This window comes from Tyto alba, unplaced genomic scaffold, assembly GCF_018691265.1.
Source record: "Tyto alba isolate M040663 unplaced genomic scaffold, T.alba_DEE_v4.0 Super-Scaffold_48, whole genome shotgun sequence".
NCBI classification, from domain to species: Eukaryota; Metazoa; Chordata; class Aves; order Strigiformes; family Tytonidae; genus Tyto; species Tyto alba.
In genome coordinates, this window is record NW_024881324.1 from 24,160,968 (window position 1) to 24,449,325 (window position 288,358).

A 288,358-nucleotide genomic window follows, 5' to 3' on the forward strand; every position below is an offset into this window, starting at 1 on the left:
AAATCAAGAACTGTGACATTAACTAATGTCTCTACTCAGAAAATATGATGAAGATAAATGCATGTACAGAATATCCTCCTTTCACACTGGGTGTGCAATGAAGTCCGAGACCCCACAATTGTGAAACTTCGTGTGATACTACAAAAATCTTTAGTTATTTATGATACAGGACCACAAACACCTCACTGATTTGGAACTGAACCTCCCAGGCTCTCACCTGAACCTTGTCTTGAGTGAATCTGGCAAAACCTACATACCTCTTTTCTTCGAGAAATGAAGCATTCAAAGGAACCACTGTGTGCCAACACATCTTCAGCAGAGGAAAGGCTGTTCAGACTGCAAGGGTCCGCTCAGGGACCACCGTCTCCAAAGACTGAAGGTCTTTGGAAGAAGTTTCCCTTGCTCTGAGATGCTCTGGCTTTCTCAGCAAAACGCAGGCAGCAGATGGACCTCAGACCAACTTGGAAAGATGAAAGAAATATAAACAGTAGAAGTTAATTTTCAGAATTGACATGAACACTTTGGAGCCATGTAAACAGAATATTTCTTATATCTGTTATATTTGATATTTGGCACTTGTGTAATTTGTTATTTTAAATATAAAGTATCTAGTCATGGGTGTCATGATTTTTCCTAATGATTTAAGTTTCCCAGTATGAGAATGGACTGTTATAGGAGATACAGCTTTTAATCTAACACTGTTGTGACAATATGTGGCTTTACTTAGGGCAGTATCTACTATTTGAGTGAAATAGAAACTCTATCACCTTGTTCATGAAGATAATTTAATATTATTAGAAAGGATGAAGGAGAGCTGTGAAATTTTATCTGCAGAATAAATCCATTAACACCTTCTCCTTACAATATAAACCAGGATAATCTTTCTGCATATTATGAGGACAGAAAAGGCATCCCTACCTTTTTATTTAAATAGGAGCTGTTGCTTAGAAACAAGAGCTGATATTGCCTTCAATGAGTATCACAAACACCTCGATTCAGCACAAACATTTATCATTTTCACGTGAATCGTTCACCTTGGGTAACAATCCAGGATGTCTGTTTTACAGGAAAACATTCATGTGCAAAAAAAAAAGTAAATTAATTTCATGCTGTCATCAGCCACCAGGTTCTTCCACACAAACCAGCCTTTATTTGCAAAAAGGATCTATCAACAGTTTTAGCTATTGGAAAAAAAAAACCAACAACAAAAAAACAAACAAAAAATAAAACAAAACAAAAAAAAAACAAAAACCAAAAAACCACAATCAAAAAACCCCCCAAAACCTAAAAACCAAAAAAACCCAACCAACAAAAACAAAACATTGGAAGATAGCTTTCAGCATTTAATAGTCTGAAATCATGGAAAGCAATGTTCTACCTCTTCTTTTATACAAGCAGTTAATGGTTTATGGTAAAATCTTCCTAATTTGGTCTTCTGAGGGAAGAGTAAAAAAAAAAAAAAAAAAAAAGGGATTTCTGAGGGACTTTCAGGAAATCTAGTAGGTGGGGAGAAAATATGCTGATTTTAAATCAAAATGAAGCAGGTAGGGTGTGAAAGCCCCTGCAGAAGCAGGGATGATGAGGGGGGAAAAAACCAAACCAAACCAAACCAAACCAAACCAAACCAAACCAAACCAAACCAAACCAAACCAAACCAAACCAAAAGCAAAAATATCTAGGGAACAAACAAACAGACAGAACAAAGAGACTATTTGACAGCAAATTATTTAGTGCTGAAAAACGGGCAGCAGCACAGATTGTCATCACCTTGTAGAACGTGGTGCAGGAAAAGACACCCAGGACAAGAGCTGCAACACCTTAAAGCATCTGGGTACACTGCCAACAGATGTTATGCAGCAAAGGCCCCTCAGCCCTGGAGCCTGACCCACGGTCCCCTTCTTCCAAAACTCACCTGGGCTTCAGATCTTCACCCCTCCCTCCCTCTGCTCGCTGCTCACACCCGGGGCGTGCGGAGAAGGAAAGGGAGGAGGACAGGGACACTGACTCCCCCCCGGCGCTCAACACGCGGAGGTCCCCGTTTAGGGGATGAGTTCGGACTCTCCCGCGCTGGGTTCTGGGGCTCAAAGCCAGAAGTCAGAGGAAAAAGTCCTGCTCAACATCCCGTCCCTCGCAGCACCCTCGGCAAGGCACGCTGAGCTGTGCACCGTCCCCCGTGTAGAGCTGGAGAGGAGCCCGAATGTAACTGAAAAGCGCAGCCGGCCCCACCTTGCTTCCCATGACCCCAGGGCCCAGCGTGAGGTGCTGCTTTTTTTGGCAGCTTAAATGGCAGAACCAAAAGCAGAGCGGGGCTGTGTCCTCACAGCTATTTTAGGTGTTAGGGTGTCCTCAGCAATTCCTAGACTGTGACTCAACAACCCCTCCCCTTCAACCGGGGCTGGAGTCAGTTCTGCAGTTTGAGATGACTTCTTCCTTCGAATCCCAGAGAGGGGCCTAGAGACCTTCAGCAAAGCCTGGGAAGTAAGAGCTAAGATGGCTCATATTGGTTTTTTTTTGTTTTTTTTTTTTTTTTTTTTTACATCAGAAACATTTTGGTTTTGAAAAGGAAGCCCAAACTGTCCTTTCTCCAAGAATAAATATTTGCACAAAAATTGCGGCAGCCAGCATTACAAAACGATCATATCCTCACATGATAGTCATTTCTATAATTGCCTGCGTAGTCAACTGTTTGTGGTTTATTTTTTGTGTGTTTGTGGCCCACTGAACAGCCAGTCTGACCTTAACCACAAACATCTTCCCTTTAACTTTCAGAAGCATGTTTGCTTAAGGAAGGACAACTAAAGTCATTTGAGATGCCTGATGGCATCTGCCTGGCCTCCCTCTGATGATGCAAAAGGTCACAAGTCTTCCTTGGGGACTGTCTCAACTCTGCCAGCCTTCTGTGGATGCCTTGGATACCTTTGCGCATCTATTGACATCCAATACCTGTGTTTTGACAATTAAATGGAATCTCTGGTCTAACATTTTTCCTGAAGCTCCAGCTCCAAAAAGGAATACATGGAGGGCTGAAAATGTGTCAGCAATCCAGAAATGCATGGTTTTCTTCGCAGTGACAGGTCTCCCTGCAAACTGCTGCTCTACACTGCTACGATTTTCTACAGTATGAGTCTACAATTGCATTAATCTGTAAGGGTATTACAGGAAGAATGCCTTAATAAAAAAAGAAAGGCAGACTGATATTACGCGGCAAGGAGTAGTTATGGATGACCTTAGAGAAGACCCAGAATATGTTTAAATATTAGCAGTATCGTTTCTATCTTTTATTCATGCACTGTGTGCTAATGGGGCAAATTGAGCAAAGCTCTTAAACACAAGAAGTATTGCAGCGCTGTAGGCAAATTCTGTGGAGAAAATTAAGTGAAGTCCAGAAGCATTTCAAATAGTGTCTCAGTACGCTAAGGTCAGCACAGTAATTCTGTATGCATCTTTTTTTTTTTTCCTCCATATTTTTGCCTTAACGTGGGCGACTTCAGACGTGTGCAGAACAAAGACTTGACTCCCTCATATCACCAGAGTTCCCCCCTCCCCCTTTGCCTCCAGGCCTAGGGCTCTGTGCCCTATAGACCAGCACCTCGAGTAACCAAAAGTGTCTGTTGGCCTCAGAAGGGAGCGATAAGAAAAAGACACGATTCCCCATCTTCTCAGCTCTGTTTTTAACTGCGGTTGATGATGGTCTGTCTTTCCCTATTTTTATGCAGGTTTCCCTAAAAACGATATTCAGTGAAAGAGTTAAGTTCTCCAACGCTCAAGTCTTGGTCCAGTTGTTCATTTAAGTGAGCGCATTTGGGGCATTTGTCTGTGAACCTGGGTGTACTTTGACATCCAGCCGTGAAGAGAATGGACTCATTTTTTCCAATCTTGGCAAGACGAGCATTCTTAAATCAAAACAACTTAGTCATATTATGAAAGCTGAGACTCTTGCGAGTTTATATTCCTTGCTGTGCTTGGGTATTTGTATGGGCCCAGGGCCAGAAGTAGGCAAAGGGATTGGAGAAGCAGAGAAGGGACTTTGCGTTGCTGATTTGGACAGCATTTCTGCCTCCTCCAGACTAGTCTGGGAATCGCACCCCTCCACGAACTGCTGTTTAGTGACTCCACAGTTTGTACCAAGTCTATGTTCAGCGGTCATGTTCTGACTTCCAGGCATCTAAAGGAGATTAAATTTTGATATCAAGCATCAGAGCCAGTTGTCTGAATACTGCTGAATACCTGATGGAGCAGTCAACTACCCTTGTACAGCCTCCTACATCTGAAATTATTACAACAACTGGCAGGGCCTTTTAAAAATTAATAAACGGAAGCAGAGGTACTTAAACTTCTTTGGCTGAGCAGAGGCTACAGGCAAATTCTGGTGTTGATTAAAAAAATGCAGCACAGCTGTCTTAAAGAAATCAAGAGGTTTCTCGGTTTCCCAAATTCTCCCGACAAATAAGAGAGACCTGAAAAAGCAGCATGTCACTGTGACCAGTGTCCCAAATTGCAAGAGTTTGAGGGAGCATGAAATGGTCTCCTTCCCCTGCTCTCTCTTTTGAATACAAGCACACTTTTGTTGCAGGCCTGTAGCAATAGGACCTAAATATACAGGATACCAAGTCCCCAGAAAAATTTCAGGTGCCTACTCCCACAAGAGTCAGTAGATGAGGATGTTAGCTCCTGACAAGATTGGGTTTTCCACTCCTGAGCATAAGGATTTTAGAAAAGAGGGTGTCAAAAAGTATTTAACTTGGAGGACCTTGAGCAACTCTGACTAATGGCATCACAAGCAAGAAGTGAGCATGTGCTCTGTGTAGGGGATCAGCTGAGACAAATATCAGAATATGAAAACAGCTGCTGACAAAAGGTCTGTGTAGCTGAACCGTCTGTCTGACAGTAGCTAAAAACCAGATGCCTAGAGAGAAGCACAAGAATAGAGCAAGCATATTTTCCCAGCACAGCCTGCCAGCCTCCAACACTTTGCGCCTCAGGCATTTCCCAAGCCAGAGGTTGTCTGTTGTATTTAATAGCTGCACACAGACTTCTCCACGAACTTGTCCAGTCTCTTCTTAAATGATGTGAACATTTAGCATCCGCAACACCCTGTGGCAAGAGTCCAAGGCTTTAACACAAGGCAAAGAAAGAACTAATTTAATTTGCTGTGGATCTATTACCTGCTGGCTTCACTTGATGATCCCAAACTTTTTTTTTTTTTTTTTTTTTTTTTATTTTAACTAGTAGTCATGGTAAACATTCAGTCCCTTCATTCATTAAGCCATCCATGATTCTGGGACCTTTGCCATACCAATCATATCACACCTCAGTTATCTCTTTTCCATGAGGCATCCTAGCCCACACGGTGATGGCAGACACAGAAGCCGTCCTCCAACCTTTTCTGGTTCCCCCAGCACCCCGGCCTGACAGGTCTCCCCATGTATTTGTTGACTCTGTGGGAGGATTTCTCATAGAAAAGCTGTGTGGATTCTTCCCTAGTGCCACCTTTATCCAAGTACTCACTATACGTAGTCTTTTTGATAGCTTTCAATTCACACTCCAGCTTCACAGGACCATATTTGACTCCTGCGGGAGAAAATATCTTTTAAGCAAGAGATTACACATTACTATTTGCAGTTCAGCTTTCAGCCCTGAACTCCTTTACTCTCCTTATTGGACATTTTGATGCAATTTTCCCTTGCTTTTTCTTATATTTCGGTAGGGGAAGGCAAGGCTGCTTTATTACGCTCTCAAATTTAACCTGCCAGAGGCTTATGAACTCCAAAGTTCAGGCTTCAGGGACTCTTATTCCTTCATCAATTTGCCTTACAAAAAAAGCAAACCAATGTTCAGAAATCAGACACCCCTCTGATCTGAAGATAAGCCAGTCTCAGTGTTTTTGAATGAGTTTCCCTGACAGAAGGTCAATACTAAACAACTCTAAAAGACCATTACTTTAAAAAAAAAACCCAAATCAACAAAAACCCCAGCCCCCCTTCGCTTTTTACAAAAATAAGCTGGAGAGCCTGGAGTCTCTTAACATGTGCTGGTGTTGCATCTTTAACAACCTCTTCTCAGTTTATCAGGACATGGTCACCTCAGCCCTGTCACAGCTCCCTTTGCTGCTTCTGAGCAGTCCCTGCACAGTGTAAACTCTTTGGAGGAAATCAGGCCCATTTGGATGCCAGGAGAGTCCCTGCTGAAAAATGCAAATTCCTACAAGTGGCCCCTGACCCCCTTTTCTCCCAGTATGGACACCTCACCCAGCCACACCACGCCGAGCAGACTTTCCACTCGTTCGCAGCTCCAGTATCTAACAAGTGGCATTTAACTTAAATTGGCCCAAGCTGCCAAGCTCCTGACATGAGGTCTGGCACGTCCCAGGGCACCCCAAAGCCCCCTCCCAACTGGCCAGAGCTTCCCTCCCTCTCAGACCCGGATCCAGAGGGAAGGATGGCATTTCTTCTCCCTTTCCACTGCTGAGATGCTAACAGTGGGCTCCTTGCTTTACAGCTTCAGGTCCCCCTGCACACACAACCGTGCAAATGCCGTGATGCCAGGGCGGCAAGAACGTACTCCTGCAAAACTCTTCCCAGGTTTTCCATCGCATCCCAGGCCCTTTCGGGCAGCTTTATTTCCAGGACATTCCCTTCTGTCCTGACAGATGAAATGCCCCCCTGCTCCTTCCCTTCCCCGCACAGCTCTGCCATGCTGCCATATGCCAGGCACTTCTTCACTTGCTTGAGCTTTTCCTTCCTCCTGGGCTCTGGGAAAAGCAGCGGGTCCCACCACAGTAGCATCACTTTCTCCCCTGTCAGTGCCAAGGGGAGCTTTTTTACGGTAAGCCCATCTCAGGGAAAGGCAAAGGGAGAGGCAACAACATTTCAGAGGAAACACCGGCAAGGATTCATGCTTCAGCAGCGAGAGAATCTGTCAGCCCGAGTGGGGAGGTGGCAGCAGTGGAGATGATACCCCCTGGCCAGATCCCACAGCGAAAGGGGCCCTTGGGATGTCTCCCCAGCACGTCAGCTGGAGAGACACGGGGGCAGGATGGCAGTTGGTGGGAGATGAAAAAGGAAAAGCTCCGAGACTTACCTGTCACCTGGGGGACAGATAGAGAGAGAGGAAAGTTTGGGTCGTTTCCCTGCTGTGCAGGTACAGGAACACAATGCCAGAGAGAAAAACGCTGCGCCAGCAGTGTCACTGTGTGATGAGCTGCTATGTTATCAAAACTCAGCAGCAGCTCAGTCTTATCTTGCTAATCAGTGAAAGCCCTCGGGGCTCACGGCAAACGCAGACCTGATTTTCTACTACGCTTCTCTAACAAAGAGGATTTTAATGATTTGATTATGCGGACACCCCTTTGCTGCCCAGCTAATTCATCTTGTTGCTCTACACGTCACTATCAGAACAAGCATCGGAAAGCATCGTATTTTCTGACGTTCCTGCATGGACTCCCCACCTCCACTGAGAAACGTGAGTGAGACTTGGCCACTGAGTGGTCACAGCTTTGCAGTCAATCTCCTCAGTCCATCCCCTGGACTGCCTCCCACGTAAATGGCCTTACTTGTCCTACCAATAGCGAGCCATTCACCCCCTGTATTACCAATGTCTACGTAGTCTGAATGCCTCAGGCTCTCGCAGGAGTTTGGGTGACTCTGAGGGCAGGAGGGAGACAGCAAGGACAGCGTGGAGAAGGGGTCACAGCTCTACTACCTTCACCAAAGCAGGTGCTGAAGTTAGAGTTCGCTCCTGTAATTGAGGCCGAATAAAACAGAAGATGCTTCATCCAGTTAAGGAATGAACAGCTACAAAAAAAAAAAAAAAATGGATGCTGCTGTGGAAGGACCTCCCAGCAGCCAGTCAGACATGGGATCTGAGCTCTGACAACTGCTGAGTGTCACATACGTCACGCGTTAGGCAGTTCTATTCCCATGCTGAAATGCAGGTAGCCGCTTTGCAGTGCCGTGTCACAAAAGCCGTAATCAACAACCGTGATGCCACGTGAGGTACATGGCCATAGAGTCATCACATACAGCGTAATTCAAGTCCAGAAATAAGCTCTATTCTTCGAAGTATTTTCACGGTATTCCACAGAACCAGGAACAGACAACTAGAGCAAAATTTGGGTGTCATAAAAACATAGTTTCTTATTAACAAATATATAGAACTATTTTTTCAGTTGTCCTGATAAAGGCTTAGGATACATTTTTTATATGATAGGTGATAAAGATGTGAAAACACTTGATAAGGCAAATTATAAACAATAAATTAGCTGCACTTATTTTTTATAGCTAGAAATTCACTTTTTTGGAAAGGTCTGATGTCTATCTGATGAGGCAACTGTGTGAATAGATTATACTCAAGAAGTAACGGAAACTTCTCAAGAATGGCCATTAACTTAATTTTAAAAAAATATTTTAGGAGCCATTAAAGACAGACAGTGCAACATGAAACTGTTAAAAATATTCATTCCTTTTGGCACAAATCCCTTATTGCATTCTCTCATCTTTTCAAGATTACTTTTTCCATCTCTACCATTTATGTGAGCTTGAGGCTACAGCATGCAATGTTTCTTTAAAAAACAAAGGAAAACTAATCTATTCTAACCCAAAGAACACAGTATTTTTAGTGCTAGAAGGAATGGTTAAGATTTCCCTCCTGCATTAAAAGTATCAAGGTCATTTATAAAAGCTTGGGGTTTTTTTATTTTTTAGAAAGATCCCTCCTTCTGGTCCCTCTGGCTCTCTCTCTGGTGCCTGTTTAGTAACTTTTATATTTATAATGGCTTAATTTGACATATCTATGGCCAACTGGATTGTTGCACTCATAATATTTTTTTTTTTAAATTTGTATTAGCAGAGCCTGCTTGGAAACGATTTCCATTAACTAGTTTAAAACTCAGACGTGCCTCTATGATCATCCAGAGGACAAGGGAAAAATGACCTGACGTTTCTGCCCAGTTTTCACAGAAGACAAAAATAGAGGAAAAACCTGCTCTGAAGCCTACAGCTGTACAGCAGGGGTGCATGAAAATAAACATGCCTCAGCTATTTTATGGAGAAAACTGATTTAATCTGTTTAATAGCATGCAGTAACGCTGTTCAGCTAGATGTATTTTTGTTAAGCTAAGTTTGAATTCTGATGTCTACTGCCTCGCAGTAACTCGAATCTATTATAATTATGCCCTTTAACAGTCATCAAAAGGGCACGAATTTGGCTCCATGCTGACGCCTGCACCTTAGCAAAGCCAAACAGCTGGTGCTGCTGAAATACAATGCCAAAGGAAGAATAGATGTTACAAACCTGCCTCGCCTTGTTCTTCTCAGTAGACTACCTTGCACAAAGGTGTTAAGGCAGGAACAAGGCCCTGCGGTTGACAAAGTCTCAAGCCTCCATGCCCGTTTGCTGGTAAAGGCAGGAGTTCTGCCTGTAAAGATTTTCTGGCTTCACAAAATAGGAAAAAGGGTAGATATTGGATGTATTAAATGCAAAATCAGTATTTAATTTTTGAAAGGCTGTTTCAAATTTGAGGCATCCTCACCGAAATCATTTGTCAGTCTTTCTCAGAACCTTCATTGAGGGAGTGTACTGTATTTACACGATGATCAGTTAATTTTCTTCATGTTTCTGCTCCTGCCCCAAGCTTCATTCTTCAGTACTTACACTTTCTCTGACCCAACTCTCCCCACTCACCAAGTCATACAAACCCACCCCTCTTAACCCCAGAGCTAGTTTCTTTGCTGAAAATCTTCCAGTCTCTTCTCACCTCCGACCCAGTCCCCCTTGCCCAGGAAATTTTCTTCATCCTTCTTCTTGTTCCAGTTCTCAAAATCCCAGCTTTCAACCCTGCCCTGACTTTTCAAGCAACTTCCATATAATTCAGGTAATTTCCACCTCCACACTGCCAGCCAGTGATAAACCTGTCTTAGCTTTGCCAAATCTCATCCTCGCCAGACTACATCTCAAAAAGATTTGAGTGTGCCCCTTTTCTCCTTGGTCGTGGAGATGGAGATGTTCAAACACGTGTAATGTAGTTAAATTTGGGTGAATTTTAACTGGGAGATCACTAAGATACATCCTTGTTCCAAAGCTGACCTCCTGGCAAGGCTCACACTTTCACGCTGAAGGCCTTAGAGGAGATGAAGAGCAATGAACCGTTTTCAAAGAAAAGGTCACCAGGAGTTTAACATGAACAAAATGTCATTTCCTACTAGCTTTATTTACAGAAACAGATGAACCATTTCAGCTAACATTTTCAAAGCCCAGCATGGGAAGTTTCAGTAAGAATAGCTAAATTGAAAAATTATACAAAACCGAGGGCAGGTTACTTTCCTGGAGAACACTGGGGGAATAGGAGCCATGCACCAACTCTGTCAGAGAACTTTTCCCCTTTAAACTAACACTGGCAGCCATGGGGCAGCCAGTCTGCAGTCCAAATGGTCACTATATTTCCTTTTAATGAGAGTTTGGACCTGCTTCAAGCCTAGTGCTAAAATTAGGTCTTTTATAGCTTTTTAATTTTCCAGATCAAAGGCTAGACATTTTCAGAAACCACATAAGCCACTACTGAAGGTTGCAGTCTGGACCACGGTTCTGAGTCCAAGACATCCAACAGAAGCTCTTTCGCGTTTTGTAGGAAGCCAGATGATCATACCTCAAAAAAGGCGAAAGGGGTTGCACTTCACATCAATCTGATGCTGCTAACAGGGAAAATACAGTTGCACTTTTTACGAAAGCCAAGGGAATGAGAAGGATGAGTACCTAGATATAGAGCTGTGGCTGCAAGCACAGTGCGTGGCAGTTCAGATGTGCCTTTTTTTTAAGAGACCTCTCTCTACGGGACACCATTCCAAAGACATAAGCAACATGCCAGCCTGACTGGTGTGATTCATCATTGCTTGCTGTGATGAGATCACCACATGCTATCGCAGAAGAAGCCTCAGTGCCTGAGCCCGAATTTTATGGTTCAAGAATCAACAGTGTTTTCGCTCGGGAAATTTATAGCCTTTGCCAACCCCAAGCTACAACAGAGACACATCAGTCACATGTCGCAACCTTTCCAGCAAACTCAACTCCACACGCACGATTTCAGTTTCTTTTCTGGTCGTGTCATTTTGCAAGTAGACAGGAAAAAGGTTAAAAGTCAAAACAAGCAAGCTGTATCAATAAGTTAAATTCAGATTTTCTTGAAATAAGTAGCAGTCTCAGAGTGCCAACTCAGATCATGTAAGACTATATACTTAAAAATGTTTGGCTTAGAAAAATTACCTTTATTCATTTTCCACCAGTGCCCCCCAGAGTGGGTTGTTTAGACAATTCAGAAGACAACTCTGCACTTGTAAGTGCTCTACCCTTTCAGTCATTCCATTTTACTCTTCACATCAAATATGTTAACTTGCCTTTAAACCAATGCAGAGGCCCTCCTGAAATTTTTATACATGTGCTTTTTATATACTGATTTTTCCTTTACTTATACTTCCAGTTACTGATTATGTTTCAGGGTCAAGAGTAACCACATGAGGAAAATCAAATTTGAAAGGGAAAGATAGGCAAGGTCATAAGCTATAACAAGTATTTTTTTTTTCCTCTTTTTAGTCATCCACCTACCTGAAGTGCTGATGTGCTCATTCACCTACTTACCTTTCAAGAAAAGTTTTACAAGTATTTAATCTTTTATTTTTCACCAGAAGTTAATCAGTTAGTGCAAAGGATGATGCATGCTCATCAGTTACCAATATATTGCTTTATTTCTCGGTAGCAAATTAAGGCTTTATAGTGAGATTTGTACAGTACAGGCCAATTTAAACATTAGAAACCTTAAAAACCATGTAGCACTATTCACTCAATTTAGCATAGCCAGAAAAGTAGCACCTTTTTTTTTTTTTTTTTTTTTTTTTTTTTAATAAACAGTTAAATGTTACTAGTGAGGCCTTATATTTCATGAGTGCAAATGGCTCAAAATTCCACCATCCTCAGGAATGGGCTTAACATTTAACTATCCTTGGGGCCATTTTGAGAGAAAGGATAAACAGAGAGTATAGCTGGCTCGGATAAAATATACTGTACTACTTGCTGAAGAAGAATCTCTAATGTTAAAATTACAGAAAGGAAAACCAAAGTGATGTTAACCGGCCAAAGGATGGTATCAACCCTTATTAGTCACTGACCAGTAATAGTAGCAATGACAAATTCATTTTCCATGGCCTCCTTGCTTTAGTACAATCTGATTTATAATTCAGAGCTGATGACATCCTGTATGTTAAGAAACTCAAAATTGGAGGAACGTACATAAGTAAAAGGAATCTTTGCAGCAGTAGGACAAGTTCCCCTCTGCAGGGACATGTCCAAACCATTGCTTTTTTGTAATATGAGAGAGCATTGCTACAAGTATTTCCTCAGCAGTTATGTATTTTTCTCGAGCATATGGATTTTCACTTCATATCAATGATTTTATTAGTGTTGTCTGCAGATGATGGAACTACTGCTTATGAAAACCAGACATGGTGCTTCTCTTCTTATGTTCTCTACTGAGACATTTATAGCATTTCATCCGAATGTATGAATTCACCTGTCAGTCAGGCGCAGGGGGTCTGCCTGAAAATATCATCACCCCTAATGCGTCTGGCTCTCAGAGCTGAGCATTACATGTGAAAATGCAGAAAATCGGCTGCCAGAAAATTGTGGAGAAAGTAACCATGAAGCAACCACACGCTCTGGGGAAGAAGACAGGGAGTTGAGAGAACCTCCAAACCACTCTTGCTCTTGCACGTGACCGTGAGGGTACAAGGGGCTCCCAGTGCCACAGGGCAATGCTGGTGTTTTAATTCCTTGTTGAACAACAGCTGTTTCTCCAGCCTAAGGGAACACACACAGATGAGGTTTTACAAAAATCTAAATCTAATGTGAATAACACTCTAAGCACCTCTGCCCCCCAGGGGTGTTATCTAACATCAGGTTAATGTCTTTGACGTCTCGAGATCCGTCATCTATCCTTTGAACTGGAAGGCCACAGAAAAGGGCTGGGTTTCTACGCGTATTAAGGCACATAATGAGTTTATCTCAATGCACGTGCCTGGTCTGCTTAGGAAGTGTCAGCTGCGGTGGTGCCGCAGCTGCTGAAGAGATAGAGTGAAGGAACAAGGACAGACTTTCTGGTGACAGCCGCTCAGCACAGCGATCAGGGTTGCCCCATGCAAGCTGCTCCGTAACGCCGCAGAGAGTCCCCGGTGTACTACAGTGCTATCTCTCAGCTTGTTGCAGGGCTACAGCAGCTTCTCAGGCCGATTTGATGTCTTTTCCCTTCGCCAGACCACTAATACCTTATCCGTTTTCCTTCACTCGGGTGAATATGTCCCTGCTTATCAGACCCAGAAGTCCCTATCTGCTACCAGAGGGTGTTACTAGGCATGCAGGAGAGGGTGGATTTAGAAATGAAGGCAAGTAGTGATGATGCACGAGTGACCTGGAGGTCAGCTTTCCAAGAGAATCCATGCACGGGCACAATCTCCAGACTCACTCAGCAGCGTGCTTGACAACGGCCAGCAGGCCTTATTCTGCTTCAATCAAGTGTGCTTAAGAACATTACCCAGTATTTCCTGAGGGATCACAACAGATGACTACCAAAGAGAAACTACCTGGAGACAAGGGGATGCTTTATCAGCCATACTGGAAGAAGTTGGGGAACACAGACACATATTGCATAGTCAGCTTCATGAGCACAGCTGGGATTCGGATATATTTGACACATCTCAGTAGCATTTCCAAAGGAGGGATTATGTGCTATTTCCTTTGGAGGTAGCTACTGTAGCCTGGGACAAGATCATGGCTGTTATGGAAATGGCAACCCGCTGGGGATGCTGAGCACTCATTGCTTTTGCGTTAAGGCGGCCTCTCCACAGAGACCCACCGCACCTTAAAAAGTGATCATACAAAAAGCAAACAAAATAGTCCTCTAGAAACCCCTCTCACGCACGACATATAGGAAAAGCTGACTCCCGTGAGCTATAGAAAAGACAGCATTACTGAATATGGGAGCGTGTGTTTATACATCAGTGTTTTTAATACTGCATTGTTAACAACAGGTTCGGGGTGTCCTTTCAGAAGAAGGCAGGGTTGGTGTGCTCTATGATACAGCGCTTGCAATGTCGTTTAACAAATCGCAGAGCATCCACAGAGACGTCGCAGTCCTGCACGTTCAACATCTGCAGGTCAAAACAGTTGGCAGCTACAATCTGCAGGCCCTGCCCAGTGATGCTCTCACAGGATTTCAGGCTCAGGCGCTTCAGGTTGAAGCAGTTGAGGGCTAGAAACTCCAGGCCGGTGTCTGAGACCAGAGGGCACTTGCCAATATCTAGCGATTTGAGTTTTGTGCAATTTTTGGCGAGGTACTCCACGCCGTGGTCCGTGATGCCCTCGCAGCCCCGCGCGTTGAGGTAGCGCAGCTTGCTGCAGTATTTGGCTATGTAACGGATGCCCACGTCCGTGATCCGGCCGCAGTGAGCGATGCTAAGGTATCGGAGGCGTGACTCCAGCTTGGCAACCTCCCGCATGCCGAAGTCACTGACGAAGCGACAGTCGCTCACGCTCAGTTCCTTAACGGCCGTGCAGTAAATCATCAGGTAGCGGAGACCCTCGTCGGTGATGCGGACGCAGCGGCGCAAGTACAGGTGGGTCAGCTGAGTGCAGTGAGCGGCAATGGTGTGCAGCCCTTCGTCCTCCAGGACGAAGCAGTCTGTCATGTCCAAGTAGCGAATGGAGATCTGTTTCCCGTGTAAAGGGGACAGCTTGATGGAGGCTTCGCGAGTCAAGCTGATGCACGTTACTTTGGAGCAGCCTAAGTGGGAAAACACAACGAGTTTAAGCAAGCAGGAAAAACAGATCACCCGGCAAGAGCAGAAAGGTGGGCACGAAACCCTGTGCGGGATGTGATGAAGATATTTTCACGTTGCAAGAGCAGAATCATCCTGGCTGGCTGCTCTGGATTCGCTGTGATGCGCCCCTACGCCAGGGGAAAAGCTCCACCGGGAGTCAGTGAGGCTGCTTTGGGATTTTGAGCACCAGCAAAGCAACAGATCGATTTTGTCCATATCCCAAATGTAGCACGATGGCCCTAAGTTTATCTAGGGACGGTCTGCGATCCGTTACTGCAATAAAAACCCAGTGACAATTTGAGAAAATGGTACTACACAGCTTTTTGATCAGAGGCAGCCTCACTGCTGACTGGCTGAGTTTGTAAACCAACATCAGAGGCTCTTTCACCATCCAAAGCCATTATAAAAGAGACGAACCCCACCCACCCTCCAAAAAGCATTTGGAGAACAGATGTGAATCCAGCCCCAAGCCTGCAACGTGGGGAGGATGCAAAACTATGGCAAGACTCTGTGCCTGCAGAAGGGTGGAGATTCGGGTAACCTAAGGAGAATGGGGAGAGTCAGCAGGAGCCAGCAGACTGGTAAGGGCATGGGAGGACATGGACAGATGCAGAAAATGACTGTTTTAAGTGAAGAAGCCTGGCCATGAATGGGGGTAACTAGACTAGAGGAGGAACACCAGACCTTGCAAGGAAAGGTAAAGGGCTATATTAAAGGGAAAAACATGCTCACAGACTTCCCCCATTTTTAACCTCCATTCCGTGCAAGGTGGTGGTGAATGAAAGCTTTTTTTTTTTTTTTGGAAAGTGCTGTTTCTGCTGCACTGCAAACTGGCAGTCATGGGCTCCTAAAGGGAAATTCTTATATGTGCCAAGTTCAGCTGGGCACATTGCATTAGCATAGCTAGAAACAGCTGCAAGGAAGAAGGGAGGGTCTACCTGTTAAGAGATCAAGGCCCAACAGTTTTAGCCATAAATGTCTATTCGGATAAATTCTGCAGCTTATATCTAAAGAGGTGCCCCGAGGTAGGGATAAAAAGAGCTTTTCTGTATTGCTGAAACACTGGCCAAGGGCATTGAAGTGACCCATGAAAATCCAGAGAAGTTAGGACGATGACCTTAGAGCTCCATGTATCAGAAATGCTGCACAAATCCTGTAGGCTAGAAGTAAAGATCATGACAATGTATGGGGACCACCTCAAAACCTTGAATGACCCAAACCCACACCACTTGATAAAACAGGTTCTTATTCAGAGGCTTAGTGGAAGGCATGAAAAGGCTTCAGTTCTTAAAAATAAAAAGGAAAAAAAATTCCCTTGCAATAATCCAGCAGGCTCACACAAATGCTCTAAGAAGCATGGGATATGGACTTGAAACAGTCTGCCACCTGCAATTAGATTTCTACATTCATCATTTGAATTTGCAGCTGGATCTTTAATTTAGGCTTCAAATTTATTTGAACAGATGCAAATTTTGCCTTAGGCTTCACACAATGCAATGGGCAAATTGTCTGCAGGTCATGCAGAAGCTCTGGGACCTTGAAGCAAAGCGCTTTGTTCGACAAATGTCAGCTTCTTAAAACCGAACGCTGCTGTTTCCTCTTCAGACTGTGCTGCAGTTCCGTCTGTGTTATGGTACAATCTTTGGCAATACGTTTGCCTTCAAGTAGGTACTACATATGTACTCAATAATGCAAAGTGATTTTTCTAAAGGGAAGCAGTACAATACTAATGGTGTAAAAATTTCTCCTCCAATGTGTTCTTTGGAGCTGTGATACAAAAAGCTCCACAGGAGTACCCATCCTTGAGCTAGGTTTCCAGAGAAGAAGCTGGCACCTAGGCAGAGTTCTGCTGGACCTGACGTAGCTGTCACTACTGTGTTTGTCCAAAGAGCTTGCTGGATTAAGGAGTCAGTCTGGATATTTTACATGCTGACCAGAATTCAATTTTAAAACCTGGCTAAGTGAGAATGAAGGGTCCATGAGGCTGAGGAGAACATTCTGACTGCTGAGGATCCAAGAAGGTGGAATGCTTTAACAACCACAATTAGAAAGTGAATAGGTCAGAAGTCTCACAGCAGGGTTGGAGTCGCATACATCAGTGTGTGATCACTGTTTTGACAAGCTCAGTATCGCCTTGTCTAGTTACTTTGGCTACACTGTAAAATATTTCATAGGAAGGGTATTCAAAATGGTTTCACCAGAAAAGGAGTCCATGTTAATATAGAGCTGCCTGAATTTTAGGCAAAATGACAAGTTTCTGGGTCTGCAACAATTTTGCTGTCCTAAATAATAAAAAAAAATTTTAAAAACAAAGCTCTTGCAACAGGATTTTCCATAAAGCAAGTATAAATGATTTTTAGAAGGGAGGAGAAACTTCCAAACAGATTGAAAAAAAAGTGTTGGCTAACATGTTAGATAATAGCTAGCAGTCCAGCTCAACCAACTTCTAGAGATATCTCAGACCTGCCCACAAAGTGGACGCTGAGAGTGACAGAGCTTACACTGTGGAAAACTCTTAAAGTTAATATGAACATCTGGTTTTGACATTATTTTGGTATGTTATTGCTGCCAAGTAACCATCCAAGGGGGACAGGGATTCAACTAGATACACAAGTGTGAACTGGCTTTTAATTAACTAGCTACCAGTATAGCATTATCTCCCAGCACATGTACCTAACTTCTCTTGCTCAGTATGAATCCAAACCAGAGAAGCACTTCAGTCCTGAGAATTGTTTGAGTGTAGGTGCAAGCCCTGTCCTCCGAACTACAGACACAAGGAGGGGAAAACGGAATCCTGCTTCCAAAACATCTTCCAAAAACTACCCACATCAGAATGAAAAAAGTTGACTCAAAACAAGACCCCAGAGATCAATTATCCTCAGTTCATATACAGGCACATGCAGCAAATTCTACATCTGAACTCAAACACCCTGACCTCCGAGCATGTTCAAAACCAGGATTTTTTCCCTCACCCACTCCGAAAAGAAAGGATAATTTAGGAAAATGTGAGATTAAAATTACTTTCCTGTTCTGTTGATGAGACAAAATTCAAGGACTTGCCCTTTACACACTTTGGACCAAACTGATGAGCTCTTAGGGACAGACACCATCTTCTAGGGCAACAAGTAACAGGCTTGGGGAAACCCCAAATGAAGGCAGACCCCAAAAGAACCTATTTCAAGATCTTTTCGTCTTCCACGCTTTTGAAAAGTCACTTTTGGTCTATAGCATATCTATCAGTAGGAGCTGTGGACCAAAATATTTTCAGCCACTTACAAGCCCCCAGGTGCACTCGGGGTGTCACTTAATAGTCTGGTGTGCCAAGGCAGATCACCCTCAGCTCAGCGATTCTACCTGTCCCGTCTCTCCAGGCCCAAGATACTTGAGCCACTCAACTCTCCAGGCTACCCTAGAGGATGTCGTAAGAAAAGCATAAATATGCCAAATACAGCCAGCTTTCAAAGTAATATGTAGCTCTCGGTCTAAATCACACAGGCACATACATCATCTCTTGGTATTGGGGATGCTTCAATCTGAACGTGTGGTTAGCAATCCAGAACTAATGTCAGTATGTACCAACAATAAGTAATTCGTATGCAAGATCACTGTGAATAGACTCCGTGGGACAGGGCATCCCTGGAGTCCTGCAGATACTCTTTATCACCTGACATTTTCAGAGACAAATCACAGAAAGTGAGTAATTCTGATTTACTGCTGTTTGTTTTGATGCCTTCCATGATATGCTGCCATTCTAGGAGTGCTGGGTGAGAGAGTTGGATAAATCAGTTAAAAAAAAATAGAAGGCAGAAAAAAAGAAAGTAAATCCATGTACACCAGATAGGTAGCCTTGGAAAAATCAGTTTATCTGTGTACCAGCGACTCAGTAGCATTGCTTCCTATCCCCGCTTCATCCTGCTTGTTGCTGTGAGTACCCTGCAATGGCAAATCTGATCCGGCTGATTGATAACAACACTAAACCGATAACAAGCGAGATCACAAAACAAATACTGAACGTCAGATTTACTTCAGTGCTCTGCTTGGCTACATCCTTTCCATTAAGTGCTAACCTATTTGCAGAGAGGAAATTCTGTGTGGCTGCCCTTGGGAAAAAACATTTTCTTTCCCCAGAGCAGGTCTGACTAAAACTGCCTGAAACATTTCTGCTGATCTAAACAGCTGCAGTGATACACTGTAACTGGATGAAAGGAAAAGCAGAAAGCCACTAAACAAATATATACACTAAAAAAAAAAAAAAAAAAAAAAAAAAAAAAAAAAAAGTCCAAGCTATGTAAGTTTCCTTAAAATAGCAATGGAAACAAGGGGACCTTGAAGTTTAGCTAGGGATGACAATTGATATTTATACCCAGACAAAAGCTTAGCGCTGATTCTGAGCTCCTCCTGAAATCATCTATCAGATTACAGATACATACAATATATATATATTATCTGCATATAAATTATATATATATATACACACACACACACAAAAGGATAAACCAAATTTTTCCAAAATAACTAGCGTTTACCATACGATGTAGCACTGACTGCAACGTGGGGCCTTGTAAAGGTGCTTTGTGCAAAAATGTATAAAAAGTGCTCGTGCTATTTGAACGGGCCATCTCTGGTAGCTCATCTCCGTTGGAGGGGAGGCCTGGCCACCCAGGGGTGCTGCTGGCATTCGGGGCGCTGAGATTCTAGCGGTGCCTGTCTCCCCAGCACCGCGCTGAGAGACTGGCACTCCTACTTTGAGAGACAACAGGGAAAGGAAAAGTGTGAGGTTGGGGGGCTCGACGAGCATGAGGCTTTTAGAACCGAGGGCACCTGTATTGAAATATTTCCAGTTACCTGACACATCCAGGTGTTCCAGGTTTGGGCACAGTGACACGACATCAAAGACCGCCTCGTTGGAGATGTTGTAACAGCCAGACACCTCCAGCCTCCTCAGTTCTGGACAGCACTGGGCAATGGTGTAGAGTCCCCTGTCCGTGAGCCGCCTGCAGCCACTGACAATCACCGTCTCCAACATGAGACAGACATTGGGTGTGTCCTGACAAAGCCGCCGCGTCAGCACTTTAAGAGCCCTGTCTACATTGATGGTCTCGCCCGTCAGGCGAATCGTCCTCCAAAGGCGGGGGTCCCAGGCGAGGTTGTACCAGCGGCGACACACGCGGGCACAGCGGCACAGCTGGTTGGTGGGCAGGAAGGAGAATATCTGGATCATGGAGTGGTCGGGCAGCCGGTCGATGTTGGCCTGTTCCTTCTGGTGCTTGGACGCCAGCCGGATGAGAGGATGAGTGAGACGAGTTGGAGGCGGCGAGTGGACCATGGCAACAGTTTCCCCCGTGACTGAGGAAGACGATGTCGATGAGCCTCTGCCATTCTGGAAACCGGGCGAGTTTGGTGGAAATATTAATGCTGGGCTGGGAGTGCTGAGCGTCCGCATGCTCAGGTCAGAGTCTGGAAGATAAAACACACGATTTCCGTCAGCGGTGGGTGGATGCAGAGCTCTGCACAGCACGGCAACCAGCTAGCCTGTTTGTTAACGGACCACGATGGGCCTGGGGGTTTTGGGGGGGCTTAAGCAGTCATTTTTACCAGTGAGAGTGAGGAAACACGTATTTAAAAATCTACCTTAGAGTGTACTCTGAAAACACTGTTCACCTTAGTGTTGGGCACATGACAGAGGTGCGCCCCTGGCCGCACTCTCAAAGCCGTGCTAGCAAAGAAGAGGCTGCAGGTCTGAGCCCTGTAATGAAGAGGAGATGACAGTGGAAGCCCAGGGATTTTAATTCTTTATACTCCCAACTAAACACTGCAAGAAATGAGTACATATGAGTCACAGGCTTTTTTGATGGAGAGTGACTGTCCATACCCTTGGCATTACCTAGGCAGCTGTGAGCTGTTGTTAGGAGAAGCATACTGTGGTTTTTCACCTCTCAGCTCCTTCAGAGCTCACAAGGCACACACTGTTTCCTTCCCCTGTCCTGGGCAGATGGGAAGAGCACAACCCCGTACACTTACTTTCATTGTGTCATTAAAGAAGTTAGTTTTTCACTCATGCAAACTGGGACTCAGCCGTTCAACCAAGAGCCCAGCGACTAGTTCTTGAAGGGGGGTTGGCCGTGTCTCTTCACGTGCATGCAGAAAGCGCTCCTTTCCAACGGACTAAAGTGAACTTCAGTTGGATTTGAAGGAACAAGTCCAGAAACGTAAGTGGTGAAGAAACAGCACGCCTGGAAACTTGTTACAGAGCTGTTGCACAACATTTACATGTTCTTTTTGCTAGGGCTAATTGTCACGCTGGAAGCAGTCAACCCAAAAAACTCCACACCAAACAATTTGCTACTTTTTTGCTGTCTTTATTTCACTCTACTGGCAAAAAGCAGTCACAAAAATAAAAGGGCCTCTGCTACTAAGAAAGTTGGGTTTTGCTGTAAGATCATTTCAACTGTTTTCCCTCTGTGCTGACATTGCTGCCTATGAGTCATTTCCACTCCTGCTCCCAGCTCTCCAAGCAGAACAAGTGAAATACTGGAAGACAACTGGGCTATAATTTCGGTAGCCAAGCAAATGCCATGAGCAATACATTTAGAGGCCCTGCAACATCTCAGCCGTATGCAAGCAGTGTATGAGAGGGTGAATCTTGCTGCTGAGCACACTCCTTCCAGTTCCCATGTCTCGGTAACGATCTCAACAGAAATACTTTCTGAGGGAAAGCACCACCCAGAGATTAATATGGGAACCACAATTTAGTGCCCAGTAGAATAACAACTATCACGAATAAAGTAAGAACAGTGCTTTTAGAGAACCAAGCTTTCTTCCGTGTCACATCTTCTGCTGTCACTTCAGGGTTCAGACATTTTAGGGAAGCATGCAAAGCCATCTCCTTAAGTAACACTGACTCTGCAGCTCTGACTGTGACAGCATAGCTATGGGCTAAGCAGAGTAAGCCAGAAATGCATTCAACAAACCTGTCCAAATCTGGATTTAGCAGAGTTTTTAAATTAAGTACATTTTAGAACGAATTTGATCCGTGTATTACACATGAATTCCCCCATGAAGCTTTTTCTTAGCCCAGTGCAGGCATGCTCTGATTTCACTAGCTATGACAGTAGCAACCACATGCCTGAATTTACATAGAGTGTCTGCAAGGGAAAGAGGCACAACTATTTAGCTGAAGAAACCAAGACACAAAGTCCAATAGCTTGCCCAAGATGACCTAGTTCAGTTGCAGAGATATCAAAATCATCATCTTGCACTGTGAAGGAAAAACTTAGACTGCTCAACTCTTTCCCTCTTCTTCTTCTGCGTCTTTTTTTACTTAGACAGAAATTCACTATTTCAGCAAGTGAGAAGAAAAACATTTTCTTAAAGGCGTCTGAGTCTATGCTATGGCTACGTGGACCAACCTAGGAATTTGTGTATTTTTGAGTAAGAACCATACCTTAACACAGAGTGGGTTTTGCAGACACTCTGTTCCCCTTTGAGACTTCCTAATACTCCCCTGGCAGCTATTGCAAATAATTGCATTGAGGAATGTTATTCAGAAAGCATCTGGTATACTCTAGTATTTTAAAAATGAGATTTACAGCTGGAGAGAAAAAAAAAAAAACAAAACACCAGCAGCAGCCAGGCTCCTGCAGACAAGCACTTGACTCCACAGACTACTCAGGCAACAAGTTCCCTAGATTATTTTTTCCAAGGATTTACCATATGTTTGACCTTCCTCACATTACCACCAAACCCAATGACAATGACTGAAGTTAAACATGTGCAGAAAGTATGGCAGACCTGGAGCCTTTACCTTTTGCTATTTTCTTGATATTTGAAGGCAAGGATGCTTCTACTACAAAAGAATACACATTTTTTCATGTGCTGGGTGTATCTCCTGCTACTACATATATTTGATATTGTGAATTCCTCTCTTTTCCTTTTACTTTTTCACTGACCTTGGGCTTTTTGTTTGTTTTTTACACAAACCAGCACAAAAAGTGAAAGCAAAAGTATATAAACAAAACCCACAGAACAAACACTTGTTTCCATACCAGAAAATAGAATGAACTAAAATCAAAAGCAAAAGGTTTCATTTTTTAACATCTGCTATAAACAATTTTTAGTACTGCGGGAATGATTACCTCCCTGTAGGACAGTCTCCCAGCATATGTTGAAAACATACTTTTTTAGTCAGTTATTGTTGAAAACACCTAAAAACTTCTGCAGGGTTACATTCTTCCCTACTCACGTATTAAAAAATCGTCTAATACTCCATGATTCTCCCCTTCTCCCCTGGTGATCAAAGCACCAAGCTGATATGGCTAATCTCCACTCCTTCATCACTCCTGGGCACTGTGTGAATAATCTATACCTTAGGTATTCTGGGTGCATAATGAATTACCAAAATGTGTTTTTTAACTTAGACCTAGAGCTAAAAAAGATTTGACTTTATGCTTCATGGGTATGCTCTGTGTATGCTTCGTGCTCTCTTAATTCTTTCATTATTATAACAGTTCCAGATGTGCATCCTGTATTTCATTAACTTTTAATCCTGCAAGTGCATCATGTGAAACTTGCTCCCTCCACCTTTGGGGCATAGACTTCCAGACAGACACATACACATATATACACACATACCCCGTCCCCCCTGCAAAGTATTTTGGAAAAAGACCATAGTGTTGCCATTATGTTTAAACAAGAAAGTCGAGAGGCTATTACTGGTCTGCTGAGCCTGTAATGCAATATGGTCTCAGACAGGAATTTTGCTGGTAGCTCAGCTGAACTCTGTGCAGAGGTATTCCTGCTTACTGTTCATTGCACACCCCTAAGGGGAAGAGAAAAAAAAAATAGCAGGTGAGTCCAGAAGCTTTCTGCCAGTAGAAACTTGGAAAGCTTTTTGTTAGCATATAAAGCTTCAGCAAAACACTCAGTCTACTGTACATTTTCCAGGCTTTTCAAGTATTGCTGGGAGGGGCTTCCTATCTCACTATCTGAACCACTAAGGGTTTCCTTAAAATTTTGTTCTTCACCATTTATTGAGTGCCAGCTAACAGCCTGAGCCAGCCTGGAGCAGGGCAACTTAATGACAGTGTGACATTAATAAACAAAACCCTGCATTAATAAACACAACCCTGCAAGTGCAAATGAAGTTACTGATTGTAGTTCTCCATACACACCTACACACACATGCCCGATACAAGCACTTATTTTCCTGAAAAAAAAACCCAATTGTTTACAAGTCTGACATGCAGCTTTACATTTTGGTGATCTTGGAAAGTAAAAAAACAAATTACAAAGCAGCCCTGTGCTTCCTTCCCTACAACCTCTTTTGCCCCTTTCTCTCCTTGATTACCACTCTTCTGTGCAAGATGCTTTTTATTAAAGCTTTGCTAGGGCTCTGAAAATTGTTTGTTGATGTAAGAGAAAATTTCCTAACAATCTTTAAAGAAATCTCAAAAGATGCATGCCAGAAACAGAACCATAAAAGCTAACACAGAGGGAGAAAATGCACTAGAGGGAGTTTCCTTATTCCATTAGGAATCTGGTTTATTTCAGAGGATTTTTTTTTTTTTCCCCCCAGATTGTTTCCCAGTTAGTATCTACATCTGGGGGAAAAGAGCCTTTAAATATATATGATTTAAACCACTATCTAGTCTCTGTTCTTTCTGGCATTGACAACAATACGCAGTCTCTGATTTCAGAACCAGAGAGAGAAAACAAAGTTGCATTTTTGTTAGTCCAGCATTGCATGGTACCATGGGACACTTGATGTCCAGACCCCAGCATGGACTTTTTAAGATTGGACCATTTTCCATGCTTCAAACATGACTCCATTGAACCGCACCTTCCACTATGGTATTGCGGGTAAGCCTTTTTTAAAGTGAATCCTATTCCAAGTTCCTCAAGATAAGAAAATTTAAATGAAAATTTTTGGTAAATGTCAATCAAACTTCAGATTCTTATCTGGCAACTAAAAAGGATCCTTCGTGCTGATCTGCAACCACCACCGAGGTTTTTAGCAAAACTAAGGCAAGAATTAAACCAAACTATGTCCAGGCTCTGAAAAGTCAGTAGAGCTGAGAAAAATAAAAAGCAATTGGCATTTTTGTCAAAATTTTAGAGGAAAAATAATGTGTGCAAGAAGCATTTATGCATAGTACAGAAATGTCATTTACTTAGCATCTCTTCAATAACAGCATTGTGTAGATATTACATATTTTACTAAGTGCAATGTGGGTATAGACTTCGCATTTTTACCCCAATAATATCAACTTTGTGCATGTCAAGGAAGTACTCCTTTTACAGAGACTGGGGAAAGTGGGTGCTTAATGGTTGTAGCAGCTACAGTCTGTGGTGCAAAGGGGGACAGAAGCAGCTGACGGGCTTCTACAGGGGGAACACTGGGGGCTGATTCAAGGAGAGACTTATGAATTTGACAGACAGATGTCAGATATGGCCCTGTGCCCTTAGAGGAGATCAGGAAAAGGAGTTGGCCAGGGGAGCAGGTCACAACAGGGCCATTTGCTTTCTAAGGCCCTGGGCATGGATGAGTGATACCAGAAGAAGTGATACCTGCAAAAGAGCATCTTTCACATTGCAAACACCCTCAGGCGTTTCGGGCTAGGTTACCCCATTGACCTGGGCTCCTCCCAGCTCCAACAGGCATGGAGAGCCCGCGACAGAGAAGAGGCAGCTGGAACAAAAGACATTGTGTGAATTTGCATGGGGCTGCAGCGGTCAAGTATGCCAGAGGGAAAGGGTTGCCCTGTGGAGATGCCTACGTGACTCTGAAACCTTTTTGTAATCAAGAATGTACCGAATGAGAAGTGGAGCTGGATGAGCTCTCTCGTTTCTCTCCAAGTACACCAAGTACACTTAAACCATCTCCAGTGTGCATGTCTGCCCTGTTCTTAATTTCCAGGGACAGCTATTACTCAGCCCACTAGGTGCCTGTTCCAGTGTTGTCACTGTATCAAGTTTCTAAGTTTTTCCTCCTACCCAACTCATACAAGAAACTGTTTCTTGCCCCTCTCAGTGATTGTGAAGAACAAGAGGTCTCCGCTGTTTCTGCAAGGATTTCTCACACGCGTTTGCTCAAACTGCAGTCCTTTCGTCCTAGTCACATTACTAATATTCACAGTTTCTCCTAACTTTTCCTTTAAATGTTCTCCGATCTGTGTGTATTCTCTTAAAACACAGTGCTTCAAACCGAGCACTGCACAGCACCACACCTCTCCAGCAGCAGCTGAAGCAGAGTCCTTAGTACCTATATTTCATGGAAATCACATTGCCAGCCTTCCAGATTTCAACAGTCTCAGAAGGATGATGCGTTCAGTATGTGATTCAATGTATTGCCTGGATTTCCATGTGCCATACAGCTGCCTGGCCATTTATTTTCTTCATCCATGTTTATATAATCTATTCATCTTCCCCATACCCGTCTCCTTAGAGTGTGTTATGTTTTCTCTCTCCTTAATCTTCCACTTTTTCAAGAGCATTCTGAGTATTCGAGTAACCTTCTCAAATTGTGCTAATTTTCAGTTTTCCAAATATACTGCAGGTCCAGTGTCATAAGTTCTAACCCATCCCTCTGTATATTGGTAGTCTTGTGCCTCAATTCAATTCAAACAGATGGCTTCTGGAGAGGGATGGAAAATCTTGCAACCGATTAACAAATACCATAAGGTATAGCAAGGCAGATCCCTGAAGGGTTCTTCTTGAAATATCATCACAGCTGACAAATACTCAGTGATAACTATGCAATAAACTATTCCCCTTCAGTGGCCACTTTATGATGATTTCATTTAGTCTGAATTTCACTGGCTTTTTTCCAACACAGACACGCAAACGTCTAAATAAACCTGAGATAGGTTACAGCTACCGTTTGCCTCTCACCAGACAATTTATTCTTACCAACACAGAAAATTGTATTAAAAAGTAAGGTCAAAGGAACAAAAAAACTTTGGCAAAGATGAAAACTTATTTCTTATCCTGTGAGATCTTGTAGGTCATGCAACTCTCTTTTTGAGAGCAATGACCTGCGACAAAGCTCAGTTTTTCAGTGTAAGAATGAGCTGCCTTGGAGCTCATGAAGTAATCACATCCACATGGTCCTGGAAGGAATGGTTCAACAGGACTTAAAATAACCTTTTATAGTTTTTAAAAATCTCCCATAGAATGTAATAAGAAACTGTACCCATTGTACAAGACTAGAGGCATTGTTACAAGACCATGTGGAAGAAGGATATGTTTACTTAAATCTGAAGCCATTTCACAGTAGTTTCTGTGTGACATTTTACACCTTGGATTATACTGGTGTAACTTCCCTGTGATGTCGAGCTCCGGTTTCCTTTAGTCCATAAACTCCTCCGCATATATTTGGAGACCCGATCTTGCATTCTTGGCGTATTCACACTAGATGCTTAAAGTCGAACAGCACTGCAAGTGAAGTAATCATTACAGTTTTATTAAGCAAATAATTTTTCCTTACAATGTATTTGTGAAAATCTGGAACTAATTTCCCCCCTACTGACTTTGTCCCCTGCCACGTGGCAAGAATTAATTTTATCCCCATATTTTTGAACAGAGATAAAAATATGAAGACTGAGGAAAAAAAATATAAAATAGTAATCCACCTATTACATTATGAAGTCAAAACATCTTAATTTTGCCTTCGGTACCACTGATGATACTAGCACCTCAGTTCTGAGAAAAGGGTTTGTCAGTGCATCATTGCTGGGAAATTACATAGAGGTAGATGGGATGGTGCATTTTTTCCATGTTCAGTAATTATCTTACCCCAAAATGAATTCCATACACGTTTAAGTACAAGCTCTTCTTGAAGCCCTTCAGGTCAGATCCTCTCCCAATTCCTTGTAGTATGCCAGGGAGCTCCTCCAGCTGAGCTAGTTTATATCTACCTACAATAGCAAGGGGTGCAGCCCAGAAAGAGGAACTCTGTGGAGCAAACCTGTTACTGCTGAGAACTCAACATCCACAGGCCTGGGAAGTGCCTGTTAGTTTTTGGACAATGTCTAATGTCATCCCCTAACCTGAATGCTCAGTAGGAGTTGCCTTTGGTGTTTTACGTGTCATGCCAGAACATATTTTTTGCTTAGTTTCGCGTGAGAGTAACTGGGTTCATATACTTTGTGGTAGTAACTAAATGTAGGGACTAAGGGGAGAGTCATTTCAAAAGTGAGCTTTGGACCTGAACAAAAATGCTAATGTAGACGAACCCACTGGTCAGTGAAGAACCCCCTGTCCACCTCCTCCAAAGCCTGAGTTGCCACTTCCCAGCCTAACCTGTACCACCTAGAAGAGAGGCATCCTGTGCCCTGCTGGGTTCTCAGGACTGGATTACCTGTGGACTGGACACGTTGCATTTAATTGTCCCCTATTTTCAGAATTACCACACCTATGGGGATCCAGTTCTTTGCTGTTCAATGCATTGCTTTGAAATCTGCAAGTCAATTGTGGTTAAAATGGAAATAAGCATTTACTCCTATACACATCTATATAAAGGTTTAAGACAAATAAGACAAGAAAAAGATAGCAAGTTAGCTTAATTTCAAAGTCATACTAAAGCCTGCCATCCTCTCTCCCCACCTGATAAGCTGATAGAAAGTCTTGATTAACCCAGGAATGCCATCCTGGCAAATAAAAAAACCCTCCCCAATCCATCCAGAGACCAACTTGCTTCAGTGAAACAGGCTTGCAACTAAATTCTTCTCCTTATCTGAGTTACTCTGACATACTCCAAGGTCAAAGTTTTGTCAGGTAAAACACTTTTCTGCCTGACTAGGCAACTTTTGCATTTCTGTGTTCCACTTCTTTATGCAGTGATCTTCGTTTTTCATTTAAAACCCACTTTGTGTAAGTGTAGGTAAAATGAGTGCACATTGCTCAACACTGGCTCCCAAGCTGTATGTACGTGGTCAGAACCAGTCGCTTAGAGTGACACTGAGCTGGGGCAAACGGATCTTACTCTGTCTTTGAATGATATGCTGACATGAAGTTTGTATTGATGCAAATGTATCTTTGCAATTTATATGGAAAACAAGAACAAATACCTAATGGCTCCCAACTTCAAAATGCAGAAATCATCATCTGCTCCAGTCATGTGTAGCTGTTCCACTATTTCACCTCTCAAAAACGGAAGAATTTGCAATAAAAGATGTATCAGTTTGCACTGTTATTGAACATCAAGATAATCTGCTAGACATAAATTTATGGGAGGGAAACATTTTTAAAATCCCTAGTTGTTCATGTGGATCAAAACCAAGAGGACCTGCAGAACCCTGAAATGTAGTTCTGGTAGATGTGTGTTGCTCTAAATGGAAAATAATGCTTGTCTCTGGGGAAAGCTGACAATATAACCACTTTGTTGTGTAATCAAGATGACTTGCATCCAGCTGGTGACAAATTCTACAGCAAATAATTCCCCCAAGAATGACTGTTTCCAGCACATTCACCAAAAGAGAATTATTTGTGTAAAAGAACATTGTTTTTCATAATCAAATACTGACATTTTAAAAGTGCACAACTCTCAGAAATTATTGACTTTCAAATTAAAAGAGGATTCAGGATTTGACCTCCAAAACTGAAGAAATAAATGGTAAGTATTAGGCTAAAGAGAAGGAACTGTAGCAAGAGATTTAAAGCCACAAAGTTGTGCTGCTCTCTTAACACTCAAGTTTAGATGCTAAAGGTTTATTAAATCAATGTAATTTATAATAGTGCAAATATCCTTCCTAAAATAAACTCAGGCTTTGTAAACATAGGCTCTGATGGTAATCTGGAAAGAGATAACCCTCCAAATTATGGGACAGAGCTGTGCACAGCACAAGAAGAGTTCTCTAGATTAAAAATAAAAACAAACACACAAAACCAAATGAGAAGGTAAAGCCAATCCCTACTCAATTTGATTCAGCCCAGCTCCTTCTGGACTGTCCTGTGAGATTCCTCCAAGTGCCCACCTGGTGTCCCGGCTAAGAAGTCATACGTCAAAGCAGATGATGTATCCCACTACTAGCTAAATTATCAGTAAGGGAGTTATAATAAATCAGCAAATAATGCTGCCAATGGAAAGGAGAACACAACCCTCCTCTGCAAAAACTGCTCAGTTAGTCACCATGTCATTGCTCACTCCAGGGTGAACTCAGTGAACTCTTTTCAATCCTGTAGGAGAATTACACTGAGGAGATAAGAGTTGATCGGGCTTTACGAATCAGCAGAAGTGTTTACACCCAGACTAACACTTTTGCAGAACAGGAGGGACTTCATCAAGAGCCTCGCTTGGGTCTGTGGGGTGGACATGGATTACAGAAAACCAGCAGAATTGTGCAAAGCATAACTGAAGGCCGACCTGCAACACCTGCTCCTGATCACCTCAGATCCATTTACACTTCTGTTTCCGAAGTTTATTTTCTTTCCTAGGAATGAGATTCCTCCAAAAGCACCTTCTAGCATCCTGGCAAGCATGCTCTCATTTTGCGGGCAAATACCTTGTTTCTAGGATTGCGTCCCTCCTCCCTTCTGACACGTGGCCAAACTGAGAAAGAAAAGCTGGTCTCCAGAGATTTTTGAAGGAATAGTAGAAAACTTCATTTAGTCCACAGTTTTATGTTTCTTACAAATCCACAGTGTTACCACTATGTTTACAGACAAAGGAGTAAATTCAGCAAAGACCTAGCCAAAGCCAGTTCCCCAACGATTTGCCTTTGGGACCTGGGTGAGAGGAACCTTCTGGAGGGCATTAAAGAAAATAAACGTAGGTCTCCAAAGCAGAACCCCAACACACCAGCGCAATCTAACTTATCCAACACCTCCCCAACGAAGATACATGAACCAAGGATTTTTTATAATAAATATTTCATGCTATAAGAGCCCTGGAGTGACAGTCAGAAGTCCCCTCTTCTGCTACAAACACACACAATATTCATACAACAATTCACTGAGCAAGCACATAGTTCTTATTCAGAACCACGAGGATTAAAATTTTGTCTATGGGAAATTCGAGAGCTAATCTGGGAAAGAGACACGGCCACTGGCAGTTTTCTCCTACTAGAAAACGTAACTGGCTTGGTCCCAAGTGCACTAAGTTACGTGGATTCCTGACCACTGGTGTGAAGCAGTCCCAGGCTGTGTCGAAACAGATGGCACTTACAACTGCAAAAGCAGTGCATTAGCCATCCTCCGAAACCCAGCCCTGCTGTCTGAGGTCCCGCTTGCTGTGTCTGTGACTTGTGATGTGTAACTTGCAGATTGTTATTTATACGCACTAGCATATGGTACTCTGACATTTGAGGAGTATCAGATGTACATCCATGCAAGTAAATCAAGAATTCAGCACTCTGTATTTATGGCAACTTCAGTAACTTCCCAGTCTACGGAAAGCCATGATAAATAATTGCCTCATTGTGCATAAAGTATTAACTGACTGTAATCATTCCTACTAAGTTCATTATGATTTAAATTTACTGAAATGAGATAAACAAAATTATTCACCAATTGTTTTAATGTCGTTTTGATGTCATTAAATCAAAATCAATATGTGGAAAAAGAAAATGTGATGTTTACATCTACACAATTGCTGAAAGAATTATTATTCAAAGCAAGAACTCTGGTATTATATAAATCCTTCAGCATCTTATTTTTCATATTAACCTAAGCTAATTATATTAAACACCATCACTGATTTCTAATTCTATCTGCAATTTCACATTTATCCTCAGTAACACCATCTTATGGTGATATCTTAAGGAGTAGAATTAAAGACAGGACAGCAGCAGCAGCATTTGGAATCAAGAAACATCTGGCATCTTGACAAAAGAAAAAGGCCCTTTTCTTTACAAACCCAAAGAAAAGAGTGAACCTGTTAGGGTGATCTCATCAATACGTATAAATACCTGACTGGAGGGTGTACAGGAGGCAGATCCAGGCTCTTCTCAGTGGTACCCAGTAACAGGACCAGAGGCAGTGGGCACAAATTGAAACACAGGAGGTTCCCTCTGAACATCATCAGAAAACACTTCTTACTATGAGGGTGACTGAGCAGTGGCACAGGTTGCCCAGAGAGGCTGTGGAGTCTCCGACCTTGGAAATATTCAAAAACTGCCTGGACATGGTCCCAGTCAACAGACTCTAGGTGGCCCTCCTTGAGCAAGAGGTTTGGACCAGATCATCTCCAGAGATCCTTACCAGCCTCAACCACTCTGTGATTCTATGAAATAACTCTAATACACTTCCTGCAAAGAGCACATGAAGTTTAAGTCCCACTTTCAAACAGGCACTGTATGAATATTTGCACTATGGTTTCAGGCATCTTCAAATCTGATCTTCCATCTTGCAGAGTTTGTTTTTTTCATTACACCAACTCAAGTTTCACCTCAGCTGGTGCCTGATCCTCCTGTTCAAAAACACCTTTTGTGATTGAGATGATAAATAATCACCCTAATTGTTAAATGTTAAAGCTCCAGCAGGCAAATATTATCAACTGATATCACAGCCATTAGTGAGAACTGGTTTAAGCGATACTTGTTCTGTGGTGTTTGCCCCCACTCCAGAGAATTCCCTGAAGCTCAGCACTGGCTTTTGGTACCTGTAGGAAGGATGGGCACTTTTTAGCCAGAATTAACTCAAAAAGTAGTCTACCTCAAAACTTCCAGTAGTACCCTCATCACATATGACAGATAGCACCAGGTTTACCTGAACGTAAAGCAAAATGGAAAGTCCTGAACCTGGAGAGTAATAACCCTATGTCCCAGCACAGCCTGGGAGCCAATGAGTTGGAAAGCAGCTTGACAGAAAAGGTCCTTGTGGACACCAAGCTGAACATGAACCAGCAATGTGTCCTAACTGTAAAGAAGGCCAAGAGCATCCTAGACAGCATTAGGAGGAATGTTGTCAGTACTGCTGAGGCCACACCTGGAGTGCTGGGTCCAGTTCTGGGCTCCCCAGTATGAGAGAGACATGGACATACTGGAGAGAAATGCCACAGAGATGATCAAGGGGCTGGAATATCTGACAAATGAAAAGAGGCTGAGAGAGTTAGGATTGGTTACCCTGGAGAAGAGAAGACTCAGGGGGATCTTATCGATGTGTATACATGAAGGGAGGGTGTAAAGAAGATGGAGTCAGCTTCTTCTCAGTGGTGTGCAGTGAATGGATAAGAGATGGTAGGTTCAAATTGAAATACAGGAAATTCCTATTTAAGCAAAGTTTTTCATGGTAAGAGTGGTCAAGTATGGGATCAGGTTGCCCAGAGAGGTGTGGAGTGTCCATCCTTGAAGAGATTGTCCTGGGAAACATGTTATATTTGGCCCTGGTTTGAGCCAGAGGACGGACAATCTCCAGAGGTCCCTTCTAAACTCAGCTATTCTGTGATTACCAATTCAGCTGAACTCATCAAGCCTCACCTCTTTGAGGCCTTGCATAGTAGAGCAAACTATGCCCAATTAAAGCAAATCAAGCCCTCATGAATATGTCAAAATAAACGTGTTAATTCAGAAACTCTGACTGAAGAGGTTAAGTAATCTTGACCTGTGTAGCTGAAGATCAAAAAAGATGTGCTAATTTGTACCATTACCTCCAATGTATGTAGACAGAAGACAGGGGTGATGAAAAGGTTACTGTACTTGTACCTAAGAAGGAGCAGTAGCAAAGTTTGAGACTATGAGAAAACATTGTAGTTGAGGGTTAAAAATTATCACACAGTACACAATTAGGTCAAGGCACAGGCTGCTGACAGGGTGAGTTGGGATTGACATCTAGAGCTTCCTAGGAAGCAGTGAGATAAAACTAAACAAAACAAAACATAATAGAGGAATTCATCTCTGAAGAAAATTCTACTTTAAGGTGCTCTTTAGACAAAATAACTCAAGAATTTTCCCAGCCTTTATCATCCGCGAGCCCTGATTTGTCAGCCATCCTTACCTTCCTAAAACAGAGAGGTAAAACTCTTACTGAAAGGATTTGTCAGGGTGCATGAAAAATGAAGGACATAATAACCGTGAATAATCAATGCTTATTTTCATCAACGAAGCTGTGCCACTCTTTTCTGTCAGCTTGGCACAGATACACACTTTGTGCTGAGAAGCAATGCCCGGGGCTACAACTTTTTCAAGGTTGTTTCGGTACACACTTCTACAGATTTTGTACTCCTGATTCACAATATGCAGACCATTCCCCATTTTGGGAGAAAAAAAGGATGAAGTTCACTGCAATGTATGCGATCCACAGAAGCATATTAAACTGTACTCACGTGGGCTGATAAGACTGTTGCACTTCAGTGAAAATTCCTCAAGATGCTTTCTTTTTTTACCTATAATACAATGAGTACGCCGAAGATCCTTGTAACTTCTAACTCCAGTTTGAAAGACCAGCCTCAGTTCTGGGACTCCTGAGCAGCACACTCCATTGCTAGTCTTCCTCCTCAGTGCCTAAAATGTAGCATGTATTCTCCTTCTCTGCAGAGTTGAGACTACAGATTTCTTGGTAGAACGCACTATGTCAAACTTGTGGACAAGGACTCCTTCAGCTACGAAACTGTCACTGAAGTCCTAGTGAATTCACACTCAGACTACATTCAGTTCAACTGACATTTTTCCTTCTAAAACCAACTTCAGAAGTTAGACTGATTGACACAAGGCACAGGTGAAAGTTACACTCAAGCTGCAGAGAGAGAAAAGCGGTGTCCTATTGTTGTACTGCTATTATATTTAAGCAACAAAGCAATGACAAGGTTGTGTTTACAGCATGTCTGATGTAAATTAAAGTACATGTAATGAGCCTTGGGTTCTAGAAAAGTCATTTAACACTGTGCTACAGTTCCACTAGGAACTGAGGTTTCAGGTGGACAAATTATAGTAATGACTTCATCTTCTCCTTAATTGCACAGGACTTCAAGCTAAAGGCTAAGTTGAAAAATAAATTAATAAAAATGTATTTCTAGCATTTTTCAGTATAATTTGGAAACATGGAGTACAGCCAATAAAGAGAGATCACAAAGTCACATCTTAAAACTTCTAATGAGGAGGTAAAAAGAATTTATATTAGGAAAAGTTTTTGAAACCCTCGGTGACTTCACATTTTCCAGCTCACTGGATTTACAAGTGAAGAGACTGATGCTCAGTATCTGGATGCTGAGTACTTCCTGGGATGTGCAGAGTACCAGTGGCTACTGTAAGTTCAGAACAGTCAGCATCAGAACTCCCCTCGCCTCACGCTAAAGCTGAAACACTGCCAGGTTGCTTCATTCTCTCTTTTTGTGGCAGAGACTTTTCTAACATCAGTAATTGCCTGGAAAGTATTCCCCTCATTTCATTACACTGAGCTACACTCCAGTCATGCTGAATTCATGACTATTTATTGTATGTGACATGTATAGTGACATGACACTGCAGTAGTGTCAGCATGAGAAATGCTGAATTAAGAAGTGAGATGAGATTGCAAACACTGGGCCACTAAGCTACTATAACACAGTTATAATGACATTTACTTGTTCCTGCATTTTAGTTCCATTTACAGAACACGAGCCATGTGTAAAGCAGTGGTGATACTGGTATTACGCACAATTCACGAAAATACTTTTGTAGCCCTGAGTGTGATTCAAGAACTAGTACAAAATGTTGAAGTTTTCACTATTTAATATCTTATGCAGTTCGTAAGACATTGAAATCTGTTGCTAATTCCTGATCATCCTGTAGTTTGTGGGAATAGGTGTCTGCATCACAAGGCTTCCCTCTTGTTCACTTTGGATTCACTGTTTTGACCTGGAACTCGGAAGAAAACAGAGGTGACAAATGCATTGCTCCTTCTGAAGCAGGACATTTTCAATGACAGGAGCACATGTGGTATTTTGTGTCTCACAAAGGACTCTGTAGTACTAGAGCACTGAAGTCCTTCCATTTGAATCTCAGGAGTTAAATTCTCTCTAGCAGCATCTCCGTACCACATGAAACGGGTCTTTTGTTCACTACCTGCTGAAATGGGATGCCTGTACATCAACCTGGAGATGCAAAACAAGCTATCAATGATCTGTCTGTCCACTAAGCCCCTCCACACGTGGCTTTTGCAGTATTTGAATTCTGCCTGTGATTTACCTGCATAAAACCTAGCTCGTATTTTACAGAAAGGTGCCTGTTCCCAGGGTCTGCTTTAGCAGAGCACAAGGTTGATGGACAGACTACACAGTTCACATGAAACATTACCACTTATTGAAGAAAAACTCGCCTTGACCATTCTACCTTTTTAAGCAAAACACCTTATAAGGCTTTGAGTTTACTGAAATGAGGTAACAAACACATACTTTGCTGAAGTGAGATTTGATTCCCAAGGCGCTTCTGTTGGCGTAGAAATTTCTATTTCATAAACTCTGGAAGGGGAGAAGCCTATATTCCCAACTGATCTGCTCTGTTATAAAACAGCCAGAAGCTGTTTGAAAACCACACAATAAGAAAAGGCTTCAGAGAGGCACGCAGTGCCTCCACCCATAAAGGCTGATCACAAGGCATGGACATCAGCTTTTCCTTCCTCCGAAACAAAGGTGGGATGCCTGCTTTGGAACTGAGCCACGGTTCCAGCACACCCCAGCCAGTTGGTCACATCTCTTCATTACTTTTTATATCTACAGCATTCACTAGTGATGCGACTGGGTCTTCTTTACTGAGTATAATGAGTTTCATGCAAGTGCAGCCATATCTGGGGAACAATTCATGCAGAATAAACTGGTTTAGCTGAAACTACATCTGGTACACCCCACTCCTTTGGCAAATTGCTCACATTCTTGTAACACAGCAAAGCCTCATCTGCCTGCAGTACATTGCAGCAAGCTCACCAGCCTTTCTGTGAACAGCTATTTGATCCCTGAAGGGAATCTAGATTTTTGTTTACATAAAACCCCCAAAACGTCAAGAAAAAAGCAACCTCATCACACTTGAGCTGCATTTGGCAGCCTTGCTATACAAAAAGGTATAGATGGAGGGTTTGCTTCTACGCCCTGGTCGTGCAGTATGACACTCCTGCTGATATCAAAATGAGATCTAGGAACACGTGATGATGGCAACCTTGGCAAATGGCCTGGGTAACACCACCTTTTAGGATAGGGATGCGAGTGAACCATGTGTGAAAAAAAAAATGCATAAAACCAGAGAATGCTTCCCAAAACTGATCGTGTTAAAAGGGAAGAAAATCGTCACCCTCCACCCAGTAAGCTCAAAGAGGAAGAAAATCATCAGCCACATAGACCAGCTTCTCAGAGGCCACGAGGTGCCTGCTTTTGGGCAGGTTTCTGCAGGCAGAGACCCACACCTCATGGGGTGCGTGTGAGCTCGTGGGTGCTGCCTCACCAGCTACAAGGGGCAGCACGGGGCCCCACCACTTGAGAGCACCCACATTTCCTGTAGGACATGGGCACAGCCACAGATGGGGCAGTGGGGGACTGTAACCCACACGTGCTGGTAGAACGTGTGTACCTGTGAAAGAGAGACTGGAACTTCTGAGGATGAGTTCAAGTTGTTTATCTATACGTGTTTATTAACATTTATTCAGCGTTCTGTGTTGTGATTTGTGTGTGACGTTGCTGGTACCAATCCCAAATGTGCAGTTCACTGACTACTGATTAATTTCATGTCATTATGAAACCGCTTTGATCCTAATTTTGGTTTAAACTATGTGGACCGAATAGTACTCCACTGCAGCACGTGGCTGTGATTCACCACTTACTGCTGTTTGTTTCTGTTTTATTCTTAAAGATGAGAAAACTGATTCATAGCAGGTGTTGACAAGGGTTTCAAAATAAAGCTAGGGATTAAAGAGTGTTGTTTAACCAGCTGCAACAAGCCATTACTTAGAAAAAAACGTGGACAAACTCCAAAAGCAACCTAGACCTCGCTGTGGGTTTGTGGAGCACCGGTAGCGCCGCGTAAGTGGAGCAACAGGGAGATGCTGAACACCTGCACTGGGGGATCGTGTTCTGCCTTGGCAAGGCCTGCAGCTGACTCGGACTCTGGTTCTCCAGCAGGGAATCACGACCTTGGCATAATCTAATTATCTCTCCATACAGAGATGTGTGTTATTTCCATACATAGCTGTATTTGGCTATATCTGAAGGCAGATTACTATAATTACAGATGGCCAGAAATTAAAGAGCAGCTCTGAATTTTCTTATTAAGTATGGAAAGTACTGGAAACCACAGAAGTGCTATGACTTTCATTTATAAAAGTTTGTGCTAGGGAAAACTTCATAATACACACCTAATTAAAGGTGTATATTAAGAAACTAAATTAAAGATAATTAGATAAATTATTTAAAACATTTTTCTAGGGAGGGGTGTCGAATTCCTTATGAAGATATTCTAATCACACAATTAAAAGAACAGGATTTTGCCCTATTAACTTTCTCTCTTTTTTTATTTTTTGCTTTAAAATATTTAAGATCAAGAATTGGCATGCTACAATAGATGAGTTTCTTTGCAAAATTTTATATATATATATCTATATAAAAATAGAACCAGAGGCACACTAGTAATGACTGAATTTTTAAGTTAAATTTAGCTTGTTATGTTAAAACTAATTAAAAATTAATTAGTTAAGCCACAGAATATTTTTCTGACAAGTATTTGACATACTTTTACAATAAGGGCTGCTTACGCAGGTTCTATCTGCTACGTTTAAAACTGAGACACTCTGTGATAACGCTGCTCAGAAAACAGATAGATACGAACTGTAAAACTTTAAGAGAACCCAAGCTACTGAAATATTGTAACTGTAAGTTTACACCACAAGGAAAAGAGGTTCCAGTGTGTGTCTAGTGCATCCTTGTAACTCAGCCAGGCAATGGCCCTTCTCGCTTTCCTGGGAGTAATGCTACTTGGAGCTGTACCAACCATGAGAGACACAACTACACTACAGTCTTTTCCAGGCTCCTACCCATGTTTTAATTGAATTGCCCCTTATTAAACACATCTCCCCTTTCAGCAGAGTGGCACGAGCACAGTCACAATAAACCCCAAGAATGATTTTGGGTTGTATCTGGTGCTCAGGTGGGCTCCAGCGCAGCCAGCAGGACGATGCACAAACAGCCCGGGGATGCAGGAACGTGTCCCAAAGGTGGGAAATGCAGAGCACGGCCCAGAGCTGGGTACAGCTGGAGCCGAGGGAGGCGTGCTGCAGAAACAGGACACGCTCCCGAATTATGGGAAGCACAGTGGTTTCAGAAGAGACCATGTGCACTGAGCTGGCTTCAGTATATCGGTGTAAAAGTGCTGCCGTTTCAATCATTTCCCTCTTGCGTGCCCTCTGCTAAAACCCATAACTCCACTGCACCATATGATGTCAAAAACGTCATACAGATAATGACGAGTGGAGCCAGAGGATGAAGCCAGACGTTTGTTCTTATGTTTTAACCAATATAAACTAGATTAGGAAATTCATTATATACTTAATTGTATATTTAAAAATAAGCCATTATAACTATTGCACTAACCTATGAGGAATTCAGATGCTGTTGGACATCTTGGCAACCTCGATGTAAATTCATATTCCGCTTCTTTCAAAAGGCTGTATCCAAAAGAAATACTGCATCAACTGTAATTATTAAGACTTTCCCCAGCACATGCTTTGACATCTAGGCATGTTTTATGAGTCAGGGTGGTTGAGAAACCTAAGCAACAGACCCGACGCTTCTGCATCTGACAGGTTCACCACTTAAAGTAAGCTGCCTGTCTTCTTCCGACAGCCAAATAGGACATCTCAGCCGCTCGGCTTGATGCTCCCCGTCAGCACCCTCGCCTCAGCACCCCCCAGCTCCAGCACCCACCTCCGCGGCTGGCCCTTACCTGTTCCTGCTAATGCTGCAGGAACGAAGGAGCCCCAGTGCCCCTTGAGACACCCCTGCTCTCAAGCAGGTGACAGGCACCTAAATTACATCCGTCACCTGTGAGCGTGCCGCAGTAATAACTGCCCCTTGCATTCCCCACCACAGCATTGGCAGCTCACTTCTCTCACACCTAATTAGTCACCAATAATCATTTAGCGGCCTGAGAAGCAGCTCTCGGGTGGCAAGGTCAGCCTAGTCACAGAAGAGGTCTGTTTCCTTGCAATTGCAGTTTCTGGTACAAGAGCTTTAAAGACAAGTGAGGTTCACTGAGCTGCAGAAAGATTTCTTTCCTCACGGGAATATTATCGGTTGGCAGGACCACATGGTGCCACCAACCTGTGTCCCATTAAGATGATGCAGAATATGAATAATTGGAAACCACAGTAAGCAACACAGCTAACAGTTGTGTTCACCCCATCATGCCCCTTTCTCTGTCCCAAGGTCCCTCTACTACTCTGAGCATTCAGATACAGCTGCTGAAATGAAATTTGTTGTTTCCATGTACAATTAGTGAAAACCACGGAGCCGGAGCCAGGTGTAACTTGTCAACCATCACAGGCAGTAGTTGCATCTTACAAAATCTGATTATGCAGATACAAAGTGTTCTAGTTTAAAGAAAAAAAAAAAAAAAAAAAAAAGAAAAAACAAGAGCAAGCAGATTGCAGGTGCTTGGGAAAGATGCTAATGCATAATATAACACAAACTTCTCAATTACCTCAAGTTAAAGATGTTAGCAGACTTAAAATACAGGACTCTGGACACACCACTGTACTATGCAGTTCAGAATCACCAGCGTCTTGGAGGCAACTCTGAAAAATCTGGCAACCCTAAAGTTCATTATTTGAAATAGTTTCGGTTTTCAGTTCAAGTTTTGTTTACCTGTATGACAGAACATACCCAAGCTGATACATGTTGTGAGAATACTGCTAGTAAATCAATAATCACGACAAAGTCTGTTCAAGAGGAAGACTGTTTAACATTCACTCATTAATTGTTTTGAAATCTTATGAAGAAAGACTTGATTTCACTTAAAAAAAAAAAAAAAAACAAAAACAAAACAAACCTAAACCAAAACAAAATCAAAAGAGAAATCAGGTAAATTAACCAACTTCCCCTAACGTATGAAGTTACCTACTGCTAGGGGCTTGTGGTGAGGGTGAAATTAAAGCTTTTAGCACTGATTTCTACCATCTGGCCAATACATGACACATCTTAGTTTTCTATATACTGTACTATGAACACATACTAGATTTATGCTTTGTATATGAGCCTTCCACCTGCAAAACCCAAAATATCGTGTTGCACGCCACAACAGAGATTTTCATCCACAAGACAGTTTGTCTGTGCCTCTGAATTCTCTCAGCCACAGAACCCTCCAATTCCTACAACCCTCTGCAGAGAAACTCTTGAGCTTGCTCCTCTGTGCCCCGACCAGCACACACAGCACGGCACTGCTAGCAAGTAAACTTGGCGGAGGCTCACAAAATACGCAACTTAACAATCAAAGACCATGCTGAGTTGGACCTTTTATCGAACACAACTCTGGCCCTCGTCTCCCCTCTCTGTTTATAAGGCTAACCAAGTATATAAACTATTGCTCTTAAATTATGAGGCCCCACATTTATGAGAGCAATTATCCTTTGTTTGTTTAGAAAGGCTATTTGTCTTTCTCCCATCTTCTAAATGCCTCCCTGCCTCCTTTGCCCAAAACAAAGCAAAATGTTTGGATTTTTATTTGAGGGTGGGCTCCGTCTGAAGTTCACCTAATGAGAGGAAATCTCTGCTATAACCATTGGATGGGTGGAGGAGTGGGAGGAAGAGATCAAGCCTTGCTCCAGTTCAAATGAAAGCAGGTCAAGGGAATTGTTTGGTGGAACAGATAGGTTTTTGCTTTTATACCTCTATAAAATTCATTATAAATGAATTGGGCTGGTTTTTCTTTCAAAAATAATTAAAAAATCATAGTACACATCAGTTAATAAGTCCCTCACTGTCACTGTGCCTTAGGGCAAGGTAAGGTTTGAACACTTGACTGGTCCTTTGCAGTCCGTTCAGATGAAATGGAAAGTAAAAACAACCTGCTGAGGGTTTTAAAAGACCATGATATCCCTAAAGAATGGATTAAACTATAACTTCCAAAAGAATAAAATATATCTTTGCAACATTGTTCTATTTGGAATTAATACTGCCAACATAAAACACACTTGAGGTCTGCAAGTGAGTACACTTGGCTATCTGACTGTGCTTCCCAGTCAGTTGTCAAGTAGCAAGCATAGATGGATTTCCTTTAACAGTTTCAAAAAAAATGATCCTACATATCAGGTCTGTCATTCCTGTAAGTCCAACAAGACTTTAAGACCTGAACAGGCCTGCGGCCTGCAGCCAACTGGCTATTTACCCGGAGGACTGCTGTTCTTCCTTCCTCCAGAATTTGCATCACGCGCCCTCTGCTACACAAGGCAACACCCAGATTGAGCCTTTGAAATCATCTACTTAATGAAAAAGAAAGCTTAGTTGTCTGGAAAGCCACAGCAGCAGTAGGGAAGGGAAACAGAAAGGTGACGCAGCTCCCCCTTTCCTCAGCCACACACCTCACTGTCAGTAACTATTTAAACTGTGCTTTAATATGAGATGCCCTGAGCAGGGGAAACCCATCATATTTTCAAGTGTGAAACTCCATAGAAGTCCTCCTGAGAGAGGAGGATGGACAGATCTAGAGTAGTTGAGCTTCATCTTGGGAAAAAAAAAAAAAAAAAAAAAAAAAAAAGGAGAGCTATTTTTAAAACAAGTGCTGCAGAACTGTGTGAACAGAAGGGAGCACAGGGCTGGCGGGTGCAAGGAAAGCTGCTCGGTGGGCAGAGTCATTGCATAACCACCAGGCCCTGGCGTACATAACAGAAACACAGCACGGAAAAAGCCTTCCAGGAAAGTGGCAGTTGTTTTGTTCAACAAAGCCCCATGAGAAGATATTTCAGAAGTGAAATGCATTTTCTAAATTAGGGGATTCTTAGTTATGTGACAGGGAAAACTCATGCCTTTAAGTTCAGTGGTTGTTTTGCTCTCCATATAGAAGCTACCCATTACCTAGGTGACTTTTATTCACTGAAATTCAATATTTCAGTGCAGAAAGAGGAAAGCACAGTCACTTGCAGGCTGAAAGTACATTTTGCTCTTTATAAGACACTGACACACCCTAATACAGTTTCCATGTCCAAATACGATTAGCAGAGATCTTATAATGGGACCTCACGGCACTTGTCAAGTTGTAATAAAGGAGCTTATCTTTCATGATGCAAGATGCGTTACATTCTCAGCAAGGCACCTCTGAAATAAAAGCACAAATTCCCCTTCTCGTAGAATCTTCTTTCAAGGTTAAATAAATACAGTCATCTTTTGGTAGAAACATGAAGTATTAATCATGAAAAGCGTAAAGATGAGATCATACAAGAGCTAAATGCCATTCTACTTTCCAGAAGCAGTCTTTTTACTCCCCAAAATTCCTTTTTCTTTTTTTTTTTTTTAAAAAAAAAAATTTTTTTTAAAATCATCAACAACTGTTTTTATGGAGTAACTTTACACCAGGTCCTAAATATGAATTTTATAGAAAGCTTTTGCTGTAAAAGAGTTGTCTGGTTTGATTAATAGTCATCTTGAACAGGAAATACTTGCATAATGTGAATACATCTTGGACACAGATCTGGCTCACAGTAGGTCTTTTGTGCTGCAGAGACTAACCTGGAACTGTTCCCACTGATACCGCTTTAAACAATCCTGCTGGGAGCGCAGGGTGCGGATACCAGCAGCTCCTTCTGCAGGTTTTAAGCTGTCCAGCCGGACAGGGGAATTTACCCAAGTTCCACCAGCAAAGGACAAAGAAGAGAAACTGCCTGATTACTGAACTGTATAAACTGGCCTTTCAGTCAGAAAACTTCTCACCCCTATCGCACGGCTCGACATCGAGCGCTTAGAGAGCTCTGAATGCAGAGGGCCAAAATACAGAAAATCTAGGGTTACTTGTAAGCTGGCAAACAAAACCTCTGCAGGCAGCAGCCTCAAGCAAAAAAGAGTACTAAAAGGACAGAGAAAGATCTGGTGGATATAGTCCACTTGAGTTTCCAGAAGATGCTCAATTAACATCTATCTGGAAGGTCCTGAAAGAACCTAGGCAGCCAAAAGGAGATGTGGGAAGATCTCAAAGATGAACTTTATTTATGAGAACATATTTGTTTATAAGAACAGGAAGCAAAGTGAGAGTTATCAGTTCCTTCTTGACATTAAAGGAAGGATCTGCACAGTTCAGTATGCTCATAACTAATCTAGAAAATATGATTAATAGGAAAACAAATAATATGATTGTTGATACATTAAACTGTTCAAGGAGATAAAGATGAGGGCTTACTCTGAAGAACTGCAGAAAAGTGTAATCACTGTTATTGGATATTACACTGCCAAATAATTTAATGTAGATATGAACGAAACACATTTGGAGAAACTTTCAGGCATCCACAAATATACAATTTTCCATACAAAGTGAAGGAGTATGAGCCGACCATTACTATCGAGGAGTAAGATTTTGGGATTGCAATAGACAGACAGTAATTCCAAGTAAATATGATCTCAAAAAAAAAAAAAACCCACAACCCAACCGAAAAACAAAAGCGAAGCTCTCAAAAAAGAATAAAGAATAGGAGAAAGCAATCGTCATCACAGAGCAAAAATGTATCTCAAATATTGTGTGCAGTCCTGGTCCTCTCCTCTCAAGAGACGTTAGGATAAGCAGAAGCGGTCCAGAGGAGGATGCTGAGGACAAGAAAAAGTAAGAGACAGCTTCTGCATGAAAAAAACCTAAACATTCTTCAGTTGAAAAAAGAGACAACTGAAAAATAATATGATGAAGATCTGTACCCCGCTTGCACTAGAGGACAGAGGAGACAAATCAAAGTAACCACTGACAGGCTCGAAACGAAGGGACGCAGGATGGTAATGATGTCTAGCTGGAGGATGGCAGCATTTGCAGAACAAGACCTATCACTTCTCCTCCTATCCTATTCAGAATGCTTATACTTCCTGCTCAGCTCCACCACTGTTTTAAATCTCATTTCTTCCTCTCCCATGTGGTTTTTAAAATCCTGTAAGAATGCCACATAAGAACTTCCAATAAATATAGGAGTGAAAACACATATTGCAAAGTGCTAAGAGCTGTTGTCTCTTCTATATAGAGTACTGCAAACATGATTAAAACCGATGAGTGTTCTCAAGCCCTAAGGCTGACTGGAAGCTACAATTAAATGTCTCTTTTTATAGGAACAGCTGGAGCCAAATGGTGGTGAAAAACTGGTGATGGCCATAAGTCAAGAAAGTAAGCTGTGAAGCAGGTCGAGAAAAGGTTAAGTTGTAAACAGGCAATCTGGCATTTAGGACTAAAAAAAATTAATGTGCAGTCAATTGCTTAAGTGGGTAAATACTGCGCTTCCTATTAAACATGTCTGAAGGTAAGGGAAAGGAAAAACACAGCAGGAAATGTTCATTTTCTGACAACAGCACAAAAGTAAGGTAGCCCTAGGTAACCCACACAGGAACTGGTAATTTAACTTAGAAGACTAATATGTGTAGTGTGTAAACAAGCTCCTCCGTTTGCTACTACCATAACTGTGTATAGAGCCTTCCTGAATTTCAGAGAACTGGGAGAATAATTCTTAGACTAATTTTTGGAAACAACCTTCCCAGTACCTAAATACTGGGCAATGGCTCAAGCTAGCGTTACTTCAAATGAATTTTGAGTTCTGCAACATTGTCAGAGTTTTCTTGTCAGATTTTTAAATTTCAGCCAGAAACCATCCGTAAAAATCACACAGTAGAGTTGTGATCCATGTCTGACCACCTGCAGTGTTATACAAAAACTCTAGTGGAAACAAGGAAAATTTTATTTCCCCAGGAGGTCCTGCAAGACAAAAATGTGCAGAAAATGGTTGGTATTTGATGTTACTTTTATTAAAATCTAGTGAAGGAAGAAAGGAGAATATTTTCCTAGCTATGTAGTAGGTATATGGCAAGGAAAGATAAAGTTTAATGCTGACAGAATCTAAAAGTTATTGCCTGTTATTGTCAGAGACAAAAAGAAAAAAAAAGAAAGTAATACAGAAGAAAGAGCTCCCCTCTTTTGGGCATGAGAGGCAGGAGCTGAGGGATAAGGTCACACAAGCAGCTGACATACAGAAGTCCCAACCTGGGAATGCCTGATGTGGAAAACCCAATTCATTTCCATTAAATGAAGAAGCAAAAGCTGTTGTTGTCACCTGAGGAAAGGGAAGAGGTCATGGGCATGGGAAGGAAGAATGATCCTCTACTTAAGTTACCACATCTGCTTCAGGACTGCAGAGTTACCAGGCAGCCTTTTAAACCACAATCGTAGTGCTTCTGCACAGTTTACAGAATAACTGTGCAATGGCATTTTCCCAGAATATATTTTTCCTCCTTCAGCATCCCTCCACTCACGCACACGCCTGAGCCTCTGCAGTAATGAGACACCCCCCAGGGCTCAGGATACTACAGAGAAGCTCCCAGGCAGTACCATGGCTTGTAGTTACCTGTGTACACCAAATACTGCCCAGCCAAAGCGTGATTAATCTCCCTGGAGTGTGCTTACGTTATGGTGTCCTTTTAGTCATGTGCGTTACAACATCAAGCAGCCCTAAGCAGTGCCCAGGTGCAGCAGCGTGCAGCTTTTGCTGCCTTACAGTTGTGAGTGCTGCTTTGGAGCAGAGCTGGATTGCTGCTAAACCAGCAGAGAGTGTGCTGGGAGCCAGGGGAGCAAACGCCTGCCCAGTGCTTTAATCCCAGGAAGGGAGAAGTCAACTTAAGTGAAGCTGCTTCAGTGAATCCTTCATGCTGACCTTCAGGACTTCCCGAATTTTACCAGTGCAGAAAGGTCACTTTTGCAATAACGAGCAGCTCTATCAAAACCATTATTTTAACAGTAGTGCTGAGAACACAGTGGGTCTGCAACTGATAAAACAAGGAAACTCCACCAAGGTGTTTTTAAAGGGTTTGGTTAGAGGGAGAAAGTAAGAAATCAACTTAATGAAAAAATCAAGAAAACACATAATGCACAGAGTTCACTGGCGTTCAGTTTTCATATATTTTATACATTTTTTTCAACACTATTGCTGTTCCTGAAATGGTGTGCTGTGCTCCAGGAACAACGAAGAGTCACATAAATAAATAAATGAGCTAAGAGCTAAGTTCCCTTTAGGCTATTTGAAAGGGAACAGCTATCATCCGACAACTTTATTACAGCCTTTTAAGTATACTAAACACCTATATGGAACATCAAGTGCATTAAGAAAAAGAAAAGTGAGCTAAGCAGGAACAAAGACATTCATGACTTAGAAGAGAAATTACAAATACATTTGGAAGCTCAGTCTACATCACTAGTAATACAGTACCTATGGTAAGAAGTCACATTGCCATAACATGAAAAAAACCACTTCCTTCAGTGATTTATATGATAGATTATCAGTGAGGCAAATCACCACGGCTCGGGCTGACAACTGCAGTGATATCAACACACAAAAACCAGCTGTAAATTGAGAGGAAACATATACTGCTCTCAGGAAAGGTATATTGAGCATCAAAATATTATTCGTTGGCTTTTCTGCAGAAAAAAAATAAAGGTAGATTTCTTGAATCCTCATATTTGCTCATGCAAACCTTCAGAAGAAAAACCTCACCGCCGTGTTTTTAGGAGCTGTGGTGGCAAGCCACCAAAGGCACTGAGCTGCCTAGCAGAACAAGCAGGACCTGGCCAGCAGCATCCTGGAGGTTGACGCTGCTCACCCGACAAGGGTTGCTATAACCCACGCAGTCCCACACGCAATAGCCAAGATTGCTGCCAACGCACCAGAAGTATAAGCGCGAAGGCACACAGCATACCTCAGAGAAGAATTTCCCAAGTTTATCTGCCATTACTTAATTACAGGGAAGAAAAAAAAAAATTATGAAATACTGGTAAATTCCCTCCCGTCTCTGAGTCATCACTTGCCTTGAGCCTCACCCCCGCAGTACAAGGCAATGGTCATCTTTGTTCTGCATGGTTTACTATTTAGTGTGTTTATCTCACCCTCCTTTATTTGATTAGCTTCCTCTTCTGAGCTTCATGCTAATTCTTCTGGCATTTCTTTCTGAAAGACTGCTGTCATATTCTTTTGTGTCCACTTGTCCATCCAGCATAAATGTTTATGCAAAAGACTACTCTAATTGTATGCTTATTAATAAAACTGCTCAGTACCATTGTTTGATTTCCATCCCCTCTTCTCAGTGACCAGTACACATTTTAAAAGGTCTCACATTAAGATATTCTTGCCTATTACCATAATTTTCTGCAGGGTTTTTCACAATACTCTTTGTTTTTCATAGCACCACCTAAGACCTCTGCTTCAGAATATGTACATGCACATGGTTATCATCCCTTTAGTTCCCTGTTGTGGAATAGAGCACAGCACTGCTCTTAAAAGAGCTATAGATACTAAACACCATTACTACTGCATTAGTCTCATCACTGACGCATCTCTTATTCTTCCCAAGTGCACCGTATCCATCAGGAACGTGCCTTTCCCTGGGACAGGGTTCTGCCATTTGACTTTCTAGCCCAAGACTATATTTACACGCCGCAGGACAGTCTCCATGATCCTCAGCAAACCCAAATGGCCTTGGAGTGGATATGGATAGTTAGAAGCCAGTGACCTCCTCACACATCAACCACCGACCCCAATGTTTCATGTTTTCAAACAGTGTAAGTCACCCAGAACAAGGGATAAAAAGCTGTACGTGTGTTACCTCATTCTCTGTGTTCCTGAAAGTCCACAGCCCTTTTTCACTTGCTATTCCACCCCATCTGACCTTCTAGCATGAAAAAGCAACCCTGTCTCACCCAGGGACTCTGTCTTTTCACTTGTGCAGTGGGTAAGTCATCAAGCTTCTCTCATGCACTCCCACAGTAGCTTCTCCTACCTCATGAAAAATCCTGTCCTTTTCTCAGCATTTATAATTTTAATTCTTCTCTGAACCCAGGTCTAGTTCATAGGGATTAACCAATTCTCAGCTTAAGGGAAACTTGTTACACTCCATTTTAGAAACTCCTCAGGTGACTAAGCTCCAAAGGAGATCTGTATCCCTGTTTTATCATCCTACTTCTTTACACTCTAATAAGGTTTTTATATCCTCCATCACCTTTGCACATTCAGGAAGGAAACAGTACAGAACTGATTAGAGAAACAAAATTACTAACGAAAAAAGCAGATGCTATCCCATCTTATGCAGTAAACATTGGTAACAGCTTTACAAACCCTGGAAGGGGGGGAGTCAAATGATGAACCAGTTTAAAAAAAAAAAAAACAAACCAAAAACGAAAACAAAAACAAAACAAACAAACAAAAAATCCTCCCTAAAACATCCTCAGCCTGGAAAACTTTTTTCTTGTCAGAAACAAAGAGAAGGAAAACAAAGCCAAAAGGTGTGTGGTTTAATGTGCTGGATTCAAAGTCAAATAACTCTGTCTACCAAAACACGCCACACAGTACCATGCAAGCTCTTGGAGTTTGACTCTCCCAGGTGCCTTTCAGCAGGAAGAGATGGTGTTGTACAGCAGTTTTTAGTCAGTACGCCTTTTATTAAAATCTGTCATTAAAGATACATGCTTAGAGTTTTAGATTTCAGCATCAAGAGTTTCACTTTGCCAACTGAAATTAAGCATTCAGTGCCCGCAAGCTTCTTCTGTGTAGCTGGAGGAAAAGTGCAACACAATGTGAAAACAAGTGCATTCGATCCTGTCTACAGGAAAAGAAAAAGGAGTTTTATTTAATGAATCATACTATATTAAAAATTGTAAATATAAAAAAAATCAGGAGTTTAAGGCTGAGGAGAGCAAAGAATTTAAAATTGAATTTATTCCTTTTTTAAGTACGAAAATCAGGGACTTAGAAGGAGAATGTCACAAAGATATCAACAGCTTGAATTTTAGATATTATTGTGTTAGTTTATGTGATTTCAAAGAATTCAGACTCAATCTTTATGTGATAGGCTAGAATTACTTAGAAATATTAAATAAGTGAGTCTTATTTTATATATTTGCACGAGACCCAACCAATGCCAATGTAAAACATGTTTTAATCTGGATCTCAATATTTGTACTTGCAAATTCTTCCAAATTTCTGAAGTCTACATTCATATTGCAGATCGTTCTGAAAGCATTGCTTGTATTAAAGAGTGGCAAAAATATTCAATTTTCACTCAGATTTGATCTGACTACAAAGTTTTCCTGAATGCAGACCTTCACTCCAATACAGAAACTTCTGATCTTCATAAAAATGTAATGAGGAAAATAAAGGACCCTAACATAACCGCCTTAACCCAGCCAGACCAGTATTTAACTTTTTATGTATTTTACTTAAACAAAATGTAAGTGACTCTAGGGAAAGCAACATTAATAAACATGATCATATAAACTTTACGGTGAAAATTCAATTTTACCTTTAATAGTGTCTCTCAAACAGTAAACTTTATTATAAGGCCAGTAACTCTTAATCAGATCCTAGTACCAAAATCAGGTGTTTCATTTTCAATTTTTAATCAGTTTGTCCAATTGCTTCTTGGAATATTTCATGCCCTAAATAAGATAAAAAATGCCAGTGAAAGTGTCAGATTCTGCTGGAAACTGGACTGATGCCTTCACTTTCCTTGGTTCCAGGAAAATCTTTCTTGACCAAGAAAAGCATTCTTCTTTGGTTACTGCAAGATTCCATATCTGAGAAGCAGAGATAATAATATAAGAGGTGAAAGACTAGAATTTGTCCAGAAAGCCATTCTGAAACTCAGGTTGGTAACAATTTCAGAGTCATGCTACTCTGAGATAGTTTGGCCCAAATTCTGTCTAATGACAACAAGAAAATGATTGTGATACAAGCTGATCATAGGTCTCTATATTTGTTTGCTCAGTGTAGGTCTCCATAGTGCTCTACACTGTACTCCTACACACTATCATCCTCTGCATTTATTGCTAATCTTACCATTTGAGGTTTCCACAAACCCTCTAGGGCATTTCCACTTTACCCTCATCACAGAACTTGCAGCACACAAAAGTGCACAGCCTGGATTTTCACATAAAGCTACTTTATGTTTTAAGACACTATTGTTCTTTACATGCAAACATATAATTTGCCAGATACTAATTTATTTCTCAAGCTATAATGCCTTTAGCGTATTTAAAGGCAACCGCACAAACTTTATATGCTAGGTTAGTGCATCATTAACCTATTCAGGGGTGCTATTTACATGTCTCTCCCAAGAACACATGGAAGAGCTCTTTCCCTTTTGGAAATTCTGCGTGGAGCCAAGTTTTCCATACTTAGTGCAAGCACTCAGGTTTTTGGGAGCTGTCAGGTCTGAGTGCTCAGTTTGAGTGACTACACCCAGACTTGCCGTAAACAGCTGCTTGAGCTTCTGCAATGGGGCATAGGAAAGAGAATGAAGATGCAAGGTGCAAGCATAATCTGCTCTATCATTGTAACATTTCCACCAGACCATGAAAAAAAAAAAAAATCTTGACTTTCAACTGCAACTTTGTGTGGCTGAAGAGTGTAAAGCAAAACAGCAATTTGTGACCCACAGGTGCAGTTTGAAGTCAACTTTGCTATACAAGCAAAAAGAACCCCCCTGCCCCTACAGAGTCCAGGCTGAACATAAACAGTGCACATACAGCACAACAGAAGAGATGCTTGGGTTCTGCACAGTAAGGAGTTTGCCAAAATACAGCAATATTTGAAGGAAAATAAAAGCTGTCATATGCAAGGTTAATCTTTGCAGTCCTATAGATTGTCATTAAATAGTGAAAGATAAGAAACCTCCTGGGATCATAAACTTCGTTATTACTGAATCTTCCTCACTTTTGTCTCACTACTGGTTCTGATAAAGTTGAGAAAGGGTCCTACAGACTGACATTGGTGTAGCTGCACCCAAGAGCCTGCCCTAAATTCAGTACCTATCCTATGGAAATTCTAATTTAATTTATTTGCAAAGATGTATGGTGACCATAAAATACGTACATTTTTGTAATGTCATAAAGTTATTCTTTCATGTACATGTCAGCCAGCTATAGCAGCTATTGAAAATATTTTAATTGCTCATAATAAATATTGTACCTGTAAAGGGGAAAAAAAATGCAAAAGGACTGCATCCTCCTTCTCTAAAATCTACTGTAGTTCTAAAAGCAAACAAGACTTGCACACAAAGTAATATACTGATGGGCTTATCTCTGAAGTATGCTACATCAGCCATGTGCACAAACCAGCCCTCTCATGCTGTCTGGAAAGAAAAACACGACCAGTTCTTGAGAAATTCCTCCACTCCATTACCTGAGATTCTGCATGACTCGGAAGTATGTCTCCAGTGCTTCCAGTAATTTAGCAGGCTCACAGGTTTCCACATTCTCTTAAAATTACTCAGACTAGAGAAACTATATGTCAGGCTGAAGGAATTACAACAGCGTTGCTTTGGCATACATGTGGACAGAAAGGCTTTCCAAAAACAGGAGCATGAAGGAACAGAAAGCAATTATTCTTACAAAACGCAACTCTGCAGAATTTAACACAAGCTCCGAGGGACAGACAAGGTGAAACGTTCCAGGGGATTTCTCACTATTCACAGAACACTTTCGTAGTTCAAGGACCAAAATAGCAGCTGCCCTTGATTAACAGCTTGTTTCTGCTTTTCTGGATACTGCAAACCTGTCACGCCACGGGACAGAGTTACAAGATGTATTTTCCCCAGCACCAAGCCAGGCGCAGGAGGTTCCACCCTGTCAGCTGGGTTGACGTGACTCCACGTGGAGCCGCATCGCCCACCGGATTGCCGAATTGCCGAATTGCTGTAGCCGTGCATCCTGCTGCATCCTGTCGTGTCGCAGCACTGCATGGCTCGCACCGCCGAGTCCCGGCGCTCAGAAGTTTGGCTCTAAGCTCACGTTTTGGGAAGGCGGCACCACGGTGTCTTCTCTCGCATGCCGGGAGAAACGGATCAGCGAACCCCAGGTGGGATGTGCCGAGCCGCAGCCAAAATGAGGCCGGTTTTAAGAGGCCAAAAGCAGCCCTTTGAAGTGTCAATAGATGTAATGCTCCGCATCATCTCACATACTGGGGAGTTTTCTGCCAGGGGTCACAATGAAACCCAAGGTTTGCTGCAGGGAGACGTGATCTGTGACTCTGCTGTCGTGAGCTCAAGCAAGATACGACAGCCACTGTGCCTTCATCGCCAGCGAGGCATGCTGCAGTTGGGATATATGCAGCATGAATGGAAAAGGATCCAAGACCAGACCCACAAATCAGCTAATTTAAGAGACCTATGGAAAGCTAACTTCATGACAATGAAACTGCAACATGAAGGTACTTACAGACATCTGGCAAAGGATTTTCAGTGCTTAACCTTTGCTTTTAAAAACAGAATATCCAGACATTGGGAAAGAGATGAAGGTATAGGTTCTGAAACACTCTCAGCCTCTGCAGGCTTGTAAGATATATGAAATAATATACTTTTGTTCCCAAGCAAATGTCTTTTAAATGAATAGTATAGAACCACTGCAAACTATTCACAGGGAGAAACGCCTAAGTACTCATGCTGTTGCCATATAACTACTCCAGACACTATCCTTGATACTTACAAATGAATTCAACTGTTTAGTGAGTTTAGATCATTGTTAGAAGCAACCATTTCTGCCGTCTTTTTATTTTTTTAACCTTTATAAAATCTTCTCCCCCCATACTTCCTTCTCTTTTTTAGTACAAAAATATACTCCCATGTTGAATGTGACTGTAAAGAAAATTACATGGTTTACAACAGAATTCAAATCATATTCATAATTTTAAAATTCTGTTTCTTGAAACATGGTATATAAAATCCCAGTTGCTTCAGCAGAATTAAAAGAGAAAACATACATAAAAAGCTAAGCATAAAATGTTGAAATCCAGTCTTATTTAGCAAGCACATGTTCTACACTGCTGGATGGGTTCCAGAATGAAGCTTCCAAATATTTCCAAATAATCTTTACTACCCTATAAATGGGACCATTGTATGAACTTTTTAGCTTGGACACATAAAGAGATAACACATGTATTCAATGCTGTAACTGAAACCCGGAATATATTTAGTACAAAACTTAGCCCAAGGTCAAAGATTGCCAAGCACCTTGGTCCATGCAATGAGAAAATGGGGCAAAATGTTAGAATTCCCCTCCCGGAAACTAGACCTGAAGGCTCCTGCTACCCAAGGCACAGGAAATACCTACATCATACAGGAGAAACTACATCTTGTCACAATCTCTTCCAACTCTAAGGGGGATTTAAGACGACAAGTCACATTTTATCTTTTTGATGACTGGGCATCTCACCAGCCTTTCTTAAAGATGCTGTAGAACAAAGCAGCACCCACAGCCAGCAGTTACGCTCTCTTGTTTGATGCTGTGAAGAAGGCTCTGCTGCATCTGTTCTCTTTGCAAAATTTCTCTTCGTTAATACAACCAACTGACTCAATGTATGGCATGGTCAGGTCAAAAAGGAGGTGGCAAAAAGTGGATGTGCCACCCTCAACTCCATCAAACAAGTGAACTGCTCCTGTGCAAATCTGGGGGCTACAATCCTGTCATCCAAGTGCTCTATTACTCTTTTGCCTAGAGTACAGTGCAAGGTACAACCCACCTGGGCCATATTAGCTCCTACTCTTTAAAAAAGGGATAAGTCACATGCTTGGTCACTGTTAGGGGATATCTAAAATGATACTTCATAAAACAAAGGTCCTAGCTTGCCTATTTATCACGAATAGTGATCATTTACCTTCTCGTTCCCCAGAAGAAGGAAGAAAAGGGACTATACAGAACTTGTTATTTTTTTCACAGCCTACTTGGTCTAGTTTGGGGGCTTTGGTCTGTGCCTCAGTCACACTCATACTAGTTAGAGAATGGCTGCAAGTACCTGATTGAGCAACATTAATTTTGTGTATCACCTTCCCAAACACTTAAAACCAAAAGATGCATATTTATTTCCTTCTGCCAGAGAAATACCTGAAGCGCAACCTCTACAGTAGTTCTGTGGCAATAGCAGATGCTCAAGTAATCGTTACTGTCTCCCCACGGGATGTCAGGGTACAGCCATTTGCACAGCATTACACAGAGGTACATGACCCTCACACCACTGACTTCTGCTCCCTGTGCATTCTACATTCATGCTGCTGCAGTCACTGGCTGAAATGGCAGTCAGCTGCTAGATGAGTAAAAGCTAGCAGAGCAGGGAGCTCCTCAGTTGGCAGTGGCTGGATGTAGCCCCTCCACAACTTACCTACAGAGAATTGAATAGAATACAGGAGAAAACATAATTTGCCAAATAATATAATTTAATAATACAATTTATAATATTATATTAATAATAACAGTCTGTCTACAGCACAGAAGTGGGATTGACGCCTTTGTTTTTCAGCTCCATGGTACGATAGCATTCTATCAGTCAAGTTAGCTCACAAGACATCCACTTATCTCTTCAGAAAACGAAGACTTAATGACCAAGGACAGATAGGAGACTTTGTTCATAAGACAAGTGTTTGGAGCTCACCTTATGAAAAAAAAAAAAAAAAAAAAAATCTATAACACAGGGACAAGCTTCTGGTCATATTCACATGAATGTAACATGAGAGAATAAGGATAGAGTTTAAATATTTTGCTCGCCAAAGTACAGGTATGGTCCCTGCAGTGCCTGCTGGATAACTCAAAGGAGGTGATAGCCAAGAAGAAGCAGATTGAACATTTCACCCCTGACTGGCAAAGTGGTGATATACCGCCAGTTTGCTTCAGCCAAGCTGAACTGCAACCACAACCCACACTGGCCTCAAAGAAAAGTTTCCCTAGAAACATTCCCCCATCTATAATTACACTTTTAAACAAACCTTCAATTTTCTAAATTCATAAAATATCAGAAATGTATTAATGCTTTTAAATTATATGTGTTAAAAGGAACTAAACTGTGCTTGGGATAACATGTTTTTCCAACACATTTCCACAACCATGGTGGTAAATCCCCCTCGCAACACCATCAGTAACATGACAGGAGCAGAGACTTGTGCCTCCCAATGAGAAATACATGTCATCTGGTGGACAAAATGCCCTCAGGAAAACTGTGTGGGTAAAAAAATGCAGCCAGGAGATGCCTGAATGAACTCATAGTTGATAAAGGCCAGAAATATCCAGTTACCAGAGGAAAGCAGAAAACCAACCCTCTGTTTGCTCAGTCTGGATCCTTTAGAAAAAAAGTATAAGATCCCTTCGGAAGAGAATCTGGAAACAAAAATTCATATAGGTTTTACTGGACACCAAAACATAAAATAAACAAAATTACAGACTCAACAGAAATATTGGTCTTAAGGTATTTCCAACTCCCCTCCCTCCTCCCAGACAGCCTCTCCATAATCCACGGGCAGTTTAAGTTTCAGATCACGCTGTTTTCTGTAGGAGTCCAGCATCTGTCCACCTTTCCTCTTGCTTTATAGTCACCCATCACTTCTGCTGTCAGGTGGCTGGACCAGCACAGTCTATCTGCATTCCAAACAGTTGTTAAACTGTTAATGAGCTGTGAAGACTGCCGCAGCTATTTTGGATCTACAGAACAGCTTGTGCATCCAAAACCTTGTATTCCCCCCACCCATTAATATTATGTTACCTGATCCAGAAAATAAATTACCTCTCCTCACAAATCCTGCCTGTGAAACTTGAAGCACACTGCCCATGGCAAAGTGGGGTGCTGCCAAAGCTGCATCAGGAAGACGCAGCTCAGTGTTACCCTCCAAGGCAGCAGCCTCCTTACCTTCATCTGTTAACAGTAGTTTCTAATTATTTTACATCCCTAACTACCTAATGCTGCCAGGCAGGCCCTCTTCAACTCCATGTGAGTTACTTAAGCAATGCTAACGATTCATCCTGCACAAGGTCTTTAAGGAATGTGGTTCTTTTTTATGCTTGTATTTACACTAAAAATGTCTCTATTGCTTATATTTCCTTTCACAGCCCCCAGACTGTTTATTAAGGCATCAAATATCAACAATGTCCTCCAGACTGGTGATGCTCTTGGCTAACTGTACTGATCAGACATTGGCCAAACTGTGACTGAACTGTCAAATACGTCTGTGGTAAGAAAGATTTTAAATCCCTTAGGGAGACATGGCTTAACCAAAAAATGCAATAAATATATTTTCTTTTATTTTTATTAAAAAAAAAAAAATTAGTATGTGGTTGCTTATTTTCATTTAACCTTTTAAAAAACACCAATTGGGTGGTTTAAAGACATAAACATTGACATATTTTGCCAATTGTCTCTCCCTCATTCATCTATTTCCTTGTTCTATTGTTCTCCAAGTGTCTGTTTCACTTGTTAACAATTAAGCTCAGAATTTCTACATTTTTATATGCCTGTGCACTGAGGTAGTAGCCACGTACCCCAGAAGAGAGTGGATTGTACTGTGCCAGCAAGAGAGGCTGTTCCCACCTGGCGAAGCTAATTGAACCCGTTGCTGCAGGTCCTTCTGGGCCCAAGTGAGATATTGCCAGGGTGCTGCCGCTGACCCAGCTCAGGCACTTTTGCTCTGCTGTTAGTTTGTCCTCTGTTCTGGAGTCCCTGCAGTACAGATACAAGTGAGTGCCAAGACTGTCTGTTCCAGCCGATCAACACCAACGTTTCTAAAAGGCATAAGTGTGCCTGCAGTTTGCCTTCAGACGTTCAGATGGGAAATGGAAGCATCACACATACCAGCACACCCTCATGCAATCAGTTTTGTTTGCCATTCTTGTAGGGTTTTGGGGTGCAGAGGGTTTGTCTGGGTTTTTAAAACCCTCTACATTTCCCTGCCCCCCATCTCCACAGAGAACCTTCGTGGCTCATCTCAGAGCCTGTCTCCTCAATGCAGGAAAAATACTGATTTTAATTCTGAAAGTTCCCACTTTCTGTCAGCAGACAAGGTAGAAGCTGTTGCAAGTGGTCCTCATAAGGATTCAAGCTACATTGCCTCTCATATATCCTTATGCCCTTCTTGGGCTGCCCACGGAACACAACTCTGTAAGGGAGCCCTACAAGTATCCTTACACAGGATAAGCTCCAGTTAAGGGGTTCTGCTATTCACCCAGAAGGCAATGGCAAAAGTACTAGATTTTTATCTCCCTGTTCTGTGGAAAGAGTATATAATCCAATGTGATTATCTTCCATGAGTAACTACAACAGAGTTGTGGTTTGGTATGTGGATAAGGAAATACCAAGCAGGAAGATAACCCTGTCTCTATTGGCACTAATGTAACCTCTGCTAGCATACCACACTGTTCTGCTGTCCACAACACAAATAGTATGGAAAAATTGGAGAGAGATCAATAAGAGCCGCAAGAATGACTGAAACATATTTAATCAGAGTAGGAAATTCAAGCAGCTCAAGATATTTATCTTACAGAGAAGGCCCAGGATAACCGTTTGTAAGAGCCAGTAGAAAAAGGCAGATTTGATAGAGGACTACTCAGCTTTGGATATAAAACATGTAATTATGTATAGCACTTGGAAACTACAGTAGACATTCTTATTGGAAATGAGATTTTTTTTTTTTTTTTAACATCAAGTCCAAAGAAGATCTGGAACAGCTTATGAGATGGATTCCCTCTACCCGTTTTTTAGCTGAATTTTAGAGTTCTAAAAAAGACATACTGTCATATAAGGAAGGAAAAGTCTGTGGCTCCTGTCCATGCAGGAGGTAAAACGCACTCATGACAGTCCCTTCTGGTGTGAGAAATGACAAAATTCATAGAGACTTGAAAGTTATTTTGCAACATCTTCAAAGAGATTATTCTTCTTTTAGAATCACCACCAGTTAGGTCTGGAAATAATTGGCATTATGCTGGAATTTGATTTCAATTCTTTAAGAAAAATTATTCTGCCACCATCTTTGCAACCACTTAAGCAATATCACTGAGTAACAACAAAGAATGAAAGAGGAATGAGAGGCAAAAACCCCCCAACAATATATTACCTTATTATTTAATTGCCTAGTGCAAGAGCTAGTATACAAGGAGGGGATCTCCCATATCATTAAATCATTTTCTAAGTTTTCCAAAAAAGGAATGAGTACTGTTTAATTCACATATTTAATTCACATTATAGTTCAGTAATATCTGGAGCCTTCGGCACCGGGAACCAAAACGTTCCCAACTGTCGCAGTTTAAGCCTGGTTGGCAGCCAACCACAATGCAGCAGCTCTCTCTCCCTTCCCCTCCGGCAATGAGAAGGGACAGAGAGCCAGGCTTGGGGTTCGAGATAGGACTGGGATGGGGGAAAATCCCCCTTTTATGATCACGAGCAAAAGGCAGACTCGTTAGGGGAAGAAAAAAAGAGCATACATTTATTACAGACACTAACAACACATAACAGAGTAGGACAGTGAGAAGCATTGCCACATCTTGAGAACACCTTCCCCCCACCCCTCCCTTCTTCCCAGGCTCAGCTCTGCTCCCGATATCTCTACCTCCTCCCCCAGTGGTGCAGGGGCAGGGAATGGGGGGTGCAGGCAGTGCTGCCACTTCCCTTATCTTCGGTGAGGGGAGTGTCCGGAACTTGTTCCTCCTGCTCCATCGTGGTCCCCCTCTCACAGGAGACAGTCCTCCACAAACCTTCTCTGACATGAATTCCTCCCACAGGCCGCAGCGTTCCCCACACTGCTCCGTCATGGGTCACTAACTTCCTCCGACTGGATTCCCTCCCACGGCTGCAGCCCTTCCCGAGCTGCTCCGGCGTGGGACTCCCCCACATGCTGCAATCCTCCCAGCGCTGAATTACAGCAGTGGGGGCTGCCTTTTCCCATGAGACCCCGGCCTTCTTCGGACACAGCACCTTGATCATGCGAGCAGGAGCCACAGGCCATAAATCAATGTTTACACCACCGTAGATCTCCATGGGTGGCAGCTGTGGCGGGGGGGGGGTGGCGCCCTGCCATCTCACCACAGGATACAGGAGGGTCTCTGCTCCGGCACACCTCCCCCCTCCTTTCTTCCTCCGTTCCTCCACTGACCTTGGTGTTCATGCAGCTGCAGCAACTCCTCCTCACCAGTCCCACTGCTCCTCACCACGTCCCTTCTTAAATACGTTCTGGCAGAGATGCAGCTGATTGGCTCAGTTTTGGTGCAGAGGTGGAGCTGACTTGGAGCTGGGGGAGCTTCGAGAAGCTTCTCCCAGGGGGCCGCCCCGATAGCCCCCTCCCCTGCCACCAAAAAACTCCACCACTCACTCAACCCAGGACACCTATCAACAACTGAAACCTGTTTCAAGCTCAAGAGGAAAACAAGTCTCAGAGCGAATGCAGAAACTCCTGCCCCTATGGCTTGCAACCACTGAAATGAAGCTGTCGTCATACGGGACGCCTCATCAGTCTCTTGTTAGATCTTAACAGAATATACCGGCAAAAATCAGAGAGGTCACTGACAGGCTGGAAAGCTGTCTGTGTTCACAGGGCAGAAGGAGGATGTTACACGTGAGAGAGCTCTGCAGAGGTCCATGACATCTAATCAGTGGATTTCCTTTACAGCAACAAATTTATTAATAACAGTTCCCAAGACATCAAGGTAGCCCAATGCACGTTTTAAAATTTATTTATGACAGAAATGACCATGGGGGAGAAAAGTGAAGATGATGAAGGCTCTGCTTTGCCTCTTGCACCGTCTCAGACGGGCTGAAGGCTCCTGCCACCTTCTCCCAAGACTCGGCGTCCGCCCAGGGCAGGACTGGCACCAGTGAGCCTGCCCAGATGTAGCTGCTATCTGCATTCCTCCTGACACCTGGGGAAAGTACCCCACCTGGCACTCCTCTCCAACCCGGGGAGCTTCTTTGTTCAAGTACAAGGAAGGACTCCATCACTCGGCGAGGCCTGAATGTCTTTGAAGACAGGCACAGTTATAAAAGTTAAAAGGAGACTCCACCAGCATCGTGCAAAGCCAGAAGGAGCCCTGCCAAGTCAGCTCCCCGCCAGCACAACGTGGAGCACAGACCGACTTCGCCGGCAGAGCAAAGCAGGAGGAGTCTGGAAGAGACCAGAGAGGCTGAGCATACTGCTGGATAGTTACTGGCTTACAGCTTCATTTGTTAATTTACTTGTAGGAATCCAGAAGGGAAAATCAGGCCCATGTATAAAGGCATGGACCACCTGTATGTGGAAATTACTTCACCTATTCAGAATCCAATAGATAGTTTGAAGAATACAAACTAAAAACAAACAAACAAACAAAAAAAAAAAAAAAAAAAAACAAAGAAAACAAAACAAAACAAGACTGTGAAATAATCTGGCAACTTTCTGCTCAGGAAGGAGCCGGGGGAAACATATCCCTGTTGATTACATGTCTAATAGCTCCAAAATCTGTGTTCTGAATCAAACAAATCTGTACAGCACAATCCTGCTTGCAAAAGGGAGAGCCGTTCTTTAATTGACCACTTTCAGAGTGATGTAAGAGTTTTACAAAGGAGAAAGAAAAAAGAAAAAACAACACAGCCTGATTCATGAAATTAAGACATATGCATTGCAGCTCGTAATATAAAAATATACATGCTGTTCAAATCTAGACTGTTCCTTTACCACAGCACTTACACGTGCCAAAGTGTGAGACAGTATGTGATACTGTTGAGCCATGTGAGAAAAAAAACATTGTGCCATGAAAGCCAAAAACATGGAAAGCACAATAGATCTTTCCCTGTTATTGCCCAACAGACTGCTACGTTAAGAACTTACTGACATAAGAAAATTATTAACCAGGGTCAAAGGCTTCAGAATTTACTTTGATGGTATAATCAGCAAAAAGCCAGAAACATTCATTCTAATCCCAGATCTGACAAAGCCCACTTTGTGACTTGGCTTGGCATTTAAACGGCTTGTCTAGCATTATACTATCAAAAGCCTGGGTGATGAGTCAGAATTTACTTTGTATATATCTAGATTTTCCTTAGAAGCCAGGCATAAACACCTATCCTTTGAAGATACAATGGTGCTAATTTTTTAACCCCAGTAACTTTTAAAATACTGTAAAATACAGAAACTCCATGCCTCTGAAAAATATGTGGTAAAACACAGGCAAATTTTTAAGAGTTTAACTTCAGCTTCATTTCATATTTTAACAGAATGTAAAAATATTCTCTAAAGAAAGGTGTCTGAAGAGGTTTTTCATAGGCTTAATTCTGATTTTTGTTAATGTATTTGAGCACAGGAAAGCAAAAGCTATAAAAATATTTCAAAATAAAAACTATTTCGTGGATGCCAAATATGGTCAAAAGCCCTCTTTCCAGTGTTGTTGGAAACTTGCTGTCATTCACTTCCCAAATCAAAGTGAGAGCTGGGGGAGCGTCAGCGCCTTGTGCTGCACCTTGATTTCCAAGGGAGCAGCGTCCTCCGACAGAGGATGGGTCTATCAGCAGGAGCAGCACTCTGGAGGAACACAGGGTTTGCTCCCTGCCAGGATAAGGAGGCCTCACAGCTCATTAAGCAGCAGCATTAAGTACTGCTACTCATCTCAGTGCATCTACTCACACTTACGTTGTACATCTGTGTATTATCAGAAGCTGAAACACGTCTGACTATGGGTTCTAGAGGTTAAATGACTGGGCCTTTTGCAAATAAATAAATGCACATCCAAAATCCTCTAAAATCATTAAGCAGTTGTCTCCTGCAGCCCCTGGAGAATCAATACTTTCCGAAATCAGTCCATTGACAGACCTGCGGTTCTACTCCAGGTGGATGCTGGCCAGCTGGAACGAGATGGAAGATTTTCAGCTGGATCTCTTAACTCAGCTGACAGGGAGGCAAGACCTGAACTGCTAAAGCAGCTGAGGTGATGTTCTTTCCTTGGTGCTACTACTGACTTGCAAAAAAAAAAAAAAAAAAAAAAATCAAAGTCAAAGCTGATTAAGAGCTTTTACTGCATTCAGGTGCCTTGCTGCCTAAGTCGTATGGTTTTTGATGTTGATATCTACAAACACATCCCGGGGGGCTGTCCAAGCCATGGAATGGGATGGTGCATCTGATACGGAACAGTGATATACCTAAGTATGTGAGAGAGGTAAATGTCTGCTCCTAGCTTCCCTCTCCTCTGTAGCTCCCACCAGCTTTGGATGTGTTTCAGGAGACCAGGTGTTTCAAGCAAATTTCAAAACCAGCCAGGTTAGTAGCTGTCACTGAGTGGATCAAATGTGACCAGGAACCTGCGCACAGTGCTTAAGAGAAGAGGTGCTCCAATGGAATGGAACAAGGGAACTTCAGCGGGCAGGCTCCAGACTAAAACTGAAATAACGGGTGGCCCTAAGAAAGATCTGTACGTCTGTTGATCACTGCATCTTGCATGAACGAGGACCAAGACCTCCATGTTTTCAATTCGATATTTCCATGATCAAGCCTGCAGTTAAACTATGCTAAATGTGGTGACTCCAGTTAAGAGTTCTACTAAATACTTTTCTTCTGTATTTTAAACATGTCCCAAAGATAACAGGAGAAAAACTGTTCTTTTCATACTTAACATTAAATACTTTTTAACTGGCATACAGAAAAAAGTTAAAAGCCCTATAACAACCAACACAACTTTTCATTTAACAACTTTCTTTAAGCATACAAGTTTGTTAGTCATGGGGACAACTGTTTCTAAAACCAGATGAACAAAGTGGCTTTAATCCTTCATTTTAAGAACAAAGGCAGTGTAATCTATTAATTAAATATCAGATGATGTAGTTTAATGACATGTGAAAATAGTGCCTTGGAACAGCCTGGGGAACATGTGCTAGCAAAAGCAAAGATTCCCATGTTGCAGTGATGAATAAAAATCATGCCAGACCACTAAAAGGCACTTGCAAAAATTAAGCCTTTAACAACAGAGATCAGATGACAGAATATCCTAAATTATAGAATTACCATTAGCAATAAAAGTATTTGTGATAAATCACTAGAGAGAAGGGGAAAAAAAAAATCAAACAAGGCAAAGAGACATCATAAATGCACAGTAATCTCAGTGACCTTTCCCTTCAATCTAGTGTTAACTGAAGTGAATTAAAATGGAGGATATAGGAAAAAAAAAATATCGCTAGCCTCATTCATAGACTGGTATCTACAGGGTCTATTCTGCAACTCTGCATTTTGTAACACTTCAAATACTAATATCTGGATAGCAAAAAAAGTGAGCAAGAAAACAAAGAAAATAGATACTGGCCACTGAACCATACGTGAAGGTACTATTTCATTAAAAAAAATCTGAAGGAAATCTTTTAGTTGCTGACCGTGCAATTGTACTTTCTGTTGCTGCTGCAGCTTCATCAGCTGAGTAATTGTGGAAGTGAAAATTTTGATGATGTACTAAAAACATGATCAGAAATGTAAGCAGCAACCACATGTAACTACATACACACACATATATATTTCTATACGGTAAAAGTGAAAACACTGAAATGCAGAACTATTTATGTGATAGAACAAGGGTAAGGACTAGTTGCTTGCAAAGAGCCAGCATTCCCCAGAAGACTAGTTCCCCGCATTGAAACCTCCCTAAACACAAATGATCACCTGTATCTGAAATAAACTGTTACCACTTAACTGCAGCTTCTATTATATTCTGCCTCCCCTATACATGTTAAACATTTAAAGGATATCCAAGGGAAGCATTTAGAAAGGTTTTAGATACAGAAAAATCACTGTCTATAATTGGCATTAAAACCTGCACAGTATAATTACCCCAATACTAGAACTTTCATGCATTTACTTTTTTTTTTTTTGTTTTTAATGTAACCACAAGAGGGAGCCAATAGTACTTGAACGCCGACACCACTCCCCTCCCCCTGTCAAAAACAAGGCATGGAGGGAAAAACAGCAGTTCAAATAAAATATATTCTTGAGCCCCCAGTGAGATTTTTTTTTTATATACATTTCAGGAAAATTAGGATCACTAGCTAAAGTGTAAACGGAAAGCTTCAGTTTCTTAATATGTGAATTCTTACTCACTTCTTCACATATGAATTTGAAGGTGAAAAGCATGTTTACAATGTATAATATAATGATCCAGGCAGCACAAAAATAACTTGCAGCAAAGTTTCATTCACTTCAGGGCACCGTCCCGCACTCACAGCCCTCAGCAGTGGTATTACCAGTTCAATCTTTAAACTGAATTCCCCAACTTTCAGCCCACACAGCCTCTTCCAGTGACTCTCAAGACTTCGCGCTCACAACAGCCAGTCCCCCGTCCTGTGCTACACTGTGTGCCTGGCACAGAAGCAGCACGTTTTTGCTCAGTCCCCTGCGATGTAAAAGCTGTGTGTGCTTGACCGGGCACGAGAGGAACCAGGCAAGCAGACAAGCCCCAAGCACCTGAGGTCAGCAGGCTCCTCCTGCACAAGGGGAAATTCTGCTTTTTGGGTTACATGAAGAGCGGTGGGGCTCAGTAAGAGGCAGGGTGGAACACCTCGGAAGACTTTACAGTCCACCCTCTGCCCACACCTTCACGGCCTCAGCAACCTGGGAGGCTGACTACAAGCTACAGATCTGGCATCCACCTCTATGAAACAGCAATCTCTTAGAAGAGATGAAAATAAAATTAACCGAAGGGTCTGAAATAAAATCAGCTCTGTTCCTTTTTCTGAAGGTAAGGTCAGGACAGGAGTCCTTGGCTATTTAACCTCTTCACCACCCCTTTTTCTTGTATTCTTACCTTATACTTCAATCCTAATCAGATGTTAAAATAATTTTAATCCTCACTCAAGCAGAAATTAATTCTGTGGATAGCTGCTTAAAGTTGGAAATACTACTCAAGCAAAGAAGATTTAGTATATTCTTCTCTTCATAATTTGCCTACAGAAACAAATTTTTGCTCTGTCCATTCCTACACTTACACAAGAGCTCCTAAAATGCTAACAACCAGACCAGAAATACCAATTTCTGTTTCAATGACTTTTAATTTCTCACACTTTGCTCTTCTAATGATCTCTCTCCCCCACTATATTTGTGAGAAGGGTAAAACCACCATTCTCATTATGAAGAACACTTATATTCATCTGAGAAAACAAACTACTTTCTCAGGACGTCTTGTAATCACACTTCATTTTCACATTCTACATTCCTATCCAGATGTTCATTTTGTCATACGAGTCTGCAAATGGCTACTATTGACACAAGCACTGAAGATGAATTTGCTTCAAATGTACCAAAACGCCCCAAACAAACAAAGAAAAACAAACACCCCCTCACACACACAGACAAAAAAACTTGTTGAGGGTTTCTGCTGATTAAGGCAATAGAGGAATTTTAGCACTGATAATGTCACAGCACCCAAAATAATCCTGGACATAACTGGTACTTTGAATTGTCTACTAGCCTGCTGATTTATGATATGGGATGGTTTTAAGTCCAGATCCTACAGAATGCTTTCACGACCATGATTTCTGTTGTTGTGAAACTTCCTAAGTTCTCGCTGCCACAGTACAGCTACAACAGAAGCTATTAAAAAGTAAATATTTATCAGCTGTTATAAAGAAGATGCCACAAAAGATCTCTCTGCACAGAAGGCCACGCGACATAGCACGCAGCGTGTCTAGGCAGCCAGTGAAGAGAACAACTTGGTACCCACGTAGGAGCGTCCATTGTGTTTAGAAATTCTGGGACATCCTTGTTCACACAGGAGAGGACCGAACAGGTGTGAGGCAAGATGTGGGCAGCACCCTTTCCACCTGTATTTTCCACACTAGGCTTGTTTCAGCTTTGATTAACCTTTGAACTAGCAACACACTGTCAGCACTAAAGGGGCCCTGTATCACCGGAGTTTAGTCCTTCTGCGAACGAACTTACACAGCCATGAATGCATTCCTAACACTTAAAGATGGATACTACAAGAAACACTACCAAATCTTACGCTTGATGACATCAAATGTTCCACTACCTCACCTAGGAACAGCCTTTTACCAAGATCACAGCTAAGTGTACATACGGGGCACATTCTTCCCCTCCTCCTCAGACCCATCAGAAACATGTCAAGGCTGGAGATAAACGAACAGTCTGTGCTGGAGACAGAAAATCCTTTTTCTCATGTGCCTGGATCGTGCACTCTGCTTATATAGTCAGTTAGGGCTCTAAGAAGTGCTCCTCTCCCGTGGCCTGTGGTGCTGGAGGACACATGTGGCAACAGACAGCACTGCAAGTGTGAGGGTCAACCCACTGTCCTCTCCTGGAAAATCTGCCCTCCGTTCTCTCTCCTGTTTGCCCTGCGTGCTGAAATAATGCCCCAAAAGGCCAAACAGACTACAGTTACCAATGTCTTTTGTGCCACATAGAAGATGAGCGATGAGCATCGTCTTCTTCATCACAGACCCAATGGAAGGCACTGGAACCTGAATCAGCTCAGGCAAGGGGGGAGGATCGTGTAGACACAATGTAGGAAGCAGGCTGCTCATTTTAGCTGTACTGCTCAATTGGAGCTTAATGCAACTTTGAATTTTTGCCTGGCTAAAAAGCTGAAACCATGTAAAACTGTCAACTTTTACATGTTTCCATCCACAAAGAATAAACTGACCTAGATTCTCTCATTCTTAGATTCCCTCACGGTTCTGGCCAGGTTTTCAGAGGGTTGCTAACCTTGGCTGAGTTAAGGATTTATAATGAAACACTAAAAACCAAGTACGTTTGAGCTGGTTTGGATTTTATTATGAATGTTTTGGATGGCTGTAATGTTAGAGTCAATTCAGACATTCTGGGTACTTTTCATCTAAAAAAATTGCTGCTTGGAAAAAAAATCCCATGTTTACAATAAATTAAAATCAATCATTATTTTGGGCCTGATTCTCCACTGCACCATTCCAGCACAGCATCTGGTTTAAGACTAGGTTCTTGCAGTTGCAGTGAATGTACCTTATTTTTATATCCTCTTACTCACTACTATAATGAAAACAAAATATTTGTAGAAAAAATTACTTGCAGCTTCAAAAGAATCAAAAGTATAAGGTGACGAACATAAGGGTGATGAGTAAAGAAATAAAATACTAAGAGAAAAGTAAGACAGAAATAATGCTGGAAATTCAAAAGATTTCAGTAGTGGTGAAACAAGAGTCTACAGCTGAAAAAACAGCATCTTCAAGCTCATGAGACAACTCACCAGCTTGAGACACCTATGAATGAAGATATCCCATTAAGGTAAGTCTCAAGGTAATGGCTTCTCATTTAACTGAGAACTTCGTCCTCAAAATCTTTAAGCAACCACATACCTCAACTGCCAATCCACAGGTCTGGAAGATGTTGAAAGCGACTTACCTGAGGCACTCGTAACGTAAAGCAGCACTTATGCTGTTAAAGCAGAAAAGGCCCGGCTCAGATGGCTCAGAGTAACTAGACATTGAGAGTATGAAGGCAAAAGAAAACTGTTGTGAAGACACTATGTCCCAGGCTAAATAATGAAGCAAGTATTTTCAACACCTGAAGGTTTTTCATACTTTGCTTGATAGGCTCTTAGGTTCCGTCAGTATGTAGTGTAGACTTGATTTTTGCCCTTCAGTCAGAACAGTGATTTCAGGTAAGGATGCAGTAGGACAGAAGGAGGAAAAAGAAAAAAAGGGTGGATGATGCTGATAAAACACTTACTTTGGAATTCTTCAGACATCAGACCATGCATATGCTACCTTCAAAGCCTTTCCGCACTTACTTTAATTGTTCTTTCTCAAGCAAAATTTTTTCTCCTTAAGAAAATCCTAAAACCACTCTTCCATGTTTAACTCCCCAAAAATGAGGTTGTAAAAAAGTAGTTCCACAGCAGGAACAAAATATTCTACACTATGCTAATACTGTGAATACCTTAACAATAGGCAGGGCAGTCAGAAATGCCTGTTTTCACTTACGAACCAGGACAGAGCAATTCTTAGTTAATTTTGTCTCCACTTTATTGAAATAGTTATGAAAGGAAGAAGAAAAAGCATGCTTTAAACTTTGCCAATATCCAAACAAAACAAACAGCAGCAGGGTTTTGTTTTCACTTAAGTTTCATTATAATTCATATACAGAGAATTAGTGCAACTTAAAACTGTTTTGTATTTAAACCCATGTGTATGACAAGAGTAGCCAACATGCTCATTTGTGAGTGGAAAAGTCTTATTCCTGCCATTATTTCCCAGTGTAATGTGTTTTCATATGTTCTGGGAATCTTCTTCCTAAAACAAAAGTAGATCTTAACAAATTAGCAGACCTGAACCAAAAGCCCAGTTAAGAAATCTGAACTTTAGGGAGTTTGCAACTGGCTTTACGATTCTGTGGCTAATGTTCCTCTACTACGATAACTGAATGGGGATAATGGAAGCAACAGCACGCCAGTTACACAATGTGGATCTGAAGCTGAACAAGCAAAACAACCTTGGCAAGGCTTTTGCAACACTCTGAAAACCAAAGAGACAGTCAGGAGCAAGCTGTGTTTTCCTCAAGTCAGTAGAGGTTACTCAACCGAAAGCTCCTTTTATTCCTTTATGCTGCTTATGCAGTTTGGCAGTTGAGTCATGTCCTCTTAATTTGTGTTATGGCTCACTGCAGGCAACTGACCTATACAACCTTAATGACAATCAGGAAGGGAAAATAGTTAAATTCAGCAAAATGCACCAGTGGTAGGTATCTCAGATGAACAGAATCTCCCAGCCAAGATGTGACTGGTGTGTCGCATAATGCATCTGTGAAGGTTTGGAAGTTATCTAGAAGACATACGCACGGGGAGAGGGATTAACTTTGCAAGTGTTAGTCCCTAAGTGGGAATTCAAGGTGTCATTTACAGGTGATGTTCAGCACTTCAAATCAGCAAGCTTAGAAAGAATTAGCATTACATGAAGCAGCTAATTAACACAAACTTCAGACAAGCAATGATAGAAAATGCATGTTCAAACACTGTGCTTTACTCCTTTGTTACCTGCTCTAGTTGCATGCTTATTCCAGTCTTACATCAGAGGAAGATGCTAAGGAGTAAGGTGAATGAAAGGACAATTAAATTTCCAATTAGCAGAGGGAGTAACAGGACTTCTTACTGAATTGGAAAATAGAGGAGAGCTCTCCCGAGTCAGCTTTCTATACTGTGTATGCTAACAATTACTCAAAAACTTTTAAGAAGAAATCAGTCAAGAAGCCTCTCTAAAGCAACCATGACCTCAGGTAATCTGACACAGCAAGGAATCAGAGGACCGCTTACAATGGTTTAACTTGAAATTCCTCAGTGGTATTTCTGCCATAAATTCATTGTTGAGTCATCCAACAAATACTAGATCTTTATTCCCATAGTTTTCATGCCAATTTGCCAAGCAAGCAAAATATTCCTCAATGTTTCTTTTTCTTCATGCTCTGTCCATCTTTCCAACAGAAATCAGACAGAAGAAAGTGTAGCCAACAAACATGGCAGGCAACACATGTGACACTAGTCACCACCCGCTGGTTGTAACAAAAGTTTTGAACGTGAGCCTATAACGGTGAAGGCAAAAATCTCCATGTTTCGTCAACACTCCTACAGCACCTGCTGCCTGCCTGATTGTTTCACTTTAAAAAGAGCAACAGCAGCAATCTGAGAAGGACCTTCCACAGGCAGAGTGACCATGAAATTTACACCACACGCACGCTTCAGAATGATGCTTCCCTCCTCTAGCTAAAAGAAAGATCTTGGGAGTGTAATTTAAACAAGAAAATTATCCTTTTTGTCTCCCCCAGATTCGTATGGTGGGAACTCCAGAGGGTTTAGGAGGACTGATAACAAAAGAGGCCTTCCAGTTGTGAACCAATAAATATGCTGCAAAGTGGATGGATATCAGAGCAGACATGAAAGGGGAAAAGTGTTAGAAGAATCAATCAAAAAAAAAAAAAATTCAAATTACCAGATCTTTCACAAGGCCTTTCAGAGATGGGAATAAAATCGTGAGGATGAAAAAAAAAAAAAAAATAGAAAGGGTCTTACAAGACTATTGGAAGCAGAATGCTGTTGAAAAATATTGCTTAGAGCCCTGGCACTTAAAATAAAACATTCAAAACAAGAATAAATCCATCACTTTCAAGATACTAATAAAACCTTAGGAAAAAACAAACTCCAACTAAAGAAATGTGCAGGTGATATCCTCTAGAGAACACCAAGCACTATTGCAGTCTATAAACATTTGGAAAAAGCAATATAATCTCATTTGTTTCAGTTAATTTAATCACTAAACAGAGAATCTTATCTTCTCAAGCTAAAACTAATAAAGAAAGAATGTCTTCAACCTAATAGGTCAAATGTAAATAGGTTTTAAATTAATCTATTTCCAATACATTAGAAATGACCCTACCCAAATGACTGTTCACACTCATCTTCCTCATCTGGAAGAGGAAGTCCAGACCCGACTCCAAGTCTCCTACCCTGAGTTTTGATCCTACCCAAAGCAATTACGGTTTAACTGAGTACATGCAATCAGGTTATTTGGCAGATTTAATAACACTCAGTGGTATCACTGTGACTGAAAAAGAAGTTGTTAGTTGTGTGTTGCTTGAAGAGCCTTAGATAGCAAAATTCTCCATCTCAGAAACTGAATGATGAGTCTACTCTTAATACTGTTTCCAGCCCTACTCTTGCTGCTTCTTTACAATTTGATTCTTCTCTACAATTCTGCAGTTTTACCAAGGGTTGGGTAAAAGCTGTCTCACTTGAAAGTCCTCCAAATATTTATGTTTAGATGTTGTTTCTTCCCACAAATGTCCTTCACTCTCTTTTTTTCCTTGCATAACTATATAACAGCAGCACATTGTTAGGACAGGAGCTAGAATGAAATTTCTGGAATAAAACCTACAAAAACACCACCAAAAAGCCCCCCCAAAAAACCCAAACCAGACAAAAACACACACACACACAAACCAAAAACCTCACCCCTGCCCTGAAACCCACCCAGATAGTTACTACAATGAATACTGAATCAGAATCAAAGCACATAAGCTCTCAGTGACAGGAACTCTGCCAAAACTCCAGAGTGAATCCCAATTAGCACCAAAAAAAAGTTAATGGTTATGATAGGTATTTCACAAGGAAGTGTATGGATCTGAATGACAGCAGAGATGAGCTAGTTTGTGGATTAAATTTTAGCCATAACCTTTCTCTCTGTATCTTCTAATTTTGTAAATCCTGATATACAAGTACTTGGGTCATACTATTGCTACCAGAGGTTCAAAGTCTGCAAATTTCATGGCCACTGAGCTCCCTGAAAAGCAAAAGCAATGAGCTGCCAAATCTTTTCTGAGAAGTAATGAAGGATATCAGATTTTTTCTGAATACTCTCTGTACACTCAGTGTATTGCTGGATAAGACCTTTTATTCCCCTTTCATTAACAAAATGGTATCACTGCATCTCAGCAAATCTGCTGGCTTCAGCGTGCTTAGCTACAAGAATGCAAGCTGTATGCAAATAGCCTAATTACTTTCCTCTATCCATTAAATCTAACCTAATCTGAATAAGGACTGACCAATTATAACATTTCCGTATTTTCAGAGGACTTCTGTTTGTAATCAAGTTTTTACATTAAAGCATTTTTTACATTTCATGCCACAAATACACTAGCATAATAGACGTTTTTCACTCAAGTCCAAAAAGTTAAAAGCTTCCTAGGAACTATCTAGACCATCAGTTGAATCTGTAAAATCCCATTTGAATAGCATGACAATATCAGAAGATGTTATATAGCTGTTATTTTTATGACTACGTCACTGTACAGCTCAAAATATTCATGGGATAATCAGTACTACACAAGTATTAGAAATAGTGGTGGGAAGTTGAGCACAGTAGGATTTAACTCCTGTTGCTGAGGAAATAACAGTAGAGCCAAGCACGCTCACCAGTGTGACAGCCATGGTGACAGCACAAATTGAGATTAACCCATGGCCAGAAGAGCCTTTCTCCATCTCGTCTTTATTCTTCCATTAAGTATTTGTAGGCAGCAATAAGATTTCCCCCAAACTGCCTGTTCTATGCGTTTGACTTGTGTGTGGTGGGGTTTTGGTAGTGAGGGGGTGGGGTGGGGGCAACTACAGCAGTGGCCCCTCTGAAAAGCTTCTAGAAGCTCCCCTGGCTCCAAGTTGGATCTGCCTCTGGCCAGGGTCGAGCCAATCAGCGACGGTGGCTGCACCTCTGTGATAACGTATTTAAGAAGGGGAACCTGAGAGGAGGAGGAGGAGTTGTGAAGGAGACACCATGCGAACACCCAGGTCAGTGGAAGAAAGGAGTAGGGAGCGGGGAGGTGCACCAAAGCAGAGACTCCCTTGCAGCCTGTGAGCACATTGCAAGCAAAACAAACCCTGTTCCCTCGGCCTCTGCTTACAGGTAAGTGCTCCAGCCCTTGACTATCTCTGATGGTGCTTCACTTGGCTGAGTCCATTAGGCCAAAGTACTTCCTAGAGTGGGGAGCTCAAACCAAACACAGTATAACAGGTGTGGCTTCACAGGTGCCAAATTGTCATGGTTTGAGCCCAGGTGCCCTCTGAACACCCCGAAGCCACTCACTCACCCTTCCCCCTCAGGAATGGGAAGGAGAAATAAAGCAAAAGGCTTGTAAATAGAGATAAGGACAGGGAGGGATGTCTCACCCATTACCATCACGGGAGAAGACAGACTCCTTTGGTGAAAAAAAAGAGCATCAGTTTAATTTAAACACTAACAATGACACTTAAAACAGAGTAGGACAGTATGAAGTATTACCACATCTTAAAAACACCTTGCCTCCACCCCTTTGTTCTTCCAGGGCTCAGTTTTGCTCCTGATTTCTCTACCTCCTCCCACCCAGCTGCACAGGAGGCACGGAATGGAGGGGGTGCAGTCAGACCTGCCACTCCTTCCTCCTCAGGGGGAAGACTCCTTACATTCCTCCCCTACTTCAGTGTGGGGTCCCTCTCATAGGAGACAGCCCTCCACGAAATTTATCTGATGTGAGTCCTTCCCACGGACAACAGCACTTCCTGAACTGCTCTGGTGTGGATCCCTCCCACGTGTTGCAATCCTCCCAGTGCTGAACTACAACAGCAGGAGCTTCTCCCTACAGAGTCCTGGCCTTCGGGCGCAGATACCTGCTCCAGCATAGGGTCCTCCACATGTTGCAGGTGGGCATCTGCTCCACCGTAGACCTCCATGGGTGGCAGGGTGACTGTTTGCCCTCTCACCACAGTCTTCAGGGAAGTGTCTGCTCTGGTGCACCTCCCCTCCTCCTCCTCCTCCTTTCTTCAGCTGACTTCAGTGTTCACATAAGGTGTCTCCTTCACAACCCTTCCTCACAACTCCAACTCCTCCTCCCACGTTCCCCTTCTTAAATACATTATCACAAAGGTACAGCCACTGTCACTAATTGGCTTGGCCTTGGCCAGAGGCAGGTCTGACCTGGAGCTGGCAGAGCTTCCAGAAGCTTCTCACAGGGGGCCACCTCCTGCCACTACCAAAAACCCCCGCCGCACACAAACCTAACACACAAATGAGGATAAAGAATTACTTCCCTTAGTTTGTTAGCCACACTTCTGCTAGTGCAGCCCAAGATGCTGTTGGATTTCTTCAGGGCAAGTACATACTGCTGCCTCATGCTCAACCTGGTGTCTACCAGGTCCCCTCTGGTGTTTTTCTACAAAGCTGTGTTTTAGTCAGTTGGCCTTTAGCCTGTACTCTTGCACGGGGTTATTCTTTCCAAGGTGCAAGACTCAACATTTGTCTTTGCTAAATGTTGTGAGGTCCTGCTCAGCCCATTTTCCCAGCTGGTTGATGTTCTCCCTGCCCTCAGGAGTATCAATCACTTCACTTAGTTTGGTATTGTCCACAAACTTGCTGAGGTCACACTCTATACCATCATCTAGGTTATTAACGTGGATATTAAACAGTGTTAGCCCCAGTATCAATCCCCAGAGGATACCTCTGGTAACTGGCTGCTAGCTGAACTTTGTGCAGCTGATCATATTGTAACCACTAACCTCACTTCTGAAATGCATTTTATAGTGTGAAAACAAATAATAATTAAAAAAGTTAATTAAAAATATTCTTTATGAAAACACCTCCCAGTGTGTATCCTAACAGAGGCTTGTTTCCTTGAACTACAAGTCCAAGTGGCGCAAGTTCAGGACTTCATGTTGCTGTAAGTTAGCCAGACAGCACCAGATACTCTCAGTGATGACAGAGCTCAGGGAACGATTCACACCAAGAGCTGTTTAGAATTGCTTTGTCCCAAGTGCAAGCTCTAGGACAGTCTGTCAAGATTACCACAGAAAGATGGGCAACTTCAGAGTCATCTCCAGAGTCATCTCTCAAAATCAGTGCAGTGGAGTATGTATGACAGGGATCCTGACTGTCCAGACTCATAACTGAAGCTTGCTTTTTCTCCACAAGCAGGATGCTGCACATACAGAACTTCTGCTTTCAGTTCCAAATAATTCTGCCACTCAGTTCCTTCTGAGCTGAACATTGCTTGGGAGACCCGTATCTGATGTCAAGTATGAGAAGGTCTTACTGAGAAGAAACTCATTTAATAATGCTTAAGTTTTTAATCTTCAGAAATTGACTGATCATGCCTGCAGGGAGTAGGGGAAGCTTATGAATTACCTGGTTAGAATGCAAAGCCATTCCACTTCAGCATTAAATTAAATTTTCTAATCCAGTCCCTCATACACTTATCCTTCTTGAAAGTTTCTTGGTGGGATCAAAAACCATGAACTTTGATTATTACCTGTAGTGGATGTTTCTATAGAAATACACTTCTACCATGTACAAACAACATCAGTTTTAGAACCTGTGCTATTAGCAAACACTGCTTCAAACTGCAAAGACATCAGAGGCCTGTGCCTCCAGCAGCAGCAGCACGTGAAAGTCATCTTTCTGCCCTGGGTACTGAGTAATCACAGCTAACTATTTAGTCAACAGAATATTCTTCTACTTCACACTAGGATAAAAACATGCATCTTAAATGTGTTTTCCTGTAAACCAGGATTTACCTTACTCAGGGAGGGATTAGATTTGGGTGCATGTCTCCCATGTCTCAGACAACTACCCTTAGTAACTGAACTTCTGGCCATTTTAAAAACAGATGGTACTTCTACTTCCCCAGATACATGCATTCCTATTGAAAAGCTTTGACTCCAAAAAGTCAGCATTTTCCAAAGAAAAAAACCCTCTTGTCAGAAACATTCTCAGTGTCGATAGACAGAGTAGTGCCTTTGACATCCATCTCTGAAAATAATAGGCTACTTAAGTACTTTATCTTCCTTTAATAAATTTCAAATTACTAAATGGAACAGAAAACCAGCAGTCTTGTCCAGCAACACACAGACATACTCTCTTTCAATCAAGATTCTTGTCTTTATCTGCAGCCATGCCTTTGAATTAAGCCCTAGGATCAAGTACGATAACTTTGCATCCAAGTCTTGTATTGTTAAGCCCGTCCAGAAGGCAAGAGGCATTTCAGTGTGAACCATCTGTTCTCTCCCATCTCCATTCCACAATATATTACTGACAAACTCTTACTGATGAATCTTGATAGCATAGGTAATTAAACATATACAACATGTATACGTGTAGTTTTTATTTTAAGTATACATACATATATGCATACAGTTTTAAAAAGTTCTTGGAAAACCAGAGGGGAAATTGGAACCCCCAGAGGGGTTCTTGGAAGAGGGGAAATTAAAATAAATAATGTTATTAAAGTACATGGATGCAAGCAGTGTGAAACTGGGTTATACAGAAGACTTTGAGTTCATTAGCTCTGTCAGTCTGTGCCGTGGCAGATGTGGAGAGGGCAATGGAAACACTATTTGCAAGCAGCTTAGTTCACTACCTGCTATAAACAGATGATCTGTGACAATCACCTGACTTCCACGAAAGTATTGGTTGACAGAGACATTCTCTTGCTCAGAACTTACAAAAAAGAAAAATAAAAGTTAAAAATAAAAAAGCCCCACACCTTTGCAGAACTGTAGGAAGACCAGGGCCGAGCATAAACACTAGCCCAAACTTCCCAGAGAACTCAAGTTTTAAGCACACTGGAGACCTTCAGACTTAGGAGCAGATGCATTACACACTTTGTGAAGCCTGAGAGAAGGCTGAGCAATCCCCACAGACCTCACAAGCAGTGCCCAAAACGCTGGGAAAGTGTGGAAGGATCAGTCTTAGATCTAGCCCTACTCTCTCTTCTCACTGGTGGCTATTTTAAAGGCAAACATTCCCACACTCACCTGCTACTACATAAAATTCATATTCTTCACCACAAAAACATTTTATTTCTTCATTTATTTTCATCCTGCTGCCACTTAAAGCTGCCACTTAAAATATACTAAGTCAATAAACTCATTTACTGTACACTTAGCTAAGAGAAGTTAGCAAGCCTTTTGTACTGCTTGGAAAGAGATATGAACATATTTCTGTTCTGTGAGTCTCCCAAGTGCTTCTGTGGCCTCAACTGTCACTTTTATGATCTGGGAGATTTAACTATCAGGCTGCTATAGTAAGTTATGCTAAGAGCATACCTTGCTGCTACTCAACAAACTAACCCTTTTCCTCCCACCCTCTCATGCCAGATTTCTAATTAAGGAGAGATTAATCCATCTTCTGATGTGCTTAGAATATGCGTTTAACATGCAACAGTCACAGGAACATTGCTAACTGACTTAAATACACCATCGTCTCCTTCCCTCATCTACTAGGATTCTTAACACCTCCTGCAAGAAAGCAATGTCTGCTGTAGCTCCCCATGATCTCCATAGCAATTCACAGCATCAGGCATCTTACAGGCTCGAGCCTTTTAAACAGCTTAACAAGTTTGCATATATAACAGAGTTAGTGAGGAATGCTCTTTCCATGGAGCAAAGTTATTCCTCATCTAAAAACTGATCAGTGCTGTTAATTAATGACTTCCTGCCTCTAAGGGTCGCCTTGCACCCATTTCTATTCATTTACACAATGAGATAAGTAGCTGCAGCAGTACTGAATGCCAAAGAAGACAAGGTGTTTTCTCCAGCCATGAGAGGTGGGGAAAAGACCTTGTGAAGGTCTAGGAATGGAAAGGGCACAACCAGCACAACTAGCAGACAGGTGTTGCAGTGCCAAACTACACCTAGCCCTTCTACAAGTGTATACATTAGTGCAAATTATAGCCACATCAAATACACACTTCTATTGCTATTTAAACAAATGAAATAAAGTAGATGACTAAACCATATGCATATTCAGACGTGACACCATCTCAGGGAATGCAGCACTGGAACAGAGCACAACAGCCACACAATTATGAGAGGTGGCAGACTATGGGTCAGGTTGTTTTGGTTTTACTTTGGTTTGGGTTGTTGGGGATATTTCTTTGAGAAATGATTGACAGAAGTTGCAGAAGAGAAGCAGGATCCTGTAACAGACTTTCGGGAAGATTAGAGGGAAAAAACAATAGCTCAGGGAGAACAGAAGAACCATTTTGTCTGATGCTCTGCCAAGCTTGTGTTAAATAACAAAACAGTGTCCTAAAAGAATTTGTTAATATGGCAACGAGTCTCTCCTGGACTGATGAAAGATAAAGCTATGTAAAGCACTGCTAATCTATTTGAGCACCAGTTTCTGCTACTCAAGTTCAAGTTATAGATCTTGGCTGTTGGAAGCCTGCTCAATGGTCAGTCTACCCTCTCCAGTGTCAGTGAGCCTGCAATAGTCCTTGATGTGCTGTAAGTCCAGCTGAGCAATACTCAACTCTTTTCAGAGGACCAACTCTTTCTAATGTCACAAATGATTATATGCAGCAGTTTCAGCCTCCCAAGCAAAAAATGACTAGCTAACTAGAGAAATCAAGATATACCTTATTAAAGTATCACGTTTTTTTTTCAGAATAGCTCCTAACTTGTTCTTATGTCACTTAAACAAAGCAAGCAGTTAAAAATATCCCTTTACTGAAAGTTTCCTTTGTCCTGTAAGTTATCCATCCATACCTACCCTCCCAATTCAGGTATTTATGGTATTTTATGTCACCTTTTCTTAGTGCTGTAGATAAAACACAGTCTCTGGCCCAGCAAATTTATCCTCTTATTTTAGCCAAGACACAATGAAGCAAGATGGGAAGAATAACTGGGAACGTGATAATAAAGGTACATGGTTATGAAATGGTGTACGGTACTTCAATAGACACAGGGGAAGATTGTCAAAGAATTTGTAGAAGAATGCTGCTTTACACAACATATTGTGATACTCTAGATTGAAAAGATGAACATAGACAGTTTGAGTATGCCACAGATGAGAAATAGGCAATTTACATAGCTGGATTGGGATGATTTGACTTTATGGATCAAAACAAAAAGCAAAATCCTAGCTTGAGCACAACTATGCAGCTAAATCAGTGCCATGCAAAGCTGCATCCTAAGTTTCCATGAACTGTCAAGAAAAAGGATTAAATACAACTTCAGAACAGTGCCCAAGGAAGGATTTTTACACGCAATTGCTTTCCATGATCATCAACATATGGTTATTGAAAATCATGTTGGTTTTCTCCCTTCCTATAACACAGGCTTCTGATTACATTTGTCTTTCCTTCTCTTCTAGAACAGAACTTTTAATGCAGAAAGTAATGAAAAAAGAATCTTGCAACTACAAAGTGTTACATGCTCAAAGCACCAACTCCCTCCTCTCCTACGAGCATCCCAGGACAGCTTGTACTTATCTCAATCACCAATGTACATATGCAGCTCAAATCAAGGCTGTGAGGAACTTGGCAGCATTTATCTTCACAGGCTTGCCACTCCCAGAATTTTGTTGCTTTCTGACCTGCATTACAACACAGAAGAAGCAGCCAGAAATGCCTAGTTTTATTTGACTTAAGGGTCATGAAGATGTGAAAACACACAAGCTTGTATGCTTAAGGTGGAAACTGACCTAATCACCTAACTTCGCAGAGCTTGACTGAGGCCCAGATCTTGTAAAATAATTTTGGAGAAATGGGGGTTTGCTGTTCCTAGGCCAAGTTTCAGGTTAGGATTGGAGACCAGACTGATGTTTGCATTCATTCCCCTGTACGCAGTTCCTTTCAACGGCAGGGAGAGACAAAAACACCCAGTACTACCATATTTAAATAAGTTTAGCAGAATTGGGGTCTTTGGTGTTTATATCTTATGAAATAAAGCTACAAATTGAAAAAGTGGTTTGTTTGTTTGCTTGGTTTTTAAAAAAACAAAAAACCCAGATTTTATTTTCTACCATCTAAGGACAAAGAGAATTATAAGATTTCAGTTTTAACACTTGTAAACTTTCAGTGTTGTTGTGTGACCTTCAAGACTCCAATGACCTTAGAAATAAAAAAAAAAAAAAAAAAAAGAAAAAAGAAAATAAAGTTACAGTCAGCATTTTACAGAACTACTGCTATCACAGGTCACCAATGGCTCTTAAACCCTCCAAAAAAGTAGAGATGCTGGGAAAACATTTTACAACAACAAACCTGGCCCCCAAATAAAAACAACAGTACTTGGTTAAGACTAAAACAATGCAGAGATTTCAATGTCTGTTATCTGCACACAAAAGGCCAGGGAATTATAAACTGAGCTAGGAAGGGAATATGACAGGATGAAAAGAAGCATAAGCCAATGAGCTCCTATCCTAAACTGTCCCTCTATGAAAAGAGAGAAAGTGTGCGTACGTGAAATCTGGCTACATCTACTGCTGTGTGCTGCTGCATACAGACACTTGGGAATCTGCCATCACAAATGAAATGAGCAGTTTGCCAACAACATACCAAACATTAGTGGTCTCTAACATAACTACAGGTTTTGCTCACAATAGCATTGCCAAATGACAGCAGGGTTTTTGTTCAGCTGCTTGCTTCACTTTCTCACCGTGGAACTGCCTGCCTCACTACTGAAAACTATATACTGATAAATACATTTGTTACGTGCATACAGAAAAACTACAAGGTTTCAGTCATTAGTATTCAACTCCAGGGCCTTTAATCACATAATCATTTATCAAAACAGTTACTGTGAGAACAGTAGAGAGAAAATGCTGTTTTCTCACAACATAATACTAACCAACACGAAACTGGAGAAGAGATTTCCACAGCAATATTCAAAACATGTTAAAAAGGAAGTTTCAAATATAGCAGCTCTTCAAGTTCATTGGCTTGCTTTGATTATTATTTTACAAGCCATGAACTCTATAAGTATGGTCTTTTTGTTTCCATGCTGTCAACCCGTACAGGATCAGTTAAAAATATTCAAACTCAATGAAAGGTAAAAATGGCTGGAGTTACTATTAGCTTAAGTACCTGTCCATGACTATATCAAAGTTCAAGGGAAAGCAGATGAAGTTTTCCATTAAGACACACAAAGCAGAAAGACAGGTGCCTTCTTTAGTCAACTAATCTATGTTAAATCCTTGTTAAAACCCTACTCGCGTAAGAGCACAATATGGGCAAACTGTCTTCTTGGGCCAGAAAAGCAGATCAGCATCTGTGTGCAGTCTGTCCAGTCACAAACTGTAAGTGGTCTCCTGAAAACTACTATAAAAGGAAACTAAAGGCCCATTCAGCACCACTACAGACAAGCTTCATTAGTCCACGCACAAATTGAAAGAACTAGGCAGGGCCAAGAATTAGCATCTTGCCTTTGTCAGTTCTAACAGAGTAGGAAGTAAAATCTTTGCCATAAAGCAGCACAAGATAATCCAAGCAACTATTCTTTCCAGTTATGCTGCTCAGACTAGTCAGTTGTCAAAAAATACAAAAAACAAACCAAACCAAAAAACCCAAGAACAAAGCCCCTCCCATGAAACTCAGCTGTAGGAGATATTATTTCATAATTATTAGTCTTTGCTTGTGTTATAACACCTTTTTTCTTTTCTCCAAACAAGAATGCAACTGCCTGTCACATCTGTGTTTCAGTAGGTGAGTTAAACTCTGCTGAGGCACCAAACTTTGTTATTCTTGAAACAAGACTTAACAGTGGCTGAACCCATAAAGGACCAAAAATTGAAAATTAAAAGACAAAACTTTGAGAACTTGAAAAGAACTAGCTGGAAAGGAAGTGAATGTTATTTGACAGTCGCTTCACTGCTCTAAAGTGACTAGATTGGGGTTTTTTGGACTGTGTGTCCTGTGGGCCATTCTATTCTCCCTCTGTGCATCTCTTCTAGACATCTAGATACCTCATTATAATCGCAATGCTTCTCTGCACTGAATTTGTATTCATGTGTGCCTATGACAGCCCTCTCAAGCTTGACACAGTCACTTCCCACTCTTTAATCAAAACAGCAGCCACTTATGTACTGCTGCTGAGGGAGCTGCTGCTTTGTGCATTCCTTTTCCTACCAACCAACTCAGGAGGAGATGCATGTGCTGCATGACTGGCCTCCTGTTCTCACTGCATAGTCCAGACCACCCCAAAGATGTTTGAGGACCAGGTTAAAAATTCACATTTGAAAACTTCCAAAAAATACTGCAAAAAATATAAAAATGATGACCCATTAAGTTGGAATAACCAGGTCACTCTCCTAGCCATGTTAATAATCAGCACGCTCAAAGAAGCAAATAGAAAACCTGCTTAAGCAGCAGTGAGACAAGGCCCAAACTTCTGTATATTTTCCTTCATGAAAAATACTTCTATGCAAAACCACCACAGTTGTTTTTCAAAACCCAGCAGGCAATGCTAATGCAGCACTTGCTGTGATGATAAAACTCTAATGTCAAGTCAAAAACATTTGTTTCCACACATCATGACAGTGGGATTTGGACGCTATGTCAAATTAAGTGCATCACCTAAATTGACATGATGTTTGAATGACAGTAACAGTGTGCAAGGAACTGCAGAAATATAGGAAGATCATCAGTTCTGCCTGAAGCACTCGTTTAGTCTAAACCAAGTCCCGACAACTTAATTTAGAAAAATATGGATAATTTCATCCTGATCTTTCAATACGCTGTATTAACTATTCTACTTTGTCCATTCAAGCTATATCATACAAAATAAAGGGAACAAGTGAAACAAGTAATTTAATTAATAATTGGGACATACTACTAGCATTTAATTAAATTCCAAAGTGAAATTGCTGCCATTATCTAAATGCTTTGCTCGCTAAACCTGATGCATCCTTTGGCCATTTCTTCTCCAGATAGACCATCTTACTTCCATTTTAACCCCTGTAGCAGCGTTAGGGTCACAGGCTGATTATTCAGTCTGCTACAGCGAGGTATACTACATCTCAATCAAAATACTTTCTCTCAGTAACCTAGCTGTGACAAAGGAAAGTTAGCACAGTTCTAACTTTTCCTTTTTCCAAAAGGAAGTGGAACGCTACCCATCGGACACCAAAAGTAGCATCTTGCGTCTTATGTGCTTTGTTGATTTCCACCACTGACTTTTGAACAAAGTTTCAGAACTGGGTTAAATCCATGCATAAGGAATGACTTAAGTTCTTTACATTGCCACTGTTTTTTAAAATGGCATCTTTAACGGTATTTCCTAACAGTCAAGAATCACTGAGTTAGGTACGTTCTGAACCATCCTGTATTACGTCTGCTTCTTTGAAAGCATTTGACAGTCTTATACAACATCCTTGTCCCTAAATTGGAGAAGTGTGGATTTGATGGCTGGACCGCCCAGTGTATAAGGAATTGGCTGGATGGTCGCTCTCAAAGAGTTGCAGTCAATGGCTCAATGTCCAAGTGAGGAGCGGTGACAAGTGGTGTTATTCAGAGGTTGATACTGGGACCGGCACTGTTTAACATCTTTGTTGGGGACATGGACAGTGAAATTGAATGCACCCTCAGCAAGTCTGCCAATGACACCCAGCTGTGTGGTGCCAGTCAACATACTGGAGGGAAGGCATGCCATCCAGAGGGCTCTTGACCGGCTTGAGAGGTGGTCCTGTGCAAACCTCATAAAATTCAAGAAGGCCAAGTGCAAGTGTGGCCAGCAGGCTAAGGGAGGTGATTCTCCTCCTCTGCTCTGCTCTTGTGAGACCCCACCTGGAGCGCTGTGTCCAGCTCTGGGGCCCCCAACATAAGACATGGACCTACTCAAGCGAGTCCAGAGGCGGGCCACAAAGATGATCAGGAGGATGGACTACCTTCTTTATGAGGACAGACTGAGAGACTGTTGGAGAAGAGAAGGCTCTGGGGAGACATTATAGCAGCCTTCCAGTACTGAAAGGGGGCTACAGGAAAGATAAGGAGGGATTCTTTATCAGGGAGTGTAGTGATAGGATGAGGGGTGATGGTTTTAAACTGAAAGAGAGTGAATTTAGATTAGATACAAGGAAGAAATTCTTTGCTGTGAAGATGGTGAGGCGCTGGCCCAGGGTGCCCAGAGCAGCTGTGGGTGCCCCCTCCCTGGAAGGGTTCAAGGCCAGGTTGGACGGGGCTGGGAGCGCCCTGGGCTGGGGGAAGGGGGCCCTGCCCGGGGCAGGGGGGTTGGAAGTAGATGATCTTTAAGGTCCCTTCCAACCAAAACCCTTTTATGATTCTTTGAACAATACATCACGTGCCCAGTTTGTGCTGCTGTCCCTGTGCCAGTCTGACACATTCAGTGGCTGTCAAAAAAACCCCAAGAAAAATAAGAAGATATCATTTCTTGCTGGGAGGAGGTGAATAAGCAGACATTTGAATGTTTTGCTGTCCATATGCAGCAGTTCTTGTCTCTTTCAAGGGGGAATTCAGCACAGTTGATAGTTTGCCCAGTCTCACCCCACCGTAACAGAGCAAGATAAAAGGAAGGATATCCTCTTGTCTCCCTTGGTCCATAGGGGAACTGACAGAAATTCTATCCATAAACTAACTCTGCATCTCCTGGAAAGTCAGCAAGGGCAAATGACACAGACCAGTCACTCTACAAGTAAGGGTGGGAGTGATGCCAGAACCCACTACTCATCTACATAACCTCTCCAGCAGTCCAATGAAGCAACAGCAGCTGTATGAAAGTATCAGACATCTTGTCCTCCTGCCTATTAAGGGAAGTAAATCAATATGTCATGATTTCTACTTCCCAAAAATAGCACTGACAGATATCCATCATCACTTGGATTATTACATCCCAAGAGACACAGACTAGGACTCCCCGGCAGCCCAGCCAGCCTGTTGCAGTAAGCCAGACACAGCACCCTCCATTTGTCTGTAGCATGCTTGTTGCTCTCTGTCTGGGCTGGAGATGACATCTCATCAGGCTGAGAAGCAATTTTGCTTCCTTCCAGAAGAAAAACCCTAGTCTTCATTCTGATACACTTTCCACTTCAGAAGACCTTTCCTTTTCTCATTTCACTATCTCATTGGTAGATTTGTGAATCTCTACTTTAAATTCCTTTTGCAAATGGTTTTCAGTCTACTTCCTAGAATGGTTCCAACTTTTCTGTTTAAGAATGTAAGTGTCTGAATATAAATTTTGTCATAAACTTTCTCCTTGTCTTGGCTACTTTGTTTCCTTCTTCTGGAGCATGCCACCAATTATCTAAAAAAAAACCCCAGCTCTACCTCATTTGGCAAGAATATTCAGGTAACGTAGCATGTAGAGATGAGGGAGACCAAACCCACTCTTCTCCAAAACCTATGAAGAGCTTTATTACCTAAACTGATATGGGGGGAAAGAGAGAAAAAGGAATATGGGGGAGTTGAAACAGTGGAAAAAAATGTTCCGAAAGATTTCACATAAAAAATTTATCAATTTTTTAGTGCAGCAGGTATTTCAAATAATATTAGTGTATTTCAAGGCATAACATTGACCAGCTGAAGCTCCTATAAAACAGTGCTGCCAAAAGGCAGTCTGTAGGCACTGTCTAGGTAGCCAAAGACTTTTTCCCTTTGCACTGGCAGAAACTGTTTGTGATACTTGAACAAAATGTGTTGGTAAAACTTCGTTACATACTAAAGGCTAAGTTATTGATGGTCTTAATAAAGTGCTTCTAATGAAGTATTATCACCACCATCATTATATATAATGAGACATATCCATTTTCCAGGTTTTCCTCTAGAAATTCAGATTTCTTCATTATTGTGCCATTATAACATTGACTCAATTTAAGTAGCATTTCTGAGACTTGTGGATATAATTCTCATCTACCTATCATCAAAGTGAATATTTTCTACTTTTCTGTTAGAGAAATCAACAAAGGAAAAAAACTAACACGTTTCTAGTTTACTTGGCAATGCAAGACCATTTGCAATATTCAGTATGGTTGTATGGTTGATAGCATTTAAAACAAATCAAAACAAAACAAAACAGTCACCCTTATTTCCTAAACCTATCAAGCAATATTTTCTATCTGATAATTAAATATTCCTAATTTTTCTCACTCTAGAACTAATAAAGTTCAATTTCACTAAGAAATCGCTGGTGACTACAGACTCCTCATAAAGTTGTTATTACTCCCCATGAGGTAGTATTTTTCTTATGCTTTCAGTACGGTACATCTCTAGAACAACTCACCACTTACCATGTTAGTGCAAGCCATTCAATAAAATTTAGTCTGTGCCAGGAGGCAGACTGTTAACAGCTGTTAAATATAGGCACTTCTGAAGATTGCATTACCTGTTTGGCAGGAGATTAAAGCCACAAGTGACCTCATCTAGAAAGGCAAGTATCTACATGCAAGCACACAAATGTTTGTACAAGAAATTATAAAATAATTATTTAAAAAGTATTTTATATATATGTATGTATCTATCTATCAACATATAGATATTAACAGTAACATAGATTTACATTTTACTAATACAAACACTGGATCAACACCAGACAACACTACTGACAGCAGAATAAGACGTAGTAGGAATCCAAACTGGCAACAGTAGGAGGCCAGATGTAGGAAGGCAGTTTCTGTATCTGCTTCCTCCAACATGTGAATCAATAGTGAAGTCACAGTCCCACTGCATGGAGATGACCCTAGAAGTTACCACACCACAAATTACATCTCTCCACATGTGGCACTACTCAAGCCTGCCCCATAGCCCCTTTGAGCCGAGATGGGGGTGAGGCAGCGTATGCTAATTCTGACATTAAATGAAAAAAAAAATTGCGTTCAGCCACTCTTTTCAGAGTTGTGCTGACCCATAAAAATTAGATTTGACAGGTGAGGTATTTTTTTCATTCAATACCTTTCGGGAGTGGATTTTCCTAGAAGAAGCTTCATATACTAATTCACTTTGGTAGAACTTGCCTCCCAGAAAGGACTAATGTGTGCTATATATTCTATGTCAACAAGTCCTTAGGTATTTTCTTGTTGACGTATGCTGCTCCTAACAAGGGTCTAAGGACCCCTCAATCTGATGGGGGAATGCACATACACAATGGCATGGTTGCTTTTCCACCAGGATTTAATGATTCTAAAAATTGAACTGTAACACAGCATAAAACCCCCTCAGTTTCCAGTGCTAGACGACTCGTATCATCAGTTCACAGTCAGAAATCTACCCTACCTGATTTTGCAGTTGTGTTATTAAGTATCTTCTCCAGCCATCAGTAAAACAAGACGAAACAAAAATGCAAACTGTAGAAGTCATTTCCAGCAGATAAAACTCCTTGCTAGCTCTCTCCTGCCTGTTGCTAAGTCAGCCTTCTATCTAGAGGAAAGACCTTTGTAATTTTTTTCCTGCTTTATTATTAGGCTGGAAACAATAGCCTTTTTGTTCAATGGCAAGAATACAGGAGCCGAAGGTCCACGCACAATTGTGTGATCATCGCGCAGCCCTGTGTCCCAACCTTTCCGAAACACGGCAGGCACAAAGCTATCCAGCTGACTAGGGAGAAGATAAAGGACGGTCCAAGGGAAACAATGAACAAAATTGTCACTTCTAACAATGCAGAAGGCCACTTCAGTATTCCCACAATCTCTTGCCAATTTTTTTTTTTTTCCTTGCACGATTTCCTCCATCAAATAACTGCTGTCAGTTTTGACTGCTTAAATGATTTATTATTCTGACCAGAAATATTCTTAGGAGAAATGAGAAAACTGACCTAGAGCTGGAACATTTATTTGTAATAATAATCATAACTTTAGGTCCTTGAACACAAAGGAGGTTCTGAGACACTGAGCAATTTACTCTCTAAGCTCCAAAACCCAGATACTGCCCTGCTCAGCATCTCTGAGGTAGGTCCAGCCTACGAGAGGGCCAAGCTCCAGATCACGTAGTACCTGTGAAGGACACCTGCATAACAAAACCACTGTACAAGCCAGGGCAGAAGTATCATTTCAGAAATGGAGAGACTTTTCTAGAAGTGATTTTGTCTGGTTATGATATAACTAGAGCCTCCTGGGTGTGCAGCAGCAGTAGTCGCTGTGCAGTTTTTCAGCTGGTTTATAGCTGTGCCCATTCCCTGCAGCATCAAAGGATTTCAGTTAGCTGCTTCACTCAGCCACACTAGCAGGTACAATGGCAATACGATGTGCTTGCGTTTTGTGTTTTCAGTGGGTCAGAGTCCCACAAGCGAATAGGAAATTTTGATGGTGTTCATTCATAAGAGCAAATTGTCCCACTTTGAATAAAGTAAAGGGCGAACTAGATGATGCCCACCTTAGACAACTTTTCCCTACCACCACTGTGCTGCCACTAATTGACCAAACGTAGCAGCTGGGCTGCAAAGGGCTGCTGGAAGACCTGCTTTTTCACTTCGCAAAAGTGAACTACACACCAAGCTTAGTGGTGAAACTCTTCACCACAATTAGAAGCCTTTGCTGAAAAGTGCATCTGCTACTTGTTGCTGAAGACATGACTGTTTTAGGCATGGTCTGTTTTGCACATGGTGACCAATCACACTAAATACTGTATATTCTGTTCAGCAAAGCCATACAGATTAAATGGACAGCAGGAAACCCAAATATACTATAAAAACAAGGCTTGCTTCAACTCACACTGCCCTGACAAGAGGAACAAGCTAGTGTTTTCTTCATGTCTCATTTCTTTCCACTGCAGTATTCCTGCTCCACCAGACACTGGTGGAACATTTACTTCTTGTATTGTTGATCTTCAGCTATTAAATTATACCTCATCTAAAATGTGCCACTGGTCTAGTACACAAAACATGTACCAGAAGTATATTTAAAGCAGTCCTAACACACCTCTGTTCTTAAGTCAAAAATCTCCCTTCAAGCACTGAGGTAAAAATAAACACTCAATACTCAGTAGGAGCATCTTGATTTGCTTCAGATGATGATAAAATTATAGAAGTTGTCCTGCTATGCATTTACTCAACTAAATATAGACTTAACCTGCCTGGCAAAACTAACACCAGAAAAAAACCCAAATGTTGTTAAATAAAAATATATTTAGATAACAATGTATTTCAAGTTATTATATAATACTGCATAACAATATAATTTTAATGTTACAAATATAAATATTATTATTATATAATTTTATATCAGAGTGATAATTAAAGACATTGTAAAATACTTTGATTTTCAAATTTAACATCCAGTTATTTTCTAGGCAACATACAAATAAGGAATTCACAGCATTATGGTAGGCATTAGTTATCACACCTTAGACATCAGCTGTAGGATGCATGTGAAAATAAAAAAAAGAGTGTTAAGACTACATGCAAAATGATCAGTCTAAAGAGAATTTCAGGTGAATGAAATGTCCAAAACCAACACAGATTTAAAAATAGTATTAAGCTATATTACAGTAAAACTGTAAGTTAAAAATTATTTTACACTATTTCAACAGAGACCAAAGAAAGCTTTGATCTGTCAAAGTTATGGAAGCTAAAAGTAGAAATAAAACACTTAAAAAAACCCCAGGACTGAACATATCCCAGGTTTTTAGACTGCATGTTTCACATGGAGACCTGTCTTGTTCAGCATCCCCATGCCACCACATGCAAACCCACCCAAGATCTGGCAAATAAAGGCAGGAAGCAACAGGAATTGCCACAAGGAAATTCACAACCAGACAGCAGGATCTTTACAGAATCTGTGCTAATCGTTAAGAAAGCTATATGCGATGGAGGTTTAATTGTGGATATTTTAGTTTCCTTGCCTCAGCTTTACCTTTCCCATATGAATTATTAGCTGTTTGGGGAAACTCTCTCACTTGTATTGTGTAGCACTTACCACAACAGGGACCCCAGTGCGTTTGCCACTTTCTAATACTGTGACAGTAAGTGCCACGGTAAGAAATGGGTGAGTGGAAGCATTGCCTTAGACATCTGAAAGCTAACCTGGCAATGGTTCCTTACACAGTGTGTTCCCTGCAGTGACACGGGACATTACTTATTAACTAGAGTAATTGTTATAGGGATCTTATTTATCTCATCAGAAAATGAACTCAAAACACTGGAACATACTTATTCTCAAATACTATTAAAGTGCCCTTTTCCTTATAGTGATGACTTCTCTAATACAATCCCTATTCTCAAATGAGGAGGACATCCTTATTCTCAAATACTATTAAAGTACTTTTTTTCCGTAGAGTGATGATTTTTGTAATGCAATCCTTGGCACAAGAAGGAACTGGAGAGCAAACAGAATCTCCACAAATACTAGATGTGGTAGATGACCTAGGAAATGTCTACATAGCTTCCTCTGTCAGCCCACTCTGAATGAATTAATATTGCAATTCAAATTTACACATGCTTTAATTTTATGAAGTGCAGTTACAAGTAAGTACACCTGAATGCTAGATGCAAAATAAAAGCAATTATCATGAATTCAAAGGATCTATGACCAAATACATGCTGGTTCTTGGCCTCTCAACTGTTTGCTGCCATAAAACTCATGACAATCTCTGAATGAAAAGCTTTTTATTGCAAGATCATACTACTAGAATTCCAGCATGCACAAATATGCTGGAAACACTCCCTCTATTTTAATTTTAAATTATTCTACTATTTACGTTTCTATTGTTTGCATAAGCGACTGTTTTCCCAGTAGGCCCCCAGACTCAGTAGCTGCCTCTTGCACTCAGAAAACATCTTCTCGGTTCAGTTTTGAATGGGCACTGTCTCACTACAGTACGGTTGCACTGACTCCACAGTGAAGTCAATAAAATCCCCTTTCCTTAAAAGACAATAGATGTTTAAGAAAGATCTGACATCAGGGGATGGTACACTACACAGTGTTAAGATGCACTGTTCATAACTTCATAACACAAAGAGCCCTGGCAAATCTTTGCTTAAATTGTAGCAGAGCAGCATTCTGAATTTTGTCCAATTCTGTCCAGTAATCATTACCTCCACATGGCACAGCACATGGGGCATTGTGAAAACAGATGAAAGGGAACAGATCATAAGGACAGAAGCTGCAGATACAAAAAAATCACTTGCTGACCAGTGCATTTTTCCCATTCACAAAGAGAAGGCAAAGAATGGATTATTTTGGAATAAAAACATAGTGAGACTGGCATGGGGAAATCTATATAGACATGAGCATGCTAGCCATAACAATTTATGTATTACAATAGTTGAAGGCAAGAGGATGACTTCATTACACAGGAAAAATAAGCGTGGTGTCATTCTCTCCTTGGCAGTAAAACTAGAGTTATCAGTACCTTGCTTATGTGGACACTTGTGACAGTCAAGAAAATTTAATAAAAAGATGTTATTTTTTCCTCACCCTGTCACTCTCTACTAAATTTAAACCCTACTATACAAGCATAGCCTGATCCTCACCACCACTATGCAGGTGGGCAGAAGCTAGTGGAATCTGCTGCAGACACAGGAAGATTGACGGGTTCAAAGGTGAAACAGGAATAAAATACAACTAAGTATGTCTGTCAAAGAGGCACTGCAAGCCAGTGCAAAACTAAGCAAAGGTTTTACGCTGCTCTTCTAGAGGTCACGGAATCATAGAATAGTTTGGGTTGGAAGGGACCTTTAAAGGTCATCTAGTTCAACCACCCCTGCAATGAGCAGGGACATCTTTAACTAGATCAGGTTGCTCAGAGCCCCATCCAACCTCACCCTGAATGTTTCCAGGGATGGGACACTTACCACCTCTCTGGGCAACCTGTTCCAGAGTTTTACCACCCTCATTGTAAAAAAATTCTTCCTTATACCTTGTCTGAATCTATCCTCTTTTAGTTTAAAACCATTAACTCTTGACCTATTGATACAGGCCCTACTAAAAAGTCTGTCCCCATCAGAGCTGTAGATGTAGATCTGTATGTGACAGGGAACAGCAGAAGGCCATATAAACTCAATCCTGAGTCTAAGGATACCAGTATTCAGAGCCTTTCACCACACAGGAGTCAGACATACTTATTTTAAGTCAGTAACTTAATGAAGTCTAAACACACCACGTAACCATATAAGCTGACAATAGAAGCTGCAGTCTCCCTCGTACAAGGACTACTGAGTTTAACTGCTGCCTCCTAAAGAAAAAAAATAAAATCCTAGAAGTTTGCTGTCTTTCTAAACCCTACCTTGTAGTCAAATGTAAACCAGTCAAGAAAGCGAGGAAGGCTTTCTGATTTCACTAAAACTTGTTTTCCACCCTCACGTGGCAAGGATGATGAAAAGTTTTACTAAAATACAAAAGCTGAAGGCGAAGAGAGGGAACAGATGAAATAACTGGAATATACTAAACACTTGATCTTTCACTTCAGGGTCTTCTCCCCATCTGACTACCCCTGGGTTACAAACAGTAGTTGTTTTATTAGGCCATGACTCCTAGCGATGCACTGCAAACTACTTGTAGTGCTTGTGAGTTTAGCCTGTGCTGATACCAGGGGATACGCAGTGATCCTCAAAATAACATAAAGTAATTCTGACAATTCATGACATACATTTAATTGTACTATCAAATTGCAAAAGGGTTTCTCCCAGGCTCATCAGCTTGAAATTTAGTGGTCTGACTGTTCTGCATTGGATCCCTCAGCACACCAGCTGTAGCACTTACCACTGCAACCTAATAGACAAAGCAATAGAAGAAAGTTGGCAGGCAAAAACAAAAATGTGATTTTATGGGCTAGCATATACCCACAAAAACAGTGGTGGACCACAAGCCCAATCAGTATAGGACCATAGGGACCCCTGTTTATGTAACGTGAAGCCAGAACACATTAAACTCTCAAGTTCTTTCCAGTGTTAGAGGTTTGCAGCATGCGTTGTACAGACCTTGGAACGATATCTGATTTACTTTGCCAGCAAAAACACTACAGATGGAACTGTCAAGTCTTCTTGTTTAGTGGCGCCTGCTTTTCTAACACGTGACTTTTTTAAATAACAACCGTCACTCATCGGATAACCTCAATGTCTTTTCCAGCACCTGCAAAAAAATGCTTTGAGGACAAAGAGTAGACTTCAAGAACTGACAGTCTAAAAATTTCCCTTCAAAAAGCCATTCTAGGCTGTTTTAAACTTCATGCTTTTCACTATTATAATTCTGGTTTACTGTTGATGTGTAGGACTGTATTTGTCAATTACTTACAACAATTTTCACCATTTTTCCACAGTAAGCAAACAATGGACACATGCTAGGTAAGATCATCCTAGAGATAAAGTGGATGTGTATATGGTGTAAAAATGGCTACAACAAGCTTAAGACTCCTGTCCTACAAGTCTTGTTCATAATGTATTTGATCATACCACTCAGGATTCAGAGAAGGCTTAAAGGATTCCTGTCTTGACAATTGAAACAGAGGAAAACCAGCACAAGGTGTACTCAAAAGACAGCCTTGGAAGCAGGACATCATGAAATTTCACCGGGATCGAATCCTAAAATCAGATGCTGAGAACAAATTCAAAGTTAGAACTCAGAACCTCGCTTCTGTCACTTTCCTCATTTGTCCTTAGAAGTGAGGACTAAAAAACCATTGCTACAGAGTATTAGAAAAAAGCAGTCCTTTGTTTAAATACAATGTTATTACAAAAAAACAAACAAACAAACAAAACAAACTATTTAATAACAAGGAACACTTTATTATTTCATAACAAAGAACCCATAAAAGAATGCTGCAGCCATACAAACAGCAAATGAGTTAATGAATATAGCACAAAAAAGATTTTTGGGGGCCTCCCAAATCTGCATGAGAAGTTTGTTGAAAATCACTGCTACCACATAAAATCATCTACCAATTAATTTTAGACCATAAACTTTCCATTATGAAAACATCAGTAATAAACACTGTGAAAAAAATCCCAGCAGAGATGTAGTTAATCAGAATACCAGGAAGAGAAAAAAAAAAAATACCTGGAAGACTGGCACAACCCTTGCTGATAAAAAGGAAGGACCAGGAAGCAAACGACTCATGCAATGTGGCTTAAGCCATACGTATGCAAAGACTTAAAAATCTACAAGCAGAAAAATTAGTACTTTTTATCAGGAATATACATCACACAAACAGAACAGTAGCACTTATAGAAAGCTCTGGTCATAACAGGTACTTTGCCTTTTATGATTTAATTGGTTGTTTCTGTGGAAGATGCATGTTTTTGTAAACTTTGGCTAGTTGAACTACAAGAAACTATTTCACAGTTCCTGCTTCGCTACAGGTGCAGCATCAAGACCGGAAATTATGTTTTTCTTGTAAACTTACAAGTACTTAAAGAGCACCACCAAAAAGCTGACTGTAACAAGGTAATTCCTTTAAAAACTTTTCTAATGCCAATATACATTGATTGTCCATGCTAAATGTAGGTATATTAAAAAGAAACTTTGTGAAAGGCAAAGTTACTCACTCAGGCTTGTAGCGCTTCAGTCTCTCCGTGTCCAGTCTAGACTTTGATGCATTAGGAGAATCATGACCATTTGCCAAAACCACATGTGACATTAGCTATGGTTATTATTGGCAGCAACTCAACCAAACTTTATACCATCAACTTTTCTCAAAACTGTAAGTATTTAGCAAAGATCACCTGAAATTTACTCAACAAATGGAGTTTTAATACATATATTCTAATTCTAGCACTGAAAGAAAAGTGCAGCAACATGTTTCTGTAATAGAGATAACCGTTTAATAGGAAGCAACTGTTGACAGTGGTCCATTAGATGTTTACATCTAATTAACTACACACACCAGTCAACACTTTGCTCAAGTGCTCAATATTAATCAGAGCTGCTGGCTAATAAGGGTCTATATGCATACATATCCACATTTATATAAACATGTGGTGTTAAACATGATACTGTCAGTCTCCTTTAAGAGAAGATTTTAAGTTTGTCAGTTCACTCCATATTTTTTGCAGATGTTTTTCAATGAGTGTTTTTTATAATTTCTTTAAGGGGGTTTGAGTTTGTTTCTTAGGTGATAGTTGTTTGCTTAATTTTTTAAGACTGTTTGTTCCACCAAGATAATGTCGAAAAATTCTGTGGAAAATTTGCATGACAAGGTAAACAGAAAAAGGCTGATCTCCTGTCTTTCCTACAGGAAAAAAACAACACCTTAATCACAAACCACCCGTCACTCAACCTGAAATGACAGTTTTCTAATCTAATCTTTATTCCTTTATTCAGCAACGCAAAGTATTTGCTTTCCATAATGAAAGAGTCTGGAAATTTTAGTAGTCCATGAAGCATTTCCTGAAATCCCAAAACACCACAGATTTGTCAATTATGAGCTATCTGTCAGATCTAAAATATTCACTAACATGCTGGTTTGACAGTGTAGCAAAATCAGCAACGACATGTCTGAGAAGGCACTGAAGCAGTTGCTCTGTGAAGTCCTAAGAACACCTCATGATGCCATGGGACAGTGATGTTCTTAGACAACCTAGTGCTATTTTGCTGTAAGGACACAAACACAGGGCAAGGTCACTTTTCTGCTGAGGCTTCTGCATTCCCCCCACTCTATTTTAACCCAGGAACCATCCTGACTCCCCATGAGCCGAACAACACAAGTTATAAATAGTTTATCTTTAACATGCGCTAACTCTGGAACAAAATTAAGAAGAGTCACAAAACCACTTTCTCCTTTCCCAAGGCTTGTCTCCCTTAGAAGCCTCAGAAATTTCCCAAGCAGTCAGAAACAAATTCTTAAAGTTTTTAAGGTTTTAAAAATACTGCCTAAATCACCTCATTTTCATGAAGGTTTAACGGTAGGATGAGGGAAGCATCTAAGGCTGCTCAGCTTTGTTGAGACACTCCAACATACAGGTCATGAAGCTTTTCCTCTCCTCTTTATGCATCTAAGGGTGGTTAACTGACTCCAACCTGCATGCTTCGAGTGCAGCCCCTCTACCACTGAGCAGGTACCTGGACAGCACAGAGGGAACAAAGACCAGACCCTTTCAACCCAACCATAAGATGCTTCGTTAAAGGCTGCCAGCAAGACTTGTGGAATCAGTTGGTGGTATCTACGCTGGCCCTTTGGGGTGGGATCTCCATGTCGGGCACTTCCAAATCCATTTCCTCAGGAGCGGTGATATATCAATCACTGTACAAGCTTTTGACAAGCAAGCTGTACACAGCTTGTTAGACACAACCAGAAGAGGAAGGAAAGCTACTAGACAGCACCGATCTAATCGCTCAGCTGCACAAAAGGCAGCAGAGACAGAGCGAGCGGGAATATACCTGAAGCTGCTGCTGCTTCTAGAGGATGCTGGAAGTCGGCCAGGCAAAAGGCTTGGAGTGTCCACCCTGGTGGTCTTGCTCAAGATCTGAGTAGGAATCAACTATGAATATTAGCTCTCCTCTGCAATTGCCTAAAGAAGGTCAGGTTTCTAACACGCTCCTGTGCCAAAACATCTCTGATGAAAGCGGGGTTTTGAGGGGGGGGATTTATGTGGGGTTTTGTTTGTTTTGATTTGGGGGGGGGGGGGAAGAGAGAGAGGGGAGGGGAGGTTTTGTTTGTTTGTTTTGGGTTTATTTAGTTGGTTTGAGTTTTTCTGTTGTGAGTCTTGGATGGCAACCCTATACTTGGGAAGAAAAGCAAGGAGCCTTCTGGTCAGTCTTGATCATACTTAGTAAAAAAAATACTGAAGGAGACCCATCACTATATAAGAAAAGAGAAATTAAAGTGGTGTGTGCAAGCTGTGATCACAGTACAGATTTCTACATATATGAGAAGAGCCTAATATCCCATGACAGATTTAAATTTTCACCATTTTTCCTATGTGAAAGGCAGTAGCAAAGTTGCACTTTTAAATATGGAGATGATTCTTGGGGTTAGGGTATGTTTTTATATATGCAAACAATAGGTTTTGCACCTATGGGAAAAGATATACCTCATACTCTATTTTCACATCATGCATTTTTCTTTCCAGTCTCCTATTCTAGTAGGATTCAATTCCTGACTGCCTCCAGCTGGCCAAAAGAAGACAGGCAGATCACCTAATCATTTAACCACCAGAAAAATGACTCAGTGGAAAATGTTTGGTGGCTTTTTTCTGTTTAGAAATGTCTTGAGATCCATTGAATCACAGGTACCTGGGTTACCCTGTTCTGTGTCAAAGCAAGGACAGAAAAATGTCTTTTTCAACATGTGTATATATGTGAGGCATTGGCAAGAGGGAGATGCCTCAATTCTTCTCCCCTCCCCTTTTGAGCTCAATGCCTTGGCCACTGCCTGATCAAAAACATATGAAAGAAGCAATGCAACAACAAAAAATTCTCACATTCCAAGCATTAACATCACATATGCTGAGCACCAGACTCAATTATACTTTTAAAATGCATTACAGATGTAGCTCAAACCAAATGGGTGCAAGATGTACAGTCAGATATGAGTTTACAGACGAGCGTTAGGAAAGAGCTGGCAGAAGACAGGCAATGTTGTTTGCATTTTGCCAGCCCAAATCTTCCCTTCTTTTCCCTCCCCCTCCTCTCTTTCTCTTTAGGAGTTTTGGCAGCTGTGTCTCAATTTCTTCAAATTACTCTTTTAATTGGGCGTTTCTATGGAAACAGACTAGAAGACACAGTACCTCTCCATTAAGGAACTATAAAAACAAGAGGTGCACCATGAGAAAACAAAAAGGATGAAGAATAATAATACAATGAGAAAAGTTCTTACCTACAATGAGAAAAGTTCTTACCAACAATGAGAAACCGTACGGCCTTTAACAGTTTAACAGCACAGGGCAAAGCAGGACCATGCTGATGCTGCCAAGTTACCACCTAACCATGATTCTGAAGGGATGGCCTTTGACTGAAACGGCTAGTGTTGTGCTGTTTTTCACATGAAACCTCTGCAGAACCCAAGTACCTGTGCTGGTGGCCTTGTAAAGTCTGTGTCTGATCATATTCTCTCTAATACAAGATAAGATTCTCTTGTGACTCCTCTCTCTGCAAGTATTTGCTTGGACAGCCAGTGCATCTAGAATCCCCTCAGAAGGGAGATTTCCTGGCATGGTGTAGTGTTCAAAGCGGAGGAACAGAGAAGGCCAGTCTACCCAGACTGTACATCATTCCTTAGTAAGGTTGCATAAATTAGATCTTTGACTGGTATATGTTTTGTCTACTTAAGGGGTTTTGCAAATTGCTGGGAAAGCTTATTACATTCAAACTCCAGCAGTGAGCTGGTTGCCTACGCTCTAGTGGCAGCCACCGAGAAGCTGCAGCACGATGCTGAGAAAACACAAGGTGCTGATACCCCCAACAAGGGAGTACTGGAGCATGGATGCTTCACACAACGCCTGGAGTCTTGCAGGTGAAAATATTTAATTTGTCCAATCTGTTAAGGTGTTATCACTGTACAGAAGTTAGACTTAGTTTAGCTATGTCCAATCATTGATACTGAAAAAAAAAAATTAAAATCTATTAAATAGAAAAAAACTACATCCCAACAATGCCAGGTCATTGGGTCTTAGCACCCAGCCCACCACTTTAGTCCATGATGAATGAGGGATTCAGCAACAGAATTTCCATTGCTTCAGATTCTGAGTCTATTGTGAACCAATTAAAAGTAACTGCCTATTAGTGAAGGAATGTCACAGCAGCCTCAGCTGAAAAGAAAGTGCATTCAAGACTTAATTACATTAAATTACAACATTCCCTTACCACATAACCCATAACAGGAAGAGGGACCACATGGGAAAAAAATCAGTTCTGAATAATAAAGCAAAGTTAAAAACTAGGGGAGAGGGCGGCACAGGAAAGGAAGAGTACTTAATGCTTCATTACTCAAGTTGTCTATTTTACTGGATTTTTTACGGTGAGGCTAGGAGTGCTCAACAGTTTTGCCAACCTGAGCTTACTGCAAGACTGGAATCATAACAGCAGCACCAGGACTATAGCAACAGGCCTTTAGCATTTTCAAGCCCTGGTCACAGAACCTGGTAATGACTTCTGTTTATTTATTTTTTGAGCTAGTCTTCAGACATTCCTTTCTGCTTTTAGCGATATTAAAGACACTAACGCTTGGTAAAAATTTGTCCCAAACTCTGAAATGCAGTTCTCATTAATACATGTTTATCTCTTATAAATAAGTTTACTAACTTCTTCCCAGATTGTTAACAATCTTGTCCATAATGTACTGTAAAAAGAAGCGCTGCTGGAAATCCAGGGAATTTCTGCCTTTAAGCAGTGACAGGAGCTGCTGCTACCTGGGTTCTGCTCTTCGCTATGTTCAGGCAATGCAACTCTGTAACTGCACTAGAGTAATGAAGCTGAATTTGGGTTTGGGTTTTTTTTCATGGTTAATGAAGAAGAATTACAATTATATTACATGCAAGATAGTAATTTATGGTAAGATGAGTAATCTCTACACCATACCTTTTTAAAAAGGAACATATTAGTTTCCATCAATCAAGAGGATAAAGACAGAATTTATTAAATCCTTGACATTAAGGAGTGGTTCTTAGGAGAAATCAGTGATTCTTAATCTTGAAATATAAATCTGAAATCCACTGAGAGCTTTATGCTCTTGTAGCAGTGAGGAGTGAAACAATGAAGTATTTTTGTTCAAGACCATCTGTCAGGTTGATTTTTGGTTGAAAATCTTGTTAGAAAGCTACACTGAAGACTGCTGTACTTATCAGTCTAGTGATTTTTAAACAATATAGTAGTTAACCTAATCTGATCTCAGTGTTGCCAGGGTCTAAAAGCTCAAACTGAGGTCAAGGCAGACAACAATAGATCATGAAGGAAATAAAACATTAAATAAGGTGGCCAGCTGCCAACTGTTGCCTTGGCATCAGGGCCTTATTCTTCACCCTCATCCTACGTCACCTTTCCCAACTCATTCTGTTAAAGAGGACGGTGAAATTTGACACATGATCAGAGTTGATAAACCACCTCAGAATTACAATGCTTTCAGGACATGTTTTCCTCTAAACTATAACTGATATCTCCTCCCACCCCAACAAATTTTCTCCACCACATTCAGAAATAGTGTCACAGGTATTTGGTAGTTTTAATATAAACCTCCTAGTAGATGACCACCAGGTTGTCTGCCTGAAGTGACAGTTAATCCTGTCTGCCTAAAAACCACAAAAGACTAGCAATTGCCCTGGCAGCAGAAAGCAGTATCCTCTAGATGTATCTGGCTAGTGGAAAATTCACATGAAAGTAATATTGCTAAATGCTTACATTAACTTGGTAGCAAATCCCTTACTCCCAGCTTTCGTATTTCTTCTGCTGCCCTGGGAACACAGGGAAGACCAAAAAAAAAAAAAAAAAAAAATTTAAAACATCAACATTTAGAGCACATATGAGCACAAAACCACACATAAACAAAGGTATTTATAAGAACATTGTAGTCTGCTACCTCAGCCTTACAGCCACTCTTGATTTGGGAGGGGCTTACTCATATGGCCTTTTGGTGAAGAAATGCAGAAAGTGGTTTGAGGGAACAAAAATAATTTAAATTAGACCTGCATGCTCACTTCACGTTATGAAAAATCTTCACCAAATTTCAAGGAAGAGATGGCTTTCAAAATTAGGAAAGGCTTCTTTTATTTGCCAGCTAAATACATTATGTCTGACCAGAAAAGAGTTCATCTTTTATGACAGTGCTACAAAGAGCCCTTATTTTCATCAGTTTCTTGATCACTCATCCTAACTTCCCCAGTGTACTTAGAATTCAAGTTCTTAACATCTGGAGTTCTTGTCTTCATACTGTAAGCGGTTTTGTAAGAAAAAAAACCTGAAAACAAAACCCCAAATAAGACACGTAATTAATAATTTTTAAACGCTATTATAATTTTCCTTTAATTCTGAGAATACTCTCCTTACATGCTCAGGAAAAAAGAAAAAAAAAAAAACGTTTCTGTAGGACAGGTTTCCTAGTTCTCATTAACATCTGGAAAACCGCCTGGAATTTCAATAGAATTAAGAAAAACATTCATTTCTTTTCAACAGATATGAAAAATGCATGATACTTGCAGAAGAGTAGACTGATGTGGACCGATTCCTTACCTGAAATTATTTTTAGCAGCCTGTAAACTTGCTTCTGAGCAAGGCAACACAAGTTCATGGAGCTTTGTGTAGCCTCACACAAATGAGGGAAATAACAGGAATTTCTACTGCTCAGTGCACACATAAATTGAAGCATTCCAGGGCTCTCACTCAGGCAGTGGGCCAAAATCATACCTAGATACAACCTGGAGTAGGCTACTGACTTACTAAGAAGTCAGCTGGGTTCAATGTCTAGAAAAATTAGTGCATGTTCCAGATAATTCCGGCTATTTCCGATGTAGAAAACAGTTCCCATATAACCTAAGTCCCATTTACACACAACAGGAGTAATTTTTGCTGCCACTGTGTTGGACAGCTGTTGTACGTCATTGCCATTTTCCATCTCAACCTTAGACAGAAAACAGAAATCTTTTTGGTGCACACTCTGCTACAATTATTTTTAAAAGGAGAGAAAAGGAAATTACCTACTTAAAAAATTAATTCTTCATATTACTCCACAGCTCACTGGAACAAAGAAGAGGAAATTGAAGAATCATGTTCCTTCCAACATCAACGCAATATGCTACAGTTCATAATATCTTATTCCCTCCATGTGCACCTTCTGCTGTATCTGCCCAAAACACTGAGTAAAATCGGACAGTTTTCAATTCCAACATTTTGAAGGAGAGATATGTAATCGCATACCAAGTGACCCTATTTCCCTGCTTGCATGATCTACAGTTGTGCACTTCACATTTTCTAGTGACACCTCTGCACATTTCCCTGCTTCCTTTGAAAAAATTAACAGGTAGCAAGCAACAGAGAGGAAAAAAGTTCGGTTTGCCCAGGTAGCTGCTTATTGAGCCAACAATGAGCAACTCTTTGGATAATGCTAGCTCTGAAGTAGGATTTGAGACTACTTGGCACATCCTCACAATCTTCCCATACAAGTCATTAATTCTGGTCTCTTCCTTAATACACAGCTAATATTCTTACACATCTTGCAAGAGGTAAATGAGATGTTTTTATCAACTATTTAATAAACAAGTTAATAGGGAAATAAAATCAATACATGCAGATTTTAAACACTAAACTTTACACCTTTCTAAGTGCTAGAAGTCATTTGCTTACAACTCTAGTACACTGAGATGTATTACATTTATACAACAGAATTAAAGTTTACTGAAGGAGTGCTACATATTGTGCTTATTGTTTCTAAAATGCATTGCTGACATACTCCATGCATTCCAAGCCCTATACAATTGTCATTCAGAGCAGTGACGTAACCCAGCCTAAGAAAAATCAGGACAATTCAGGCTTTCTAAAATACCACAGCTATTGCTGAGGCAAGGCACATGAAGAGAACTTAATACCATGTATTACCAACTCAAATTGCATTTCAGATATCTACCATTGCATTTCTCTTACAGCAACTGATGTAATTATACTGCCATCTAAAATTTAAGTAATCTTTTTTTATCACATGGAATTCTGGCTGAGGTGGTATGAAAAAATCTCACTGCAATGGTCCCATAGGTATATCATGTCTGGAAGTGCTGTGGACATATCAAACCAAAACTGAGAACAGCTTGCACAGAACCGTTTCTGTCAGCATGAGTGCAGGCATATCCCCACTGAGAAACGGCTACCTACCCACCACATACCCTACACTCCTCAAATTACTGTCTTGAACCACACACCTAGACAACCTTGAACACATGCAAGAAAAATCTACCCACTGTTCTACTCAGCATTTAGTATTTCCCTTTGGATAAAAGAAAACTTTGCTCTCCGTAACAGATTAGCTTTCACAGTTTGATAGTCTCAGAGAAGATTATTAAAAATCCAAGATATTGGTGGAGAAAAAAAGCCATTATTGGGTACCTGCATCTGCAGGACCTCCGTCAATTTCCTTGCTTTACATTTTTTTCCTTGCATTTCTGCCAATTTTACCCCTTTTCTGGCCAGCCTATGACAGTTTAAGCATCCCATACACTTATCCTATTCTATTAAGCTAAAAAGACGAGTTTGATCATCACAGTGGGGAGAACAGAGAACAAAACAAAAAACCCTGTACATAAGCAGGCTGAGGAAAATTTGTCACTTAAAAATTAACTCTCAGTTCCAGATACATTTAGACTGTTGGTGGCAAAACTTGCTCACAAGAGTGGGTAAACAGTTGGGTGATAATTCCGTCTGAAGTCATGACCAGTGGTGCTGGTGATGCTACAAAGTTTACTCAGCATGGGGTACAAATACTAATATACTTTAAAAAAGGAAAACAAAGCAAATTACCTGGAGATAACGCACCATAGCCTTAGGTAGGCCACAAACAATCGCTGAACTTATCTATTTTAGCTCAAATCACAGCAAAATTGTCCAGATTTCACTAGGATTTTTACAGGTAGGATTGTTCATATAGGCAAAATTGGCACTGAGGTCTAAGCCTGGAGAGGGCTAAACCAGCAGCAGCTCTAGGGCAAAAGTTGTGAGAACAGTTGCAGCTTCATTTCTGTCCAAAGCTAAATGTCAAGTTTCAAGCTTGTATAAATAATTCATGGAAATGGGCGGAGAGATTTTCTGTTAGAGAGTTTTACAGAGAACAAGAGTAGCCTGCTTAAAACAATTACATTTTAAAAGCTTGCTTGCTTCCCCCCCCCACCCCACCCTTTTTTTTTCAGAACAGTGCTATTTCAACCCTCTAAGCAACTTTGAACAACTCAGCCTGGTATCTTAGGCAACAAGTTGTTGCCTAACGTTTGAAAGAACTGTATGCAAGGGGGTGGTCTGTGTTTTTTCCAAGAGAAAGAAAAATGACCGGGCAGGGTGGGGAAGAACAGTTTCCTTCATTTCCCCCAAAGGCAGCGAAGAGTGAAGAACAACCTCAAGCACATGGTGCCCTGTCAAATTCAATTTCATACCTTCCTAGCAAGCTACATGGAAATGTCACAGTTCATCTGATGGAAGAGTAAGTATGAACCAGCACCTGCCACAGTTAAAGTGATTCCTCTAAGCCTTCCATACACAGGAAATATCTTTTGTTCACTCCTTATAAACACTTATTGTTGCACTGTCACTAAAAATGTGATAATATTTTGGCAACCAGCTGGCTCCGACTGATGGCATCACGCAGTTTAACCACTCCATTTATATGTACCTTATGCTTGACCTGTACTTACGTGGAGCATATCAATTCCTCGTCCTAAACCAGACAAATAATTTAAGATTAAAACTCTCAAGGGTCGATACTGAGATCAATACTGTTCAACATCTTCAGTAAGGGCTTGGGCAATGGGAGTGAGTGCACTATCAACAAGTCAATGGACAGTACCGGTTCAGGGAGAGTAGTCAACGTGCTGGGGGTAGGACTGGTATGTAAAAGGGGTCTTGACAGGTTGAAAAAAATGGGCCAATGTAAATCCAATCAAGTGGAAACACCAGGTCCTGCCCGAGGGATGATATTACACATGGCCAGGGCAGCAGCTTTGCAGAAGACCTAGGCAGCCCAGTGCACAACCGGTTCCACACCAGTCAGAGGAGCACCCTTGCAGCAAAGGTGGTTACCCACAGATCACGCTGTATGAGCCACTGTAGAGTGGGCACAGTGGGGAAAACCACTTTTCCCCTCTGCCCAGCTCTTGTCAGAATCAGTGGGAGGGCTGGGCCCACTTTGGGGCTCCCTATAACAAGGACATGACCAAGGTGCAGTGAGCACCCACGAAGTCCCCCAGATGAGCTGGTGGATGGAGCACAGGACCTGCAAGAGGTGGCTGACACAGGTGGCAGATGCAGATGGATTATTTTCAAAGGTCCACAGTGACGGGAAGAGATGTGATGGGCACAAGTAGCAAAACATTAAATTTCAAATAGAAAAATATTTTTCTTTTTTTTTTTTTTTCGCCATGAGGGTGGTCAGACATTGGACTGGCTATGAAATCTTTATCTTTGAAGCAAGCTGGTCGAGTTGAACCTGCTTTGAGCAGGATGGAGGACTGCATAATCTGCAGATCACTTGCAACTTAAATTATTGCTTGTTTTTTGCTAAAATGGTGCTTTCTGTCAAAAAAAGGACACAAATATATTTTTCCCTTCCTCCCCCCAAAAAAACACCAATCATATAATCACTTCCTTTAAAAATCTGAACAACCTGGTCCTCTGAAACATGCCTTTCACTTGGCTTTCACTTCAGAAGACACTGGAATAACTACCTTTACATTAGAGTAGCTTTGACAGGATGGATAAAAATGGAAAGGTATAAATCCACAAACAGTATATCAGAAAACCATTGATTACATTTTAAAATTAGAAGATAATAGCTAATCTGATCATAAGAATAATTTATAAAGAAATGCAAAGGATGCCACTTTGACATCTGAATTACCATTTAGAAGCAATGCATTTGAGTACTTGTTCTAATAAACAACAGATACAGGCAGAAAATAAAAAGGATGTTATTTACTCACACTCAGATCACAGAGTCACAGGATGATTAATGTTAGAAGGGACTTCTAGAGATCGTCTAGTCCAAGCTCAAAACATGGCTTTTCAAAAAATTATCTTTAATATGATTAACATAATCGTTTTAGCAGTACCCTAATGGTTAAGAGTTAGAGTGGTAAAATTATAAGCCTGACAACACAATATCCAAAAAATTATAAGAAAAAAGCATTCTTAGTTTGGCAAATATAAAACTGAAAAACAAAGACTTTTTGACATTAACTCTAATGAAAGTTAAATACCGCTCTTTAAAGACAAGCAACAGACCCAGCTGAGTCAAAGTAGTTAAAATCTGCCATATCTTTATTCTTATGATATAGACTATTCTGTCACAAGTTTATTGAAACAACCTGAAAGGTCAGGACTAGGCTTGAACTACAATGCTGAAGACTCAAAACTTGCAGCTGGGAATGCAATAAATCCAGAATGAACTTCACAACATCAGTTAGTCCTTTTTTTTTTTTTTCCTGATTAACTCAGTATCATTGAGAATAAGCATTTGTTGAGCTCAAAGTGTGTTGTTTGAAACATCTGAGGTCCCCAAATTTCTGCCAAATCTATGGTAGGACTCTGCTGAAAATCCCAGTGAATCTACACCAGGTCCCAAAGCTTTCTGGCAGTACAGGTCCCTAGGAAAGTGAGACTCCATCTACACTAGAGCCAGCAAGTTCCTACAGCCACCCAACAAAAAGTGACATGGCATGGGTTGACATGGAAGGCGATTACTCAGTTTGAAAAAGTACAAACAAGGACACAATGAAAGAATGTTTTAAAGACAGCTAACAGAGCAGAGAAGGCCTGGCTCAGATTCAGAAGTGCTTGAACTCAGGAAGTTATCCCACATGAGGAATGCCCTGGAGAGAAGGACGTCTATAGGAAGGGACCACTGATTTCCTTGAAAGATGGCATCTAGGCATCTGCTTGGAATACAGAAGGGAGCTGTTAGGGAATATGAAAACACCAAAGGAATCACTGGTCAAGAAGAGCAGGGGTAAGGCAGGAACTGCCAAAAAATCAAGTTTAATTAGACCCTGAAAAATTAAAACATCTAGAGTAAGAAGTTCTTCAGCTATATAAAAAGAAAATCAAAGGTAAGTAGTAGAGATACTATCTGGAAAGAACTGCAGGTGAAGATTGTTTAGGAGCAGCCTGTAAGATATAACAGTAAAAGAAGAGCTGTTTTAACTAAAGGGTGTTGCTTAAGAACAAATGGGCTTTTTGGCCCTCAACAATTTTAGGCTCTGAATGAAAGAAATATTCTGGATCCTCAGAGAAATGAAGCTTTGAAATAAACTCCCACAAAACTAGAGGGGAGGGGACAAAGTGCTTTCAAGAAAGGCTCAACAAGTTAATGAAGGAATTGCATGAGGCAGTTGCTTCAACAGTAGAACAGTTGGTCCTGGTGCCCTAAGACATCCCTTCAAATTCTTTGTTATCCTCTAGAAAAAGCCAGTAAAATCGTTTCCCACCTTTATTACAATAGTCGCCATGACATTCACACACTGTAGTGATTTGCAAACCTTTGTTAACCTTACAAGTGTTATTTCATCACTATGTGCAAAACCAAAATCCAGCTGAAGAAATAATGAGTGTTAGTGCTAAAGAACAAAAGCCTTGAAGCATTCTTCTACGTAGCCTTTTCTCCTCCACATACAGTCAATCCACCTCCAAAAAATTGATTGATCCATATGAGAATAAATCAAGGTTGCCAAAATCCCAAATTACTCTACAAGTGAAGAGACACTGAAAAGCATTTCCTCCATCCTTAATGACATTGGTCCCAATTTTGAGACATGCTCAGGACACAGTTTGTTAACATGCCTATGTTAACTCACTTTTACAGAAAAATGGCTAGAAACACTTCCATGAAAGTACTTTGGTGAGATGTGCTTCTCTTGAAATTAGTGTTTTTCAGAAGACTGGTATAATGGACAATCATTTGCACAATTTTAGCAAGAAGTCAGCAAAACAGTTGAAGATTTTTAGAAATAAATATCACTTTTTTTTTTCATTGTGAAATGAATGCTTTCTCTTGCATCAAGTATTAGGAAAACAGTATTAAAAGTCAGAACAGAAATAAAGTTTCAACTGACAGGAAACAACTGAAAATTCTGACAATCAAATGAAAAATTTTTCATGTTTGGAGTATTCTTACACTGTAAACTATCTTTACAGCAAATTTGGACCTCTGTCTCACTCTTATCTATATACCCAGACTATATAAACCCCAACATTTTTCTGAACTTGTACTATCCCTCATCCCTTTATAAAAAGTTAAGACAGACATTTGCTTTTGTAAAAGTTTACTAGATGTATTAGAATGTGAATACAAATTGAACAGAGAATACTTCTCCCCTCACAGCAAAGAAACTTGACTCTCTCAGTCAATTAAATACAGACTTAAATTAGTCAACTGAATACAGAATTTAGAAGAAAAGCAGAAACGGAGTAAGTCTTCAGGAATGTACTACTTTTTCTATTGAAGCAGAAGTGGTACAAGGCATATGTAGCTATGATGCAAGTTCAAGAGGCAGGAAGAACTGCGTTTAGGGATTTGCAGCATTTCTGTAAAGGGCTTCTTTTCAGCCGTTGGATGTCAAGTGAAAAACAGAACAATGTAACTGAAGCCTGCATAAATTATATACTCTTCTAAACTGCAACTAAGTTGTTCACTGCTACCAGTTTAATAGTCCCTGCTTGGTTTCATCTTCAGCTTTCTGTGGCTTACATTCCTTGCCGGGATACGTCAATCTGTATAAACCACAGCAAAAATTGTTAAAACTGCAGCGTCTAGGCAGCTGCACATACCCAGCCAACAGCAATCAAAAGGATTAAAAAATAATTAAGTCTTCTCTTGATTGTATGCTTTAAAAAAAAAAAAAAAAAAAAAAAAACCAAAAAAAAACAGCAACAGACTTTACACAGCCTGTAGAGGAGTCAAATTAAGTAAATCACTCATCTCTGCTGGAAATATTAAGTCCTACTTTGGGCACACAAGAACCATGGTGAAAATTGGCATCTGCCTTGGAGTCTCAGTTGACAGAGCAGATGGGGAAGAGGCAGGAAATTTGGGGCATCGGCTTGCTTGGAGGGCTGCCAGGTGCCACAGCAGGATGGGGGATGACACCTCCCAAGAGCATGGAGTTGATGCACGGGCAGCTGGGGAGGGAGGCTGTGAGGAAGGAGATCCTGAGCAGCCAAATATCTATTGTTTCCAGGACCTTGTGCTGAATTTATAATGCAAGGATACCAACAGAAGAGAAGGGTGAATGCTGCCCATTTCTAGTGCTGCTGGAACAAAGCCACAGGGGAGCGTTGAGAGAGGTCTTGGCAGGAGCTGCGGCGAGCCTGGATGCCTTTGCAGGGAAGAAGCCCCCACGCAAGCAAGCCGTGGGGCTAGACCTAGAAGGGGTGAACAAAGCTGACAAAGCCAAGCACCGACTATAAGCAGCTGAGTGATTGCTGAGGAAATTCATGTCGCCTGAAAGGCTGTAAGAAGAGCTCTGCCAGATATTTAACACCTACTTAGCAGTTAGGAAACCACCAGCAAATTCAATAGTTGTTTTGAAAGTTCTTCAAAAGATAGTTTCTTGCATCACACAAAGCATCTTCTAATGTGACACTCCACTGAATACTTAAGTCAGCCTGGGGTCTGGTATTGGAGTGATGCTTTGTGTCAAAACAATTTGCCTGTTCAGTATTGAATCCTACTGTGCTGTTAATCTGCATTAGCTATGGGAAGCAGGAAAATTCATGGAGTTTTCAGCTCTGTTGATGCATATGAAAATCTTTACATGGTAAAGTCCTTGGCATGAGAAACTGCAGCAGAACAGTAGTACTGCAATTAACAACTTCTTGAAATGGGCCCATCCAAATCCTATTAAAGTTATCTCTCCCAACTGAAAAGTGACCCAAATTTCAGAGTTCAAGTGGGTCCTCTCTTGGAGCCCATTTCTGGACACATGTAAGAAAGTGATTGGGAAGTCAGCAGAGCTTTACCAAGAGGAAATCATGCCTGAGTCACCTGACTGTTTTCAGTGATCCAGTGACCTTGGCATTTTTAAGCCTTTTAATGCTATCTTATTAAATATTCTTGTAATCATATTGGTACATCAAGGTCTGGATGGCTGGACAACTGATGGGCAAAAAGTTGGTTGGATGATGATTGGTCCCAGAGAGTAGTGATTACCTGGTTGTACTCTACCTAGGCTAGTGACCTGGGGTCAATCCTGGGACCTCTCCTGTTTAACATCTTTATCATTGATCTGGAGGAGGTGACAGAGTGCAGGCTCACCAAGTTTGCAGCTCACACCAAACTGGGGAGAGCTATCAACACACTTGAGGGCAAGGCTGCCATCTTTAGGGACCTAGACAGACTGGAGGAATAGGCCAACAGGAACCTTATGACATTCATCAAGGACAAATGTAAAGTCCTGCACTGAGTAGGAATAACACCATGCAATGGTTCAGGCTGGAGATTGCCCAGTTAAGAACCCTCTACTCAGCATTCATGAGACCACATCTCCAATTCTTCCAGTTTTGGACTCCCTGATACCAGACAGACATTGAAAAACGGGAACAAGTCCAGCAGAAGGTCACTCTGGTAGTCAGGGGGACTACCAGAGGATAGGCTGAGGGAGCTGGGCTTCAGCCTGGAGAAGAGAGAGCTGGGGGAATTGGTGGGGGGAGAGGGCTAACAGCAGTTTCCTATTCCTACAACAAGGTTATTAAGAAGATAGGGCCAGGGTCTTCACAGCAGTGCATGCTGTAAGGACAAGAGGCAATGAGCATAAGTTGAAACTAGGAGTTTATATGCTATAGAAAAGAAAGCCTTTTTTACCCTGAAGAAAGCCACGCAGTGGAACAGGATGCTCAGAGCTTGTGCAGCCACTGTCCTTGGAAGTTTATAAAACCCAGCTGGACAAAAACCTGGGAACCTGGTGTAACATAGCTGACCCTGCTCTGAACAGGCAGTTGGACTTGTCCACTGAAGTTGTTTTCCAGTATGAATTATTTTATAATTTTGGAAAATACTATTTGATTTTTATAGGAAAACATCATTATAGGAAGATATATTCAAAGATATGACAGATTTGTGAGCACAGACCTACAATAACTATATGTACACAAACTTTCCAAAGCAGCTCTTCCCAGTATGGACAATCTATATGCAGTTCAATGAAAAAAATACCACCTAAGTTTCCCAGAAGGATCTAGAACTAAAACTCAAGAGTGCCTCACGGCATTAAATCATTCATACTATTGCCCCATATAAAAAGAGTTAATTATTTCATATAAAAAGAATGAACCATCCCAATCATATTGTAGATCAAAAACCAGGACTGAGGTCTGTCCTGTCTGACCCACTGGATTCCACCCTTTACGCGGCATTATAGCCAGCTCTGTCCAAAGGTTTCATATCAACAGAAGTATTAAGAGACCTTCCTCCTGTCTGCTTTTATTAACAACAAAGTCAAGGCCAGGAAACTACTAGCTCACAGGTGCTGCACTGGACTGTACTTAGTACTTCATTCTGCCAACTCATGAATGTTGAGGTCTTGGTCCCTCAAGATACTCTCTGTAACAAACTTCATACTACAAGTGTTACAACATCCATGAAATAAAGGTGCTTACAGCACACACGATTAAGCACGAAGTCACTAAGGACAAGTTTGCACTCTGAAAGTTAACTAGGAACATATAAGTTGACCAAATGAGTCTGGAAGAGACTAAAACAGGCTGTAACATTTATTTCCAGGTATCATCCTGCTGTACTACTACATACTTCTTTGATTCTTACAACTTTTAGCAACAGACTTATACTATAGCATTTGTTGATATATTTTGCTATCCTAAACCAGAAAAATAAATATAGGAAACTATATTTTATTCTCACAAAGTGTTGCCTTCTGAGGACAGAACAATGTTTTGCTTTTACTGGAAACCGGGGGAAGTAAGAAGATCTAGAGCAAGGACTTCCAAAAGCTATTTAAATCTACAGATTTTCCACTTCTATCATTTGCAATCTTTGACCAACCACTACAGTTTGGAAGCTATCTAGATAAATGACTCACTTTTGGAATAGTCCAGCTGTCACTGATCTCCCAGAAAGATGTCTGAACAAATGAAAACACTTTAGCAAGAGTCTGATATCTGCAGCCAGAAAACCTCACACTAGTAATTCAATTTTATTGAAAGTCTCAAGATACTGTTAATATAAATGTACTTCGTTCCTTGGCTCAAGGAATCAGTATATCTTAATTTTTGAGAAGACTTCTACTTACCTGTGCTGGTTTTGGCTGGGATAGAGTTAATTTTCTTCATAGTAGCTAGTATGGGGCTGTTTTGAATGTGTGCTGAAAACAGGGTCGATAATACAGAGATGTTTTCCTTATTGCTGAGCAGCACTTACACAGTGTCAAGGCCTTTTCTGCTCCTCACCCCACCCCACCAGTGAACAGGCTGGGGGGGCACAAGGAGTTGGGAGGGGACACAGTTGGGAGAGCTGACCCCAACTGACCCAAGGGATGTCCCACGCCGTATGGCATCATGCTCAGCACGTACGGCTGGAGGAAGGAGAAGGAAACAGAGGACATTCAGAGCGATGGCATTTGTCTTCCCAAGTCACTGTGACGCGTGATGGAGCCCGGCTGTCCTGATCATGGCTGAGCCCCTGGTGAATGAATTCCTTGTTTTGCTTTGCCTGTGTGTGCAGCTTTTGGTTTCCCTATAAACTGTCTTTATCTCAACCCACAACTTTTCCCACTTTCACTCTTCTTATTTTCTCCCCCATCCCACCAGGGGTGAGTGAGCGAGCAGTTGGGTGGGGCTTAGTTGCTGGCTGGGGTTGAACCACAACATTACCATACCTGACAATATGAATTTGAGAAATTCAAACAGCTGACAGCGCTCGGCATTACAGCGAGCGCATTCCCACTGGCAGTTCCTAGAACCCAAACAGTACTTTTGGAATCTGAAAAGCCAGTTTCCAGAATTTTATTCTGCAAAAGGACTTGAATTGCACTTTTAAGTGCAGGTGTGAATAGCAAAAAACTGTGGGGTTTTGCCATGTATGAGCTTAATACTGTATAGTTGTAGTTCTGAAATAACATTTAGTTATTCTGTAAGGTTACAAGGTGCCTTTACTTCAGAGCTTCATACTTTATGCATAAAAAAATTCAAAAAACATTACTTCCATCACATGGGAGGAAGAGGAAAGCTTCCAGTCATTTGCAGATTCAAGTTACTGCAGATAGTTAAACACCTGATTTATGGGTACAGGCGCTGTTTGCCTCTGCACATTATGGTAGGAGAACTTCACATTTTGTTTTTTGTGGCTCCAGTTTTGCTTCAACAAGTCAATTGTGGGTGGAAGTAACCAAATAGCACGTAAGATGCCAAGTAGAGGCCTCTGCAAACTTGGCCCACGTTGCGCATACTTGTTACGTCTTAAATTTGCTGTTCCCATTTCAATCCCCTATGCTTCTAGCATCTGTAAATTGTTTAGCAAATTCAAGTCCTTCATTTATCCACTTACAATCCAGTCTGCTTTCCTATAATATTTTATCATCAGATTTGTGGAGCTGCCATTGCTCCACTTGGATGTTAAATGAAGTGGGATAGCAAATGATGTTAATCTTTAAGCAATTGCCACCAAGAAGGTGTGGGTATCAGTAACAGCATGCTACTTATTTAAAATATTGCTGCCATAAATTAGAGGGCAATAGGAAATACTAACAGCAAGTTTGAAAGGGAGTTAAAACACAGCCATGTATTTGAACTCCACCATATCTCCAAACATATTATTTTTTTTACCCCTGCAAGTCCCATTGCCATGACAGGTAAATAGTATGTGCTAGTGAGATGTTAACTACCCTACAAATGACTTAAGATTACTTAAATTATTTATCTTTGGTTTTTTTCCTAACACAAAAAACCATTGGAAAAGACGTGCGTTCGTACATTCTTGGCAAAATTTCCTGTGACACACAAGGTATCTTTCTGGTATATATTTATATGTTCTTATAACCATTTGACCCACCCTTCAGTCCAGTGATATATCAGTGGATGGAATTGCTGCTGGTGTTTCAATGTATTAATATGCTATTTTTCTGCTGTAGAAAGGAACAAAGTATAACATGATGCTACTACAGTAGAGACAATGGCAATTTTCTGGAAAACATGATCTGAAACCACCCTTAGTAAAAACCCACACAAATACTGAAAAAAAAAAAAAAAAAAAAAAAAGTAAAGTTTAGAAGCAGCTCCCCATTTTACCTACAAAAAGAAAAAAAAAAAAAAAAAAAAAAAAAAAAAAGAGAGAGAAAGAAATAAATACAAAGGGTCTGGCATGCAGTGAAACAAAAAGAATCTCCCTCACTTCAGATTTCAATGAGTTGCACATTTCCAGACAGCTGTTCTGTTTCAAGCAAACAAGCAAAGTCTGCCTCAGGATACAAAAGCTTTTCTATTAATATGGTTTTGTCTTGATATGGGTAAACTGCCATGGAGGACCTATACCTGTATATCCTAATGAACTAGAATTATGTCTCCCATTACTCTAAAAAAATGCCAAAAGAAACAAAACATAACCAACCAACCAACCCACCCCTCACACACACACACAGAAACCAACAAACCTCAAACCAAACCAATAAACTGTTATGAAACAAATTAATATTTTAAGAAAAAAAATGCTACAGGTAGTTTTACTGCCATGGCATAACGTTGTTCCTCAAGAGTTGTCTTGCAATGAAAAAGTTTCTCTTGCCTTCCAATGAGAGTTTCTCTTGCCTTGCAGATCTTATTTCCAGTTTCTAGATGAATTGCAAAAATAAGTCCCATGGAGTTCTGGGTAATTCATTTGGCTCCCACTGTTCTCCCAGTCCTTCCAAGACTGCAGCTGTTCCAAGGCAAGCACAAAAACTCAAGCATATTTGCTATTTGATGTACTATGTAAGCAAATAACACGTCTTTCTTGTGGAAAGGGATGCAAGTCTGACAACTGTGTAGGGGAGATTGGCCTTACTTCATGCTGCTTAATTTATTTCAGACCTGAACAGCTAAATGACTTAATCTGTCTCAGCAGCTGACCACTATGATTTGATGATCACATATGGCCAAACCCTGAGGGAAGAAGGCTGGAGTTAGCATGACAGCCAGAACTTTTAAATGCACAAACAACAGGTGAGAATACAAAATCATCTGGTTACCCAAGAAAGGCAGCTGCAGACGTGGAAAAAACAAGACAGCTGCTTGCAGTTGGTAGTGTTGACTGTTAGAAAACTAGTTTTCCTTACAAACTTACATATTTGCAATAGATATCCCCAGGAAGACGTCTGGAAAGGCACATAGGGATATTAATTCCCTTTAAAAACAAAATTCCATCATGATTCAGCTTATCTGTAACAGATGCTCATTTTATGAAAAAAATATCCTCATGTCCCCATCAAAATTCAACTAAAAAAAATGAATGAAAAACTGATAATTACGTGTAATTCATAACATCTTGGGACTAGATATTGGCCACTCAAACAGCACAGAACATGCTGCTTGCTGCAGATGCCAGCTGAATACTGCCATCAGACAAGAAACTTGGGAATTCAGATAAAAATCTGTGTTTTAAGACTTGAAATCTGCATTTGTTTTGGACAAAGAACAACTCTCTTCTTTCCATGAAAAATGCATGATACTAGTTGGAGAAACTGTTCATATATAACAAAAGGAACAGTAGCTGATTAGTGGGAGAGTTACAGAGTTATTGGTACCTGACAAAGAGAAAGCAGTTTAGATATAGAAAACAAACAGCTGCAAAATTACTGTAAGACTTCTTATTTTACATTTGTCAGAACCAACTTTCCAATACTGAATTATAGATCTATAATTTTTTTCTAAAGCGTGAAAGAAAATACAGAACAAGAAAAATATTTTAAAAGATTCACTAAAGGAGTTTAAAACAACAAATAATAGAGGGGAGTCAACAAATGGATTAAATATAGTAACATGCTGGAGAGATAATTTTTTGTCAACCATGAAGTGTAATTTGACATTAATGTTATTTCTGGTAATGGGCATCCATAAATAGCATCATCAAGAGCATGCTAGTGTGCCAGGAAAAGCCATTGCCAATTAAATAAAGTTCAGCCCTTGCTTCTTCCCCCATTCCCTTATTATATACAACAACTCTGCAACAAGGAACACAGCGCTGAATTTTAACTAGCAGCAACATACTTGGAGAGTGTCTTCCTGAAACCTCCTGAAGCACAGGACAGGTAAAATAGCTGAGGTCTATCAGGGGCAAAACTCATCTATCAAACCCCCTTGGGTGAAGTAGACACATGGATGTTGTTTCAATTTCATCCTTCCTGCCCCACAGCTCCATCCCTCATAATGTACAGCAACATTAATGTGGAACTTGAGAAGATTTCATTGTGACTACAGTGCCATAAAAGAGCAGTGTTTACCAGCTGCAGAAGTAGACTGGCCTCACCCGAACTAGGTTTAAAATTACTGGCAACAGAACCAGAGCACCTTGCACAGAAATCAAACACACTCCTTAAAGATGATGGGGGTCAAAAATATGAGTAGGAATCTTTCCTTCCTGTTCATGTTCCATATTTCTAAGATGCTCTGCCTAGATTTACCAGATGGGGTTAGTTTTTGATGGATTAAAACTCAGAGAGAAGTTTCTCTAGGGTAAATAAAAATGGGTGTACTGGGGGTTGGAATGGACCACGTTGCCATATTTGAGAACAGTAGGTGCTTTTTAAAAGGAGTTATTTCCACACAGGAGCAGCACAATTAGGTCAGAACTTTCAAAGTAATCTGAAGTCATTAAATAGTGAAATTCTGTAATAAAACAAGCCTTCAGGTGAATTATTGTCATCATCAAATCTTTAAGCAGACTAATTGTAAGCTTAATGCTTGTAAAGATGGTTTTATAACATTTAACTAACAAGGGCAAAAAATTTTAAGTGATGCTTGAGTTTACAAACATATGTCAAGGACTTAACTTTTGGCATAGATAAGTGAACAAAGTACTTTGAAACTTAATGTCAAGGCTAACAGCTGACCAATCTAAATGTACTCAAATGGAAATATATTGGCACCATATGAGTTCATTTACTCTTAGCTTCTTCTTTTACCAGAGTAGAAGAAAGGGCCTGGACTTTGGACTTCATTCACCTGTACCTCTGGCTGAATAGCCAATACTGCAGAGAAATATTTCACTGTGAGAAAACCATTTATCATAACAATATTTATTAGATCATAAAAAGCTGATTATACTGCAACAAGCCTGTTCTAAATCAACACTAAATGTTGGGTTTTAATACTGTATATGCAGCAAACATAATTTCTGAGAATTATGATCTACTTTGTTTATGCTCATTTTGAATGCTTTTCTCCTCAGAAGATTTACAGTTTTGTTTTCTCTTTCAAAGTCTCAGTTCCTAGAATTCTTAAACCGTTTCAACTCAACCACTTCCAGAGCACCCATTAGATGTTTCATTAATGTTGTGATCTTACGTTACCTACTCCGTATTCTTATCACCGACTCATTTTCACATGGGAAGCAAGTTCTGACCAGTAACTATTTCACCCCAAAACTGATGTCTATATTATCTGTACAAGGCAACTTGCCAGCATGCGGGCTGTCACCAAATGGGCATATGGTTTTACCATATCCTACCGGGGCCACTTTAAGACTTGTTTGGAGATTCCAACCTTTAGTCAGGCCTAGTCCTGCAGTCCTCAAGCATCTGGTCTCCTTGAAATCCCACATCAATTGAACAATACCAGGAGTGCAGCTAATACCTCTGTCTTGCCTCACATTTCCTCCTGATTTATGCAAAATATCTCCTGCCTTAAGGCAGTCTTACAAAATCCATTCCTTCTGGAGTTAGGAAGAACTTGGAAACAAAATGCACGCTTGACCTGTGAGAAACTAAATTAGAATATGTTAATTGCATCCATGTCAACACTGAAAAAAAATATATATTCTTCCCAATACAGAGTCAAGGCATATACAGAAGGTTGTTAAGAAGCCCAAGTATTGCTCCCCAAGTCTATGAGATACCAGTCTCTATGAACCAGAAAGACTGCTCTCAGTAATATTTCTCAATAAATGCAACCAGAAATATTACGTGTGTGTGAGTAAAATCAGACCCACCAGTCACTACATAGTCTACATATACAGAAATATGCTAGCAATGCACTGCTCAGCCACTTCACAACACAGTAAAACAAATTGCATCAGCTGATGAATACAGACTAATATCACTGTACACAGAAAGCAGTGCTTGACTTGGAATATCAGATCTAGTTCATTTAAAAAAGCTAAGAATTATCAGTGTCTAAACCGAAAATATACTGTACATTCTTTTAGGTGTTGGATGGGCCTGAGAGACCAATAAACCAAGATGTCAGTGGGAAATTCCAGGATTAACGAAGTAACATACACAGAATCCTTCTCTTGTGACCACCCGTTGACTGTAATGCCTCTGAGACTAACTTACATATGATTGTTAAATAAATCACAACTCATTACTAAGTCATATATTTCGCCTTCATAAGAAACAAAAATGTCATCTATTAGAAAGAATTAATCTCTCTGCCTAACAGTATTTTTCTTCTGCACTACTGTATTTATCACTTATGGTTCCCATCTAATATTTATCTCATACAGTTATGAAATTCCTAGTCAATGTTTAGATATATTTTAATTCTTGCGGAGTGAGAGCAATCACACTGGTTGTAAGGGTCAAATTCTGCGCTCACATAAAAGCAATGCCTTGGAAGCCTAGAATTAAACTGAGATAACATGAACAAAACTGAACCAAATTATTTCATATATTGGTGATCAACCAATAGTCTGCCAGTTGTGCTACTGGAAGAAAGTAAGTTATCTGACAATTTTTGCGCAGGTATGCACTCTCAACCTGAAGAACCAAGACTTAAATCCAGGGGTTTATGTTTAGATAGCTTCTATACTACTTCCACTAAAGTACATTTTCTCGGTCAGACTATATATGGTCAGAAAGCGTTATCCAGCTAATGCACATTTAGTAACATATATCTCCACGCTAAGACAGAAAGAGTTTTTGTTAAAAGCAACGCTGATCGAAACCAATGGATTTAGAGGCGTGCTTCTTTCCAAGTAGGATTGAATCCTACATGACAGGTCTTCGTGGGCTTAGCATCTTGTACATCAACTTCTATAAAACACTGAACAATCCTCTGCAAACAGGGTGTGAGAAAAGGTTCACAACTTCTAGATGATCTCAGAGAAAAAACAGCAGCCACAGTCACTAAATTTTTCTTTTATGTTTCCACAACAGCTACTCTTACAAAAATAATAATTTCATAATGTTTCCTAACTTCCACATTCATAATTTCCACATTCACAACTTCCACATTCACAGTGAACGATAACCTAAGATACAGCTTTTTGCACAAATTGTGTTAATGGACCTCCCCCCAGATCCATGAACCAATATTTTGAACACCCCCAGAACAAAACCTGTGTCACACCAATAGCTAGAAATCAGGCAAGCAACATTTTTGATATTATAATGTATCATGTTTAGCAGAAAACTTGTTTAAAAACAATACTGAATTTAATTTTTGGATCTTTATCCAAAATTAGAGTTTGCTTATTAATACACAACATTTTCAACTATTTCTTCTGCTTAAAACACACATTGATTTAATTTCTTACCAACCTGATACTGCACTGGTATCTGCTGTCATATTCAGAAAAACCATTCACTATTATATGCACCACAGGAGAAATGCATCAATGATAATAATCCAAACAGCATTTCTTCTGCACTTATAAGTTACTGCTGTGCCTTTAGAAAACACATAATGCTAACCTCACACCATAAAGGATAAAGATATGTTCCAAGATAAGCCATGCAGCAAACATTTTATGTACAATATTTCATCTATTAAAACGCTATTGGTCATTTAAACCAAAACAATTGTCTAATTGTACAGCTAAGATATAACTTCAAAGCCCTTATATAGAGCCCTGAGTCTGAGCTGGGAGTCTTCATGTACAAGACCTGTTTTGAAAAGTAGCATGTAGATGAGTGTTCACGAATAGAAGTTGTCATGTAACACAGTTTTGTAAAGTATTTTTGAAATTATTTATTTTTTCACCCTACACTCATTGACAGTTGTGTTCCATCTGAAGCATATGAGCATTCCCATTACACTTTGTCACAGTTTCTAGTGAAACATGCCAGTTTCCAGTGGTTCAAGAACTACAGCTGTTAACTATAATTACCATTTAAATCTGCACCCAAATAATGACACGTTACTCCAGTGTTTTAAAGATATATTAAAACAAGACTCCTTAGTCAGAAAAAATATCCCCACTTTGCATGAGCAATGCCCATTAGAAACCCCCACTAATGAATGAGATTCTCCAAAGAATAAAAAGAATTTGTCTCAAATTTCAGACTCCAAATTGAGCTAAAACCCCAGAGGCAAACTGCAGGTGTTAGTTGATAATCCACTACAAGAGAGAGTCTCATCATTTTCATTAAGGATATTATCTGGAGAGAGATTTGAGAGAGAACTGATGGCTTCCAGACCACAAAGCACTAGACTCCCAAGAACCTACTGTTCTGTCAAATCTCTTAGTCTCCTCTAGGAAAGATGCAACAGCAGAACAGCTTATTGTTCCATGTCAGAGCTGCTCAAAATTTTTACTTTTCCTGGCATGTATGTTTCCTCCTTAGTTACACTCATGGATCTGAACCTAATCTGAATGGGAAGCACAACTCAATCTGACAATGTAATTGCTTAATTATTGCAGCTTGCTCACCTTCCAAAACAAACCAAAAGAAATCAAAGGAAAACAGAAAGCAACTGATTGTGTCTCATGAGCCACAGCATGGAAAACAGTGGCACAACACAAATAGGATAATGGCTGAAAGATATTTTTCTAGTAACATCAACCAGTGCCACAGGATTCATCAAAAGTTAAAAGAAAATTGGATTAATATTTAGTAGTTTGTGCTCATGCTTTCATTTTCTCCCCACCTTACTCTGTGGCAATATTGCTCTGGTAGAACTTTAGCAATCATAGATGTTATTATTCACTATTTAAAACTAATAGTGTCAACAGAAAACTTATTCCTGAGCAACCTAAGTAAGTTAATAGTTACCACTGGTCTCCTGCAAGTCTTTGACCACAGCAGAACACATCAGGAGCAGTATCTTTAGTTCCATCCTGAAAGAGAAACTTCATCCAACCATCACTGCCTGCCAAGGCTGAACCCAGGCCAAATGGGAACACAATTCCTTTTTTCTAGGTACTTCAGGGAGAACACATTACAGCTACTCACCATTTTTGGCCAATAACAGTCTGGACTAAGTTTGAACTGCTGTTTTAAAGAAAGAGCTAAAAAACCAAACAAAATAAAAGGAAACAACAACCATAAAAAAACCCAACCCAAACCAAAACAAACAAAAAATCAAAAGGCAGTAGCTTTCACCATTTCATGTTAAACAAGGAATGTAAGCCTCCAAATTAAAAACTGGACTTCTTATGCTTTAATGTGCAGGACCACACTGTGCATGTCTTATTTCTTTCTCCTCCCAGGACTTGGAGGGTATTACTTGCAGTAATATTTTTTTTAAGTGCTGCTGTTTACAGAACCATTCTCATTTAAGATTTTATTCAAGTCTCTGAGCAAAGAAACCACACTGAGTAATTCTCCATTCTCCTATCATACACACAGTTTTAAGCCTTTCAAACAGTGAATTCTGCAAACTAAACCTGTCTGAACATGAAACTGCATTTGGTTTTTATTGTGCATCACCTTCGGGAAAGGCCAAGTAAGCTAACATTATGCTCCAAGTAGTACCACTGCAAATTCTTTGAAAGCTATAATCACTGGCTACCTATTACATACATTTCCGATGACAATATTTGATTAGTATAATAAAAAAAAATGGTAATACATGCCCGATTAAAGCATCTTTCACACAATACCTTCACTAAGCCATACTTTGTCATGAGACTTAAGCTGCCTTTGAAAAACACGCTGTGGTCTTTCATTAGAGCAAAGCCACTGCCAACACCACCCAGCAATGGGCAGATGGCAAGACACATACTTGTTCTATTTCAGAACAGCCCCTTCATCAAAACATTTCCATATTTGTGGCCCGCAATGATCACAAAACCAATGTAACACTGGACCTTATCACTTGAAGCCCATCCTCCCATGTGGAACAGTGGATTGCCACGTTGCAGTGGCAGGGACCAGCAGGTAACACTGCTTTTGGAGCAGGGCACTCAGCAGAAGTCTCGGACTGAATTGGAATGTCTTTTGTGGGGGGTGGGGGAATTTGAAGAAACCAGACAAATGGTACTCTGACCTTTGCTCTTAAAGAAAGTAGAATAAAAACACAGAGGCCTGAAAAATCTCACTGGGTGACACATGTAGCCCCTTTACACAAAAACTTGGGTTTCTCCTTTAATGAGGCTTGAACAGTCAGAGAAAGCAACGTGCCAGCAAGAAGGTTTATTGGCCAGCTATCTGATATCGCATGCTCACTGGAGGCTTCCACTCCAATTACCAAGCCATACTTTGTTGAGTCACAATATATTTCTGCAAAATATTTGACTCTGAAAAAGGCCCAAACAGCTGGTCTTGTCACAGAGAGAAGGTACAATGAATAAATGTCAGGCTGCTTTTTAGGAAAAGTGTGAGATACAAAATGAACCTGATTGGCAGTGTTATGAAACATCCCATCTTCTCATAGACCAGTGGTTCCCCCTCACTCTCAGAGCACTCTGCAGTTAGCCATGAGATAATTATTGCTGCTAGATTATGTCAGTGCACCAATAAAATAACTTTATTTGAGGCTTCTGTTTACTTACAGCCCCTAAGGTATTTTCTTTTTGAAGAGGTTGCTCAAAAAGGGCATCAGCACAGCTTCAGCATTAACGTTAAGAGCTCCTTTTTCAAGCAGAGCTTCTCTGACCTGACCTAATAAAATAACTCATCCACAAATACAAACAATATTTATGGAATCCCTGTGCGATCTTAACACAAGAGTCATTATTTTTGCATATTTTGAGAACAGAATTGATATTTATTTTAAATACTTAAACGCATCCTCCCTCTTCTTTGCAGGAAAAGTCTGTTATTTTCACAGCTGAAAGCAATAATTTCTGCATGGGAAAACATTGCCAAATGAGAAACTTCTGATTATCATCAATATACTCAACTGTTATTTTATTTGGGTTTTGTTTGTTCCTCTTCCCCCTTCCCCAAACAACCATCTGCAAAGAGGAGGAAATGTGAGTAAGGACACACATTTACAGGAAAGTAGTTCTTCAAAGCATTTATGGTTTTTGCAAAAAGCACCATTAACACAGTTCACAGTTGACACTGCATGCGTGCTTATCTAGGCCTAGGACAGCAACAGCACCTTTCTCCTAGCACTTGGAAGAGGAAAGTGAACATCTTTCAAAGCCTTATCTATGGAACAATAGTGACAATCATACTGTTTCTTAGTAAAAGTCACAAATCAGAAGCTAGTTTCTGCAAGAAGAATCTTTCCCCTAAATGTTCTTAGAGGCTGAATTCTGTTAACTGAAAAGAGTAGTGCTGGTTTTATATAGGTTCTTCTCCCTTTGTTTGTCCCAAAGTCATTCTTTAGCAACGGCCAAGCAGTAATCATATAGTCAAAGATTACCTAGAACAAACCAAATATCTGTCCATAATTCTTGTGCCTACACAGATGTAAATGTTCTGAACCCCATTCATATTGTAGTAATTGCAAAGGATCCCTCCCCTAGTCTAATACTGAAAAGTTTGAATAACTTGGACAACGGATATCAGAGGGAAAGGCTCAAAGGATGGAAACGTTTGGTTGAACACAGAAGGTCATAAAATATAGATCAGTTAATATCATGAGAAAAACAGAATATGTGAAGCTTTCCAGAAAATAATCAGGAGGTTACATTAACTACAGTCTTCTTCTCTGTGCAACATTTCACCACAATGCAATGACTGTTTTTTCAACTGCTAATAGGACTTAAATTACATTTTCCTAAATTGAACAGAATGATAGCAAACTGAAATCAGGTAACAGCCTACATGATCATAAGGTGTTGGTTTTCCACCAGATGTCATGGAAGAACAAAATCTCATTTTCAAAAAAGGTGCTCCAGGCACAACTTCCCAGGTACAGCCAGCTAGAAAACCGGGATGGGCTGTTACTCCTTTCCTAGAAGCACCTGAGGGAAAGAGTTAAAGGATTCCTCCATCAGAAAACGTCATGGCAAGCTGGTTGGCTAAGATCTTGTGTCTAAATCCTAGAGGTAATAATCTCCTCAAAAGTAGCAGAATTTACCATGACCAAGAAAAATGCAGTAATAGAAAATTTAGCAGACTATTTTTCCTGTCAGCTCAATTTTATGGGTAACTATCATCAACGAGTCATGCCTGGCTAAAGTCTTTTAGTGTTTTTATCCCTTTCTCCTGACTGCTACAAAATGGTCATTGTACAAGACTATATATTCTTTTAGGTTAACAGTAGGAATAGTAATGTCCCTGGACTAATAACTACAATACACTCCTTATCAGATCTGAATTCCTTTCCTCCAAGTATAGCCTTCACAGAAGAAACTGCCGGAAGAGCAGCTGTAAGCAGCGTTGACAACAACTAAAGAGTTTGTTGTGGTTTAGGCCTGATTGACAGCCAACCACAATGCAGCACCTCTCTCTCCCTTCCCCTCCGGCAATAAGAAGGGACAGAGAGCCAAGCTTGGGGTTCAAGATAGGACTGGGATGGGGGAAAATCCCCCTTTTATGATCACAAGCAAAAGGCAGACTCGTTAGGGGAAGAAAAAAAGAACATACATTTATTACAGACACTAACAACACATAACAGAGTAGGACAGTGAGAAGCATTGCCACATCTTGAGAACACCTTCCCCCCACCCCTCCCTTCTTCCTGGGCTCAGCTCTGCTCCCGATATCTCTACCTCCTCCCCCAGGGGCGCAGGGGCAGGGAATGGGGGGTGCAGTCAGTGCTGCCACTTCCTTCATGTTCGGTGAGGGGAGTGTCCAAAACTTGTTATCCCCCTGCTCCATCGTGGTCCCCCTCTCACAGGAGACAGTCCTCCACAAACTTTCTCTGACTTGAATTCCTCCCATGGGCCGCAGCGTTCCCCACACTGCTCCGTCATGGGTCACTAACTTCCTCCAACTGGATTCTCTCCCACGGCTTCAGCCCTTCCCGAGCTGCTCCGGCGTGGGACTCCCCCACATGCTGCAATCCTCCCAGCGCTGAATTACAGCAGCGGGGCTACCTTTTCCCATGAGACCCCGGCCTTCTTCGGGCACAGAACCTTGATCAGCCGAGCAGGAACAACAGGCTGTAAATCAATGTCTGCTCCACCGTAGATCTTCATGGGTGGCAGGGGGGGCCGCCCTGCCGTCTCACCACAGGATACAGAAGGGTCTCTGCTCCGGCACACCTTCCCCCTCCTTTCTTCCTCTGTTCCTCCACTGACCTTGGTGTTCATGCAGCTGCAGCAACTCCTCCTCAGAAGTCCCACTGCATGTCACCACGTCCCTTCTTAAATACGTTATCGCAGAGGCGCAGCTGATTGGCTCAATTTCCCAAACAGAAGTGGAGCTGACGTGGAGCTGGGGGAGCTTCGAGAAGCTTCTCACAGGGGGCCGCCCCGATAGCCCCCTCCCCTGCCACCAAAAAACACCACCACTCACTCAACCCAGGACAGAGTTGCTATTCCTGAGAAAATCTCATTTCTTGCCTTTACCCAAAACAGATCTACCAAGAACGAAATTTCACAAAGTAGATTCTTAAGACACTGACACACAATTCCAGGCCATTAACTAAATTCATGGATTCAGTTTTACAGACAAAAGAGGATATTTCGAAAGCTTAACCACAACCACTTCTCAATATCCCTAACTACTACTAAGAAAAGACTGGTGACCCTTCATTCTGAAGTACACCCATTTCAAAATCAAACCCGTGACAAGTAGTCCCTAAAAAAAGGAATATATTCACACTGGATGTGAATTCTCTCCACATTTGGCACAAGGATATGTCACTGCTGGAGGCAGAACAGCTACAGACATTCACTTTTTCATCGTGGCCATGGAAGCGGTATGCATTTATGCGGAGGATGCTTAACTTTACCAGGAAAATGAAGAGAAGAAACCAAAAATCAAGTTATACTGTAGAAACAGCACTACTGAGAAAACAGTTTTACCCACAGGTACCCCATACAACCCCACAAAACTGTCACCTCTAAAAGAAACCAAGTAGAACCGTTGTGGTGGAGTAACACTGTGCTTGTTCTTTTGCCAAGAAATCTGGCTCTACATAGCTTCACAAATTCCTGCACAAAAAGAAAAATGGATAGAGGCGAGGAACAAGACTGCCAGATAGGAAAGACTCCCTCTGCTCAAGCACCAGCAGTAACTAAATTTTGACTTTAAAAGTTAAAAAGCAATCTTTGTCCTTGAATGTTAGATCATAGTTAACCATTTAAATGTCTGTTAGAGAAGGGTTGGTTTTTGGGCTAGAGGGGTTCGGGTGGTGGGGAGTAATAGTTACAGGGAGTAAGTCCTCTCTACTTTGTAAATTTTTTCAAATCCTCACAGCAAAGGATAATGAGAAACAGTGCAACAGTACAAGTTGCAGATTGGGGGAAGAAAAAAAAAAAGGGGGAGGTAGGTATGCACAGGAAATTAAATTAATTTCTATGGGTATAAAATGGAATGCAGACAAGAATAAATAGAGTTTGGAGTTTTAAGGATCCAAAAGGGCACAACTAAGTACAGTAAGCATATAAGATTCAAGGGAGGGAAAAATACAGGCAAGGACGTGAAGACAGAGAAAAGAATGTTACATTCTACTTCTCAACGCCAAGCCTGAATACCTGAAAGCAAAGCTGTGCTTGCCAGGGAGAGCATTTGGTGGTGATGTGAATGACAAGGGGAAGGAAATTCAACATGTGAAACCACTCAGTAGTTTTTACACAGTTAGTAACAGTCTTCCCCACCCTAAGTACTTTGTGCATGTTCCCGTGGAATTAATTCCAATGTATTTACAAGCAGGTTACTAGCCAGAGGACACATCCTAACTGGGTTAGGATAAAAGCTGAACCTTAGGAGAATTACAAGCAAGTCTCCTGCACTCTGTCATATAATAAATTCTCTGTAGGGATTCGGAGCTCAGCAGAAGCAGCTGTGTTCTCTTCAGAAGAGAAGATGATCATCACTCCTTTTCTCTCCCTGCATACTAAATGAAAGAGCAGGTTTGCCAGTGTGTACCAGGCCATACATTTTGTGGCACAATTATAGTGGTACGCATACTCACAAAGAAACACCTTTCAGTAGACAAGAGTACTGACCCCCCATCCTGAGATGTAGCCATAAAATGGGACGTTCCTTACACAGCTGTTGACCCTCTTATCACTGACCAGGTTTGATTAAACTTATGACAGAAATTCCCTATTTTACACTGAGCCAAGAGTCCTGTGTCTGTAAATAAGTTGGTACCAGTGCTTTTTCTACTTCCTCATTAAACCCATGTAGGAAAGTAAAGTAAAGAACATGTTATCAAGAAGGGCAAGCTCTTTAGCTGTAAATGACTTAGTACTGTTTACCCACAGGAGGTCTTTCAGACTGGAAAACATGTAGGGGCCCAATTATTTAAAAAAAACCCACAAACGTATGTGTATGTGTATACACTCCCACCCTTCCCTGCTCTCTCTCAAACACATAGCCATCATCAGATCGTTTCTCCAGATCCTTATGGCATCAAATTGTGAGTATGGGGGAACTCCAAATTTCGGATACAAGGTAGTACACAGCCAACACTGGAAAAAAAAAAAAGATTAAATCGGAGCAACACAGCTAACATCTCTGATCAGGTTTTATTACACTGATAAATAATAAAGTCCTGCTTTGGTCAATAGGCTTGTCTGTTCAGATAACTTGTTACAATTATTCAAGGTTCCACTGGCAAGGAGTTGTCTGTGTCAGATAAGAACGAAAGGGAACATCAAGCTCTCGCCCCTCCTTAGCACCAGAGGAGATGCTCTTTTTTAAACCCTGAGAAAAATAAGAAGTGATAAATGTGTTACCCATGCCCCTAGTGCATTTTACTAATTTATATGAAATGTCAAGCATGTGGTATTGCTCACAAAGCATTTTAAATATTTTAATATGTTGCACTGTGAAGCAGTATGCTATGTTCAGGGCAAAAACCTCAATCTACATTGATAAATATGTGAATAAATGGAGGGAAATTAATTTTTTTTTTTTTTTTTTTTTTTTTTTTACAAAGCAGAAGACTAAGTCCTAACTGGATATTTTTGCTGTGTTTTCTTGGTGTGGCAATGTCAATTTCCATTATCTGAACAAAACTGTTACATTTAAGCATTTCTAATAAAACCTTACAAATATAACTTTTGTCTTTTACATCAATTCACGTTATTATTAGGCAGGTTACTTAATATAAGCATAAAAATATAGGGATTAAAGCTTGTATCAGTGAAACAAAAATCATTAATTAAATCCTAAGTAGGACTGTTATGCCAAACAGATATTTTTGTCTATGCAAGAAATGTCTACATAAGTAATGAACATAGTCTAAGGGGCAGTCAGTATTACCTAAAACTTCACTGCAGTAGAAAAATTCTGAACTCTCTGAACCAGTGATTCTGTGTACTAACACTCATGTTGAGAAGTCTCGATGTTTAATACATGAATTTACAGCTGAAAAAGCAGCCCTAAAATATTTGACAGCATACCTGCAAACTTGCGAAGAGTAAGACAAGTTCAATTTACCACTAACAATGGGGAATAGGGTACGTCATGCTTTAGACATGGTAATACAACAGTCAGCTAATTGGAACATGCAGGAGCACCTCCTTTTCTGCAAGCCACCATCCATCTTAAGTTATTATTGCTTCAACATTTCTTCTGCATCAATCAGGACTGAGATTCAGCCATACATTTATGGAATGAAAACTCTGCACCAGTGTTATAAACGTGTTGGCGTGGCTTACAATCTTAATTAATTGTCCACACCGCAAGATTCAGCTCTGATATTAATGCCTGCATTTCCATTTTGCATAAGCGAATATCAGGGGGAAACCATTTACTTACAGAGACACAGATACAATTGAGAAGATGCAAAATTTTTTACTCTACACAGACAAGTCATCTTAGATGATACACTGTGAATACCAGAAAAAAACCCAGATCTTACCATAGTATGACCATGTTTCTCAGCCAGCCCTGGAGACCAAAATGCACAAATTACCTCAGAGCACTAATAGATCTGAAGTACAGCTGTCAAGCTTTGAATTGATTAGCAGCTTTTAATTTCTTGATGGAAGAAAAAAAAAAATAAAGCAAGGAGATTTTATCACAGTTCAGGAATTGCATTTTCTGTTTTGTAACTCTGTAAACCTCCAAATTTGGATAAGGCCAAGGTTTTTTAGCAGCTACCTCCCTATCCTGAAGTCTGACCCGCTGCCACTTAAGGTCTGTAACTCTACAGAAGAAAGGAATAAATCACTGCTAAGTAACTAGATATGCTGCTTAATCTTGAGGAAGAGGTTTCCACATTCCAGTTTGGAAAGTGAGAGATCAGAACAAGAACGTAGCAGATCAGACTCATGGTTGCATACAAGACACCCACAAACTAGCAAGGAGTCACTTAGTGTAACGCTTCGTGACAGTACGACTAGCCCTGTCAAGGTACTTCCCCATTTAAAGAAAAATTAAAAGTATAATTTTCCCACCACAACTTAATGATCAGTGGTGGGAAAAAAACAAAGACACAGCTGTGCATTCCTCTCCCCAGATACGTGACCAAACCATTATGTTGTTTGAAGTGGATGCATCCTTATTTAAGATTTGCAAGTGGAAAACCCCATACAAGGTATGGGACATACACTGAGATTTCAGTTAACAAACAGCAACAGTGCATATATAGATGATGACAGGATTAATCTCTCATCATATACAGCCATGGGATCTTGGGTCTACTTGGGATGTGCCTTCAATTTTGAATATACTGATGCAATTTTGTTCTTTTCCAGTTTCCAATAATTACTTTTCTCAATGAGTAACTAGATCATTTGGAAAAGCCAATCATTCACCTCAAAAATCAAGTTAAATCTTCAGAGTTAGTGGAACCATCCAAATTTTTAACCTCTTTCTGCTTCTGAACTATCAAGAAACATCACTGACCTTGAAATTTGAACCGATTAAATACTTTCCTACTTTGAGTGTGAATGCACTGTATTCAGTCAGAACTTTTTTTCTTGGTTAAAACCAGACTTGTATTCAGAACCTATGAAAAAGCCATTTTGCATATTAAAGAAGTAATTACTCAGCAACCAATTTTGCATCTTTGTACTTAATTTTAACTTTTTATACCTTCAGTATTTAAAGAGTACATAACACAGGGAGGAAAGCTACACTTACATTTTTGTCAAAGGAAAGGTATTCCAAATTCAACTCTGTATTCTGCATCTGCATCATAACCCTGACCCTGATGTAAGCATACTTAGAGAGCCATAAAACTGTCACAATACAATAGTTTCCCAGTATAACATGATACTAATGAATAACACAGTAACTGCAGTGGGGAAAAAAGAAATCTTTTTTTCTTTGAGAGATTTTAGCAATCCTTCTTCCAAAAGTGATTTTATGTTAAGTATGATACTATAGAAAATCAAAACTTTCACTGTATGGATCCTCTCAGTCTTCTCAGTTAAGGAAATTTATTACTTAGTGGCTTGAAAAAGTGTTGCTTATTGATCCTATAGTGAAGATACATTGAAAAGTAAGTTTTAAACTATTTTATTTTTATTAAGCAAATATCCTCAAGTCATATTAGTAGAAGGTGTAATATCACACTATCAGAAATCACGTGGCCAGCAGGACTAGGGAAGTGATCGTCCCCCTGTACTCAGCACTGGTGAGGTTGCACCTCAAATCCTGTGTTCAGTTTTGGGCCCCTCACTACAAGAAAGACGTTGAGGTGCTGGAGCGTGTCCAAGGAAGAGCAATGAAGCTGGTGAAGGGTCTAGAGCACAAGTCTTGTGAGGAGCAGCTGAGGGAACTGGGGTTGTTTAGCCTGGAGAAAAGGAGGCTCAGGGGAGACCTTATCACTCTCTACAACTACCTGAAAGGAGGTTGTAGCAGGGTGTGTGTCGGTCTCTTTTCCCAAGTAAAAAGTGATAAGGCAAGAGGTAATGGCCTCATGTTGTACCAGGGGAGGTTTAGATTAGATATTAGGAAAAACTGTTTCACCTACAGCACTGTCAAGCACTGGAACAAGCTGCCCAGGGAAGTGGTTGAGTCACCGTCCCCGGAGGTATTTAAAAGACAAGTAAATGTGACACTCAGGGCCATGGTTTAGTGGTGGACTTGGCAGGGCTAGGTTTATGGTTGAACTTGATCTTAAAGGTCTCTTCCAACCTAAATGATTCTATGATTCTACAGCAACATTCAGTATCTCTGCCTTTTTTTTTTTTTTTTTTTTTTTTTCTTTTTTTGTACATGCTACAAAACTTTAAAAAGCAAATACATCTAGTACTGGGTTTATATCCCTGACTTCTTGAGAATAATGTCCTCCAGACAGTTTGGAACAGAGTTTTACCACTATGCAGTTTCAAAACCTTGAAATTAAGAGTTTAGAATTTAAATACTGGCAGAATCATAGTAATAGTTGCACAAGCTGTATGCTTAAGTATAAATTAGTGCATTTATTAGCTCTCATTTATGCACAGAAATCATATTGATATTTTAAATTTAGTCATGGCAGATTAGATCGCAATTTTCAGCTATGTAATTTTGATAACTTTAAACACAAAAATGAAACTGCAAATCATATTTTAAGTACCTATCAAGATATGACATTCACATCAATGGTCTTTAGACAAGCCATACAAACAACCAAAATAAAACCCTCTTTTGCTCTTTGTTATAGGTTAAGAAAGCTTCTATTAGGTTTAAAAAGAAACAAAAATAATATCTGAAGATACCCACAAGTTTATAGGCAACTATGAATTCTATTACACTGGTGTCCCACAATCTTTGAGTTGCTTCCCAATGTAAAGAACATAATTGGCACTAATAATTTAATCCTACTTCTTGCACACTTTCAGGAATGTGTTTATTTGTAAACCAGTTGTTGCTGAACTATCTGAAACATCAGTAATATTATGGAGATGTGATTAAAGCAAATTAATAAAGCTTAACTTGGCTTAATTAAGAGTGATAGATAATCTCAGCATTCCGTTTCAGTTTAAGTCATACAGTGGTACACAGCTGAGTCCCCTCTTCTCCTGTCTTTGACTAAGAGCAAGTCCTTTAAAGGAAACATTTGGCCTCAGATTTTAACAGGGACAGCTAATTCTTCACAGTCAACTTGATGCTTCACTTTTCAGAAAGATATTCCCATTTCCTCTCTTCTCCCCTTCAGTGGAGTCCTCACAAGGAGGGACATCTAAAAATACTATTGTTCACCCTCCTCCACACCCCAGACATCACTTGGCACATTTGGTGATAAGTCATTTGCTCATGAACTTTCCCTTAAAAAAAACTTAAGCACTGAGCTTCCATCAGTCCAGGGGCTGGAGGCCGGGGAATAATGAAGTGAGGAGAGGCTTTTGCTGTCTACAACTGAGAAGCTTTACTGGTCAACTGATGGCACAAGCTTAAAGCTGACAAATTTACATTCTTGAATAAAGCTGTAATATACAGATAGGGAGAGACCATACAGGCTATACAACAAGACAGAATACTGGAATTAAGAGAAAACAACCCACACCTACCTGTATGTCCTTAGACAGCTTACTGTAAACCTAGCTCCTGGGACAAAATGATCTGAAGAAATAATTACAAGGACAAATATTTCTTAATTTTAGAAACCTCATGATGAACGGGCAAAGAACCAAAATTTAACACGTTCAGGTAGCAAGTCAAAATAATCCACATTCTCTCTTGGAAAACTTCACGTTTTCCAAACTAGCTTGTGTTCCCAGAACTCTAAAAGCAGGCATCCACATTCTGCATGAAACAGTGCTGTTGCCGATGCTTAAATTCTCTTGTTAAATCTTTCCCATTTTATAGCTAATCACATTTTTATAGCAGGCATGAAGCACTCTACAAGGCCCTTGCTGAGCTGTTCCTGTAAATCAAAACCTTATTCCATCGTTCTGCTTGCTGGCAGCAGAGCAAGGTTACTTTTACCATTTATGGTTGTAAAACCCATCCAGCTTTCCCCCCCCTTCAGTTGCTGCCTTTTTTCCACTATTCTTTCCTTCTCTGTCTTGCACCAAGAAAGATATTCCAAGTTCAGCTGAACAACTTCAGAACTCATCTTTAAGCTTCTTCTTGTCTTCCAGTACACTTACAACCTCATGAAAACATCTAACAACAAGACAAGTGAAATACTGATACAGCATTTAGGTCAAGAGCCTCCTTCCCACCTTAAATCACATGAAACAAACCAAAGCCACACAAGAACAGCAGCAGCTCAAAAGCTCTTTACGCTAAGTTATCACTATGCGGCCCGTACATATACTAGCCTATAAAATAAGGCCCAGATCAGACTGGAGGTGTTCAGAATCATAGTTTAACACTGATATAAACACTCAGTCCAATGTATGAACAAGGAGAAAGAAGCAACACATTTAAGCCTTACTATTAGACCACCTATAAGCAAATACAACTTTCTGCAACTGATCAAACTTAAAAATGATGGGAAAAAATTCCGACTTTTAGATATGCTGTCCAACTGCATACACCCTCCTGGCACACAGGCTATTAAACTGAAACAGCCTCTATTTACAGTGACCACGGACTGCAACACCAGATGCAGTTTTCACCAGGTCTGGTTCTGTTCTTGCCCTCTCCAGCTCAGAGCCAGCGCGTCCTGCCACAGAAACAGAAGACTAGAAGGACGGCCTCTGACTTTCCACAAGCCAGTGAAGGGCACATATCAACACGGCTCTAGAAAAAGCTTCTGTGTTGCATGAAAGAACAACAGTGTACACTGAAAAGTCCTGAATTTTCAGCTAGAAAGGACTCTAGCCCACATTGTGTGTGGAAGCAGTCCACGCAGGCAGAAATCATTTCAGGGATGTTACTACAGGCAAACATATGTCTAGTTACAAAACCTAAGCAACCCTTGTTGCTTAGAAATGAAATTTAATTGCTCTAGTGCTTTTTCCAACTCACTTGGAATCTACACTATTTCATAGAGATATGGATAATTGTATGAACTAAATCTGATTTATCTGAACATCAAGAACAGCCTCTTTTTGGTCCAAAGTGGCCCTTTACAAGCATCAGCCTATTGTTTAAAATTTGATGTTCAAAGGAAATTTAAGCGTAGCTTACTCTTGCATTTAATTCCTACATTCATCTCAGTATGGGATTTGCTGAAACTGAGAAATCAGCACTGAAAAGTTGCTGACATTTAAGCTTAACATCTCCTGAACCTTATAGGTGAAATGAACAAGCTAGAGAGATCATGATGTACACATGCACAGAAAAAGGCTTTCCAAGGAGACTGTCCTCTCATTAACTGGGTGGCTCAAGACAACAAACTGGTTTGTGAACCCACATTGCTGCAGTCTTTTGCCTTAGCGGAAATCTGCAAGCAATCAGTAGAAAATGATGCAACTACCTGCTTATCAAGTGAGTTCTTTTCTTCTGATTTCTGGAAGCATGCCCTAAATAATACTGCTCACTTAGAAGATGTTTGATTTTGTGCATAATTTATTGTACATATTCTATGCAGATGTGAGTATAATTAACTGTTGTTACTATTTTCCACCTGGAAAAGCACAGTAACTGTACTGATTAATGGCTCCATGATGATTACATCATTCTTGACTTCAACCTTTGTAGTTAAGCATATTTTCTGAACAATGGAACAGAGGATGATCAAAGGAAACAAATTTTCAAGGTCATAAGTTCTTGACACACAGACCACCTGCATGAGGTGCTCAAAATATCTTTGCATCCTGAACTCTTGGGCGCAGGATGAGGGAACTGAAGTGTTTTGAGTAAGAGCTGAGTGCTGGGCATTTGGGGAATGGTTGCACATAATAAGAGAAAGGGAGGGAGAGGAGCCATGCAAAGCCCTGCTCTGTCTGCAGAAGCTGCCACTCACTCCCCTGGGCCCAACAGGACAAGGGACCAAAAGCAGAGCTTCCTTTCACCCAGAGAGAGAGTCCCCGGAGAAGAGCTGCATAGAACAATGATTATGAGGATATCACCATGCTTTTATTCTCTTTTTCATTATCTTCTTGCATAACTTACACTACTACTAAAAATTACTAAAGCAACTACAACCATCTCCCGTTCACTGGTTATCTGACACAGAGGTTCTCACAGCTGTTACCTCTACCTTCCTGCTGGGAAGAGAAGGTAGGAGAACATTCACTGAAGCACAAAAAGAACTTTAGAAGTTAGGTTGCCTGCAAAAAGTTCCTTGCATTTTCTGGCAAGAAACTTCAACATAGCCATCCTCTTGTATGCTTAACATAATTAACTACAGATGAATGCCTTTGAGAGTTCATCAACAAAAGGGTAGATGGAACTTGCTATAACCTTTCAGCTCCACAGCCCTCCTATCACAATAGCAAATCAAATCAAACATGGGTTGTTTGTTCATCAGAAGCAGAGATCAGATTGCGATCTCACATTAAAGTTAATAAATATCTGGAGTAACACCATTAAGCCAATGGAGCTACCCTGGATTTGCACACAAAATCTGTCTCATTATATTCCAAATTACTCAAAACGTGTCTGACATCACAACATAGCACAGTAGCTGAAAGATTTTAAGAAAACTCTACTTGGATGTGTTTTTCTGAGCAAAAAGAGCAGAAGGTTAGATTCAAATCCTACTGTCAACATAGCAGAGGTCAACATTAATATTTTCTTCTCTTATGTAATGAATTGTCAGATCTCAGCAACACTCCTGTCCTGTTATCTCCTGGGAGGAAGGATAAATTGGTTAATAAAGTTTTTTCCAAAAAAAGCCTTCAAAAGTAGAAACATCTGCTATGTTCATTAGTCACTATTTGGCCTGAGTTCAGTAGTAAGGCAAACTACAAACCCATTCCCTTTTTCTTACCTAGAAAGGTCACAGAAAATGGGGTTCCAAGTTTATGGAAATTGTAGCTAACTGGGAGGAAGATGATTGTGATGCTAACAGATACACTTTGTTTCATACAATCATAGAATGATTTGGGTTGGGAGGGACCTTAAAGATCATCTACTTCCAATCCCCCTGCCCCGGGCAGGGACACCTTCCTCTAAACCAGGTTGCTCAAAACCCCGTCCAACCTGGCCTTGAACCCTTCCAGGGAGGGGGCAGCCAGAGTTTCTCTGAGCAACTTCTTCTAGTGTCTCACCACCCTCACACTAAAGAATTTCTCCCTAATACCTAATCTAAATCTACCCTCTTTCAGTTTAAAGCCATTACTTCTCATCTTATCACTGCACTCCATGATAAAAAGTTACATCCCATCTTTCCGGTAGCCCCCTTTAAATACTGGAATACCTCTATAAAGTCTCCCTGGAGCCTTCTCTCCTCCAGGCTGAATAATCCCAACTCTCTCAGCCTGTCCTCGTAAGGGAGGTGCTCCAGCCCTCTGATTATTTGGTGGACCTCCTCTTAACCCTCTCAAGCAGATCCATGTCTGCTTATGTTGGGGGCCCCAGAGCTGAACACAGCACTGCAGGTGGGGTCTCAGGAGAGTGAAGTAAAGGGGGAGAATCCCCTCCCTTGACCTGCTGGCCACACTTCTTCTGATGCAGCCCAGGCTATAGCCAGCTTTCTGGGTTGTGAGTGCACATTGCTGGCTCATAATCAGTTTTCTACCCACTGCTACTCCTAAGTCCTTCTCCACAGGGCTTCTCTCAACTCACTCATCACCCAGTCTGTGTCTGTGCTTGGGATTGCCTCGACCCACATGCAGGACCTTGCACTTGGCCTTGCTGAACTTCATGAGGTTTGCCCAGGCCCACCTCTCCAGCCTGTCGAGGTCCCTCTGGGTGGCATCCCCTCCCTTCAGTGCGTTGACCGCACCACACAGCTGGGTGTCACTGGCAAACGTGCTGAGGGTGCACTCAGTCCCACTGTCCCTGTCCCCAACAAAGATGTTAAACTGCATCGGTCCCAATACCAACCCCTAAGGAACACCACTCATCACTGCTCCCCACTTGGATATTGATATCCCCTCACACAGTCCCTAAAGCTGTGGGCCACCTTTTGGCGCACATGGAATGCGTTTTCACATATTCTTGCATGCAGGGTAAAACTTAAGGCTAAAACATAGGACACCTGACAATGCCAAAATGACTTCTTTGTGAGACAGGTCATCACTGCACCCTCAAGAACTCCTAGGCAACTGAAGACTGGTTACATGCAATATGCCCCAAATCTTTACTGAGAGATCAGAAAGTTAGGCAAATACCAAAATATGCTGTGAGGACGACACCTGAAATATTGGTACCGCAGCTAGAGTGTCCACAAAATATAAACAGCAGGTCCTTGAACGAGCATCATCTGGTCTTAATATCAAGTGAGGCAGAACAGCTCTGAAATGCAGATTGTTAGAATTCATAAGCATGACAAATGTAATTAAAGTTTTACAGAATTTCTTAATTATAGAGTCCTTGATTTCAAAGCCGTGACTACTGTTTGAACTCAGGTCATATATAATTTCTAAGTTTATTTTTAAAAATATAACCAAAAATAAAATTGTACATTATTTCTTGCATTGAAACCTGCTTGTTTCAACAACTGTTAACCACCTTCTGATCTACTGCACAAACCTCTGCTTTTCAAGCAAGCAGAGAATTAAAAAATAATAGTTGCTATATACCAGAGTGGAGGTCAGCAAACTGGAATGAGTAGCAACCAACAGGTTTCATAGGAATTTACGAACAGAAGACACTAAGTAGCCATCTACTTTGGAGGTTTCCTACCCTGTTCCACTCTTCCTGACCAGGCAAGGACTGGTCAGACTTTTATTCTTATCTTTCTTCCCTCCTCAGATATCTGTCCAGCTTCCTTTTCACAGATGGCTGTAAAACAAACACTTCTTCCTCCAGTGTCTGCCCCTAATTTCTAGGGTTTGGAGGTTTAGGATGTGAATGTGGGGAGGGTGGGGTTTTGTTTTGTTTTGGTTTTCTTCTTCACAAGTTGCTCATCCTTGCTTATTTTTTTTTTTTTCTATGCTTTCTCAGTCCAATTCACAGCATTTGTGCAAGCACTAGAAGGATGAATTGGGGAATTCCACTGGGGAACTGGGAAGCAGTTTCTTTATCAGCTTTGGTACCTCTGCAAATGATCCTAGGTCGTGTTCATAGTAACACCTAAGGTTTTAAAGGCTAAACTCTAGCAAGTCTCATTAAACACAGCCAAACTGAATGTTCCAGGGTTTGTAACTGAACATAATTTCAATCAAGCACCCCAAGGATACACGCTTCTGACAAACACTACCTTGATTCAAATCAGAGACTCTGTATTTACTGTAATAACAGTAAAACTCCAGTAAATATCATAGTAAGATTACAAAATACTTTTCCCAATTAACCTTCACAGAAATAGTTAATCTGCTGCAAAGAAAAAAGGCTAAAAACAGTTAAAGATCAACAGCACATACCACAGTCACACACCAAGAAGTGACATAATTTAACTTCTATCATCCTTTTGTATAAGTGTTGTACAGATTATCTTCATGGTTGAACAGCTTCAACACACACATTGAAGTGAGCTGCTTCAAACTGTAAGAAACTTATCTGTTCCTCTTAAAAAGTCCAAAATTATTTACTAAAATTAATTGTATTTTGTTATAAAATTACCCCATATTTAAAAATGGGTTTTTTGAACAGCACCATAGAATTTTTTACCTGAAATATTTCAAAAACCCTTGGTACTTTCCATAAGAAAATAAAGTTTAATTTTATCTATTATTTTATTTTTTCATATCAAACCTCTTCTTGGTTTCTAGCAGGCCTAGCAGTGCCAAAATCAGACAACAGAGCTATATTTTTTCAAGCAGTAATCTTACTAAAATGGTTAAACATTTCTCTAGACTGAAAAAAATGGAAGAACATCTCTTTATGGTTTTTATTATCTCTTTTTCTCCTCAAAGCAAGCTTGTTCTGTTTACCTTTGGGAATCTTCCATATTTGCTATTCATACTCTGCAATGCTGACTGATTTCACTTTCAGGAAGGAAACTTCAGCTCTTCCTGGTAATCATGATCACTGTCACTTGCATATAACATCATTGTGAACCTGCACATATACATGTTATGTCTGAGCTGGAGAAGGGAGTGAGAGGGAGATTCCACATCTGGAAAATACTCTAAGCCTACAGTTTTGTCTGTTCACTTTGAAAAAAAGCTACCACAAGATAGCAATCATCATAAAAAAAAAAAAAAAAAAAAGCCAATAGAATTGTACAGGAAACTACAGGCAACCTCCTGTTGTCCCCTCCTACATCAATTATCCTCTCACCCTAAGGTTTAAGGAAGGACTTTAATGTAATAAAGAAAGAAATTATGACATTCATCATCTAGACTCTGGAAGTAAATTTGAACTCTATCAAACTTTATAGTGAGGCTAATGTCCCAAGACATACTCTATTTTAGTCAGAGCCTACAAGCTTTGTTGCAGCAACTAAGTACATTCTGTTACCTAAAGTGAAGACTATAACAGGGTATTTCCTGACCTCATATCTATAGCAAATAGTCATCCCCTTTATTTACGTATCTTTGCTCTAGCAAAATAGCTTATTCGTTTACCATGCATCACACTTACAATCAACTCCCTCAGCATATTTTCATATACTTTACTCTTTCCCATGCACATGAGAACATCTAAATTATGTTTTATTTCATGTGTTTCTATGAAGACAGAGGCCAAATAATTTTTTTTTCCCCCCATGTGCCCTTCTGTTAGATTTTACTATAGTTTTAATGCCTATAAAATTTGATCCAACAACAGAACAGGTAGATCAAAAGTATTAAAGGCTTCCTGGAGACCCTTTAAAAAAACGTCTCAGCCATTTCCAGGAAAACTACCTTGAGATTTACACTGTCAGTGATGTTTTTCCCGCCTGTGAGGCAATTCAAATCCCTATTTTCTTTAGGCTAGTATTCTCTAAAGGGAAAATCCAGAATTTTGTAGTAAAGCTGGAAGGGTGTTATCTTTCACATAGGCAGGTGCAATCTATCCATAGTGTGGATACACTCTTAATTCATAAATGACTATACATTTCCAATGTACAGGGTAATGCTAGCACTATCATAAGAAAAATGTTCATTTGTGAACAAGTCCAATGTAGCAGCAGAGAAGAGGTAAGATCTACAAAAGGTCATCAGTAGTCCCTTTTCATCTTTAGTTCTTCTTTTTCACATCAGTGTTAGCTGTTAGTTGGTATAAATCCTACAAATATATAGGCCAATATTTCCTTCTTTCATGTCGCAGTGGAGACACCAGAACTTACCACAGTCTAGTTCAAGGAACATAGGAAAGTTTGATCTAATATTAAAATCTAATTCTCTCATCCATAGCAAGCGTGGACAAGATCTCAATCCTTTCTCCCTTGCAGTAAATTCTTCTGTGTTCAAAGACACACTTATTTCCTCTTCCATTCCCAACCTTAACCTAGACTAAGGAAATACAGATCTTTCAGTGATCTCCCTTATAGGTCAGGTTTTCTGGACTTCTGTTCATTTTTGTTTTCCCTTGAACTTACTCTAATCATTACACTTGTAATGAAATACAGAAATAAACCCTCAAATCAACTACCAAGATGCTTCTTAAAAGTAAAGACGCAGCTTAAAATGGAAAATGCTTCAAATTCAATTTAGAAAGAAGCTCGTATATTCTAATTTAGTGCTTTGCAAGATGAAGGAAAGCATTTGAAGTGCCAACATGAAAGACCTCAGAAAAAACTTGATTTATGTTAGGTTTATCTTCTTAAGACCCTATAGCTGTCGCCGCCTATATATATAATAGCAGCTTTTACTTTAAATACCACAAGGCTCTGTTGCGTCAAATAGTATAGCTGAGCCTATCTCAGTCCCTTCTTCCTCACCAAGATGACTGAAATCCCACCTAAGTGCTGCAGGACACGGACTTCATTCATTACAAAGGTGCTTGCCTCTCGCGTCACCCGACGGACCACATGTATCTGAGAACGGAAATACCTTTAAAAAGCCCCATGGTGTTAGAAAGTGCAGCACCGGACAAACTAAGCTTTTCCACTCAAGTTTGTTTTGGCTGATTTTCAACTCTCTAGTCTATCCTTGCCTTGTTTTCACACACAGGACTTGGAACAGTTCCATTTATCAAGTCCACCTAGATGGAGCATTAAGTTGGCCTCTAAAATAAGACGGGGAGACAAAGAGGAAAAAGTAATGCAATTCAATACTGTTAACAATTTTCTCACTATAGTTTTATGTATGCAGGACAAAAGTGGAAGGTACACAGAGAAAAAAAATATGTTTAGAATCTGAAGACCCAAAAGACTGCTATTCAAGACATGCTACTTGACGTAAGACAATGTCAGCTAAATATTAAAACCTATTTTTGTGAAAGTCACCATAATAAAATAGTATTGGTGAATAATTTTCAGTTAAGCTTGAAAAGGCAAATGTTTATTTTCCATAGTTTAAGCGTTTTACTAAAACTGCCTAAAACAGACAGTTGCTAGCATTTCTTGTAAGACTGAAGAGCTTCCAGTCATGTACATTTTTATTTATATATTAATAAAATGGATATAAATATATATACATATAAATAAATATATACCATATGCTCGGCATACACCCACTAATGAGAATATAAAATTGTGTTTCAAACAAAGTCTACAATGATTAAAAAAACTACAACTCATTTTACACCATCTTTCAAGGGAAGCTTCTTTTTTACAATACCAATGTTTGGTTTAGTTATTACTAGGAAAAAATTACTGAATGTGCACACTTGGGTATGTATTTATATAAATAAGATCTTTCCAATTGCAGAACTTTCGTAACAGATTAAAGAAAAAATAAAGTAAATAAATATTAATTGGCTAACCACTGTCATTCATTGAACTTGAAAAATCAAAGCAAAATCCTTATTCTCTTTTAGAATTTAACTTTGATGAAATTCAGTTTCCATTTTATTCTCAGACATTTCAGTAAACTACAACCAAGTTGTGATCAGTTTTAATTAAGTTAATGGATTATGAAAAACAAACTACCTCAAACTACGCAATTTCTTTTCACTAGGGTTTACATTTGACTTCTACAAACCAGTCTAGTTTGGCAGACACTAATATCTACAACATGGCAAGAACAAGAACACAAAAGCAGTGAGAAAGTGTTGCCTACCAGCACGACATTTTCCATCTTCAAAATTTTCTCCATTAAGTGAACATATCTTGCAATAATTTTGATAGTGTAGTTTACAGACCTTTAAGGAAGAAACTGTATTCTTATGATCACGCAATTCCCAAAGCAGCTCTGCTGAGCATTTTTAAGTACTGCCACAAGATACATGCCACCCTTCCTGCTGTATTTTCTGTTTGCTACACTGCTATCAAGTAGAGCACATAGTCTAAGCTTTTGCTACATAATACAATTTAAGTCAGAGCATTAACTCCAGAGTCATCAAGTATCAAATTGATGGACACTTAATAACTGTTTATTCAAATTAGAAATAAGTTTATTACATATAGGACAAAACAAAGTATAGTTAAATGAGTCAAGGATTATAACTTAACATTCACCATTTAAACAAACAAAAAAATCCCCACCTTTGCACATCTTGTTAAAATTTGTCTTCTATGGCAGATAGCTGCCCTGCTTCATTTGTGGGTGACAAAATGAACTGAAATTATGATAGCTTCAAGGGATGGATTCTAAGACTTGCAAGTTCCTTGATTCCTGCCAGAAGAGCTCTTTTTTCAGCAGAGATGTCATTACATCAGAAGTTTTTATCTGAGCGTTTAGAACTTTTACTATCAATGATACCAAAAAAAAAAAAAACTAAACCAAACCAAAAAACCCCATCCAAGACTATTATTAACTCCATTAATTGTTTTGTCAAGCAGTCAGTACCTGTACAGTCCTTAAGAAGTACAGACAATAATTCTTACACTCTCCTTTCTATGTCTCCACTATGTGCTTGATTAATGACATCTGAGTTTCACCAGTAACCTAAATCGACATATTTAGAAGGGAAGCCATAGAAAATTGTTCACCTATCAGTAGAATTAATCATACAGTACTTGTTCAAAGATTAAGCTTACAAAAGATGGGACAGATAATTTGCAGCAGAACAAAACACCAGTAACTTCTGACCACAGGAACACTTCTTGAAAAGCTGTACTATTCTCTTCAAGTCTCATCTTCAACAACAGGGAGTAGTAGCAAAGTCTCAGTAACAGATAATATTGTAAAACTGCAAGTAGATGCTTTCCTCTGTACTAGAAGGATAAACAGGATACATTTTCAATGCCTGAACTAATCTGCTTCAGGTGTGTTCATTTTCAAAGTTTTTCCCACAGAATTACTCAAGATTAAACTACTCAGTTACAGCTTTACTTCTCAAAACAGTTTAACCAGACATTTAAATTATCCAAGACAACAGTTGAACTGCTCCTAATAATTTAATAATCTTCAGAGCAAGCAGCACATAGATCATGGTGATCGCTTATGACATTCTATATTAGGTTTACAATCTTAAAGTCCTTTTAAGCTTATAGGAAAAATGGGCAAGGTTTTTGCTTCCTTCTTCCTGTGCACATTATTTGGTGAAGAGTAGTCATGATTGTCACTTCAGCAATCAAGCCAATTTTTCTGCTCGTGAAAGGAATTACTTTACGACTGCCATTACTTGTTAAGGCATTTTTTTCTGAATAACTATACAATATGGGATATCATTGCATTTCAGGTGAGATTATCAAGATCCAAAACCTATAACTCCAGGAAAAAAAGAAAACAAAAATAAAAGAACATTTTTCTGGATGAAATAGCATTCAAGTCTACTTTGCAATTGCACAGTTCTGCCATGCAATTCCATTTAATTTGCATCACCTGCAGGCACTACTACTTTCATCTTCTTTTTAATCACATGAAAATGGACTAGGTATAGCTACTCGATGCTTTGAGAAAGCCATCAGCCAATATTTCACGTCCCTGCCCCTCATGCTATTTGAGAGAGAGCTCACATCAAAGCCTTCAAGAGACATTGATCTCACCTGCTGACCAGCCCAAACTCAGCATTGAGAAGAAAAGTGGCAGTACAACAGAACTAAGCACTGCCCCTAAACTGGTCCTCTCAACCAAGAACAACAGAAAGTAGGTCTCCAACCTAACCTTCGTACCATGTCCAAAAATTAAGACTCCAGAGCTTTTTTCAATCTCAGCTAAGGTGCTTTCATGACATTACATGAGGCAATTGCACAGCTCTGAGGGCTCCAGAAACTGGTGACTCATTTGCCTTTAATCCTGTGAATGCAAACTTCCATGTGCTTAAAGTAGGCCAGGACTCTGAGGGGAGAAGCGGCCCCCGCTGCTGTGGTTCGGCGCTGGGAGGGGCAACACAAGGGGGTGACCCAAGCCAGAGCAACTCGGGAACGGCTGCAGCCCATGGGGAGGACTCACCCCAGAGAAGTTCATGGAGGGCTGTCTGCAATGAGAGGGGAGTCATGCAGAGTAGGGAGGAATGCGTGGCGTTCCCCTCGCCTCCTGAGAAGGAAGGAGCGGTGAACTGACTGTAACCCCCATCCCCCTGCACTGCTGGGGAGCAGAACTGAGTCTGGGAAGAAGGAAGGGGTGGGGGGGAAGGTGTTTTTTTTTTTTTTTATGTGGTAGTGCTTCTCATTGTCCCACCTTGTCTGTTAAGTGTTGTTTTTTTGTTAATGTTTGAATTAATTTGATGTTCTTTTTCTTCCCCATCTCAATTCCCAAACTTTTTGATTCATTTTGTCCTTCCCAGTGCTGGGTTGGAAGGGGTGAGTGAACAGCTGCGTGGTGCTCAGTTGTCTTCTGGGCTTAAACCACCACACTAGCTGTCATTAAAAAAACCTTAAGGTCTTCATGCTAAGTAACTCCTGCCCAGATGAGCAATACAATAGAAAAGGGTTGTGCATACCAGCGGCTTCTGACTCCCACACAACCAATGGTCCCTCTTACCCTCAACTTGTAAACCTCAGTGCAGCCATAGTTTATACATCCTTGGAGAGGATTAATTTAATTTTGATTTCCTCTCTGTGTTTGCTTTGGAGGTTCACAGCTTGAGCCATATATATATGACTAAAATTTGGCAGAAAGCAGCTTGTAATATGATGTATATCATTTCGGCCTGGCCAGCATATTCAGGAAAACAACAAGCTGGCAGTGAGGACAGCTTCATCTCAGACTCAGAAAGTGGAAGACTAGTGTAGGAATAAGGAAGGTCAAGACATTTCCAAGAGCTGAACTTAAGAGGGATGGGGTCCGATATTATCATGTGACTGAGGGAACACAGTGCCCAGCAAAATAAGCTTTGATCACGACAGGAGGCAGCAGCAAGCATACAGGTCTTTAAATCCCTGGCCCTTCCATCATCCAACAGGTGTCTAGTCTATTGGTTACAGGTATCTTCCACAGCTTGCCAGAGCAGTGGTAAAACCAGGGCCATGCAAAGAGAGAATGTTGACACAGGAAACCAGACAGAAATAAAAGGATGTTGCTGGTCTGACCTGCATGTTTGAACATTATGCTAGAATAAAGAAAGTGGAATTTTACTAGCCCTTTATATTAGTTTATCAAGATTATGTTGTTCTTCTACCAGAAGCTTTCTGTAAAGGGACACACGCACTGGAATGCAATGGCCTACGCCTGCCTTAAAGTGTTATCCCTGCTTAGAAGTGCGTTACCCTTACATATGAAAATTGAAACTACATCTACTTTTTAGTATTATACAAAACAGAAGCTTCATTTTCAACCTTAGGTTTGCTATCTTAACACTGTTTCTTTTTCCCAGTCTAAATTCAGGGCCTTTAGTTTGAGTTGTCCCTTCCTTCCGTAAAATGAAATTCAGTTTGGTACTTCCATGATATGGAACCAAAATAAGCTGTGGCAGAAATGGCAAAAAAAATAATCCTGGTCCATTCAGACTCAGTCACAAGCTCAATACCAGAGCTAAATACAACTGTTCCATTCAAGTTCAAAAATTAGACACAAATGAGCAGGAGTTGTCAGGTTCAACTCCACAGTCAAAAGTTCAACCTTAAAAAAAAAAAAAAAAAAAAAAGGGGTAAGGGGGTGCAGGGAAGGGAGAAGATTACAATTTAGTGTTTAAGTTTCCTACACAGTATTTCACCCAGGCCCAAGATACAACATACAGTGATCAAACACTGAGAATGAGACTACATATTTGAACACATATATATATACATACATACTTTTTTTTTCCTTGTTAACCTTTGCCATTGAGTGATTCATGGTTTGAATACATCTATCTGAAGACTATCATACTGTGCATGTGCAAGACGACAGCTTTTACAAGATAGTACAACACAAACCTCTGGTTTTCCCTGGCCTTTTCCTGTCAGCCTACACGCCTTTCCTTGAAAAAAATGAGAAAACGCTGATGTTTCTACTACATCCAGATGTTAAATGGCAATTGGTCTGACCAGGATACCTGAAGCTTCAAAAGCTTCAGATAATTTGTACATAAGCATTAAGATGAATCATCCTAAGTGCATCTGACTTGGTGAATAAAGGCATCATGTCATATCATCAGAGTTCCGTGTAAGATACCCTGACAAATTGGGGGCAGGATCATTCTTCCTTTGGACCAAATTAACACAGACGTGATGAACAAATTAGGAAGTTAAGATAGCATGTCAGTAAAACAGCACAGGAGCCTAAAAACTTCCAAGCCTGGTAGAAGATCTAATTCTGAGCTGAGCAAGTCATTCACAGACAACAAGAGTGCACACAAAACTGGGTCAGAATTGAAAAGAAGACTTCAGCCCAAGGAGAAACAAATTCTTTCAGCTGATATTTGAAGCACATTATTATTAAAACATACTCAAAGTCAGAACAGAATTGATGTTACTTTTTTAATTTTCAAGAAGCAAACAAAGCCACAAAACATGTCTAGCTTTTCTAATGAGTAAACATACACCCCACAAACTACTGAAATACAGTGTGTAAAGAGGTGAGGACTGGCAATATGTTTTCAGCTGAACACCCTCGCATGTCAAGTTTCTTGACAATTCAAATATATGCACAGATAGATAGAGTTGAAGCTCATCCAGATCTTGAATTTAGTTTCCTGGTCACAAGCAAATGAATGCAAACACAAATAAATAAAAAACCCCAACACACAAATAGTATTTTAGCACTTAAAATACACACAATTTTCTTGTTATAGAGAGATGTGTCAGAACATAGATAGAGACCAGTACCAGCGACATCAGTCCATTTCCTACCAAAGGTGACATTGGTCCTGAGGTTAAAAGAAGCTGACAAACACGTCTCAGATTTTCACTCAAGTTTCAGCTATATTTTCTTTTCCTAGAGGCTTTGTGTAATGGTTTATTACTAGTTCTAGGGATGTTATTTTTCTATATCCCTTTAACAAAAGAATAAATTTCTGAGGAGTTATTTCAGTCCAGTAACGACTTCTTAAGAAGATGGATGTGTTTTTCAAGACCCTTATTTCAGTGCAAATGAGTTCTTTTCAAAGAATAACTCAAGCAGTCAAATACTTCAGCTTTTGAGGAAACTTCTTGATAGAATATATTTGTGAGGTTCCATGACCTCCTCAAACATTGACTGAACTCTTTCAAAGCTTTGAAGAAATATGGCCTCCGTTAGGACTTCAAATTAGTAAGTGACACTTACCCTTGAATTTTGATGAGAGTAAAAGCATAATTTAATCCAGGAAAATAAGCAACATTTTGGGACTGTTAAGTGAACTATTTTTTTAGAACCACAGTCACAATCCCAAAATAAATATCTATAAGTTTCATATAGCGTTTATGAGTTATCTTTTAGTTTAAGGAAGCCTATCTGGTTACCAAAGTAACATGATATAACAGTTTTCCCTGGAGCCAAATTCCAGGCTTTCACCATGATTACATTTGCTGTTAACTAAACCATCCGCTACAAAATGCTTGTTTCTCTGGCCTGAACTGTCTAACCATTCAGAGAGACAATTTCTATGAAGGTCCCCAATGGAAACACTTTATCCTTTCAGCAGTATCTCAGCCTGTTAAATTTATAAGCATAATATACCATATTGAGAAATAAACAGTAAGATACAAAGGTTTGGTCACTCATATTTTTAACCATTCTCATTTTTTTTTAAATCACTTTGCAGCAAATATGATCTGTTTTTCAGTTTTTTTCACCTAGTTTTACTGCTTGCAGATCCCAACTACAATCATTTTTTTCCCCTTTGCTTAGTCAGCCCAATATTTTAGTTACTGTTTCGTTATGGTTTCATTATTCTTCCCTCCTAAATAGCACAGAATATTACATTTTTAACATGGTTGCTGTAATTTGGAATCCAAAAATGTTAAACAGTAACAAGTTCATGGCATATTGTCCTTCTATACTCATCTTATTTCCAAGATACATGAGAACATAATTCTCTCTTAGGGATATATAAGAAGTTGCTCTAATATGTTCCAATTTCTATGAAATTAGCAGGTGCAAAATTTAAGCAACATAGAACCACTTAAAGTTCTGAGTCAAAGCATAAATGAAGGATAATAAAGTTAAACTAATGCCCAAATTATTAGTGTATCACCAAATTCAAGAGGATACCCTTATGCTTCCCCCTTAGGCATCTGTCCAAATCAGAACAGGAATAACTAGTAACAGATGTCAGGACATGAAATAAATTACATCAGTTCTGAGCCTTGTTTTTCCAGTTCACATCGGCATTTGTCTGCTAATTCAAAATGAACATCTCTGGATAATTGTGAAAAATAGTTTCTCATGGCAGCATCTCACATTTTCTTTTGAAGCCTCCCAGCCCCCTCCTTATGAGCAATATTTTTTAAAAGTCTGGTGTCACAGTGACACAGAAAATATCAGGTGGGGATGAGTATTTCCTGTGTGTTTTGAGTGTGGTGGGGTTTTTGGGGTTTGGTTTTTGTTTTTGTTTTTTTTTTTTTTTTTTTTTTGCTATATACAAACGTATATTCTAAACAGAAATCATTTACAAAATTAAAAGTATATGAAAGTGTTATCACACCAATTCTCCTTCATCCCAAAGATCTATTTAATGTGATTGGTAAAATCTGAACCCAGTGACTGAACAGTAGTGCTGTTATTTTGACTTGTATACAATTTCATTAGGGGTGACATTCTTATCACCATCCAGCAAAATATTCAGATTTCAGTAAATGTTATGGGAGTCTGCCTTCCTTAGACACTGACAGAAGTGATCTTCACTAATTATTGAAGGATACCCACAGATTCATCATTCATCCAATGCCACACCAGCAGAAAGAAGAACAAGTGTTCATCAAGATTTTTTTTCCCAAAAAAATATATTTGTCAAGCAATCTGACAAATAAACAACACCAATTGACATCTACTGATGTCAGTTCTTTTTACTGGAAGTAGTCAAAGCGGATTCAGAATATTGTGGATGATTTTAGCCAGATCCTGAATAATCCCATTAAAACCAGGCACATCAGCTTCTTGATCAGTTTTGCATGCTTAGAAATGCAAAAGCCTTCTAAATACAAATGCAAGACTGGACAGAAAACATGTAGTACAACTGAACCTGAGGTACAAGGGCATTAAAAGAAATTTGAGAAAAGTTAACTCTACTACAAGAGCAAAGAGAAAATACGCTCACAGATAAAATCAAATTGGACTGTAAATTATCTCAGATTACAAAAAGTTACCAAAAACACTGTTTCCAAAGTGAAAGAAAAGTAAAAGAGTCAAAGAGCATGATGATTTCAGAAAACAGAGTTCAAGGTAATGGTTTATGTCAGCCCACAATAAAGAAAGCCCAAGTAAGCATAATATCCCAAGCTAGAATCCAGTGAACAGTCCAGTTATGATTTTATCATTTAGACCACATTTGTTTCTGTTCTGCTATAAAAGTCCTTCCTTGTGCTAGGTAAACAATTGTTCTGCACAGTGCACAGTTTCTGAGGTTTTAGGTGCCACACAAAGTTTTTATTGCTTAAGTGGGAGCTAAAGACCTACCTGGCAAGGCTTACAAATGCTTGTCTTGCCAGGGTGATATGATGGGAGTGTTTAAGAAAAAAAATGGAAAAAAAAAATAAATTCTACTTTTACATATGTCTACATGAACATATAAATATTTTCAGATTAAGCAAATCACAAACTTCACAGCTGCGAAGACAAATTTATTCCTACTATCCACATTCCTGAAATCTCTTATCATTAGTGTTTTTCTTTCAGAGATTCTCATCTAGCACTACTGACCTATAATGAACAAGTGAAAGACTTCCCACAAACAATGAATACCTGAAAGTACTGTAAAATTCCACTCTCTTGGATATACAAAATGGAAATGGACTTCATCTTAGGGAAAACCAAAAGCACTATAGATTAGATTAGGCATGGGTACAAACTGAAATTTCACTATCATGACTATGATAATAATCAACAGTGGAGCTTCATGATATATCCAAGTCATTGAAAGCAGCATGACAGGTTACAGTCATCCAGTAACGACATCAAGCTTCTTCCCATTCACACATTCACATCTGTAAGGCAGCAGAGACACATGACAGGTAGGCTACGTGCCTATGAAAAGTCTCCATATTTCACTTTGTTGGGGGATAACTCAAACTCACAGATCTAAATTGACTACCAAATCTTACAAACAAGCATTTCAATGCGTCTCCAAAGAAATCCTGCCCATCTTCTAACAAACTTATATACACACAAAAGGCCAGAGTAGGTGAGTAGAAATCTCCTAGCACAATATAGCTGACAGGCTGCTACAAGCATTGGTTTTTCTGTATTCCCCACCCACCCAAAAAAAAAAAAAAGTCAATCTGTTATTTAAACCATTAAAACAGCAATTATAATTTGATGTTCAAGAGATACAAACTCCCAGTCAGTCATCACAGTTCAAGATGAAAACTAGTCTTAAATATGAAAAGAATTATTGCAGTGGACAGTTGCTGAACATGCAGGCACACAGGTGTGACTGATTAAGGGTAGAGGAATATGTAGACAGCTAATCACCAGATTATACTCATGCTCACAACTTCTGTTTATACTTCCAGCCTAGTCTACCGTAACTGTCTAAACCACCAATGAACCAGCAGTCAGAATAACAAGAACACAAGAATTACCATTATCCATTCCTGAATTGTCATTTTCATCAGTCAGTCTCAGTACACACTTCTCAAGGGAAATCTGAGCAATGTTGGCAGAAACAAGGAGATGCCAAACTTCAGTAACATGAGAAAAACACAGTAGCAGGCACTATGTATGGTACAATAGCCAGAAGAGAAGAACAGATTGAGTCAGCAACTCTAAGCATGCTACTAGTTTTGGCACCGTTGGCAGTATCAGTCTTAAAAATTATACAGCAATTTGCCAAGTTGACATAAAAAGATAAGATACAGGAAAATAAGGTAGAATATTTTGTGCAATAACTTTAAATTACAGCATCTCAACAGGGATTGTCAAGTTACAAGAAAAACCTTGCTCTTCCAATTTTATTTCATTATTTTGATCAAGTACTAGAATTATTCTGGAGGAACTTGCTAGTGTCAGTTCATAAATTCTGGGAAATGAACAAGCCTGACATATTTAAATATGCATTATCAGGTTGCATATATTCTTTAAGCAGTCTTAGGAGACAGCCTAGCATTCAAGGAAGATGGTTTTTAGACTAACAAATGTTGGGCAATCATCAGATACTTCAAGATGACTCTTCATTTTTCAGAGAACTACTTCAAATAGCTAACATAAGCAATGACAGACAAAGAACATATTAGTGTCAGAACCACACTGTGATAACAGTATTTAGGTAGTTTGGTACAGCATTTTAGAGAAATAATTACATTTGGGATCTTGAATTCCTTAAAATCAGATTTGCAGGTAATTGAATAAACCGTAATCACTCCTACCAAGCATCAGACCTTACTTTGGAAAAACTAATGCTGGGTTTTTAAATTGGGATCATTTCTCTTTAACTGTACTGTAAATGCATTTGCTCTGGTAGGTCTCACATTTCAGGCAGCAGATCAAGTAAGACTGCAGTTTTATGTACCTTTCCAATTTGTTCCTAGTGTTGTTTGGGCAAGTTTTAGACATTTGGCTATAGCATTTCAGTACAAATTAGCCAGAATAATGTAAGGTTTCAATTTGCAGCTTTAACCTTGCCAATGTCCCAACTACCTTTGCCTTGTATTTGAACTCTGATTTAAATGCTGATTGCAATGGTATTGTTATAATTAGCAGAACAGCTTTGCAGGAACACTGCCTATTAGATAGCAAAAGCGTAACAAGATGTGGTTAAACACAAAAAATGGTACCTAAGAACAACTTCTATACTACTTTGTACCACCACATACTGCTCGAGGTGATTATATTTGCTTATGCATTCAGATATGTTGGTTAAAGGAATTTAAATAGTGAGTTCTGTTTATTCTGCCAAAGTGTTTATAGTTTTGGATTTATTAACTGTCACGCCTCCCACCCCCCTCTTATTCTTCCTCAGTTTTTTTGGCTTCAAATGATTCTGTTTTGGCACATTCAGTAATGCAACATTTCACTTTTCTAGAAAAGTCTACTGCTAGAAAAGTAACACAAAACCCTAGCAAACTTACCTGGTTTCCAGTTTCACTACCAACTCAAAAGAGCCACAGTTCACTCGAAGCCAACTGAATCTCAGCCCAGTTCCAAGCAGGGGCAAATTCAGGCATTCATATCAAATTCAGACATAGCTTGGTGCACAGAAAGTCTGCTTAGACAGTATTTCAACAGTAGAACCAAGAGCCCAAATTCCCAGTAAAAAATGCTGGAAAGACACGAGGATAAACAGGGAGAAAACCGCCATCAGAAGAGTTAGGAATTATTCATGTGCTTGCATGCATCCAGAAAGATTATATATAGGTTTTCATTTCTGATACTGGGTGAGTAAGCTTCTAATGTTAAAGAGAAAACGAAAGGAAAAAATATTAGAGAACTGAAGTGGGAAAAGATTTCTTAAAAGGTATCTGACTTAGGAAGAGACCAAAGAGCTCTGCTGCCAAAAGGATCATCAAGAAAACCTGGGTGGAAAACTCTCTTTTCAGCAAGTCTTTTGCCACAATACTTAATTAGCTCAGTGTCCTGAGAGGATACACCCAGCTTCAGTGGAACTCCAGTATATTAAACATAGCTACCTACTTTATTATGTGAACCATAATACACAGAAGGATTGTCTATTTACAAACTGGTTCTTTGTGATTTTTATCTCCCTCTGAAACAAGACCATGCTTGCACTCACCCGAATCTCAGTCTGAGCTGATTTTCTATCAGGAACCGCTTTCAATACCAAAAGCAAAGGACTTGTTTTGTGTTTCCAAACTTTCCACAGTGTCCATCATTGTTCAAAATGTAAGGGTCTCTCCTCTTAAATTCATTGAATAAATTAAGAATTACTCAGAGAGCCAAAAGACACCCAGCCTTTTGAAAGAATGTGATTATGAAGCCAAGAGAAATTAACAGAATTACATCCTCCCTGAAAAAATACTATAGTGTATACTTTATTCCTTCATTTGTAAGGTAAAGTGAAAGGCACACAACCCAAACAGATCCTTCTGTGTTCAAGAAATGTCACATAATATATTCCTGAGTAGAGTAGCAATAAACATTTCCTGATATAGAGCTCAAATTTTTCTGGAAAATAATTTTTTTCTATATAGATATAGAAAGCCACAGCATTATTAATTTCCATACCTCTGAGTATGAAATCCAGGGATAAAGGGTCTATCATTCTTAGACACAGAAAATAGGAGTGCCAAATGACTGCTTTGAGATACTTCACATGGATAAAGCTTGAGTTGTCTATCCACAGTTCATAAAAAAATGTTTCAAAAGTAACTTCTTCCATTATTCACTGTAGTCTTCTAAAATGACTTTGAAGTGTCAAAGTAAGGATGGTATGGCTGAACACCCTCTATTCCTACTTTCCTCAGTTAGATATTAATTACACATTAATTTACTTCAATTTTTAGAATAGAGATGCAGTAGTAATAGTTGAATTCCCATGATTTTGAAAGTCACCTAAAAGTTATATTCTTAAGAAATTATGATAAGAGTATAGCAAATGCATAAAGGACTTTCACTATTATTACATAAATAGAGGCTAACTTCTCTTAGAAAAGCTTATTCGACTATGCTTTTTTTCATGTAAAACTGGATATAAATTCAGATTCAGCTATTTGAGTAGCTGGTATTATTTCTATAATTAAAGAAAACTTGACTGAGTTCCTGCACTATATTCAGAATAGTAAAAGTCCTACTGAGAGTTCCTAAATTTGTAAAACTTGCCACCAGCTGTAATTCTTTGCTCTAGGTTTTTTGGTTTGTTTTTGCTGTTTGCCTTTTTTTTTTTTTTTTTTTTTCCCAAGGATGGGGTGGGTGCTGTTTGGGTTTTGGGGGGGTTGGGAGGGTGTTGTTTGTTTGGCTTTGTTTTTTGGTGGATTTGTTTATTTTTCTTTTGGTTGGTTTTGCTTGGATTGTTGGTTTTTGATTTTCATCTGGTGTTTTGTGGTTTGGGTTTTGTTTGGGGTTTTTTTGGGTGGGTTTTTTTTTGTTTGTTTGTTTGGGGTTTCTGGGTTGGTTTTTTTTGTTTGTTTGGTTGGTTTAGTTTTGTTTTTTCTCTCCAGGGACTTCAGCAGAATGAAAGCCAGTACTGAAAGAAGACTTGTCCCTCATTCACAGCCATCCTTTTCTCTGGAACTTATCATGTGCCAGGGGAAGATGACGGACAGCAGAAATTCCATAGCATAAACCAGCGCTCACTAATACACCATCCACTTCAAGAAGTTTCAGTGCCAGGGACCCACCATAAAAAGATACTGAGGACAACAGCAACAGAGCCTGATCAACCTTAGCCAGGTATCATCTCGCACAGGATGTAAAGTAACACTCTTACATCAGTAATTAAAGCATTACAAATTTGCAAAATGCTACATTTTCACATAGTTGCCCCCCAAATATGATTTAGTGGAGGGAATGGTTCCTAATTAATATAATTATTCCTGCCGGTCTTTAGGGCCTGCTTCTCCCAGAATCATAAAATCATTCAGGTTGGAAAAATCCCTTAAGACCATTAAGTCCAATCATTAACTTAACACTACCAAGTGCACCAGAACCACTAAAAAGCCCAAATAAACCAGAAAGAAGGATACAGCTATGAGAATAGAGGACTTTTCCAGTACAAACCTAAACTTTGGAAGAAATACCTCTTCTGCTGAGATGCACGCAAACAGGTTCTGCATTTGATCCCCACACTAAACATACATCACAGTGCTAATGGGTGAAAAGCTGTATTCTCTTAATTTGTCTGATTTCCCAACACAGTCTTTTTTAAGTATATTTAAGGTACATCAACATCCTCTGATGAAACCAGACTCTAGAATTCTCAGAGTACTGCAGAAGGAAAAATAGACAAAGTTAAATACTTACTTTTTGAAGGTCCTTAAAAGTCAACATCACTAAAAGCAGATATAATTTTAACTTCTGCAGAATACAGCAGCTGGCTTCACTGTATTTCAGCAAAATTCAAAATATAAACATTTAACAGGATATAGTCAGGGGTATTTCAGCACTAAGCCCCTCTGCTAAAACAGTGTTTTGCTTCAGGCCTAATCCTTCAATTTGATTTTTATAGAAACTGAGAAATAAATTAGAATTCATACATGGAGCTCATACACAAGCTCTCAATTTAACACTGCCTCTGGATTACTGCTTAACCACCATATACATGAAGTGCAAACAGTATTGTTTTTTTTTTTATTTGAAAAACAGTCAAGTTCATATGAAGCATCCAGCCTGGACATAACATTCCACACTCTGCAGGTAAGTGTTAGAAGAAAGCTCCCTGATCAAGGTAAGCCCATAAAAAAAACATTCAGTTTAATCTTCTAAGTCAAGTTTTAGACAATAATATTCCAGCTGAGACTTTGTCTAACAAATTGCATTTAAATAGCCCGCAAAAATCCATTTAGTCTTTCACTTGCCAGAAGAGCAGTGGGGGGTAGCAAAAACTCATGTGTTCAAGTTTCTAACTATAATTGATTGATGGGGTAAAGAATTATAGACAATGTCTGAGACTGGAAAAAGCAAAATGCAGCATATATTCAAAACTAAAGAAAATTATATCCTCAGAAGAGTAGACAGTGTGGAGGCATCAGCGTGCATGCACATCCAGTCTACTGTGCTTCCTTCTGAGCCAAGCTGTAGCCAGACAAATGGTCCCTACAGCATACTCTGATTTACAGAGAGGACCAGACATCTATTTTTTTTTTTTTGCCATATGCCCTTCACTGAAGTACAGAAAGTGAAAGCCACGATGAGAGTGACTGGGCTTCAGTTTCTGCACCAGTACAGCCTCACCTTTGCATCCCTCAAGTGCATCACTGGCATCTTAAGTGTGAGTTTAGGAAGTTGCATGGTCTGCCAGCTACTGTCTGCATTGCTCTACACAACAGAAACGGGGTAGTAGCTCCCTCTTCCATGCATCACCGTGTGAAGCTGGTTTGTCTAAAGATACTAACTCATACTGTCTGTTCTTCACTGGTAGAGGATGTGCAGTTCACTCAGGCACATTTATTAGCATGACAAGCATTTTGTCTCTTTGGGACACACAATCTCCTTCCACAACTCTACAGATGCTCATAACCCACAATGTGAGGAAGGGTACCGTATTTTGGCCATAACTGCAACTCCCATTCCCATCAAGAGATTTAACCGACGTTGCCTTAACTGCATATCTAGGACTGGAACACCACATAGACCATTTCTTGTACCCATCCTATAGAGAAACGTCACAGCACTGAAACTTGACATATATAATGGTTGCAGAAGACAAGGTGAAGAGTGTGGTTCATCTGATTGTTCAAACTGATGGCAAGGTAACACCTGCTGTCAGATACTTCCTGAGATGATTTGTTTTTTTCAAGCAGGAGTCCTGCTTGATACCTTTCTGCAGTCCTTGGGAATCCAAGCCTGCCTAAGTAGTACTTTACACAACTGCTTCTCTGCTGTGGAGTACCACAGAGCTTGCATGAATCAGTCCCACAGATTTCCTTCCTAGTTGTTTCAAGACATTTTATTGATTCAGCTTCAACAAGTGTTGTGTCAACTGTCTTATAGAAACAGAAGACATGCTGTCCAGAATTGGAAGGAATTAGGCCCGTTTGCAAGGCTGGAAAGCAGGAGCTGTGAAAGACCTTCAGCCTCAAATTCTACTCTCTTCATGGAGCTAGACATTCAGGGATTCAGCTGCCGATAGAAGTTCAAAAGATGCAAAGAAGCCATCTGCAACTTGCTCAATTAAGATCATTTTACATGTCAATGAAGGTGAAGAAGAGTTCACCTTCAATGTTTCATAGTCCTTCCCACTCCTTACCTAGGATGCATACATTGCGTCACACACAACACGTGGCTCATTCATAGGGCAACATCCAGTGCTATGAATTTACAATACAGAGCTAAAACAAAGGGCAGAATCGGAGCGTTCTGTGCCTGCAGTAAACCAGTCTCATGGTGAAGAGCAAGATACATTTATCAGTCTCTGGGGTGGGCAGGTACTACTGTATCATGGCAAGAAAATATTAGAGCATGGAGTGCTATAAAGGTAGACTTAACTAACAGTTATAAAAAGTTATGTAAACAACACAATGAAAATACATAACTGCCACTGCTTGTACAGCATCTAACACAATCAGGCTCCTGTTCTTAGCTGGTCCCTAGACACTATAACTGAACAGTATAAAACATTCAGTCTTGTAAGCACAGAACGCTCCTCGTCCTACAGAAGGTATGAGTCTTTCTGTCCAGCTGAATCCTCCTACAGCATAAGGCTACTGTACATGAGGAGAAGAGGCAGCATCAGTAAAAAAATCCAGACACATGCTGGTTGATAAATGTGCCTTCCAGAAACAGCACTGGTTTCAACAGTCCCTGGTTTTCCCCAACATCACTTGCATGTCTCTGCTCTCACTTGCCTTCATGGAACTCTTATGGTCCCTGGTTATGGCATTCAAAATATCTGCCAGATTATACAACAACACACACTAAGGCAATATATATTGAACCAATCCAAATTAGTAACTCCTCAGCAGAAAAATTTGGTAGAAATTAGTAGTAGCACAGGCTGAAGAAGAGACCATTTCTGCTGTTGTCAAAGTAAGTGTTTGTCAAATCACACTCTTTAGAAAAAATAGGTTCGCATCTGAAGTTGCCTCCAGCTACAGAATATACAACTCCACTGCTCTGAACTCTGTCTAAATCTGCATGAGAACTCATAAAAGCATATCATTACTACAGCATCTGTTGGCCTGAATTTAAGCCTCCCTCACTGATGAATTAATCAGCTGCAAAACAGTGGTGAGGATTTCAGGGTCAACACTGGTATTTACTGGCTCTACAATGGGCAAGATTAAGAACATAAATCTTAGAAAATAGTGAAGGATTATTTTGCATTATCTTATCTGAAAATAAGGAAAAAGACAAGCTTTACTGACTGAAGTAAACCAGAAATTTAAAGCAATTGTTAAGTACTGACTTCAGAGTTTCCACTATTCCTTTGTGGTTTCTTTTATTTTTTTTCTTCCATCTTCTTTCCTGGCTGTCATACATAGAAGTTAAAATGCTCACCTCCTTCAGGTACTTCAAAACTTTTGAATCTAAGGCTTAGAGAAGCATGAAGTCTACTATTCAACTTAACTTTATTAACCATTTATTCAGTTACTGTTAAATTTATTGTCTGAACTAAAAAGCGGAGATTGTAAACCAGTATCTCTCATGATTCACAGGTGCAAAATCTTCATTCTTGATATGTGATTATGCATGCCTAACAATAAACTCTTGTGATTTATATGGTCATTGATTACTTACATGAACTGCTTTTACTGTACAGATTCTACAGTCACACTTGACAAAGTGAAACTATTCAAAGTCTGTGATTTCTTTCAACTGTGAGAAATAAAGCCAGACTGAGAGCAATCAGAGCTTGTAACTTAATTTATAATGGCAGGAGTATAAGAAATCAGAATTATCATCTGATAATTACCAAGTACAACCAATTTATCACAGAGTTGAGGAGAAATGTTAATTAAGGCATATATTTACCATTTAAAAAAATCCTTTCAGCTTACATCATTAAACCACATATAGATTTCATGATTTCCTCTCAGCCTTCGAAGACACACTTGTAAAAACTAAGGCCAATATGCTTTCATTTAACAGAGCACACCTACTCACATACAGGAAGGCAGCAGGGAAGGATCAGCATTTCTCTGTTCGTAGGCCAGTTAGTATGACATTGTATTAATACTGACACGTAAGACATCTCCTTCCCCTAGACATTAAAAATCTAGTCCCGGACGATCACATACTCCAGTAACTGTAGATGAGGTATGTTGGTCTAATTAAATCCTTGTCAGGTCTTCAAGCTCATAGCTACACTTTTGAGAACTTGGCACAAACAACTCACATTGTCATGATGTTCATAGTATGAAAATAAGAGGCTGAGATTTAACCTAGAATGTATGCTAAAAAACTTCCATTAAGTATATTCTTCAAAAATAAGTTCAAAATCTGACTGCATCAAATCTTTATAAAAGTCTTTGCTGAAAAAGCAACAAGCAAAATTACTCCAAACCCTCTACATTTTTGTTCTGCAGAAGTATCTTAAATCCTTTGTCATGAGTTTAAATCAGAAATTACAACAGATAGGAGTGTAAACTGTATAGAGGAAAAACAACAGTTTTTTAATTTCTAATATGACGATGGTACTGTAGACAGAAGGAATAAGGAGGAGGGGTTCCTTTTCTGAAAATTGCTAGGATTATGTTGGGGGGCCTGACCTGGGTAATGAGTACCAGCTGCCTACCTTCACTGGTAGCCGCATTCTTCTGGGCTTTGGTGGGTGTGTGATCCGTACTTGAACTCACGTCGGATGAGATGCTTGAGCTGCCTTTGCCTGCAAAGGGAGAAAGAGGTGGAGAGGGTGAGACGGAGAGAGAGCAAACACGAGTACCAGCAGTGAAACAGAGACATCTTCCATATCGGAACCTGGAACAATTCCAGCAAGCTTTAAAATAAGTTTAACTAACTTTAAAGCTGACGTTCATTTTGTACACACAGGCGTAGGAATTAATTGCATTATAACTTACAGCATATGCATCTTTACATGTACTAAAGCTGCAAACAGCTTCCTGTGTCACAGGGGCTCTCATTACATATTTGCTAAGCTCCAAATGAAAAGTCTGTGATTAACAACCTCTACCATGGATCAGGAAAAATGAACGCTAACCTTCATTGGCATGAAGGGTTAAAGTCACAATGTGCTAAATTAGTTTAGCTTTCTGTTTTATGTGTTCACATCATGTATTCAAGTTGCTTGGTCGCGTGATAATGAAAGTGAAGTACCTGCTGTTTCCTTTACACCATGCTCACTGCTTGATGTAGTACCCCATTTTAAAACTAACTTCTATGGTTACTCTTCTTCACCTTCCATTTTTTAACTGTAAATCAGAACCAACGGATGTCTCTTCTCTTATATTCTTTCTTAAAACTTTTTTTCTACATTTACTATATCCAAGACCTCAGACCTATATGTAGGAAGTCAGACCACATACAAGTTACCAACAGAAGAAATCCAAATACAAAATAAAAATTAACTGAGATAGATACCACAGAAGAGCAAAGGTCAAAACCAAATCTGTCTTTTTGTTTACCTGTGGGGATCTAACAATGAGTCACTTCCATTTCCCTTCTCTCGCTCAGTATCAGTAACTACTAACAGGGAATACATTCTGCTCCACAGCAGGAACCAGACCAACCACCCAATCAGCAATACACAAGAAAATTCTAGGGAGAGGAAAGGTAATGAATACTGCTACATTTTAAGAAGTTATCTATCCCCACAAACACTGCATCAGTGAAGCATTTAAGACCTATGTTAGTTTCTGGACCAAAATTAGGCTGTATGCAGAAAGCTAGCTGACACCATGTTTCTGTCACTTGAGTAAATCTATAATCATAGGAATGTTAGCAAGAGACTGTTCTGATCTGTTATTTCAATCAAGCATTCCTTGGGGTTCTGGGTTACAGTATGCCTGGTTTTCATAACATTTAGATGTAAGGAGGAGGTCTGCTTTTTAAAAGTGCCACAACAGAACAAGGTTTTAAGTTTTAATGGGAAACGACTGGAGAATGTGCAAACGTAGGTTGCTTCACAACCAAGGTATTGCCACTTAATCCGTCAGCCAGCCCTAGAGAATCATTCTCCACATAAAGTTGCTTAAGTTAACATGCTCAGATTTGAGATGATTGTGGAGTGGAAAGGTATTTAAGAAGCCAGAAGGAAGTATAAACTAAATGGCTAAGGCTAGTAGTTGGGTGGGGTGAAGAGTAAAAAAAAAAAAAAAAAAAAAAAAAACAAAAAACACAACAAAAAACACAAAACTAAAAACCAAAGCATGTTTTCAGTGATTCACTAACTGCTTTTTACATTCCTTCAAGAAGTTAAGCAAAACCAAGCAGCAGTGCCTCTAGAATATCACTTCAACTGCTCTCAAGCTGTGACATGAGTTGGAGTAATGCACTGTGGTCTTTACAGAAGTGACTGTCCCAAAATAGCTCTCCAGCTAAGGCAACCAGGGTTGTGGTAAAAGAAAAGGAGATGAAAAAGAGAAGGATAAATGTAAAATGCTCTTTCCTAGGAAGAGGTCAGAGAACCTGAAGCTCTTGCAATAGCTGATAATCAAATCATTAATGGCAAGAAAGGTATTTAAATCATATTGCCACTACCAGGAACTCCTCATTTACCAAGCACTGCAACTGCAGAGGCAGAAAACAAACTTCCAATGAGTATCAGCACTCCTTAACAGATTAATAAAATTAAAAAAAAAAAAACAAAAAAAAACAAAACAAAACAAACAAACAAACAAAACACAACAACAACAAAAAAAAAAAAAAAAAAAACCACACACAACAAAGAGACCAGCTGGAAGAAACTGTTTCTTCAAAGTAAATAAACAGGATTTCCCACCCCCCAAAAAAAAAAAAAAAAAATCTTTCTGGGGAAAAGGAAGTCAGTGATACCAAACACCAGCAGAGTTGCTAGCTGGTCATCTGTGGCATAGGTTGTTTTCACAAAGTGAATGCTTCCTGCAGCTACACACCTCCCCCCATTATCATCAGTAATATTTCTGTTTATACCACACAGAAAGAAGCCTCCAAAAGCACAACAGAAATATTTTACCCACTGTAGAGTGCTAATTGCCAGTATATCCAACAGCAGCATATTATCTACAGTTGCACACTTCTGTAGAAAATGTGTAATAGCAGATATAAATCTAGATATTTACTATTTAAATCTACTCGATCTTTAAAATGTTTTAACTCTTTGTGAGAAGTTAAAACTAGAATTTCAGAAAAAAAAAATCCATAGTGGTTACTGCTTTGGTTGGACACCAATTCTTCCTGCAATTGTATTTTATGATACTGTTAGAGTCTCCTCTTACTGTATACAGCTCTGAAACAAGCCTTCTTCCTCACTGTTTACTCTGAAACTCTCCATTCAGGTGGGAGGGAAGCAGTAGATACTTTTTAGTAAGTTTCCAATATGTTTTAAATAGACCAGCAGACACTACATCTATTCCTTTAGTGCAAAACAAAGCCTTTCACTATTAATAGGCTAAATTTGGCTGCTGCAGACTCATGTACACATGCAAGAACTAACATAAGAATATTTAAGTATTCTCCAAACAACTTGGGTTTGATAACAGGAGAGAGTGCACCCTCAGCAAGTTCCCAGGTGATGCAAAACATGAAGGAATGGTTGATACACCAAGGGGTTGCTGCCATGTAGAGGGACCTTATCAGGCTGAGAAAAATGGGCTGACAAAATCCTCAGGAAGTTTGTTGAACAGAAGGAAGTGCTAAGTCCTGCATCTGGGGAGGAATAACCCCATGCACCAATGCTTGCTGGGGACTGACCTGCTGGAAATCATCTTGATAAGAAAGATCTGGCAATACAGGTGGACACCAAGTTGAACATGAGCCAGTGATGGGCTCTTGTGGCAAAGCAGGCCAAGAACACCACAGGCTTCATTAAGGAGGAATTCAGCCAGCAGCTTGAAGGAGGTGATCCTTCCCCACCTCTGCCCAGCACTGGTGAGACACCTGGAGTGTTGGGCCTAGTTCTGGGCTCCCAGTACAGGATAAATAAGAATATACTGAAAAAATTCCAGAGAAGGGCCATGAAGATGAAGGGACCCGAGTATCTCTCCTAAAAGGAAAGGCTGAGAGAGCTGGGACTGTTCAATCTGGAGAAGAGAAGGCTTGGGGAGATCTCAGTGTATATAAATACCTGAAAAGGGTGTGAAGAGGGAGACGGTCTTTTCAGTGATGCTCAGTGACAAGACAAGAGGCAATGGGCACAAATCAAAATATAAGAACTTATATTTAAACATAAGATTTGTTTACTTATTTATTTTATTGTGATGATGGTCAAACACTGGAACAAGTTGCACAGAGAGGCTGTGGAGCCTCCATCCTTGAAGATTCTCAAAACCCAAATGGACATGGTCATGAGCAGCCTGTTTTACTTGACCCTGCTTTTAGCACCAAGGTTGAACCAGATGATCCAGAAGTCCCTTCCACTTCAAAAATTCTGTAATTTTCTAATTCAGGTACCTCTGTGAGCATTTTGTGGACCAGTAAGCTGTGTTAATCATCACCTGATTTCAGTGTTTCTAGGAAAAATTAATTATACAAATGCCTTTCCAACTGATTACAGCAGTTTTTACCACACCATCATTTTTACCTTTAATAGTAACACATTAATAGCAAAGTACTAGATTTTACTACACAACTCACTACAAACTTATATATCCAACAAATATATACTCAAAGTAGCTGTAAAAATAGTTCCCAAAGATGTTGCCTTTTTTTCCTTAGACAGCTTATTTTACCCAAGCTCTATTAATAAGATCTGCAGGTAGATACACTAGTAATAAATAACAACAGTAGCCACCTTCTATGATCCTTAACACATACCCAAAACTAAACCAAGAAAGTAGTCCTATCATCCAGGGTTCATTCTCTGAAAATCACATCAAGAAACGTCTGTAACAATCAGGAACTTTTCAATAAAAATGTTTTAAGCAGAAATTCTGTGTTAGAGGAGACACCATCTAGTCCTCAGGTCGAAAAACACCTGACTCAATAGAGAAGCCTTTTGCCATGCCATATTTGCTGCCCACGTGCTACTTTCAGGAAGTGTTTGCAAGATTCAAAGACTGCTGATTTCCCTAATGACAAAGGAAAATTTGAAGTGTAGCACAGCACTGGTCTTCAGAAATCAGTTCATCCCCTCAATTTAAAATGTTCACCAAGAAAACCATAGCAAGTAAACATAACCTGATGGGTTCTAACACAAATGACAACTAGAATGGCCCAACATAGAGCAATATTGCAAAGACTACATAAGACTGTATTTGATCCTCTGCTGAAATAAATTAAAGGCCTGCCACATGCTTCCTTAGCATGGCTTGTGATTGTCTAGGGTTTCCTTCATACGTTCAACAGTTCATTTTGAAGCCAGAATTTGCAATCCAAAAGAGAGCAAACTGCACTATGGTAGCAGGTATATATGGTAGAAGAAAGCAATTATCCTACCATGCAACATAATTCACACCAGGAGTGAAGGTAGCAGGGACTTTATCACACCTGCAAAGAATCACACAGCTACACAGTTGCAATTCAAATTGGGTCTCTGACCTACTTCTGAAGAAACAGAATGAGTATGGGTATTTTTTTCCATTTACTAGTGCCGAAGTCTTACAATAGTCATAGAAATAAGATTCCAGCCATCTAACCTAGGATGCTATTTCCTACAGATTTTGTTTTGATCCTGCTGGAAAGAAAACTAGAATAAGGTGAGCATATAACAGATACTTCCCCTGAACATTGTCTCTGCCTCCAGCTCTTTGTAGCCCAAGTAATTTTTTTAGTCATAGATGCCTTTGTAGTCAATAGCCCTATAGTCCTATTAAATCTACATTGTCTCTTTTTGAGCCACAGCTACTAAACTACAGTGTTCCCTTTTTATCACAGATGGTTATAGAGACTAAAGCATTATGTTTGTTTTATAAAAGTCTTTGCATTTTCAGTTTTGCTATGAGAACAGAATAAATACCTATTTTATAAAAGAGATACTACGGACTATCCAGTGAAACACTACTAGAAGCTTGTGCATGGAACTGGGTGGTCTTACTCCATATTTCAATATTTCTTCAAAAAAGCCATAGCTTTTCTCTGCTGCTTGTACAGCTAGTTATCATCTTTTTTTCAAAAGCATACTGATTAGAGCTCCAAACACCTCTATCAATGTATTTCAGGCTGTCAACAACTTACAGGACAGAATTAAGACTAAGCACACACAAGGCATCTTAGCCAAATGGAAGCATTTGATAAATACTGAAAGAGAAACAGCATGAACCAGTCAAAAGCAAAATTTGGATTCTACCAGTCACATTAACTGCTGGAAATTGTCAAAGACATCACAAGTCAGTCAGGACAGAAGCAATGCAATTTAAATTTACCCATGAAAGTACAGCCTGTAACTGTCCAAAACTGAAAAATCCATTTTTGGAAGCACATATGCAAAGCCTGCCAGATTACAGTGCTTCTGACTGTATGACTGTCACCTCTTCCATTGCATTTTGTTATTTTCCTCTTTGTTACTGCACATCCAGTCGGCATAAACAGAGGCTGCTTGAGTTGTGTGATGCACGTCATAAGATACACAAGGCTCACTGACCTGTGTGATAGATGAAGGTGTGTTCTGGCACCGAGTCCCTTCCACTCTGATCTAGAATAGTTTCACTAGGGTTTTTTGCAACACATTTGCCCTTGGATTTTGATGTAGGGGCACTTTGTGCTGTATTTTACATATTCTTCTAAGATGTCATACAAACATGCTGACTTCTTATATGACACCTTGGAGAACAACAGCAGTTATTACCCTTGACATCAAGTTTTAATTTGATGAGACCTGCCTTCAGCAGGCAGTGACAGTTACTTCAGGAGTTAATTGGACAGTGGGCCAAATCCACTGTTCGCCATGCTGAAGTAAAACATCAGACAAAATGTCAAAACAGAAAACAAAATATAGAGAAAAAAAGAGAAAAAGCAGTAAAAACCAGAATAATAAGAAGAGCTATTAATCTTTTTATTTGTTAAAAAGCATTATATTGCAATGACTTCAGTGTGAAGTCTAAAAGGTTTAGTTAAGCCATCGATTCTTATACAAATTTCACTACTCAAATTCAACTTCAAAACATGAAAGGGCATATGCATATGGTTTTTCTATCAGATGATCATTACTTGCTATCATCAGACAAGATTTTTTTAACCAGATATATGCCAACTACATCAAGAAGGGATCCAGGAAAAAAAAACAATCCAAACCTCAAACATCACACAAGAATAAAGGAAAATCTTTTTTCCTTCTCCTGTTTCCACAACACACATTATGCTGGTTCAAGCCTCCAAAACCTCAAATGTATGTCTTTACAATCTGCACCTCTGGAGACCACAGGCTCCTAGTATGTTTCTAAGTATCGCCCTGGAAATCAGCAGGCCACTGGGATACTTAGGGTTTGAGGATATGTGGCATCCTTTAAAGATGTAATTTATCAATTTATTTATCCAAAGTAAAAGCAAAGTTGGACTATCACACTTTGGACAATCATTCTCTTTAGACTTAACATTTCTACCAATGGAAATTATACCTCATAAAACTGGTTTCCATTTATCAGCTCTTAACTGCTGAGCAAACTACCACTGATTTAACACTGAAGGTGCCTACCTAACAAGCATTGTCAGTTATGAAACTGCTTTCATGATGGATTATATATTAATTTACAAATTCATATTGTCCTTCTGCCCTAAAAATCTTAGGAGTAGGGTTCTCAAGTGTTTTTTCTTTTTTTTTTTTTTTTTTTTTTTTCAAATCAAATTAAAAAATGTGCCAACATAACACACACAGAGGCTCCAAATTTCACCAAATTTCATCCCACCCAACATTTGCCAGGATATGATAAAACAAGCAGCAATCTGCACAAATTCCAACCCCGAGGAAAGGAAATAAGCTGAATGTTTCACAGGAAGCATACTGAAGATCGAAGAGTTTGCAGATATGTGGTAGCACTGGCACTTCAGGAAAGTATTTCTCAAAAGACCACAATCTATATAAACATCTTTACATTTCTTTTTTATTTTTAAATCATAATACCAACTTTCAGGATCACTTAATTTGGCATAACTTAGCTATGAAATATACTTAGTTCTGCGGTGTTTCTGTAAGTTTTAAGCTAATTTCAACTCGGGCCACATAGGCCAATTTGGCCTTTGTTGTTCTTCCAGTCACTGACTTCCTCACCTCTTCGAGTATGACAGCATGCTACAAAATCTGCAGATGCTAACAGAACGTAACTAGCAATACTAAAGTATCTCTTGTAGGGAGTCAGTCACTTTACTTTTAATATCTTTTAGGAATTTGTGCTGGGTGTGGGTGCTCTGGTGCTGGGGGCAGTGAGGGGGCTGCGGGGGCGGCCCCTGCGAGGAGGGCCCGGCTGAGCCCCTCGGCTGAGCAGCAAAACCTTGAGACACAGCCTCTTAGTAATGTCTTTTTAAATCAGTGTTACAACAGGATTCAACAAGCCAATTGCAAGGTGAAGCTGTAATACCGAGGACAATCAGTATCGGTTTAATTTTAATGTAAATATAACTCTTAAGTTCTGCAGCTACCAAGACCTAATGGTTTATCCACTCTACTGTCAAAAGGTTGAACAATGTATACGACAACGCATGTGTGGGATTTAAATTTTCAGCTGTTCAGCAGAAATATGTTTATTGCTAGCAAGGCAAGCCTATTCAGAAAGGCTATATTAAAAATTTAAAGCCTAAGTAAGATTGCGTGTATAGACACAGATTCTACTTGCTGTGCTGTGCTGGAAGCCTACTGAGGTTTGTAGTTGAGATATCCTTAACTTACATCTTAGTGCCAGATAACTCACTATGATTTCAGGAAGGTTAAAGACTTTATTTAATGAAGTCCTCAAGTGGACTTATCTAATCTAATGATTAAAAAGGGGCAGGGCACATATTTTAGTTTTCTCAAGTAATCTGTCTCTCTCCTGTACCTTTGCCTTCCTCGTGTAAGAGTTGATGATATTGATCCCTTTTCCAGAGAATTTCAACACTCACCGATAAGGCTTGTTAACCAGGAACTGCTAAATGGAACCAATAAAGTCAACATCATTTTTGAAGATAGTACATCTCTATTTATAAAAGCATTTCACAGTACAGAGTGATGAACAGCACATACTACTGCTGAGTTTATGAAGAATTAATAATGTGTCACAAACTTCTCTGGTACAAGGCCTCTCTTTGAAGCTCACTAAGCAGCCTACATGCCAGAAGGCAATGCTAATTTGCAGCCAAATTTTGCACCTGCTCCAAGTGTTAAGCTCTACACTTCAAGCACTGGTAAAAGCCCATGAACAACTTAATCAAGGAGGCAAATATTATTTAAGTAATGTTGCCTGAGAAGGAAAGAACACATGTATGGTTCTTACTTGAACTTTAAGTGAGAGAACAAGATGAGAAATCTGCAACATCCTCTTTTTGTTACTTACTGAGACTAGCATGTCTCATGACTGAGTCTTAAAATACTACCTTTCACTGAAATGGCTTAGCCTGTACTCAAAAGTGGTTCCTACTCTGTAGCCTTCTACTTTGCCACAGACCCTGGAAAATAAAACTTTGCTGTTCCTATCAATCACAGAATTTTCTTAGAAACCGTTACATTCATTCAATATTGGCTTTTCATTACAAATTGTCTTCTAATCATCAACATGTTTTAAGAGGGGCATTTACTCAAGATACACTGTTTTAAAGTTTCGTTAGAAACAATGCTTCCTTAGTGTATATACACTTGACCTTAGCTCGACTATTTTAATCGAACAGCCAAAAATAATTATTAAACCAACACAAGAAATAAATACACGCAGCTGAGTCAGAACAAAACAAAATCCTTATTTTGGCTTTATACTACCTCTGAGAATGTCAATTCATTGCCAAGTTCTCCACTAATGGCTGCTTCAAATTTGGTTTTCCCCAACTCCACTGTAATTTAAACAAAATTCTACTCCTTCATACTCAGGAAAGACAATGTCTATTCAGTTCAATAGCAAGTGGGTATTTCATTTGCACGTTACCACACGAGACCTGCAAGTGGGTGGAGGTTGTCCAAGAGGATAAACTCCAGTATAGATTCTGAAGTGGCTGCAGAGCCTGGAATGCATCAGGTATTTGGTATAGGTCTGAATTTCATTAGATAGTAGCATACTGTTCAGAAGTCCAAAATCAAAACCACCAAATACATGTTTTTCTCCCATAATACTATTAACAATTAAAATACATATTTAGATTTTCACAAATAACTAGTCCCATCATTTGAACGCAAAAGTTTAATATTAAACTTGTACTATCAATTTTACTGCTCTTTTCACTTATAGCACCAAAGTTACTATATTCGCAATTATAATTTTCATCCATTTATTAGAACTGCATCCAATACATGCACCAAAAGCAAAGTGCCTATTACTGCTGCATGAACAGACACCCTATGTTCACAGTCAAAAGCAGTTGTGAATGTTCTGGTATCAAGGCCCACCTATCCTGATCACAGCTTAATAAGACATCATCAGACTCACAGATGGAGTTTTAATCAGCATTTAGAAATGTAACTACAGGGTTTTTTTGATTTTTTTTGAACTACAGGGTTTTTCTTGAATACAGTATTTAGACTCCAATCATGCCTCATGTCTCCACCTAGAAGGAAGTCGAAAGACAAAGTTACCCAGTCGGTCTGGCTGCACAACTCCACTTGCTCATCCATGATGAGGATCCAAAGCAAGTCTTGTTCACAAGCCACTTCCCAGCTCTCAACACATTTTCAATAGCTGACTTTTATCCCTTCTGCTGAAGTGTTCTACAGACTATTCTGTTAGCTTGGCCAGACCTTTCCCTGGCTGGGCTAAGCTTTCACCAGTCCCTGCTCTTAGCCTCCCTTATAGACTTGGTTCTTCACACGACTAGTTTGCAGAACACCACTTGGGAAAGCCTCACAAGTGAAGGCAAATTCTCCTACTTACCAAAAGCACTGCAGCAGCACAGAGCACAAAGGCAATTGGTATGATGTGTGTCAAGTCTTTCCACCCAAATAGGAGCTTCTGAATGTCCTTAAGTCAGGTAACAGATCTCCAAAACCTCTCCCATGGTATCAGTATTCTCACATCCTACTTTTGATGCTATTATTTGAAATTTAACAAAAAGTTTGGCTACCATGGTGTAAACATTCACACAGGAGTTTCTATTCAAATGTTATTTTACTTTCCTGGTCTGATATTAAATTGGCACAACAAGGTATAACGCAGATAACAGATGCGATTAAAAAAAGAAATTCTTTTTCCCTCTTAGTCCTGAGCTGGATCAGCAAACTAAACAAGTTCTTCCTATGACTGCACAACTTCTAAATGAGGTACAGTGTAAGCAGAAGGAACCCACAGCCGGAGGTGTCTGCTGCAGCAGCGCTGGGGAAGCAGCTCTTCTTGCATAGTACATAGTAACACCAGAACAACCAACCTCACAATAGCCCCCAGATATTCAGTTTGAACGTTGACAGCTGGTTAAGTCAGAGTTAGCAGTGAAGAGCTGGGGAGGTGGAATACTTTTATCAAGACAGCATACTCCGGTATCAATGTACGCTGTGAAAAGCGATGTGAAATTCTCACATGTGACAATACAGATCTGAAACCCTAAGATGACTTTTTTAAGTAAAGAACAAAGGAATCTGACAGCTAAGGAAAAACAGACAAGGATGACTTTGCTCCTTCAGATAAGCACAGTCACTTCCAGCTTTTCTTCACTGATGGATCCAGGGAGGGGAGAGCGGGAAAGGGAAGTGGCTGACTCAAGGACGCAAGCAAAAAGAGATTTTGAAAAATTCTGGGATTACGAAAACTAAATAAAACAGGTTTGTGAAAAAGGCATACAGTGATAAAAAGTAGTATCTTAAATCAATTAAAAGGAGATAATCTGCATCCTTGTGAAATATGTCTATATTTTTTCTATTGATCACCAAGTTTGATGAAGTTACAAGCCACATACTGGCAAGTTCAGAAACCAAACTCATCAGCACACATAAACGAATTAAAAATAATTAAGAGTATAAAAGACTGTGCTTACAAAAGAAAATTGAATCAGACTAAAGTTCCACGCTGTAAATTTGACAATCAACTTTGAATTTCACAGAATTCAGAGAAAAAGGAGGAAGAAATCTAAAGAAGCTTTGACACTGCACTAATCACAGATGTCTGTCAACATTAGCAAGCAAAATAAAATAAAAACAAACAAAAAAACCCATACATACAAAAAAAAAAAAAAAAAAACCAAACAAAAACCACCAGTACCTACCTGATTATTTTTTAAACACATTTTAACAGATCATTTTATTATAATAGAAATAATTCTGTTATTCTTATTGAGAAATTTTTGTAGTTTCAACTGCATAACTTAATCATCTTGTGGTCTTAACTCTGTATGGAGGCTGTGCACACTACAATTTGCTGCTGCATTCACTGCCTGAACAATGGGAATGGATGCTTATCCAAAACAGAGACTCATCTATCCCCAGAAAATGAGCAGGATAGTAATTCTCCATAGAAATAATGTGGCTTTCAGTGCCAATTCAACATTTTTGTTTCTTCTGCAGCATTATCTATATTTCAGCTGTCTTCCACATAAACCTTCCTTTCAGAGAACATGAAAATATGGCATGGAAACTCTCAGAAGAGTTAAATGTAAATGCATCAGCCACAAAACACTGGAATTTCCTCATCTATTTTACATATAGCATACTCCAAAGTATCTTAACAGACTAGCAACAAAAAGGACACTTTTTAGCCTGCTCTATGACCTTCACAGGGGCACTGTTACCTATAACCCACACAGGTATTCAGTGGGGGAAGGACACATTAAGGCAAAAATGAAGGTATCAGATATCCACCCTGTGGATTAATCAGTATTAATTTTGAAATTCTTTTCATTCTCACTCTTTAGTAGTATGTGTGCCACTGAAAGAATTTCAGAATGGCATTGCTTTCAAAAGTGTTTTATCCAATATCTTTGTGAAAAAGACATGCTTCAGTCCTCTTTCTTTCCTGCAGTACAGAAGAGAAATCTGTTCTTAGGTATGATAAGTCATACTTGTAGTATTCGGTATTAGCACTTCATTAGAGGAAAAAAAAAAAAAAAATATTGAAACTAAGGTACATCTGCAGCAGGAGTAATGAGAGCAGAAACAACACTAATAGCCAGAGCCAAGATAAGCAGATGGAAGGAAGGTAAGAACAACAACCACTTAACCTTATTCTGGTATAGCCAGACTAACTCACACAGTTTAACTTTAACCAGCCTAGACTTCTTGCATTTAAGACAAAACCAGAAAAGATAATGAGATTAGGTCTGTAAAATCATAAGAGCTTTTGGCAAAGGTGTAGAATGAGTTGGCCCAAGACACTGGAAGCCAAAGGGGTTAGCCACATTTACATACAGTGGGTATGTTGGTCATTACACATGAGAGTGCAAACAATCTCTTGCTCAGGATGTTCTTGTCTGGATGGTTTCTGGGAACCAAAAAGCATACCAGGGGAAAGTCACTACTACTATGGCCTGGAGGTCACTGTTATCCCTGTCTGTCCGTGCTGGCTCCCTTTCCCTTTGGGCTTCCCCCCACCTGCCCACAGCCCTGACCACATTTCAGCCCCCCCAGGGGCCATCGCTCCCTGCCCCAACAACGTTGTGGCAGGGCTGGTCTCCAGCTCCCCACCACCTCAACCTGCATCGCACTGATTCTTGCAATGTTAATTTATTAATGCTAAATTTCTTCCTCTGACTCAACTGATCACCTGTACAGAATGGTACAGAGAGTGCCTTCACAGAAGAGGATATGATGCTACATTAATTTTCTGTCATTTGACACCAGATCTTCACTATACCTACTACAACATCATGTGAGCACCCTGAAATACTCAGTGTAACCTCAGTAAATCATCTCTGCTTCTTGTTCCCACTTTAACACATGTTTTAATTAAGCAGTACTTGTAAAAACTAACAGAAGCCACAAAAATATGAAAAAAAAAAAATCTCTAAAATGATCCAACAGAAATAATTGTTAAGCTTTTTAACAACTCCCTCAGTTATTACAAGTTCAGAGGGCATATAAAGTGGTACAATTGCCTATGGCAATCTAACAGCAACGATTACAGAAGAAACACTTCATCATCTCAAAAAAATGCTGTCAAGAATTGGGTTGGTAACATATGAATGAAACTAGAAATCCAAATGAGTCTGTCAACTGGTCTGAGGCTAATGGAAAACACAAACCAGGCTCTGTGGTCAACAGGCTAAGGTCCAAACACACTATCTACGAGTTCCTTCTGGTTCTCTCCTTGCATAAACTTCCACTCAATTATTCATTTTAATGGTTTTTTGTGTCATCCTGAAAGCGACTACACTACCTATGCAGTGCAATGAAGCGAGATGGCCCAACTGGCTCTACTTAAGGTTTAGCACCTTCTTCCTAGTGACTCTGAAATATGTGACCTGATGAACCAAATGAAATCAAGCAGAGTCCAGAACAGCAGCCTTTATGGCAGACCTGTTAGGCCAGAGTATCCAAACATAAATAAATACTTTTGTTGTTGAACAAAATACAACTCAACTTTTTCCAGATCATTCAGTCTTTCTGGTTAGCTTCATTTTGCTGAAAGCAGTCATCACTGCTAACTCATTTCTGTGAAAACTACTCCAATTCCTTGACCACAATCTATCTGACAAGAAACATTCTCAAAGTGACTTTCAACTGTTGAGTAGAGACGTCTGACAATTTAGCCATTTGGGATTTATTTTGCATCTTTTTGCATTTGCTCCAGCCTGTCTGATGATCTCTAGCAACTAAGTTTAATAAAATTTACAACCATGTTAGTAAGTTTTTCCTAGCAGACAGAGCAAGTGTGGACTTTTGTACGCAAAAGTAGAGCATGGAGCAGAGAAGTTACATACTGGGAATTGACGACAGTTGTGCATTTCCTCCCACTCCCTCTTTTTTGAAAAATCTTGTCTAGCACTATTTGGCACCTTTCATACCTAAGCACTTCCTTAACTAGTAAGCAGCTACTTCTGTAGTTGTAGGCAATAGCAAGCTGTGTTTAATTTCCAGGGAAGCATATAGTTTACACAAGCCAGAGGGAAACACCTGCATCTTTCCAGTCTTGGTATGCCCATAGCTGCATATCAGATCAAAACATAGCTGATGTCAAAGAGACACAGGTGCAGGAAGCTTGCTCCAGTGCTCATTTCCACAATATCCTTTTAAAAGGACAGCTTATCCTTTGCTAACTACACTTAGGAGAGCTGCTAACTGCTCATATGATTTTTTTTCCTAACATGTGTTTTAACTAAATGCCACTATAAAATTACAGTTTGAGAAATACTGCATGTCATGCCAAGAACCTGACTTACTCCTCTTAAAACTAAGTCTTCAGAAACCATCTGTACCGTGACAACAAGGAGTAATACTACTTGTCCAACCCAGTTAGAAGTTTTGCTGATTTATCTCATTCTCCACTACGTTACTCAGTGCTACATTTGGGGAAAAGTCTGAGCTAAACCACTGCTCTAACACAGAATGGGCCTTCAGAAGGTTTCGAGATACTCTTCTGCCAGTTCATTAGTATGTAGTGCAAATTATAATTGAATTGACATGCAAAAATAATTCCATGTATCAGGGAACAATTGCCAATGGGATGTGTATTAATACTGAAAGAAAAGCACTCATTTACTAAAACTGACTTCTCCAAAACTCTACAACAAACTGAAACTAATATTGAAGCAGCAATTTTTCACTTAAACATTATCCGAGTAGCTCCTTGGGTACTCCTGACCTTCATTAAAGGAATTCTAAGGCTAGCGTTTCTCTAAAGATAGGTACAAGCCCTACAGCAGCAGGAAGATCACAGTCCTACACCAGCCTGGAACAATCAAGCCCACTAACTCTGTCCAGGGAGCACAGTGAGTAACCAGACAATGTCCCAGTGCAGCAGAGGTCTGTGTTACAATTACCCTCCCCTCAGCTATTGCCTCGCCTGCACCGATGGTACGCAATACTTGCAACACCAGTGGAGCAGATCACATTCTTGCATAGTATGTGCTTCAGTGCAAAAATCGGCTCTGTTAGCTCAAACCAGCTCCAAAGGAATTTCAAACCAAATGGGCTGATTTTTCCACTTACGTCAATAATTGCATGTTCGTCTTAAATGTGCTCCCAGAGGACCTGAGAGAAGACAAGTATACTTAAAATCATCACACCTGGTTTTCTACTGTCTGTCATAGCCTTTGTCAAAAGAAGCAGTAAACTTTATTAAATGTTACTTGCTCAAAGCATAAGCACTGACAGTGTCAGGGAAGGAAGGAAGGAATAAATGTACACAAAAAGAACTTATCCTATGCCTATATCAGAAAACAAGTAGGAATATATGTAAAATGTTGAGTAACAGAGGTGATGTGATATAAACAATATTTTCTAAAAAGCCTCTTATGCTTCCAACAGTGTGGAACAGCTGTTTGTACTAATGGAATGTTCATGCTACATCTCTGAAATAAAAATGAAGATCTATCAAAAGGAAGTTGCTGTAGGAAAATAACTAAGTTTTACTGTCTAAAACACCACCAGTTCTTTTCTAGAAAGATTCCTGCTGCACCTGATCAGCAAGGCACAACTAGCAACCCATAGTTAAACCAAGGAAGAGATACTATTTGAACATCCCTGCTGACTTGAAAACTCAGCGAGGCACTTTATTTCTGTATATAAATACACACACAGATGTATGCAATCAATAAGAAATGTAATAGCATTTCCATTTAAGATCAGTTCAGAAATGGAAGTTGTAGAACTGAACCAGTATTACTACTTTGAAATTCATGATTTGCATTTCAGATGTCACCTTACAGCAAACTTTCCCACTGGTTACTTCTTAAGATGCGATGCTCCTTGACTTTTTAATTTGCAATACAGCATCTTTTTTGTTAAAGTGAAGAAGTCTAATTTAAGCTACAGGAGTAAAATCCAATTCAGAAAGTATCACCAGAAAATCTGAAGCTGTAGACAGAAGCATGTATTTATGACAAACATATTTAATAAATAAGTACACTCACAAACGACAAAATACATTTTGAATCTAGTATCTAAAGCATTTTGAAATATACATAACTATTGAAGATCCTTTGCCAAAGTGGTTTTGGCACACAAAGGAAAAGATGGATACTGAGCATGTGTCCAATGGACTAGGTCAGACAGAAAGGTTGATCTGTCTCAGAGCTCTGGCTGACAATGCCAGACAGCAGATGCCTTTTTGGCACAGTTATCATATCTGACTCTGAAGAAAAGCACACCTCTCTCACAAAGGACTAACAACACACCCTTGTCATTTTCTCTTACCTTAAAACCATGTAACAACCATTAGTAAATACCTGTTTGAAAAGGAGCCTTTTTTGAGGAATCCATTACATAAAGCTCCATCTGTCACCAGCATGACCTTTCACTATGTAAAACTATCCCTCTTTCAGAGGGATAAATCTCAGCCTCAGCTTTCATTATCCCACTCCAATGGCTTACAACAGTGCAGAATAACCTTTCTTAAGCATTTTGGCAGTCTCACTTTCCAAAATAGACACCACTGATAAAAACTATCTTACAGCAAGGACTTGCATTGCATGCACTGTTCACTTTAAAAGTTGACACGATAAAAGCTATCCCCGGACATTATCTCACACAAGGGAGGTATGACTGGTTGACTCAGACTTACTCACCATTTACTGTACCCATCCTACCCATTGGTCAACTGAAACAAACCTTTCTCAAGGTGTCCTTCAAGCTCATGAAATCTCTTTAAAGCTACCTCCCCCCCCTTTGAGTCTCTCAGCTGAAGTTCTGAGTGGACTTAAGCAGTCTGCCAGTAGGTAGGTGAATATCTGTCCAGCTAACTAGTATTGAATACTATTTGTTCACTTAAATCTCTCTTTCTATATCCATCTGACTCATTCAACACACGAGACAACAAGCTCTGGAGAACTGGAATTTTATTCTACTGCTGCAGTCCAGCAGCAGGAACAACCAGCCCAACCAACATTTCAACTCCGGAAGAGGACAGAAAAAGCTTTTTCTCCTATTGCTAGCAAGGGCAAGCAGTTAATCTTCTAATTTTCACTGAAAAGAACAGCAGAGAATAAAAGCTTCTCTGCAAGTTGATCAAGTACCCACCACAGTGGGTAAAACAAACTGCTAAATGACATATAACAGGATCCCTTCAAAGGAATGCAGGGTCATGACACACACTATCTTCCACAATGATTTATTCCTTTAAAAGTCGTAAAAAAATCTGGGGATAAAGTAGGTGGTCATGTCACTCTCTTCATCTAACAAGCCTTCACTGATACAGTGCACTGAACTAGACTGACTTTCATGACAGCATTGTCAGAATCCACAAAAGTATCAGTAACTGATGGATGACTGAGCTGTGTGCTTGCAAATGGCTGCTTACCACTTCTCCTTCACGAGCAGAAGGAAAAGATTCAGTTGACGGGAAACTTTACAGTACTGTGGGTGACTCTCTTTGCTCTCCATCTGCTCATCCCCTTTCTGTCTCTTTTCAAAGTGGAAGAACACCCTCCGGAGAACTCAATCCTCATGGCGCATCAGGTTTCTGATCAACATTGACTGCTTGGTCAGAGTTTGCCTGTGGAGAATGTTTTAATTACATCATGCTGGAATTTGGCAAGAGTCCTGGCATTTAATTAAACAGCTGGTTTTTGAAGCAAAGCCCATGGTAGGACAGACCAAGAGACACAGATGCCTGATGATGTGTCTCACAGCAGCTCTTTCCTTATGGCCCAGTACTGACTTTGTAAGCAGTCTTGTTCCACCGGGAATGTGACATTTCAGATCACTGGGTACCTAAAAATCAGGCTAACGTGGGTGGTCTACACCCAGGAGTAGAAAAGCCACTCACATTTTCCAAGAATAGTGAAAACTGTAATTGGCTGACTTCAGGCAAATGAAAGCTGTATAGCCAGTATTGGGAAAAGATGGTCTATGTCCTTCCAAATTGCCTTCTCCTGTGAGAAGGGGTCCACAAAGCTGCCATTTCCCTAGACACTTGCAAATGTGAGGCCCAACAGAAAAGAAACAAAATAGCAAGCACGACGGTCAGGATTTTTAAGTTATTTTTACCTAGAAATTAGCTTTTTCCCCATGTTACAGAGAAAGGCCAGCACCACTGTAACAATTTAAAGACTTCTTGCTTTAATATAGAATCCCTAACCCAGCTGCTGGATCTGAAAGATAATTTTTAAACTTCATTCCTGTGATGAAACGTTACAACTTCTAGTTTCAGCTTTTTTTTTTTCCTCATAACTGATTTATATCCCTTTGAACATTTGTAGAGGAAGCAAGGATGACTCCCCAACAGCACAGAGAGGGTAAGCACATCCATCCAGAACATCTGTTCTACCTCTGAGAGACAAGACTTGTTTCTAGTTTCACAGTCCTGAATATAAGAGTCTTAAAGGAAGTCTACATGGAAGGTAGAGTTCCCACTTTCTCCAAGCACTCTAATAACAATTTCCTACAGATTTTCTGGTTTTAAACCAATATTGCCATTCTGGCCCTCTAAATAGGATCTTTTAAGCAGCTTCCATTTTTTTTTTTTTATCAGTAATACCTTCCCTGACGTACAGTAGTCTTTCCCCTGCCTCCAGCTATATGCTATGCCATGCTGACAATCCACTGTCAGTTTAGACTGAAGCAATACACTCTTGATCCCTCTCCTCAGTTGTCTCCAATGAATGAGATGCCTACTAAAGATTTTACTGTGATCATCTCCTCCTGCACTACTCAGCATTTTACACCACTGAGTTTATGCCATTTCTACTTTTACCACTTCACGAAGTTCTGTCACTGTACTATGTTATAGTCATTTTGCAGTAGGGGTGTTTCCCATCATCATTCACAAATTACTGGAGCTCGTCTAGTTCAAAGTCAGTAATGAAAATGTTAGTCAAGACAGGTCTCTGAAGGAACAGCACCAGTAACATCTCTACTGTGGTAACGTCCCTTGAAAACAACTTATTATACTCTTCACATCAGCCAAGCTTTTGTTCACCCCCATTTTTTTCCCCAACAGGAAGCTGTATCAGAGGATTAATTTAAATCTACACAGGCAAGGCTAATGCAGCAGATGTAATCAATTGACTTACATTTCAACTACATACAACCCACCTTTGCCAAGATAGCATCTCTTGTCTGAGTTCACATTTAACTCTTGCACTTGATCTCTTACTGTTAAAAATCAACAGAAATTGAAAAGATGAAAAATCAGACCAGTTACCTGAGTGAATTATTTCCCACTGAGTACTTATTTTCTCCCTTCTCCACTCAAATCTGGTCCCCAACCTGAGAGGCCACTAGCAAACTGCTGCTGTACAGTTTTTTCTTTGCAGTTGTTGAGATCTTTGGCCCTCTACAACAGAGGATTACCACCTCAGGCAGGAGAAGGATTCTGAAAGATGACTGAAGGGTTACATGAACAAACTTTGTTTGAATTTTGTTTCCTTAGGCCCTTGAAAGGCCTGTGACAGGCAGTATCTGCACATGCTGGCCACAGTACTTGAGAAAATTCAGACTACAATGGCAGCATGCTCAGAGGGTAATACCTCATCTCAGGACACGGGCTTGCAAGGACTACTGGTAGTAGGGGGAAAGGAGGTGACACAGCAAACAGCTACACTGACCCTGTAGGTACTTGACCAGTAGAAAAGATACTGTCCTTTGGAAGACATAATCACTTTCTGAAGTATTAAACAAACAGCCTAAGGCAGAGCTTCCTTACATTAAGGAAATAAAAACTGTTGTAGGTTTGGTTTTGATACAATTTTACACTAAAATTCAGCTTGACAAAAAAAAAAGTTTGAAAATATAACTCAGCAGCATCATGTTCAACATCACAACCGTTACCACAAGCATTACAAAAATGTTACAAATTCCTGCCTGTGAACTGTCAATCATTAAACTAACTTTGATGGCACTTGGAGAGAAAAGGAAGAATAAGACACCAAATATGTGACAGATCCATTCAAAAGCTTCCTCTCTCTTTACCAAACTTCTTTCAACAAAAAAAAAAAAATAAATAAATGAATAAGGTGTAACATATTGCACCAAGAACACAAGATCAAGTGAAGACTCATAGAGCTGATTTATGGTCAAACCCCATAAAAATGAAGTTGAACTAACCAACTAAGATTCATATTTGCACATGTAAAAATTGAAAGCTAAGCGCCTACAAAAACAAACAAACAAAACAACAAAAAAAGTATCACAAATAAACAAACAACAGCAACAATACCTACATCTAAAATAATTGAAGTGCTATGAAAGTCTAGTTAGTTCAGTTAAGTCCAACCCATGTTTTCTAGAATACCTGATCTTGGTACACAAACACTGTAGTGCTCCAAATGTATGAAAAACTTTGTAAGTTTGACCATGAGAACCCATTAAAATGAGCAGTTTCCAGACAGAGTAACTTACAGGAAAGATGTGAGGTTGGACTGTCTTAACAAGCACATTGTACATTCAAACAGAAATTTATAGGAATTGGGAACCCTTCTAAAAATTTCTCTGCTGTATACAATAGCAGCAGGATGGTATTACAAGTTGTTCTCATGCCAAGATTGGATTTCTACATGACACAGTAGCAAACACTAGTTTTCAAATTCAATCCTATATGACATATCAGATTTTAAGTTCTTGTATGCACAGTCATTTTAACTCTGAAGAGACAGACATTTTTTAAAAATAGGGGCTAAAATTCTCCAAAAAAATCCAACTAGCTAAAGCCTGTCAAAATTCATATGACTGCAATGATTTCAAAACACAGTTGAAGACACCTTGAAAGCTGCTACATATTATGAACGCAATATCTATTGTCAAGACTAATAACAGATTATTTTTCTCTATCTGTTTGAAATCAATATTAACTGTATCTCCTGGGTCATGGCTATGACTAGGACAGTAATTTCCATTCTACCTAAGCAAGACACAGTGGGAGTCCTGATGATGTTGAGCAAACACCTGTTTCTCCACACCCACATTTTAGACAAGTCTTCTGGAATGTGTTTCCACCAAAGACCACTACCAACTCGCTACATCTAGAGTAGTGAGAAGTACTGTTGCCAGACAGGCAAAGCAGAGCACAGCTGAATGAAAACAGAGAAATATATCTGCTTATACAAAAACTTATGCCAGTTTCAGCCAGCAAAGCAAAGGTGTCAGACCTCATCTCAAAGTTCCTTCTCTCAATCTCCTTTCACCAAAAAAATATGTAACTATATATCTACTTGTAAGTGATATGCATGGGTTGGGTGCCTCACAATATCCCTATATTCTTTCAATTAGTACTTACACTTGGGTCAGAATTCTTAAACAAACACTGAAAGTTCTAACTACAGTCTGACTTCATAATGGGTTACAGCATATGCTTAAAGCCAGGAATTCCCCACGTGGTTTCCAAACTCACTCAGTAGCATTTACAATGGTTCTTTGCATTCCATTGTCAAATTTTATTTTTAACAAAGAATCTATATGATTATTTTCTTTCATGTCAAAGGTTCAAATATTTTCATTAAAGGATAGAAATGTTTAACCAGATTTTTCTAAACTATAACCAGGTTACTATATGCAAATTATTGTGAAAATTAGTATTACAAGCACTTCACAGTATACATAACCTTTAGGAGCTCTGTAACACCATTCACATTAAAAGCTGCCAAAGAACACCTGTACAGAAATGAAAACTGTTTCAATGAACACCAAATGTTTCCTGTAACTATTTTGACTGCCTAGCAGACCTGCTTCAGAAAAATGTATTAATAAGGTAGATGTCTGTCATATTTGTAAATACAAGGATCCACGTAGTTATCCATATCATCACCCTGATCTTTAGGTAAAACCATATTAAAAAAAACAATGAGAGATGACCATGATTATTAGAAAATATTTGATGTGTTGGTCAGTTGTGCAATTGAATAAGCAAATCCCTAGGAATAATGACAATTTATCAGGACTTAACACAGACTGCTGTTAGCTCAAATAGTAGAGGTCTTTAACAGCCTAGACAGACTGCTTAAGCTTCTGGGTCCTGTGCCTGCTGCAGAGGCTTTAGACAAGAATATGAATAGAAACAGAAAACTCGTGGCAAAAATCAAGCCTCAATGCACAGATCTAACAGAAGGCATAACAAGGCAGAAAACAAGAAGAATTTATATGATTTGTGGTAAAAAACCCAATCAAAATATTTACATTGATTTTCTTATGGCAGGAAGTCTGAATGCCCACTTGGAAAAATTTCTGAAGGCCTAACTACATTGGGAGCACACTGTTATAGATGCTTAGACTGTTATTTTCCGTAAGTATCTTAATAATTTTGAATTTGTGTATGAAGCAAGAACCACATCTTACTATTACGTGTTTGGAACTTATCTTGACAGTTGCCATAGTGGATGTGGTTAAAACTTATTTTATTTTTCATATGAATCAAATCAATGACTGGTAAATCATGCAAGTTCTTTAGCTTTTAATAAAGACCTGACACGTAAGTAAAAAGGAGATTGATTGCTTCTGTATTTCCAGAATTATATAATCAACAGTATACCTAAAATTAAACACATGTAGATCAAGAAACTCCTCAGGCCTGATTTTTCTCTCTGATTACACTTATGCAGAACAAATTTCCCTGAAGTGGGTTTCTCCCAGTTTGAATCACCTTTTACAGCTGTTTGCTAATTTAACATGGGGAGGGCTGTGGCATGCAGGACAGTCAGTGTTTCTAGGTCCTGGTTGCTCTGTTTGATCCAGAGCGTTAACACGGATTCCCCAATGTGGGAAACAGAGCCATACTGATATGCCTGCAGGTATCTGACATCCAGCTACCAGGAGCTGTTACTGCCAGTAGACGCAAAACATGAACAAACGGGCCAGTAACAAGAATACTCTTTGGGGAAGAGCAGCAAATGCTGACAGTATTCAGCTTTTAGTAAAGTACCTAAAATATTTAGCATTCTTCTTTTAAGAGTATGGTCCAAGAGAGAGCAATAGTCCTCATTAGGATCTGAAGAGAAATATGACCTACAGAATAAGTCAGAAAAAAATTAAGCCATTACTACCAGACATTTGTTTAGATATGAAGCATCCTACCTTGTGATGGGAAAGAACTTCAGCCCTGTATTGCAGGAAATGCTCACCATACAAAAAAACAGTATTTGGGAAAAGCAAGCCTAAGCAGGATTAGATAATTACAGAGACACATGCAAGTTATGCAGCTTTGAGTCAGAGCTGTTATCAAGCTACAAAATCTGCTTTTTGCAGGATTCAGCCAATAATCACAGATAGTAAATGTGTCCATTTGCCTGTCTTCTATCCTTACCAAAGAAGAAACATAGACCCTGCAATTGTATTCCTCTTAAACCCCTGGAATAGCTTCAAGTCAATAAAGGAATTCAAAAGTTATTTGAAATTCACAAGCCAGATCAACTTTAGAAACTTTTGCTGAAGTAGTGATGTCCATTAGCAACAACATTTCTTCCCATACAAATCTTCTACACGGACAAGGATCTCGGCTCAGGCAGTTGTACCAGCAATAAATGGATACTCCAGTGATACTTTACCTGATCTGAGGAAACCATCATAGACTACATTTGAAAATACCCTTTTCCCCAGTATAAGCCAAAGTAAAAGTAAGGGGGCATATAGCTATACCTAGTGCTAGATTAGCCTTCACTATACATTCACCCTCAGTTTTAAAGGTAAAGAAAATTCGCTTGTTCAGAAATGGAGACTTCCAGAAGAACAAGCGTACCTTCTGCATGCAAACAGAGGCACAGACTTGCAGACAGTCACTCTGTGAAAGTTGTCTCAATTGGACCCATCAAGTCCAAGTCAGGGCTTGGAACTAGAGCAGTCCCATGTGATACGAGCAAAGTATTTGAGAAAAAGCTATTTCAGGGTAAGATGAACTCAAGCAACGATACGCTTCAAAGCTTTTACTGTAAAACTGTTTTATAAAACCCATCCCTTGTTGAGAGCTATTGAAAACAGATGAACAATAAAAATGCATATGCAGGAAAAATAAAAAGCTTGGAAAAAGGCAGATTTCTTATGGTCCATAAATCCAATAGTTAGGGATGTACTATACATGTGACAAAATTGAATTTCCAGAACCCTAGAAAGGTGCTTCATAGTTCAATGCAAATCCACGGAGCTTCAATTAATTTACTCATCTTGAGAGTAGTTCACACAACCAGGCTAATATATTGTCACACAACAGGTCTGCACTTTTGGAGTAGAGCTAGAAAAGCAGCATTATACAGCAAGGAACAAAACAGACTCCCCCTCTTTAATTAAATTTCTCATATTGCTGTTGTTCTGGGGCTCAACCACAAGGTGTCAGAAACAAATATTGTCAGATAACTGTGGTGATGCATGATCACAATTTGCAGGATTTTATTTTTAAACACAAAACATGACTGCAGTTTTTCACTTTCTTTGGCTACTGCAGATGTGGTATTTCAAATAAGGAGTTAGTATTGTTCAAAAAATAAAGACAATCAAGCCTAAATAGCATTTTTACACAACATGTGCAAACAACATTTTAAGATAAAAGTGGTACTTTGCTACAAATGAGGCACAAACTACTTCACAACAATTTATTTTATTGCCATTAAACATTCAAAGAAGCAGAAACTCTAGTCTGTTTACTATGGCTAAATTCCCAGATTTAAATTTTATAATTTTTTCATGTATCTGTTTAACATAAAGATTGGACAGTTTCGACTGCAAGAAAACAGAAGGCTGAAAACATGAATGCCTTGAGGCAAGGGGACTTGCAAACCTTACAGGTCATTTATGTTTACAGCAATGTAGGGAAAGTTTTGCCAAACCTAGAGATTCCCAATTAGTTGGGTGAATACAGGATCATCCAGTAGTTTAGATCAATTTTCTCACATGTAGACAGAACATCTTTCCTTAGCATCCCCCACTACCATCTGCAACTCTAACTAGCAATAGGAAATCAAGACCATTTATACTACTAAGTGCAAGTGGAAGAAAATCCTGCCTACAAACTTGTCTGCAGCAATAGTACCTACATGGGAACTCACCTACAGAGTTAGGAGATTTGGGGAGAGATGAGGAGAGGTCTCTCCCTTTTCTACTTGATAATCTGGCTCTGAACCTCTGGCTCCATTTCCCCCTACTGCTCTTCTGGAATGAAGGAGCTTTGATCCAGTCCTGTCACTAGATTTATGAGAAATGTGCAGAGACCTAGTGGGCAGCAAGGCCCAGTTCTGCCACTCCTAAATTTTCCTTCGCTTCAGAGGAGTTTGCTGGCTGCTATAATTTTGTTGGCCTTTCTTATTTCCTGTGCCTCTCACAGACAATAAACAGAAATATTCCAGACATTACTTTTTGTCTGGATCCCAAGAAGCATTTTCAAAACAACACAAGCACTTGCAGTGCCCACTCTCCCACAGTTCTCCTCAAATTACACAGCAGAAGAGAATGACTTACACTCCTCTGAGGAGGCAACTGTGCCATTAAGCAATGGAAGAATAGCTTCTTAGTCACTTCACACTTTACTCAAAAGGGATTAGGAGGTGTAAGGGAAAATTCTTCAGAATGTTAAGCGCTTCTGGACAGCCTGAACTACACCAGTACAGAAAAATCATTACCTGAGCTGCAAAGAGTCAAGCAGGAGTTATAGCCAGGCAATCATCTCCACATGCGAGCATACCCAAGGTTTTAGTGACTTTGAAGACAGCCGTTGAACTATGAGGAACTGTTGTCAGACTTTACAAGAGTGCAGCAGGCAATTGGATTAACAGCGAATAAAAGGATCAGAGAATCAGCGACAACCAGTAATGATTGTGTCGCAGAATACAATCAAATGAATCCAGACTGATCTTAGACTGAAGTTTGCATTCAGATGCAGAGAGACAGTTCGTGAAGGAGCAATATGAGATTTGACCCAAAATTATAAACTTAAATTCATTAAGCAGCTGCTGGATGGATTCCTTACCTGACTTGTTCTCAATTTCATTCAAACATTCAGAGACCTACCTGGAAAAATGAGAAAATCTTTCTTACCTAATCTTAAGTATTCCAATATTGTTGCAGAGCTTTGTAGCAGTTCACCCTGCAAGGTGTCACAGAAAGTAATTGAAGCGGCAAGCTTCATTTAAAAATAATTTTGAAAGCCTTTGTGTCACTTATCTAAATGGTGTTACCTATCCGTACAAAGTCATCAAATCATAAATCCACTACACTTTAGAATAAATCTTCATGTAAGTGGCAAAACAAGTACAAAACATAAGACAAAAAGAGTTCTCTATTTACTACGCACAACTGATAAGATCTCTTCAGAGGAATTTTCTTACGTCTACTGTAAAGTCAATTGTCAAGAAAAATTAAACCAGCGATACTGTTCCCTACTTAGAAAGCACTGAAAGACTGCATGGTGTGCCAGATCCCTGATGTGTCTTGGACTGACCAAACAGTTAAGATTTAATATTAAACTACTCCTTTTTACTCACTGGGAAAGAGAAAGATAAAAGTCAGTCCTTTAGTAAATGGAAGACAACAACAAATTTGTCTAAATTCACAAAAGTTATGATTGCAGAGCTCCACTTTTTAGGAGTTTGCCACTGCTCAGATGCAGTGTCCCTACTGCCCCATCACAGAACACTAAAGAGTCCAGGAGAATATCCAGCTTATTGCATCTGGTGTCTTATCTCATCGCTACCAAAAGAGCAGCAAACTATTAGCATATCACATCAATAAATTATTTTTAATTCCCCAACTTTCCAAAAGGTATAGCCCTACAAAAAAAAAAGACTAGGGCTGCCACATTTCAGTGGGTTCATCCAATGCACTAGATTAATACATATTAACAGAAAGCATTAGCATTGTTTGTATATATTGAATAAATTCAAATACAGATCAGATTCTGCTTTTAATGAAGATACTACTAAAGCTTTTAATACCAGGGAAGGTGTTGTGTGGGTATACATTTATGAAAAAAAAAAAAAAAAAAAACCAAAAAAAAAACAAAAAAAAAAAAAAAACACAACAAACATTGACATATCTACATAAAACACAGAATTGAAGATGCATGCATCTGTTGAAGAGTACAGATTTTTCTACGGTTTCTTTGTTTCTCAATCTTACATAAAAAGTCAGAGGGCATATCTTTCCTTTCCTTCTCTGCTGAAGCTATAAAAACATGATAGCACGCTGTTTATGAAAAATGCAATTGGTTGGTTTCTGGTCTGCTGGAAACTAGAATTATCAGGACTCAGCTGATGCATTTCAGAAGATAGCCAGGATTTAATAACTTTCCTGTGTAACTGATGTGGGCGAGAGTCTCAAAGAATGTACAGCAAGTCTGGTTTCCAGTCTCCTTAACACATTTCACTCTTGCATCACTTGTGCTCGGTTGTTTGCTTTTTTTCTTAATGTACAACTCTGTACATTTGACTGCCCCTATCAGAATACTGCATTTTAATTAAAATGCAAAGTATTGACAATATAGTTCCATTACTCAAATTAAGTATTTCAGAAATAAGCCATTCATTTTAGATCACAAAAGTCAATGCTGATCACAGAACACTGAAAAATCATATTCTCAGATTTAACTCTTCAAGGCCAAAATTACTTCAAGGATTCTTACTGGAATTCTAGAGCTTAAAATTTTAGAAATTCCATTAACTTAGCACATACATACACTAAGAAGAAATAGGGCCTTAAAACAAGTTGTGAAAGCACTTTTTTTTGTAATTTTTTATAATACACTGCACCGTTAAACTAAAAGGCCAGAACATCAACAACACTGCATAGTGTGAATATATAACATCTCAATTTTATACATTGACCTTACAGAACTTAAAATTTTGAGGCCAGTTCCCTAAAGAATTTTTTTGGTCAGGTATTTCTATGCTCATCATACAGCTTTGCAGAATTTCAAAATATATTATTCATGTTGTATTCCTTGTATCACTAACGCAGGATTCAGCTGTCTGGCAGGCAACTTCAGAACCTAAACTCAAGAATTAGCATATTCAGGTTTGGGGATTTTTTTTTTTTTTTTTTGTAGTGGTGGGTTTTTGTTGTTTGGTTTGGGGTTTTTTTCGGGGGGGGGGGGGCAGGGAGGGGAGTGGGGGAGGTGGGGGGTGGCACGAGCAGAGACAGGGTGGGAAGATCTATTTTATTTTTCATGGCTCCATCGTGAAGGGTGATTTAGGAAAAAAAAAAAGTCCTTATTTAAAAAATATCTTTTTTGAAAAAGCAGTAGCTCTTGTTCCAGAAGCAATAGGCTCAGCCATGCAATGAGACAGGGTCCTTTTCTCAAAACTGAAGCAAACTCAATTTTGTTATTGCTGTAGAAGAGAATAGCAGGGAACACTTCACATAATTTCCTAATCTTCCATTTTCTGTCATCCAAACACAGACATCGTTAAAATGAGGAACATCACAGTTCACTAAAACAGATTGACCTACTATCTCTAAGGTATTCATTCAAAGAATGATTTTATTAATTTAAAATAGTTTCTGCTACATACCTGCTAAACATCTCTTCTATAGTCCAGGAAAGTTTTTTCTCTTAATTTTCAACATACACACACCTTTCCACTGCAACCCCACCTCTTTGTACTTTCAGCTGTAAAACCCAAAAGACTCTAGAATCTGTAGTTGAGATTACATTAAATTTTTTCCTGAAACCTCCTCTTGTCAAGTCTGCAGCAAATAAAAGGTTTTACACAAAAATCCTCACATTTCAATAAATGCTGGGAAAGAGTAATCTTTTTCAAATCAACTTAGAACACCTACCTTTTGTAAAGCGGGGGAGAAGCAGTGGAACAGTTTTGTTCGTGTTAACATCCACTGCTACCAACTAAAGAGCAGCCCCCAGTTCTCCTGCAACCCTACTTAAGTAGCAGTAATCTGTATTGGCAACACACATCCAAATACATAAGGATGGAAAAGGGATGGGAATAGTTCCTGCTCAGAAGGAAAAGATTTTTTCATTGGATACTACAGAACCTCAAACAGATCAAAGCCCAGCTAGGTAAAGTATAGTACCTGCAAGAACTACGTAAAAGAAGCTACGTACACTTTTTTTCTCCTGTGGAAAGGTAACGTTCTAGAGAGATTAAAGGAATTGCAGAGGACTGAAAGAACAGTTGGAAAAAGTTGAGTGCAAAGGTATCACAGAGCAGCATTGCACTGTTACCATCCAGATTCTGGACAGTACACTAAATAAAAGCAGATTAGAAATCAATTAAAATCCAGGGAATTCTGCAATTTCCCTTAAGCTCCCATATTGCTCATCCTCCAACACCGCTAGAGGTTACAAACACAGAGATCAAAAGCAGATTTTTCACGTAAAACTGAAAATAAAAGACAGCACTCCTGTTTTGAGTGCACTCATGCTGCCTACTAGTTAAGGATTTGTGTGAAAGTGAGTAACTCCAGACACACCACCCTCTTTCCCCACCCTGTCCTTCCTTACCTGGGCACATAAAACAGTCTTCCTCATCAGCCATCTAGGACTACAAGGGCCAGATGACAACAAACCAACGGGTGAACTTAATCTATCCTATTCATTACAGCGAGGTTTTGTACCAGACTGTGCTCACTATTTCTGGAGAATGCTGCCTACTGGAAGAATTAACTGTATGAGATAGAGGACTTATCTTGTACAAAATGGTACCTTTTGGGTATAAGCCAGCAAACTTGAGGGTTTCTCTTCGCTGGCTACCCAACAGCCAAGTACCACCACTTTCAGGCCTTGGAAAATACAGGATTTGTTCAACTATCAAAGAAAAACATAGAAGAATGTGTTCTACTGATCATACAGGGATTTTGTCCACACTCTACTTGCTACCCATAAGCCAGCACCTACAGGGTTAAAACAAGATTGTGTGAGGATTCTTTTTCTCTCAAGTGCATAGTTAGAGACTTGGCCTTAGCCCAAAAATACCTCCTAAATTTTCAGAATCCTTCACAATTTGTCCTACATTTTCTCAAAACCATGGATGGCTAACATCAGAAACAAGGCAGTTATCAGTATGACTTAATTCATAAAAAGACCAGGCTCTGTGTCCTATCCACCACAGTCCTTTCAGCCAAGTACTGATACCTCAGTTAGGAAGAAAATTGAGGACACAACACACAAGTAGGATTAATTGGTGCTTAAAAGGCACAAATAGACAAACCACACCACCACTAACAGCCAACTCTGCTGCATGAAAGGCTCCTGTGTCTGGCTAGACTTGTTCTGGTTTAGATTCTAATCCTGGGGAAGCCAAACTTCACTTTCTAGGAATGTTTTTGCTCATGTAGGGACTTAATGAAGAAACCCTACACCTCAGTGAAGGACACTGAGAGGAGGCATGAATATATTTTCTATAGAAAAAGAGGCCTGGCAAAATGAAAGCAGGAAACTCAGAAAGGAACAGGTCAGTAACATTCACTTGTGTCCAACTTCTGCTGCCAAGATTTCTTCCTGTGCTCAAAAAAGGTAAGCAATAAGGTGGTTCAATTCTACCTCTTTGCCCGACCCAAAACTAGAAAAGCTAGAGAAACGTAGGACTTCTAAGATGCTGGACAGTCATTCCAGTTCAGCTCGGAGTCAGAAATACAGCTTTACATACTACGTACATTCACAGTGGGAAGCAAATGACATCATCATCAAAGCCCTAAATCAAAATACAATCCTTCAATCAAATTCCTGGACAACGAAACAGAAACTAACCCTCTTACTCCCAATTCCGTGTTACCTCTTGATAAACTGTAAACCCATTCACACTTGGATAATTCCTCAGATATAATCAAAGTTCTCTTGCATGCAGCTTATTGAAACCAGAGTCAAAGCTGGAAAAATTAGTAATTGTTTGAGGGAGAGGAAGTCTCACATTCACCTTTGTTTCAGCAGTTCCTGGCAAGAGAAATAAATACCCATAAGAAGCATTCAAGTTTCTCCATAAAGACAACCATGCAGTGCAACAAAAGTTACACCCACAGGGGAATAAAGAGCAATAATTTCCCAAGAGAAATGAAGACATAAGCAAAATATTCTGCTCCTATCTAATGAGGGCCAAAGAAAATTTCATGCCGGACTATGCTGTATAGTCTGTACATACAAATGAAAAGAAAACTCGTTTTAAAAAAGTCACCCTTAAAATCTTTTATGTTTGAAAATTTTAATTCAGGCACTGTGGGTATAGTTCTGATCCCAATATCTTTCATAGACCTGATTATGTCACAGGGCATTTAGCACTCTATCTTGCTAGAAAGTTACTCCCTCTCCTGCACAGAAAAAATGTTCAAGGAATAGATAATGTTAACAGGTAAATTAACCTAAAGGTAGTTTTTAGGTACTAAAACCAAAAAGGAAATTCCATTGCCAAGTAGTGTAACATGCAGCAATACCCAAAAGATGTTGTGTTGTACATAGCTTTGGTTTTAAAGAGAAGATTCTAAACTGAGAAGGATCTACTAGCACTTTAGAGCATTTAAAATTAATCACTTTGTTAATTATTGCTTTTTGTTTTCAAAAGAAAAATTAAGACCATCATATTTCATTATTTCACTTACGAAAAAATAAGCTATTTCTTCTAAACTTGAATATTAACCTACCCCCTGCACCATAACTTAAATGAAGGATTTAAATTCTTTTTCATCCAATTTTAAAATATGTGGAAAGAAATTAATCTTTACATCAGCAGGATATGAATTACTGTCAAACATTTTTATCCATCATGGCTACATCAACTGGAAAACCTCAGAAATTATTTTCTACCATGATTAATATAAATATAACAATTAATTAAAGAAACAATATTCATTCTCTAAGAGAGAAAAAAAAAAAAAATATATGATCCCAGGCTAGGTGTTCCTTCTGAAATAAGTGAAACCCTGTTGAAGAAGCTTTTCATAAAAAAAAAAAAAAAAAAAAAAAAAACAACAAAAAAAAAAACCACACACATACCATTTATGCTGCCAGAAAGAGCAACAAAAAGCAACAAAAAATCCAGAGCCTGATTCTACCACCACAACTCTTAGGAGAGTTGTTCTATTTTATCTGTTCTCTGCCAAAAGTAGGCATAGTCATTGAGCGAGTTTCTTTATACTGTTGAAATTAAGACTTTTTTTAAACCTTAATAATACAAAGTAAACGTAAATTATAGCTGAAGAACTCCAAACCAACTGTAGACACAAGTTTACAGAGCACTGTCTAGAGATACTCAACTACTGTAAGACAGTCTTAACACTCGCCAGAACTTGCTACAGTTGAACTCTATTGCTTCTGAAAGCCTGGTAGTACCTTTTGTAAACATCAGTAACTAGTAGAAGTATGGGAGGATCAAGTTAGGGAACATTTAAATAAACTGGACAGACACAATTCCATGAGACCTGATGGAACGCACTTCTGAGGGCTGAGTGATCTGGCAATGCCATGGCAAGGTCACTCTCAATTATCTTCGAAAGATCATGGCAATCAGGAGAGGTTCTTGAGGAATGGATGAAAGCAAAAATCACCCCTGTCTTCAAGAAGGTTAGGGAGGACAATCTAGGGAGCCACAGGCTGTTCAGCCTCGTGTCAATCCAGGAAAAGTGACAGAGCTTCCTGGAAAACATTTCCAAGCCAAGAAGGTGATCAGAAGACATTAGTGTAAATTTGTAAGTGGAAGTCATGCCTGACCAACGTGACAGATATCAACAATGAAACGACTGGTTCAGTGGATGAGATGGTACAGTGGATGTGGTTTATCCTGACTTCAGTAAGACTTTCCAACTCTGTTTCCCATAACACCTTCATAGACAAACTGACAAAGTACAGACTAGCTAAATGGGCAATGAGACAAACCGAAGACTAACCTACTGGGCATAAACTGTTGTGACCAGCAGCATGAAGTGCATCTGGAGCCCCATCACTAGTGGTGGTCTAAATGATGGGACCGAATGTCCCCTTGACAAGTTCACAGATGATACAAAACTAGGAGGAGCAGCTGAAACACCAAGGGGTTGCTACTGTTCAGATGGACCTCAGCGGGGTGACAAACAGGCTAGCAAGTGCCTCAGAAAGACAGTTCAGCAAAAAGCATCGCAGAGTCCTGCACCTGGGGAGGTTTAACCAGCTGAAAGGCAACTTGGCACAAAAGGATCTCGGGATTCCGGTGGACATCAAGTTGAACATGAGCCAGCATTATGCCCTCTCAACAAAAAAGACCAGCTGTAACCCAGCCTGCATCACTGGCAGGAAGCATTGCTAGCAGATTGAAAGAGTTGATTCTTCCCTTCTCAATACTCAGCATTGGTGAAGCTACACCTGGAATGCTGGGTCCGGGTCTGGGCTTCTCAGTACAAGAGACATGAACATACTGGAGAGAATCCAGTAAAGGGCCATAAAGATGATAAATTGATTAGAGCATCTGACATACAAGGAGTGACTCAGAGATCCAGGACAGTCTACCCTGGAGAAGAGAGGCTCAAGGGGTAATCTTATCAGTGTGTATAAATAACTGGAGGGGAGGAGAGAAGGGAGTAAAAGAAAACAGAACCAGACTCTTTTCAGTGAGTCAGTGAACAGACAAGAGGGAACGGGCACAAACTGAAATACAAACATTTTCTTTTAAACATAATAAAGCATCCATCTTTTTTTTTTTTTTTTTCTTTAAATCTACAGGAGACTGAGCACTGAAACAGACTGCCCAGGGATGTTGTAATGTTGGAGGTGCTCAAAAATCTGACTGCACATGGTTCTGGGCAACTTGCTCTAGTTGCCTCTGTTTTGAGCCATGAGTTGGACTAGACATCTCCAGAGATGTCACTTCCAATCTATGAGTTTGTATACTTCAGGCTCTAAAGTAGAAATGGAGATAAGGCCCGGAGTGGATTGAAAATATCCTAATGTAATTTTACTGCCTGTACTGATCTCCACTGGCAGTCTAGTATTGCAGAAAAAGAAAACAATTCCTCAGCAAGAGGCTCTGCAGTAGGAGCACCTATGTTCTCAAACCCTGCTAAAAACAGATGAGGGCCTTCAAACTTGTTGGCTACAAAAGTACAATCAAACATGAACTCAAGGAGGAAGGTCAGCTACTAGATCTTTTTGACACACAAGAGCATATTGTTAGTTTCAACTTAATGTTAGCATGGCTAACTGGAATTGAAATTCTTCTGCTCTGAGGTTTTTATTTATACCTCCTTCGGTAAATTTTAAGGTTCCAAAAATTCTAAAAGCATGAGTTGTAGTAGTATTGTATCAACAATTTTCACCACATATTTCATCAATAGCTTATTGTTTCCATTATCTTAGTTTAAAAAAATTATGTTGATGCCACAAGGCACTTCCTTACAAACTGTTAGAGAAAAGGCAAATGCAATATGGAGAACAGAAATATGTTTCGCTAGGTACAACAGAAAAGATGATATGTTCAGTACTTCTGTTTGGTGACCAGTTCTTGTCTTTTGTCTTGCACTCCAGTGGTGAGCTAGATCAAGTACTAACATTATTGTGTCAGTGAACAAGCAGCAACATATTTTATGTTAAGAGCCATGAGCACCATACGAAACTCAAATACATGCACTTTCTGTTTATCAGTTCCCACAATAGTTTAACTATCTCTCAAGGGTGGAATTCAAATGAAATATTAGTTACCTAAGTAATTATTACACAAGGAAAAAAAAAAAAAAAAAACACAAAACCAAACAAACAAAAAAAAAAAACACCACAACCAAAAAAACACTCCAAGTTCCTCTATCCCATGCAGTCAGTTACACGGAAAGAGGATTGTGTGCAATCTGTCAACAAAGCAATATCAGAGCCTTAAATAGATGGCCTGATTCTATACAATGCATGCAGTCATACAAGCAGTGAAAGTCTGGGCTCCCCACGAACTGACAAGATTACATTTGTAATGTGACAACTAGACGTGATCCAAAATCTCCGTACTGTCAAAAAAGCCTGTGCGATTCTTGATCAAAAGGAGTTCTTCTTAGCTAACTGCCATTGACATTATACCAGTGTTTCTGGCTTCTCCTTTTTCTTTTATTTCTTAAAACAAACAAACAACAAAGACATACGTTGTCATAACTGCTCTTTTTACAATATCATCTGCAAATTTAATTAGTGTTTTTACAGGAACAAAGAATGAAATTGAGGGAGATAATTTTTAAAATAGATTCACTGAAAAGATTATTAGTACACCTTCCTTCAAGTTAATATGCTATTTGAGACTTCAATATAGCATTCCTGCAGCTATTGTACACATTTGTACACAAAGCCCTGAAAAATAACACGGTCACATGATTTAAGATGTTGATATGACAAATTTATGTATTGTAGACAGGAATTTCCCAATTCAAAACACGGGCATGAAAGCAAGTTTGTTGTTTCTCTCTTTACTCCAAGAAGCATCTTAAGAAGGGTTTACTACCACAGCCTGCTGGGAATACAGAGCTCCAGGTTAAGTACTGTACTACCATGCACACTACTAAAGCAAGGATATGACGGCAACATAAGTCTAACTATACGACTCCTCAGCTCAAGAGACTCACTATGCCACCTGTTTCTGAATGCAAGTTGCTGTATCTGTGATGCATTTTCATACATCAACTCTGAAAACAGATGTGGTCGAAAAGAAACCCTTCCCCCTGAGCAAAGATGCACCAAAATCAGAGCAAAAGCTGACATGCTGTTATAGATCCCTCTGTTTAAAAGCCCATGCATACAAATGAAGCCTGTGGTTGCATTTTCAGAAAACAGTGCTGTTGAACATAGGAAGGAAAAAGATTCCCAATGTCATGAAGATCCCTATGGTAATTACTGAATGCAAGTAAATACGGATATGTGTTAAACATCAATTTGCATGAACAGGTAGCCTTATAACAAGGATCTCAACTTGGTGGGATGGGGGAAATGCATATAGGAAAAAAGAAAGGCTGGGGGGGGGGGGGGGGGGGGGGGGAAAAAAAGCCCAGAATTTTTTTCTCCATTTACTTGTTTAAGGTGGAGGTCACAAAAGTGTATAGGGTGAAGAGATCTACTTTGCCAAGAAATTACTTTTGTTGAGTTTTGATACTGGTACAGAGTCGGAGCCTTTTCCTTAAATATGTGTTCAAAACACAGACAGCTCAAGCCTTTCCTTTAAGGCAGTACTTGAAACTGTTTCTGCATATTATCCTAGAATAATTTGGGTTGGAAGGGGCCTTTAAAGGTCATCTAGTCTAGCCCCTCTGCAAGGAGCAGGGACATCTTCAACTAGATCTGGCTGCTCAGAGCCCTGTCCAACCTGACCTTGACTATTTCCAGGAATGGGACATCTACCACCTCTCTGGGATATTCCAGGTTTTCCTACAGTTCAGTCTACATAACACAATCACAACAGCACTTTTTCACACCTCCATACAGAAGATATATGAGAGCAGTTCTCTGATCAGCACAATTCAGCCCTGTTTGTTTCTGCTTTAGAGCTTCTTGGATTAAAGATCCTTACTTTGGTCAATGTGTAGACCTTACTGGTTTCTTGAGGAGATTGTCCATGGTCCCTGCTGAGTGTATGGAGAGACACCTACCAATACAGACACCACAGTGGCAAGCGTGTAAGAGTGCGGTCTAGGATAACAGGGGCTTCTTGATGTTATACTATAGGTCGTTAAAGATGATAGCACCTCCTCTGTGCTTCAGCTCCTATAAGGATGTCTCACATAAAACCATCCTTAACATGATGTCTATGCTAAAAGGCGCTCAGGTAGACTTGAAACTAAAGTGGGGGGTATAATCAGACATAACTAATAACTTTTCCCTGCAGTCAACTACAACACTGCTGGTATTCAACCGAAATGCTACTTGAATAACAAAGTCTCACAGCACGTCTATCCAATCACAAGTTGTACATCTGTATTCCCGGAAAATGCTGCATAGTTCTTTTCCTTATGAACAAGGAACAGATTCTACAGACAGGCCACCACCCATTTTTCAGTTTTTGAATTTTTTTACTCCTTAATGAAATAGTTGTCCTAATCTAGCAAAGCACACGTCCTGTGTTAAAGGATACAGACATAGCTGACTACAAAATAAAGAGCAGAAATAAATAATTTGTGCATTTCAGCTTTCAAATGCCATCCACTGCCTTCTGCCAATCACTTTCCTAACAGAAACAAGACCCACAGAGACACAAACCAATACCTAGTTAGGAACTGTTCGCAGAAGTGAGGAAACCAGAAATAGCCAAAGGACTGAAAATGCCAGAAAACTAAGTTCTCTAAGGAGATTTTTCAAGTAGCAATTTAGACTTAAAACATGTAGCCAACCCTGAATGCATGTTGATGTTTTTCCAGAAGTAATGATACAGTATCAACTTCATCTTGGATTTTATGAGTCTAGCTTGGTAGAAGGCTTTTCTTTCAAGAGAACAAAAATACAGTTTCAGTTTAGGAAAGTTACCAAAGCAATCTCATTTCCTTCCCTGCCTGTAGGGAACGGATAGAATAAGGACTGGGACGTGCAAGTCCTAGACTCCTACTACCTTAACTGAGAGGGTGTGCTAGAAACTTTCCACATCACGTATCACCAGCACTAAAGTTTATTCAGGCCCCCAACTGGCACCCAGTTAATGATTTTTTTTTTTTTTTTTTCCTCCCCCCTAATAAAATATAGAAAAGAAAGAGCATCCAGTTAGTTTTGCACTGGACTGAAGCAACCATCCAACACAAAGATAATTCCCTAGAGTACGGTTAATTAGCTAGCATTTGTTAACAAATTAATAATAAAATTAAAAAGACCCTACCTTCCCCCTGAAGCGTTTTAGGAAATGAGTAACATCTTATTTCGTAACATGGATGTGAGCCACTAAGTTACTTTCTAGAAAGCTACAGATAACATTAGCAACTTTTTAAGCCTAAATACCCCCAAATATGTTCCTTTGTATATGTGTATATAAACACACATGCCTGCATGTACACACACAGGTAGTTGTTCTTTGTGGGTGTAGTTTTGTTGTTTTGTTGTGGCTTTTGTGATTTCTGTTTTGTGGTTTTTGTTTGTTTGTTTGTTTGTTTTGGGGGGGTTATTTTGGGGGTTTTTTGTGTGTTTTTTTTTGTTTGTTTGTTTGTTTTTAAGAAAGAAAATACTGTATTATGGGCGACTGAAAGCAGCACAGCAGCTCAGTTAAATGCTGTGTCCAACCCTCCTCCTGTCCCTGCCCTGTGATCTGGACAACAAGCAGCAACATAAGCACTGAGCTTAGAGAAAATTTACTTTTTGGAGACAAACTGAGTAAACATACACACACGATCCTTTTGCATCGCTCATCTGAAAGCTACATATAAAAAAGAGAATATAATAAGCAGCATTTATGAAGGTTCTTTTGGTTAGCAGCAGCTGGCCACTGTCAGAGGGCAACTTCACTTTCAAAATTGACATTGCTTAAAGGATGGGCATTTTGAACTTTGCTTTCTTTCCAGTTAAAGTCTTCCTGTTAAGAAGCAAATCTCTTGACTCTCTAAAAGCAGCAGACTAAAACCCAGCTACAGGTAAGAATCAACCCTGGCCAAACACTACAAAGCACAACACAATTGCGTAAGTAAGCACGACACAAAAATTGCCATTGAGCAGCACCATAATATTTACAGTAGCCCTATGGAGAGTGCTAAGGTTCAGTTGCCACAATTACACACTGGGGTGATGTGTGATAGAATCACAGAATGGTTTGGGTTGGAAGGGACCTTAAAGATCATCTAGTTCTAACCCCCCTGCCCCGGGCAGGGCCCCCTTCCCCCAGCCCAGGGGGCTCCCAGCCCCGTCCAACCTGGCCTTGAACCCTTCCAGGGAGGGGGCACCCACAGCTGCTCTGGGCACCCTGGGCCAGCACCTCACCACCCACATAGCAAATAATTTCCTCCTCCTATCTAACCAAAATCTCCCCACTTTCCGTTTAAAACTGTTACCCCTTGTCCTATCACTACACTCCCTGATAAAGGGGGCCTACAGAAAAGGTGGGGAGTACTGGAAGGACTCCCTGGAGCCTTCTCTTCTCTGGGCTGAACAACCCCAACTCTCTCAGCCCGGCCCCCCAGGGGAGCTGCTCCAGCCCCCTGATCATCTTCGTGGCCTCCTCTGGACCTGCTCAACTAAGTCCACGTCCTTCTTATGTTGGGGGCCCCCGAGCTGGACCCAGCACTGCGGGTGGGGTCTCACAAGAGTGGAGCAGAGGGGGAGAATCCCCTCCCTCGACCTGCTGGCCACACTTCTCTTGATGCAGCCCAGGACACGGCTGGCTTTCTGGGCTGCGAGTGCACATTGCTGGCTCATAGTCAGCTTTCTATCCACTAGTACCTCCAAGTCCTTCTCTGCAAGGCTGCTCTTAATCCAGTCATCACCCAGCCTGTATTTGTGCTTGGGATTGCCTTGACCCATGTGTAGGACCTTGTACTTGGCCTTTTTGAATTTTGAGGCTTACATTGGCCCACCTCTCAAGCCTGTCAAGGTCCTTCTCAATGACATCTAGCCAAACTGAGGGGGGAAAAGGGGGTGTGAAGAAAGACTTCTCCAAGAACATTAAGATTATCTGATTATCTCAATAGATCACCTGGGAAAGGATCAGAAAAGTAAGCAAGACGGTGGTAAAAACTATATGCTAAGCTTCACATTTAACACTTCAGATAGTAACATGTAGATGCAACTCAGACATCAGAACAAAGTGAGAATAAACTGCACAGCCTGTGAGCCATTTAGCACCTACCTTGGTGAGACTCTTCACTAGATTCTGGGAATCTCATGGGGTTTCAGAATAAAAAACTGCTCTGGCATTTGAAGTAGTACACAGGGAAGTAGTGCACTTGTGGGAAGGAAGGGGGGGGGGTTCATAATTTTGTAATTAAGTAATTCAGTAAAAGCTAATTTACTGTCTTTCCCATTCCCTTACACTCATTAAAATGTCCTGCAAGGCTTCACAGATTCTAAGAAATATAAACTGTTGATAAACTATTCTGAGTCAACTCTTCAAACAAAATAGCTTACCAATCACCAATACCTTTTCTGTAGTGCAAGATCACCACATTACACCAATTTTCACACCTGACATAAAGTGCTGCTTGGGAGGTTAATCCACCAACACTTTGTGGGGAAACAGATCCTGACAGATGCAAAAATCTGTAGGTCCTAGACTAACAGAAATTTTGGAATCAATAGATTCCCATACATAATGGCTGATGCATCAGAACATTTGCCATCACTGGACTGACAAAGTTCTAGTTTTAAATCAAAGGTAGCATTCACCAGGTGCTACTGTGTCCAACAGCATCTTCAAGAAAGAGCACCCAAGTATGAAAACTTAGGTCTGTAGAACAGGCCTTAACCATTTCCCCCGCAAGGGAGGGATTTAAGAGAGCAACCTGCTCCAGAATGAACACAGACTGACCTATTTCACCACAATGCTACATGCTGGCAATCCCTAAAAAGCTTCAGCTGCCATACACCATCATGATAGTTAGAGCTGCTTTCATGAACCATGTTGACTGTGCTTTGTGGCAACTGTATCCCGTGACACAGGCAGCTTCTGCACAGGCACTGACACTAGCAGGGCACCGAGATCTACATAGGAATTCTCCCTCCAAGTGGTTTGTGAACAGAAAATGCCACAAATAAAAGTTTGGAGAAGGAACATTTTCAAAACCAGAGCTGAGTTAAAGTTACTCCCAATTAGTTTCCATTTAAGTCTTCTCAAATTGAATATTCATGTTCAGGAAAAAAAAAAAAAAAAGTTATCAAGGTTCTGATTCAGGATGGAAACTGATTTCCTTGCCTAAGCTGCCATTTCATCTGTTTCTCCCTTGACATTCTTGGTTCTCCACAGCACCAGGCTCCTGTGTGTTATCAAGTCTTTCATGATCCATTTTAGTTGACCAGCCAGAGCTGCTGCACGCTGTCACCGACCCTCTCTAGACCAGCTTCTAGAAGGAGAAGATGCAGGAGATACCCCAAGGAAGTTTTAATCAAGAACTGTGGCAATCTGGACAGCTGACTCATTAAAAAGACGTCTCTTCGTAAGGTCTGAACACTGATATTGTCAAAATGTTGTACCGTTATTTAGCTGCTCTCAAATTTGCCTGGTTCTCAGGTCTCACAATTCAGTAAAGAAGTCACTTGGGAAGAAGACAGGTGTTGAAAAGCTATGGTTATTTTGCCAAGCAGCCATTCCACCTCAACGCCACAGCTTCCTTTCATACATAAGAACATAGATTGCTCTTCCAGCTCATGTCACAAAGCCAATTTCCTTATAAAACAGAAGCCTGCGGTTCCAAAGTCCTCCTCGTGTGGATGCAAAATTGTCACAGGTAGTAACAGGGACAGCATTGTCACCTTTTCACAGTGAAAGCAGGGAGATGTCAGCTGCTCCCCCCTCTGTCAGCAGGTTCTATAGCCAGAACCTGCCCAGCCTTGTGCCCAGCTCACATGAGGTTATTCTGCACAGAACTGTTACAGAAACTGTGTGCAAAGTATGAACAGCAACTGCCCAGGCGTCTAATCAACTCAGCAACGGTTAAAGAGTGATATACCTCAGTTGATCCTTCTCATCTGCGACTGTGAATTGTATCTTATTTTGCCAGCTGCAATTGTCTTCTGCAATACATTTTAACAAAGGTCCTTGAACAAAAAAAAAAACCTAATTTTTAATAGCTTCTACAACAGGTTGTTCCTTCTGTTATTAGACATGAGGCACACATGCCTCCTCTTATTTAAAAAAAAGAGGCAAAGAACCAGATCAATGACAGAAAGGTGAATGATTTGTCCCTGAGGCAAGAAAGTGAAGGACAATAAGCACTCTTGCTAAGGTAACCGAGGACACATTTCCACTGCATAGGTGCCAGACTTACAAGAACTGCTCCACAGTCAAATGGATTTCTTGCTCCAGTAGTCTATTAGCTTCAGTCATGCTATTCAAACATGACTACTGGAACACGTCCAAAAAGAGTAACTTCAAGCTTTAACAATTAAGTCAGGACCTATTGCACACTATGATAAGTCTGAAATCTCAAGCTCTATATTTTTCTAGGTAAATAAGCTTTCAGAAATCATCTCCCTGATAGTAACATTTTAAAAGGCCTAATGAAAACTAGGAAGATAAACTTGTATTTAATAATTTACTTTTAAAAGTAGGTAAACCCCTATAGACAAAATTTGGTATGTTATAATTTTTTTTTACATGAGCATTGTGCTTGTATCCCATCTGCATGACACGATTTTTCAGAGAAGCAATTCTATTCACATATAAGCTTTATTCAGAGCAAGCTAGAGCCTGTCTTAGAAAATTAAACCTATGGAAAACCGATATTAAAAGTGTCAGGAATTATTCACCGGACTCTGTAAACAAACTAATTTATACTCAAACATCCAGGTCTCCTGTCCATCTTAAACATGACAATTATACCTTCCAATAAAGTTCTATTCAATAAGGCCTTGGACAAACAATAAATAAATAAATAAGGCTGTAGAATGTAGTTTATGTGATTAGTCACAAATGCTTAGGACAGCTGCCTGAGGTTATTACATACACAGCATATATGTGAATTTCAAAAAATGTCTAGTACTGATAAGCGTAACAATATAACAATCCATGCAACATGTCATTTCCTAGTAATAAAGGTTATCTGGTGTTTTATAAGTGGTATCTTGAGCAGGACTTATCCTTGCCCTAATATATCTCTTCAGCTTTTATATGAGAACTAATCTGGCCAAATTCCTGAGGTCTTGCAGTTTCATAGGCGATGGGAAGACTGTGTGAAAAACAGCAGCCATTTTAAAAAATAATTTGTGTTGTCTTTCTGAAATTTCACCTAAGACATTAGCAAACAGCAAGTGAGGAAACAACATTCAATAAATTCAGCAAGCAAAGGTACTCTTCTCCATCTCTAAAATGGCATACTGTACGTAGTACGACATCAGCCTACAATGCCACATACCTAACCACAGGTGCCACTCTATGAACTTCTACCCTGATATTCAGGTTGCTCTCAAAGCACACAGCAATTGGGTGCTTCCTCCAAGTGCTACACCTCCACCCAGGATCATAAACACATCCTATTTAAAAGCAACTTTTAATGGCAATTAAGCAGTTCAATTGTCAAAGGCAACAAAAGCCCCTGTAGTTTATGAAAAAAAAAAAAAAAAAAAAAAAAAGACCTCCCTTTATTCCCTTTATCAGATTTAAAATCTTTCTCCTCTTCATCACCCAAAAAGAAAGCAATGAGCAAGAGCTTCTCAAAGTTTCACAGTAATTGATGAGATACAGAAGCTGCCAGAAACCCCAGATCTATGAGCACACTAATGATGCATGGGACAAGTTACCTAAACTGAAAGGTCAAAGTTTTGGCTGTGGCATGTGGGGATTTTTTTAAATTTATTTTTATTTCCTTTTATTTTTAAACCAGTTTCTACCTATTTCTCAACCCAGGTAATGATCTGTGCTGTAAAGATTGATTTGCCACATGTAGTCTGCATTCCCAGCATCCATCCTCCACTCTGCATGGAAGAAAGAGGTGAATTAAGAATATCCTAGTTGCACCAAACCTCCTCTTCCTCACAGTTCCTATCAGGTAGTGCTGGAACAGTAAACCTCTCCTCCACTTCATCGAGGGCTGCAGAAAACTCTGTGTCCATCACATGCCTCCCCCAAAATTGTACATTAATTGAAGGAAACTTTCCTCTGAACTGACAAGGAAGCTCAGGGATGCAGCCGTGCCTTCTTATCATTGAGGTAAATACCTCTGGGCAACATGACCTTCTGTAAATGACCAGACCTCTATATACTGACCCTTTCAGCTCTGGGAACAAACTAGGATTTCCCCTTTCAGGAGGAACACAAAGAGTCTTTGATCACAACTTCCAGGTTCACCCCATTTATGCAGAAGTTATTCTGGTGATGGTATCAAGTGAGGGAAGCCCCACAACAATGAGAATATCTTTAGCTTAAAGCTTCCGACTCCTTCAACTCTTCCGAAAGCAGAGCTTATTTGGCCATAGGTGAAAGGAACTGCAAAATCTGTTTGGGAAGTGGTGTTTTTCCCCTTTCCTTTTGACAATCTTCATGCATATTTTGGACGTGAGAGAGGTGTATTCTTTGGCAGTTGCCTTCTGGACTCCCAGAGAACCGAGCAGACCACAGGACCATCTGCCTCCCTCCACCCTCAAACCCTCAACAACAACGACAGGGGGGAAAAAAAAAAAAAAAAAGAAAAAAAAAAAAAAAAAGGAGTGGGGAATATAGCGATCCTATATAGTTGCCCAATGCTATGAGGGGAAGGCACATATCCTATGTAGTTGCCTAAATACTATGAAGGCAACACATATACAAGACAGCTAAAAGTTAGAGAAAGCTTAAAACTAGCTGGCAGGAAGGCAAACTTTCTGTACTTGCCATTGGTTTGCCTGACACCAGCTGACTGTTCCAGTAGTCCTTCACACCAGCAGCAAAGCAGCTGAAATTCATCCCCGATGCAACTCCAGCGAGACTAATAGGTTTCCACAAGAATGAATCAGGCCCTGTATATCTAAACCCAAACCCACTAAAGTTTCACTGAAGCGAAATTGCAGGAGTACAATCTATGGATAACAGCTGGAGAACATTAACCCTCCCTCCCTTTTCCTGGGGTTAATTTTTTTTTTTTTTTTTCTGTTCAGACAGGAAGCAGTCATATAGCATACTGCATAATATAAGGATCCTGGGATATGAAGACAAGTAAAAAAGGATTACAAAGAGCGCTCCAAAAGTTTTTAGCAAAGTTACTCTCCCGTAATCCCTGAGCTACCTCCACGTTTTCAGCCACGCCGCTGCCCCTACATCATGAATCGAAACAGCAGTTACCGCCCATTAAAAGCAAAAGAAGGAAAAAAAAAAAAAAATAACGTAATTAAGAGTATTTTAAGGGTCTCGTAGCGCAGCAGGAGGCCGAGGGGCCGTGTCCTGGTTCCCGCTGGGGAAGCGGGGGGTCCCCCGCCGCGGCGCCTCTCGCCCGGGCCCCCCCCCCCTTCCCCGGGCCCCCCCCCCCCCCCCCCCCACCCCAGCACCCCTCTTTTCCCCTCCCCGACTCACCCTCGCTGCCGTACTGTTTGCCATTGTTCGCGCCCATCCTGCCGGCTTCATGCTCGCCGCCGCCTCCTCACGCCGCCGCCGCGCAGCATCTCGACCCCGCGGTGGGACGGAGGGGGGACCGGGGGGTGTGGTGAAGGGTTGGGAAGGAGACACCCTCTTTCCCACCCCCCCCCCCCCCTTCCCCAGCCCCCCCCCCCCCCCCCCCCCCCCCACTCCTCCCTCCCCGCCCCAAAGAGTTTTCACGGCGACATGTCCGAAACAGCCTTAACAACTTCCTCCGCTTCTTCTCGGGTGGACGACACCCTCCCTTTCCCCCCCTCTTAAAAAAAAAATAAAAGAGAGGGAAAGAATAAAAAATGCGATGTATCGGGGAGCCTTCCCCGCCCCGCTTTCCGGGGGGGGGGGGGTGGGGGGGTGTCAGGGCAGGGGGAGGCGGCTGCAGTTATAATCCACAAGCAGGACGGGCGGGACGACCCCCCGGGCGCAGGCTCCGCGGCCGGCGCGGGGGGCTCCTCCGGTATTTCAGCGCCGCTCCTCCTCCTCCTCCTCCTCCTCCTCCTCCTCCTCCTCCTCCTCCTCCTCCTCCTCCTCCTCCTCCTCCTCCTCCTGCCACTTGTTGCCCGGGGAGGGAGGAAAGGTTGAACCGACGACGACTTTTGTTAGCAGCAGGCGCCTCCTCCCGGCGCCCCAGCACCGCCGGGCCGGGAGGAGGGATGAAGGGAGGGATGAAGGACCGAGCCGAGAGCCGGCCCCGGCCTTTAAAGACACAGAGTCCGACACGACGGCTCCCCCCCCCCTCCCCACCCCACACCCCCCACCCGGCGTCGCGCCCGGCCGTGGGCCGCCCCCGCCGCCCGGCCTGCCCGCCCTCCTCCGTGAAGGGTCCGGCCCCCCCCCCGTGCCCCGACGGGAGGGTCGCGGGGTGTCGTCGTGGTGTGTGTGTGTGTCCCCCCCCCCCGGGGCCGCCCGGCTGAGCCCCGAAAGCCGCGGCGGAGCGGGGTGCGCAGCGCAGCTCGCAGGGGACCCGCTGCTGGGGGGGAGGTAAAGGGGTATGGGGGGGGGGGCGGACTGGAAGCTCTTTGCCCCCGTGTCCTTCAGAGATCGGGCACCTTCCGACCCCGTGCAGGTCTCAGAAGTTGCCGGAAAGTCACGGCGTGGACGAGGAGGCGACACCGGCCGCCTGTTTGTTTGCCTGTCGTTCCCGGCTCCGCCGGAGTTCGAGCTGTTTTCTCCTGTGCAAACAGTCTCCCCCACAAACACTCCGCTTCAGTGAATCATTCCTGCCCTTTGTCACCACGTAGAATAAAAAAAACAAAAAAAAACAAAAAAAAAAAAAACAAAAACAAAACAAAAAAAAAAACAAAAAAAAAAAAAAACAAAAAAAAACAAACAAAAAAAAACAAAACAAAACAAAACAAAAAACAAAACAAAACAAAAAAAAAACTGTTTAAACAACCCCAAATTAGTTCTTCAAGTATCCTACAGGGCTGGTGCTTTGAGATGAGATGCTTCTATTTAATTCATTTTTTTAAAAAAAAAAAACAGCTTCTCTTTCTTTCAGTGTAAAAGACAGACTCTTTAACTCTCAAGACCCTGGGGTTTGTTGGGAAATCAGAAGCAATATACATCCATTCAGCTCAAACATTAAGGCCGATATTACAAACTACAACAGGGACTCACCTACCATTACCAATGTCCTCTAACAGAACGTTACGTCCCCGAAATGGTGAAGCATGCTCGGTGGCGTAAGGGACAGCACTGATGGGGTAACATGGCCCTTCCCGAGGGCAGCCTGCCCTAACAACAGAATTGGGAATCACGGCTTTCACTAGCGTGGGGGAGCTCACAGCGTCCCTGCCCTGCAAAAGGGGCTGGGTAACAAGAGCTGCTCTCGAATGGGTGTAAGGGTGAGCTGCCTGTGTGAACAGGTTAATACCCGAAAGTACCAGTCCTAAGAGGATGCTTGTCCCCAAAAGGCTAACACTAAAACAACAAAAATAACAATGAAGTCTGCTCAAGACAACCGTTGCGCAGATTAAGTGGCAATCAGGGCTTCCCAAGAGATTTTCTTGAAAAGGATCAGACTGAAAAGAAGTAAAAAAGAAGGATGCAGGTTTGTGATAGGCAGCAGTCCCACCTGGCTCGACACCGTCAAAAATCGCCCCGCTGGCATCTCGCCTTTGCCCTGGCCTGGTGGCACTGCCCCTCTGCCTGGTGGCAGTTCGAGGTGTGACAAGCAGGGACCCACACCCCGGGAGCGCAGGGCTACTCGTGGCACAGACGTTGGTGGAGGGAGCTGCACAGGTGCGTGTAACTACACCTAAACTGTGGGTTACGTGGGTACCTGCAGGAGGGGTGTGCGAACAGGGGGACCCACACCCCCAGAAGAGGGGGGTGTGCTCCTAACCCACACAGCCTGGGGAGCGCCGTGCCCACAGCCATGCGTGTCTAAGACTAGGACTCCTTAGGATTAGTCAGAGAACGGTCTTTAGAAGTTTATATCTGTTTACTAACATTTTGCAAGTAGCCACTATCATAGTTTACGTGTTGTATTGTTGATACTGATCCTCAGCACACAGCTCACCGATTGCCACGTCGTTACATGTCCTTATTAAAAAGACAAAAACGCTTTAATCCTGATTTGATTTAAACCATGAGTTGAGTGTTTTTTTCCTGCACCACGCTGTGATGTAATGCATGAAAAAGCCTGTCTTCCTAAATATATCACGACACACGCAGGACAACGAATGCACGTAGAGATAATTCTAAGCAAATTACATCTTTGTCAACATACGCAAATGGTGTACGAAACTGCAGAGGCAAAAGCATCAACACTGACAGAACTACAGAGAACATTTCTAAAACCTGAAGTTTTGGGGGCAGGACGTTGACTTGCAAAGAAAAACATGCATTTTCTTGAGGAGGTTGGGTAATTACCTGAAGCTGAAGTGGGTACCAGCAGCACAGATGACTGACAAGTAATCGGGCAACATTAATTAGGCTCTAATCCCATCAGATACTGGTCATTAGTGCTTCTCCCTGTGAAAACATTTTGGTCCTGATTCAAGATGGCTACACACACCCTCCAATTCTCAAAAATTAGTGAAGGCTTAAGAAATCTTTGCTTTCTGGGGTCAGACTCATCAAATGACCATCCTGGATTTTTAAAAAGAAAACGTAGATTAGGCTAAAACTATAGTTTTCTGTAATCAAAGGTTAATTTCTAACCACTGATACTAAACAAATTTTGTACTGCTCCGAGGCAGACAGGCTTTGACACAAGTGTCTACTTTTAACATCCTCTATTTTCTTTTTGAGAGTTACCTGTTCAGGGGGTGGGCGAGAAGCAACCTGCTTGTCGGGTTTGACAAACCCACTCCCAAACGCCCGCGAGGCACTCACCTTGAAGGATAGGATGTTGGAGAAAAAAAGCTGGGACTTCCTATGGCGCAGCAGCTTGCCTTCGTCGCTCAAGCCCTCACCTCTGACTCTTCTGAGGGCTGGTCCCCAGCTGTGGGGGAGCACACCCAGGCTGCAAACAGCCCGTGCCCGTGCTCCACGTGCAGCCCAGCCGTGCTTTATCTTAGCCTGAAATGCAGGGACGGGAGCAGCCGCTCCAAAAGACTCCCCGGGCAACCTCTCGGCTCCTCGTGTCACGTCGTGTGCTGTGCGTCCCACGGCGGTCAACGACCTGAAAGATTTCCTCTGTAGGACACGGGGCCAGGAAGGCCAGCGATGTCTCTTGGCTGTGACTGAGTTAAGCTGCCCGAACCGCATCACATAATTCCTTTTTGAAAGTGTTTACGGTAACTCTTTAAGATACCCTAGCCTTCAAAACAGTGGAAAGAATCTGAAAGCACATCAGTTCTGCCATCTTTTCAATCATCCAAAGGAGATGAAGTGTTTTCTCTAAGTACAAGAATAACTTTGGGGTTTTTTGACTCTTAATTTAAGCAGCATGAGCCCATGTAGGAGAGAAAGAGACCATCAACTACAGGTTTCACAGAACTGGGAAAGATTCTTTGTTGTAGATGTGACTTCTTATATTGCCATTTTCCTTCTTCATCAGGAGATATCAATGAATTTTTCTTAGATTTGTATCCTGTCCCAGTGAGAAGAACTTAGAAATTATTAGGGCTGAGGAAGAACAAGAAAGCTATGGGCCAAAATGTTTCTATTTGGATGTGTTTCTACAATCATTCTGGGAGTGTTTGTATTACATCTCTATTCATTATGGGCCTCCCTCTGTGGTGCATTACATGCCTCACGATGCACCATTTTTCTATTCCATGAATAAAACCACAGCAATTTGGGAAGAAGTGGCCAAACAAAGGGTTCTGGATAAAGAAAAAAAATAAATAAATTTGAAAGCAACTGAACTATTTCCATAAGGCATCATCACAACAATTCCAAGACTAAACAGTTTGGCTCTGGAATTTTTGCCACAGTTGTTCTTGATGTTTTTTTTTTTTTTTTTTCTTCAGTTTTAGTCTAAGCTTTCCTCTTTGAAATGATAATAAACAATAATAAAAAACTTCCAGCTACTTCCCACTAGCTTAATGTTGAACTTCAGTCTAAAAGCCATTTGTACCCCAGGTCTTCAAATTCCAGCAACAAAACTAAAACTAGTTTCCTATTTGGTGTAGGAAGCTTTGAATTTTCATACTTGAAACATTTTAAACATTTCGTTTCACACTTTATATTTAAATATAATTATGAAAAAAATTAGTATCCTTTTGAAGGCAGTAGAAGCCAAGTAATATTTTTCTAATTAATTTTTCTACTTTCACATCACCATGTTCATATGGCTGCTTATATTTTGTGACTGCTCCATGATAATATCTGTGTTGACTGCTTTTGGGCATTCTAAAGTGAAAAAGAATCCAAAAGAAATTTGACTAATATGTTGCTGGCAACTTAGAGCAATTATCAAAAGCATATTGTTGTATTAACTACAGAATGATCCATTAATACTACCTACCTCCTAAAGGAAAAAATACCTAGATTATCTTCATCATTATAGATAAGAGTTATGGCCTCATCGCCATATGAACTGAGAGTATGTGCCATTTCATCATTAGTAGCCTTAATATAATTAAGAGTGACTTGACCTACATGGCTAAAAAGCTGCAGGATCTAAGACAGCTGAGATTGTATTTAGCTTTTCGTAGAGTCTGTTCTGCTGGCTGAAAACTCTCATAACATCCCCTCACATGAGGTCAGGCTGCTCCAGCCAAGTAAAGGCTCTGGTCCCATAATGACTTCAATAGGTCTGGTTAAAATGCATTAAATCAAGGTGGTGCTCAAGTTATAGGACACTTTAGACTTTAGTTCGTCTCATGACAGGTGCTGATGGGATCACAGAACAGATGAAGTACGGGCAGTTCTATCAAATAAAGATCCAGTTTTCTTTTAAACTTCTTTCAGAAGTTAGTTTTGAACTAATTAAAATCTTAAACAAAAAGATTTTAACCAACCTGAGATCTTAAGACTTTTTTGCTGATTTTTTTTCAGTTTCGCAGGAGAAAATCCTCACTTGGATGTGATTTTTCCCTTCTTCCAACAACAAAAGTAATAAATAAAATTCAGACTGTGTTGAAACATGTTTTATATTATGTGTAGAATCTGTTGAAAAGAGCAGTGAGTTTGCAAAGTCAAGCTCCTAAGTCTCAAGTGTTAGAAAACACAGGAATGAAGACTGTGTGCAACTCCAAAACCACCATCCTGAATTCCCCTGCCTTGTCCACAATACACCTTCCACAACAGACAAGGCTGGGGCCAGCAGCCAGCCCTGCAAAACCACTTCATTCCCAGAAACAGCTCGCGATTATGTAAGTTATGGCATTATAATGCATAAGCACAATGGAGACATAGTAGGACTGTAGAGGCAAAATTAATTCTGGCATTTCATAGCTTATGTCTGACCTTGTGATGTTAATGTAGGGGGTTTTTGTTTGGTTTAAAACACAGGGTTGGCTGGTGCATTCTCCAAGAGCTAAGCAAAGAGTGAACTTAAGAAGATACATTGCCTCATCTCATTGACATCTATAGCGATCACTTGCAGGGTTGGAAGCCTGAGCTCTGCTAAGCAGACTGCTGTTAGCTGGACTAAGAGAAGCACTGATGGCAACAGAGGATTTTCCAAGCACCGTGGTTGTGTCTACGCTGCCCTTCTCAGGACCCTGGCTGCAGCACCCTGGGCAGCTGGTGTGGCAGGTCTCCTTTCTGTGAAAAACGGAGCAGGGTAAGATTGGTGGACGCTCCCTGAACAGGAATGTGGCCAAACTCTGGAAACCCCTGTCTAGAATCAGCCTGCAGGAATCAACACTTCTTCAGCAATGTGTATCTTCTCCCAAGAAGGAGCAGGTACTGTGAGATCATGAGGTGCTGGACAAAGGATGCTGCATCAGACCGAGCTCCTGACCATCGCGCCTCTGTAAGCACTATTCCTTCTGCTTTGGTCTCGGTCCCCTACCCACACAAACAGTGCCACACCACATGCACACCAACACCTCATTTCACATCATTTCTTCGCATCTGGCTAGCTGTAGCCTCCACTTCTTGGGCCCCATTTATCCCAGATACCTCACTCAATAAAAGTTCTCCTCCACCCTTCTGCTCTTCCCTTCCCGCTTCCTTCCTCTACTATCTTCCCTCCCAAGGCGGTAACCAGTAACTTCTCACATTTCCACAGAATTTTTCTCCTCAGCTCTCCACTAACTTCCCTCTATAATCATTCTTCACCAGTGTTTGCTGAACCAACTGCTTTCTTCTGGTCTCTTGCTGCTACCGCCGCCAATTCATTCTTCTGCCTCAGACCGATGTTAACGCAAAACATCAGAAGAAAATTCACAGGCAGTGGCTCTTGAATTGTTCAGCCCTGACAGATTCTCTCCCAGTTCTTTCTTTACTTCATAAGGAGAGACAAAACAATTTAGCCCTATAAAGGGGAGTTTCACTGAGTTTCTGTCAGAAAGTTTTGTTGTATTTCAGAGCTTTCTGAGATGTCCAGCCTGCAGCCAAAATGCCTCACTTTCCCTTGGTGGTATCACTCCCTGCACAGCTATCCTGGACTTCCTTCAGATCCTGGCTTGACTCCCCCAGCTTTCAGTGAAGAATTCATGGATACCTCTGCATGAGGCTCACTGGGGGAAAAAAAAAAAAAGTCTTTTTGATGCCCCTAGATCTCCTCACAGGCCTGGCAGAGTCGTATCTTGCCCAGTCACTGGGTCACCCGACTCACAGCTGGAGCTGAACTGGGCTTCCTCTGAGGCAGCTCGTGCCCACTGAGAGCAAGTTATGTGCCTTCTCCCACAGGTAAAGCCAACAAATGGTGCCTCTCTTGTCAGTAACGCTAACGCCACTCAATCACCATGCCCTGCACTCTTAACCAAGAACCAGAACTTGGTTTGTAAACAGCATTTTACTACTCTGAGAAAAATGGGTGCTTGAAGAAGCACGCACAAGGAGGTCTTTCAATACTGTAAGCTGAACTATTGTGCTACAGTGCAGGAAAAGCACATGTTTATGTAAACATCCGCATTTACCTGTTGAAACAAAGCTAAGGTGTGAATGCCAGGCGTGAACCCACAGAGGACACTGAGGGCAGATATCCCAGGGCAAAGGAATGGTTCGAGCATCAGCCCACAAAAAGCACGTATACTTCCCTTTGCACAATGGGACGGTCTTGTTTGTGTGTTCTGCTAAGAGGTTTTTCACATAATAAGAGAGCAGATTTTCTCCGCCCATGGCAAATGTTCCAGTGGAGTGATTCTAGCACGCAGTGCATCAGGTTCAGTGAAAAGGCCCCCTGCCTCCTCCGGTTTTCAAGACAGCTTGCCTTGTCCCACATGTCCATGACTAATTTGGAAATTTGCCATAAGGACAGTGTCCACATGTAAAGCCAGCACAATTAGCATGCATTTGATATTTCCAGAAATTTTACGACCCATCATCTAACAGGCTAGTTTCTGGCTTAATTAAATCCGTCAATTGCTGCTGGGAAACAAAGTGTCATTGCTTCATTTCTAACATTCAGATCTATTATTCTAAATATTTTTGCTCATACATATTAAATCACTTGCACATGTCCTTCACAGTTAAGAGAAATATTATAGGGATCTTATTACAAAGTGAGCCAACAGCTGAAGAATTACATTTTCAATTTGATTTTCATCGATAATTCTGTTTTGTGAGACTCTGCCCTTCACCACACAATGTGCCCCTCACTGATGGCTCTAGATGGAGCCTGCCTATTTCACTACCACAAAATTTGGCTCAAAGAAACATCTGATGACAGTGCAAAGAGTGTAATAGATAAGGGTAGATCCTTTCTTCAGGATCTGATAGGAAGAAATGAAAAGGAGGCCTTTACATCAGCTGGCAGATTACAGGACCTGGCATCAAGTACCTACCTCATTCCTTTCCCTTGGACAGAAGATCAGATAGATCAAGCCGATGGTGATAGCAATCAGTACAGGACTGAGTGACATGAAACTTTAGATCCCACATTGAAATATTGTCTATTACTAAGGCTCTGGATATTTTCTCTTTAGATGTTTTTTTTTTTTTTTTTCCACCCCACTGCCTTCTCTTTATATGTCAAAATCTAATATTATACTGCTTAAAAGAATATAAAAATTAAGACTGTCTGCTTTCAAAGCTGACATTTTCCAACCACCATAAAAACTGCCATGAGCAGTTTAAAAGCCTTTAACAGATTTTTTTCTGGTAGATTTTGCCCTGTCAGTATTCAATTTTTAACATCCCAAGTTATGTGTCATCCTGTGTCAGAAGTAACTGCTTTGTAGCCAAAACGGCTTAAAACCTGAGTGCTACTTCTCAGCCACATCTGGTCAAGGTACCAGGTATTCACTTAAACCATCATTAAAAGCAGGTTTGTGTGAGAGCACTGGAATGACAGGCATCTGGGCAAAACATTCATTCTGCTTCATACCAGGTTCACAGGTAATGGATGGACAGTACAAATAGGTGGAGGACAGTGGGATATTAAATTCCCACCGCCCTTTGTTGGAGGAACACGAGACAGAGTCTTAATGTAAAGCAGTTTCTAGGAGAAACAGTGAACTTTGTCTTTCTCCTTCAGGTCAAGATACTGGAAGATACTTAAGATATACATCACAAGATCAAGTCCCAGAATGCAATCGTATGATGCCTTTAAAGTAGGTATTCTCACCAGAACTGGTGGACCATCAAGGCATTAGCAGCTAAATGTGGTCTACTCCAGCAGGGAGCACTTGGGACTGAGCCATCCACCAGCCAAGGCTCAGAGACCTTCCAGAACCTGACAGCCTCGTCAGCTCAGTCTGTTGCTCCATGAAGGTGCAAGAAGCTGCTTCAAGGTCTGTTGCAGGGCTACCACACCTTTGGGAGCACGCCTTGTGGAGAGTGTGGATTTTCCTCACATCCCTTCCCATCTCAAACTGTCTCTGTCAACAAAGGTTTGGGCATGCCTATAAAAAAACTACTCCTACTACCCTGATTGTTAGCCGTATTTATGAACACCTGGACAGCTGACACCATAATTCTTGGTGTGCTCAAGGGACACCTCCAAGGAGAGGTTGCTTATGAAGGTAGGCTGCTTGCGCTGTTTGTGGAGTATCCGTCCCATATGTTCAATAGAGACACTAGCTCTGCCCAAGCAGGATATTATTAATTTCTCCATGTCCTTCACAATTCTCATTTCTTCCTTCCTGCACTCTTTCCCAATAAGTCTTAACTCCCAGATTAAACACAGTAGGTTAACGTAGTCATTATTACAACTCCTTGATTTTGTAAACTGTTAATTCTAAAATTTCTCAGGAGTTACATTAGGTTGCAATCACGAGCATGGAGGTTGGAAATATAGCATATATCAACAGTTCTTTTAAGTCACTTTTTCCTAATATGATTGCTAAAAAAGAGGAAGCTCGGATTTACCAGTCGTAGAAAAATCACTTTATATGACCTGCTTTAAATCCTGTACCACATAAAATGAGATACATAGTTTATGTACTCCATTTATGATGATTCATAGTTCATAACAATCCATATGCTGCCTCTCTAAAAGACTCAAAAAAACACTCCAGGGCCAATGTACTCTACAGTCAATGACACTACTGACCAATAGATATGTCACTCCAGACTATTCTGGACAGCAGGGTGATCAGTGAGGACAGAGTTTACACAGCTGTTTGCAAGAATAACTTAGTTGGTTCAAGTTCTTGCCTAGTAAACTGGTGAAGTCAAGTTCAAATCCCAGAGGTACCCCCCACCTAAGATTTAGCCTCAGCACATCACAGCCACAGAATATTTAGATTTTAACAGGGAAACCTTTTACCAAGGCGATGGAGCTCATGTGAGATTTCCCTAAATGCGGGAAACTGGACTGAATAGTTGCTGGTAGTGGAAAAGATGTATTTGCACTCATCCTTAAGTGAGAAAATAAACCACATAACCTGCCTTATGACATCTTGACAGATCTATGTGGCTTTATTTTATTTATCTGAACTAAAATGTAGACAGATGTTTATGTTACCAAGTGCTTGTGCCAGTCACCTACCATAGGTGTATTCACACTCTCAGTGTTACTGTTGAAAGGTACTCTCCTCAAGGTACTTTAGTTTAAAGTCATCAAGGGAAGCTTAATGGCCCACAAAGGTGCCCCAAGGCACACACCAGGCTTTGCCTGGGGCCAGCTACAGAGTACCCACACAAACCCTCCCCTGTCTGCAGCTGCTTATGCCCTTTCCTAGTGCAGCTCATAACAGTGGAGATCCATGTAATTGAATCATTCCCAATCTTTCCCATACTGGAAAGCCAAGTTATAAATGAAAAATCTCTCCCAAAGTTCCCAGATGTTCCCGCACCCACCCTTATCTACCTGTAATGAAAGTAAAGGAGGTTACTTGAGCTGTGCAAGAGTATGAGTTGAGAAGTCACACTGTGTGATAGACAAGAAAAATGATGGAAAACCAGTCTCCCATTCTCTCATTTACATTATGTGCTTTTCCTATTCTTCTTGTATGACAGATTTGTCCAGCCAGGCTCTCCTTGCAGTAAAAGCTCTAAGAAGGACTGGCCACATCTGGTTTTACCCCAGGTGGATCAATGGTTGACAATATACACATTTTTCTTCCTATAATATGATTCTTGTTCAAAATTACCAGCAGCCTTCAACACAAAGAGAGCCTTATATCTATACTCATGTCATTTTCTGTATGGTATACATTTGGTTTAGGACAAGGATTTTTCGATTTTTCATTGTATGGATCTTTCAGTATGGGCTGACTGTCATGTCCTACTCCTTTGTAACAATTAAAGCAACTGCTTAATCAAAGGTAAACAGTTCACACTGGTAGCTTTTTGCATGGATACTTCCCGTGTTACGACAGTAAAACCTGGTAACAAGCACACACTGTGTGTGGTACAAGCCGGGATAGTAGGACATGGCCTGACCTTCATCTTTGAAGGCCTCAGTAGTCTGGGCAGTTGTTGCTGTGATGGCTTCACATTTCATTATTTCCCAGAGGGGCATATCTAGGCTGATGTACAGAATCCAACTTGGTAGGGCAAGTGTGTAACCCATGCCAACCTTACTCGAATGCCAGTGAACGTGCTGGATCATCAGACACTATCACCTTGAAGACATGCTTTTTCTGAAAGTTTTCTACCATCAACAAAGCTGAACAGTATCCAAAGTTGCACTTTCTAAAACAGGGGCTTCTGTGACTCTTGTCCTTTTACTGCTCCTTTCATTGGCAGGGATCAAGTCTTAAGGCATTTCTTAGCATGTATGAACTCTGGTGACCAGGCTCAGAACAGTTTATTATAATGAAAAAATTAATGAATAGTTCAGAACCACTGATGGAAGTCACCCTCAACAATTTTCCCTCATGTCCCATGTACTAAACAGTGAAGACAGCTACAATGGTTGGCTTTATCAGGATGTTAAAGCTGTTACAAGGGTTTAAAAGATAAGAATAGCAGCACATGGGATTTCAAGTAGAAGTTACATTATACATGGTGATATCAAGCCAATGTTCTCATGAAAGCACTCATTTAGTGAGCTTAATGAGGGCAATTTGTCAGCAATTTCACACACCATTTGCCTAGAATTCTCCAATGCAGCATTTCACTGTGCGCTCCTCCCCCTGCAAATAAACTGCATGTTGTATACAGTTTTGCCCATCATTAATCATCTTTTCAGCACTGCAAGTTCAATGCTGCTTTCCCAGTAGGAGACCGAGGGAGCAACCTAGCCAAAAGAGGGAAAATTCATGGGAAAAGAGGAATATAAATGTTCACTTAAACAAAAAAAAAAAAAAAAAAAAAAAAAAAAGACAAGAGAAAAACCTCCAAACCCTAGTAGGACCATCCCTTTCTGCCCACAGTAACTACCTCTAGCAGAAACTTACGGAGCTCTACTTTTTCCATGAGTTCAACATACAACCACAGAATCCAAATAGTGCTTTTTTCAGCTTAAAAGTTCAAAGCTGAGGCTAAGAAAGACCACCAGTCAGTTTAAAATAAATAAAATAAAAAAAATAATAATAATAATTAAAAAAAAAAAACAAAACACCAAAAAAACAAACCACTCCCCTCTCCCATACTGTCCCCAGCTTCTGGAATTGTTATATTTTTGTTTTTCAACTAGGTGCAGTTCAAAGATGGCTTTTTCTAATAAAACACACCCCATGTATTTATTGAAACTGTATCTGCAAAAGGCTTGACTTAATAAATAACTAACTTAAGAAGCCATTACTGTTGATTGTCAGCATTTTTCTGCTAACCAAGATGCCTGAGGGAAAAGCAGATGGAAAGTAATTAATAAGACCAAGAGTGAGGTTTTCTGGATGTAACTGATACTGTTGGTAAATCTGGGACTCATAAATGATTCTTCTCAATGAAGGAAGAGAGACAGATGTTTCTGCTATTTCAGCGAGGAGCTAGGAGAGAGCAAGTAAAAATGAAAATAAAAATAATTTTTAAAAAGTGAGTCCATAAATAAGCAATGCAACTGGTATCACACACTTCCTTCTTTTCTCTGACACTCCTGATAAGTCTGAAGAATTTGTGGAGAGAAAGAATCATCTGAAATTATCTCATTAAAATAATTCAATATACCAACAACTATAGCTTACTGCATTATATGAGGACTTGTGTAGTAGGAATTTGAGCAAAAGAGAGCGTTAAGTTTGCTTCTGAATATCTTAACTTTTAAAGAAATTTTGGATGAATTGCAATTTCTGCAATAAGTTCTATCTTATGCTTAAACAATATTGAAATCCTGAAATGAAGCAAAACAGAAAGGGAAAAAGGTGGAGCTATATGTTTACCCTCAACATAGGATCCCTCCCTGTTGAGGGAAAGGCATTCTAGGAAGTCTGTGAGAAGAAGGTGGGGGACGGGGGGAGCTGTATGGAGCATGTCTGAAGGGGCAAGGCATGACTCAAGCTACAAAGCATTTCCACCGAGACAAAGTGCTGCTGTCATCTGTATTGGCAGCATTTTCAACCCAGCAGTGCTCTGTTTCACTCACTGTGCTCTCTCCTGCCAAAGGCATCTGAAAGGAGGAGGTTGCTTTCTGAGCAAAATCAAGATTTTACTCTTTTGGGCTTCAGCAATTATCAACAAGAAGGTTGAATGAAATGCGGGTTTGTGTATATGCTTAAGTGTATCTGTATCTATATGACAAACACAAAAACACTCCTTTTAGAATTTTTTCTGTATCTGTTTAAAGGCATGTGTGTTCCTCTGAATATTTAAACACTTCCAACTTTCAAAACTTTAAAAAATACTTTAAAAAATTTTCCCCAAGTATATGATACTGCACCTAAAGATATTAAGTTAAAATGTTTCATCTCAGCTCCTGCTATCCTCCAGACTTCTGAGAGATTTTCATCTATAGGGAAAAAAGATAAATCTATACCAAAAGACCAGGGATACTTTTTTTTTTTTTTTAATTAACATTCTAACCATTCTATCTTTTTTTCTTTTGTCAACTGCTTCTTGAAAATTGCTAGAGAGCTGTCAATGATTGGCAAAAAAACCAAACCAAACCAAAATAAACAAGCCTGCCTCCCTGACCCCAGGTACGAAGCTATTCGGAGCAGTCAAGTAGAGGCTATTACAGAAAATATAGAAATGTTGAGGTTTTTTCTATTTCCATCTAGATTTAACCTCTTCTCTGGATGCAATAATACCTGGTGAGCTACCATCACCACTCTCAAATTTAATAAAGTAATTTTTTAGAAGTTCCAGATCTGAGCTTTGAAAATGCGCCTCTGGCCATAGTTTAAAGTATGGTTAGAGTCAGAAAGGTACTGTGAAAATGATGTATGAAAATGCAGATGACATAATATTACCAGCCACAGAAAATTCAATTTGCTCAATTAACAAGGTCAAAGGCTTCTTCCTCTTCTTTTACTCCCATGACAGAAAATTCATCATGGCTGAAGGGCTGCAGAGTGCATTTCTACGTCAATAGGCACTACAGGGGAAGAAAGACTGACAACGTTTTTCACATAAAGTCATCCTGTGAACGTTCAAGAGCCACTGAAAGGCTTGGGCTATAATGGCCTTTTATCAGCAGAAACCCGTGCGTGCTCAAATCCTTCTGAAAGGAGGATCTGGGAAAGCTCCAGTGGCTGCTCCACCATCAGCTTCTCCTGCCACAGAATGAGGACACCCAGGATCTCCACAGGAGTGACTCCACTCACAGGACAAAGACCAAGGGTCTGCCCGTATGGATGACAGCCCTCAACCCACATTGTGAACACCGGGTCAAACACTTCCCCTTTGAAAAGTAGAGATATGCCAGGAGAAATACTCTTCACAGTTTCTTTCCTATTATATAGCTATTCCTACACCATCCATCTTCCTGCAGAAGGATGTGATCCTGATCTAAATTATCTAGAGGCGCGTGTAACACTTGCTGCTTACACGTTAAAACCCAGACATCTAAAGAGATTAAGATGGGAATGCATCAGTTTTATTTAATACCTTGACTAGCTTTGCTACTCCATGGTGAAATATGGATACCATCTTAAGGATCCATCACATGGAAGAAAGCAGACTAAAGGCTATAAGGCTGCTTTTACTTCATGCCATCCCACTGGTAGCCAGCAGAAAGTTTACAGATATGTGCAAATGGAGGTGCAGAAGGAAAACTCCACATGCTTCCGAGCTATTATTTTGAAGTGACCAAGGTACAGAAACCAAAACCTTCTAGAGAGAAAATCAGAAAGGCAGGCTCAGGAGTCCTTCTCATGAAAATCACACTATACCGCGTGTCAGTTTTGTGGAACTTGCTGTGACAGGAGATCACGGAGACAGACAGCTTCGGTGGATTCAGAAAGGCCGACACAAATTTATGGACAGCAGGACCGTAAACAAAAAAGGGATCAGGAGGGAATGCACCCTCTAACATTCCTAACCCAACTGTGGTGGATCTGGCGCAATACAATGGGAATGGACCAGAGAAAATGACTAAGCTTCCACGGTCTTACTAAATAGCAACTATAGTTATCTGTGCTGCTGAAGAGGAAGTGTACTGGGCAAGACAGCTTGTCTGATTCTGCAGAGCATTTAGACAATTTATGTCCTTCTTTGTAGGCAGTTAAAATTTGTCCTTCTTGCAACTACACCATCAAGAATCTACATGACGTTCAGCAGACATGCCTCAAAACTACTGAAGTATGCTATCGTGTTTTCTGTACTGGATAGAGCTGAGTTAACACTGATATATTATGGACAGACCTACAGTTTTTCCCTTATTTCAGATGTCTGAAGAAAAACGGCATTGTAGTTTTGCGTTCTTTTATCCATGCTCCTGTCTGTGATGATGGCCGTGTCAGGCACCAGTCTCCTGCTTAAATCTAGCATCCCAGCCCTGACCACCCCCACATTGCTGTTCCCTAATGCATACTTGTGACAAACTTGGAACAAGATCTGACCTTCGAGTTTTCTATCCATTTCCCTGCTGCCTGCCAACAAATTCTGGCTAACACTTAAAGAAGATATCTCACCACTGACCTGGCACCCTGAGTTATCAGCCTACAGTGAGGCCCCTGCTGTTTAGTAAAACAGTGCCCCAACTACCCCAGGACTCCTAACCCTGCATGCTCACACCCCATGTTTGTTGGAGCAGTGCAGGCTCAGCTTTATTATTGCATCATTATTAATTTGAAGTATGTGTGCTCTTTTGCCTTGGAAAATAAAAGAACAAATCTGAATTCAAAGCGTTAGAAAAGTGCAAGGGAATATCAAAAATCAGGCTTAACGGCCAAGAGCTCTCTGTAGTCTCTTCATTATTTCACATGGGTTGGTGGAGGTGAAGTGACTGGCCTCACAAGCCGTCTCAGGATCTGCGCGCCCTGAAAAGCTACATCTACACCTAGAGACACAATTCTTCTTATTCAGGATGGCTGTCACTGCTCCACGCCTTTCTGAAGATGTCGCTAAGACTTTGGTTACTGTATATCTTTAGATAAGACGTTTATACAATTCTCGTGAAATTTAGAAGCTGTCTCAAAAAACCAAAACGGCACAGTTAACAAATTACAGTAGGGCTGGGTACCTAAGCAGATACCATTGCTTTTAGGCTATATCACTGCAAGGTTTAGGGGAAAAAAACATGCTATATTAATCAGGTACAGGAATGGAGAAACTTAGGTTGTCTTCCAACAGAAATTGCAAGGCTGATAAGAGTCTCAGAAGGTCACCTGGGAAAGGCAAGGATTAAGTAAACTGTTCCTGGCTCATGCTTATCTAATCCAGTTGCAAAGACTTTTGGTGATGAAGGCAACATCTGCAGTACTTCCATATGCTTGCTGTGACAAACTTTTTCGAATATCAACTTGGATCTTCCTTGCCACACCTCACCAGATTTTGATCTATCCTCTGTGGATATGAAGTACTCACATATGTGAGCAGAGTTATCAAACCTTCCTCTCAGTCGTCCTGCCTCTGAGATTAAAAAACCCCACTCCAACATGTCTTTCCTTGAGATAAATGTTGTTAAGAGCCCTGTGTATCCTCACAAGTGGTCTTGGATTTTCTCTCCTTAGACTGTAAGCATCTCTAAACGCAGCACCCAGAACTAGGCACAATATCCAAGTGAAAACCTTACCACAACCTGACCATCCCACACGGTGCTGGGGACTATTTCACATGTGGCCTGTTAAAGGAGACTCAAACTCCGTCGTGGGTTACTCTAGGATTTTATTCAGGTCCAGCAGCGTTGGGTCACCTCCGCAGAGAGTGACAGCTTACATGAGTTCGCATACATGTATTTATGCACCTACAAAGCATTACCTAATCCAAAATACACAGAATTATACTTTATCAGTCATTATTATCTTGACAGTAGGTTTTCACATCTTGTTCTGGAGTCTGACCACTTCGTTGTTTTGTTTCTTTTCTTTTAGTCTTCAAGGACGATTACCTCAAGTTCTGTACGTCTCAGTTCTTAGTAGCCACAATGATAGATCTCCCATCGCTTCGGTAGCTAAGGGTCAGTTTCTCATACATCAACATCCTTTGAACTGTCAGGCCCAACATTACCTTTGTTACAACATTTTATTGATGCTCTATTCAGTTGACTGTGCTTGCAGCCCTGGGCTGGGGCTATACAGGGGACAGAGCTGATAGAACAGCTTGTGCAGCAGCACTGCATTGCAACATTTTCCCAACAGGCCACCTCTCCGTTTCTCCCTCGGACTGTGGGCTTTGCCTTTTATGCAGCAGCCTGATATTGCTGATTTATGTCCAGCTTTTGACCCGTCTATAGGCTCTGTGTACAGGCACAGGCAGCTGTATTCTCCTGCCTGTTTGTACTGCTGTAGCTTTGGTGGGAGTGATAAATAGACTGCTGTAGATTTATAGTCACTTAGCAGATGACTCAAAACTGCATGCACTTCGCTTTTATTTCTTCTTTACTTTATCAACAGACTTAAACTCCATAGGGTGTGTAAATTCCACAAACTTTTCTTTCTTTCTTGGACTTCAGTAAAAGTGCAGATCAGGCAGTGGGGGTCATTTGTACAGGACAATGCTTATGCCTACATGTGTTCATACTCAAAAAAACCCAGTTTGCATGCTCTCAAGAGTATACAGTTCATATGTAACTACCTCTTTCTTATTTAGAAATATTTGATTACTCAAGACCAAATGATGATCTCAGTTACGTAAGCAAACTTGCCATGTCAGGCAACATGCAATAGAAGATTTGAGACAGGAAAGAAAAGTTGATCTCATTCTAAGTGACTTTAGATTAGCAGGCTTGAAGCTTAAATTTCCAAACCCATCAATTAACACCACAAAAGCACTGGGATTACAATGTTTCTAGGAAACTATTGACAACTGTTTGGCAGGTAGGAATAAGCATGGGAGAAATGGTTTTGAGAAGCTCAGAAAGCACTCCCAGAGTCAAAAAAACTACTAAAAAAAAATAAAAAAGGCAAGGGAAGGGAAGGGAAAAAGGGAAAATAATACAAATAAGGATATCTGAAAAAAGTGATACTATAAAAAACAAGAGGCCTGTTTTTTAAATTATTATTTGAATAATTAAGATAATATTTCTTGTAATATATAAACAGAAAAATAAAGAACTGTACACAATTTTCTAGACTCTTTGGAATAGGAAAAGAAAAAAGTAAAAATATTCTTCAGCTGGAAGAGAAAAGCTGCAACAATCTTTACCAAAATACAAAATAGCTGCTTTAAAATTACAGTGATTGTTCACTGCCAATTTTAAAGTTACAGAAAAAAGATTTCTTATATATTTTTGGATTAAACTTTTCCACTATGGTAAACCTGCAAAAAGTGAGATACTAATAGGATTCCTTGTAAGAAAAAGAACATGTTAATTGTTAAAAGACTTTTTTTTTTTTTATATGTAAATCAGACCATTGTTTAGAGTTAATTTTAAGAAATAAAAATCCTTAAGCAGCTCAATTCCACCTGTTTGTCAATTTAATTTCTTCTTGATGAGTACTATAGTAAAAAATACTAGCTATAAAATGCACCTCTCAAAAAGCCAAATCAAATTAGAATTTAGTCTAACTAAAGCCAGTGCCACATTCAGTCACCTCTATTAGCCTGAACACCCAGGAGGTTTTTGGCCTGCAAGGAAGCACAGCTTAGGCTAGCCCTGCAAGCACAACTGTTGACATCCACCACCCCTGCGAGCTGAGTTACTCATGCTACTAAAATATGACTTCCCTGTGACCTGTGGCAATGCAGGAGCTGCTTTACAAAAAGAAAGACCATCCGTACAGTGGAGTTAGGTAGACAACAGAGCAGGAACAGCATAGGATTTCAGCTGAAGCCATCCCTGGTCATGAGCTGCTGCCTCTAACCAAAGCCTGCAGGGTAGTCCATCATGCCCAGAAGAAAGAAAACTGGTGCAGCAAAATGAGAGGAGAAGGAGTTGGAGCAAGGTCATGGCTCCAGGGCAGACTCCCAGGCCACCAGTGCGGCCGTAGTGAGTCACAGTAACTCAGCAAATCTGAGTAAGAATAGGTGCGTCCTGCAACAACTGTAGAACTAAGAATAGAAAGCAAAACGTTCTTGGTCTTGTGGAGGGGATGCAATTTGATAGCACTGCAGGAAGAATGAGCGGTTTATTTGCATTTTGGTGAAACTAAACTTCCCTCTGCAGTGATGTCCTTATGCATTATTTTAGACTCAGCTGCCTGCTCTCCATTTTCAGCCTTCTCTTACAGTTCACTTTTTTTTTTCAGAGCAGGAAACAGTGGAGTCCATATGAACAGAAGAGAAGGAAAGAGGCAGAATCAAGGATGCACTGGTGACTAGCCAAGTGAGCAGTGCATGTTTGCTTTTATTATTTTAAATAAACTTGTTAAAAAATACATACCTCAAAAATACCCACATAAATGATTTACAGGAAGCCTCTAACTACTGGACCAACAGCCCACAGAAAGAGTCATTGCAAAAAAATGTTCCAGTATTCCTTGCACAGCAATTACTATTCTTACATCAGGGAGGAAGGACATCTACTCTTTTATTCAAGGAAATTGGCTCTTAATGTTGGGGTTGTTTTTTGTTTTTTTGGTTTTTTTTGTTTGTTTGTTTTTTGTTTATTCATTTATTTGTTTATTTGTTTTGGTTTTGTTTTTTTGTTTGTTTATTTTGTTTTTTCCCTGAGAAAACTATTTTGCTGGAGATACTGAATCTTTTGTTTGACTGAAAATTACCTCAGTATTGCCTATCCTAAGATCTTATGACTTAAACCACTCTGGACAACTGACCTAGTGGGAGGCTGTGTTGATTCTCGGCATCCAGTTCAACACACAGAGCTTCTTTAATTACAGAAAGCATGTTCGATGGACAAAGTCAGGTTCTGTGAGTAAGTGTTCTTGGAGCGTTAAATGAAGAAGAACTCAGGGTAGAACTATCTCAGCCAAACTTTAATCTTCATCCATCTTATTGCCACAGAATTAAATGCAACCACATACATCATCAGAAACCTTTCCTTCTATTAAAAACTAGACATCAGACACTGATTCATTGGGCTATACTGACTCAGTGATGGAAGTGTCAGCAATATGTCTCAGCAAGGGAGCCAAAAACATAAGGAACAGTTAAACTTACGGGGTGCTGCTGTTAGAAATCTAAGAATTTATGTAAATCAACCCCAGATTTCACTGTGCGGGGAGAGAGGGGAACTTGAACATCACCATGCAAAATTATGTGGTCCTACCGCATACTCGAGCTTGTTCAGTTTACTGTAATACCCAATCTGCCAATATTAATTTCTTAATGAAAAACTTACATCTGTGAAACTACATCACCATCAAAGTGACAAAACCCACATCCTGCTTAAATTTAATTCATTTGAATGACATTTCCATGGAAAATCACTGCAGAAAGAACCAGAGCTACAACAGAAGCAGTCAAGGAAAAAGCACTATGTTTATTAAAACTAAAAACATGTCTTTCTTCAAAGAAGCCAGACCAGCATCTTCACTAAGATCTACTCATTTAAAAAACAAAACCAAAACACTGCCAAACCCCACACGCAACAGAATCACACAGAATCTCTGAGGTTTTCTGTTGAAAATATAAACCATATTTCTATTGAATACCTCTGATAAAGAAGGTAGTAGGAGTGAAAGAGTTAAATTCTAGATATCCTAAATACTCCCACCTTTCCCTGCAGCTGAAGCTGTCTGCACATAATTTGAGAAAGTTGAATTAAAGGAAAAGAATACTGTATACATAACACGTTAAACTATGAGTATGAAAAGAATGTATGTGAAAATCCTGCATATTTTCTGCTTGCCTTTAATTAGAGATGGATTCCTGATCTTGATTATCCTAAGCAGAAAATCAAGACCAGTCCCTGAAATGAAACAGTCTTCCCTTTGTGGGCCTCCTCTTGATTTATGTAGGGCTTTAAACAACACAAAAAACCCCCAGAGCTGGGGTTACTGTTCTTTCACATTAGTTGCTTTTTTTGAGGCTGCAGATGGGCCTAGGTTTTAGGATATTTATTTCTTGTTACATCTTACAGTACAAGAAAACAGAGAGCTGGTAAAAACCACTACTGAAAGTGATACACTTTCAAAATCATGTTTTGCTAATCATTTTAATTATTTTTTGCTTAGTGGTCCACCTATTTTAAGACACACCTCATGGCAGCCCCTCTTGTTGGTTTGGATACTACTGTGCCACTTTTAAGCAAATGAAATCTGTCGCAGAGCATTTTGTGATAACTAGTCTTGGTTCATTCAAAACTGAAAATAACACCCAGATATCTTGAATGGATCATTTGACCTAATGAGACTTCAGTCACTTTGACACGGTAACTGAGAGAATGATATTTTGGGAGAAGCTTCATTTTCAGCTGTGGCACACAGTCAATAATTTGACAAAGTCAAACTGCTGAAGCAGTTGCCTGTGTGGTTCACAGCTAGAAGGGTGAGGGATAGGAAGAAAGTAAAATGAGAAAGGGAAAATTACAATGCTAGGAATAAATGGTATTAATATGGTGAATTAAGGGGTTTGCCATCACACATTTTAGCTTCATGTTCTCTTCTTACATGCACAGGAAAATATTTGAGACCTACAGCTCCCCCATAAAACTCTGAAAGATTTAGAGTCCTCTCTCTGCCTTGTGGCTACACAGAGGAAGACAGGGAAGCTGGAGCCACTCTCTGTTCCTATCATCATCTTAAGTAAAGAAGCCGTTGACCCTACCCTTAGGAGGAGGGAGAGACTGGCTGATCTCAGATGAGCTGCAGTTCAAAATTACACCATCATCCAGCCCACTGGAGAGAATTCTGCACAGAAAATATTGACCCAAAGGCAGAGGGAAAAGGACGTGGCCAAAGCAGGAACCCCAGATCAGGTCAAGACAGAGCAGGGGCTTGCTGCAGCACGTAGCAGAGACAACATTGCCGTGAGGGATGCAATGATCTAGCAAGTTGCTAAATTAGATGTATGTGTTGGGTTACAAAAGCCATTACACAAAATAACCAAGTCTCAACTGTTTTCCAAAATGAGTGAAAATAACAGGTCAGTATAAGATGAAATATCTATACCCTGATCAAATTCTCATTAGCTGAATAGAGAAAAAAAGAAAACCTGTTTTGCATTTATGTTTTCTCCTAAAGCCATGGACTAACACATCACTTTATGGCACTGACAATTTCTGAAGTTATCATGAGATCAGCCATTATATCTCATCTTTGTTTTACAACTTTTTCATCTGTTTCACATTTCTCGGCTCTTTTACATGGTACTTTTAACCGAAACTTGACCACTGTAACTATAGTACTATACTGTACAACTAGCTGGGAGGATATTTATGGCTCATCAGCAAGAACATATGAGGAACACAAGTCTTAGCAGACTGATAGAGCCTTTGTCATGGCAGATTTCCCTCTGCGCAGCAAGAGCAGTGCATGGATGTGCTATGCGAGAGGTCTGTACCAATTCCAGCAGAGTAGAGTACAGACCTTTCCTTGGCTCAGTTGGCCATAGGTGCCACATTTTCCATTCTGAGGGGTCAGTCTAGGCAGTTTCTTCTGGAGCTCCACAGGTACCTTGAGCCCAGCACTCAAATGTAGTTATCACACTCTTAAAACTTTTGTGAAGTTGTCCCCTTAGTTACAATTCAAAGACCTGCAGGATTACTTAGCCATAAAGAAACTTAACCAAATAATTCTGCACACAGATAACCTTTCATAATATTTATTTTTTTAAGTTACTTACAGTTGCAATTGCTTTTATTAAAACTGTATTTCTGTAGATATTTAACACTGAAACACTAGATTCTCCTTCAATTAGCTTTAATGAAGCAAGTAGTAACATTGACCATGTCTAGGTTAATTCAGTAACTTGTATAGTCAAGTAACTGAACACTTAAACTGTCTGTCACTTCCTGACATGTATACTACCTAGTCACTTTACAATATGGCTGTGTGAAATAGTTTGTATGTGATTAACATTGTTGCATGGGTCCTCAGGGATGGAAGAACAATGTTTCACATAATGATCCATGAAAAGAAAGGGAAAAGATTTATTTGGAAAGTGGTATTTGGCAAGGGGAAAATAAGAAAAGTACATTGGAAAAGGGAATGCACCAGTCATAATCTTCTTTCAAAGTAAAGTTACTGTCATCATGAAATTTAAGAGTGAAAGCTGTAGACTATGCCTGACTCCTCTCATGAGCTTACAAATGCACACTATGTAGCAGAAGGTACAGGAGAGTGAAAAAGCACTGCAGAACTGCATCACAACTTGTATCACCTTGGAAATATTCAAGGTTAGGTTGGACAGGGCTCTGAGCAACCAGATCTAGTTGAAGACGTCCCTTCTCATTGCAGGGGGGTTGGACTTTTAAGGTCCCTTCCACCCAAACCAATCTACAATTCTATGATTCCATCACAGGTCTCAAGGACACGACATGATCTCAGTAATAGATAGATCTGAGTTTTCTAATTGTATTGTAAGTGTTCCTCTTCCATGAAAAAAAAAAAAAAAATCATCTCTAAGAAATGCCAATATCATAGACCCTTATTAAGGCAAAGTGGTGTTCTTCACTCTTAAAGCATTGTTGAGGTGAATGATCTCAAAACTCAAACCATCTTCTTTGAGTGATTCCTGTAGTGCACATAATTCCTTATCTGCTTTTGAAATCACACTGAAATGAACTGTGTTCACTGTGCTATAACAAATGCCTGAAAAAGCTAGATCCTCTAAATTGTATAGCTTAATTCTTACAGACATGTTGCTATTTAACATCCTGTATTCCCTTACCCAACATTAAACTCCCAAACTCATTTCACTACTAAAAATCTCCATAGTAAAATAACCTCATGCAATACTACTGGCATTGTGAAGCAGATGATCTCAAGAGGCAATACACAGATCCATCCTTTGATGGACATAGGAGCTGAACAGAAAGGTCCCCCCTGAAGAAAGGGGTGGGGGACATGTAACAGCTTTACACCAAACTCAAAACAGGTCCAAGGTGTTCAACTTCATCTTTGCATCACCCAGTGTAGGGAGACTTTATATTCCTTTTGTTGCCAGCTCAAATGGGCAGGATGGGAGAGAATGGAGACAAGAAATAGGGAGCCACATTGTTGCTGTGGTACTTTAACTTCTTTTTTCAAAATCCAGACTTTACCTTGACCCAGTGTTCCAGAGGTCAGTAGGTCTTACTAAGAAACCCTATCTCAGTACCGTCAGTGGCAAAGTCCTTTTTAATGATGTGACAAAATATTTAAGATTTGTCTAGCAGACAAACACTTTCCTAGGAAACAATTAATAGGATTTTATTTTTTACCTAGATGCTTTACTTCGAAGCAGGAGCACTAGACACCAAAAGAAGCATTAAGAGAAATTCTCATCAGACACTGTTTGGAATCATCTAGCTATTGCTTTGCCTCTAATTGCTGAGGAAAAATAGATTCTTTTAGTAAGATTTTGTCATGCTGTTTGAAGTAACAGCATGTCATTAAGGACCCTAACAGTGCAGCAGAGTATACCAAAATCAATACCACACTTTTGTTCAGGGGAGTCTGGTGTGTATTTACAATGCTGTGGATCTAGATGCTGTAAAAGCTTGCTTACCATAATAACAGTGGAGTTAGCACACTGATATACATCTTGGCATTTTGCCACTGGGCCCTCACATAGACTCAGTGTTCTTGCGCAAAACTCCTCTGCATGAAGTTTGTCTCTTTTTCATTACTATGTTGACAGGATCACCTTTCCCTGTGAACAGGAAAGAGCAGCTAAAAGACCTATCTGTTGGTGAGGTTCTTGCAGCCTCCTCACTGACTCTAATCAACTGCGAAATACTTGTGACTTGGAAACACAAAACACCCCTCCTTTGTTCCCAGGATGAAATGTCAGCTGCTGTACCACTGTTTTCCAGCTTGAAAAAGTTTTCATCCAAGCCCAGTGAGACCAATAAAGTCTAACGTATGTTTCAAAAACCAGGCACTATTTTTCCTCATGAAAATTTTTTTCATTTGAGCAGCTCTTTCTTCTCAGGTGAATTCTAAACACACATGCCACATGCCAAGAACACTGTAAATTATCTATCAGATCTTGTTACAGATACATATGCTCTCACATATTTCAATAACCATGATAAAATTTATACACGATATTTGTATACATGTAGGGTTTTTTAATCACTGAAAGAAATAAGCCTGCCTTAAATCTTGAAATTATGAGAATGACATTGATGAAAAGCAAAAGAGGAAAGTACTCACTTCTTCACTTTTCCATACAAAATTCTCTGTATTTTTTAATTCACACCTTCTTGATCATTTAAGTAAAATTATTTATTGTAGCAAAGCTGTTTTGGTGCATTCAGGAAATAAAGGACATTTGCGTAGTTGAATACTGTGGGAAAGCCAAAGTCAACCAAAGGCTGTTTCATCAACATTTGTTTCATCTCTCTCTGCAGTCTGTGGTGATCAGTTAGGAATATATGATTAAGTTCATTATTATTAACGGTAATTTCTGGGAGCAGATCTTTTAGCTGTAAGTTGTCTGACTTCCGTGGAGTTGGTGCACATTCGTAATAGGAGACATACTTTTATGCTTCCATGGCCTCAAATCTTTCAAAGAGTACTACTGGTGGAACGGGCAGGCTGTTAAATTTATGTCCTGGAATAAGTGTGCTTGTTTTTAGCACAGGCTCTTGCTTCCATAGGATCACCCAGGATTCAAGACTGTCCGCAGATCTTTGCAGGAATAGGCATGAAAGATGAAACCCAAAATGATGTAAACGCCACAGAGTTGACCATGACAGGCCCTAACTTGTGGGTGCCTGGTTTCCAAGGAGGGATCCAAAATCTAACTCAGATATTAAGGTTTCTTTTATAGCACACTGGGAGAGATAAAGATCTGATATAGGAATCCAAATTAGCCTCTAAGTCAGAAACTGCCTGAAATCAGATATTGAGTTGAGGTCACCTAAAACTACCTGATAAATGGAGTATTCATGAAAGGAACAAATGAAGAAGGGGAGCAGGAGGAGGAGGAGGAGGTCAAAACGGCTGCTTTCTGCTGCTCAGATAGCTTGGCATTAGAAGCAGATGACTGCCTCTTCCCCCGAACTGACCACACGTCCCTCCTGCGGGAGGTGCCTAACAAGAGCAGAACAACAGAGTTGGCACTATAAAGTACCAAATGGTTCTAGGAGTAGGAAGTCAAACACACAACTCCCCTCACCTATGCGAATGCCCATCTCATCAGCACTGCAGCTCAGATTATTTGGCGTTCTTCAGTGTTGACTGAAGATGTCAGAGTTGTCGCTCTGCAGCACACCTGACCGCTAAAACAATTGGCAGATTACTTGAGACTTTAAAGAAAGTTTCAGCCTGCCTTGGGCCTAAAAGTGTATAACCAGAGTTTTCCACTTCCTGAGAACTGTTGTAGTTAGTATCTTGCCCCTCTTTCCAGCTCAGTGTGGAGAGAACAGCAACCACTGTTGCATTTGTAGACTCTCATCAGTTAGGTCTGCTCTCTGAACATCTACAGATTTAGAGAGACAGGCAAAGAAAGTATAATTTTTTGATCGTAGATAGCAACCCTAACATAGAAATTGGCCTGACACTTAGACTTGTATGGACTGAGGTGCTTATGGTCAGTGCCAAAACCAAAACAAGGTGAAACACAACTCTTAAACATAGAGGTGAGGGACACGTTGATCTGGACCTCTGTGGACTGATTACTATTTTCCAACCTGAGTATAGGGGCACATTTTATTGGAGATGTTGGTGGGGTAGCTCTGTAGAAGAATTTAATCACAGTTACACTTATAAAAGCAACCAGAACATCAGACTATAGAATTACAAGTCCACATAATTCATTGGGAACACATACAGTTGAGTTCACTGGGAACATATACAGTTGAGTAGCTGCTTGAGATGACCCCCCAACCATCCCACTGAAGAAAAAAACTTACCTCAAATCCTAAAGAGGTTTCCAAATGCATTTAGATTTTCTTTAAGTAATGGAAAAATCTTTTTATTTCATACTGTTCAGCAGCTATTTACAATTAAGCATCTGACTCTCCATAAAATAAACCAGTTGATAATTACTAAAGATGACCAATGAACACTCCTGTGAAGATTCTGAGCTATGAGAAAAATAATGCTAGATATTTTAACAGTCCCCAAAATGAGACAATCTAGCAGACTTGGCAAAAGAAAATAAAGGTCAGGAACCTGACTCAAGCAAGCACTGGTCACCTGCTGGCTATATACAGAACATGCTGTTTTAATTAATTCCACTGCTGGAACAAAAACTTGGTACAACTAAACAACCGTGTTTGTTTAGCACAGTTGTGGGCTTTTTTTGTAATCTATTTGATGGTGCACGAGAAAAAGAGGTCAAAGCATACTGTGTACAGAAATGTCAGTTTAATTGGACAGATCCAGTCAAATAATTTTTGCCTGATTAACCTAGTCCTGAATGTGTGAAGGCATTACCTAAGTTTATTTTCTATGGGTTTCTTTACATTTTAATTGGCCCTGGAACCCAGTCTTTTGTAGGATAAAATTTTAAATATGCTATCATAGTTTCCCTCGCATTAAAATCCTTAAACATCAGCAAAACTTTTCAATAGCCTTGTTTAACCCACTAGTGATGCAAGAGTTATGCAGAGACTTAGTAAATTAGTGTTTACAAAACTGAGTGTGTCATGCAGTACAACACACCCTGAGGTTCTGGACATGTCATAAACCTATCCCAGTGTTACTCGGAAATTATTGTCAATTGGGTCATGCAGATCTAAATTTACAATGCACACAATGGCCACAGTTTGTCTCATGGTGCAATGATAAACCCCAGACACACAAGGTATCTGACATGCTTGTGTTCGATGACCTGATTAGCTAAGATTTCCCACTGTTGCTAACACTATCCAAAATCAAACATGAAAACTATGGAAATAGCTCCATACTTACAGTCATAACCAAACTACTGCACTAAGCAAAAGACTTAAGTGAACTGGAACTGTCATAGTGATTAGTAGTAAATAGCCAGAACAAAACTGATAGACACAGAAACCTGTATTCTCCCAGTCGCATGACTGACTTGTCATTGAAAAAGCTGATGTTTCTAGGTAATAAGTAAAGAACTTGGGTTGGTTTCATAATCACTTAGAATACTGGGAATGTATTTACAAAATCAGACATGTCTCATCTTCAGCGTTCAACACAGCCAAATTAAGAGAAGGTCATGATGATCATAATCAGCTGATGGTTTTGGATAGCCAAAAATGTTCATCCTATTAAAAGAGAATCTGTTTCAATCATTCTTAGGTCTTTAAATACAGACACAGACATACTGATCTGCAAGTGTTAGATCTCGTTTTCATGATAAGTATGTTAGGAGGTAATTTCGGTTAGTTCAGCAGTTAGTGATCTGTCTTTCATAAGAGAGAAACCTAAACCAGCACAACACAGATGATACGTATTCCATATAAAGTACGAGAGCAGCGCTGTGATCTAGAAAGCATGAGGAACCTCCTGCTTTGCTTCCTATTTTAATCGTTATGAACTACTGATGTTATAGGGTAAAGGAGTCTAGGGAAATTGCTAGAAGCAACTGCAGTGCTAATTTGCTGGAAATAATGAGAACTTCCAATGATTTGTTAATTTACATTAGTAGTAGCAGCACATATGGACAGCTGTCAACAGAAATTCAAGGTGACAAGTGCTATCTACTGGCTGGTGTAGGATAGGTCTGCCCTCATGACACAGCACCCAACAACCTTGGCTCATCTCCCCAGTTCAGAATTTTCTCACCTCCTATGTTTTGCAGTCATTTTATTTCCTAGCAGCATAACTAAAGCTAAGTTTATCTCATGGAGCCTGCCACTGCTGGTCAGTTGCTTCTTAAATGGTTATATTATGCTATTTATTGAAGTATTTTATGCTGAAGAAGATTTTTAGGCCTATTAAAAAAGTCAAGAAGTAATAGATCTATAGAACCACATGGGAATTTTGAGCCTCAGTGCTGAGTGAGCGTTGAGGTAGATGAAAGAGGTAAAAAAAGGAGAGTGCAAAAAGAGGGCAGAAAGACAGACAAAGTAAAAAGCCACTGGGAGGGAAGAAAAATTAGAAATTAGATAAGAAAGCAACAGAAAAAATATAAAAAAAATACCAGAAGGGCTTATTTGCTTCTCATATGTAAGTTTTGTCAGATTCTGAAGAAAATATGAATGATAACTGCAATTACACAGGGAAACCGAGATCCGAGATCCTTGCTTCAGGCAGCTCTTCACAGTCCTGTGCCCTAGGGAGAGCCAGGAGCTGCTGATCTTTCTCGGAAGAAAGAGAAAGCAGTGTCTACCCCAAAGAAAGGAGTGACATAAAACATTGCCAAAAGGACCAAAAACAAGGACTGTGTCTTGAGACCACCTCGGGAAAACGTTATAGTAAACCAGCAATTATTGCCAGCATCCAATGCTCCATGATACTCGTCTCCAATCAAACAAAACTTGATGAACATGCTAAGAAAAAGGATGGGCAGGAGACTCCAGTGCCTATGGTCAGAAGAGGGACCTCTAGGATACTGTCCCAGTGGAATCAGAACCAGCTATGAATGCAGGAGAGAAATGGGATCTGCTGGGGCAAGCTGGTTTCTCCAGAGCAGCCTTTCACTTAGGAGAGACAGCAGAGGTACTTGTTAATAGAAAGGCAAATCCTATGGCAAAACTGAAGATGAAGTTAAGTATTGTACTTTTCAGGTAGAGAATTAACACAAATGAGTTAACAAAAGTCTGGTTTTTAACTGAGAAAGAGAATAAATGTATTTTTCTACCCTTTTATAACTGTGAGGACAACCAGAAAATGCTTCAAAAATTGATACCATACGTGGAGATTAAAACCAGGCTGCAAGCCAAATCCTCCTCTTCAGTTTCACTGGCGGAGCCCAGCAGACTGCCACAGAGCTACACTCCAGCAGCAGGGGAAAGAATTTGACCCTTTGACTGCTGCATCAAAAGCAGCTTACTTCCCACTGTATTTGGCGGCCTCAATATTAAAAGTTACAAGTGGCTTTGTGCTCAGAAACGTATCAATTTTCTGCTAGGATAGTTGTGTGCTGATGTCCTCCTGCCCTGCTCTGTCTGAAATTACATTCCCTCTCCCCTCAGGCAGCATCACTGGCATCCCTGATATTGTCCCTCTCTAGCTGTGGAGGTACTGGACTCTATTGGTTGCTGATGAAGAAAGTTCCTCCATCTCACTGATACATGAATACATACAGTACTCTCATGTAAAAGGTAGGAAAGATGAGAACACCGGGATAAATTACTTGCCTTGATCTTTGCCACCTTCCTTTCCCTCCATTCACTAATCATTTTCCCAACACAGATAATCTGTCAAAATAACAGATGACAATTTTTCAGTTGGGCTATCATTTAACTTCTTCATTATTCCAAATGGTACAGTTTCATACCTATGTACTCAAGTATAAAATGTGCTACCAGACATTTTCAAAGTCAGACAATTCAAATGTTAGGGTTTATCTCATAATCACAACTGGTTAAAATGTATTTTTAAGGAACAGAGGCTACATATTGTATATATGAACAAGAATGTAGATTCTCAAAAGAAGAATATACAGTACTTTGTGGTAAAGCTAAACCTTGAAATGTAAACCTTAATTTAGTGATGCCTATTTACACCATGAAATTCTGGACTTTCTCTCTCTCTGTAAGAACTGAAGACTATAATATATTACTGAAATTACAGATATAAAAGGCATCCCAAGTGAAAAAATAAGCACTTGCAGCATGAAAATAGCTATTTTTCTACCAGATGCAGTATGCTCTACTCACATACCTTATAAAAGCTAAACCTGCTAAAGCCATGCCATGGAAAGTTTTGCTGTTGTCTATAAAGAATCTCACACTGAGTGCAAGCTTCATATGTAATCCTGATCTGTCTCTTAATGCACTAGGATACAGACTTAGTTAAGGGCACCTGCCCAAACAGTTGAGGGAAAGGCAGGGATGCCACTTACCCAGACCTCACAACAGCTGATGTTGAATTCAATTTTAAGGTGAGGAATTCAAGGAAGGGAGGGAGGAGAGCAGGGAAGAGCCCCTTGGCACTCTGTTTTATAATGCTATGTCCCTGTTGCAGCCATGAAACCTTCCTCAGCTCCTTCTCCTTCCTCAGAGCTCCCTGCCATCCAGCCCCTATCCTTTTCTTCACCAGCTCCCATCCTGCCCCCTCAAACCAGCTTTAGTCTGTGTTTCTACCGGTCCCCTTCCACAGACCTGGCTCCCCATCTGCTTGCTGAGCCAGACCTGCGCTCTTCTCCCACACCAGGATCTTCTTTCCAGTCACCGCCTCTCCTCACTGGCAGAATTTGAGGCAGTGTTGCCTAGATGTTCTCTGAGAACAGAGGAAAATGTTGCCCTTTGCCACCCAGCTTCCCCGATTCACCCAGTCCAAAAAGGCAGCACAGATCAACTCCAGCCTCCATTAAGAGCAAGCAGACAATTTTCTCCAAGGATCAAGCTTGGTACATGCTTTTCCAGAGATGGTAGAGCCCACCTGAGAGAAACCCTACAAAAAAAAACTTCACCATAATTTTAATGTTAATTTTAATGACAATGTTTATACTTCATAACTTGTTTATTCTTCATAAGTTCTATTTTTAGATATGATTAAAGTTTTGGCTAGCCCTGAAACAATGCAGCACATAGCACCAAGATAGGAAATTGCAGATCAGTTGTTCTTTTTTTGACAGGGGCTAAATTATATGTAACATATCAAAGATGAAACTCAAGAAAACACCAGAGACTGCAATGCCTGACCTGCTTAATATGGTACAGGGGATACAAGAGATAGGACTATCTGGTAAAAGAGAGTCATCAATAACTTTTAGAATGAATGGTGTTACTCACAGTGTTGAGGGAAACAGTACACATGGGGCATCTTAAGCAGCTAAGAACTGCTATGGGCCCTGCAGTTGATGAGAATTTCCACTGATAACTGTTCCCTTACAGTTTCAGGACCCTTCTGTCACATGGGAAGCCACTACAAGATGAAGTAGTCCATCTCTGGACTCTTCCTGTACAAGATAAGGCAATACAATCTCATTAGATCCTAATATAACCAAAAGAGTTTTATGAATTTAGTTTTTGCATGTGTTTCAACAAAAAGTCATGCATAGAACATGACATTAAGATGACAGCAAGACAAAAGGAAGCTCACAAATGGTGCTTGTAGCTATACAAATAAGGCTCAAATGAGCTGACAGCAACACAATTGATTATTTAACATTAGCATCTAGTGACCAAGACTTTCATAGGAGGTATTTAAAATAATAAAGTCTTAAGAGTGTTTTCACAGTCTCTCCTTTTTTTCTAGTTGGTGCACTTTGGCATCCTTAGAAAGTGCTTTTCCATCTTCAGAGGGAGAAGGCCTGATCTGGAGTTATGTGCCTGGTTATAGCCACTGCAGTTACAGATTTTTATGGATTGGTGGGAGGAGTCCAGAGAAGGGCAATGAGGATGATCAAATAGTTAGAAAATAGGACCTAGGAGGAAAGATCAAAGGCGTGAGACAGAGAAGAAAGAGACATGACCACCCTCAGAATGTAAAGGGCAAGTTTAACCAAGACAGGCCACAACCTTGGATGCTTACATACAATTAAAATGCAGAGAAGGGATTGAAACAGTAAGGACGTGCCTCATCCAAAACAGCTCAGAAAAACCAAGAATGAAGTTCAAGCCTTTTCATCATTGGTTCCATGCTCTTGCCTGTAGCCATTATTTCATCTAGACTGATTAAGTGACAGGCTCTTTCTGAATGGAAAGTAATGTATGGACTCTCATTTTATCCACAAGGCAAAGTTTCTCCTGTGGAATTCTTACTTGAGACTCTCTTATCTTTATACTCAACAGTTGTTTTCTTTCCAACTATTCTTATTCTCATTCAGATTATGTGCATCCAGCTACCTATGTAATCCCATTTCTTTCCCAATAAAACAACAGTAGGAAGAACAGTCAGAAAGGCTACTTGTGAAAGGTGAGGTAGTCAAGGGACAAGCAGAGCAATCTAGCAGTCGGGTTTCCTGTAATCTGGTGACCATCATCCTTCCAGCTTTCATTTCCTAGGACAACATGAACAATGCTCATAGATCACAGTGGTGTATCTAATGCAAGTGATACTTCTCTCAAAGTATTTTTGCTATCGGGTCCGAGTTAATAGTATTGCAGTTTGAAACTATAAAACAAGTTTATGGGGATCTTCATTTTATTGATGGCTGCTCCATACTCTTTGAAAGGAAGGTGTCCACAGCCTTGAGGAAGAAAGTCTGCTTCCCAGGCACAAATTTGTACCTGCAAGTTTGAGGCTGGGCAGGGAGGCTGCCTGCAAGCCTGTTCAATTTGCTAGCAGCTTGGAATTTGCTACAGCTTAAGTGAACCCCAGTAACAGCATGTTTGAAGAACCATCTCACATCCTAGAGCCATGGGATGACAGACGCCCTGACAAAACGCAATCCCACTCTCAAGCACATCACAGATGCAGCATTTTGTGTCTTCTCTCACTATGTCAGAAGTACTCACTGCACTGTTTGTAGGAATGGCCCTTTGAACAGTTCAGCCAACAGAGTGATACGATGAGCAAAACCACTGTTGAATACTACATCTGGATTCTACATCTGGGTAGTGATTTTAAAATTAAATCAGCATGCTGAGGATGTGCCAGCTGGACACAGTAAAACAGCAAAGAAAGAAAAAGAAAGACAGATATTCAATGAAGTACATTTGACCCTGAGTTTGAAAACCCCAAGATGGAAGTAGCTGTTTACAAGAACATCTCAAGAAGAGAATCTCCAAAGGCCTGAAAGTCCAAATTTTCTGGTTGCCCATACAGCCAGCTACCAATCTCAACATGTGGCAGATAATAATACTGTAGGCAATACATTCTAAATTAAGTTGGCTATCCAGTGAGCAAGTTGCTTTCAGTTAGGTGCCAAACAACATCAAATCAATAGGGAGTTAGGATGCTCAAACGTTTTGAGAACATTTTATAAACTAGGCAGGACTCCCCATTATCCTATTTTTTCATTTTAGGAACTAAACTCTTACATGACATATGAAACAAAAGACCCTGATTTACTAGCTATGTTATTCAGAAAATCATTTCTCCAAGTGATCTCTTTTAGGCACTATGTGCAGCAGACCAAGATGTAAATCATTGCAATAAGTCATGGATCATCATAACCACAGTTTTTGTTGGCTTTCTGGAAATTTTCTTAGACTGCACATGATTAGTTTAAGTTAATGTTATATGCAGTCACTTTCTTAGTATTAAAAAACACCACTGTAGAGGGAACATCTTTTAACAGATGAAACTGCTAATTGGCAGTTTCTTAATTTTTTCTTTTTTTTTTTAAAGAATAAACTCCTCTTTGCACTGGGAGCAGTATGTAAGTGAAAATCATCATTTCATTACTTGAAACTTTGCACTTGTCTCTGACAATAACTATATTCCCTTGCTCTGCATGCAAAACCATCACCGGTTTGACATTTGATGTCTTTAAACAAATATATGCGATTGTAGGGAAAGATGAGATTTAGAATGGACTCTGGTTTTGTTGGTAGTTGAATTCTTAATTTTTTAACGTTTTCATGGCGTTCACAAAATAAAGAGGTCATCCTTGTTCCAGTAGAAAGATTTTTGACCAAAGGCTTGAATTCTTGAACTTTGTGCATGCAGGTGAGAGCTCACTCCTTGTGTAGGTTGCTTATGGCATCGAACTCTGATGCATGTGAGAGACTACTTCAGATACAGAGACTTTAACAGAAGGCATCTTTAAGGTCAAACCTAATAATTGGAGAGGACTCACATACAGCAGCTGGTGACTGTGAGATGTGCACGAAACTCAAGCGTGGAAACAAAAACGGAATATGAGAATATCTGAGAGTTTTCTCAAAGATATTGTACCCTCTGGCAAGTCTGCCAGACATCTGACCCCAGTGTGTGCACAGAATGTCACATCCTACTGAGATTACTACACTGTCAAAGGCATAGCAAAAGAACAAATAGAAAAAACAGACCAGAACAATTTGCATTATTTTTTTTTTCCTAATAAGAGTCACCTATTAGACAATGTAAATACCTCAGAGTTCTGGTTCTGTAGAAACAAAACAAAATAACTCCCACCACCTCATAACATCACATTTTGTTGCTTTCCAAAAATCCTGATATAAACACTTTTTTCAGCAAGCAAGCAACAAGCCAACCAAGCCCTGGAAGAGTTTTGAACTATGACAGGGTACTGATGTCAGCCAGAAAACAGAATTCATCATGAATTAATAAAAAAAGGGGGGAGAGGATATACTGTCAGTAGGTTTTAATTATTTACAATGAAGTAATAGAAAAGAGAAAAAACAACAACAACAAAAAACAGCAAGAGAATAGGAACTCTAGATTTTTTCATTTGATACTGCAAGTAATGTAGATGTACTCTGTATTCTACGGGTCTGATGTTCAGGAAGCTTTAGCTTCCAAAATTTAAGTGTACCAGGAATTCTCGGGGATACTTAGCACTTCTAAAAGCAGACTGTTTCTCTCCTTTCACTGTCCAAACATATTGGCCTCCTGTAATATCCTAAAAATGAATAGCTGAGATTGACATATCCCATGTTATGGCTGCTTTTATTTTTTTGTTCTGCATTGTAGAAGCCACTGTTGAGTGACAGAAAGTTAAATTTGGGTCCAGATTAAATTGAATTAATCTTAGTGTTAATCTCAAATTTAACACAATCACTTTCCAGGAAAAAAAAAAAAAATTTATCTCTAATACTAGGTCCTAATTAAAATAACCTCTCTGTCTTGAATGCCAACATTAGAGATGAGAGACCAAACTAATATGTTTTGCTTGGCTGGTTATCTAAGTTTTTCCACTGGCACTTTCTCAAACTGACAGCAATAGAGGAAGGCAGAGGCAGCAACAATATTCTGGGGTTTGCTGTCAAGATGAGAGACAGAAGAAAGAAGCACACAGTGCTATGAAAAGGGTTGAATGTGGCTGGGAATCACTGGTGTATAACTTGTTCTGACTGAAATGTTTCATAAACATACTTAACGCAAGAAATATTTTGTAATTTTCTCAAATACTCCCCTTACCCCTGCACACATACCTCTCTCTCATTATGGACTTAATGGGTAGTGCAAGAGTCTCCCTTTCCCTTGCACAGCAAGAGGGTTTTGACACGTAAAATCTTTGGATATTAGTGAAACGTTACATGCGCGTGTGACCCTCCTGACAAAGTGCAGTTGGCAGCAACAAGGATACAGTTTACATTTAAAGGATTTTTAAAAAGAATACTGGCTTGATCCTTCTCTGGGGAAAGGGGAAAATGCCTGAAGTATAACCATACTGACAATTTACACTTATTTTTTTTTTTGTGCTGAAGACAACTGCTAAAGCCATCTAGTTGCCATCCTGGATGAGTAGAAGGTCCAGCGTCAGCTCAGAGAATCACTTACCATGATACTTTGCTGTAGTGGGTCCTGCTACCTGCCATGAACTGTTCCTCCCTTTGCCAGTCACGCATCAATCCATCTCTCTTTCTAACAACAGCAATAACTTCCCTACCTCTCTGCTCGCAGTTTGTAATTTCAGCTCTTTAGAAAGCCCAGATAACACAGAGAGCTAAATACAGCCTATCAGGAGTCTCCCTTAAGGTGATTCTTCAGCAGCTCCTTTTGCTTCTCAGCTCCTAGGAACTCATAAGAAGCCTTTTTCTTTTGTGCCAGAGCTTGCAGTACACTTGCAGAAAAACATCTTGTGTCCCTTTCTCTTCTCCGTTCGCTTTAAACTTTGAACTTGAACACTGGAAGGAACTCCTGCACACCAGGAGATGTGCTCATCTCAAGCACAGTTAGGGTTAATTGGCATGGACTTCTGCATACTGCTACAGCCTTTCTCTGCTCCCTTTTCAGCAGAAACTCCTCTCAAACTTACTAACGTATGCAAACCCACTATATTTTAGGCTTGCCCGTTGGTCCCTCTTGTCTCCTCCTCACCCTCTGAGGCGGAGACAGAACACTCCCCTTTTTTTAGGTTTCTCTGCCCTCTGATATTTGGGCAAGATGGGGAAGTGTAATGTGAAGGGTTAATTTTCACTTTACACCTCAGCTATCAGGCTTATGTATATATTTTACAAGATGCAGAAGGCAAAGGCAGGGACTGAGAGAAGGAAGAACCACCCACTGTAGAAGATCAGATTTGAGAACACCTAAGGAACCTGAAGGTGCACAAGTCCATGTGTTCTGATGAGGTGCATTTGCAGGTCCTGAGGGAACTGGCAGGTGAAGTGTCTAAGCCATTATCCATCATATGTGAGAAATCATGGCAGTCTGGTGAAGTTCCTGCTGACTGGAAAAGGAGAAACATAACCCCCCTTTTTAAAAAGTTAAAAAATGAAGACCCAGCGAAGTACAAGCCAGTCAGTCTCACCTCAGTGCTCAGCGAGATCATGGAGTGGATCCTCCTGGAAACTACGCTGGGGCACATGAAAAATAAGGACATGATTGGTGACAGCCAGCATGGCTTCACTAAGGGCAAATCATGACTGACAAATTTGGTGGCCTTCTACAATAGAGTTACAGCATTGGTGGATAAGAGAAGAGCAAATGACATCATCTACTTGGACTCCTGCAGAGTGTTCGACACTGTCTTGCCTGACATCATTGTCTCTAAATTGGAGAGACATGGATTTGATGGATGGACCACTTGGTATATAAGGAATTGGCTGGATGGTCACAGTCAAAGTGTTGCGGTCAACAGCTCGATATCAGAGTGGAAATCAGAGACAAGTGGCGTTCCTCGGGGATCAGTACTGGGACCAACACTGTTTAACATCTTTGTTGGTGTTAAACATGGACAGTGGGACTGAGTGCACCCTCAGCAAGTTTGCTGATGACACCAAGCTGTGTGGTGTGGTCGACACACTGGAGGGAAGGGATGCCATCCAGAGGGACCTCGACAGGCTGGAGAGGTGGGTCCATGCAAACCTCATGAAGTTCAGCAAGGCCAAGTGCAAGGTCCTGCACATGAGTTGAGGAAATCCCAAGCACAAATATCGGCTGGGTGAAGAGTGAATTGAGAGAAGCCCTGCAGAGAAGGACTTGGGCATAATGGTGGATGGAAAACTGTGATCCAGCAATGCACACTCACAGCCCAGAAATCCAAGAGTATCCTGGGCTGCAGCAAGAGAACTGTGGCCAGCAGGTTGAGGGGGGGGATTCTCCCCCTTTACTCCACTCTCCTGAGACCCCACCTGCAGTGCTGGGTCCAGTTCTAGGGCCCCCAACATAAGAAGGACGTGGACCTGTTGGAGCAGGGCCAGAGGAGGCCACGAAGATGCTGGGGGGGCTGGAGCACCTGCCTTATGAGGCCAGGCTGAGAGAGTTGAGGGGGTTCAGGCTGGAGAAGAGAAGGGTCCGGGGAGACTTTATAGCAGCCTCCCAGTACTGAAAGGGGGCCTACAGGAAAGATGGGGAGGGACTCTTTATCAGGGAGTGTAGTGATAGGACAAGGGGTAACAGTTTTAAACTGAAAGAGCAGAGATTTAGACTAGATATAAGGAAGAAATTATTTACTGTATGAGTGGTGAGAAAATGGAAGAGTTTGATCAGAAAAGCTGTGGGTGCCCCCTCCCTGGAAGGGTTCAAGGCCAGGTTGGATGGGGCTGGGAGCACCCTGGGCTGGGGAAAGGGGGCCCTGCCCGGGGCAGGGGGGTTGGAAGTAGATGATCTTTAAGGTCCCTTCCAACCCAAATCATTCTATGATTCTATGATTTCTGGGTAAAATTATGCAAAATCAGGATATTTTATGCACCTCCAGAGCTTCTGAGGTGATGACCCCGAGGAGTTGTTTTATTCTTAATAGGCCTATCCACAGTGTATGCTAGAGGTTGCATTTTACGGCATTATTACTGAAGAAAGCACCTAATTTTTCTAGATTTTTTTTTTATTTACTCACATGGGAGAGTCATGTGCCCTATTCACAAAGTATAGCCTAAAACTTCCTAAGTGGATCTATGATTTCAAGTGAACTGATGCACAGCTCTGTGCTTCACCTTAGACCAACCTGCAGGAGGAATCTGCCTAATTTCTGAGAAGGTATTATGTATCCTCTCCATGTCACTAGAAACTGTTGCTTTGAACCCCAGGTTAAAGACCTGGCAGAAGTATCATATATTGCCAGAGAAGTAAACTGAATCAATCACCTCAGAAAATCTACGCAGCTTATGGCAGTATAACTCACTACAGTATCTGAATCCAAACAAGAAACTCAAATCCACATCACTCACAAGCTGAGAATGAGAAAAAACATTTAGAAGTTGATACATATCTGGATTATTTCTTCCAGGTCTGATTAAACAAATATAAAACAAACTGAGTCTGCTTTCAGGTCCAGCTGACACCCAAGTGAAGATGTTGGCAGGAAAGCCTGTCATGAGATCTGGTAACCCCAGCTCCAACTCCCAGGGCTGCCTGGGCTAGTTTTCTGGGATTCATTTTATTCCTAAAAAAGTTATCTTGTTCTTGCATCAAAATTCCCACTTTAGAGGGCAGTGTGATACCTTCCCCCCCCAGCCTTTCCACGGACTGGGAGGAGAGAAAGCTATCGCATGATGATGTAGGAGATTAATGCGGTTGCAATCTCAACTCCACACATCTCTGAAAGGGGACAGTTAAGCGCTGCTGGCTGCCTCAGCCTCTCTCGGGAGTCAGAGGAAGGAGGAGGAGGGCAGCTCGGAGGAGGAAGGCTCCAGTGCTGTCAGCAGGGAGCGGGGACAGAAGGGTCTCGGGAATGGCATATGCTTGCTCAGCACAAGGCAGCGACGGTGCTGCTCAAGCTCCAGGATGACAATTCTCCCCCTGTGCCACTGCAAAATAAAATTTCTCTCTGCTTCCTCTTCTGCCTGACTGATTTATACATGTGTAACCTCAGAGCTGCCAGACTACGTTGCAAACAGTGAGATCCTGACAGATGAGAAAGTTTCCCTGTGTCCCCTTCCGAGGGCGCAGCTGCCAGTCAGTGGAACTCCAAACCTCCCAGCCTCGTCATCAGTAATACTGGAGGCACTACCAAAATCTTAGGCAACATGCTTTGGATAAATTTCAGTCATCTCTGCTGCTGACTCAGTGCTTATTCCTCCACTTCTACCGTGGTCCCTCACCCACCCGCTTCTGCACACACAGCCCAGACATATGGCCTGAATTATACCTTCCTTTCCATGAGGGATTTAAATCATCTCGCCTGCCCAGCAGCCTGTCATGGATCAGCCACCAGGATGAATCACCTGTTGAGGACTACAGAGATCACACCTGAGCATGCCAGCCTATGCCACAGGGATGGCAGGGCCAAGCAAACTCAACAGCTGCCTCACTGTGGTAAGCACAAAAGGAAGACTAATGTTGACTTTGAATGGTGACTCTATCGACTGCCCCAACATCTAGCTTTGTTCCAACCCCCTGCTTTTGGGGTTTTTTTTGAGTTCAAAAGACTTATTTTGGAAGATTGGCTACCAAAATAAAGTAGTGGCCAGGCTGTTCCTTTTAGAAATGGGCAGCACAGTAGATCAGCCTTGAAAAATGAACAGGATGAAAAGGAAGTGAACAGTTACTTAGGTTTATAAATGTCAGTGATTCCTGAGAGGACTGCATGAATATATGTGTCTCAGATGCTTTTGAAGTTTCTCAGCCTGCACTATTGCACTCATTTCTTAAGCACACCTCTACCTTTTCCTCTCTTTTCCCTCCTTTTACTCATCTCTTCTGTGGGAAAAGATGCAGAAAGGAGTAGTTGCAAGCAACTAATTGCAGATCTGGGACCTAAGAGGAACACCAGTACAGGGACAAATCAGAGAAGATAGAAAAAAATCTGGGGCCTTTCATTGTATAAGATGACACTGTTTATCTTTGTACAAATAAATTGTAGAAGCACAAATGAGGATTACCTTCAACTGTTTATGGGGCTCCATTAATTAGTGTGGGACACCAAACATATACATGCTCTCAAACACTCCCAAGCAATAAAACAAAAAGAAGACAGGGTGCCAAATTCAGTGAAATTATTTAGAAGTAAATTAAGGTTAAAATATCTCAGTGCTGCTGCTTGCCTTATATGAGAATCCCTTAGTTAATTAAATAATCATATATACCACAAATCTTGCTAGGTAACTCAAAGCACAGGTCCAGTTGCTTGTTCCAGTGTTGTCTGCAGTGATCACAGGGGACACTCACGAAGAGAACACTGACATTCGGCTTCTCACCACAGCCAGCACGGTAGCAACAGTGCAATAGATGCTGAACACAATGGACAAACACACATCCCAAGGAAACGTTTCCTAGGTCATCAACTGACTCGGCAGAAATTCATAAAGTATTCCAGTCCTGGGTTTTTTTCCTTATGTAGGAAACAAGAACTGTCATAGTATGGTTGAGACTCCTCAGAAACAGTTCAACTGGGTTGAGTTATTAGACAGAAGCATCCTGCAGGAAGTCTCGGAGTGAAACTCAGACTGTCACTGCTGGTGGTTCCTAGTGGAACAAACAACATTTTTGACATTAGAAACCTATTCTAGGAGCTGATGACTCCTAATAGTGGCATAACCTCCTGCAGGCAGACATCTGCTTCTTCCTGATTTCCTCTTTGAGGTCACAACTTCCAGGCAGATTAACTGCTATGGATGAGATTGCCTTCATCTGACATTTGATGGGGTTGCTCCTTAAGAGTAGGTCTCAGCATGAGACTTAGCAGTTTCTATGAAAAAACCCAGGACTCTGCAGAAATACTCTAGAGTCTCAGATCTTTAAATGGAGGAAGACATCTATCCTACATTCAGGAAAAAAAAAAAAAAAGAAAATTACTTTAATTCAAGTGATTTCATGTCTCATATTCAAATTCTGTGTTTGTGGCTGAGGGGGCCAACCAGAGTAATCACAGGTGTAGGCATGAGCTGGAACAGCATGCAAGAACCCAAGGAACAAAACGTCCCTCTAGAAAGCCACTCCTAAGCCCAGAGAACACTTGCTTAGAGGTGGAACAGTCTGATTCCCTATCTGAGGTGATCAGTCGCAGGTATTTGGGAGATACATTGAGTCTTATGGAAAGCAGCACATTGACCAGAAAAATGAGGGTTGGCAGCTTTACCAATGGCTCCAAAACTCTGCAAACTTGGTTTACTTGCAAACTGTGCTTTATGTCACCAGGCTTCCTATAAGACTTGTGGATGTAATGCAGCCCAGAATCTACTTTGAGATTTGCTACACCCAGATGCAGATTCAATCATCTATTTATAAATTCTGTAATGTTTGTGGCTAGTCTCATTTCAGCAGCTACTTAATTAAGCATGCTCAGTCTTTTATAGAGCTTAAAGGATTGGGAACTAGGCTCCTAAGACCACTTTTGAGAAGGCTGAAATAGTCTTGTTCATGGAAAGATAAGGACGTGGCAGTCCAACTAAGTGACTCAACTATTATGTAAACAGCCGACTGTTTGGACTAATTTTCAAGAGTCTCTGTCCCTTATCATTAGCATTATCATTCAAATTAAGTCAAAACACTTACAGTGCTCTTGCATTTCTCTCAGACTAAATAGATGTCAGTCACTGCTCTACTGGGAATGAAGCTAAACATTAAACAAGTTAATCTTCATCTAAATGGGTTGTAAAGCAGCTTTTTTTCCATAAAAATGTAAGCTACTTAAGGAATAAAGTGTTCAGGTTAATACCATGTCTGAATGGCCACATACTTCTCCTGCCACAATCTATACATTTGTTTGTGGTTTTATAAGAGCCAATGATACGTTAAATATGTAACAAGAGCAGAATGTCATCTCACATCATCCCTTCTCCTGTGCAAATTCTTATGCATCACAACAGGGGATTCTGTTTACAGTTTGAGTGTACCAGCTAGGTCCATGGTTTTTAGTGAAGTGCTCTCTCTGAATCTGAACCATCAACTCTGGCCTTAAAAAAAAAAAATGTTTAAGAGATTGATTGTGCTTAATAGCACATAGAAAAGAGAGGATTTCATGACAGGGAGTGGTAGCCAAACAGATGTGATATGAAAATAACTTTTTATGCTCTTGAGGAATAAACCAAGTATCTAAGACAGCTCAGCTCAGCTAGACTTTATCAGCTTCTCAGGGTGGAAAAGATGTGTCCAGGAAGGACTCGACAAAAGGAGTGCTGTTGTTTGTGATCTCCACCTGTCCTGCATTAAGTCACCACAGCAATTCAACTTCTTTTGCTCCATGAATTGCCTACAAAAAAACAGAAGGAAACCCTGGCCTAAAGATTGTTCTGCCATCTGGGAGCATGCTGTGGGGCAGCAGTATGCTACTTTAATTACATCTATTTGTTTAAAAAAGGACGATGTTGCTCATTAATCAGATCAAATCCCTTCAGTTTATCCATCATGTAGGCTACTTCCATGGCTAAAACTGGCCCAGACCTGGACTGTAAGTTAATGCTGCCCTAATTTTCCACTGTTTTAGGGCTGCCTTACCTCCCACTATCCTGAGAGTGCCCATATTTCTTTACTATCCTCAGTCTCTCAGCAGCTCAGCTCCCAACTGTAAACAGGCTGTAAGAGCCCAGCTGGCTCAGCACAACTGGGATCCAGGAATCGCTATCCACTGTGCAAAAGCCAAAAATAGCTTTGGGGAACATAACAGAAGTGATCAGAGCTGCTTTCAGGCTGTACCACTAGACTGTTGCACCACTGAAGTCCAGCGATCCTAATGAGGAAATGTTTCTAAGAAATGTTAAGGGAAAAAAAAAAAATCATGTTTTCTAAGAAATGTTAAGGGAAAAAAAAAAAATCATGTTTTCTAAGAAATGTTAAGGGAAAAAAAAAAAAATATCATGTTTTCAGGCACACATGCTCATTAAGGCCTTAAAGAAAATCTGCTGTTTTGATTTCTGCATGTCAGGTACTGAAGTAACAGCTGAGTACTCCGATGCAGCACAGTGTTCTTCCCATGTACTTACAAGCAGAACCCTTTTGTGCAACTTCCTTTTCTATGTAATCCGTGCAAGAATTGTCATTCAGTTGAGGAAAAGTGCAATATCAGATAAAGCATGGTCATATTCTTTTAAAGGCAATTAAAGGTCATGAGCACTAGTTATTCAGTAGACACCTGAAATTTTTTTTTCCTGACTCAGTAGTGCAATTAATTCATCCCACACAGAGTCCGTTTTGCCCTTAAACCATATGATCTACTTTGTAGCCTTTTTTTTTTTTTTTTTTTTTTTTTTTTTTGGTATAAGTTTTACAGCCACATAAAACCACACCAAATTATTCCTGCACATGCATAATTAAAGGAAAAAAAAAATTAAAATTCTTTAAGACTCTCCGTAATCGCCCCAGAGGCAGAACCTTTACTGTGCCTCTACCGCCTAGGGCAATGTTTGCATCTCCCCTTAGGAAGTGGTTTAAGACACAACAGCACCATCTACCGAGCCTGACCTCTGTGAATCCTAGTATGCCTTGCAATGTTAACATAAAAAGTAGAGTCGAGCTGGTATAAGCACTGTGTTATTAGTGACAACATGCTGAGTAAAAAGGAAAGGGAAACTTGTTTCATCTTACCATGGAAACTGTTAAACTTTACCTATGATTGTTACTTTCCTCAAAGCTGAGGAAAACACTGCTCCTATCTCAGCCCCCAAGGTTATGAATAAAATCAGTTACTCATCATATAAAAGATACTTTGTGGGTGAGATGCTTAATTTGTAGTGCTGCACATATTCAAACGAAGGAGAAAATCAACATAATTGCTCCAGCCTGGTAATACAAAGCAATTTCCTACTGAGATATACATTCATTTAAGCAAGTTTTCCCAACAAGCAAGCAATTAAGAAACTACACTTTTTTTTATGGGAAGGTGGTGATTTGAATCAGGTCCGTTGTAGACTAGATTCAGGTGATGTGTGATAGTGTAGTGTTTGAGAAGTAGCAATCAGATGTCATGCAGCACTAGATACTGTATTAGCTTAGTGTTTCAAAGCATTTTTCATCACTCTTCTATGGCTTACAGTGAAATTTCTTTGTCCTGTATCAAATAATCATCCACAACTATGGCAAGATGATATTTTAGTTTTGCTTTGTTTTTTTGTTTTGTTTTTTTTTTTTTTTTTTGTGTGTTTTTTTTTTTGTTTGTTTGTTTGCTTGTTTGTTTTTTGGGGTTCTTTAAATCTCATATATATTATTTCTAGTCACCCAGATTAATATGTCTTGACACTGTCTTTGAGTCAGTGACTAAAAATGCACACTCTGCCTGGCTGTCTGCCTGGATGATTTGCTTAAATCTGCTTTTAAGAAACACTGAAGACATTGAGATTCTGTCTCACTTAAACAAATAAATACAGTCTGCTTTGTACAAGGCAGATACCGTGTATTTCCTCTTTTTGGTCCTGTTTAATAGGATCTGGAGACTGATTAAAGAAATTAAAATAATAATAATAAAAAAAAGTCCTGTAAAAGGTTTTGAAGGAGCTAAAGCTAGATTCATGTCTATAGCAGGATCTATGGAACTTCACTGTCTTTGCTCATTGTTTTTCTGTGGCTTGATGCACCTTAGGCTACAGTAATAAACTGATGCATACCAATATATGATGTTCAAGAGACATCCTCTTTAATCAAACAGCTGAAAATGCACGAGCGAAAAGGAAACCTGGGCGAAGAATGTAATCCCACCCGCTTTTACATTTCCAGATGCACCATTTGCATACGTCTGGACCTTCTATATGGTCAGCTGCAGATCTGGATCCGCATTTCAACATTCAATCTCACTTCACTATCTCACTTTCCTGCTTCCTACTTAGGTTTTTTAGCATTTGGATCTGAATTTTAAGGATTGAACAATGTTAATGAAGCAGTACAACATAGCTAGGATGGCACTACAAGATCTCTGTAGTTTCACAGGTGACATTTTAATACACGTACACTCATGATGCTTTGATTAGCAAACATAGCAGGAATGACACAGCAACTGCATGCAAACTGCAGTGAGAGAATATTCAAATTTGATTTCTCCGTTAGGGTACTAAACCAAGGGCAGATGCCGAGGGCGGCCCCTGGGGGGGAGGCTCTGGGGCAAGGACAGGGGTTGGTCCCTGCCTGGCTGGGAGCAGCTCTGCGGGAAGGGACCGGGGGGCCTGGGCGGGCAGAAGCTGGGCACGAGCCAGCAGCGTGCCCGGGCTGCCGGGGCGGCCAGCACGGCCAGGGCATCGAGGGAAGGGATTCTCTCCCTCTACTTGATACTTCATTTTCAATCAGCTGTGTCTGATTTTGGGTCCCCGATACAGGGTGGGCATCGATATGGGAACACTGTCCTGTGAGGAAGGCTGAGGGACCCGGGCTTTTTCAGCCTAGAGAACAGAAGATGGAGGGACCTGGTAGCAGTTTTCCAACATATACAAGGAGGCCATCAAGAAGGTGGAGTCAGGCTCTTCACAGTGGTGCACAGTGGGAGGATGGGAAGGAATGAGTGTAAACTGAAGCAAGAGAACTGTGAACTGCATATGACAATGGAGGAGGAGTGGAACAGATTGCCCATAGGGGTTGTGAAGTCACCAACCTCACTGCTTTAGAGCAGTAAGTTACTGCCCCTGTACCCATCTTCCACTTTTCCTTACCTCAAATACTCATCAGATTGTCATCAGTGCCTATTCACTCTCCGTTTTTACTGTAAATACAAGCACTGACATCTCCTAGCTATCCATATGCTCACCCGTGACAGTTCTGAGCTTCAGGAACACACCAGGTTTAAGCTCTAACAATCTGATCACAAAAGGAAAACTAAACTTACTCCATGTTTCATTCAACACCGTTGCACTTGCTAACAGACAGACAACACCACTTAACCATTTTACATACATGGAATTTCCCTGCAAGTTTTCTTGATGATGGAAATTAAAATATCATGAAAGACTTTTATTACTAAGATCAAGGTTTGAGTTTACAATACGAAAAACCTCTTAAATGCTGTATTGTCATCAATGTAAAATGAAAACATTATATTTAGCTGATGTTTGAGAAGAAACCTCCCAAGTCTGAAGTGCAGCTGAGATAAAAAAAAAAAAAAAGTCCTATCGGGTATCCAAATAGATTGTGGAGGGTTGCACTTGGAAGAAGGGAGTATCTGTTTGTCCTCCATTTGTGGAGAGCCTAACACAACAGACTCCTCATCCATGACAAGGGCTCTCAAGCACTACAGCAACATAAATGCAAGGGTAGACATAGTAGTCTTATACTTCTGTGTGTTATGAATAATGGAATGTGTCCCTTGGCAATAAAACCTGTGTCAGATAACCATCAGGCTATGTATGTATATGTTTATGCATACAAAACTGGATCCAAGTTGAATAGCTGCTTTAAAAATACCCTTCAAGGCCACATTTTTGAAGCTCTTTAGTTTCACATGAGCAAAGGCATATAAGAAAAAATAATCTTCGCAACTGCGTGGTTATCCAAGTCATTTATATGTACAACTTTCTTTTCCTAGCAGTATCATGTCTGCACTGTGGGCTCATTAAAACACTTAAAGATAAACATCAGGAAGGTGAACATGAACATCGTATGCATACATGAGTTTAAGACCCTTTCAAAGTTTGGCTCTGAGATTACTAACAGCAAGATTTGAGAAATCCCTTCATGTATGCTGGTTAGTGTTAAAGTATGTTTTCCATTCCTGAACGATCCTGCCAAATCTAAGGGAAGGGAAAAGGGGGGGAAGATATAAAGTACTCATTGTTCCTACTAAGTTTCTTCTTGAGTTCTTTCATTTTATCATGTATAAAGAGTATTGTTTTACTTCAAAAATTATTATACAATAGGGAAGAGAACTTGGACCCTTAATTCAGCAAGTGAACTTTATCCAACCTTCATGCATATGAACAGTTCCTGTAACTTTAGTGTAACTTATTACAGGTTTAATTTGAGACATCATAAGACATTTTGTTAACTTAGATCTGTGGGTACATAACTCTCTCTGAATTTTTTTTTGATCACTTCTGCAAAGCATTTGCCCCGCTCACTGGAAGGGAGGTGCCAGCATTACTCAGAAATTTATTCTGTTTGTATCGTCATTAATACTATTATTGTTTCTCTTTCTCCATCCTTCCTGTGTGCTTGGCATCCTGCACAGGAAAAGGCGGGGGGAAGATAAAAGTAAAAACATTGGTATCTTTGCGGTGGATAAGCAATGGAAATATATAATGGAAACAGCAACATAATTAAGCAGTCTGGTCTGAGAACAGGCTGTTTTTCTGATCTTTTTTCATTATTTTAATAAAAAAAAAGAAACATACCTTTATTTTTTTTCTAAAAAGGATGAGACTTAATCCATTTTACATATGTGAGGCTCACAGTTAGGAGTTGAAAGGGAACTGGAGGGAGTTCTGACATTGGAGTTAGGGCTATGGAGAAGGACAATACCTGAGAGTCTGCACAATGGGACAACAGAACCAAAATCAGCTGTCAGGAGGACAGAGGCAAGAAGGTGGAAACATAGGCAAAAGCATCAATGTTGTAATGGAGTGAAGGAAAGGGCAAACCTAATTCAACCTCCCTGATACAAAGGATTCAGCAGAGCCACAAAGTCAGGTTATGTAGTTATAAAAAGCTGCTGTCAGAGCAGCAGAAGCAGTGTCCTGTCCCCACAACACTGGGAGCAAGACATCTGAATTGAAAGCAGAATGACTTACACGTGCAGGTCACTAGATTTCACAGGATTGAGAGCAGGTACTGGAAAGACACTGTCTTGTTTGCAGTCACACACTATTACATTTGAATAAACATAACTGTCAACAAAACTTAGTGATAGGGAGACAAGCACGAAATTGCAGCTCATGTGCAACCAAGATCACAAAACAGAAGATGAGGAAAAAGCAATCTACAAAGAGATTTCTTGTGGGAAAATAAAGAATATATCCCTCACTAGCAGAGAAAAGAACAAACCAAACCAAACGCAATTGTAACAAGGAATTTCTCTTTAAACCTTCTTTGACTTTCACTATGAAATGCATTTACCTTTACTGAGATACCAATATTTTTTAACTGTAGCAACTGGGTTGGAACTCAGACATGAACAAATGGGAGGACTGCAAATATTCCTCGCCATGAGCAACAAACAGTGCAGGACATGCATTTTAGCTCATAAGAGACATGTAGGTTTTCTGACTTCCAGTCAGGGGCGTGAGTGAAATCAATCTCCACTACTAGATTACACCTACCTTACTGCTTGAGTGAGGCTATCAAGTTGATGAGACGTGACAGGTAAAAATACCAACCCTGTGCCAAGGGCTTCACACCTCCACTTGACCACAAGCAAAGGAGGTTGGAAATTCATCTTGTTTTGAAAGATCTTATTACATTCAGGATTGCATGCAGATTTTTATTTTTTAAACTAACCATTTTTTATCAGCTGTACATCCAAGTTCACTAAGTCTGGGAGCAGGAGATGGCAATTACAGTTCATGATGCAGGGTAGAAGTCTTGTGATGTTTTAGATGGACTTCTGCTCATAAATCCTTCACTGATGCGGAGAGAGCTGGCTGGACCTGCAGGAACTATACTAAGCTGATCTCAGTCTAAGAGGGGTGGCTTTGTTCAAATAGGTTCATATTGTGTCAGGACTGAGATGACCAGGACCCCAACCACCTGATGCAAGAGCCACATAATAAATTCCTTGTGCTGCAGACAAATACCCAAAACCAGCAGAAGAAACTAAAAAACCCACACATGGACACATGAAAGCATGCTTGAAAGGTTCACAAAAATATTTTGTTATCACAGTAACTGACAGGTTAATAATATAATTAATGATTCTTTACCTGATATATTTCATCACAAAAATTATGGTGCATATATTCTCTTCAGCTCCTCGAAGACACAGGCTGAATGCAGCTGATCAGTCCACCAGGCAAATACATCTGTGAGCCTTGAAGCGGAAGAGATGGCATATTGCTCAGGAGCCAGCCAAGATGTCCATATCACAACCAGCTGGAGAAAAGGACCATCTCCCACATCACAGGACAAAATCACATCTGCACAGCTGGGCAGCCTCACCTCAGTTTGCATGCGGCTCTCAGTTGCTCAAAGTTCAGAAGATGGCGTGGTGAGGAAAGCATAGCTGTCACAAAGAAATAAATACAAAATACCAACTTAAATCATGGAAATACATTGCCACTAGCAATTTTCCTCACAGAACTTTAGCAGTAATCAACTTTCATCTTTCTTAAACCTCCAATAGTTATAGGTGACATGGGAATGACACAGAAATAGCACATATTAAAAAAAAAAAAATAAAATTCTTATTTATGTGTCTTTTCCCCCTGCAGAACAAAATTTATACTGATGATTTCCTCACAATAGTGCCTGCTACAGAGTTGGCCCAAAATGTTTTCTAAAATTAACACTGTTATTCCAAAAAGTAAAATGTTTGAAGTATTTCCATGTTTATTAGGCTTCTTCCAGGTATTCTTTGACAGTATGAAGAACAGGATTAAGATATCTAGGTACTCCTGCTAAAGAAAAGCAAAACAGCTTTCAAGCTAACCTACTTGGCTGGAAATGTACCTTAGGGTCAAAATTAGCATTCATGTTCTCTGTTTTTAAACAGAAAGCTGTTTCTCCTTCACGGGTTATCTGTTACCATTGTTTTAAGCTTTCAACTAATTGCTCAGAAAGGCAAAAAATTAGTCAGCCCTGGCCATCCCTCACAGGGGCTGCCCCTGCAGCCCCCGCCGCTGCTCTCCCTCGCCACAAACCCAGCACACTTGCTCACACGAGGTCACTTTGATGCAGGAGTCTCCATCCTTGGAGATACTCAAAACTCAACTGGACATGGTCCTCCCTTCTCTGAGTGGCAGGGGTGGACTATCTGATCTAGTTGGTCCCTCCCAAGCTCAACTATTGTGTGAATATATGACAAATGCTGGTCGTCTTTAAAATTAGTACTCCTCCCATTTAGCTGGTGCAACTCCATCACTACTGTTAAAATTTACGAACAAATGCTGTAAAAGAAGGCAAAGGCACGTCTTCTGCATCTGGGCTGAAATACTGAACTGGAAGCTTTGTATTTATCAACCGAGCACCAACCTCGCAGGGTGTAAAATCTGGAAGCTATTTCCTTATTCTTGATGCCTACAGATACGCAGATCCCTTTCTTCTCTGAACAATAGTTTAGGGCATTTTGGACAGCAGGGGGGAGTTGAAAGTGAAGAGGGAGAATGGAGAGGAAAGGAGCAGTATGAGAACACTGGCTAGTTTTAAATGGGAAAGTGTCCAGATACTTACCAGAAAATAATGTATTAACCTTGTAAAGTTATTTATGCATACAAGTCAAATGTAATTAAGCAACAAATGCTTCAGCTGAAAAACTGAGTAACAGCAAAAATTATTGTATTTGTCTTCTAGAGGTGACATTAATTTAACTCGACTCCCAGGTTTAAAATATACCATTATTTTGGATTGGTAGGTTACATTTCATTGACAGCTTTTCCCCAAAAGGATACCAGTAGGGGTTTAAACTTATCATTACAATTTTGAAAAATGTCAAAAGCTTGGCAACAGCAGTACAGCCTGTATTCAGCATTTAGGATAACCTGGAAAAGGCAATCCTCTTCCACTCTTTGTCTTCAGAGCCATTGTTCTGAGCAAGCTTCCCTCATTAATTTAACTGATTTTTTTCCTTTCTCTGAATGATCTTGCTAATTTATTTGTACAAGCAAATATCCTGCATGTGAAGCAATTCACGTAAGAAGAAAGAAAAATTAACCAAATCTAGCATCTTAAGTTACTTGTCACCAGCTTGAGAGGCTTCTGTGAAGGAGAGAAGGCAGATGGGAGATAAGTAAGCAAACAGCAGCTCACAGTGTGCATCAGTTTTGTATAAAAATTAACCTTCATCTTAAAACCTGAAAATTTCTGAAAGCACCCTCAGGAATTTTTATTAAGTGATTTTGAATTCAAGCAAGATGAACAGAAATAGCTAAATAGGTTAAAAGAGAAATACCCTCTTATTAATATGATCAGTTCCCCATTTTGATGGTCTTAAATTACAGTAGATTATGGAGAAACTTGGATAGCTTCAAAGCTAAAGGACTAAGCTTTTCACCTTGAAAAGCACAGTATGATTTTTAACTGTGAAAAAATCACTTTAATTGAGGCAAACAGCAGAAAATAATAGGCATTTTTTAAAGCCTCAAAAAAAAACCCCAAACCAACAGATCTGAAAGTTAGCTTTCCTTGAGCCCAAAATTCAATAGTGAAGGAGATTGAGGAGTACTGTGTTATTTTTGAGCCTAAGAGATCTCTGTCTTAAGGAATTCAAAATAATCACAGCTGAGGAAAAACCTCTCTGCATCTATGTGCTTATTTCTCCCTCCAATTTCACCCTACTCTTTCGGGTTACTGTCCCAAAATTTCATATCATTACTCTGTAGCTTTGTATATTTCATAATGTCAAAGCTTCTGTCATTCTGAGAAACTATTATTTAGTGTCAAAATCTGAACACACATGCCACTAGAAAAAGGATCTCTAAAAGTCGTTATGATCCATTTACTTTTAAAATGTTAATTTAAAGAGGTACCTATACTGTGGATGTAATAATGAAAATTATATATAATTTTAAAATAGACATCACCTGAAAAAATTACTTACAGATTGCAGAACATTGGTGAAAATATCCGATGCCATATGGAGACTATTTATGGACTATATTCACAGTAATGGTAATGTATGAGAGAAACAATCACAGTGAATTATTTCCTCTTTCACAGGTATAGGTAATACAATAATGGAGTTTGATTTCATTTACAGACTGACAAATGTTAACCTTTATGAGATGCTGCTGTCTCTACTATTAAAGGAAACAAAGTTCACATTGAAAGGAAATGTCTTTTTTGAAATAAAATGCAAAAGGCAAGAAATTTCAGTACCTTAGTTGTAAGATTCAAATTGGTTTTCCTAGATGATGGAAAATACTTTGTAAAGCATAATAAATTATGCTTTAATGATACGACTAAATGTGGTTCAGCTTTGAGAAGTAATTCACTAAGTTAAGGGACTAACATGAATCTCACTGATACAGTTATCTAAACAGATTTTCTTCTCAAACGCCAGCAGGGAAAACTCATTTCAGGACCAGAGGACCATATTTAGTTCCTTTCAGACCTCATAATTACATCACTGAAACTAGAACTGTTTCCCAAACTCTGGACTATTATATAACGTAATACGTGTTTAGATTCACCGCATGAGTTTACTTATTGTAAACTTAAATTCATTGCATAAGTAGTGAAAATTGTCAAGAATAGCTCCAACTCCTTCACCTCGAGGCTAAGTGCATACAGCAAACCAACACAGAGGGCACACACGGCCAATTTATGTCAGCGTAGGTATTGCATTGGACATAGGGAGGAAATATTTCAGAAGTGTAAAACCCTTCCTGAAATGGATTTAAATCTTCCTAGTGATTAGAGATGAAATTAATGTTCTTATCAAGCCCAGTAAGGCACAATATTTCCCTTGGAGAGTATACTCAGCAGCAGACATAACTGAAAAGCCCTGTGAAACACTGGCAAGAGGTGGCTCTGGATTGCCCGTGTGAAGCATTTGCTTTACAGGCCACATAGGTAGTCACAAGCCACCTACATGGCACAGCTTGTCAGTGGGTGAGCCAAGAAACAGATCTGAACTGATTCAGAGTGTGAGGGAGTGCACAGAGGAAGCACAGCCTCATACTCACACCCTGAATCCACTAAAATATTAGGTATGGCATAGCGTCTGGTAAGAGAGAAAAAGAGGCCAGGTTGAAAACATACGTTCCCCTGCATGAGCTCTCATGGCCGGTGGTACCCAAGCAAACCAGGTTGGCAACTCCTAGGCATAAATCAAAAATCTGTAATCAGATTTGGGAATAAAAGTAGTAGGTGCTCAACAGTGTAAAATGCTGCTGACCATAGTAGGGAACGCCTCACCTCTATTGCAAGTACTATCAAAAAAACCTGAGGGCTCAGAATAAGCACAAATTATCTTTTCCTCAGGTTCTCCTTTAAAGGCAGTATCTAAATACTGAATTTTTTGTATTACAAATGTACCAACAACAAAGTAATAGAGCAGGCTATCAGTGTTATCTTGCTGCAGTAGATTTATCAAACACAGCTTATAGGTTCTGTTACACCAAAATGCTTATGCTAAGCATGCCAAAAGAATCCAGAGGAAGTAAACAAGGGCATGTATCAGCCTTTTCATACTTTCTACCATATTGCTATACATGTCCTGCACTGACTATTTATATTATCTCACACTAAATATTTTGGTCATGCGACTCAATTAGCAAATCACAACTCAAGAAAGCTATCCACTTCATAACATTTTAAACATCTAAAGCAGCCAGCTACCATACATAAAACCATCAAAAGCTATGTAGATATATGGGGAATATAAAGCATGTGAGAATTTGCAGACAAAGCAATAGATTTATTTATCAAACCAAAGAAACTCTCAAGTATCCTCAAGCTGTAACTCTAACAAAATATATCTTGGAGACTGTTCTCAGAATTCCACACCGTACCTTCCCTCTTCCATCCCTCAAAACAGCAGGGAAGATGGGAGAAGTGACATCATCAGTTTTGCTTTTTGAGGAGTCTCCTAGGCGGCTAAAACATTACACGGTAGTTTTACTTGACTATTGCTAAAGTCACAACACCACATTCCAAAATAGTCCCAAGCGCTTTTCCAACTGGAGCAGATTTTTCTTTCTCTGTACTCACTTAAAAAGGATTTTTGTCTTCCCCTAGCACTATGTACAATCAAGGTAACATCATCAGAAGCCTAAACAGTAAGTTTTCATCTACCAGTATGGGGCCACAAGAGAAAATGGACATTTAACACTAATACCAGATAATAAGGCTGTTACATAAAATTCAGTAAGCTCAGTGGGGAGCTTTTCATGTACGGCTCCTTCAAAACACTAATTAGCAAAAGAACCACACAGAATTTGCATGACCTCCACGCTCTTCCTTTTATTGGAAGGAAACAGCCGGGTTGATTTCTTTTTTAATATACTGAAATCAGCATCATTTAGGACAAGTAGCAAAACCCATTTGTTGACAAGCCACTGAACCCTTGCACTGATTATTGTGCCCATCTTTGACATCTGTGGGGAACTGCGGAATACAGAAAAAAGGAAAATTATAATGACCTTGCCAGTATTTGAGTGCCTCTGAATAACTTTATCCTTTTTATGGGTTCTAAGAGGACATACACGTGGGAAACATGTACTTCAAATCCTCCTCCACGAGCCGGTCAATCCAGGCTGTCAAGTGAGCCCTGCCAGGAGCCAGTAGCTGCCCTTTCATGCTGCAGTACTGGGGCCATGCTGTACTTTTTTTTTTTTACAACTGTGTCATGAAACACAAGATGCCCTTCAACAGTATTGTAGAAATGTATTAAAATCCCATCTTGGTTATGTTAAATATTTACTTCCTCAGTTACTGCTGGTATGCTGCTAATCTCTCCAACTGCGCCCTGGACAGGCTTGTTAGAGATGACCATCAAACTCTTGGCTTCAACCAACATAAATAATCTGATAAACCTGTCCAGACACCAGGTTTACTGCTTCTCATAGTAGCACAAATGGATACTAGGAAAAAATATTTTTATTTCTTTTTAAATGTGGAAAGTTCAGCCATCACATGACATCGAATTGCATAGTAGACAGTAAGTTGTTTCAGCTGATTCACTCTCTCCAAACAGCAACTGAATTTTATGTGTGCTTTCACTAGGGTACCATATTTCCACCCCCACGCCCCGTAGTTGCTTTCCTGGTGTAAAAACATTTTATTACCGTGGGAAAATTGAAAGAAGAGAGTTTATAAACCAATACTATTAAAAATTTGATTCCTCAGAAGCTGTCAAATTAATTTAGATCTGCCTCCTCTTTCCCAAATTTTAATATTTCTAATATCACTATGAACATTTATGAATCAAGAAGTTACTTTTTATTTTGATAACATCATTGTAATTGAGTTTATCAGCCAAAAATGACTATCGTGATCCATCAGCCCACTGCAAATGCTGCTCAAGGGACTAGAAAGTGAATACTAAGAAGAGAAGATAGACCTTTTCACTCTCATTACCTATGCTAAAGACAGACAAAAAACCAACATATATATTAAACAACAGAAGTCAGTCATATTAAGTTGGAGAGTATTTTCCCTGAAATATGCACTAGGTTCTTAACCCATATCTGCTGTTTGCAGAAGCACATATCCTTTCCTCCATCCCTTAAGACAGTGTGGGACACATACATGTTAATACACACATATTGACTGTGTTTTGCTATACATAAGGAATTAACATCTGATCTAAATATAGTCGATTTAGTTCAATTGCAACTGATCACAGAAAAAAAAAAATTCAACAAAAGCATGAAAACTTGTCATTGAAGTCAAGCATTTACTATGTTCTAAGCCCATTGCTAATTTTCTGTTATTTAGTGTGTGTTATATTCAGTCTACCATTTCACTTTTTAATATCAAATTATGTATTACACAGCAGTGGTGGAAGACTGTATTCAAGGCAGATAGGTCTTCTACTTGAAACTTTCCTCAATCCTTCCTTTTTCATTCAGACATCAATGATATTCCCAGAAGACACCAAACAATATTCATCTCTCATCACCGTTTATAAGGTTTGTAAGAAGTTTTGAAATAGATCTGTCAAAGTATATTATCACTACATTTCCAAAAAAAAGCCCCAACTGAGTAACAGGAATTTAGACATTAACGACCTACCGAACTTTAAACTTTTAACATATCATTTTTCCTGGACTGTTAGACTCAAAAAAATCAGAAGCAAAAGGTAAGGATGGGATTAGGCAAAACTGTGAGTCTAAAGCAGACTCATATCTGTGATGTACAACTTTCAGTGCAGTGAAGGTCTATGGGCATCCTGAACCAGAAACTTTGCAGAATTTCATGACAGGGTCATAGCACAGCGTGGGAATCTCAGATTTTTAGCAATAAAATGGAAGAGAAAAAAGCGTTACTGATAGTTAAGAAATAGAGACACCCCAATTCCAGCCAGCTACTGTGGAGAACAAAACATTCCTTTTGTGATTACAGGGTGCATGACTACATGGTTACAGCTGGTTAACTGTCATGGAACTAGACCAAACAGACGTTAGTGGCAGCAGCAGCAAAGTAGAAAATAGCATAGATAAGGAACATCCCAACAAATTGGGGGGGAGATAAAAAGATAAAAGGACATCAGTTTAATAGCAGAAAAACCTATAAGGATAATATCAGGGACACGGCAATGAGGGCATTGGCTTCCACTGCTGAGACCAGAGATCAAACACCAGCTTTGTTTAAAGACCTGATCTCTCCTGCTGAAAAGATTTATTGAGATAATGCCTTAAAAACAGTCTGGAGAGAGCACTGAGTGAAGCTACGACAAGAACAAGATAAGCTGCTTTTTTTTTTTTTTTTTTTTTAATGTGTTGCTCTAATCACACTATACCTTTTCACCTAGTTTTGAAAAGAACATTTCTGTGTTATGCACATCCTATTGCCAGCTCTGAGTGCCCACATACAGAGTACATGTCTTTTTCACTGACAATCTGAGTTTTAATTGATCATCACTGCCTAAGGTAAGGTTCCGCATGCTCCCATTAACAAATCCCATGTGGCTCTTGACAGAATCTTGGAGGCTGATTTCCCCAAATCTCCCTTTTCCAACCAAACCCATCAAAGTACCAGCAAGCATTAACCTAATGTAGAATTCCATGTTCTTCTTACCCAGTTAGTTGGCACTGCTCTGTTACCCACAAAATACACTGACCTGTAACACCTGTCTCCCAAGGCATCTACACTACTGCTGTGATGGCAGTTTTTCATTCATTTTGGACACACCATGTCCTGGTACATTTAAATATAAATCCACTTCCTATTGAGAGCTCCACGTAAAATTGAATTCAGGAACCAGGAAATTCCAACAGAAACTTAACTCTAAGCAGGGGCTGCAGAACAGACAAAGGTGACATTCATTTTGTTTGTACTGATAATGATGGGATTAGACAAGCTATTTTTGCTATGTCTTTACAAAAAAAAAAAAAAAAAAGCACAAGCTGTTCAAACAATAAACCAGGAATCACGATTAGTATCCTTCCATTTTATCATACAAATCAAAGCAGACCAGGGACTTACCGACAAGAATTCCAAATTTAAGTAAGCAATAAAGCTCAGGGCCTGCAAAGAGTGAAGAAGGATGAAAAAAACTACTGCTTTGTGCTTCACGCAACTGTATTTACTTAGACCAAGAAAAGCACCAGAGAAATATCTTACTGTGCTCATCAAGAGTCATCTGAATAAGAGTTGTAAAGGATAACCTAGCTGGAAAACTGGTGCTCTTTGTAAGATACACACAGTTGCATAACAGCAATTATTCATAGCAATTAGATTTAGATCTGTAACTCCTTCGCTTAGCAAGAAATCAATAGATTATACTACAAAAATGTTCACTTTTAGTTTCTTATTGAAGAGACTGCATGAGCACATTCAGCATTAGAGAAAGACAGGGATGATGAAGAGTTAAGCAAGGGGCTAGGTCAACCAGAAGTGAAACAAGAGAAAGAAACAAGTGAGAGAGGGAGAGTAGGAAGGCAAAGATAAACAGAAAACAGGTATCAGAAGAACAGTTAGTAGAATAGAATGAACATACACGATTGGAACTGGGTAAGAAAAAAATGAATGAAATAAATATTTTTAATCTAAATAATACAGATCATGTGTCTTATTCTGTATGGGGCTTCATACTCCTCTCCTGGGTTATTCCAGAGCCATGAGAAGGTAAAGGAACCAGTAGCTGCAGCCACAATAGGAAAGGTTCATTTGAGATTTTTGATATCTCTATTTCTTATTCTTCTCTAACAAAGCCAGATTCAAATGACTTTTCTGTAGTGCAATTATCCTGTAAAATATTTTGATATGGAAAAAAATCTGTAATGGAAACATTTTGCTATCTGCTTAGTTATCAAGTAGCACAGTTCCTTCTTCTGCTCTTCACTTCTTCTTTATGTACAAAGTGTAAAACCTTAACACGTCATCTGAAATCCTATCAGATATGCAGGTGTTTCAAATATGCCCAGGCAGGAGACAAGGTACATGAAAATTAATATGCTGTCTAGGTTTTGGTTGAAAAGTCTGATTTACAAAGTGGAGAAGTATTGAAACATTTTGAAGAGTCCTCTCCAACCTGATGACACAACTAGGACCCCAAATTGTCAATTTTTCCACTACAGCAAAGGTTGATATAGTGAGACATACAGTTTATCCCTGTCCTATAGGCTTAGATCCCCAGTGCTACACTCCATGCTTTATTATGTGTTACCACAACTCCTAGGCTGCCTATTGAGAACTTCAATTTTCAAGTCTGTACAAAAATATAAATAAAAGTTTTGCTATATTTAGTATGCATACTTAAGCAGGTAAACAGTAAAATCAGTACATCAGAGCTTTTGTCAGTCCTGTTCCAGCTGTGTCTGATGTTACACTGTATTACTGAAACACTGAACGTTGAGCAATGTTACAAGACACCCAAAATACTAAATGATAATAACATTTTACAATTTCTTTTACTTGCTAAAAATAAATACCACAATAGATCAAAATAACGTTAATAAATGTTTATTAATTTAACCCGAAACTAGAAGATAAAACTAAAATTTCTAGATGAGCTAATAGCCATGGAAATCAATAAAAAACTTTTTGATCTAAAAATGTTGCACTCTCAAAAACTGAAGAGGCTCAGGTGTTCCCAAAACTTACCAATTCATAAACTTTCTGTTCCAGCCACAAAAGAAAAACAGAGATCAGTAATGCATAAACCAGAGTAACAGAAGCTTGCTTCCAGCACAAACATTGTCAAATCTCCAATTCTAAAATCAGACACATTCTTGGTTACTGTTATCAGCTTGGTTGTTACACTAAAATGAATTTTCACAAAAAAAGAAATGTTAAATTTAGGCTCTGAGTAAATTTTGAACAGCAGAGAAATTCCAGGAATAACAGCTCAGATCTCTTATGGCCAAAGCAGAACCCTGATTATAATGAAGATTGTTAATAAATGTTAATGGTCAGCATGCATGCATGACAATGAAAAGCAGTGGGAATATTTTAGCACAAGTTTGTGCTATCATTAATGGAGCATTCACTTTGCCATTATTAGAAGCATCTGTCCTAGGACTATTTGGAAATTGATTGAAATTCACAATTTACCAGCAGCTGTAATATTTGTTCATATTTTATTTCTGCAAGAAAAGAAGCCTGAGGTTGAATTTTTTTCCATGTTTAACACAGTTAGTAATTTTAGACACAAATTTAAACAGCATTAACATGGCCTTCCTTTAAAAAAAAAAATTCCACTTTCTGATTGGAATTTTCCTCTTTGATACAATATTTTCCTGTATTTCTGCAGTATACATATGTATACACACATGCAAAAAATATTTTAATTTTGCAGTGTGGTTGCAAAGTTGTTCTTAATTTGCTTTATCCTATGTTTTCCTACACATATATATATATATATGTGGTACTGTACTGTGTTACATCCACTGACTGTTTTTTCCACAGGATGCTCAACAGACTAGACATGGGTGACCAGTAGTCCACTTTAGAGCAGTTACTCAACATTTTGTCTTTTTCTGTCTGCCTAATGCGCTGTCCTGGACTCTATTTACTGCAAAGTTGGGGTTTTTTTTTTTTTTTTTTTGTTGTTGTTGTTTGTTTGGTTTTTTTTTGGGGGGGGGTGTTTTTGTTTTTGTTTTCTTTTGTTTTTAATAAAGGATATATTCTACAATATTATTATTAAAACAAATGAGTGGCTCGTGAAAATTAATTTCTATCTGTACCCTGAAGTGGACTTATTCCTTGCAGAGGAAAAGACAAGGTACAACCTTATCAAAAGTGTAAGCCCAGTTAACTCTCAGTGCTCATATCCCCACTGTATTTCATATGGGGTAGTAATTCAAAGTCAGGTGAACGAAGTAGTGGATATGAAACATTACCACTCAGCCTTTGCAAGTTGCAGTCTTCATAGTATTTTTAAGCGTCTTGTATCTTAACCAAGTTGGGATTTTTTACCCTCCCTAAATGAGCAAGAGAATACTTAATATGAAGGCAGCCTCCTATTAAACATCAAGTCATTTATTCAAAGTACAAGGCTCCTAAACTTTAAGAAACAAAAAGATATCTTCTCCTTTGCTCTTTGAAAATGTTTAGTCCTCATCAAAGAAGTTTTAGCCCGTTTTCCCACCCTCAGGTCCACTTGAGACAGATATCCAAAATGGAAAATTTCCATTCAAACTGTTAAAGCTTAGCAAAATATTAAAGAAAAATGAGCGCAAAATTTTACAATGGGAAATACTGGACATTATGGATTATGTTACCACCTAGGCTAATAGCATGTCTCTAAAATTACCATTCAAATGTTCCAAGTAACACATGCAAATAATTTCACAAGCTTGCCAGCGAATTACAGGTCTTTTTCATGGGTTTGGACAAAGAGAGCACGCAGCTGTCAGAAGGTTGGGAAGTGACCTGAGAGCAGGAGTTTGCTGCCAAATTGTTTCAGCAGTGCTGATGAGATCCAGTTTTGGGGATGGGACGGGGATTCTCCCCATCTTCATCTCAGGCCATTTGAGTCCAACACCACAACCTTTTTAGAACATCACAAATTTGTGGCGTCTTTTCTCATTACCACACAACGGTATTTCTGTTTAAATGAATTCAGTAACTGTAAACTCCAAATTTATCTGCCTACACAACAGCCTGAAAATTTTGTCCATTCTGAGGGGGATGAAACACATATGAAACAGAAAGCTACATAATCTAAACCACATTTTTAGCTGTTAAACATTTCTTCACCGAGATGTTCATTATTCTGTGTGTGTGTGTGTGTGTCTGCATATAAAACAAAACAGATATTAGCCCCGATCCTGCATCCAAGCTCCCCAAATGCATATATGAACGTGTGGGTGGGCATTGCAGAGCAGGAGGAAACTTCTTTGCAGGGAAAGGTAAAAGAATCAATCCTGGGCCTTAGAGACAATTTATAGTTACTGTAGGTTTTACCCGGTGTTTATCTGTAACCAAGGGCTGATGCTGCACATCTATGTGAAAGAGAGTAAGTTTAAATGTTTTATAGCTGCAGTAAATTAATGGTTAGTAAAATAATTTTTATGGGATGTACATAAAATAGCAGGTGCTTTCCAGACAAAAAGAAACTGTCCAAGTTAGTGAGTTTCCAGCTGAGGGATATTTGCTTTAGTTTGTCATGGCATGATTGGGAATATACACAGAATATCTCCTAGAAGAATAATGTGTTTCTGTGAAAAAGAAAAACACATTTTCTGGATATAAAGAAAGGTATGTGTTAGAAAAGTCTGCCAGTATTGTCAGTTATAAAATATAAAATAGAGGAAGATGAGGGACTTAACATTAGCTATACTGGGTATCATCATGCCTTTGAAACAACTGTACTCCAGAGCAGAAAAACAGTCACGCCTCATATGCCTTGGAAAGAAATTCACAGCAAAAAAGCACGTGGCAAGGGAGATAAGGGGATTGCTCAGCCTGCTTCACAATTTTAATTGGCTGCTTTACATGCAAAAATCTCTTGTAACCCCAAGTTACGTGCTCAAGTATGCCATGTATGTCCACGCACCCAGAACCCTGTCCGTGCCCAAGACCAGTAGCAACAGGTTAACTTCCTTCTCTTGCAATATGGCCCCAAAGGCAGACACCTCTTAAAAAAATACGTGGGGCATAGGGCACTCACCAGCAGATGGAGGACATGAGCTCAGATCCCTCAAAATAGGGAAAATCAACACCTTTATTCACAAAAAGAAAGCTCAGACAACCGGCTCACAGATGAAACTTCATATATCCTCCCATGACTGTGCCACCATACCTTAGAAAATCCAAGACACTCAGAATCAGCGTGACTGCAAGCGAGAAGGAGCCTGAATCTGAAAGCTCAGTGTTGGGTATAGGTTGAGGACATAGCCAGCAGGAAGCATTATTCAGGCTTTTCTGTAGAGAGTGAACATCCCCACTGTCTTATGCTTACCCAGAGGAGTTTGCACCCTGTCTACTCCCTGTCTTCTTTTGGGATGTAGGTGCTTTTAAAGGTTGAGACAGAAGCCGTCACTGCTCTTGGATAAGACTTCTGTGGCGCACGTCCCTCTGTGTTAAGCTGGGAACTCAACACAAGTCTGTCTGCCAAGAAGCACGGGCTCGCCACCCCGGCCTCTTGCCGAGGATGGGTTGTCACAGAACCACGAGAGAGCTTTCACAGGAGTGAAATGGTAACAGCAAAAAGAAGACAGCCGGCAACCTGATTGATCTGATCTTTGCACTGCTGGGCCAATATCTTCTCAAAACACAGATACAACCAGGTATGCAGCTCACCATCTTGATTCTCTTTTGTAGGTAGCTAGTTTCAGTGAGACCTGCTGCAGGGCTGCAAGACTCTCCTCACCCTGGCTGGGAAGCTGCTCTATGCAACTACTGGAACAATCAGGGTGCAGTTTATCAAGTGAGTTTAGGCTATTTTAAAAAGCATGATAGTATTTCAGAGCAGGAGCACAAAACAATGAAATGGAACTTTACAAAGAATAAAAACAGTTTGTAACTTTAAGTCTATACTGGCTACCAATCTCCATAATATGACATACTCTAAAACCATTTAAAAACATTGCAATGCATTAAATCTTGCATTTGAGAGATGAAAAGCCACTACATATATGAGGTCACATGCCAAATCCTGCTGAAAGAAATAAAATCTATTACATGGCATTTTTGGTAGAGAAAACAGTGGTTTGGATATAGTAGAAGGCAACAGAACCCCCATCTCAGGCCTGTGTGAGAAGTATGAAACCCTGACTTTAGACTTTATTACCAATGACTTATATTCCCAGTAATCTACAGCGCACTGGAGTGGGATATAGAGCTGTCACCAGTAACAAACTTAATATTGAAAACATGAACAGCAAACGCAGAAATGTTTGGTATTGAAGATATAGCCCCTACCCTTGGGGTCACACAATGAGGTGTCACCACAGAGCAGTGAGGAGTCCCCCAACCTTCCATATTGTGGCTGCATCAGGATGTAAGCTTCTTAACCTGCTGGCATGCATTAACTAACTATCAGCAAGCTTTAAAAAGTATTAGTAATGTCATCTGTCAACAGTCATTAAGTCAAAACTGGGGCCTTCCTCGTGAGCACACTGCTCCCCAGTAACTGTCAAGTAGGTAGCTTTTCACATTGTGTCACACCAAGGGGACCTAATGCAAAAGGGTGTAATTGTTGACCTGAATCATTTACAATGGCTCAGCTGAGCTTTTTTTATGGAGTAGGGGATGTAAGCACACATGAAACAAAGACCATATGCTTAAACTAAAAAATCCCTTCCATTCTTTATTTTACAATCAGGTTGTATTTTACAGCCTTATTTAGATTTATGAATAGTCAATTCTATACTTATAACTATCGTAAAAAATGAGCAGCTTATTTTTTTGTAAACCTAACCTCAATTCTAAGACCAAAAAAAAAAAACCCAAAACTAAAAGCTTTCTAAAAAAGGAGCATTGTTCTTACACCAACAGAACAGATAGAAAAATAAAATGTCTAAAAATAAATGGACTATCCTGGTCAAACAAAAGTAGTGTCATGCAAAAAGTGACGTGGTACACAGTCAAGTTTGCCACCTGACCTTCTGTCAAGTTTCTAAACCCTCAGGTCCTTCCTTCATCTTAACCTGCTCTAAGGGTACTAATCGTGGGACACAAGTAATTATGCTGACCTCCTTCCCTCTGTGTCTTTATTGGAAGGATAATTTATCAGTAGTAGTTATGACAAATTCAAGAATTTATACCCTTGGAAAACAGTCTGTTCTGTGGTTAAGCTCCAAGGTTTGGGAAAAGGAAAAGTGGATACTCTTGGTAACATAAGTGCTAGACTGAACAAGAGGCTTGGGTGAAAGACAACAAACCACTCAGTACACATACAGGTTATTTAGTAAAGCACATACTTTATGTTCAAGACAGAAATAAAATTACCTTTCTTATCCACTAGCTAGTACAGTAAGGCTATCCCAATAAACACTTCCTATATTTAAATTGACAAAAGCCAACAACTATCTTTTCTAGTATTCAAAGCTTAAGAAAAAAATAAGAGTGTTAAAGGTATGTCAGTCCTACAATTAAAGTAGGATCCTGTTATGCTGGAAACAGCACTAAGAGTTTTTCCCATAGATTATAGAGTTACTACACTGAAGCCTACCTAGAATCCTTTGAATGTCGTGAGAAAGCCCAGCAGAGAAGTCTGGTGCAGGCAGCAATTATTTACAGTAGTGTGGGATTAGAAGGGTTCCTGAAAGAGCAGCACAGCAGATTTCTGAGTAAAACGTAGCTACCAAAATTTAATATATACTATGCAAACTGTACCTAAAATGTTAGATCTCTGAAATTTAGGGAAGAAATTTATGAACTTTTCTAAAACCCTGAAATTCAAATCATAGCTTGAAAGGTTTCCAATAGCTCTTTCCGTTTAGGCAATCTCCCTTTACTAAAACCATACATCATATATTCTAAACACTACTATTGCATTGAAACTGCGGCACACTAGTGGCTTGGAAGGACACTGTCACATCTCGTTCTACTTCTCCCAGGAGAGATGGGGCTCGCTCACCTCTATTATGGTCAGACCACTTCCTAGATCCCAGAGCTGACAACACCTGGACTCTTCTTCTGACAGTATCCTGAAAGCTGACAGTAGGGACAACTGCCAGGAAGGACGTAGGGACTATTAAAACCAGCAGAGGCTGGAAGTCAAAACTGGGAGTTAAATGTTTAGGCAGGGCAGAGGACTAAGCAAAGAGGAAAGATTTGGGGAAGAAAAGGAGACAGGAAAAAAAAAAAAAAAATCAAAGCAACAGGTAAAGGCAAAAGAGAAGGAAAGAGCAAGAAATAAATTAAAATGCTGGAATATTTGAACTACTGGTGACCATTTTAGTGGGAGAGGGCAATAACACATCATCCCTTTCTTCTCATATTCAGATTCTACTTACAAGGTCTCCTCTGTGTGGGGATTAAACAAAATCTTTAGGAAAACACAAAGTTGCAGTATACATGCCACTCCCAAGAACTTTTAAAAAACAAACCTAAACAAAATTGGAATTGCAGGTAAACAGTCTAGACCTTTCCAAAAGTCAGAAGTCACTCAAGCTTTTTGTTTAAAACTATACTAGCTCTCCTAAAAGCAACAGAGGAGAATTTACAAGACGCAGTAACAGCAGAGGCCTCATAACTGCACTGGCCAGACAACTCACCAGGATGTTTCCATCTCCCACTACAGTTCATGTCAGAGCTCTGCAACATCCCCAGCTGCAAACTGTAATAGTGATGGATGAGTTATGCAGCTGATACAGAAAATCAGAGTGCACAGCTTGCCTTACTTCATCATTCCTCAGATACTTAGCATAGCTTTTCCCTCCTCTTACAATTCACAGAAAGGCAGATGGCTACATTTTTCCATGTTTTGATGGAAGAAAAGTACTGTCAGCTCTTTGCCTTTAATAGTTGTTTCAAGAGCTTTTCAGCAAAGAGAAAAATAGAAAGGAAAAAAAAAAAAAAAAGACAAAAACAAATAGGAAAAAAAATCTCCCCAAAAAACAAACCACTGCACTATTTCCAAGCTGGAAGGCACAATCTGAGTAGGCCACTTAAATGATGACATGGATTTCACTCTTACCAATGGATCCTTTGACATATAAAGCTAGGTCAATCTTTCAGTAATGAGGTAACTGGTAATAGTGTTTATGTATCAAAGTTTGGATGCTAACCTCTCAACACTAGTGGGTTTTCTTGTGTTTTCGCTATGTAAGGAAGATCACTTCATTGCTTCTTTTAGCATTACTAAATGTGGTTTTGGGATGAGGAATGCAAAATGGACATTTTTTTAATCAGAAACATACTACAGTAACTACATTGCTATTTTGTATTTTTAAGCAGCCTACTTAATGACAAAGCAATCACCCATCAGTTGCCTATCTGCCTTGGATCTCAGTGGAGCTCTGGCGAGTGTCACCCCATATTCCAGAAAGCTATCTGCAGAAGGAGCAGAAAGGCCAGAGGATTCACATCTCTAGTAAGCCAAGTCCCCAGTGGATTAAGACCTTTTCTTCTTCTTAAAGGATGAACGTACATATAAATCCCAGTGTTTCCATAAAACACTTATAGTTTTATAATGGAAGAGCAAACATGGGCCAATTTCAGGGATTTTATTGTGTTTGCCTTCTGCAGAAATGTAAAATCTCAATCATTCTTCTTTTACAAGAGCTTTTGCAACATGCACATGTGCCTTGCTGAATTAGTAGTGGTACTGTCTGGAAAACATATGTAATTAAATTGATGTAGGGAAGGCAAAAAGACAGCCCATCGTCTATTGTTCCTAAAAAAAACAACTCATGTACCTGAAAAATAGGAGGAAATGGATGCAGCTCTTACTAAACAGAAGACAGAAAAAGTAAAGATGAGCATAGGTTTGCACTGAATTTTCTGTCTTCCAAGGAAGAAATGCTGGGGGTTGTAGAGGCTAAGAATGCTATAACTCTTCCTGCTTTAAGGTTAACCATCCCTTTAAAGCAGTGTGGAAATGCATTAGGTTGTTAATTTTTAATATGGTTTTAAACTCCAAGAATAAAAGAATTGATGAGGCAAAACCAAAACAAGTGTTCGGTTAGTCACATGAAGTAGCTAACTAGATTTTTCTCCTAGATCTCTTTAAAGTTCTTGCAGCAACAACCTAGGCATGAAAACTTCAGATAATATAAATCAATATCCATAGCTCTACTGAAGTCAGAGCTATGCCAGTGTACATCAACTGGCTTAGGAGGAGAAAATGATTCATCAACTAATTCTGTGCACTACGTGCTCACAATTATTTACTTATTGCATCTTTCCCAGAATTATAGCTCATAGAAAACATGCTCTCTAGCAAGGAAGGACTAAAGAAAAGAAACATGTACATTTATCAGTATTTTACAAACATTTTGCCAGCAAAGTTAAGGCATTAGAATGGATATTGCATCTGAATGGAATGTGAACAGTTTAACTAGGCACACTGAACAGATAAACAATATTTTTCATAGACTTAAAAACATTAAAAACATAGGATGCTTAAGAAAGAAGGAGAACATCCTTCCCCAAAGCTCTGCACAAAAAACAGTTTCCTCATCTGTAGAGTTAAACCTACACTGAGGAAAACGAAAAAGTGGAACCTAAAATGGAACAGCCATCTTCCACTACTGCCTCTCAGGAAGATGGAGTCCTGCATATTGTCTCAAGTTTTCATACATGACATTTAGTGACATATTTTGATTATAAGATTATTTTGCAGCTTCAAGAATTGAACACAGGCATCTCTGGCATGACTGACACACTTTGGAGTACTAATGCAAGAATTGTTACTTAACTTATGGCACCCAAAGATCTACCATTAGAAAAATTATTTTTAAAGGACAGCAAATGTGTATTCAAAGGAGCAAACTAAAGCATTCCTTTATCCCTAAGCATGACAAGTCTATCTCCAAAGCATATTGGCCCCCACACAAAGCTTGTGATTCTTACATAGCCTTTCACAAAAAGCTCCCAGTGAACTGAAGCCCTGGAGAAGAGTGCTCTAAAGGTGAACTTTAGGAGAAGAGTGCAGAAGCAAAAGTCTTAACATGTCTCATCACTGGCTTAAGGATCAAGATCAATTTTTTCTTGCAAGAAATAGGGTAACTAGCCACAGAATATGCACTTTAAATCACACTTAGAATCCCATGTTTTTCATGTTAAAAATATATGAAAAAAAAAAAATAGTCGTCTTCTAATCAAGATTCAGTTTCACTGAAAGAAGAAAACTCTTCTACAAAGAAATTGCTTTCATTGAACAATATGACATTGTATCTAATTTCAGTTTGTATGTTTTCATAGGATCATATAGAAAGATTAGTGGTCTAAAATTTGGATCAGCAGATTAGATAAGAAGAGGGAAAAACATCATTCAGTCATATAATCCCTTTCTATAACTTTGATTTTCTATTTCAAATTCTCCAAACTCTGTATCCACAGAACAACAAAATGTTGAGGCCAAAAGTCTCGGAAAGAAGAAACAAGTATTTGTTGGACAAACTTTTTTTTTCTACTTCCAATAGGTTTATTATCACAGTATACCTCTTGCCACTTGCTACTCCAAAGCAATCAACACATCAGGGGCTGAAATGGTACTTCTGAGGAAGAAAGGTGTAGTCCATTCTGTAAACACAGTTCAGTTTTCTAGTATATATGTTTAATAGGTTCACGTTATCTGGAAATTAATCATAAAACAATTTATCAACATACCTGCTTCACCATGTTTGCTTAAAACTGTTTTCTCCCAAATATACAGCCCACTTCATTTCCTTAAGCTTAAAAGAACAAAATATTTAGCATTTAAGTATAAAAAAGATGTGTTTCTCCTGAAACACAATACAAGTTAGCTGTAATTTCTGAAAGAGAGAGTGCTTTAAACAAAAAGAAGGAAGAGTTACTGAAATCTCTAAAGGAAAACCAAGTATTTCAGCTGATTGCAGTGAAAATTTAAACTAACTCCACAAGCAGCCTGTTTTATTTTATAGCACAGGTGAAACAAAACCTAGAGCATCTGTGCGAGGAAAGGATGAACAACAGGACTGAAAGCTGTGCTGGTTGAGTTTTTAATTACTACAGACGGCAAATGAAACAGTAGTTACATTCAGTAGCTCTACAGAAACATGGAAAAGGGAAATTTCATTCAAAAAAACCCTGTTTCCTTCCTTCATATTTTCTTTGCTTCACTGGAGGCCACTGAATGGCCTTCTCTGAGCTTTATGAGATGTGTATTTCTAGCACTTTTAAAGCCAGAACTGGTGTCATTCTCACATTGTCAGTCAGCATCCAAGGTATACTGGGCTGTTTTCTATGCCAAGATTTTCCTCCCCCCCTGCTTTTTTGTGTGTATTTCATTGCTCTTCCACCCACTCACTGTAGCTTTTGCCACAACTTCTCTGCAAGTCCAGGTCCCTGCACCCACAAGAGTGGGGCACCCACCCACTGGAAAGAGATCAGCATTTTGTTTTCAGTTTCTCCTCAGTGGAACAGGAGCTGCTGGCCTAGCTCTCCTTGTTCTTTTTCACCATGGGCAAACCTCGTACCACGTCCATACATTTCTTTAGGCCAGGCACCACGATCAGCAAATTGCCAGATGTCACTGCCCAACCACATTTTTTCCCATTTCCCACTACCGGCCACTGTTGAAGCTTTTACTGGTGGTCAAACATTGGACATGACAATTGTGTATCACTCCTACACCAGCCTTGCTGGCTGTTGGTGTGGGCCCACTGCTGGGACATCCATCACATACAGGGCAGAGAGAGTCATCCCACTTGCAATGCATGAGATTCTAAAAAAGTAGAAAGAAAACTAGAAACTGCCTTATTCTCTGAGAAGGTAACAAATTGGCCTGCTGATACAATAGCTAGTTAGGACACACACGAGGGAAAAAAAAAAAAAAAAAAAACACCAAAAAACAACAAAAAAACCACACACACAAAAAAAAAACCCAACCAAACAAAAAACCCCCAAAACAAACAAACAAAAAAACAAAAAACAAACAAACAAACAAAAAAACAAAAAGAAAGCCAAATGATTTTACTGTGATATATCAGGCCTGCATTTGTGTATCAGGCATCTGTTTGTGAAACTGATATTGTATTTCAGCCTCCAGTTTGCATATTGTTGTAACTATTTATCTCATTATAATTTAAGGTAATTAAAAAAAAAATGTTTAAAAGATGTACTTTTTTCCCACTTGCTTGTACAAGAAACAATCACCCATACTTTGAGTGACAGTACTGGCTATGCATACAGACACACAAGTTCAGGGATCTTTTATGACTACCAACATATCACAGCCTGCTAAAGATAGGAAACAGCTCCCATTCAGCCTTTTCCCTCTCAATAAACAGGGGCACTGTACAGTACAGTGGCAACCTGCTCACGCTCACCTTCTTAACATATTTACCAGAGCACACAGCTGACTTTGCAATGGTAAAACCGTTGTCCTACAGAAAAAAAAAAAAAAAAAAAAAGAAAAACAAACAAAACAAAAAGAAAACAAAACAAACATCACCACCTTTTTCTCTCACATCTCTGCAAGATTTGAAAAAAACCCCAGCTCCTTCCTTCCTTTCAGAACAGAAGGGTCAAGAGAAAAAAGCATACATTTATGCGTGAAGCTGAACTCGCTCTCAGTCCAGTCCTCCCATTCCTCTGAGAGTGACTCTGACTTTCTCCCTTTGCTCTCAGCTCTGCCCCTGAGAGCCCTGCCCCACACCAAGCCTTTCCTACCCCACCTTTTTATGTGGTCTATCTCACCAGATGGCTGGGGGCGACAGCTGTTCGAGTGCCGCAGATGTGCTTCCCAGCTGTGTCATACGCACGCATCTATCTCCCACTAACAGACCTTCGCCCTGGTCTGCCAAAGAAGGGAGCAAGACGAGGACACTGGGGCTGTTTGTGGTTTTGTCTGTGCTGAGTGTGTCTGCCTGTGCTGATCTGTGCAGCCAGCCACGTGCACGTGTATGTACGCATTTGTCTGTGTGTCTGTACCTACTGGGAATAAACGCTCGGCCTCACCACGGGTTGGACCTGGGGGGTTGGACCTGCAGCAGCATCCCCTCTGTCAATGTTCCATATTCAGAATCTCCATAACAACCCTCTCTCATTTTCTTTTCAGGTGCCAAAAGTCTTCCCTGGGTTTCTTCTTTTGGGGAATTTATATGTGACCAATGGCAACCGTGCTCTGGAGAGCAGCTCACATTCTCTTGTCTTGACGTGTTTCACAACAGGACACTGGGGCTGAGGCTCTCCTGGGACAACCCTAGGAGGGGTCTTGACAGGCTGTCACCTTCCTCTGAGTCCTTAATATGGATTCCTGCCTGCCTTTGGCCCCTGTGCTCCTCTGGGCTTGTGGAGAGGGGCCTTTGACGGGCTGATGGCTCCTAGGATGGGCCCAGGAGTAGCTGGGACAGGGTATTATTTGGGATCCACCACTGCTGTGGTCTCTCTGTGTGCGTGCTGATGAGTTTTATCACAAAAGCTAGAAGTGATGCCCATGAATTCCAGACCTTGGAAGCAGCGGACAGAACGTCATCAAGTCTTTCGAAGTGTGGCAAAATTTCTCTACCTCTCTGATGCTTAAGACGATCATATATGGAAGTCTTTGCATCCTGAGTTACAAAATAATAAATGTGACCCTTTATTACTATCCAAGCAAAATTTTCATCTTTTGTTTTGTTACTGTCTGGTTTTTGACTGATGCCAGAACAATTTTTTAGCTAAAGTGGTGCTCAGCACTGCCGACGAATCCTGATGATGAACAGCAATGTCTGCTTAGAGTGTCAGGGCTCTGGGGAAATGCTTGCAAAGTCAAGTCAGCCACACAGTCTAGCAGAGTCTTTAGTTTCCATGAGCTAGCTGTAGGGACCTGGGGCATATTTTAAGGGTTTCTGGTTTTTGGGAGTTTTAGCAGAGATGGATGGATAAGCTCTCGACTGCTCCTTCAGAAACATACTTTTTTTCGATTGCCAGACAAGAACAGAATTATTTGAAAAGAAATTCTTCAAACAAGAAGAAAGTGCACAAGTACTAAAAGACTGCATTTTGTTTAATGTCATATTTGTTTCTGTTGTTTAGTTTTGTCTAAATCTTAAATGACGGTAAGAAAATTTTAACAGGAATGTCTGTATTCTCCAGTGCATTCTGTGCACTTGATAGATTTTTAACTGCTCTGCTTTCTAAAGTATTTCTAAAAATAAATTAATAAATCACACACAGTAAGGAAAGCTTCTAAAACTTCTAAATAAAACTTATATTGAAAACAAATGTGTAAAAATGCTACAAATTTTGGACATATGCATTGGCTAGAATATTCTTCTTGCCCCAGATTCATGCAGGTTAGGAACCAATCTCAATTCTAAATGGTTTCATAAAATCATTATATTGCTTTTACAAAAAAACTTATGCTTCTAAACATCAGGGACTTTGCAAAAACAACAAAAACCAGACTAACAGACTGGTACTTCTGCAAGGCTTTCACCTCTTTCCCCCTCTTGTTACTCCCTTTGCACAAGCTCCAGGAGGTCATAGTGTCTCCAAATCCAGAGAGTGCTTCTTCTGCATTTGGCTCTGACTCTTACCTGGACTGCAAAGATCAATCTTTCTCTCTCCTTTTCTTTCTTTTTTTTTGTTTTTTTTTGTTTTTTTTTTTTGGTTTGTTTTTTTTGTTGTTTTTTTTTTTTTTTTTTTTGTACATTTCAATTCTTACCCTCCTTTTTGGTTTTCTTGCAGACATTAGAAAAGGCTTGCCCATCTGCTTTACTTTGCTCTTCAGATCTTCCTTGAGACAGGAACTGAAGGTCACGCAAAATGCTTCAGTGACTGTTTCTCAACCAGAAGTGAGGGATCCCAGGCTTTCATGGGAGCCTGTCATGGTTATGAACCACTCCTGGTTCACACTACAGGCTGCTCGGGCTCCCCGAACCACATGTGGAAAAGATATCGCTCATCAAGCCCTGTCCCCAGAGCCCTGCTGCTGCTTTTGCCCAAGCAGGACTCTGCCAGCACTCCTCCTAGCTCCTGCAAACCCTGGGCTCAGCCTCTTGATGTGAGCAGGAGCTGGTCACCACTGCCCAGCTGGTGGGAACTTGCAGCTCCTACTGACCAGGCTGTGGTTAAGAACAAGGTGGGATTGCACCCAGGAGGCTGCCTTCAGCCACACCATCTCTAAATTGGCCATGAACCCCACCAGCCACACCTCCCAGAGGGGGAAGGCCCGTACAGCCCCTCACAGAGAGGGAGCTACAATGTGTGATTACACATCAGGATTATCAGGAACAGGAGTCAGAGTACCTGGCTAATGAACGGGACAATGTTTTTGGTCTCTGAGCATGAGCCATGCAGTCAGTTCAACCTCCAAATCCCTGCCAGCATTCTGGATCTAAGACAGGCAGCTAAGCAGCACAGAAATCTTAATTAAAGTTAGGCTAGCGCCTCACAAGCTTCTTTTTATAACCCTTCCTTAAAATGCAGCAAACGGACCCTGCTGTTAAAAAGCCTCTCACTTCCCCTACAACAGAAGGATTTTACAGAAACTTCTTTTGTTCATTTATCCATATCAGCTAATAAAACTTTGAAGAAGTGAGTTTCCTCTCCAACAGTACTAAAACCAGCTACTTCTAGGTTAATGCTTTCTCTAAGGCATACTTAAAGGGAAAAGCTGTTACTTTTTCTAGGAACAAAGTAAAAGCATGTTAATGCTAAGGCTGAATAATGAAGTCACCATTGTTTCCATTTCATCCATTGATTATTTACCCAGAGGCTGCTTCTCTGAGATGTAATGATTTTTCATGCTAGCTCCAGCGCATGAGATGGCATGTTGGACTGACATGAAACAGAGAAAGCATACTTCCCCACTCAACTGCTTCAATATGGCAGTTAGGTTTGCCAAATCCAGTGTCTCCTTGCTGAATGAACGTATAGCATGAGGTGAACAGTGGTATGCTCCTTTGACTATTCTGTACACTCACCTTTGTGGCAATAGTGACCAAGCTGGCAACTTCTTAATTTCTAAGCCTTCACCAGAACAAGACATCTCTTAAAAAAAAAAAAAAAAAAAAAAAAAAAAACAAAAAACAAAAACCACCACAAAACAAAGAACAACGCAAACCCTCATTTCAGCCTCTGAAAGACATTAAAAGATTAGAAACATCTCCTTGACAAATATCTTAACACTATTAGGGCAGTGAATAAACTTCTCTCTCCACTGTGTCTTCAAGTATGAACTCCTAGACATAAGGACAGAAGCCACTGTCTTCAAATTCAGAAGTCCTATCTATCTTGGAATTCTTCCCACAAGTACAGGATTTTTAAATTTTCCACAGATGTTACAGATTTTTTTGCTCAGTATCAGGATTTTCAGTCTTGGGTTAGCAAAAAAAAATTCCTTTTGCAAGCTATTTTGAAGTAACAAAGACCAGCAACAGAACAGATTAATGACAGTTTGAAAAGGGCCAACTGCAAAGATGATGTTATTTTCATTACAGAGTATTCTGCTATGGATGATTCTAAAATCTGATGTACTTTAATATAGGTGAAATATAAATCAACAACCCCTCTGTATTCACCCTCTCAAGAAAGCAAAATGAAGTGTGTGCTTCATTCTAGCACTTTACCCACCCTTTCTCCCAGTTTAGAAAACAAGTGATAAAATGCTTCTGATATTGGAGCAGCCATTGCAATATTAGTCACAAAAATAAGCTTTCCACTACGAGTTTCTGCAGAGAAATACTGGCATCCAGTGGCCAGCGAAGTAAATCCTTAGTGCCTGCATTCTGCAGAGATGGCTTGTCTTTATACAGGCCATGAGAAGATGCATCTACAGTCTTAAATCAAACCCAGTAGGACCACTCATTTTCTCATAACTGCCTATTGACTCCATTCTTTGATGATCAAAGCTAGCTATCAACAAGTTTTAAGAAAAAAAATTACACTGAACTATAAATTTTGTGCATGTTGTACAATCACAGTAGAAAATTTCCAATCTTCTGAACACCAAAGGGGTAAGTTTGTGCTTTTGGGATTTTTTGGGTTTACTTCTTCACCCTTATCACTCCATCCAACAGTGGTACTTGCAACAACTGCAATGACTAACATGACACTTTCTGTGCTTTTTGCACCCTCCAGCTGAAATAAAATTAAGGTGTTCCCAAACAGCATTGTATTGTGTGGCACATACTTCTCCTCAATATTTATTAGCAATCATGAGACTGAAAGAAGCAACAGAATGTTCTAGTTGCATGACTTAGATACTCAAAAATTAGAAACCACAAGTTAGACAAGCATCAACTGTTTCCTGAGGGAGCACCATGGAAATGGAGAAGTTCAGTGACCAGACATTCCTTACCAACCCTCTCTGTAAGCTGCCCAGTCAAAACTGGTGTTCTGCAAAGCCAAGCTATGTGTGAGCAACTATCCAAAGGTCATCTCATAATTAATTTCTATAGCTGAAACAATGCCACTGATTTTGGTAGTTGAGGTCCCCCTAGTCCTGAGGTGGCTTTCTAGGATGACAGCTTTAACTTCCCTGCCATGGGAGCATGAAGGAGTACAACACAAGGATAATCTGAGCAGAGTTGGGCCTTTGCTAAACTTGATGACCCCAGAGGGCTCAGCCCCTCCAAAACCAGGTCGGTGACTTTATCCCATTCTGGTGCTGTGGGAACACTCATCATATTGGGGGCAGTTCAGTATTGGCACCCACACCAGCCTTCTAGCTAACACTGCATTCAGCCTGTGAGACAACCCAGCGTTCCCAGGAATGAGATGCCATCACCTTCAGCTTGTTCTACAGGTCTCAAAACAGACACAGCCAGGCCCCTGCCAACACATACACTTTTGTACCACAACACCTCTGTTACCCAGGCTTTCCCTCACTGGGGATTTTTCAGCACAATCTTAGGCAACCAAGAGTCAATTATAATAGAAAAAAACCCTTGACTGCATGAAAGCAGTACCAAGTCAAGAATTAAACACAGACAGGCCAAATGTTATGGAGCTATATCAGGAGTCAAACAGAGGAAAACATTTCTGCCAAACTCCAGGCTAGGGCATAGCCAGTGAACACAAACTTCTGGATTTAACGAAGGTGACAGGAATGTCCACGGAATGCAGGGGTAGTAAGCCATGTCTCCATCACAGGGACAGCCTTTGTTGACAGCTCCCATCTTGCCAGCTCTGTAGAAGTTTTTTGAAAGAAAAGCTTGCAAAAGCTGAACAAACAAGCAAATATTCATTTTTATGTTTTTTAACACTTGCAGAATTTCAGTTCCACACTTCTCCCCCACGCACCACCAAAATTTTAAGACAGACACCAAACACAGAAGGCATTTCAAAATAGGTTAAGGAAAAAATTGTTACAAGGTTGGCAATATTTTTTCACGTACAGTTGCTATATAGAGCACAGTGCATTTAAGGATTTCTCTACTTTTCTGACCCAGAAACCAGTCAGTTATGTACATCTCTACATAAGATGCAAGCACAAAAACACTAGTGACAACAAATCTAAATATCCTTGGTGAATTCAATAGAATCATAGACTCATAGAATATCTCCAGCTGGAAGGGATCCATAAGGATCGTTGAGTCCAACTCCCTGATCCTCACAGGATTGCCTAAAACTAAACCATATGACTAAGAGCATCGTCCATCTTACTTGATGATATCAGTGCAAGTCAAGAGGCCTTACAACGGAAGTCATGCTTTCTCAAACACAAGTGTGGGAGCTCAGCCAACAAGACTGAGCAGTTTCTTAAAGAGCACAGAACGCATATGTCGCAGGAGTAAAACAGCACAGTATTCCTGAAGTATAACTGAAGTATTCCAGACATATCTGAAAACAAAATACAAATACCTTAAACCTTCCTGAGGAAACCAAACAAAAACATTAGAATATATGCTATACCTAATGGTTAGACTGGATTCTGACTATTAGAGTCCTATGCTGGCTCCTCTTGTCTTGGAGTAACTATTTAATATAGCTGTGTTGCTTGCATTGACTGCCTGACCCACAAGCTCAGCTGTTAATTAAGCCAGGGAAACAAAACACCAAAAGAACAACAGAGGCAGATGATTGTGTGTGTTGCTGTTACCTGAATTAAAGAGGAACAGAGGCGCAGGCTCAGGTATTTTTTCTAATGGCAGTGACAACTACCATGCCACATCCTACTATAAATGTGCAGCCAGTTGGTTCCATTGAAGACGAGTACATCTCCTGGATTTTTGACCCGGCCTTGAAGTGTATAAGCACATCATTACATATCTAATGCTTACAGAGAGCCTTCCCAGTATGTGCTTTGGTAGCAGTAGTTTTGTAGCTTTAGTTCCCTGTAAGTTCTACTTGTGGTGCAGAATACCTAAAACCCATGCTGTAACATGATATACACCTTGGTTAAATTATCTTATTATTTGTGAACAAACCATGCACAGCTCCTGCTGGCCTGCATTTACAAGCTGACTGACATCACATTTTCAACTCATTATAATGTCATGGTATGTTGAGTCAATCTGCTCCATGACACTCTTAGGTTATCTTTGTTCACAGAAGTTAGAAATTTAAGAGATGGACTGTTTGGATCACTTGGTGCAGTTCAGGGCAGAATTATTCCCCATATTCACATATTCAAGAACAGGTTATTTTGGTTGTTCTTTAAAGAAAAATATACTTGGAATATTTTAAGCTAATCAGTAAAGTGTGTCCTAAATCAATGCATCTTCTAGACACAGCCATAAGGCTGACAAATGCCAGCATAATGATCAGCTACTGTAGTTCAGCCACTTCCTTTCCAAGGAAGGACTTTATTAAGCCAAAGTGACGTAGCCTACAATAGTAAGTTGCTTGTGTTTTTCCTTGAAGTGTTAGATCCCCAATATTTTTCTAGTGTCTTGCAGAAACAAATCTGCCTGGAAGCCTTTCCAGTTCTCAAATTTAATGCAAACATGATATGCAGCCTCTATTAAAGTCAACTAGAGTAAAATGCAATTAAGCATCAACAATAACTTGTTCAGTACTCCTGACTTCTCTATAGCATGCTTCAAGCACCATTTCTAAAATATCAGCTTTGAAACTTAACATTACAACAATTACAGAGTTAAGTCTCTTCGACACTGTTCTGAATCCAAAGACAGAGATAAATACAACTAGTATATGCTACTGAAATTTTATGAAATATTAAGTTGCATCAGGCAAACTTCTAAGCCAAACCAAGCTAAGGCACACTCTAACAATTTGGGACTCCTACTGCAGTTGAAAAGCTCACCACATACACTTATTCCACACAGGGCAGTGCATGACATTTGCCCAATGCACATTCTCCAAAAAGCACCCAGAACACCTCCTTTTTGACATTCAAGCCATACCATGCAGTCAACACAGAGAAGCGTCTTACACATTCTTTGTATGCTTTACACTTACAATCACAAAGGACCAAAACAGCTTTTAAGTGCTTGGTCAGTTATTTAAATACTCTGTGAGACTACTGAGCAGTTTAAAAACAAACAAACAAGACCAAAAAAACCCTTCATCAGCACTCAATATTTTCCTTGTCTATGTCCACAGACATACACACAAACTACTCATGATGAGAGAGCTACACTTTTCTGCCTAAATGTTTTCACCCAGAAAGTCTTTCAGAGTTTTCCTTTACTGCTACTGACAGACATCTCTTCCTGATAGAAATGGAAACCCAGTAATAATCGCTCCATCTTTTGCCACCCTCCAGCAGTGTAATTCTGGCAGAAGCTGATATAATTCTGCACTGACAAGGAGGATCCTAAAACCTTTGAATTGGCACAATCATATTTTATATTGACTCAATGAAAGGTCCTGGTAATTGGAGCAGGTTTCTAATACTGTAAAAAGTCAAATATCATACCCATCTTAAAAGAAGGGTATCAAAAGACTCTTGGGAGCCACAAGCCAGTCAGTCACACTTCAGTCCCTGAGAGAGAGATTGAACAAATCTTCCTGGAAGCCATTTCCAAGCACATGGAAAATAAGATGGTGAGAAAAAGCCAGCATAGCTCTAACAAGGGTAAATAATGCCTAGCTAATTTATTAGTCTTCCAGGAGGCAGCAACAGACTGTATGGACAAGGGGGGAACTGTGAATGTTGTATACCTTGGCTTCAGTACCGTCTTTAGCATGGACTATCACGGTAACCCTGGAGCTAGTCTGGGGAGAGATGGACTCCATCAGCTAGCAACAGCGTGGTGGCTGAAAAACTGTGTGGACAGGGTGAAAATTGGCAGCAGAAAGTCCAATTGGCATCCGTGGAGCAGGGACTTCCCTCAGAATATGACAATATGGCCAGTAGTGCTTGATGTTATTATTAATTACTTGGATAGAGGCTGAGTACATTCTCAGCAAATAGATGTAAGATACCAGATTGAGAGCAGTCAATATACTGGAGGAGGCTGTTATTCAGAGGACCCCGTACAAGCTTGAAAATTGGGCTGACAAGGAAACTTAAGAAGTTCAAAAGCAATTATCAAGCCCTGCACATGGGATGGAATAACCCCACAGAACAGTACAGATGAGGGGCTGATAATATAGAAAGTATCTATGCAGAGAAAATCGGGGAGTGCTGATAAACAGCAAGTTAAAAAAAAGAGTCAACAGTGTGTCATTGCAGCAGAAAAAACCAACTGCATACCATGCTGCATGATAGCAGGCTAATGGAATTGGTTATTCCCTTCTATTTGCTATTTGTAAGACCACATCTAGGGTGGTGTGTCCAGTTTTGTGTTAAAATTATTATTATTATTAATAATAATAATAACAACAATAATAATAACAATAATGATAATTAATTAAAAAAACACCCCCCCCAAAAAAAACAAACAAAAAACAAAACTCAAACAGAACATATGCATCCAGTTATGAAGACTTTATACTGATTCTCTGTTCATTTCTCCTTTTCAGATTTAATTTTCTTACTTTATGATACTAAACAGATTGATCAAAGGAAAGGAAAATGCCTTCTATCTCCTAGAGTGTACAAAAAATTAGGAAAAAGAAATGATCTTTCTTTTACTGTAATCTCATATCTGCCATGGTAGTTGTGTATCTCTCGAACAGACATTATGAATTAGGAGCTTCCCTTGCCCAGATACACCAGCACAGACTTGTCACAAGTGTAGATAACATAAAATATAGATTTAAAACCAGATAAATTTATGAAGTGAAAAATAAATCTTTCTATTCCACTTGGGTAACAGTCTGTATCTATTACCCCTTGCTTTCCAGCTATGCTTCTACAGTTGCATTTCACCACAGGAGAATCATTCCTTATGTAGCAACATTTAATTAAGATAGCTTGAACTTTTACTTATACAGGGGGTGGTAGCTTCAAGGCTTGTTTCTTCAAGTCACTGATTTTAGCTAGCCTAGTGTCATTCTTTTATTAAAATGTCATTTTCTACAATCATTAATGGCCCATCTCAGTCCCATTTGCAGAAGGACACTATTTGTTGAACTATTGATGATGAAAGTGAATGACAATAAATACTTTGAAAAAGAAAAATATGAAGGATTGAAGAACCCTTCTTTAACAAAACGACAGAAGTTCAATTTCTCCTCTCACTTCCCACAATAATATTAAAGCAACTGCACAAGAGACCAAGCAGTAAACAGCTTTGTTAGTTACTCATATTATTGTCTATTACTCTGTGTAAGAACACTGTCCAACATTCACAATAAAGATATACAGTGAATATAGAGCTTCCTATAGCTTTCTCCCCTGCCTCCCAGTTATAGATTGTGTGAAACAAACACCCTGGAGTTGCATTAAGTTGTTTTTTTGTTCAGCCTCCTCAGTCCAAACACATGGGGTGGTTCAGTGACACAGATGTTAAAACTCTGGGAATAATTTAATCACTTCTACACAGAAACGTCAAACTTCCTTAACAGAGAAGAGGGAGGAAGCACAGAGAGGAAAACAAATATCCTTGTGTTAGCCTTTACCTTCTCCTCCTTTCTCCTCAATAAGCTCTGTCCCAGCAGATGAATGGATTTAACCAAGTGCAGTAAGTATTCTCTCCAGATGTTGTAAGTAGCAATTTTGGCTTCTTATGCTCTTCCAAAACCTGTAAATTAACATTTGAATTTCATGCCAGTCAGCTGATGAAATATGATCTCATTCCTAAAAGGTTTGTACTGATAGATCAACCACTCTCTGTCATTGCACCGTCATAAAAAACTGTGAGCAAATTGCTACCAAAGCAGATATACCTTTGAGCTGCTGAGAAGTGAGTCTTTATATATTCTCCAAAATGACACAAAAGATAAAATTTGAATTTTATTACTGTGAGCAACTTCCCCATTTTGAAATTCATCTTGCAGAATAAGAGATGAGAAACTTAAAACCAAGCCTGAAATACATAGCAACTTCACATCACATCCCTAAATTCTTATTTAAGTTCTACTATTGTCTTGTTTTCAGCAGGGCTAGAGCTAATTTTTTTTTTTCCTAGCAGCAGCTAGACTAGCACTGTGATTTGGCTTCAGTGTGAGAACTGATAGAAGAAGAATGTTGATAATATACTGATGTTTTTAGTTGTTGCTAAGAAATCAAGGACTTTACAACTTCCCATGCCCTGCTAGTGCACAGGTACACCAGCTGGGAGGGAGCAGACCCAAAACAACTGTTGATTGGGAAGCTCTCTCTGGCTCCCGGGATCGTGGTTTCAGGATTCTCTCTTCTCTGGGATCACTAGCCAGGAACAGATTGGGCATCAGTCAGCAGGTGCTGAGCAATCACACTTTGCATTACTTGTTTGTATTTTCCATTGTTATTATTATCATCATCATCATTCTAATTTCATTTTATTTCAATTATTAAATTACCTTTATCTCAACCTACAAGTCTCCTT

At 40.1% G+C, this 288,358-nt stretch overlaps 1 protein-coding gene across 3 annotated transcripts; it reads right to left on the reverse strand.

Annotated features, from left to right (window-relative positions):
• Positions 1–11,716: 11,716 nt before the first annotated feature.
• FBXL7 (F-box and leucine rich repeat protein 7) lies at positions 11,717–205,341 on the reverse strand. 3 transcript variants are annotated; one of them, XM_032991998.2, is made up of 4 exons: positions 205,180–205,341; positions 159,674–159,763; positions 19,704–20,315; positions 11,717–14,821 (listed from the first exon to the last, which is right to left on the reverse strand). In XM_032991998.2, the coding sequence occupies exons 1-4, from the start codon at positions 205,214–205,216 to the stop codon at positions 14,085–14,087; spliced, it is 1,476 nt and encodes a 491-aa protein (XP_032847889.2). In that variant the 5' UTR covers positions 205,217–205,341; the 3' UTR covers positions 11,717–14,084. The 3 variants fall into 3 exon arrangements, with proteins under 3 accessions (XP_032847889.2, XP_032847890.1, XP_032847891.1); XM_032991999.2 differs by lacking the exon at positions 205,180–205,341 and adding an exon at positions 100,191–100,243 and having other exon boundaries at positions 159,674–159,740; XM_032992000.2 differs by lacking the exon at positions 205,180–205,341 and adding an exon at positions 39,340–39,413 and having other exon boundaries at positions 159,674–159,725.
• Between the last annotated feature and the right edge of the window lie 83,017 nt (positions 205,342–288,358).

What these genes read in the sequence shown, in the direction of transcription:
- FBXL7 (XM_032991998.2), bottom strand. Translation starts at nt 205,216, where the DNA reads ATGGGCGCGAACAATGGCAAACAGTACGGCAGCGAGG. An exon ending in GAATGCGGCTACCAGTGAAG is followed by an intron (nt 20,316 to 159,673) that starts GTAGGCAGCTGG and finishes TTTATCTTCCAG; the next exon opens with ACTCTGACCTGAGCATGCGG. An exon ending in GGAACACCTGGATGTGTCAG is followed by an intron (nt 14,822 to 19,703) that starts GTAACTGGAAAT and finishes TTTCCCACTTAG; the next exon opens with GCTGCTCCAAAGTAACGTGC.